The 213,907-nt window shown below is 37.2% G+C and overlaps 9 protein-coding genes and 98 non-coding genes across 107 annotated transcripts in view; 74 read left to right on the top strand and 33 right to left on the bottom strand.

Moving 5' to 3' along the window:
- Trnal-uaa (transfer RNA leucine (anticodon UAA)) overlaps positions 1-68 on the bottom strand; it is an 83-nt gene extending 15 nt beyond the window's left edge. The window contains exon 1 of the tRNA in view: positions 1-68. This exon is cut by the window's left edge and continues 15 nt beyond it. This is a non-coding gene — a tRNA (tRNA-Leu).
- Positions 1-20,923, top strand: part of LOC146133850 (uncharacterized) — a 142,775-nt gene extending 121,852 nt beyond the window's left edge. The window contains exons 11-13 of the mRNA XM_083397839.1: positions 17,591-17,760; positions 18,550-20,020; positions 20,490-20,923. Of these exons, the coding sequence (XP_083253965.1) occupies positions 17,591-17,760; positions 18,550-20,020; positions 20,490-20,923 (2,075 nt within the window). The remainder of the gene's footprint in view (positions 1-17,590; positions 17,761-18,549; positions 20,021-20,489) is intronic.
- On the top strand, positions 156-237 carry Trnas-gcu (transfer RNA serine (anticodon GCU)). The gene has a single exon. It is a non-coding gene; the product is annotated as a tRNA-Ser (tRNA).
- Positions 240-311, top strand: Trnaa-ugc (transfer RNA alanine (anticodon UGC)). The gene has a single exon. It is a non-coding gene; the product is annotated as a tRNA-Ala (tRNA).
- Trnal-uaa (transfer RNA leucine (anticodon UAA)) lies at positions 537-619 on the bottom strand. Its single transcript has one exon. It is a non-coding gene; the product is annotated as a tRNA-Leu (tRNA).
- On the top strand, positions 707-788 carry Trnas-gcu (transfer RNA serine (anticodon GCU)). Its single transcript has one exon. It is a non-coding gene; the product is annotated as a tRNA-Ser (tRNA).
- On the top strand, positions 791-862 carry Trnaa-ugc (transfer RNA alanine (anticodon UGC)). Its single transcript has one exon. It is a non-coding gene; the product is annotated as a tRNA-Ala (tRNA).
- Positions 1,056-1,138, bottom strand: Trnal-uaa (transfer RNA leucine (anticodon UAA)). Its single transcript has one exon. It is a non-coding gene; the product is annotated as a tRNA-Leu (tRNA).
- Trnas-gcu (transfer RNA serine (anticodon GCU)) lies at positions 1,226-1,307 on the top strand. The gene has a single exon. It is a non-coding gene; the product is annotated as a tRNA-Ser (tRNA).
- Positions 1,310-1,383, top strand: Trnaa-ugc (transfer RNA alanine (anticodon UGC)). Its single transcript has one exon. It is a non-coding gene; the product is annotated as a tRNA-Ala (tRNA).
- Positions 1,605-1,687, bottom strand: Trnal-uaa (transfer RNA leucine (anticodon UAA)). The gene has a single exon. It is a non-coding gene; the product is annotated as a tRNA-Leu (tRNA).
- Positions 1,775-1,856, top strand: Trnas-gcu (transfer RNA serine (anticodon GCU)). Its single transcript has one exon. It is a non-coding gene; the product is annotated as a tRNA-Ser (tRNA).
- Positions 1,859-1,930, top strand: Trnaa-ugc (transfer RNA alanine (anticodon UGC)). The gene has a single exon. It is a non-coding gene; the product is annotated as a tRNA-Ala (tRNA).
- On the bottom strand, positions 2,156-2,238 carry Trnal-uaa (transfer RNA leucine (anticodon UAA)). The gene has a single exon. It is a non-coding gene; the product is annotated as a tRNA-Leu (tRNA).
- On the top strand, positions 2,325-2,406 carry Trnas-gcu (transfer RNA serine (anticodon GCU)). The gene has a single exon. It is a non-coding gene; the product is annotated as a tRNA-Ser (tRNA).
- Positions 2,409-2,480, top strand: Trnaa-ugc (transfer RNA alanine (anticodon UGC)). Its single transcript has one exon. It is a non-coding gene; the product is annotated as a tRNA-Ala (tRNA).
- Positions 2,674-2,756, bottom strand: Trnal-uaa (transfer RNA leucine (anticodon UAA)). The gene has a single exon. It is a non-coding gene; the product is annotated as a tRNA-Leu (tRNA).
- On the top strand, positions 2,844-2,925 carry Trnas-gcu (transfer RNA serine (anticodon GCU)). The gene has a single exon. It is a non-coding gene; the product is annotated as a tRNA-Ser (tRNA).
- On the top strand, positions 2,928-2,999 carry Trnaa-cgc (transfer RNA alanine (anticodon CGC)). Its single transcript has one exon. It is a non-coding gene; the product is annotated as a tRNA-Ala (tRNA).
- Trnas-gcu (transfer RNA serine (anticodon GCU)) lies at positions 3,159-3,240 on the top strand. The gene has a single exon. It is a non-coding gene; the product is annotated as a tRNA-Ser (tRNA).
- On the top strand, positions 3,243-3,314 carry Trnaa-ugc (transfer RNA alanine (anticodon UGC)). Its single transcript has one exon. It is a non-coding gene; the product is annotated as a tRNA-Ala (tRNA).
- Positions 3,540-3,622, bottom strand: Trnal-uaa (transfer RNA leucine (anticodon UAA)). The gene has a single exon. It is a non-coding gene; the product is annotated as a tRNA-Leu (tRNA).
- Trnas-gcu (transfer RNA serine (anticodon GCU)) lies at positions 3,710-3,791 on the top strand. The gene has a single exon. It is a non-coding gene; the product is annotated as a tRNA-Ser (tRNA).
- On the top strand, positions 3,794-3,865 carry Trnaa-ugc (transfer RNA alanine (anticodon UGC)). Its single transcript has one exon. It is a non-coding gene; the product is annotated as a tRNA-Ala (tRNA).
- Positions 4,091-4,173, bottom strand: Trnal-uaa (transfer RNA leucine (anticodon UAA)). Its single transcript has one exon. It is a non-coding gene; the product is annotated as a tRNA-Leu (tRNA).
- On the top strand, positions 4,261-4,342 carry Trnas-gcu (transfer RNA serine (anticodon GCU)). Its single transcript has one exon. It is a non-coding gene; the product is annotated as a tRNA-Ser (tRNA).
- Trnaa-ugc (transfer RNA alanine (anticodon UGC)) lies at positions 4,345-4,416 on the top strand. The gene has a single exon. It is a non-coding gene; the product is annotated as a tRNA-Ala (tRNA).
- Trnal-uaa (transfer RNA leucine (anticodon UAA)) lies at positions 4,610-4,692 on the bottom strand. The gene has a single exon. It is a non-coding gene; the product is annotated as a tRNA-Leu (tRNA).
- Positions 4,780-4,861, top strand: Trnas-gcu (transfer RNA serine (anticodon GCU)). Its single transcript has one exon. It is a non-coding gene; the product is annotated as a tRNA-Ser (tRNA).
- On the top strand, positions 4,864-4,937 carry Trnaa-ugc (transfer RNA alanine (anticodon UGC)). Its single transcript has one exon. It is a non-coding gene; the product is annotated as a tRNA-Ala (tRNA).
- Positions 5,159-5,241, bottom strand: Trnal-uaa (transfer RNA leucine (anticodon UAA)). Its single transcript has one exon. It is a non-coding gene; the product is annotated as a tRNA-Leu (tRNA).
- Positions 5,329-5,410, top strand: Trnas-gcu (transfer RNA serine (anticodon GCU)). Its single transcript has one exon. It is a non-coding gene; the product is annotated as a tRNA-Ser (tRNA).
- On the top strand, positions 5,413-5,484 carry Trnaa-ugc (transfer RNA alanine (anticodon UGC)). Its single transcript has one exon. It is a non-coding gene; the product is annotated as a tRNA-Ala (tRNA).
- Trnal-uaa (transfer RNA leucine (anticodon UAA)) lies at positions 5,710-5,792 on the bottom strand. Its single transcript has one exon. It is a non-coding gene; the product is annotated as a tRNA-Leu (tRNA).
- Positions 5,879-5,960, top strand: Trnas-gcu (transfer RNA serine (anticodon GCU)). Its single transcript has one exon. It is a non-coding gene; the product is annotated as a tRNA-Ser (tRNA).
- On the top strand, positions 5,963-6,034 carry Trnaa-ugc (transfer RNA alanine (anticodon UGC)). The gene has a single exon. It is a non-coding gene; the product is annotated as a tRNA-Ala (tRNA).
- Positions 6,228-6,310, bottom strand: Trnal-uaa (transfer RNA leucine (anticodon UAA)). Its single transcript has one exon. It is a non-coding gene; the product is annotated as a tRNA-Leu (tRNA).
- On the top strand, positions 6,398-6,479 carry Trnas-gcu (transfer RNA serine (anticodon GCU)). Its single transcript has one exon. It is a non-coding gene; the product is annotated as a tRNA-Ser (tRNA).
- On the top strand, positions 6,482-6,553 carry Trnaa-cgc (transfer RNA alanine (anticodon CGC)). Its single transcript has one exon. It is a non-coding gene; the product is annotated as a tRNA-Ala (tRNA).
- Trnas-gcu (transfer RNA serine (anticodon GCU)) lies at positions 6,713-6,794 on the top strand. The gene has a single exon. It is a non-coding gene; the product is annotated as a tRNA-Ser (tRNA).
- On the top strand, positions 6,797-6,868 carry Trnaa-ugc (transfer RNA alanine (anticodon UGC)). The gene has a single exon. It is a non-coding gene; the product is annotated as a tRNA-Ala (tRNA).
- Positions 7,062-7,144, bottom strand: Trnal-uaa (transfer RNA leucine (anticodon UAA)). The gene has a single exon. It is a non-coding gene; the product is annotated as a tRNA-Leu (tRNA).
- On the top strand, positions 7,233-7,314 carry Trnas-gcu (transfer RNA serine (anticodon GCU)). Its single transcript has one exon. It is a non-coding gene; the product is annotated as a tRNA-Ser (tRNA).
- Trnaa-ugc (transfer RNA alanine (anticodon UGC)) lies at positions 7,317-7,388 on the top strand. Its single transcript has one exon. It is a non-coding gene; the product is annotated as a tRNA-Ala (tRNA).
- On the bottom strand, positions 7,582-7,664 carry Trnal-uaa (transfer RNA leucine (anticodon UAA)). The gene has a single exon. It is a non-coding gene; the product is annotated as a tRNA-Leu (tRNA).
- Trnas-gcu (transfer RNA serine (anticodon GCU)) lies at positions 7,752-7,833 on the top strand. Its single transcript has one exon. It is a non-coding gene; the product is annotated as a tRNA-Ser (tRNA).
- On the top strand, positions 7,836-7,907 carry Trnaa-ugc (transfer RNA alanine (anticodon UGC)). Its single transcript has one exon. It is a non-coding gene; the product is annotated as a tRNA-Ala (tRNA).
- Positions 8,066-8,147, top strand: Trnas-gcu (transfer RNA serine (anticodon GCU)). Its single transcript has one exon. It is a non-coding gene; the product is annotated as a tRNA-Ser (tRNA).
- On the top strand, positions 8,150-8,221 carry Trnaa-ugc (transfer RNA alanine (anticodon UGC)). Its single transcript has one exon. It is a non-coding gene; the product is annotated as a tRNA-Ala (tRNA).
- Trnal-uaa (transfer RNA leucine (anticodon UAA)) lies at positions 8,415-8,497 on the bottom strand. Its single transcript has one exon. It is a non-coding gene; the product is annotated as a tRNA-Leu (tRNA).
- Trnas-gcu (transfer RNA serine (anticodon GCU)) lies at positions 8,585-8,666 on the top strand. Its single transcript has one exon. It is a non-coding gene; the product is annotated as a tRNA-Ser (tRNA).
- Trnaa-ugc (transfer RNA alanine (anticodon UGC)) lies at positions 8,669-8,740 on the top strand. The gene has a single exon. It is a non-coding gene; the product is annotated as a tRNA-Ala (tRNA).
- Positions 8,934-9,016, bottom strand: Trnal-uaa (transfer RNA leucine (anticodon UAA)). Its single transcript has one exon. It is a non-coding gene; the product is annotated as a tRNA-Leu (tRNA).
- Positions 9,104-9,185, top strand: Trnas-gcu (transfer RNA serine (anticodon GCU)). Its single transcript has one exon. It is a non-coding gene; the product is annotated as a tRNA-Ser (tRNA).
- Positions 9,188-9,259, top strand: Trnaa-cgc (transfer RNA alanine (anticodon CGC)). The gene has a single exon. It is a non-coding gene; the product is annotated as a tRNA-Ala (tRNA).
- On the top strand, positions 9,419-9,500 carry Trnas-gcu (transfer RNA serine (anticodon GCU)). Its single transcript has one exon. It is a non-coding gene; the product is annotated as a tRNA-Ser (tRNA).
- Trnaa-ugc (transfer RNA alanine (anticodon UGC)) lies at positions 9,503-9,574 on the top strand. The gene has a single exon. It is a non-coding gene; the product is annotated as a tRNA-Ala (tRNA).
- On the bottom strand, positions 9,768-9,850 carry Trnal-uaa (transfer RNA leucine (anticodon UAA)). Its single transcript has one exon. It is a non-coding gene; the product is annotated as a tRNA-Leu (tRNA).
- On the top strand, positions 9,939-10,020 carry Trnas-gcu (transfer RNA serine (anticodon GCU)). Its single transcript has one exon. It is a non-coding gene; the product is annotated as a tRNA-Ser (tRNA).
- Trnaa-ugc (transfer RNA alanine (anticodon UGC)) lies at positions 10,023-10,094 on the top strand. Its single transcript has one exon. It is a non-coding gene; the product is annotated as a tRNA-Ala (tRNA).
- Trnal-uaa (transfer RNA leucine (anticodon UAA)) lies at positions 10,288-10,370 on the bottom strand. Its single transcript has one exon. It is a non-coding gene; the product is annotated as a tRNA-Leu (tRNA).
- On the top strand, positions 10,458-10,539 carry Trnas-gcu (transfer RNA serine (anticodon GCU)). The gene has a single exon. It is a non-coding gene; the product is annotated as a tRNA-Ser (tRNA).
- On the top strand, positions 10,542-10,613 carry Trnaa-ugc (transfer RNA alanine (anticodon UGC)). Its single transcript has one exon. It is a non-coding gene; the product is annotated as a tRNA-Ala (tRNA).
- Trnas-gcu (transfer RNA serine (anticodon GCU)) lies at positions 10,772-10,853 on the top strand. Its single transcript has one exon. It is a non-coding gene; the product is annotated as a tRNA-Ser (tRNA).
- Trnaa-ugc (transfer RNA alanine (anticodon UGC)) lies at positions 10,856-10,927 on the top strand. The gene has a single exon. It is a non-coding gene; the product is annotated as a tRNA-Ala (tRNA).
- Positions 11,121-11,203, bottom strand: Trnal-uaa (transfer RNA leucine (anticodon UAA)). The gene has a single exon. It is a non-coding gene; the product is annotated as a tRNA-Leu (tRNA).
- Positions 11,291-11,372, top strand: Trnas-gcu (transfer RNA serine (anticodon GCU)). The gene has a single exon. It is a non-coding gene; the product is annotated as a tRNA-Ser (tRNA).
- On the top strand, positions 11,375-11,446 carry Trnaa-ugc (transfer RNA alanine (anticodon UGC)). Its single transcript has one exon. It is a non-coding gene; the product is annotated as a tRNA-Ala (tRNA).
- On the bottom strand, positions 11,640-11,722 carry Trnal-uaa (transfer RNA leucine (anticodon UAA)). The gene has a single exon. It is a non-coding gene; the product is annotated as a tRNA-Leu (tRNA).
- Positions 11,810-11,891, top strand: Trnas-gcu (transfer RNA serine (anticodon GCU)). Its single transcript has one exon. It is a non-coding gene; the product is annotated as a tRNA-Ser (tRNA).
- On the top strand, positions 11,894-11,965 carry Trnaa-ugc (transfer RNA alanine (anticodon UGC)). The gene has a single exon. It is a non-coding gene; the product is annotated as a tRNA-Ala (tRNA).
- On the bottom strand, positions 12,159-12,241 carry Trnal-uaa (transfer RNA leucine (anticodon UAA)). Its single transcript has one exon. It is a non-coding gene; the product is annotated as a tRNA-Leu (tRNA).
- Trnas-gcu (transfer RNA serine (anticodon GCU)) lies at positions 12,329-12,410 on the top strand. The gene has a single exon. It is a non-coding gene; the product is annotated as a tRNA-Ser (tRNA).
- Positions 12,413-12,484, top strand: Trnaa-ugc (transfer RNA alanine (anticodon UGC)). Its single transcript has one exon. It is a non-coding gene; the product is annotated as a tRNA-Ala (tRNA).
- On the bottom strand, positions 12,678-12,760 carry Trnal-uaa (transfer RNA leucine (anticodon UAA)). Its single transcript has one exon. It is a non-coding gene; the product is annotated as a tRNA-Leu (tRNA).
- On the top strand, positions 12,848-12,929 carry Trnas-gcu (transfer RNA serine (anticodon GCU)). The gene has a single exon. It is a non-coding gene; the product is annotated as a tRNA-Ser (tRNA).
- Trnaa-cgc (transfer RNA alanine (anticodon CGC)) lies at positions 12,932-13,003 on the top strand. Its single transcript has one exon. It is a non-coding gene; the product is annotated as a tRNA-Ala (tRNA).
- Positions 13,163-13,244, top strand: Trnas-gcu (transfer RNA serine (anticodon GCU)). The gene has a single exon. It is a non-coding gene; the product is annotated as a tRNA-Ser (tRNA).
- Trnaa-ugc (transfer RNA alanine (anticodon UGC)) lies at positions 13,247-13,318 on the top strand. Its single transcript has one exon. It is a non-coding gene; the product is annotated as a tRNA-Ala (tRNA).
- On the bottom strand, positions 13,512-13,594 carry Trnal-uaa (transfer RNA leucine (anticodon UAA)). Its single transcript has one exon. It is a non-coding gene; the product is annotated as a tRNA-Leu (tRNA).
- Trnas-gcu (transfer RNA serine (anticodon GCU)) lies at positions 13,682-13,763 on the top strand. Its single transcript has one exon. It is a non-coding gene; the product is annotated as a tRNA-Ser (tRNA).
- On the top strand, positions 13,766-13,837 carry Trnaa-ugc (transfer RNA alanine (anticodon UGC)). Its single transcript has one exon. It is a non-coding gene; the product is annotated as a tRNA-Ala (tRNA).
- Positions 14,031-14,113, bottom strand: Trnal-uaa (transfer RNA leucine (anticodon UAA)). Its single transcript has one exon. It is a non-coding gene; the product is annotated as a tRNA-Leu (tRNA).
- Positions 14,201-14,282, top strand: Trnas-gcu (transfer RNA serine (anticodon GCU)). The gene has a single exon. It is a non-coding gene; the product is annotated as a tRNA-Ser (tRNA).
- On the top strand, positions 14,285-14,356 carry Trnaa-ugc (transfer RNA alanine (anticodon UGC)). Its single transcript has one exon. It is a non-coding gene; the product is annotated as a tRNA-Ala (tRNA).
- On the top strand, positions 14,515-14,596 carry Trnas-gcu (transfer RNA serine (anticodon GCU)). The gene has a single exon. It is a non-coding gene; the product is annotated as a tRNA-Ser (tRNA).
- Positions 14,599-14,670, top strand: Trnaa-ugc (transfer RNA alanine (anticodon UGC)). The gene has a single exon. It is a non-coding gene; the product is annotated as a tRNA-Ala (tRNA).
- Positions 14,864-14,946, bottom strand: Trnal-uaa (transfer RNA leucine (anticodon UAA)). The gene has a single exon. It is a non-coding gene; the product is annotated as a tRNA-Leu (tRNA).
- On the top strand, positions 15,034-15,115 carry Trnas-gcu (transfer RNA serine (anticodon GCU)). The gene has a single exon. It is a non-coding gene; the product is annotated as a tRNA-Ser (tRNA).
- Positions 15,118-15,189, top strand: Trnaa-ugc (transfer RNA alanine (anticodon UGC)). The gene has a single exon. It is a non-coding gene; the product is annotated as a tRNA-Ala (tRNA).
- Positions 15,415-15,497, bottom strand: Trnal-uaa (transfer RNA leucine (anticodon UAA)). Its single transcript has one exon. It is a non-coding gene; the product is annotated as a tRNA-Leu (tRNA).
- On the top strand, positions 15,585-15,666 carry Trnas-gcu (transfer RNA serine (anticodon GCU)). Its single transcript has one exon. It is a non-coding gene; the product is annotated as a tRNA-Ser (tRNA).
- On the top strand, positions 15,669-15,740 carry Trnaa-cgc (transfer RNA alanine (anticodon CGC)). The gene has a single exon. It is a non-coding gene; the product is annotated as a tRNA-Ala (tRNA).
- On the top strand, positions 15,900-15,981 carry Trnas-gcu (transfer RNA serine (anticodon GCU)). The gene has a single exon. It is a non-coding gene; the product is annotated as a tRNA-Ser (tRNA).
- Trnaa-ugc (transfer RNA alanine (anticodon UGC)) lies at positions 15,984-16,055 on the top strand. Its single transcript has one exon. It is a non-coding gene; the product is annotated as a tRNA-Ala (tRNA).
- Positions 16,249-16,331, bottom strand: Trnal-uaa (transfer RNA leucine (anticodon UAA)). The gene has a single exon. It is a non-coding gene; the product is annotated as a tRNA-Leu (tRNA).
- On the top strand, positions 16,419-16,500 carry Trnas-gcu (transfer RNA serine (anticodon GCU)). Its single transcript has one exon. It is a non-coding gene; the product is annotated as a tRNA-Ser (tRNA).
- Positions 16,503-16,574, top strand: Trnaa-ugc (transfer RNA alanine (anticodon UGC)). Its single transcript has one exon. It is a non-coding gene; the product is annotated as a tRNA-Ala (tRNA).
- Positions 16,800-16,882, bottom strand: Trnal-uaa (transfer RNA leucine (anticodon UAA)). Its single transcript has one exon. It is a non-coding gene; the product is annotated as a tRNA-Leu (tRNA).
- A 4,697-nt stretch (positions 20,924-25,620) lies between the features above and the next one.
- LOC146134554 (uncharacterized) lies at positions 25,621-43,924 on the bottom strand. Its single transcript, XM_083397316.1, has 13 exons — positions 43,775-43,924; positions 41,142-41,302; positions 39,572-39,669; positions 37,445-37,615; positions 36,469-36,641; positions 35,453-35,601; positions 32,507-32,674; positions 31,513-31,752; positions 30,551-31,060; positions 29,163-29,817; positions 27,648-27,760; positions 26,816-26,949; positions 25,621-26,002 (listed from the first exon to the last, which is right to left on the bottom strand). The coding sequence occupies exons 1-13, from the start codon at positions 43,830-43,832 to the stop codon at positions 25,918-25,920; spliced, it is 2,715 nt and encodes a 904-aa protein (XP_083253442.1). The 5' UTR covers positions 43,833-43,924; the 3' UTR covers positions 25,621-25,917.
- Positions 43,925-47,434: 3,510 nt separating this feature from the next.
- Positions 47,435-51,502, top strand: LOC146134555 (leucine-rich repeat-containing protein 73-like). Its single transcript, XM_083397328.1, has 5 exons — positions 47,435-47,567; positions 48,118-48,272; positions 48,723-48,883; positions 49,343-49,569; positions 50,471-51,502. Exons 1-5 carry the CDS (start codon positions 47,451-47,453, stop codon positions 50,609-50,611), a joined length of 801 nt encoding a protein of 266 aa, XP_083253454.1. The 5' UTR covers positions 47,435-47,450; the 3' UTR covers positions 50,612-51,502.
- Positions 51,503-52,435: 933 nt separating this feature from the next.
- On the bottom strand, positions 52,436-59,498 carry LOC146134556 (uncharacterized). The gene is made up of 11 exons (XM_083397504.1): positions 59,357-59,498; positions 59,076-59,092; positions 58,818-58,868; positions 58,647-58,748; positions 58,142-58,291; positions 57,648-57,773; positions 56,484-56,603; positions 55,849-55,932; positions 55,129-55,197; positions 54,159-54,592; positions 52,436-52,972 (listed from the first exon to the last, which is right to left on the bottom strand). Exons 1-11 carry the CDS (start codon positions 59,470-59,472, stop codon positions 52,571-52,573), a joined length of 1,671 nt encoding a protein of 556 aa, XP_083253630.1. The 5' UTR covers positions 59,473-59,498; the 3' UTR covers positions 52,436-52,570.
- A 2,631-nt stretch (positions 59,499-62,129) lies between these two features.
- On the bottom strand, positions 62,130-65,355 carry LOC146134557 (ubiquitin domain-containing protein UBFD1-like). Its single transcript, XM_083397369.1, has 5 exons — positions 64,985-65,355; positions 64,154-64,341; positions 63,854-63,961; positions 62,948-63,114; positions 62,130-62,337 (listed from the first exon to the last, which is right to left on the bottom strand). Exons 1-5 carry the CDS (start codon positions 65,283-65,285, stop codon positions 62,259-62,261), a joined length of 843 nt encoding a protein of 280 aa, XP_083253495.1. The 5' UTR covers positions 65,286-65,355; the 3' UTR covers positions 62,130-62,258.
- Positions 65,356-71,446: 6,091 nt separating this feature from the next.
- On the top strand, positions 71,447-159,159 carry LOC146134558 (epidermal growth factor receptor-like). The gene is made up of 32 exons (XM_083397533.1): positions 71,447-71,590; positions 87,705-87,883; positions 99,944-100,116; positions 106,620-106,783; positions 119,621-119,805; positions 124,556-124,697; positions 128,739-128,846; positions 129,504-129,636; positions 130,337-130,413; positions 131,046-131,197; positions 132,196-132,376; positions 134,817-134,963; positions 137,788-137,989; positions 139,941-140,106; positions 140,744-140,817; positions 141,572-141,713; positions 142,321-142,422; positions 142,874-142,934; positions 143,344-143,450; positions 143,697-143,882; positions 145,356-145,498; positions 146,589-146,680; positions 147,430-147,516; positions 147,957-148,114; positions 148,547-148,698; positions 148,997-149,144; positions 149,968-150,156; positions 150,751-150,867; positions 151,305-151,419; positions 152,315-152,401; positions 155,984-156,115; positions 156,679-159,159. The coding sequence occupies exons 1-32, from the start codon at positions 71,533-71,535 to the stop codon at positions 157,245-157,247; spliced, it is 4,728 nt and encodes a 1,575-aa protein (XP_083253659.1). The 5' UTR covers positions 71,447-71,532; the 3' UTR covers positions 157,248-159,159.
- A 1,935-nt stretch (positions 159,160-161,094) lies between these two features.
- LOC146134559 (ATP-dependent RNA helicase DDX55-like) lies at positions 161,095-176,733 on the top strand. The gene is made up of 15 exons (XM_083397534.1): positions 161,095-161,191; positions 163,112-163,245; positions 163,800-163,959; positions 165,224-165,383; positions 165,953-166,064; positions 166,796-166,997; positions 167,628-167,721; positions 168,354-168,446; positions 169,224-169,350; positions 170,479-170,644; positions 170,991-171,117; positions 172,376-172,550; positions 172,932-173,003; positions 174,005-174,106; positions 175,557-176,733. The coding sequence occupies exons 1-14, from the start codon at positions 161,095-161,097 to the stop codon at positions 174,098-174,100; spliced, it is 1,815 nt and encodes a 604-aa protein (XP_083253660.1). The 3' UTR covers positions 174,101-174,106; positions 175,557-176,733.
- Positions 174,912-179,533, bottom strand: LOC146134560 (uncharacterized). The gene is made up of 5 exons (XM_083397535.1): positions 178,986-179,533; positions 178,093-178,237; positions 177,308-177,494; positions 176,630-176,744; positions 174,912-175,893 (listed from the first exon to the last, which is right to left on the bottom strand). The coding sequence occupies exons 1-5, from the start codon at positions 179,122-179,124 to the stop codon at positions 174,938-174,940; spliced, it is 1,542 nt and encodes a 513-aa protein (XP_083253661.1). The 5' UTR covers positions 179,125-179,533; the 3' UTR covers positions 174,912-174,937.
- A 14,699-nt stretch (positions 179,534-194,232) lies between these two features.
- LOC146134561 (uncharacterized) lies at positions 194,233-199,086 on the bottom strand. Its single transcript, XM_083397840.1, has 6 exons — positions 198,858-199,086; positions 197,848-197,964; positions 196,235-196,485; positions 195,375-195,500; positions 195,065-195,129; positions 194,233-194,691 (listed from the first exon to the last, which is right to left on the bottom strand). The coding sequence occupies exons 1-6, from the start codon at positions 199,084-199,086 to the stop codon at positions 194,343-194,345; spliced, it is 1,137 nt and encodes a 378-aa protein (XP_083253966.1). The 3' UTR covers positions 194,233-194,342.
- Positions 199,087-213,907: the final 14,821 nt, after the last annotated feature.

A 213,907-nucleotide genomic window follows, 5' to 3' on the forward strand; every position in this document is an offset into this window, starting at 1 on the left:
TCGAACCCACGCGGATATACATCCATTGGAACTTAAGTCCAACGCCTTAACCACTCGGCCACCCCAGTTAGTTTATTAGCTTGAAGAATATTTTTTAAGTTGCACTTTGTTGTGATTGCGAAATCTTGTTTTGTTGTAACCTACTGCAACACAGCGACGAGGTGGCCGAGTGGTTAAGGCGATGGACTGCTAATCCATTGTGCTCTGCACGCGTGGGTTCGAATCCCATCCTCGTCGTAGGGTATGTAGCTCAGTGGTAGAGCGCACGCTTTGCATGTGTGAGGCCCCGGGTTCAATCCCCGGCATCTCCATCCTTTTCAATTTGTTTTGGTGATTCTTTCTGAAGAACTCGAAGTTTTATTTTGATTTAAATTTCAGCCCTAACTTATCAAACATACTGGAGATTTTAGTTATATTTTGCAGAAAACCGTATTGTTGATTTTTGTAAAAACCTACTATTGAATCTATATTTGCATTGTATCTGAGTCAGTGTTGAAATTCATATGAGTGAATTGCTTCAATTTACCAAAAAGTAGTACTGGGTGTGGGGTTCGAACCCACGCGGATATACATCCATTGGAACTTAAGTCCAACGCCTTAACCACTCGGCCAACCCAGTTAGTTTATTAGCTTGAAGAATATTTTTTAAGTTGCACTTTGTTGTGATTGCGAAATCTTGTTTTGTTGTAACCTACTGCAACACAGCGACGAGGTGGCCGAGTGGTTAAGGCGATGGACTGCTAATCCATTGTGCTCTGCACGCGTGGGTTCGAATCCCATCCTCGTCGTAGGGGATGTAGCTCAGTGGTAGAGCGCACGCTTTGCATGTGTGAGGCCCCGGGTTCAATCCCCGGCATCTCCATCCTTTTCAATTTGTTTTGTTGATTCTTTCTGAAGAACTCGAAGTTTCATTTTGATTTAAATTTTAGTTATATTTTGCAGAAAACCGTATTGTTGATTTTTGTCAAAACCTACTATTGAATCTATATTTGTATTGTATCTGAGTCAGTGTTGAAATTCATATGAGTGAATTGCTTCAATTTACCAAAAAGTAGTACTGGGTGTGGGGTTCGAACCCACGCGGATATACATCCATTGGAACTTAAGTCCAACGCCTTAACCACTCGGCCAACCCAGTCAGTTTATTAGCTTCAAGAATATTTTTTAAGTTGCACTTTGTTGTAACTGCGAAAACTTGATTTGTTGTAACCTACGGCAACACAGCGACGAGGTGGCCGAGTGGTTAAGGCGATGGACTGCTAATCCATTGTGCTCTGCACGACTGGGTTCGAATCCCATCCTCGTCGTAGGGGATGTAGCTCAGTGGTAGAGCGCACGCTTTGCATGTGTGAGGCCCCGGGTTCAATCCCCGGCATCCATCCTTTTCAATTGGTTTTTTTGATTCCTTCTGAAGAACTTGAAGTTTAATATTGATATAAATTTCAGCCCTAACTTGTCAAACATCCTGGAGATTTTAGTTATATTTTGCAGAAATCCGTATTGTTGATTTTTGTCAAAACCTACTATTGAATCTATATTTGTATTGTATCTGAGTCAGTGTTGAAATTCATATGAGTGAATTGCTTCAATTTACCAAAAAGTAGTACTGGGTGTGGGGTTCGAACCCACGCGGATATACATCCATTGGAACTTAAGTCCAACGCCTTAACCACTCGGCCAACCCAGTCAGTTTATTAGCTTCAAGAATATTTTTTAAGTTGCACTTTGTTGTGATTGCGAAATCTTGTTTTGTTGTAACCTACCGCAACACAGCGACGAGGTGGCCGAGTGGTTAAGGCGATGGACTGCTAATCCATTGTGCTCTGCACGCGTGGGTTGGAATCCCATCCTCGTCGTAGGGGATGTAGCTCAGAGGTAGAGCGCACGCTTTGCATGTGTGAGGCCCCGGGTTCAATCCCCGGCATCTACATCCTTTTTAATTTGTTTTGGTGATTCTTTCTGAAGAACTCGAAGTTTTATTTTGATTTAAATTTCAGCCCTAACTTGTCAAACATACTGGAGATTTTAGTTATATTTTGCAGAAAACCGTATTGTTGATTTTTGTCAAAACCTACTATTGAATCTATATTTGTATTGTATCTGAGTCAGTGTTGAAATTCATATGAGTGAATTGCTTCAATTTACCAAAAAGTAGTACTGGGTGTGGGGTTCGAACCCACGCGGATATACATACATTGGAACTTAAGTCCAACGCCTTAACCACTCGGCCAACCCAGTTAGTTTATTAGCTTGAAGAATATTTTTTAAGTGCACTTTGTTGTGATTGCGAAATCTTGTTTTGTTGTAACCTACTGCAACACAGCGACGAGGTGGCCGAGTGGTTAAGGCGATGGACTGCTAATCCATTGTGCTCTGCACGCGTGGGTTCGAATCCCATCCTCGTCGTAGGGGATGTAGCTCAGTGGTAGAGCGCACGCTTTGCATGTGTGAGGCCCCGGGTTCAATCCCCGGCATCTCCATCCTTTTCAATTTGTTTTGTTGATTCTTTCTGAAGAACTCGAAGTTTTATTTTGATTTAAATTTTAGTTATATTTTGCAGAAAACCGTATTGTTGATTTTTGTCAAAACCTACTATTGAATCTATATTTGTATTGTATCTGAGTCAGTGTTGAAATTCATATGAGTGAATTGCTTCAATTTACCAAAAAGTAGTACTGGGTGTGGGGTTCGAACCCACGCGGATATACATCCATTGGAACTTAAGTCCAACGCCTTAACCACTCGGCCAACCCAGTCAGTTTATTAGCTTCAAGAATATTTTTTAAGTTGCACTTTGTTGTAACTGCGAAAACTTGTTTTGTTGTAACCTACGGCAACACAGCGACGAGGTGGCCGAGTGGTTAAGTCGATGGACTGCTAATCCATTGTGCTCTGCACGCGTGGGTTCGAATCCCATCCTCGTCGTAGGGGATGTAGCTCAGTGGTACAGCGCACGCTTCGCATGTGTGAGGCCCCGGGTTCAATCCCCGGCATCTCCATATTTGTTTGGTGAATCGATTGTTAGATCATTGAGTTCTAAATTGATTGTTTTGTTGGAATATGTAATATCGCAACACAGTTGTTTTGAAAATGTCACAATTCATGGTTTTCTTAGTTTTTTGGCCTAATCATTTTCCCACAAATGCCGTTTTCGCAGCGACGAGGTGGCCGAGTGGTTAAGGCGTTGGACTGCTAATCCATTGTGCTCTGCACGCGTGGGTTCGAATCCCATCCTCGTCGTAGGGGATGTAGCTCAGTGGTAGAGCGCACGCTTTGCATGTGTGAGGCCCCGGGTTCAATCCCCGGCATCTCCATCCTTTTCAATTTGTTTTGGTGATTCTTTCTGAAGAACTCGAAGTTTTATTTTGATTTAAATTTCAGCCCTAACTTGTCAAACATACTGGAGATTTTAGTTATATTTTGCAGAAAACCGTATTGTTGATTTTTGTCAAAACCTACTATTGAATCTATATTTGTATTGTATCTGAGTCAGTGTTGAAATTCATATGAGTGAATTGCTTCAATTTACCAAAAAGTAGTAGTGGGTGTGGGGTTCGAACCCACGCGGATATACATCCATTGGAACTTAAGTCCAACGCCTTAACCACTCGGCCACCCCAGTTAGTTTATTAGCTTGAAGAATATTTTTTAAGTTGCACTTTGTTGTGATTGCGAAATCTTGTTTTGTTGTAACCTACTGCAACACAGCGACGAGGTGGCCGAGTGGTTAAGGCGATGGACTGCTAATCCATTGTGCTCTGCACGCGTGGGTTCGAATCCCATCCTCGTCGTAGGGTATGTAGCTCAGTGGTAGAGCGCACGCTTTGCATGTGTGAGGCCCCGGGTTCAATCCCCGGCATCTCCATCCTTTTCAATTTGTTTTGGTGATTCTTTCTGAAGAACTCGAAGTTTTATTTTGATTTAAATTTCAGCCCTAACTTATCAAACATACTGGAGATTTTAGTTATATTTTGCAGAAAACCGTATTGTTGATTTTTGTAAAAACCTACTATTGAATCTATATTTGCATTGTATCTGAGTCAGTGTTGAAATTCATATGAGTGAATTGCTTCAATTTACCAAAAAGTAGTACTGGGTGTGGGGTTCGAACCCACGCGGATATACATCCATTGGAACTTAAGTCCAACGCCTTAACCACTCGGCCAACCCAGTTAGTTTATTAGCTTGAAGAATATTTTTTAAGTTGCACTTTGTTGTGATTGCGAAATCTTGTTTTGTTGTAACCTACTGCAACACAGCGACGAGGTGGCCGAGTGGTTAAGGCGATGGACTGCTAATCCATTGTGCTCTGCACGCGTGGGTTCGAATCCCATCCTCGTCGTAGGGGATGTAGCTCAGTGGTAGAGCGCACGCTTTGCATGTGTGAGGCCCCGGGTTCAATCCCCGGCATCTCCATCCTTTTCAATTTGTTTTGTTGATTCTTTCTGAAGAACTCGAAGTTTCATTTTGATTTAAATTTTAGTTATATTTTGCAGAAAACCGTATTGTTGATTTTTGTCAAAACCTACTATTGAATCTATATTTGTATTGTATCTGAGTCAGTGTTGAAATTCATATGAGTGAATTGCTTCAATTTACCAAAAAGTAGTACTGGGTGTGGGGTTCGAACCCACGCGGATATACATCCATTGGAACTTAAGTCCAACGCCTTAACCACTCGGCCAACCCAGTCAGTTTATTAGCTTCAAGAATATTTTTTAAGTTGCACTTTGTTGTAACTGCGAAAACTTGATTTGTTGTAACCTACGGCAACACAGCGACGAGGTGGCCGAGTGGTTAAGGCGATGGACTGCTAATCCATTGTGCTCTGCACGACTGGGTTCGAATCCCATCCTCGTCGTAGGGGATGTAGCTCAGTGGTAGAGCGCACGCTTTGCATGTGTGAGGCCCCGGGTTCAATCCCCGGCATCCATCCTTTTCAATTGGTTTTTTTGATTCCTTCTGAAGAACTTGAAGTTTAATATTGATATAAATTTCAGCCCTAACTTGTCAAACATCCTGGAGATTTTAGTTATATTTTGCAGAAATCCGTATTGTTGATTTTTGTCAAAACCTACTATTGAATCTATATTTGTATTGTATCTGAGTCAGTGTTGAAATTCATATGAGTGAATTGCTTCAATTTACCAAAAAGTAGTACTGGGTGTGGGGTTCGAACCCACGCGGATATACATCCATTGGAACTTAAGTCCAACGCCTTAACCACTCGGCCAACCCAGTCAGTTTATTAGCTTCAAGAATATTTTTTAAGTTGCACTTTGTTGTGATTGCGAAATCTTGTTTTGTTGTAACCTACCGCAACACAGCGACGAGGTGGCCGAGTGGTTAAGGCGATGGACTGCTAATCCATTGTGCTCTGCACGCGTGGGTTGGAATCCCATCCTCGTCGTAGGGGATGTAGCTCAGAGGTAGAGCGCACGCTTTGCATGTGTGAGGCCCCGGGTTCAATCCCCGGCATCTACATCCTTTTTAATTTGTTTTGGTGATTCTTTCTGAAGAACTCGAAGTTTTATTTTGATTTAAATTTCAGCCCTAACTTGTCAAACATACTGGAGATTTTAGTTATATTTTGCAGAAAACCGTATTGTTGATTTTTGTCAAAACCTACTATTGAATCTATATTTGTATTGTATCTGAGTCAGTGTTGAAATTCATATGAGTGAATTGCTTCAATTTACCAAAAAGTAGTACTGGGTGTGGGGTTCGAACCCACGCGGATATACATACATTGGAACTTAAGTCCAACGCCTTAACCACTCGGCCAACCCAGTTAGTTTATTAGCTTGAAGAATATTTTTTAAGTGCACTTTGTTGTGATTGCGAAATCTTGTTTTGTTGTAACCTACTGCAACACAGCGACGAGGTGGCCGAGTGGTTAAGGCGATGGACTGCTAATCCATTGTGCTCTGCACGCGTGGGTTCGAATCCCATCCTCGTCGTAGGGGATGTAGCTCAGTGGTAGAGCGCACGCTTTGCATGTGTGAGGCCCCGGGTTCAATCCCCGGCATCTCCATCCTTTTCAATTTGTTTTGTTGATTCTTTCTGAAGAACTCGAAGTTTTATTTTGATTTAAATTTTAGTTATATTTTGCAGAAAACCGTATTGTTGATTTTTGTCAAAACCTACTATTGAATCTATATTTGTATTGTATCTGAGTCAGTGTTGAAATTCATATGAGTGAATTGCTTCAATTTACCAAAAAGTAGTACTGGGTGTGGGGTTCGAACCCACGCGGATATACATCCATTGGAACTTAAGTCCAACGCCTTAACCACTCGGCCAACCCAGTCAGTTTATTAGCTTCAAGAATATTTTTTAAGTTGCACTTTGTTGTAACTGCGAAAACTTGTTTTGTTGTAACCTACGGCAACACAGCGACGAGGTGGCCGAGTGGTTAAGTCGATGGACTGCTAATCCATTGTGCTCTGCACGCGTGGGTTCGAATCCCATCCTCGTCGTAGGGGATGTAGCTCAGTGGTACAGCGCACGCTTCGCATGTGTGAGGCCCCGGGTTCAATCCCCGGCATCTCCATATTTGTTTGGTGAATCGATTGTTAGATCATTGAGTTCTAAATTGATTGTTTTGTTGGAATATGTAATATCGCAACACTGTTGTTTTGAAAATGTCACAATTCATGGTTTTCTTAGTTTTTTGGCCTAATCATTTTCCCACAAATGCCGTTTTCGCAGCGACGAGGTGGCCGAGTGGTTAAGGCGTTGGACTGCTAATCCATTGTGCTCTGCACGCGTGGGTTCGAATCCCATCCTCGTCGTAGGGGTTGTAGCTCAGTGGTAGAGCGCACGCTTTGCATGTGTGAGGCCCCGGGTTCAATCCCCGGCATCTCCATCCTTTTCAATTTGTTTTGTTGATTCTTTCTGAAGAACTCGAAGTTTTATTTTGATTTAAATTTTAGTTATATTTTGCAGAAAACCTTATTGTTGATTTTTGTCAAAACCTACTATTGAATCTATATTTGTATTGTATCTGAGTCAGTGTTGAAATTCATATGAGTGAATTGCTTCAATTTACCAAAAAGTAGTACTGGGTGTGGGGTTCGAACCCACGCGGATATACATCCATTGGAACTTAAGTCCAACGCCTTAACCACTCGGCCAACCATGTAAGTTTATTAGCTTCAAGAATATTTTTTAAGTTGCACTTTGTTGTAACTGCGAAAACTTGTTTTGTTGTAACCATAGGGCAACACAGCGACGAGGTGGCCGAGTGGTTAAGGCGATGGACTGCTAATCCATTGTGCTCTGCACGCGTGGGTTCGAATCCCATCCTCGTCGTAGGGGATGTAGCTCAGTGGTAGAGCGCACGCTTTGCATGTGTGAGGCCCCGGGTTCAATCCCCGGCATCTCCATCCTTTTCAATTTGTTTTGTTGATTCTTTCTGAAGAACTCGAAGTTTTATTTTGATTTAAATTTTAGTTATATTTTGCAGAAAACCGTCTTGTTGATTTTTGTCAAAACCTACTATTGAATCTATATTTGTATTGTATCTGAGTCAGTGTTGAAATTCATATGCGTGAATTGCTTCAATTTACCAAAAAGTAGTACTGGGTGTGGGGTTCGAACCCACGCGGATATACATCCATTGGAACTTAAGTCCAACGCCTTAACCACTCGGCCAACCCAGTCAGTTTATTAGCTTCAAGAATATTTTTTAAGTTGCACTTTGTTGTGATTGCGAAATCTTGTTTTGTTGTAACCTACTGCAACACAGCGACAAGGTGGCCGAGTGGTTAAGGCGATGGACTGCTAATCCATTGTGCTCTGCACGCGTGGGTTCGAATCCCAATCTCGTCGTAGGGGATGTAGCTCAGTGGTAGAGCGCATGCTTTGCATGTGTGAGGCCCCGGGTTCAATCCCCGGCATCTCCATATTTGTTTGGTGAATCGATTGTTAGATCATTGAGTTCTAAATTGATTGTTTTGTTGGACTATGTAATATCGCAACACAGTTGTTTTGAAAATGTCACAATTCATGGTTTTCTTAGTTTTTGGCCTAATCATTTTCCCACAAATGCCTTTTTCGCAGCGACGAGGTGGCCGAGTGGTTAAGGCGATGGACTGCTAATCCATTGTGCTCTGCACGCGTGGGTTCGAATCCCATCCTCGTCGTAGGGGATGTAGCTCAGTGGTAGAGCGCACGCTTTGCATGTGTGAGGCCCCGGGTTCAATCCCCGGCATCTCCATCCTTTTCAATTTGTTTTGTTGATTCTTTCTGAAGAACTCGAAGTTTTATTTTGATTTAAATTTTAGTTATATTTTGCAGAAAACCGTATTGTTGATTTTTGTCAAAACCTACTATTGAATCTATATTTGTATTGTATCTGATTCAGTGTTGAAATTCATATGAGTGAATTGCTTCAATTTACCAAAAAGTAGTACTGGGTGTGGGGTTCGAACCCACGCGGATATACATCCATTGGAACTTAAGTCCAACGCCTTAACCACTCGGCCAACCCAGTTAGTTTATTAGCTTGAAGAATATTTTTTAAGTTGCACTTTGTTGTGATTGCGAAATCTTGTTTTGTTGTAACCTACTGCAACACAGCGACGAGGTGGCCGAGTGGTTAAGGCGATGGACTGCTAATCCATTGTGCTCTGCACGCGTGGGTTCGAATCCCATCCTCGTCGTAGGGGATGTAGCTCAGTGGTAGAGCGCACGCTTTGCATGTGTGAGGCCCCGGGTTCAATCCCCGGCATCTCCATCCTTTTCAATTTGTTTTGTTGATTCTTTCTGAAGAACTCGAAGTTTTATTTTGATTTAAATTTTAGTTATATTTTGCAGAAAACCGTATTGTTGATTTTTGTCAAAACCTACTATTGGATCTATATTTGTATTGTATCTGAGTCAGTGTTGAAATTCATATGAGTGAATTGCTTCAATTTACCAAAAAGTAGTACTGGGTGTGGGGTTCGAAACCACGCGGATATACATCCATTGGAACTTAAGTCCAACGCCTTAACCACTCGGCCAACCCAGTCAGTTTATTAGCTTCAAGAATATTTTTTAAGTTGCACTTTGTTGTAACTGCGAAAACTTGTTTTGTTGTAACCTACGGCAACACAGCGACGAGGTGGCCGAGTGGTTAAGGCGATGGACTGCTAATCCATTGTGCTCTGCACGCGTGGGTTCGAATCCCATCCTCGTCGTAGGGGATGTAGCTCAGTGGTAGAGCGCACGCTTCGCATGTGTGAGGCCCCGGGTTCAATCCCCGGCATCTCCATATTTGTTTGGTGAATCGATTGTTAGATCATTGAGTTCTAAATTGATTGTTTTGTTGGAATATGTAATATCGCAACACAGTTGTTTTGAAAATGTCACAATTCATGGTTTTCTTAGTTTTTTGGCCTAATCATTTTCCCACAAATGCCTTTTTCGCAGCGACGAGGTGGCCGAGTGGTTAAGGCGTTGGACTGCTAATCCATTGTGCTCTGCACGCGTGGGTTCGAATCCCATCCTCGTCGTAGGGGTTGTAGCTCAGTGGTAGAGCGCACGCTTTGCATGTGTGAGGCCCCGGGTTCAATCCCCGCCATCTCCATCCTTTTCAATTTGTTTTGTTGATTCTTTCTGAAGAACTCGAAGTTTTATTTTGATTTAAATTTTAGTTATATTTTGCAGAAAACCTTATTGTTGATTTTTGTCAAAACCTACTATTGAATCTATATTTGTATTGTATCTGAGTCAGTGTTGAAATTCATATGAGTGAATTGCTTCAATTTACCAAAAAGTAGTACTGGGTGTGGGGTTCGAACCAACGCGGATATACATCCATTGGAACTTAAGTCCAACGCCTTAACCACTCGGCCAACCATGTAAGTTTATTAGCTTCAAGAATATTTTTTAAGTTGCACTTTGTTGTAACTGCGAAAACTTGTTTTGTTGTAACCATAGGGCAACACAGCGACGAGGTGGCCGAGTGGTTAAGGCGATGGACTGCTAATCCATTGTGCTCTGCACGCGTGGGTTCGAATCCCATCCTCGTCGTAGGGGATGTAGCTCAGTGGTAGAGCGCACGCTTTGCATGTTTGAGGCCCCGGGTTCAATCCCCGGCATCTCCATCCTTTTCAATTTGTTTTGTTGATTCTTTCTGAAGAACTCGAAGTTTTATTTTGATTTAAATTTTAGTTATATTTTGCAGAAAACCGTCTTGTTGATTTTTGTCAAAACCTACTATTGAATCTATATTTGTATTGTATCTGAGTCAGTGTTGAAATTCGTATGAGTGAATTGCTTCAATTTACCAAAAAGTAGTACTGGGTGTGGGGTTCGAACCCACGCGGATATACATCCATTGGAACTTACGTCCAACGCCTTAACCACTCGGCCAACCCAGTTAGTTTATTAACTTGAAGAATATTTTTTAAGTTGCACTTTGTTGTGATTGCGAAATCTTGTTTTGTTGTAACCTACCGCAACACAGCGACGAGGTGGCCGAGTGGTTAAGGCGATGGACTGCTAATCCATTGTGCTCTGCACGCGTGGGTTCGAATCCCAACCTCGTCGTAGGGGATGTAGCTCAGTGGTAGAGCGCATGCTTTGCATGTGTGAGGCCCCGGGTTCAATCCCCGGCATCTCCATATTTGTTTGGTGAATCGATTGTTAGATCATTGAGTTCTAAATTGATTGTTTTGTTGGACTATGTAATATCGCAACACAGTTGTTTTGAAAATGTCACAATTCATGGTTTTCTTAGTTTTTGGCCTAATCATTTTCCCACAAATGCCTTTTTCGCAGCGACGAGGTGGCCGAGTGGTTAAGGCGATGGACTGCTAATCCATTGTGCTCTGCACGCGTGGGTTCGAATCCCATCCTCGTCGTAGGGGATGTAGCTCAGTTGTAGAGCGCACGCTTTGCATGTGTGAGGCCCCGGGTTCAATCCCCGGCATCTCCATCCTTTTCAATTTGTTTTGTTGATTCTTTCTGAAGAACTCGAAGTTTTATTTTGATTTAAATTTTAGTTATATTTTGCAGAAAACCGTATTGTTGATTTTTGTCAAAACCTACTATTGAATCTATATTTGTATTGTATCTGAGTCAGTGTTGAAATTCATATGAGTGAATTGCTTCAATTTACCAAAAAGTAGTACTGGGTGTGGGGTTCGAACCCACGCGGATATACATCCATTGGAACTTAAGTCCAACGCCTTAACCACTCGGCCAACCCAGTCAGTTTATTAGCTTCAAGAATATTTTTTAAGTTGCACTTTGTTGTGATTGCGAAATCTTGTTTTGTTGTAACCTACTGCAACACAGCGACAAGGTGGCCGAGTGGTTAAGGCGATGGACTGCTAATCCATTGTGCTCTGCACGCGTGGGTTCGAATCCCATCCTCGTCGTAGGGGATCTAGCTCAGTGGTAGAGCGCACGCTTTGCATGTGTGAGGCCCCGGGTTCAATCCCCGGCATCTCCATCCTTTTCAATTTGTTTTGTTGATTCTTTCTGAAGAACTCGAAGTTTTATTTTGATTTAAATTTTAGTTATATTTTGCAGAAAACCGTATTGTTGATTTTTGTCAAAACCTACTATTGAATCTATATTTGTATTGTATCTGAGTCAGTGTTGAAATTCATATGAGTGAATTGCTTCAATTTACCAAAAAGTAGTACTGGGTGTGGGGTTCGAACCCACGCGGATATACATCCATTGGAACTTAAGTCCAACGCCTTAACCACTCGGCCAACCCAGTCAGTTTATTAGCTTCAAGAATATTTTTTAAGTTGCACTTTGTTGTGATTGCGAAATCTTGTTTTGTTGTAACCTACTGCAACACAGCGACAAGGTGGCCGAGTGGTTAAGGCGATGGACTGCTAATCCATTGTGCTCTGCACGCGTGGGTTCGAATCCCATCCTCGTCGTAGGGGATGTAGCTCAGTGGTAGAGCGCACGCTTTGCATGTGTGAGGCCCCGGGTTCAATCCCCGGCATCTCCATCCTTTTCAATTTGTTTTGTTGATTCTTTCTGAAGAACTCGAAGTTTTATTTTGATTTAAATTTTAGTTATATTTTGCAGAAAACCGTATTGTTGATTTTTGTCAAAACCTACTATTGAATCTATATTTGTATTGTATCTGATTCAGTGTTGAAATTCATATGAGTGAATTGCTTCAATTTACCAAAAAGTAGTACTGGGTGTGGGGTTCGAACCCACGCGGATATACATCCATTGGAACTTAAGTCCAACGCCTTAACCACTCGGCCAACCCAGTTAGTTTATTAGCTTGAAGAATATTTTTTAAGTTGCACTTTGTTGTGATTGCGAAATCTTGTTTTGTTGTAACCTACTGCAACACAGCGACGAGGTGGCCGAGTGTTTAAGGCGATGGACTGCTAATCCATTGTGCTCTGCACGCGTGGGTTCGAATCCCATCCTCGTCGTAGGGGATGTAGCTCAGTGGTAGAGCGCACGCTTTGCATGTGTGAGGCCCCGGGTTCAATCCCCGGCATCTCCATCCTTTTCAATTTGTTTTGTTGATTCTTTCTGAAGAACTCGAAGTTTTATTTTGATTTAAATTTTAGTTATATTTTGCAGAAAACCGTATTGTTGATTTTTGTCAAAACCTACTATTGGATCTATATTTGTATTGTATCTGAGTCAGTGTTGAAATTCATATGAGTGAATTGCTTCAATTTACCAAAAAGTAGTACTGGGTGTGGGGTTCGAACCCACGCGGATATACATCCATTGGAACTTAAGTCCAACGCCTTAACCACTCGGCCAACCCAGTCAGTTTATTAGCTTCAAGAATATTTTTTAAGTTGCACTTTGTTGTAACTGCGAAAACTTGTTTTGTTGTAACCTACGGCAACACAGCGACGAGGTGGCCGAGTGGTTAAGGCGATGGACTGCTAATCCATTGTGCTCTGCACGCGTGGGTTCGAATCCCATCCTCGTCGTAGGGGATGTAGCTCAGTGGTAGAGCGCACGCTTCGCATGTGTGAGGCCCCGGGTTCAATCCCCGGCATCTCCATATTTGTTTGGTGAATCGATTGTTAGATCATTGAGTTCTAAATTGATTATTTTGTTGGAATATGTAATATCGCAACACAGTTGTTTTGAAAATGTCACAATTCATGGTTTTCTTAGTTTTTTGGCCTAATCATTTTCCCACAAATGCCTTTTTCGCAGCGACGAGGTGGCCGAGTGGTTAAGGCGTTGGACTGCTAATCCATTGTGCTCTGCACGCGTGGGTTCGAATCCCATCCTCGTCGTAGGGGTTGTAGCTCAGTGGTAGAGCGCACGCTTTGCATGTGTGAGGCCCCGGGTTCAATCCCCGCCATCTCCATCCTTTTCAATTTGTTTTGTTGATTCTTTCTGAAGAACTCGAAGTTTTATTTTGATTTAAATTTTAGTTATATTTTGCAGAAAACCTTATTGTTGATTTTTGTCAAAACCTACTATTGAATCTATATTTGTATTGTATCTGAGTCAGTGTTGAAATTCATATGAGTGAATTGCTTCAATTTACCAAAAAGTAGTACTGGGTGTGGGGTTCGAACCCACGCGGATATACATCCATTGGAACTTAAGTCCAACGCCTTAACCACTCGGCCAACCATGTAAGTTTATTAGCTTCAAGAATATTTTTTAAGTTGCACTTTGTTGTAACTGCGAAAACTTGTTTTGTTGTAACCTACGGCAACACAGCGACGAGGTGGTCGAGTGGTTAAGGCGATGGACTGCTAATCCATTGTGCTCTGCACGACTGGGTTCGAATCCCATCCTCGTCGTAGGGGATGTAGCTCAGTGGTAGAGCGCACGCTTTGCATGTGTGAGGCCCCGGGTTCAATCCCCGGCATCTCCATCCTTTTCAATTTGTTTTGTTGATTCTTTCTGAAGAACTCGAAGTTTTATTTTGATTTAAATTTTAGTTATATTTTGCAGAAAACCGTCTTGTTGATTTTTGTCAAAACCTACTATTGAATCTATATTTGTATTGTATCTGAGTCAGTGTTGAAATTCATATGAGTGAATTGCTTCAATTTACCAAAAAGTAGTACTGGGTGTGGGGTTCGAACCCACGCGGATATACATCCATTGGAACTTACGTCCAACGCCTTAACCACTCGGCCAACCCAGTTAGTTTATTAGCTTGAAGAATATTTTTTAAGTTGCACTTTGTTGTGGTTGCGAAATCTTGTTTTGTTGTAACCTACCGCAACACAGCGACGAGGTGGCCGAGTGGTTAAGGCGATGGACTGCTAATCCATTGTGCTCTGCACGCGTGGGTTCGAATCCCATCCTCGTCGTAGGGGATGTAGCTCAGTGGTAGAGCGCACGCTTTGCATGTGTGAGGCCCCGGGTTCAATCCCCGGCATCTCCATATTTGTTTGGTGAATCGATTGTTAGATCATTGAGTTCTAAATTGATTGTTTTGTTGGACTATGTAATATCGCAACACAGTTGTTTTGAAAATGTCACAATTCATGGTTTTCTTAGTTTTTGGCCTAATCATTTTCCCACAAATGCCTTTTGCGCAGCGACGAGGTGGCCGAGTTGTTAAGGCGATGGACTGCTAATCCATTGTGCTCTGCACGCGTGGGTTCGAATCCCATCCTCGTCGTAGGGGATGTAGCTCAGTTGTAGAGCGCACGCTTTGCATGTGTGAGGCCCCGGGTTCAATCCCCGGCATCTCCATCCTTTTCAATTTGTTTTGTTGATTCTTTCTGAAGAACTCGAAGTTTTATTTTGATTTAAATTTTAGTTATATTTTGCAGAAAACCGTATTGTTGATTTTTGTCAAAACCTACTATTGAATCTATATTTGTATTGTATCTGAGTCAGTGTTGAAATTCATATGAGTGAATTGCTTCAATTTACCAAAAAGTAGTACTGGGTGTGGGGTTCGAACCCACGCGGATATACATCCATTGGAACTTAAGTCCAACGCCTTAACCACTCGGCCAACCCAGTCAGTTTATTAGCTTCAAGAATATTTTTTAAGTTGCACTTTGTTGTGATTGCGAAATCTTGTTTTGTTGTAACCTACTGCAACACAGCGACAAGGTGGCCGAGTGGTTAAGGCGATGGACTGCTAATCCATTGTGCTCTGCACCCGTGGGTTCGAATCTCATCCTCGTCGTAGGGGATGTAGCTCAGTGGTAGAGCGCACGCTTTGCATGTGTGAGGTCCCGGGTTCAATCCCCGGCATCTCCATCCTTTTCAATTTGTTTTGGTGATTCTTTCTGAAGAACTCGAAGTTTTATTTTGATTTAAATTTCAGCCCTAACTTATCAAACATCCTGGAGATTTTAGTTATATTTTGCAGAAAACCGTATTGTTGATTTTTGTCAAAACCTACTATTGAATCTATATATGTATTGTATCTGAGTCAGTGTTGAAATTCATATGAGTGAATTGCCTTAATTTACCAAAAAGTAGTACAGAGTGTTGGGTTCGAACCCACGCGGATATACATCCATTGGAACTTAAGTCCAACGCCTTAACCACTCGGCCAACCCAGTTAGTTTATTAGCTTCAAGAATATTTTTTAAGTTGCACTTTGTTGTAACTGCGAAAACTTGTTTTGTTGTAACCTACGGCAACACAGCGACGAGGTGGCCGAGTGGTTAAGGCGATGCACTGCTAATCCATTGTGCTCTGCACGCGTGGGTTCGAATCCCATCCTCGTCGTAGGGGATGTAGCTCAGTGGTAGAGCGCACGCTTCGCATGTGTGAGGCCCCGGGTTCAATCCCCGGCATCTCCATATTTGTTTGGTGAATCGATTGTTAGATCATTGAGTTCTAAATTGATTGTTTTGTTGGACTATGTAATATCGCAACACAGTTGTTTTGAAAATGTCACAATTCATGGTTTTCTTCGTTTTTTGACCTAATCATTTTCCCACAAATGCCTTTTTCGCAGCGACGAGGTTGTCGAGTGGTTAAGGCGATGGACTGCTAATCCATTGTGCTCTGCACGCGTGGGTTCGAATCCCATCCTCGTCTTAGGGGATGTAGCTCAGTGGTAGAGCGCACGCTTTGCATGTGTGAGGCCCCGGTTTCAATCCCCGGCATCTCCATCCTTTTCAATTTGTTTTGTTGATTCTTTCTGAAGAACTCGAAGTTTTATTTTGATTTAAATTTTAGTTATATTTTGCAGAAAACCGTATTGTTGATTTTTGTCAAAACCTACTATTGAATCTATATTTGTATTGTATCTGAGTCAGTGTTGAAATTCATATGAGTGAATTGCTTCAATTTACCAAAAAGTAGTACTGGGTGTGGGGTTCGAACCCACGCGGATATACATCCATTGGAACTTAAGTCCAACGCCTTAACCACTCGGCCAACCCAGTCAGTTTATTAGCTTCAAGAATATTTTTTAAGTTGCACTTTGTTGTAACTGCGAAAACTTGTTTTGTTGTAACCTACGGCAACACAGCGACGAGGTGGCCGAGTGGTTAAGGCGATGCACTGCTAATCCATTGTGCTCTTCACGCGTGGGTTCGAATCCCATCCTCGTCGTAGGGGATGTAGCTCAGTGGTAGAGCGCACGCTTTGCATGTGTGAGGCCCCGGGTTCAATCCCCGGCATCTCCATCCTTTTCAATTTGTTTTGGTGATTCTTTCTGAAGAACTTGAAGTTTTATATTGATTTAAATTTCAGCCCTAACTTGTCAAACATACTGGAGATTTTAGTTATATTTTGCAGAAAACCGTATTGTTGATTTTTGTCAAAACCTACTATTGAATCTATATTTGTATTGTATCTGAGTCAGTGTTGAAATTCATATGAGTGAATTGCTTCAATTTACCAAAAAGTAGTACTGGGTGTGGGGTTCGAACCCACGCGGATATACATCCATTGGAACTTAAGTCCAACGCCTTAACCACTCGGCCAACCCAGTTGCCTTAATAAGCTGGAAAAATATTTTAACTTGCACTTTGTTTTAATTGCGAAAACTTGTTTTGTTGGTAATCTGTTGTAACACAGCTTCAAGTGTTAAACAGGTACAGAGGTGCTGATAATGTGTCAACGTTCAGTTCGGGGCTGCAGTCTTGGATAGATAGCGACTCGAGTAATTCTATTTTGTTCTTTTGTATCTCTGTTTATTGATGTTAGTTAAAAATAATTTGTGTGTTTTTATGACTCGTTTTTGTCGGAATGTTTTATGTGAAGCTGAACTATTTTGTTATTCGTGATTTTCTGTTGATCTGCGTTTTAGATTTTACCAAGTATAGGGGAAAACGGCTATTTTATCTGTGCTTTGGCTTCCTTAACTCCAAGTTATTTAGAAAAAATATATAAGTGTTTGACACTCCTGTTTTATTAGGTCTCACAAACAATTATCAGTATGTACCTAACTATATATGCTTTTTAAATAAACTGCTTGACGAAGACTGTATCTGCCTTTTAATTAGATGTCGTCTTGCTTATGCTGCTCGCATTAGCTTTACAAGTTCCATTTAATCACAGGTAATAAAAACCTCCGATGATGACCTAACTATTTATGCTTGTCAAAACAACTTCTTGACAAAGACTGTGACGGCCTCACAATTGGATGTCGTGTTGGTTATGTTTCTGACATCAACTTTAAAGTCCCATTTCATTGCAGGTGATAAACCTCCAATGATGACCTTATGTGAGAAGGAGTCTATCGTTGCAACATCCTTCATTGCAAGTGGAGGAAAGGTATTCTGCCTCACAAGATCAAAGAGCGATGCTGTGGTGGTAGAGAACAAAAGAAAAACAAGTTCAGCTTCGTTTTCACCCAGCGATGTTCAGGTGCTAAAATAAACAAATTGGTTGATTCCTGTATTGATTTCGCATATCAATCAAATCGTCGTCGCATGAACTATTTTTGTTTGGTACAACCTAGCAGCTTCTGATATTTATATGAGCATGATGGCTGGAGGTTTTAGTTTGGCCTAAAATGAATATTAAAACCCTTACAGAAGTAGGTAGCATTTTGTGAACGTTTCGGATATATCTTAAGATAATAGATGTATGTTGTAGTTAGATGTATGATGAAGGCCTTGCAGAAGTGGGAATCATTTTTAAACATTTCAAATAATACTTTGTTTATTATTATTGACACAAGAAAGATTAGTTCATTGATTTCTCTCTATATCTTATGGGATCCAAATTGGGCCAGTCGTTACAAACCGGTTGTTTTATTAACAAAATTTTAGCAAAATGCCAATCTTGTCAAGTTTGTGACAAAACAAATATTGAATTATTTATCTGTTTTCATTTTGGTTATATTATCTAGTTTTAAAATTGTTAATTAAAATGGTTATAGAACGTCACTTTTTGGTCGCCAGGCCTATTTAGTATGTACAAAAATGCACAACACCAAACTCACCAATTGTTTTACCGATCTTAAACAAATTAAAACTCTTTTGGCATTAAATTGTAAATTATTAGTTAATGTCGAATTCGGGTAAACTTTGTTTTCACTTTATTTAATGATTTTACATTTACGATTTTGTGTTTTTTTTTAGTATATTTTTATTTCAAAGCTTTCTTAAGCATTGATATTGTGCAAATATTTACGTTTTGCGTTTTTCAAAGGTTACCAAAAGTCAAGAAAATGCTGCTCCCGAACAGAAACCAGAAGGAACGTGGTTCGGAATTACAGGTGCCCCACCTAAACCACGCCCTCCTAAGGTTGCGCCACGCCCACCAGGACGACCGCTGAGCAAGAACACGCCCACCACAGCGACCAATCAGCGAGCGGCGATCGCAAATCATAGCGAATTAAAGGAAGGTCGACTATTCTCTGTACAATCGACTGAACTGTCAAGCCTTAAAAATGTACCTAAAGCGTCAGAAGTTGATTCTTATGCCAAGGCGCAGATTTCGCCGCGTTTTTCTGCTTCTAAAGTCCCAACAAACTCAACAACAGCTTCAGTTAAACCTTTCCGCACTTTAAACGACTACAAGAAACTACAGAAGCAAGACGCTATTAGCTCAATTCATCAATCGCCGCCAAACTACTCAGGCAACCACCTCATCAATGATGATGTCATCTTGGATGATGACACGTCATCTTCGAGCGAGAGCAGCGATGACGTCATATACCGTAGCAACAGCAGCCTGACAACGCGGCTTGTTCGGATCGACAGCCACGACTCCTTAACGATGCGCAGGAGGATCAGATCTCACCGGAGGAACTCAAGAAGTGAAGAGAGAAGAGCGACGATCGGATCCATTTCCAAAAACGACATCACAAGAGCAGCTTCGAACCGTTCACCGTCGCCCACCGCCGCATCGAACCCGTTCCGGGGCGCATCCGAACCGCAGGAGATCGCTCCTCTTCTGAGCCGCGCTAAGAGCGAGGAGATGTTAAAGCAGGATCTCCACCAAGAGCAGGAGGAGATGATGATCAAGTGGTCGCCTCGACAACGCAAGGAAACCCTCCAGGAGCGAGCTGCAAGGATCCTGGGACTCAGCTCTGATCAACTCGCCGCCGCCAAGAAGAACCGAGCTCCCAAACTCGCCCCGACGGCGCCGGTTCCTAATGACGTCACATCCGAGTCGTTCGCAGTCAGCGTGACGTCATCGATGATGCAGAAAAAGCAGGAGAAGTATCAAGTCCGCGACGTCGTGGTTTCGCAGGAATTGAGCGAAGACGACGCTAGCACTTTATCGATGGACTCCGATGTGGCGCCACCCAACGATCAACCAAATCGATCCAACGGTCCGCTGGGTGGCGCTAACTACAGCGTGAACGTTAGCGATTCGTTGCTTGGCGCAGAAGTGCCTTACACAGTGAAGCCTTACAACACCGCGACCGAATACAAACTGCCAGATGACGTACTAGACGTCGACCTGACGTCAGACGACGATGACATCACAACATCGGGTGATGACGTCAACGAGGGTCGGGCTCGGATCGTGGCGAGTTACTCGAACAACATTTACGCGAACGCGCCTCACTCGCGTCAGTTCAGCGACGAAACGACGACCGAGAGCGAGAGTGTTAGCGCCCGATACCCTGTCGCTCAGGATAGATTGGCCGACGTTCAGAGGTCGATGCAAGGTCAGTTTGAATGCGCCAGTTTTGCACGTGTTTTGGGATCACCGCCAGGATCCTTAATTATGCTTTGTTACACTGCAAATTGCTGACTAGCTATCAAGTGTAATCGATTTACTGTTACAGTAAACAAGTGCAAAGTTTAAAACCAAGGTATTTATTTAAACAAACGTCTAAAGCTTTGCTTTGTAGGTTTTTTAACATTGTTATTAATTTGTTCGAATAGAAAATGTGTCATTTCAACTCAGGTTTCTAAAATTTGAGACATGTTCGTTTATGTGTGCGTAAGCAGAGCAGTAATCGACAAGCAAAAACCCGTTACTGATGCCACAAAGATATATAAGATTTATATTAAAGAAATTATTGGCGCAATTTACATTTTATAATGACATAACGACACGCCCTTAAAACAGTCTAATCGAACTGCGTAATTTAAACGCAAAGTTACATAAACACGATTGCTTGAAACCCACAGGTCAGCATCAACCAAGAGCCCAACCTCGTCGAGTTGTAGAGTCTCCAGTTCCGATCGCTTCGCACAGCGCTCCACTCACAAGCGAGGAACTCGACATCGTAAAGCAGCTGTACAGCAGCGCGGATGAGACCTACGACACTGCGGATGAGACCTACGACAGCGACGCCGCTAGGCGGCGCAAGGTGGCGAGCGCGATTGGCCTTGACCCCCGGCTCATAGGGGGCGGGGGGAAGTCCCAGAACGGCCCCAGGCTTGAACGAATGGAAGATCTTGACATCAAGAGGTTTCCGACCGCTTCTCCCAGGAGGAGTGAGAGGAGCGGGGATGAATCGGGACATTCTCCCGATAACAAAGGTGTGGGAAATTGTTTTGGTTTGAAACTTGAACGAATTAGACTAGGGTTGCCATATATCTCTTTACCCGGATCAGAATAATTTAGCAGATCTTAAAAACACAAGATCTTAAAATATACAGGCCCGAAAGTAGGCTTACAGGTATTCCACAGCGTTGGCTTGAAAGAAGAGGTAACATTGAATAGCCACTACGCTCACCTGACCTGACACCAATGGATTTCTTTTGGGTGGTGTTTTAAAGAACAGGGTGTATGAGAAGAACCCCAAAACAGTAAATTTACTTTTAGACCCAAACCCTACTTTTATAACTGTAAGCCTACTTTTGGCCACTCTGTTTGTATACATTTCGCCAGCAAAGGCACCGTAATCAAAACTCATTCAAATAAAAAAATACTGACGATGCCTTTGTCGTCGAAATGTCGGCTATGCATATAATTTAAGATATTTTAAGAGTGTCTGACCTAAATTGTTAGCTTTGCTAGTGTATGCTGCTGTCACTGATTGGAAATTAGGGTCGACATTTACCTTGCAACAATCAAGGGGATTTGCAATATAACGTATTTAGTGCAACATTTACCCGGGCATGCCAAAACATTTAATGATACTCTTTGCTTGTCTCCGTGTAGGAATTTAGTTGGATACATTAAAATAAGACGTTTGGTGTTTAACAAATGACACAAAATATAAATCAATGGTACATTACTAATGCTTCTACACGTGGTTGTCCAACCTGTTATCAATATGTCTAGAATTTTGCCCTTTTTTAAATTTGCAACCCTTTTATTAAATGCAATTGAGGCTTTGTTTTAGTAGCCTATATAGAATTTTGATTTTCACAATAAAACATTGCTTAGGTGGGCAAATTTTACCAGACTTTAAATAACTGAAACGAAAAACAGTACAAGCTGCCGTCAGCATGCGAAACGTGGTTTCATACTTTAGTTTAATCAAAAAAAGAAATTTATATCGATTTAAGCTGTGCCTGGTGTAGCTGCTGTTTATACAAGTTAGGTATACCCATGACTAAAATGGATGACGTCATTATAACGTGCTAAACACGGGGTTTTTCTTTTTGGGAGTTTTTTGAATAATTCGGGGTATTTTTTAGCAAGCAAACAGTTTTTTTTGTCACTTTTATTTTTAGATTTACTGGTTTAAATGTTCCTAGTGCTCGTGTTTTATTAGCTCAGTTTAAATACCTTATTCGTATACTGGCCTATGTTTGATATACTGGGTTTAGAAGTCCTGTTTTATATCGTTGTTATGGTTTTTAAAGCTCTGTATTAAATTTGAATTGAAGGTTTCGAAACGCTTTATAATCGACTAGACAATTAGTTTGGAAAATTTTTCATCGAGTAACTATGATATAGCGTTGTTTTGTCTAATTATGACCTGTTTTAATCCACGTCCAAGTTCAACCTCCAGCTATTAGGCCCAAGTGTATTTTTGTCTCATTATATCAAATCGAAACCAATACCCAAAACTTGGTCGTTATATTGGTAATTGTGCCGTACAATGTTATGTAAGGCCAAAACAAACTGATCAATTAAGCTGTAGTAATCAATCTAAGCTTTTTTTGCCTGAAAATTAAAATAGAAATTTAATTTTTCATCCTACCTGTGTACCTCACAAAGTAGTTAGTTGTTACTTATTGTTGTTTATTTTCCGTAACTTATTTTGGGTACCTTTAACAAGAAAATGATAATTGTCGAGTCAGACATTGGGGCCTTCACTTGCAAACGCAAAACGAAATACCTAATTTGGTCATCGTGTTTGATTCGATCTTATCGACCTAATCTGTGTAGTTTCCTGGAGGTTTGACCTTATTAAGATTCGATAACGATAAACCTAATCTAGTTGAACGAAGATGGCCCCGTCTTTGCTCTATTTGCTTGTTTTGGGCAAACATTTTTATAAGTACAGTAGTTATAAATTTGACCCACCGGTAAATGCCCGGAGACACAAAACAAACTGTTCATTTCGTCCCGTGCTTGATCGATAACCTAGCACAAGCAGTGGTCAGCATTTAAGCTTGAAATATAGCTTCTTCAAACGCTCCAGGAACATGTAAAATATTTCGGGGCCGTCGTTGTGATTTGTTTGTATTCAGTTCGAAGCACAGCAAAAAGTGTTCGAGTCTGCACTTTGGCTTTAAATACCGCGAGTTTGTAGTGGGATTGTTTAATAACGTTATTGATGTTTGTTAAACACATTTTTTGGGCCAACTATTAAGGGTCTCGTTTAAATTTAACAAAGTTAAAATATTTTCGTTAACAAAGTTAAAATATTTAAGAAATTAAAATCATAATTGATTTTCGTTATGCTTCAACTAATCTTGGAAATATTGACTTCAGTCAGCGAACATAAAACTCTATATGTTATTCCAGGGGCGTATCCAGAAATCCCAAAAGGGGGGGTTCGAATTTTCAACTTAGGGAATTCCCCGTTTGTCCGTCTGACGTTAATGACGTCATAATATAGCGACGGATATGACGTCATGAAATAGCGATTGTAATGACGTCATATGCCTTTCGTGGCGCAACGGTAAAGAAGCGCTCATCTATTTCCAAAGACTCCGTCAAAACGTAAACAAAGCGTACGTTGGAAGATCATTTGCACTTTCGTAGTTAAATGGCCAAAAAGTGTTTAAAAACCCCAAACCCCCCCTGGATACGCCACTGTGTTGTTCTGATTTATATATTTTTGTAAATGACCCCAATGAAAACTAAAGGCCTTAACTTCAAAAAATCGTTACAAAGCGATTTTTAGTGTACTTAAAACAGGATTTTACTAATTGTGCATGTTACGTGTAAATTGTTTTGCAGAAATAACAGTTACAAGGTACTAAATGCCTGTTTAAAAAATTCAAGCGATGTACATCTGTAAAAGTATGGATGTGTTGAAAATCAATAAAGATATGATAACAAATTCATATTATCTACTTTTGCTTGAATTGAACGCGGTAAACATGCAAAAATAAATCTGATTGATTAAACATTTCGAATGTGCATATTTATTAAAGATCTAACACTCAAAAATATTAGTAAATAATACTAGTGTGAACTTGCTTGTACTAACAGAATGTGCAAGTATTGGCGTATGGTTGTTTCTCGACTCGCTCCTTGCATAGCTCAGTTGGTAGAGCGACGGTCCCGGCTTGACCGGAGGTCGTGAGTTCGAACCTCACTGCAGGCCAGTTGTTTTTCTGGCTTGCTCTGCTTGCATCATAGATCGACAGATTCGGCAAGTCTGCGATGGCTTTTAGGTGTACTATTCATACGGAAGCCGTAATCGTTGGTCATAAAGCAACTTCCGAGGGGCTAGATCACAGATGTTATTAAACACATATGTTTGTGTGTGTCTTTCATATTAGTAATTAACTTCTGCATTGTCGCTTGTTCCTTACTTTTATTTTTTAAACAGGCGGCGTTTTTGAAGCGATGCAGTCTGTGGGTTTGGATCCCGAGCAAGCGTGGGTTGTCTCTTTGTGACGTCACTAATCACCTTGTGACGCAACAATAAGTGTTTGTCTTGTGTGAGCCAGACCCCTTCTTCAATATTTGTTACTGATTCACATCGACTAATTGTCGCATCGAAGTTACCGCGGAATATTTTACAAGGGTTATTAATAAACCTTGATCTGCCCTATTTATTAATTGACATCAGATTATTACAAATTAATGTTTAAAGTATAAATGCTGAATTTCGCACGATTAAATATATTCCTCATGAAACACACACACCTATCATTCACTAGTGTTTAGTTTTAAGTAGGCCGTACCTAATTAAACAAACCTTGTTCCAATTCTAATGTTTTTCAATGCAGTCTGTTTCCCTAATAATATTTATATATATTCAGGTACGTCTTGTTTTACTGAGTATTGTTCCCAATATTTTTAAACGAAATTTTCCCCAGTCAACATATTTCTTGCATATTATACGCCAATATCTTCAGTTTCCTTGCAGTTTTATACATTTCGATATTTGTCTCATTACACCAATCAAACACTGAGGCGATTTCGTAATTAGTCTCTTCAATAAAATTTTACACGCACGCACACAGTACATAATTTGACCTTGACAGAACCGACTATTGACCTTCACGAAGCAGATGGATTTGCGGGTGCAATCGTATATTTTTGACAGGCAACTTATTTTGAGACTGAATTGCGGCCGAAAGATAGTTTCTTTAATGCTGCCTCAGGATGACAGTTGGTTTCAGGCAGGGTATCATTATCTTATCTATACAATTGCTCAAATTAAGTGGAAAATGACACGTGATTATTAATGCACGCGACTACACGCAGCTATTTTTAGTTTTTTCATATCTGCCATTTAATAATGTCTTAAAGCGTATAAATTTCAACTAAATAAAAGCCTATAGTTATGCCTTGCGACAGAAGTATTGTCATTCTTTTGAAATTATAGATTTCGGAAAAAAACTCTAGTTAAGAATCAGGGTTTTATTCTCGTAAATGTAGTTTTTACTTGTTTGGGATTTTCTTGACTTCAAAGATGGCTCTTTTGAAGCAAATTAGCCACATCCAGCTTTTATGTTATGTTGGAACCGGATGAATGAATTATCCTAGCACGTCACGTAATTGGTTACCATCACGTGCAAGAAGTAAATTGTAACACCTTGTAACCTAACCTGGCGCCTCTGCTTTGACATTTCCTTGTTTCGAATTGAAACAAAACTCAATTTTACGTTGGCACGTAAAAAACAAAATTCGAGTTATTACTTTATAATATTTATAAAAAACGATAAACTGGCGCAATTAAAATAATGTGAACACGACACAGTTAGTCTACTGAGATTAATACAAAAACAAAACAAAGGACTCTCATCAATATAAGACTATTCAGCAATTATAAATAACCAAGTACTAATTTACATCGACCATTAAACCGCGTCACAAATTCACCAAAAATAGTCGCTCTTTATATCGTAATACTGCTCTTGCCTGTTAAACAACCAATCATGCCATTGCTGATATTACAAAAACGGAATAAAACATAGACGAAATAGAAAAAATAAAAAACGAAAATTGACACGGTACGAATGAAATAATAGATCATACGCAATCCGGATTGTTGCAATCTCGCAGCTCGTACTTTAGACTCTCTGGTTCACAATTGGATCCGTTCAAAGGCTTGCATCTAATTCAACAGCAATTGTTAAATACTAGAAAGGCAGACGTTATAGAAATAGATGCTGGTTTTATGAAAAGGCATATATATATTTGTAGTAAATTCTTTGTTTTAACTAGAGATGACCCATACTATTCGTCTGTAGCCTTAAACCAATACGAAGTAATAGTATCGGTAATCATCCGATACTAGAGTCGTATCGGTGCCGATCCGATACCAAATTAATAGAAATTTCAGTCATGATTAGCAACGCAGCGATTCTGCCATGAAAACAGTAGGTTAGTAAATTGAGCAAACTCAAGCCTCGGTCACATCAGCTCTATCTCTGTGCTAACTGAGACAAATAAACAAACTTGCATTAATAATAAAGACAACAGTTAATTCCCTTGGAACGCAAATCTTCCTATCTTGTAGTATGAGTACAACTTAAACTTTTGGAATGGACCTGCTTTACAGGTCCAGCTTTACCAATAAAAATATGAATACTAGTTCGAATTAATCATGCTATTGGCTGGAGGTTGTAGTTAGACCTAGAATGAATAAAGAATCCATACAGAAGTAGATATCATTTATTGAACGTTTCACATAAATTTTAAGATAATGGTTGGAGGTTGTGCTTAAACGTAGAATGAATATCAAAGCCCATACAGAAGTAGGTAGATGACTGGAGTATTTTGAGATAACGACTGGAGGCTGTGGTTAGACGTAGAATGAATACAAAAGTTTATAAAGAGGTATAGGTAGCACCTTGTGAACGTTTCTTTATACATTTTCAACACTAACCAATGTAGTTTGACTGAAACCGAACTCAGAGCGACTTACTTTATCCTGAACTGGTTGCCTCCACAAGGTGGTTCACATGAAGACCATTCTGTCCAGTGGCGTAAGTGAAGACAATCCTGGGCTGCACAAGCAACCGTTTCGTCTGCTTCTCCATTACAGAAGCTGGTGTCAATCTGTGGCAATAAGACCATGTAATGATATGATATATATATAAATAATACCATGTTTAATACCCCGGTGGTTATGGCCTTTTTTGGAATGTTAATTTAGTTACTGTGTAAAAAATAGAAATTATATATAGAGAGATAAATGGCTGCAAATCTGCATATTTTAACTTTTAAGGTTTTCACTTTATAGCTTTGGAGAGTTGTTAACATAACATTTTTTAAACCTTAGAAAGTTAACTAATATTAAAAACTTGTTTAACGATTAAAACCATTTTGGCGAATGTATACTCAATAGATCTGGCGTTAAGAAACGTTTTCGCAAAGGAAGCTTAGAAAGTTAAAATAATACCATAAACTTGAGTAAACCATATGGAGTTTAATAATTACAAAGTATGCGTAAAGCCTTATAATGTTAAGTAATTTTTCTAAAAAGAAGGCTTGGAATTTCACTCTTTTATGCTATTATATTAAACATATTTGAAAATACATTTCCGTAAATCACATTACGTTAGCCACTGTTGATCAGCATCCTAAATGTTCTGCAGATCAAAATTTGTTTTTTAAAGCAAATTGATTTTAGGGTATATAAGGTTACAGGGCCACGCATCTGCCAGAATGCCCTTTTTGCATTGATTAATGCTGATGTGCAAGATATGCGCCTCTGTACTTAATCACTCTTTAGGAACTTAGAAATTGAAGCTTACCACGCCAGCCGATCCGACGCAGAACCTTCTTCTCGTAGTTAATCCTTCACCACATGTAACAGAACAAGTAGAGTAGGATGACCAAGTACTCCAAGCAAAGAAGTCGGAACCATCTGAAAATTTTTAGAGAGCGAAAAAATGAAATTTTAATTGATTCTTTGTTTTGTACTAATGTATGCTGTACGCCAGTGTTCTATTTATTTGATTAGATGAATTATTTCAATGCACTTCAAAATATATCTTGACTTGACTGTTGGGCATGTAACATGACCTGGGTTTTATAAAATATTTGGAAACACTAGTTATTTACATTTTGGAACTAGTTAGTAAAATTAATATGAAGTCGATTTTAATGTATCGGCTGCTGTCAGTTTACGTCTAACGCATAACCTTTGCCCAACGTCTTATTTATAAAAAGTTATCTCGACTTTTTTAGGTTATTTTGCAAACGACACAACATGACTTAAATGGTTTGCAAATGACTTGTTTACAACACTGCCGAACGATTTAGATCTCTTGTTTAAACTTGAACCTGTTAAGTGCCTGTCATTTTAAACGTACTTTAAAAAGTGCATCGAACAAAACACAAATCTATCGATACTAGACAGAAATCTTAATTCCAACGTTTCGGTTTTGGGACTAAATTATCGACTTTGAGTGACAGTCTAATGAGAGGCAAAGTAGACGATAGCGGTAAAATGACGGCTGAAAATCAAACTGCCATTTTGTATAATAGCACAGCGCATTTTTCTTTAAACGATTAGCGCTAAACGTCGACGTGAATCCATTCAATTTAGAGTTTTTGCGTTTTACAGCTTAACTTCGAAACGTATACATCTACGCAAACTGGGCCAAATAGGCAATTTATGTCTTCCAATAGAACATATTTGTTGACGAAGAAGTCAACATGTAAATGAAATTGAGAAAGAAATGATGAGACGTCAATTTATAGCCAAACAAGCACAATTGTTGTCATGAACAGGGTTTTTTTAAGGTTTGGTTTGGGTGACCGCTAAATAGTTTTAAGAGACCGCAGGTGTTTCATTGAAATACCAAAAAGTCCAAAATTTAGGAAACCGCTGGAGAAATTTGGGGGACCGTTTCGGCCCCCAAAACACCTTAAAAAAAACACTCATGAAAATATACAAAGGTAATATTCTCCAGGTTATTAACCTATAAAACTGTTAAAGTGTTGAGAACCATTTTTTCGATTGTCACTATATTAGTTTCTAACGAATTGAACTTTTTAGGGCAGCAATGACGATTGGATTGTATGATTACATTGATTTGATATCGAATCGGCACCGATGCCACCCTATATTAGACGAGTAGGCTACACTTAGCATCGGGTGTCGGCTCCAATCAGTTCTTATTGTATTACATGTGTATATAAGTTTCAAATTACAGTGTAAGATAACCCAGATTTCACAGCTGTTGATCACGTATGTGTATGTTTCTTTCGTGTGTATATTAGTCAACTAATGTTCAACAACAAATATTTTTGCAACCACTCACCTAAGCATGTTTGCCGGTTACATGCCGATCCTTGATAGGATAGTTCCCTGTACATATCCTCGCACACTCGTTTGTCCAGGGGAATGTTTCGCTGGCCTTGATACTCACAACTTCTAACCCGGCTCCGTTCCCCGCTCCCACAGGTGGCCGTACACGACCCCCAATCGGTCCAGGCGCCCCAGGCCGCCCAGGAAGTGTCTGTGGGTCCCCGACCGGGACAAATACCCCGCCTACAGGCCTGGGTATCCACATAGGTGCCATTGCACATTCCAGGCTCAGCGCGGACCCCGTTAGCGACGCAGAGCCTTCTCCGTTGCTGGACTCCGGATCCACAAGAGCTGCTGCATTCTTCCCAGTTCCCCCATTCAGTGAGGAAGATACAGTCTCGCCTCCTGCACGGCTTCAGTTTAGTGCTGCCGTCCCCACATCGCGACTCGGGTACAGGGTTGCCGTTCTCCAGACATACTCGATGCATGATTTGAGTCCCTTCCTGACCGCACTCAGCCCTACATCTTCCGTATTCGTTCCAATGCCCCCAAGCTCCACACTCAACTCCCGGGCAAAGTCTCTCCTCACGTTCGTCAAGTTCTTCTTCTCGCCGACAAACGAAAGCGTCAATCTTCTTTGTGTTGTACAGGCAGCTTCTGTAGCGAGTCTCAAAATAAATAAAAAAACAATAATTTTTTTAATAAAAGTGGAGAATTTATCTAAAGTTTTGTTTGCTGCATATTGCGTTTTTGTTATTTTGGTCCAGTAAAATTCATATAAAATAAAATTCATATAAAATCGGACTAGTTTAGCAATTTTGTTAGTTTAACGAGTAAGTTGACTTGCTTTTCTATTAACTTGATAGGGATTTTACTTGGGCTTAAGTTATTTTACAAGTAATCTATTTTGGACTTAATTTCAAAATGACTTGTTTGCAACACTGAGTAATACTATAAGTTTTGTGCGATTAATCCATTCTATCTCTTTTGGCAGGTGTATACCGAAAATTCGATGTGCCATATAAAAAATGTGCTTTTGTTGTTGGAAAAGTGCACCTTAACGATATTTCTAGACTAACCTTGCTTTCAAGCAAGTCGGTAAAGATCGACTGAGTTTGGGCAACAATTATACAACAGCAGCTCCTACCAAATTTTTACAAAAATTCCGAATTTAAAGATAATATATATTTCTGTTGACAAAAAGCTTTACGTGTTGTATAATACTTGTAGAGTACAGCTATTGTTTACGTTAAACACTACAGTTTCCTCAATTTGTAGACTCAATTTGGACGTGAATGGTTCTTATAGTATTTACAAAACTACACCCAACTTTAAAATGGTATATCTGATTGCATACCAAACAAAAAGTATTAGTAGCACAACTGAATCAGCTAAACTCACCTGTTTGCCATCTCCGCACGTAGCTTTACACTCCGTCCATTCGTCCCAAGCGGCCCAGGTTATATTGGCAGAAGCACAAGGTCCAAGGTTGCAAGTCTTACTTCCCGTGCCTCCGCTCTGGGGGCACATATAAGTAGGGACGATGCTCCTCACAGAAGCCGGCTCCACACACACGCGCTCCCTCGTTCGACTACCGACCCCACATGAGGCCGAACATGTGCCCCATCCCCCCCATGGACCCCACTGGCCTGGGTTGACCATTTCTATGGACGAGGGGAGCGCTATTTCCCGCGGGGGTGGAGTCTCAGGGGCCAATTCTGTTGGATTGGTTTGTGATGGTGCCTGGTTTTGCTGGTTGTTTTGGTTCTGTTGGTTTTGCTGGTTCTGTTGGTTTTGCTGGTTGAATTGGTTTGATGGATAAGGCTGAAGTGAGCCCGGGTACTGGCTGTTGGTGTTCGATGGATTGGCTGTGTAAGGTGGCACGTTGTTTTGCTGGGTTGCACCAGTTTGCTGAAATAACCAAAGTAAATTTTAATAATAGCTACCAACAGTATATTTTGGTATTCGCAGTGCGTAACAGATTGCGCACGTAAACTAATTTATGAATAACGTGATCTGAAGGTATGTATGTTATTTCAAAACTTCTTCTAAGTTAAAATTACATGTGTTTAGTGGTAGCACCTCAGTGGTATAATGTGTGCTGTCACCGTTGGTCAGTACGGCTCGATAAGGACCTAATGACAGACTGTTTACATTGTGTGTATGAATGTCCACTTGTCTTATATCAACACCCAAGTGTAAATAAAACTTCTAAATCAGAATTACCGTTTTCGTGTGGTAGCACAACAGTGGTATAATGTGTGCAGTTATCGTTGGTGAATATAAATGTTCCAGTGTCTTATTACACCACCCAACTCTAAAAAAACTTCTTCCAAGTGTAAATAACTTTAAGTAAAAATTACTCTTTTCTTGTGGAAGCACCACACTGGTTCACAGCATCCTCGCACGCTCTCGCTCAGATCAGGCATCCCAACTTGTGGAACCCAGGCAAAGGGGCACTCCTGGCTCTGTACGAGGGGTGATGAGGCCTGCTGTAGATGAGCCTGCTGGGGACTCGACTGAATAAAGGCCAGAAGCGCCGGGTTCAGGTTCAATCCGCCGTTGGGGGCGCCACTTCTTAGGGAAGTCCCAGAGGAGAGTCCCTGTGTTGAGAATTGCAAAAGACATTTTTTGCATTACAATTTGTTAAAAGCGGTTGATGTGTTTTGTAGCATAATGGTCGGTATTTCGTTAGACGTATAGAATTAGTTTTGCATCATAAGGACTTGAGAAACTTTGCTAACTTTCAAAAGTTTACATTTAATTCTTTTGACAAGCGCTTGACTTGGAATTGGCTTGCTCTAATAGTGAATTGACAGGAACTTGATTTTTTTTTTCGTTAAAAAAGGCAAGACTTAGACTTAAAAAAAGGGTTCAAACAAACAAGACTTGGATGCTATTTTACAAACGACTTGATTGGGACTAAAGACACTGCCGTTTTGTATTATGTCGCCATTGAATAACTTACAAGTTTTAACGTATTTTATTAACCATTAGCGTATAGCCACTCTATGCAAAATTGTATCAGGTTTCTATTCAACTTAACAACAATATCGGACCTCGATAAATGTTTTAAGCTATAAATGTATTAAGGTAACATTTTGGCGGCTAAAACGATCTAAATTTTACATGTAGCTTTTTTGATGGTCGGATTTGCCCTTTGACAATTTGAATAACTGACAAGTTATAACTCTTCTTACACTGCCTCATTAATTCCCACTTAACCGCGTTGACTGGGACGTGAGTCATTCCTAGATGGCTTGTTTACAGCACTGCCCTATTGTACGTGTCGCTATGGGATTGGTTTATGCCCTTTCTTACGCTGCCTCGTCAATTTCAATCTGGGGAAACCCTCACCTGGCCGGGAGTGTGTGCTCCTGATCTGCGCAGCGAAGATAGGACAGAGGTTTGAGGGAAGATGTTGGGGATTCCAAGGCAGCAGTTGAGGACAAGGCATCGCGTCATGCCGTTCGTACCACTCGAAACGTTGTGGCTTAGGCAAGGCAGGCGCTTGTACATTGGCGCCTGTAATCAAATTGTAATCAATCGGTCTGAACAACATAATAACACTACTTAAGTAATGAGGTTATACAGTGTTGTAAACAAGTCATTTTAAAATCACCTAAGTGCCAGTCAAGTCATTGGTGAAATAACTTAAGTCAAAGTCAAGTCATTTCTAAAACAACTTTAGTCTGAGTCAAGTTTTGTTTTATTAAATAACAATTTAAGTCCTCTAAGTCCTTGTCCAAAAAATAAACGTTAAACTATACTAAAATTGGCAAATTCGTCCGACTATGAGCAATAACTTAAGTAAAATATAGACCAAAACGCAACATATGTTTGTAATGAGTCGGCCTGACAAAGCTATGTGTAATATAATAGGATTTCGATGAGTAATAACAAATTATATGAACAACCCTATGAGTCCATACAGTGTCATAAAATGGGGCTAATGGTTCAAACCTAGATATTCCCACAAATAGAACAACACCTTCAAAAAGAGGAGCATTTAGTATGATATGTTGGTCCATCTTTTGTAGCTTAAAGAATAAAAAAACTAAATGGAGCATGAATGAATTTAAAGTTCCTCACGAATTTTAATTGCACTTTTGCGCAGAAGTTCCAAACAGTTATTTTATACAACTACTACATTTATGACGTAGCGTTTTGTCTCTTCTATGTGTCTTCATGTCCGAAATTTCTTAAAAACAATCGTATTCCGCACATCAATATTGCGTGCACGAAAATGCAACGAATGACGTTGGACAAGTTTAATCCTGCAATGTGCTGTCAACGTAATCTCGCAAAATACCGCAGTAACAACAAGCTGCGTGTCAGGTTCAACTCGCTGCACCGAGTCTATAATGATGGTTTGTAAACGCCCATCTGATCGTGGCATTTTGATCGTCAAGTTAACATTAATCAAGTTGGGCGATTGCCATTCGTTGTAAAGGCCGGCGACTGAAAGTGGATATCATTTATGCTAACTTTTTAATATGTATGTTAATTTTTTATGCATCACCGCCTCTGTAATGTTTAACATGTATCGGCATGGAATTTTAGATAAGATTTTAATGCACACTATCCTTCGGATAACTTATAATTTCCAGGTACTTACCTACATTATAACCTTGTTGTAAAACTAATTGCCAAGTTATAATATAAGAAAGTTTAACATGCACGTATTGGTGTGAAATTTTGTATAAGACTCGTATGCACACTATCCTTCGGATAACTGATAATTTTCAGGTATTTACCTACATTATAACTTTGTTGTGAATTAAATGTTACAATTGCAGAAAGTATACCGTGATGTGTGTATATTTTTAGTGCGACGTGAGCTAAACACGTTTGAGAACCTCTGGTTTTGGTTTCAGATCCTTTAACAAAGGGTAGAGAAACGCCTAAGAAACTCGCAGAAAATGAACATAAAACAGTTAACTACATCTGCCCTAATCCTTAACCGCTCAGATAACCAGAACTTCAAAAGGGTCACATCCGTGCGCAAAAGGCGTCACTCCCAATCGCTTAACAAGGCACATGATCATCATTTTACCTCGACTGGCCATTTCCAAACTATTCGATCGCCCTAGGGCGAAATACAGCCCTAACTGCTTAAGTAAGTCGACCCTAAAATACGACCACTGTACTCTTTATTTCTCGATCTGTGTAACAAGTTATCTTTGCCGCAAACCAGAGTTTGAAACACAGTAGGCGTGCATGCATTGCGTGTAGTTTGAGGCAGCATGTTCTAATCTAAAGCAGGGAGGTATCGTTATCACCGAGTCAATTCATTGATTTTTCACAGTGACAAATTAAGATCTAGAATCAATTGATAAAAATCTTGGCGCTGGTCTGAAATTCTACAACATTTTCGTCCGGGGATTTATATTGCTAACATCATTTGGGCTAGGGTGCGATTTAGCGGTTGTGTTCGGTTTAGTTAAGTATTATCATTATATTAATTCTCCCCTATTTGGTTCTTCCTTGCAATTTAAATTTTAACAACTCGTTTTGTTGCTGTAAAGCGGTAGGGTTCCAGACCAGTCCCAAAACATTACATAAAAGTTTGCATTTAAAACCACCTTAAAAATCGTTTCAAAGGTCAGTACTATTTTTTGCTGTTGAGCGTCAGCATCTAATTTCAATTTCAAGGAATTTTTGCTTGGCGAGTGCCGAGACGTTAAAGGTCTCTCAGGCATTTTAAGCGTCGTAATAACTCGCAAAATTTATATAAGCAAATTCACTTCTTGATGAGACGCGCATTTTCCTCTGCTAACAACTAAAGCATTAAAAATTACAGTCATTATTTAAAACGTTTAGTCTACTTAAGGAAAATACAATTCTTTAAACGAAAGAATCCCATGTTTTTGGCCACGATTTTTAGCGATGCCTTGGTTTGCCACAACGTATGTAAAATGAACGTTATCAAACCTGTCCATCGCTTTGGCCTTTAAACATATAAACATGCAACGGAATGCAACCTTTAATCTACTTTTGAACATGTGCACAATTCATTTGCAAAAACAAAATTTTGAAGATCATAGAACGTACTGGGATGAGTGTTTATAAAGTTAGTATTTGTGTCATTTATGTGACAAATCTTAACAAATACCCTATTATTTAAAATATTTTCCGCCGCTACAAACTTTTCTTTATTTATGCTTGATCAAAATTTTCATTAAATGGTTGAAAATCACAATTGAATCTGCTCTAAACATACACAGTGTTAAACCTGATATTTTATGAACACTATACAAAAACTTTATATATAAACATCAGCCATAACTGTCTTGAGCTTACTGTGTTGCACTGTGATTCCTGAGGCGTGTTTGCTTCTAGTTCAGGGTGCCAAGCTCCGTTGTTTGGCTGAAGGTTCTGTGGGTAATGACAAGACTGCGCTTGGTCGTCGAAGCAGCAGTCCTTCAGTCGGCACTCGTCTTTGGTTATATCTAGTGAAATTGTAGGATGTATATAACAGTATTACATTTAGAACAAGGTGTGTCTAACGATATACGAAACAATTAACAAGAGATTTCCAGTGTTTTAAACAATTTATTTAGACTGAATTAATTTCCAGTGAAGTTATTTGTAAAATATCTCTGTCCAAGTCCAAGTCTTTTTGAATAAAAAACGTCAAGCCCCAGTCTAATCCACCAAAATCAAGGAAGTAATTTAAACTTTATCCTACTGAGTTAACGATCACAGTCGGTAACGGCAACTTTTTTAAGACAGCAATTTAACAACTATAGGAACCACAATCAACTAAACCGCAACAAGCGCCCATCCTTTCCAATTACAAGCCGCGAAAAGTAGCTAACACCTTTGCAGCATTTGACATTACGCTGTAATTCTGACCGCTGTTTGAACATATTACCAGGGGAAAGGCGTGGTTCTACTATTTCGGCAAACAGACACCATAAATGACTATTTTGGGGGCACATAGCTCGTTTAAGAAGCCAGGTTCTCTTCAGTAAATAGTGGCTCACTTGTGGTCTGTAACATCATATTGTATAGCAATCAAAAGGACATCACACTTTAGTTTGACTGTTGTAAGTATCCTACGTAACGATTTCCCCATACCGACAAACTAAGAGTTAACTAAATCGATGGCTTGACCACACTGTCAAACATAGTGATATTAAACAGAAACTAAAAGGAATATAAGATGGCGATTGGGATTTTCAGTAGTTATGATCATATTCATTTAGGCAAGACTTTGTACACTGCTTGTACACTTTGACTGACAACCAATTCAGAAAAAAGTTTACAACTGGGGAAAATCAAACGCATGAGCCATCAAACGTATCAGCCATTACCTTGCCACCCGCATAGAGGTCCACGGAGGCTTATAATGTTGGAGAAGGAACACATTCCAAGCACGTCGATGGTCTGCGAAGTGTTGGCAGCCCTGAAGAAAAACAACAGCACCGTACTGCGCATCACCGGGGTCCACAATTGCGCAGTCGGGTAAAAGGTCTTGGCCATTTGCCTGCGAAATAAAGAAAAACATGAATTTAGGCGGTTATTAGGCCGAAAATACAGGGTAGAAGCCAAGGGGGCATCAGGGAAACTGTAATTGTGCCTATTATACCTACGAAAATGTAGGTAACATTTTAAACGTTTCGAATAACTCTTTATTCAATTTTCAAGCTATGTTGAAAAATTGATACCTACTTTTGTATGGGCTTTGATATTCTTAAAATGCAAAACATTTTCGCACTTCGCACATACCCAATCTATCTATTTGTTTCTTTGTGTTTGAAAAAAAGCTGTACTTTTGATCAACATTGAAATGATAAGTTAAAGCAATAGCGGTTAACTGCGTTTCAAAATAACTAAACTACTTTAGTTGTGTCGAAATGACTTCTTTACAATTGTATTCTTGACTTTTATTAAACGTTTACTGGAACGATCTAAAATGATTTAGGATTGGTGCAAAAATGCTATAGTTGCTTTTGTTTCATCAAAAACTTTTGACTTCCTAAAAACAGTCCGTATTTTTAGGAAAAGGATGGGTTTAGCCTCTCACTACCCGCCCCCAAAACAAAATAAGGCGCTGGTCTAGAATCCTATCACAATTTCGTCCGAGAGTTTAAATTACTAGCAGTATTTGGGTTAAGGTGCGAGTTGGCGTTTGGGTGGTCAAGTATTATTATTATATTTGTTCTCACATATTTATGCCTTCTTTGCAACTTCAACTTTGACAACTCGTTTCGTTGCTAAAATAAATGTGGTTTCGTGTTAAAGAATTGCAGACCAACGCCCAAAATAAAAATGTCCTCATATTCTGACCTGTATCCTTGTGCAGTTGGTCCATGGTAGCATACGGGGACTCCTCTCATATATGTTTCGCCGAATATTAATCTGTACTGATGCAGATCCTGGTCGAAACAACAGCTAGGGTCACGCATGCATGCGTTCTCGATCGTGCTCGACTGGGGGAACTCCCTTCCACATTGCGTTCTGCAGTCAAAATAAAACTTTTTTTAAGTGCGCGTGCAACAGTTTTAATGGCGTAAGTTTAAATATGAAACAATAATCCGGATTGATATTGAATTGCAAAGTTCATCAGTTAATGTGACAGAAGTGATGCTTGAATTGCTTCTCAGTCACATTAACTGAAGGTGATACAAGTTCGTATCGAAACGTCTTTATCAAGATGATGTCGATCTACTCGACCTTTTTGGCTTTGCAATTCATTATCAAGCTGCATAAACCAGATTGATATTACGAGGAACGGATTTAGTGACTATAGATTATACCTGTACAAGTTATATGTGGCGCAAAAGTTATTGCAAAAGCATAGTGTGTGTGGCACCCAAACCCTTCAATGAACCCGTTATAACAAATGGAACAACTTTAAATAAATCTATTTTTTAACGATTAGGTTTTGGGTTTAAAGTCTCTTTTAGAAAAACCACGAAACAAACCTTTTAAAATACCAAAGTAACCGTGACAATTTCAACATAGCAATTCGTTTACCACGGCTAATTTTATTTAAAACTAAAGTTGTGGTCAACATTTGATTTACCGGCGATAACCTGACCGCTTTTACATGTATTACTTTTAAATGTATTTGGTTTATTTTTGTATTTATGGCCTAATAAGAATTCAAGTTACTAATGTGTACAAGCAGGGTTTTTTTTAAGGTTTGGTTTGGGTGGCCGCTAAGTAGTTTTAAGAGACCGCAAATGTTTCATTTAAATACCAAAAAGTTGCAAGTCCAAAATTTGGAAAACCGCTGGAGAAATTTGGGGGACCGTTTCGGTCGTGATGACACATTTAGCAAACACGTAATGTACAGTTGACTTGTACAGTACAAATCAACTGTACATTACGTGATTGCTAAATGCGTCATCATGTAATGGCCAGGAATCAATTCCATGCAAATGTATTCTCGGTCGTGCGTGTAATCTTACATCAGTGCAATCAAGGAAAAGACTGCTGGTAAAACGAACGAAACTCGACGGGTTCATATATGGTTAAACATGGTTTTGTTGTGAAATTTTATGATCGATGTAACTGAATCATAGGAACTACAAGATCCGGCCGGAAATTTGGGAAAAATTCTAGTTGGTTAATCTTAGGATTTTGCAAAACAATAAAATCATCACTGAATATAAAACTCCACTAACCTGGAAACAAAAATGTTAACTACGTAAATGCATTTTCTTCGCATATTGAATCCGTATTATGTTTCTAGTATTCCTAAGCCTATTTTGTAAAATACAGTTTTCCAGGGGAGTCCTGCGTCTAAACACACCATCCAAAATAAAAGTTTGGGAAACTTAAACGATTTTAAGGTATTTTTTTAGCTTGGCTCGAATGGATAAAATCTTTAAGTATTACTCATCCAACCTAAAACTGTAACAAAATAAACGAAGTGTGTTAGGATCGTGGGGCTACCTCTTTATGACGTCACGTCTGAAAATTTTTTCATGCCCTGACCCGTAGTCTAAGGAAACAACTTTTTGTGCATTTCAAGTTTCACTTTAGTAATTTATATATAATAAAACAATATTATAATATATACCTGTGAAACAAGTTATTTTCGTCCTGCTTACCGTAGGCCTTTTACAATACATTACCCAACTTTTAAAATCATGAAACCGAAATAAAAAGTAGAGACATGAAGTGTCCCAGCTCAAAAAAGTTGAAAAACCCCGACTTAATGCTTTTTTTGCAGCCGGAATATACACGTGACTCTAAGAAGTCGATACACGGCCAAACCCGGGACCAGCTCAAACGCTTAAATGAACTCATTTTTTTACAACCAGCTCTAAAACTAGCACCTGCACAACCCCTCTGCATTTTTGAACGTCCCAAAGGCTTTTTCCCAAATTTCCTTGAAAAAAAAAATTGGATATCGGAATAACAAAACAAAGCATCAGACATCGACACCAAGTTACCCTGTGTTACCTGTGACAGAATGGGACCCTTAGGGGACAAGCGTTGGATGATGGGGTAGGGGTATTCACCTGTTGGGGACGGCTCAGCAGTTGCTGCACAAGAAAACTCTGCAAAACAAACAAATAGTTTCAATTATCTTTTAAAACGATAAGATTGAATTCTAAAGGTAAAGATTATCTACAACAAATATTGTTTCAAAAAACAAAAATCTTTCCGAATACAACAGTATAGACTTTCTTGTCTCGGTCAAAATCAGTCACTATAGGTTCTAGTTTAATGAATTCATTCGAAATTAAGAGACTGATGAAGCCGTGATTGGCGAAATATATTTCTCTTTTATAAACTAGAACCTATAGTGACTGATTTTGACTGAGACAAGAAAGTCTATACTGTTTTGCAACCATTCGAAGTCATTGTCGTCATTAATGTGCATTAGGACGACGAGATATCTTCATTTTTACATATTCAGTTTGCATCTTTCCGAATATTGCGAGATTATATAGCATTAGTCGAATTCCATTCAAAATCGACCCATTTTTATAACCTTTTCCAAAAGAGATTAATCAATTGTATTTAATTTGTATGTCACAAGCAAACGCTCAACTACGTTCTTGTGTTTTCGTTATTTTCATGCGGGGACATCATACATTTGATTTTACATTTGTATGAAAATCAAGTTGGTTTGCTGATATCCTCCACATACGAATCTAAAATGTCAAAAAATATGCTGTTGCTGACAGGCGTATACCAAAAAGAAGCACTTCCGGCTATTTTATCCAATATATACAGACTATTTTCCACAGAAAATCGCCAATAAGCACAATCCTGCTAAATAGATAAATCTTGGTAAAAACATAATCCCACCTAACCTGCTGAACAATTGTTTAATAAAGACTACATTCGTGGTAAAAAGATACCATCAAAACATATATACATTTTTATAGTATAGAAAGGCAAATCTTTAATTTAATTTGTAAAAATCAAAACAAAAATGTTGACAAAGACCCCCACATGAAAGATATAAATGATATTTGCATTAAAGTTTAGTTTAAATATGTTACTTCCGAAGGTTAAGGTCAATTTTGCAAAACTATTTATCACTGTTTAGAGTGTTTGTAATTCGTGCCAACCAACTTGTGGGGCCTCGTGCAAAACTATTTACGATTCGTTGAAAACGCAGAGACAGGCGTGTCACTGGATTTAACCATAATCAGCATTAAGAAGATATCGCCGATCATCGCTACACATGTTTATTGTCAAATAAATGAAACGCGCTCAACACGTTTGGTTTACGTTCTAAATCTGACTTTTCAGAAACCTGGAAATAACCTGTGCTCTGTACTGATATTTTCAGCAAGAGTTCAACAACAGAAAACTTTTGCGATTTTAGAAATTTAGTTTAGTTTATACTAAGATTTTTGTTTGCCTAAATATACAGGATTTCTTAAATGCCTTTATCAATTTCATCTATTTTGTAACGTCATGCGGCATAGGTTCAAATCGAGATAATTTTTGTCAAAATATCGGATATCGGTATAGGAATAAACAAGTATCGGGCTTACCTATTTCCAGAACTTACCCCAAAGTTCGGTGAATTCCCTGACTGCAGCTGCTGCTGATATAACTGTGCGAGGGGGCTGTTGTTGTTATTATTGTTGTTGTTTTGGTTGAGCAAGGCGCTCAGCGGGTTCGGTTGTAGGTTTGGAGGAAACAAGTTGGCTAGTTGGCAGTCAACGTTCGCTAAAATAGAAGTAAATGTATCAGAGAAGTTCAGTTTTTGCAGGGAAAGTTACGCTGTGTGTGGTCTGACGCATTAAAGTTGCATCATTCTATTTTCAGTTGAAAATCAATTGTAAAAGAAGCTTATTGCCACAATCGCATTTACAGTATTACAGGGCACTGCAAATCTAGAGATGAAAAACTAATCGCGAAATCTTATGGAAATTGCGTTATACGCATTGAACCCAAATTGTGTTATTACATTCAATAAAAGAAGAGAAAACACAAGTTATTTACTCTAATTTCGTCCTAACGGTAATTCTAATTAAATCAAAAAGGCTGAAAACGATTCCATTTTTGCCTTACTTTTGTAACAGGGTGTTTGCCTTGAAAATTTAAGGGAATTTTTCAGAAATTTAAGCACATCTCGTATCAGTGATGCTGTGACGATTTACGCCTAAAACAGCTTGTGTAAAAACTGCGGGAATTTCCATGTCACGTCAGCAGTAGGGCGCAGTTGAACGCTTCGAAATCGTGGACTGTTAACCGATCGGTCGCTTTGTAAGTCCTTGAGTTTAATTGGCGTGTCTTCCGCACTTAGAAATTAATATAGGCGTGAAGCGGGCATTTATAATAAGCTTTCCATCTTAAAACCGGTGTTGTGACTTGGCTGCGGTCAACTACAGAAGAAGCCGCTACAATGTCACAGATTGATGGGAAGTTAAGGACCTTACGACCGTAAAAGCAAGGTTTGATTAACCTTTAAACGAAATAATCACGTGCTTAGGATACAAGGGAGGGGGCATCACAGAAATTTAAATAGCCATTATCAAAGGAGTTTCATCAAATAATTCAAGTTGGTCAGACGACTCAGGCCCTTAATTTAAACGTTTTTATTTTGTTCTGTATCATCATAAACCTCTCTATAAATAAATATGCTGTTGCTACCAGGCATAGTATATTTAAAACAGGTTCCTCTGGCAATATATATTATTTTCTACCAACGTTTCGGCTTACTATCCGGCAAGCTCTCTATAAATGTTTGTAGGTATGAGAACTATTTCCAAAACAAAAATCATCATGTATATTAATCATAACTTGATCCTTAATTATGTTTTGAATGACACATATAGGGCACCAAATTCCTAATTTGTTAGGGCCTCTAAAAGTCTAAATCCGACCCTGCGTACAGGTGACAGAATTCTCCCAAAACAGGCCTCTAAATTTAGATTTGGTTGAATAAGGCGACACATTTGCTTCAAGGTCTAATAATTTTGTTCAGACATTAAAGTCCTGATATTACTAATTTGATAAAAGAGGTACAATTTTAAGTGGCTGTAATTTGAAACCTGTGACACTCCACTCGGGCATTTCCTAGTTTAATCAGATCAATATTGTTTATTAAATCTTTTAAAGTAACCCACTAATGTTTTACTGGTGATTTTTCAATCATTATTTGATTTCGTTATTTTCCAAAGTAATTTCAAAATGTGATAAATATCAAAATCAAAATGATCGAGTTAATCGACATCATCAGTATATGCACGTTAACTGATGATGATACAAGAACGCAACGAAACGTCAAGATGATGTCAATTTACTCGACTTTTTGGCTTTGAGGTTTATTATTAAGATACTTTACACAATCGTGCACAGTGTACCTAAATTTAAAGAGGATTTTGAATCCATAAGTTTTATCAGTGACAGCGATTAAAACAAACATAATAACAAGTGACAACATTTCCCTAGTAGCGCTTAACCCCGGCACGCTTTCGGAAGTTCGTTACGTAAGCACGTTCACGTTGTGACGTCACAAACCAAACGGCGCGATCGTTTTTTTTTTGTGGAATTGCCCTGAGCGAAATATGTTTGTCTGCTTATATCTTCGCCTTATTTCGCCCTTCACCGCTAACGCTTCGCTGGTAGGACCGTGCAACGTGATATGGCAATTTTACAAGGAACACTTTTCATGGAAATAAGCCTGTTTAATGACGTAGAACGACTGAACGATTTTCACGGAGTTGGTGAATAGAAGTTACCGCGAGGCGCCAATACGCAAATAAGTTCGGTTTAAATATCCTCCATGTTAACATTATTTTAGTGTCATTAAACCCCTTAAACGCTTAAAGGACCAAAATTTAAATAAACAACCCCATAGAGTGACCAAATAATTCAAACTCCAGTTAATGTTTAGAACTAAAGAGTCAGAAATCTATACAATACTTGGATTTAAAGCGTTTAAAAAAGGCATGTAATACCACTATAAAACTCAATCTATTGTAATTGTGGGTAGTTGCGCACAATTTTAGAAAACACTGCTTTATTATTTTTCTTTCACAAAAATGTCAAGTCAAACTATAACGACTAAAACTACACAAGAAAGAAACCAAAAAGACTACTTCTTTCGGTGACCAATAAAGTGAAATGAATAGCTTTAAAATGGCAGCATTTTCCATCTAATGCTAACTTAATCAAACTAAACACTAAACTTACCAAGGTTGAAGAACAAAATAATAAAGATAAGTCGTGGCCGCGTTACATCTAGCCCCATCTCGACACGACGATATAAGTCCAATGTTATTTGACACTCAAGCGTTCTTTCAGATTGTGAAGCGGCACACCTATCCACAAGTCATTTAACGTTTATTTCGTGACGACCGATCATCAAATGCTGGAGTGAATACGGAAACCTGTTTTAAAATTGAAACTCGTTAGGTGCCTTACTTCAGGCCTAATTTGCGCTGGTGGATTTAACAGACTGAAATTTAAACAACCCTTTAGTTAGAATATTATTATTTGATTGGTGGGTTAATTACCCGTTTTCTTTCTTTTAGGATGTGCTAGCAAATATAAGTTATTTTAAGGTACACATCGAATTCTATAAGCATTTCCCAGTAGCAATCAATAAGTGAACACTAATAATTTAAACACATATATGACTACTAGGATGATTTAACGATTAAAAACAAAATTTGCTTCGAATTTCCATGGTAAATCTGCTAAAATACAACAAAAACTTGTCTGACTTTGACCTCATAGACTGACGTTCGAAATTTATCACTTTCGGACAATCAGTTTCAATTTATAATTTTTAAATCATTGTTTAATGTCTAAAATATGACAAGTCCTATTTCCGCAACAATCTTAACACTAAAAATGCAAGCTGAAACGCACATTGCTATCGCTAAATATTAATCGTCAACAAGCAGAGACAGCGTTTCAGCCGCAATCCGTTCGTTCGCCGTCTATCTCAGCACAATATTTAAACAGAACCTTACTGAAATTACGCGGCGCGCCTCTGCGAGATTAATAACAGCTTAATGCCGCAAGTTTATGGTCATCAGACGAAAATACTTTCACCGTTCCTATCGTAAATGGCAGCTTGCCTGGTGGTGAAGATAGCAGCCAGTAGTTCTTATATTTTTTAACTGGAGAACCCTTCGTTAAAGTAGTTAAAAGCCTGTTAGTTTGTAAAACAAGGCAAATAAAAATAAGCGCAAAACACGATGTTGACTCTTATCTTTAAATCAGTAAGCTACTCACTGTACATACACAATTACTATAAGCGAAAATCAATGGCCACGCTGTTAATAACCAGCTAATACATAAATACTATCAGCAAATGAAATACATGTCCATGACTACTATCAGCAAATTAATTTAAAAGACATTGTGAAGACTGCTTGAATCTGACAAAAGAATGCGAAGATGCCAGTTTGAGAACCAGCATACTCTAAACCAGGGGTCGGGAACCTATGGCTCGCGAAATATATATGGCTCTTTTTGTTACGCCGTATGGCTCTTTCAATAAAATAATCTTGCTTGCAGATAAATCTACGCTACCATTTTCTCATGACCAAGAACACCTGGCTTCTATAGCTCCCTTAGCTAAAAAGGTTCCCGACCACTGCTCTAAGCTATTACTGGCTGCATCTGAAAGTATAGGACTCAGAAGTCAACAGATCTTTGGCTTGAACAAGGTAGATCGCACACCCGATAACCTCGTGAGCTTTTTTAGCTTGTTCCGTGTTAGCGCTTCCCTTTTTCTGCGCTGGTTCTTACCTCATTTTATCTCTCATACTGGTCTATTTTGTTGAGCGCCGCTCTTACGTGATAAGGTGCTAGTTTTTCACCCGAGCTCCACGATTTAATCTATGCAGAATTTGATAAGCTTGCACAGTGCATTCATCAATAAATTTGCGTACATCTGCAAAGCTTCTTGGTATTATTTGACAAAATCGCCTATTTAGACGTCACCGGATTATGATTGACAACTTGGTAGTTGACTGTCCTTATCATAGTACACAAATAAAGTTACCTGCTGTTCCAACTCTATTGTTTGGCATATCATGCGGTAAGTTAACCTGGCGTTTGCCTCTCTCGCCATAAAAAAAAGTACTAACGTCGCTGGGTTATAGCACCGAGCATAAGACATTCGCGTAGGTTTTGTCTTACAGGCAATAATAAAATTGTACATAATTTCTCCCCACAGAACAAATAACCCATCACAGAGTTGTTGCCTCCCGTTTAAACCACACGTCTTAAAATAACCTATTCCATATCTCAGCTAACGGTAAATCAAGACTAAAACGTGACAGCTCTGTCGAATTTGAGTGAATGCGACAGTTTTAGCTAAAAACGTGAATTCCACCACATTGCGAAATCCTATTTGTCCATTTCAGCTCTAAATGTTTACGTAACGTTGAGCATGTCAAAAGATTTAAACCGCATTACAACCGCTCGTGCAGACGAACGTGATCACAAATCGAGCGAAAATAGAAGCCTAAACAAAAAGCCCATTGAGATAAACTTCAAGTTGCGCATACTGCACTTGAATGTTGATAAACAATGCGAATAGTTCTGGAAGGACCTAGCCAAACCTCACATTTTAAGAAAAGGGCAGTGTTCTTTTTTTGTTTTAACACCGCACACACTTTTGGAGTTGCTTATTGCTGATTTCGATTACTGTTTTTTGTAGGGTCCCAAACCGACATCGTCTGTCCACGAATCAAAGAATAAAGTTGTTTTCAGCACCTAGGGGACTGTTTCTAGGAAGTTTATAGGTCAAAATAAAGTTAAAATTTACATTAAAGTTAAAATTTTATAATAAAGTCTAAATTTGTCAAATTATGGCTTTTGACAAAGTTTTTTTGTTTCTTGAGAGTAAATTTTGTAAAAATCGTCGTGGAAGCATTGTAGATCAGGAACTGCGACACGATTAAACCATATTAACCCATAAAAGCAGGAAATATGTCACAATGCCCACTTGGATCAGCAGTAACTTTTATCGCAAATTGTCCATTTTTATTTTCTGTTACGTAATTAAATAATTCTTATAAAACACTTCATTTACATAAACGTGGTCTTTTCGAAGATCAACAGTTTGGATTTTAGGAAAAGCCTACTGATATTCTGTAATATACAAATGCCTAAGCAAGCTAAACCTATCGCCAAAAAAACCGACGCACTTTATATAATTCATAAAACACCTTGACTTTTCGACAAAATATTACGTTTGGATCTGAAAAAATATTATGTTTGAGTAACTGGCATCGGTTCAAGGAAGAACTGTGGCCTCTACAAACAAGCAATTTCGTTAGGTTAAAATAAAGTCAAAAAATTTTTTTAGGTTAAAATAAAAAAGGCCCTAGTTAATGCCGTGTAAATTTTCGCTAACAAACTCGGAAAGTCAAGGACTTTTCGCTGATAAAACCAGTTAAAATATCTAAACCTATATAACTGTCATCTAAACATTTATACAACGTTTGTTTTTAGACAGAAATAATTTTAGTATTTTAATATTTATGGTTAAAATATGTTCCTAATTCCTAAATCAATTACTAAATGCCGCCATTTTAAGTCTGTTAAAGCGCCGAATTCTCATTAGTTGTCCATTCGTGACGAAAAAAATAAGCTATTAAAGTAAAACAAATCATAATCTTAAACACTTGAAAAATAAAAGCATGCAAAAATATACAACGAAAAAATTAAACGAATAATTGGGGCGTTTAAGAAGCCCAAAGATTGCATTTGTCTTTAAAATACAGATTAAAAGCTTGCAAAAATCTCCTTAAGATTATGACGTTTCCTTAAATCTGTGTTTCGGGAATGCAAAGTTTGTTTAGTTTCCAGAGACGCTAATCAACTCCTTGGATTTATTTTGGCGAAAATGTTGAGCGGTATTGTGCAAATTTGCGGAGAAACGCTTTCGTCAATCGAAGTCAAGGAGATTTGCACATCGGTAAAGAAGCACCAAGTAACTGTGCTGTCTCTGAGAAAATGCAAGGTACCTAACCTGACTATAACTGCCTAAAAATAGAAAAAAAAAGAAAAAAGATTTTTCCAGATTGCATTCCATTCCCTTTGAGCCAAAGAACATTTCAAATCAAACCACTCATTTATGTTCTGTAGTCTTGCTTCTGCAATCTTACAAGACCTTCTCGTATTAAAGTCAGCACCCTTATTTGTTTTTATTTAAAAAAGTGCATTTTTTTGGTAGAATAAATTTAATGAAGTTTTTCCGCTGGTAAGCGCAAATAAAGCAACCCGGGCAACTACAGGGTTGGTAATATGTTTTTTTTTTATATTAGTTAAAAACGACAATTATTTTTAACTTTTGCTATGTTGCGGAATAACTGGGATTCGGGATTGTTAATTCACGGGAAATCCCGGGAATTTCCCATCAAAACATTCCTGGAGAGGAACCCTAGCGTAGATAAATTAACTTCAAGTTGCAACCCAAATACAAACAATAAATCATGTTATTTATATAATTCTATCAATGCAAGAAGATAGCTTTTTATATGTTTTTTGCATAACTACAAAATAAATTTCAGGTTGAACAAAAAGATTTTGAACGTCTTATGAGAGCTGTCGGCAAAACCTCTTCAGTGCTTCAATTAAATCTAAACCTTGGCATCTTGAACAATGATGAAAGGGTTTTGTTTCTTACAGAAGCTCTAAACCTAAATAGGTCAATTCAGTCACTTTTGTAAGTGTTTTTTTTAGGTTTAACATAATGGCTTATTGCATTTGGTTTCATTATCATGGTGTGTTTTTAATAGGTATTTTTTATATTTGGGTAAGGAATGGTATTCTGTTTGTCTCAGTTCAATTTAAGCTTCAAGTGACAAATTAAACACTTCCCATTTGTTTATCACAGATCAAGTCATTAGCAAATGACCAGTGAAATGACACACCTAGTTTAGTTATACGACTGTTAAAGCTTAAAATAGCAAACCAATAAAAAATCGAAAATTTAGGACCTAATTTGCCTAAAGAAACTCAAGTTTATTTTATTTATGTTGTCATAACTATCAAGCTAACATTAATTCATATAAAACTATTAAAATACGAAAGCAAATTAATAAAAAGTTGTTTTACAATACAAACCTTGCGTGTTTAGCATTTAAACCCATTATCTTGCTCCAAATGTTGCCAGTATTCATGGGAATCCTCTTGGAGACAAAGGATTTGGTTTAATTTCAAAAGCTTTATGCCAGCATCCATCCATTGTGAGTCTTGATATCGGCGATTGTCGGCTGACTGATTCTTGTGCCAAACTTATCTGTAATTTGCTGCCGCCCGATGGAGCTAAGTCAGGTGAGGTGTAAAAATACAAGTTCGCTATTACGTAGATTTGTATGTTAAAATGTAATATTGTAAATATCTTTATTTAATAAGCCTTGCTTTGATTTGTCTGATTTTTTTGATTTTTTGTAGGAACACTTAAAAAACTTTTTTTGCATTATGCTGACAAAATTACTATTTAGTTTAGTTACGTATTGAGTAAGATCATTATTACATTAAAACACCTAAGCAAAAATCACTTAATGGCTCAACACTTTTGATTACTGGACAATATTTAACAGTTTACTGATTCTTTTGGTTTAAATCTATTGAGAAGTAAAATATATTTAAGTTTAAAAAAATTGTTTATGGCCATTAAGTGTTAACATATTCATATTGATATTTTTTTGTCAACCCTTTTTTGCCTTTTGATTTTTTATCACATTTTTGCCCCTAAAATGTCAAATATTCTGCTTTGTTGTACTACACCAGGAATTAAGGAGTTGGTCTTGAGTGCAAACCCTGGCATCTCACAAGTTGGTTGGTCCAAGTTGTTCTGTGCGATTGCTGCCAGTTCTTGTCTGCGATCATTAAGTGTGGATTACAATCCTGGTATCGGGGATATCGGGGCTCGTATGTTGGCTGTTGTAGTAGCTGGAAACAGAACTTTGCAGTCGTTAGACCTGGAAGGCTGTGAATTGACCAATGCATCTGCACAGGTTTGTCATTTACTTATAACCAGATTGTAACAAAGGTGTTAATTAAATAGGTTATAATGAAGGTGTTATGTAATGTTTACTAATATTCCCTAGTACACAAGATGCCTTTAGAAAGGCTTGCTGAAATCAGACAGCCTGATCAGCATGCAGTGCAAGCAAGGCCAGGCTAGAAAAAAAAAACACCTGCAATGAGGTTTGAACTCACAACCTAGGAACCTCACCGCATGTAAGTTGTTGTTCTGGCCTCGCTTGCACTACAACCCTGATCAGGCTGATTTCACGAAATACAAGGGTTTGCTCCATGAAAACCGCAGGTTGGTAAGCACTACTTTACTGGTAATTCGTTTATCTCTTTACATTCTCACCTTGTGACTGTATTAAGTAGCTGCCAGAGACACAAGGATATTCTCACGGTAACGATACAAAATGGTGGAAATAAATTGGAAAGTGAAAACACTTTTTGTGAGGAATTCAAATTGGGTTAAAAATGCTATGTGAAATGCGTCTTCTGTACTGTATAGGTTTATAATCGTTGACCAGTAGGAGTCCAATAAGGCTTGATCACAGAATACACATTGTGTGTTTCAGTAACATCACCTAGTTCGGTCTTTTTTGCCAATAGGCTATTTTTCTGATGTGTAATCTGCAGGGTTTAATTATCTCTTGTTTACAAGTGAACGTCATTAACAGATTTGTTATTTGTAGAATAAATACTTGGAAGTAAATTTCACTTAAAATATTAAACATGTCTGACTAAAGTACTTATTTTATAAAACTACCACTATGAAATGCTGAAAATGTTAATGAGTAATTGATCTTATTTAACCTGAACAAAATACAGATCCTTTTGTGAAATTTACTATTTTTAAAGTGAATCTCATTCGACTTTAAATTTTCGCAGATATTTCTGGATTTGTTGGAGAATTTTCCCACCCCCCTTAAAAAGTTAATCCTGTCTGAAAATGAGATTTCCCTGAAAGTCCAAAGTGAAATTAATGCTTGTCTTGTTCAAAATGGCTCTTCTGGAGAGGAAAGTGCATGACAGTAGAGTTTAGCAGTATTTCTTATTCATATATATTTTCATTTTATTTTAGTTTTTATTAGTGCAGTAAACTAAAGTGTAGATTTACCTAAACACTAGCCAATCTTTTATTTTTGCTACTTTATTTTAAATCAAAAAACTGTGTCAATCTTTATTCTAAGCAGTATATCATGGTTTCTATTTGCAGCAACTGTTTGCCAATTGCCAACTTATCCTGTTATTAAGTCTGCTATTTTGTTTTCTGCTTTGTTTGCAATATTTATATCTCTGTACACAAACACTAAACACCAAAGTAGTTTTTGAGGTATTAAAAAATAATACAGTAAGTTAGCTAGAATACCTCAATCAATACTATACTAAATATAATTAACTAAATATTGAGTAATTCCATCTTAATCAGGTTACCTATTTTGGGTGTTTTTGTAAGACATTGAATTGAACGAGCATTGACCAAGCACTCAGTTACAGTTTAACTCTTTATACATTTCCAAATTTGGTTTTACTTTTAACTGTGTTTTTATGGCTATTTCCCCTTTGTATTTACACCATTTTTTTATTTGTAGGTTTAGTATAGCACTTAGTAAGCGTCTTGTTTTTAGCAACACAAAATAAATAATTTTGTTATCTTTCTCATATATATACTTATTGGACCGTTCCAATATTACTGATTTGTCTGTTTGGTTCCTATACGCTTCAGGGTTTTCTAATTTCAGTTAAAATCAATTTTTTTCTTACCAACTTATTTGAAGACACTCGTTAAATTCTGTATTTCACTGAACTTTTGAAATAAATACTGGTAACAAAAAAAATATTAAAATGAACACTTGGTAAAAATGTGGTTAAAATGATGATAAAAAAGTCATTCTTTTCAGATGGCATTGGATTTATACAAGTAGCCTACCTTGGACTATGTTTAAATTGTTCTGAAACACTTTTTATGTATAGTTTTTTTTGCAACTCTTTGACTGTTTTAGGTTGTTTTGGTTAAAGATTTTTTTAAATACCCAGTAGTCCAAATGCATACAATATCCTAAAAAGGTTAAAAAAACTAAGATAATTATGAGGGAGATGACAGAATTTTTTTTGTCATAACCTTCTTTTTATAATAGTTGTGGTCTTTAAGCTGCCAGTGTCCAAAAAGTGTTTGCGCTTCACACAACTGAGTTTTATTATAGAGCACACAACATTTTTAATACAGTGTTTTACGTATGTAGTGAAATAAAGGAATTATATGATAGCATAAAACGGTTTTGTGCAAAATACTCTTCCACATTTAAGGCCATGTGTCATTAAGTATTGGCATTTAAATATTTTACTTGGTCCACCGGGAAATTTCCCCGACCATAAGACTAAGCAGTGGTCATTAACCTAAAGTTCACAGAAAGATTTCACGGTATACTTTGATGGCAGTTGAGTTTTATGTTATTGAACAAACTTTTGTTATTATATAGTAGTTTGAAAATGAATTGCATAGTCAAAAAGGTCGAGTAGATCGACTTTAGGTTGATTAAGACGTTTTGATACTAGCTTGTATCATTTTCAGTAGAATGTGACATTTTTGGCTTTGAAATTCATTATGCATAGTGCAGTATTTAGTTATTATCCTTTGCAAAACCATGTCTCATGCTAGACTTGTACTTAATAAGTGTACTTCGCAAGTTATTAAGTAAACCAGCATATGTGACAACAGGTCTATATACCGTGTTGTACGGACAAAAGTAAAAAAAATGTGCTTAATGTAGCACTGAATATAATATAACGATAATTCTTGATCAGTAACAGCAGAAAACTAAACTAGCAATTCAGGTAAGTTTCTGGCTTTGAAAGAGTATTCTACTGAAACAGTACTTAATTCAGCCATTTTTTGAGGAATTTTAGGTCATTGTAGCCAAATATTTTGAACAATCCTTTCAAACTTAAACAAAACTCTTTTATGAACAAAACGCGGCTTAAAAACGCCTAAAATCCTTTTGATCCGAGCCGGCTTCTTCTCTTCACTTGTCTCGCCGCCTTTTCGCTCAGTTCAACGCTGGCAAGGCGCACAGCCGGACTCTGGTAATCTTGGGCGGTCTCCTTGGCTTCAACCGCCGCTCTGAACGTGTCCAAAGCCATGGAGAATCGTGACTGGTTATAGTGATTGACTGCGTAGTTATGCAGGCACATGCCGTACACGTGACGGGTAGGAGCCTGATTTCCTAGTGTTTGTTCCAGGAGGTCCAGCGCCTCTTTAAGCGACTGTTCTTCGCTTTTGTGATCCTTCACAAGGCCCTCTACATGAGCCACGTTGAAACGGCACCAAGCCAGTCGGATTTCCAAGTCGGTGCAGTTGAAGGGAATGCGTTCGCGCAAGTCGTTCATCACCTGGAAAGTTTGAAAGATTTTTAGCTAGAAGACGGGATGCCCGATAATATCGGATCGGAGCCAAGTAGTATCGGCACTCGATACTAGGTTGTATCGGTGCGGATCCGATATCAAATTAATATAGGAATTTTAGCCATTACCTGCGATATAGCGCTGCCATTTCTACACGAAAATGTAATATTATGAAACAATATTAGGTTAACAACAGGAAGTAACTAAACTTTTCAACCATAAAGCAAATTTTGGCTTAATAACTTAGAAAAATGACTTTTGAATGTTTTAATTTCACCTATTTTGCTTGTTGGAGCATAGTGATGACGTCATTATGTATCAGATCGGATCGCGATAGTTTTTGTCCAAAATATCGGTTATCGGAATAAAATATCAAGTATCGGACATCCCTAGCTGGAAGTGTTGCGTATTTTTAGATGTAAGGCCAGCGGCTTTCGATTCGTTAAAAAGTCCAATTCGTAAGTGTATACAATAAATTACGAAAGCCTGGAACCTTCAATTTGATGTAAATTTGTCATTACAAAATTACTTAAACCAGTTATCTTTAGCGCACAAGCCAAACCTTGTTTATAATTTTCTTTTCAGTTTTCTTTTTTCAAATAACTGTTATCGACTCTGTCCGAGAAGTATATTTCCGAATTCGGCCTCACAGCCCGACTTTTATGGCTTGCAACAAGACCGAATAACCTTGTCACACTTTTGGTCCAAAAAATTGCGAAAATTTGACAATTTTTTACGAATTTAGTTGTGTTGATCGACAGTTGTAAGGCATTTGACCGCATATCGGCAACTTCTAAAGGTCTGTGAGAATATTAAGCACATAAATTTTGGTTTGAACTATTCATTTTTCCTGGTTGTCGAAAGTTTTTTTCTTTTCGTGAGGTTGGTATGTACAAAATAAATGTAAATTTTTAAACATATAAAAAATCGCTCAAACAAGTCCGAACGCCGGTAAGTTGTGTTTACAAAGTCGCTGGTAATTTTGCGGATAGTTAAGTGAGCGTAGTACTCCACAACACAGTTTCGCAAACGTCATGAAATGTGATTTTGGGTTCATTTTGCGCTTTGGCAGACTTTCACTATGCTGTACGTTCTACGGGTAATCTTTTACGTTGGTTTACTATGGAAGAGTATGAGCCTATATCGACATTTTTGCGACTATAGCCTAGGTTACCTTCACTGTATAGTGCTGTACGTTGTGAAGATATCGCTTTCCCGTCTTTGCCACAAGCAGGTCACATGACTCTCGCATCCCCAGCACACAACTGCTGATGCCCAGGGCCGCCTCGTTTCCCTCACAACAGAGACCAAATAACGATGCTGCTATTCCGAAGAACAAGTTCGCCTCAAAGTACTTCTCCGCATCTTTAAGCTCATCTGCAAATCGTCGTGTGCTTTCGCCACTAGCCTCCACAAAGTCAATGATAAGCTGGAGTAGGTCTGAGCCAAGCCTTTCCGCGTGATTGTAGTGGCTGGTTTTTACGCAGCAAACGTGAAAGTTGACGAGGAAGACGGCGTCCCTCAGCTGCGCGCCGAGCCTCGATCGAGCGTTGAAAACGTTAAAGGCCTTGTCTAGTTCGTCGCTTCGCACCAGCTTAGCTGCTTGATCTGTCGAATATTTTCAACAAAAGCAAACTTTATAAGTGCTATGAGTTTAATGTTACACGTGGTGCCTCTGGAAAAGCTTACCGACATCAGTCGGCCTAATCGGGATTTTCGTGTGCGCAAGGCCAGGCTAGACAACTATCCTGCGGTAGGTTCGAACTCACAACTTCCGGCCAAAACATGACCGGCTTTCAGGGTTATATCATTTTAAAAGGCATTAAGGTTGATTTGTTGTTATTTGTTAACGACGAAAGATTTGTACTAACAGATACACGTGTAACAGTGACCGTCCCTTCGATTAATAACCTTAAAATAGTGTCCTATCGTTTTTTAATGATACTGAAGCTTAGCTATAGTATGTAACTTTTAAAAACATACATTCTTGTGCAATATTATTAAATTTATACTCACCGCGCTTTCCTTAAACTAAATTTAAGTACTTGATTTATTTACCTCCCGCCATTGATGACAGATGATTTTTGCAATAACGTTAGTTATACAAAAAATATGGGTAAAGATAAACACGACGGGTTAGTTACCTTCCAAAATGAAGACCTGATCTATCCTCGGTTTAACTTTCCTGACACCGTCAACAACATCGTACCCAGCTGTAAATATAGATAAGTTGCAAGTTGAGATAAAAAAGAAGGTCAACTATGTGTTAACTTTCTGGGGGTAAAATAGAGGTCGACACATCAAAGTTATTTTTTACGATGAAATGAAAAAACGATAAAACGTATTACATAACCATTAGCAGTATGTAAAGGGGTTATTTTCAAATGAAGTATAATATAAAACATCTGTTTAGTCGTTAAAAAATTGCCATTGACCCGATTAAAACAATTTTAGACCACATTTAAAAGATCCAGGCTATCAGTATAACTCTTTATGACAAAACGTAATTAGAACAAGTACTAAAGTCCAAGTTGATTAACCGAAATACTCCACTCAAGTCCTATAAAACGCCAACTCGAGTCGATTGATAAACGTAGGTAATTAGCCTACAACCATTTTACCACTAAAGATCCAATAAAATGGTAATTTTAAGTTCATGTTTCCGTTTAAAATTAACTTTTATTGTATAATATAGTCATTCATCAAATCGTGCAAAAATTATTCAATTTTCTAATATTTTGACAAACAAATGAATGGATTTTTACAATTGAAACAATTTTGTTTAAATAATTGAAGTTAACGTCTCACGAATTTACGTATATTGTGCAGTTTTATTACTGCTACGTGTGAAATTACGCTCGCACCTGCGTCATATGGGTGCGCTGACGTAGATTTATCTTCTCTTAACGTTGATTGGTTCCCAACATCGAGAGAGCACGTGATGACGTCTGAAATACGTAGCGTATAACATATAGCTGCATTACATCACACGTGTGTTCGTGTGTAGATCAAATTACGCACATTACACGCTAACAGTATGATTTATATAGTAAAATAGATTACTATTATTATGAGTACCGTAGTGGTTGGTATTATGGTATTTAATTTATATACCGAAACGAGGTTTTTTAAGGCAAAAAGACGACTGTCGATCAAATAGTAATTTATTAACTTCTTAAATCAATTAAACAAATAGTCAAAACTGAAACTCTATATATCAACCATATCATTCGTCCGTAATTTCTCTCTATAGCGTTAATAATCTTATTAGTTTCTTTTTGTATTTTATTGACAAAGTTGCGATTTCAGCAAATAACATGATTAAAAGTCATACAATTAGGCCTATAGCCTACTATCGGACCTATATTGTACGACTCGCATTACTTTATTCATTTGGATAACATCGAAAATGGTTGAGATGTAAGTAACCCTAACCCTAACCGTACGTTTTAAGCTAAATAGGCAAAGTAATTAGTTTTATTTTCACTTGAACACACACCTTGGTCTTGTTTAACTCCATTTTCTTCCCATTGGGCGATTGATTCGTTCGGTCTATTCTTCTGATACCAACTTTCGACTGCTTGCATAACACCATCTCTAAGTTCCCCGATTGCAAACACTGAAGAAAAAAACTCTTTAAGTTACTAGTTGCACAATTTAAAGATCAGATTTGTTTAGTAATTTATCTTTGTCATTTTAGGCAACATTTTTTTTGCGGATCCAGGTTTTATTTAAGAAGTGGCCACGATTTTTAGAAGACAAATCAAAAAAATGAAGACAATCAAAAAATTTATCTTAAAAACGTTTGTTGGTCACTAGCGAAGCGCAAATAGAGCGAAGCGCGAAAAAAAATGCGTTTAATTTGGTTGAGATGGCAAAATTTTCTATTTAAAAGGGTAGGCCTACGTGACGTATAAAGCACATAAAAGAGATTCGCGTATTGCTCGAAATAACAGCATTTATATATTAATTTGACAAAAATCTCACGTTATACAGTTTATGAGTTTATATGGCGTAGGCCTATATGCAATAATGTGCATGGCGTGTTTTAGACTAAACGATTTCTTATAACGGACAAAAAATCCAATGGGCCTAAAAAAGAACGAAGGCTTGTGCCAAGCGAAAAAAAGACGTGTTGACGTATTAAAAGTTAGTTACGAAACGGCATCCAGTTTTATGCACTTCCATGTATTACACAAAGGCCTATATAATAATATCTTGTCATTTTTATAAACACATAAATAAAAGTGTGATAAACAAAGTTGTCTTTAGAAATAATCAAATATTTTTGATAAGTTAAGGAAACAATTTGAGGCGATAAATGCACCGAAATAAAATAGCCTTAATTAATTACGTTCAATAAAAAATCTATTTGTTTCAATTAGTGTGTTAAAATCGTTGGATTTCATCGCATATAATGCCAAACATAGGTTTACAACTCTTTAGATTTGTTCAAAAAGTTCAGAAAGTTTGCACAAATAGGTTTGTTATTTGGAGCATAATGGTTGGAAGTTGTAGTAAGACGCATTAAGAATATCAAAGCCCATACAGAAGTAGGTCGCATTTTGAACGTTTCTAAACGCTCAAAATGATATACCGGTACCTACTTCTGCGGGGGCTTTGATATACTTAATAGGTTTGTTATTGTGTGAGGTTTGTTTACCTTGATCCTGTGTGACTTGCGTAATGAGCGCGGGAGATGCATTCAACGATGATGAAACATCAGCAGCAACGTCATGCTGGTTTAATGATGCTGACTCGTTTGGAATAGTGACGGTGATATTGCCTACTGATAAAACGTACGCACTAGCAGGATAAAGTTTGAACACTCCCTTTAAGACCAACAACTATATCCAGCAGATGATTAGAAGATTATTTATTTATTTGCACGCCCAAATAAACATGTTTACGTAGCTTTAATTGTTTTTGAAAAAAAAATTTACCACCATAGATCGACGCTACTTTCGATTATGGTTAACGGGTTGTGGTGATATAATTAATGAAATACAAAAAAAATCCCTTTAATCTAAAAGTGACATATTCGGTTACTTTATCCAACAAAATATCTATGTGTTAAAATTTTCCCTTTTTGCGTTACAACAATGTTTTTTGTGGATATTTTAGGTGTATAGCAATTAGCATGTACCACAGTCTTACCGCTACTCCTCCGTAGGGCGTTTTGCGCTATTTGAGAAATTGCTGTAAGGTCGTTGTTTTGCAGCAGAACAATCAGTTCTTCCGCAGACTTCGATGGGTCTTTTTGGTACCAGCTTTCCAACGCGTACATAATCCTGTGCCCGAGCCTGTCTAAATACAATTTTTTTGGACTGCGCTCAAGGCTAGATTAACCATTAAACAATTTAAACACAGGTTTAGGGCATCCAGAGAAAGGTGGCACCATGAAGCAATTATTGTTGCATATACATTTGATCGGTTCTACACTAATCATTTCTCAGAAAACTGATTTAAGGCAAATTAAGCGCTTAGGCCTATTCATAATGTTTACAAATGTTTTGTTTTTTAAATTAAGTTGTTATATACTTCAATTTTTATATCAGGCCCGCGATCGTAAATCCTAACAGTTATCCGGCCCGTTAAGAGAAAAGTTTGGCGACCCCTGTTCTAACCACTACTTTTGAATATATAATCACCAAATAGATACCTTTAGGCAAGCGGTCAATTTCCTGTGCTGTCAGTTGCAATGTGTGTCTTAAAAGAGTTTGTTCTTGGTTTGTCAGAAGCTCACTTTCAATGACTTTAAAGACTGTAAGAAAAAAAGATTTTACCAATTGACCCATTTAATTGAATTAATGAAGGCAATAAATTGTCTTACCCTTGTCTAGCTTTAGTCTTTCTGGTGGTATGTTGTAATGAGGTGGATTTTCTAAATTGAAACAAGTTAAATTATTGTCAGCGCTTGAATTAAAAGGTTGTGCTATGTGGGGCGTGGGCTATATAATCACCTTACAAAAAAACAAATCTTAAATACGTTTTATAAGGCCAATAGAACTATTAGGCTAAGCTGGATTGTTATTAAATAAACTACTTTTATAACAATTTAACTTCTAAACTCCGTATTAGTATAACTTACCCGTGTGTCCACAAGGCCTAAAAAATAAAACAGAAAAGTCGTTTTGGGGTTGTAAACACACAGTTTTTTAGCTGCAGATTTTTGCACGAGTTCGCTAAAAATAAAAGTGTTTTTAAGATTAATTTTTCATAACGTCACGTCATAACTTAGCTTTGTGACGTCATCCCTAGAAATGTTTATTGTCCCCCAACAACAATCCTAGGTCCGCCTCTGCACTGGAAAAACTTAAATCACATTTTTTCCATTAAATTGCTTTTATAAAGGTTTAATATTTTCTCTACCTTGCTTCTTCATGTCTGTTGACAACGAATTGGAAGTTGACTCGAATAGGAGTTGTTGCTTGTGTAGAAGTGGGTGTACTGGGGACAGTAGCCGGGCTAGATTCACGCGAACTCATTGTAATGAAGCGTATATCAAGCAACCTGTATATAATGGCGTGCCGTATCTGAAATAAAACTTGATTTTATTTTAGCGGCGTTAACGCTGATTTCGTTCTAATGCTTGATTGTTAACCCTATTAAAATATACAACCAGATCTATTTTTTTACGACATTATAAAGACCTTATAACGGGGACTTTAGTTATCCAAAGGTTTTCCTGTAACCTGTTCGTTTAACAGCAGCTGAGAATTGGCAGTTAGTATTTGTAGCGTGTTGCTGCGGAATTGTTTTGGCGGTCACAAAAGGCCAAACGGTACAACTGTTCTGACGTAATAAAAATGATAACCTAACAGCCAAGCATTTTTAAATAGGTAGGCTAGATTATTTTTAGCTCTTTTTAGAATTGCCTTCTGAATCGGCTTCGTGATAGCTGGGCAATGTTGGATGTACTTTGTTAAATACTTGTTTTTTTAAACTGACTGTTGCACAACTATTGTTGAAATCGCGGATTGACGATAAAAAAATCCAATTAAAATACTGCACAAAATCCGTTTTTTATAAAGTTTGTGTGGTTTTCACTTAAAATTTGTTTATCAACAGATAACTGTTTAAACCTATTTACCATTTGTAAGGCATATTTCTGCCCTGATAATGCGAATACATTATGTAAAACAGTGATTCCTAATCGAGTGCCGTATTAAACACTCAAGGGTGACTAAGAATATTTGAAGTTATTTTCGAATTTTTGCTCTATTTGCTAGTCTCTTGATACAATTTTTTATGTACATTGGAGTACTAGTGTACAGTTTTAAGTTTGTTATGACATTTAGTTAACCACTTAAGCAAAAAGCTATTAAGGGCGCCGCGAACTATTTATATTTCATAAAGGATGTCGTAAATTAAAAAAAGTTAAGAACCACAGCTCTAAAACGTACCAGCTGGCTCTTTTAAAAGGCTTAGCAAAACAATACCAACTAAAAGTCTTTAACCTAATGTACCTGGTTTTCGCTGACTAACCTATAATTGAAATAAACAAACCAACAAATAAATAACTGGCTGCTTTGCAAAAATAACAAGGCGGTGTCTGCAAAACAACAAACAACAACAAAGGTGATTTAAATCCAACTGCTGTCTGCAATATAATCGACCTACCTGGCTGAGCAATCAGTAGCGTTATGATGAAATACACCGAAGTCAATGCTTCCTGTGAAGAGACTGTAGGCGTTGGTTGGAAATATGAATCATGCTAACTGTTAAGCAGCTCCTTTGCTAACTTACCTTTCGGTTGGCGTTATATTTCTATTAATTGAAGCTACTTGTGATTTTAAAGGGGAAAATTTTTTTAATTGCTGCGTCGTTTAGCATAATTACCAAAATTCAATTTAATGGTGACTAGGTCCAACGTTAAACGCAGTAAGTTTTTAAGGAGAAAGTGTGTTGAAAACGGGATTATAAAGAATTACTTTTAACAAAATACAGCACTATTTTTGTCAATTCTGTCGTTTTTAATTATTTTTATCAATCACGCATGACCTTTCATTGTGTCATAAATTTCATCTAAATTTTATTATGAGTAGGGCGAAAATTTTTCGACTTGTTAAAAAAAGTCAAAATTTACACGTTAGGTCAAAATTAGTCAAAAATTTGTCAAAATCAAAATGCACATAAATCGTTTACAAAATTAAAAAAAATATATAGTCTTCAGTTCTTTGAAATTTATCGTTCAATTTTATCAAAAAAATTTAGTTTTGAATTGTGTTCAAAGTCATTTTAACCGTATTATATCTTTATTAGAGCAATACACAGTATAAAAAACATGTGATTAACGACGCCTAGGTTATTTAAATTATGTATTTCTAATAGGTCAAAATTTTGTCAAAATAAATTATATTTCGGTTAAAATTTGTCAAAATTTTCATTTTTTAGGTCAAAAAATATTCGCCCTAATTATTAGTTAGTTGGTATTTCTTGCTCGGTTCACTAATGGCGCCTTAAAGTTGATATTTAAAGCATATGTTGAAGGAGAAAATCAATGATAAAAACGACAGCACTTTAGGATAACATATAGGTAAAACTGAGAGAAATAAAATACATATTAACCCGGTTATTCTATCCAATTTCAAGTTGTGTTTAATTTGTTTGCAAAACTACTTTTTTAGTCGCGTTGGAACGTTTGTGAAAGGTTACAAGCCCAAATCGTATTGGTGCCGATATTTACATAATATATAAATATAATAAGAAAGTGACGATTCATATACCTGTAAGCGTTCAAAACTCAATATAATTGAAAATATTTGCTCACAACTTTCCCAGAGTAATGCTAAAATACCTACAAATCAGATCACAAAAAAGCTTGTCTCAAAAGAAAGTTTAAATCGAGAGTCTTTCTTAAATTTGTCCCACAGTTATTCTACAGCTGCAGCTTAGAATTAGCAGCTATTCTTAAGCGAGTCGCTGCGGAATTGTTTTGGCTGTCACAAAATGCCAAACCTTACTACTGTTTTGTTGTATTGAAAATGCGATCAATGCTACATGCTTTAATGTACAACTACATAGTTTCGAGGTCATAGATAATTTCGTTACTTTTGCGTATTTAACAGTTTAAAAACCTTACACAGCAACAAGTAAATTAACTTAGATAGCCTAACAGACCAGCACATTATGTTGATATCGACCAGAAAACGGTGTCGAAAAGTTTATTGACGCGAACTTTGAAAAAGAACGGTAGAGACGAACTGTGGTAAAAAAGCGAACTTAGCGAGCGCGAAGAAGCGTGAATATTGCACAGCGCAAGACAAGGGACCTAAAAAAGCTGCCACTGACCAAGAATCATGTCTTTGATTGCTTTCACGTACTGCGCCGGCACCCAGTAAATCCAGTACCTGCGAAAAAAAGTCACAGTAGTTGCTAATTTGTTTTTTAAAGTCATGCAGCTATTGATTTAATGGTCTAAAAGGCATAGTTATTACTGATATAGCTTTAATACGCAATGTTATTGTTAATATGGTTTTCAAAGTCACGGCTAAGCCGAAAACCATAGTTAATGCTGTTATGGTGCCAAAGGCGATAGTAATTTGTTATACAGTGCTAAAAACATGGTGATTGCTGAAATGGTGGTAAAAGGCACTGGCAGCATTAACCTGGCATTAACAGAAACAACTTTAAAATCATTTTATAACTTTTGTGAATATGGATGCCACTTGCCAAACATAAGTTGTCAATAAACATTAAAGTAAATATAATGCTCTAAAGATAATTGAAGTTAATATTACTTGAATAAGTATAGCTTATTATGCCCAGTGCTTCGTTTTAAATTTTGTTGATCATAATGTTTGTTATGAAAACATTCCTAAAGATACTGAGTTATAGAAGTCAAAAAAGATATTAAAACTATTTGCTTCTCAGGTCCATGATACATGAGTAATCTTCTAAATTTCTAAGATCTATTAACATCAAAAAGTATTAAGTTCCCAGTTTAAAAATAATGCACACCTGCTTTGTTCCGTAGGCCCCTTTTGCAGTGCAAGCATGTGGTACTGTTCATGGCCAAATATGGGCTCAGATACCACTTGCTTTATCGAAGTCATGTTTACTTTGTCTGTACGCTCTTTCGTGCCAATCCAAACCTGATCGGATTCTAGTTTGAACGTGAGACGAACCTGAAAAAAATGTATTTTAAAGAATTTTCTGGAGCTTGAAGTAAAAATTGTATATATTTATTTGATCAAACAAATAGTTTAGTTTATTTCTGGTGAACAAGCAAATAGTTTAGTTTATTTCTGGTATAGGCATTGGCAGTGTTTTTAAGGGTAAACACAAAATAAATTAGCATTAAAAAGTGCAAATCAAACATGAGCTATCAGTAGAAGAGTGGCCCAAATAAATGATAAAAGATTCATTCTTTTATTTGCATACGTTTTGGCAAGTGAAATGATTCGCGTTTATCTCAACCTCATTTTCCCGCACTGAAGATGGCATAAGCACTTGCCGGAACGTTTGCAAATAAAAGAATGAATCTTTTATCATTTATTTGGGCCACTCTCTTTTCTACTGAAGATTATGAACAGATCCGTGTTCCTAAACACAGGTCATGTATTTGTATTGCTTCCACATTACCCTTATATTTTGGGGAAATCTTGCTGAGAATCAATCTTGACAAATCTTAACACATTAACTACTGCAGTGGGCGACACAATTGAATCAAACAGCCACCCAATTTTGAGTCGCAACCCATAGGTTAAAAAAAATGATTCAGAGAATGTATTCAATTCATATTCAATTTTCACTTAATTTTTTTACAAGAAACATCAACTAAAAAATTGAAAGATTACTGACAATTTTTTTGGAGTTAAGTAATGCTTTTATGCAAAAATAGAAAACATAATATGCATAATTTGCCTTGTGCCCATATTTGTTGACCATGCCATAAAGGGGAATATCTGGAAGGCTATCATTTCCGTTTTTGTAGGCAGGCATCGCATCATCTGGTATTCCATCATTAACAATCTACAACAAAGTCAAAAAAGTTAAAAACTGAATGTTAAAAAACAGATTGTGTCTACTCAAATTTAAATCCCTAAAAACAATGTCAAATGTAAATACTGATTATACTCAGCAAATGTACCAAAAACTTAACTATACAAAACTTTTGAGAAAAGAGAAATCGAAGCAACATAACTGTGAAATATCTACACTTACTTTTGCGTGTGGCTTTTGTTTCGACAAGGGCTCTTTGGTGACTTTTTCCGCTTCGCTCGTCGATGTTGAGCTGGATTCAGCTTTCGCATTGGCGCTAATAACATCGGTTAATTTCGACCCGACCAACATTAGTTTTGAACCCGACACAATGCCAGCTTGAGATAAGGTCTGGTTGTCTCGTAAAAGACCTGCAGGTGACAAAGACATAATATTTTTATGTTTCCAACAGTTCTGCATCAACATACAAAGCTAAAATATTTGATGTGTGAAGCAGAAACATTCGCACTCATCTAGAATCCTACAACACCAAATTATTTAATCAACGTACATTAATTGGGTTAGGGTGCCGGTTAGCAGTTGGGTTGGGCTGGGGTGGGTCAAGTATTATTATATGTATTCTCCTCGTTTTTAATTTTGAATACTGGTTTTGTAACTGTAGTTTGTGAAACTGCAAAAAAGTGTGGTAGGATTCTAGAGCGGCATTGAAAAACTTTCAAATTTAAAGTTAAAAAAACAACTTTTAAATTAAAAAAATCCAAGTACGGTACCAAACATAAATATTGTGTAATTTTACCAGCAGATATTGTAACCTAAAAGTTTATTCCAACACAGTCAATTTTCTGCAATCATCTAAAAATTCAGGAACTTTGCAACAAATTTTTCATGCAAACATTTGCAAGATGCATATTTTAATAATAATGTCGATTAAAACAAAAAAATTGAGAGTTTAGCATTACAGTGGACCTTAAAGGGTTGTAACCAGTCTAAAAATGTTTTTTGATCAACACAATAATATAGCAAAATTTTACAAAATTATAAAGATAAGCTTACCTTTAAACATAAGCTTTTGCATGGCCGGCTGTACCCCCGTTGTGTCATGTAAGTGGGTCTTTAGCGATTCCACGGTCGTATTGGCGTCCCAGGTTACCTTCAGTTTGTTTTTGTTGTGCACAACGACAAACGAAATATTGTTTGCTGGGGTTTTTGTTTCAATTTCTTCGACCTTTTCAACACTCGTGTCCTCAACTTGCTTTGAAACTGTCTCTTCTGGCGTATCCCCCTTGGTTTGGTCTTTTTCGCAGCTTACTGCTGCCTCGGTGGACACTGTTTCGGCACAGGATGCTTCGTCCATTGTCGCAACAACCTTGTGCTATTGTTTTTTAGTTAAAAAATGAATTTATTATTTTCCACCTGAAACGGCAATGTTCGCAGCAACGGGGATTTTTTAAATAGCGTCAGTTGTACAGCAGACCGCGACACAAATGCTGATTGTCGCCGGCGGATTAAAAAACTCACGCACTTGTTACTTGCTTTTAATAATCTTGTATGTCAAGTAAATCAGGCAATTCGGAAAAAACATTGGCAATGGTTGGTTTACATACTAAATAAAATTCATTTTAGTAGGATTTACACCTTAGTCTCCTATTTGATTAAATTATTACAAAAAGTTGTGTTTAGCCCTGTGGTCCCCAAACTTAATTGAGTGGATGGTCATTACATAGTCTCTTACATTTGCGGCCTAAGTTACGAAAAAAGTTTTAATAAGACTTGTTTAATCCGTGTTATTTAAATCATTAACAAATCTTATTGTGTATTCAAGGGATGTAATAACTGGACTCAAGTGAACGTTTGTCGCAGTTTTAAATAACTTAATTGGACTTAAGTCTTTTGGTTCTGAATATTTAACTTGAAAGTTGTTTAAAAATGACTTGATTACAACATTGGTGTATACCAAATCTGTTGTAAATGGTCTAAAATACTTTAGAATATTGTTGTCCACAGGTGGCGCTATATATCTGCCGAGTAGCAATTCTGCTAAATTTAAGCTTTAAAATACGCCTTTGCGTTATGAATAATAGATTTTAATCTCTCAAAGCGAACGAAGCAAAGCGTTAATTTCTTTAAAAGCAGATTTGGCTGACACCTGACAGCGAGTCAAACCATCGATATCTGTCTAAATACTTTGGCTCCGAAGCATTCAGTTTAAATAAAAATGTTTGTAAAAATAAACAAAGTTTGTCAGAAAATTTTCATCAGGTACAACTGAACTATATAGTAAATGCATTTTCTACTTTATTTTTCATTTTCATGGAAATAGAAATGTTCTGTTTTGGCTGAAAATGTTCTCTTAAGTAAATTGTACTTTTTTTCAAACAATCATTATATGGAAAGTCTGTGCCGAAAGACAAATCATTCCGCCAAAAAACGCTTATGTATTTGTCATTCCAGTTGAAATACGCTGCCTAAAATACTGTTTTAAAATACGAAAGCATTTTGCTCTTGTAAAAAGTTTTAAATTGTTTTTTAAACTGATCATACTAATTAAAAGATATGGCTCAGGTAATTGATTCTTTGACTGTTGAATAAAGAAAAACTAATGTCATATATCTAATCAGTAACGTAGCCTATAAAAAAACCCATCAAATATTAAGGAGTAATGCAAACGAAGTTTTCGGAGGTAAAGGTTAATTTATTTCTTCTTTCTGATAGCCTACTGTGGCGTTCATCTTCCTATAAGCATTCCAATCAAGTGCAAATTATTTTTTATTATGTATGTACATTAATCCTAAGTTGTTTTTTATAAAAACGATTCATTTTCGTACAACTCGCAAATTGTTGTCGGAATTTTCGGCATGATTTGTGATCCAATTTATCGAAAATATTAAGTTAACTGAGGTTAACTAAACTGCGTAACACTAAACAAAAGTTTGGACTCAAACTTGAAAAATATACCTATAAACGAATATAATGTTGCTACCAGGCATTGTTTCAATTAAAAAGTTGTTCTTCCGGCAAAATTTTATTAAAGTGCCAACGTTTTGACCACCTATTTGGGCAATTTTCTTCAGGGCAATATTATTGCAATTATAGGCGAAAAAATATACCAGACAAACAACAAAGAAAAAAATACTTCAATACAATTTTGCCGGAAGAACAATATTTTACAATTTTACAATTTATACCATAAACATTTCATTTTTTCATTAAAATGATGTCATTTTGTTTCCGATCAGATCGCAATATTTTTAGTTAAAAATACCGGGATATCGGCATCGGAAGAAAACGTCAAGTATCGGACATTCCAAGTCTAATTCGCCCCAAAATCTACAAGTCACTGAAATAAAGTAGCGTAATTATTTAGTCGATACGTTACAATGGTCAACAGGGGAAGCGGGAATGTTGAAGAGTGACAAGCACTGCGATGTCAAAAGCAACATCGACAGGCGATGGTTCTTATCTAGCCGATGCCGAATGCCTTCGCCGTGGGAAAGATCCAGCATAAATTATTCCGACGCACGTGCTACATAAAGTCTGTCAACGTCATTCCCCCAAATTGCGTCTCATTCAAAGGTCGTTCTTTTTAGGATCTAATTTTAATTGGGGGCCGACTCGAGATTCGGATTCGATAGCAGCGGCGCCAGTCTCTGAAGAAGTCGACGTCTCACGTGCAGATATCAACGTCGACCGATGAGACGCATGTGACGGCTGTATCCTGTTTTGGAGCCTAGATGTGTAGCGATTCGGTCTCTGCGATTGATTTTGTGGCGTCGAAAGCTAAATTTACGTGCGATTGACGAGATTTTTGATGCGACCTTTCGTTTTAGCTTTATTTTTGACTTCACGTTGTCTGTTTTTAGCAATATGTTTGTTTCGCTGTTTAAAATTAGAGAATCATAACTTGTACCTTATATATATAAACTGTTGCTACCAGGCATGGCAATATAAATCAAAAACAGCTCCTCTGGTAATTGAATACGAGCGTCTAATGTCATTCACCCTGATGAATGCGGCTTGCATAGGTTGCCGAAACGTTGGTATAGAATTAAAATTACCAGAGGAGCTGTTGTTTGATTTATATTGTACCTTATATGTTGTTTGGGCCACTTTGTAGCAAACCTCAATGTTCCGTATAGTTTTTTCCGTTTTCAAAACAAAATGCTGCAAAATAAATCCGCGTAAAACACTTTGTTACTCTTAAGAGTCTTAACCAGTGGTACGCGTATCAATAAATTTCGGCGTACGCCTTCCCGCAGATTGGATAAAAAGATTATACCTCAATTATAGATTTTGCCCTAAATTACTTAATGTAATATCACCAGTGTTGTAAACATGTCATTTTGAAATGACCTATGCCCCAGTCAAGTTATTTGTAAAATAACTTAAGTATAGGTAAAGTCTTTTTGATTAAATAGTAAGTCAAGTCCCGCTCCATTAACATAAATAAACGTTAAAATAGTAAAAGTTTAGTCATTTAAAACCACTGACTTGAGTCCACTTAAATCAAGTCATTAAAAAGGCCTAAAATGTGAGGCTAACCCGAGGGGCGAGTTTTTGTGAAAGATTTTGGCTTTCATAAACCATATTGAAAATAAGCAAAGAGTTATTTGAAACGTTTTGAGTTCGAATTCCCTACTACGCGTATAAAAATAAGTAGGCTAATTTTTAGCAAATAATTGCTTTTTACACGAGGCATCCAGGTGGTACGTGGTCAAAAAAGATAAAGAACCACTCTTTTTAACCGGATAACGTTTATCAATATGCTGAGTCAAGTTATTGTACAAATTCGACCGTAATACAGACACATATAAGCCATGTAGTTTAAATTAAATTAAACAAATATATCAAAATAGAAAGAGCATTACACAAAATCAATTAACACTAAGGAACCACAAACAGGGTTTTTTTAAGGTTTGGTTTGGGTGACCGCTAAGTAGTTTTAATAGACCGCAAGTGTTTCATTTAAATACCAAAAAATAGCTACTGTAGTTGCAAGTCGTTTCGGTCCCCCAAAACACCTTAAAAAAACATTGACCACAAATACGTTTCCTAAATTACGCTTGGAACTTCGCGAGATAATATTGAATGTAATAACGATAATGACAACCAAGCATTACACCTAATCTTTGGAGCATCATGGTTGAGGGTTGTAGTGAGATGTAGTAAGGATATCATAGCCCATACAGAAGTGAGTAGGCTACCGTTTTGAATATTTCAAATAAAAATGTATTCTTTTTCTGAAAATGGGCTTTGATATTCTTACTACGCTATACACCTAATGAAAAACAGACCTAGCCAAGTTGCTATTTATTTCCCCGAAGAAGATTACCCGAATAGATAATTCGAAACGTGAGCGCTTTTAATAAAATATTTGTCAGAAGAAGTACACCGAGTAGGCCTAATTGGTAAATTAAGTCTCTTGAGTGAATTTACACGCCCACAAATTATACCACAGAACCAATGTCATAAACCGGCTTTTTGTGGCAACAAATGCAATACCGGTTCCGGCCGAATTTTTAAGAGGCAGTCACGCAGAAAAAAATGTGCATAGCCCTTGACTCGCGTTTAATAGGGGGGCCATAATCCACTTTTATTCACTCGAGGCGGGCGCAAGCGAATGGGCCGCGTTTTGTATCAAATTGCTATTGATCGCCAAAGCGAAGCCGAATGCGTGACGTTGTATTTCTTCTCTTCGCAAACGGCGGGCTAGAATGTGTTTGCGAGCCGGCAGTACTCAGTCAAGTAGGCCACTCTTGGATGCCAGAGGGTCCCAGCAGGCTCCTGGCGCTGTCTAGATGCGCGTTTTAATTAACGGCATGCGACAAGGTACTGTTTTGTGTCTCCCACTGACTAGTAATCTGTTCACCGCCGCCGACGAGGCCTCAGCTGGTACTGTGGATTGGATTACAGCCTTTGTGTCGATGCTCGGAACTGGAATTATTCTCATATTCGCACAAGGCAAAAGGTAGCGACGGCTTTAAGCCCCGATTAACGCTTTGCTGTTGTTCAGTTTTGTTTGCTTAGCGTCAGTTTGAAGAGTAGTTGTTACTTTCAGCAGTAACAAGGTGACTGTAGCCGGTGTGTTACATAAATATTAGATAACGTTGTGTTGGGCAGTTGCAGTAAAAGACATACGTGGCTGCCCGTAACTAACTGTTGGTGGTAACTGTTGTCCTTTAAACACCTGAGTTAGTAAAGGTTAAGTAGATTAAATGGTACAGTATAAAAACAGCACAGTTATGTGCGAATTCCTTAATAACTGTAATTTTTCTGGAGCGTATAGGAATGTAAACACCTGTACACTTACAGCGTTCCAGGCAGTGTTCAATGTTTGCGATGTAGTTGTCTTACCGCAGTGTAAAATACATTCCAAAGCATTAGATAACAGAAGCAGGTGTACAGTGAAATGCCAAGGCTGTTTTCGCTTTTGGCGCCTTCGTAGTGATTTTAACCATTGTTGTTGGCGTGTAATAATCACTCTTTGTGACGAGACAGCGACCAGGCCGTTCGCAATTTTGTTTGTGTACGAGGCAGTCAGGTTTTTGCCAGGCGACCGAATTCCAGTCAAATGTTTTCAAACCGCGCTCGCCGAAAAGCTAGTCAGGCGTAATTCGGCCTAACCTGGTTAAGGTTTAGTTAATGTTGCAAGAAACCGCTTCCCGAGGGCCGACGCTATTCATTCCTTCAGGGATTACTGAGTCTAGGTGAACGTGAAATTCAATCTGCACTGAGTGGTGCTAACACTCGTTTTAGGTTATACTTGTAACCGCTAAGAGAGATAAAAGCTTGCTTTTACGTTGCGCAAAGTTTGCAAGTAAAATATAATTTATTGTGGAAGAATGTGTATTATGTGCAGTAAATCTCGCCTTCATTTCAAATTTTAACTTTTTTCTATTAAACTGGGTCGAATAATACTTTAATTATAACCCAGGTTAGATAATGTTAGTAAATAATTGATGCATGTTTACTGATTTGTAAACTGTCTCACCCACGGTTACGCCACACATGTTAAAAATACACCCTGCTAAGGTGTACTATTGTGGGAATTTTTTGATGAATTTTAAATAGTTTTGCGGTCGAACATATCTACCACGAAATGTCAGGGAGGGCTAATTTTAAGCGGACGAAAACCGGTGGATAAGATGCCCTGTGTTCTAAAACTGAAGGGTTTAGTCTATAACTGTTTATCCTGGATTGAGCTTTCTTTATTATCAGGAGTATTTTTTGTCGAAGATGGAATAATGTGTCGCTAAGAACACTGAAATGTATGTTTTTAGCTTTAAGCAACAACTATTTTATTGTATACGAACCTTTAGGCATGTTATACTAGTTTGAAACCGCGTTGGTTATCAAAAAGATATTTGAGAATAACTGCAAATCTAAATTTGTTTAAAAAAAATTCGATTAGAAATTATGTAACCTATTTGCTGGTAAGTTTGCAAAAGTTTTAAATAAACGGGTCTTTTGATAGCGCACAATTCATAAAACGGTTCCTTTTTTCTTGCTGCAGCTATTTAGTAATTTAAGGTAAAAACAAGCTTGCAACAAAAAACTAATTCTAGCCAGAGTAAGGCTCTCTGTCATGGAATAAACTCTCAAGCATGAAGAAATTTGCGATACTCCTAATTCTTGTTTTTGGATTATGCTGCTCTGCCAAAGGTAAGTAAAAAAAAACTTGAAAAATTGAAACTGTACCCTATTTACACGTCACTTGTGAATGTCGCAAGCGTACAATAGGTCTGTCGTGCGCGGCAGCCAAGTTGCGGTAGCCATTGAATCCGAAAAGAAAGTAAATATTTGCAGGGTTACTCACAATGGTGCACGGGCGATTTAATTTCAAGATTCTCAAAATTGTTGTGTTTTTGTTTTGAGTGTGGCATTGGCTACCCTACCCTAGAGTAAAATAAAACGACATTCTACGGTTTGCGTTAAAGCAATAACGTCACTCCAAAGGAATGTAAGACGACCTGTTTTGCGTTTGTCCCGCCACCAGACATGGACAACTAGATTTATTTTAGCTTTTTACAATTAGTCAAGAATTGAAATTAAATGATTTTAGTTTTTTTCCAATTTGATAACAATTTAAATTGGAGCGTTTTGGTTTTGTCACATTAGAATTTATAAATTCTTGAAAGCCAAAATTCAAACTAGATGTTGGACTAGAATTAGATTTAAGTATGTTCAATCAATTGATTTTACATCGGAATTTATAAGAATGTGAGTAGGAAACATAAGGTTTTACACGCATTAGGGTAGCTTATGCTTTTCAGACTGTTAAAATTAAACACAAGTCGTTCTGGTCAAAGAGTATGAATTCAAATTCTTTGTTTTGACTGAGTTACTAAAAATGCCATTGAACAAACTAACTTTTTAGGTAAAATTCGAATTAGATTACATCTAGAAGTAGACCACAAAAGCAATTTACACACATTTTGCTCTAATTCATTGAATCAGAAAACTAGAACCGTCTAGTTGTCTGCAAGCCACGGGTGCAGTAAAATAGCGACGTCGTGTCGCATTGAAGGTGACGTGCCTATACTTGAGTCTGTATATCACCGTCTCAGCGTTTCAAGTTTTCAACTTCGCGGCCGACAGGGCATAGCAAGATCGCCAACAATTAGCCAGAGGCTATAAGACCATCCAAGCCTGCTGGAACTAATCGCTTTTGCTGCTGTAGCTTGAGTGTGTTTGTGCCTTCTTGCGCGTCTAATCTGCCATCTTAGATCCGCCAGTCGTTATCGCTTGGCCTTATACGCTTTCGCGGCCAGCGCAGAAATACCGCTTCATTATTACTGAAGACGGAGGCCGTTTGTTTTAGCTAAAGTCTTTTGCCTGCTTCCCAGCCAGAAACAAACACGACTTTTATCGCCGCGTAAGAGATTGCTTGCACTGACTGACTGGGCGAGTGGCCACGCAGCGATAAGGGTAATTACGGCGCTTGGAGGTTTGCGATGTGACTTTCACCTTACGCAAGCCGCTTGTTTATGTTTTCGACTTGGGTGTCAATCCTGTCTATGCGAACAACACGCCGCCGAATACCATCGCGCTCTGGTTATGGATAAATACCTCAGCTTCTATACATCTAACACATACCCGAACCTTTACCACTTGTCTTTCTGACAACGTTATAGTGAACCAGTGTTTTGCAACCTTTTTTGGCTTGCGGCACCCTACAGAAATTATAAATAGTTCGGAGGTACCCTTGCTCGCATTTTTGCTGAGTGCTTAACTGTAACGTTACAATAATCGTGGTTAAAACAGCACATTAACTGTGCATCAAGCGGCACCCCGGTTGAGAACCACTATAGTAGACGTTGGCAAACTTTTTGAGACGCGGGTTATGTTTTTTAATTTAGCAAGCCGACCGAAAATACTAAAAACCGCATTTGTTTAAGTTCTTTCCAATGTTTTTAAAAAGTGCCACAAAATTAACTACAACTTATTATCTCGCTTCTACTTAAGCTGCTAGAAAAATCACATCCATGTTTAAAATCCCAGTAAGAGTATCAAAGCCCATAGAGAAGTGGGTAGTATGTTGAACGTTTCGAATATCTTTGTGATTTTAAAAATAAATAAACCTTCAACCTTTATTCTCCATGTTCGAATTATATTGTGGAGTGGCCCGTAGTTGGCCCTTGTATGCTTTATAGCCTCCAGGAGTACATTGACCATTTATCAACAATCTCGTAAGCGAAATGCGATGTTGATAAGATTCGACTTCAGTTTTTGAAGTTCGTTCGTGACGCAGTTGATGTCAGTCGTTGCAATTGGCTGCCATGTCACTTCAGCGTATAAAGAAATTTTAAGGGAAATCAAACGAACAGAGCTCAGATGTTCAAAATAACAGACCGTTTTTATTGATGCGATAAGAATAACAGATAAAGATGCTGCACAACATCACAATGGATGTGTTGTACACCTGTATGTGCATGTGTGTGTATTTTTTTACTAACTGCCACACATAATCCACGATTTCCCACCGTCCCAATTCCCAATAGAAGTTTTAGCTTTTAAGTAGGGCTGTGAAGTCGATTAAAATTATCCTGAATCCGACTCCTAATTCTTGAGTTCGACTCCGGCCAAATGTGCGATTTTACCGAGTTCCGAGTCCGGCTCCGACTTCACAGCCTGAATTGCACCCATGTACCTAATTAAATTCATGTGGACATTTAGCAAACCACTAATTGGTCTGTCATAAAAAAATTACACGATGGAAATTATTCCGCCATATGCTATTACACCTTTACAAGTTAGAGTTTGCGGCCATATCAGTTTTAAAACTGGGAGTAACCATGTGCACGTCGGACTTGGGACTCTGGTATTTTTAATGATGTCCCTCATCGAGTCCCGAGTCTAACTCCGACTCCGCAGCCCTGGTTTAAAGAGCGATTTTGAAAATGGTTTTGTCATGAACTATAGTAGCTAGTAGCGGGCGGGTTGGTTTAAATTCACCTTCCTAATCGTTTGACCTTTTTCAGCCAAACCTTCCCACGCAATTAACACTAGTGCTACATAGTGGCCATTTTTTGTCCTGGCGCCCATTTGGCGTCCAATAACTTCCGCGCGGAACCGATACAAGGCAATAGGAAGACGCCATGGCGAGTAAAAACGGTTGTTTTTTGCTGATCCTAATCCGATGCAAAGGCGCCATCCTATAGTGCTGCAGACGAGCAATCTGATTTAAGAAATCGAACTAAATCCTCTATAATTCACACGGTACAACATTTTTTGATTTAAGTTTTCATTCTGTTGTAATATTAGAACTACTGAATCGACACGTACATCTGCACACGGACTTCGGCAATAAAACGCAAATTAAGAAAAGCATAATCGTCGCAATAATACACAGTTAGAAGCAAAGACCACACAAAAACGAATATATTCCTATAATAATAATAATCGGATTTAGGTATAAATCGGAAAAAGACTTGAACCTTTCGTAAAAGTCCAAAACAATCGGAAGAACATCTAAATTCCTGTAATCATATCTGAACCAGTATTGAGATCGTTTAGGGTGATTGGGCGCCGCTGTTCCGGCATTGACGTTTGGGCGCCGCTTTTTTGGTACCGCACTGTTTTCCCTTGCTTGGTATTAAGGCTGGAAAATGGTTGGGGTTAGAATTTGCATGGGGTTGAATTTATTATGGGAGTTAATAATGAAGTTAGGGGCGGGGTTTTAGTTATGTATAGGTTGTTTGAAACTTATCTTGGCTGTTCAAATCTTATTTGAACGGGTTTGGGTTTTAAACCGATATAGACCTTATAACTACAATAGATACCAGTCCTATTTCGTATGCTGAACGTCGTCTTATTCCGACAGGGTATTTTAAAAATGGTTTTATTGAAAAAGTCTGCTTAAGCACCATCTTATAAAAAATATTAAGGTAGCTTTCAACGTCATCTGAAGAGAGGGTTGTTTTTTCCCCTCGAAAGCCGTAAAACCCATTTTAACGACACTTGACGTCGTTTCTTTTACGAGAAAATTGCGGAAATCCACCAGCTGCTCTTTTACGTCGTGGCTATACGGTAACTATGGCCTGGTCCTACGTAGGCTATAATTAGAAGGTGCAACGTAAATAAGCAAGGTTACCAGGGGCTTAAAAAACACAGGCTTGTAGGGATAGAATGTGGGCCAACCTTGCTCTACATTTATCCATGTCTCTTATATGAGTTGTGTAAGCACGGTTAACGTGGGCCGTGGTCTTACACCAACATTATTAAAGTTGGTTAATTATTGAATCCGGTCTGCCTTCCTCCGTCGGTTCCTCGTAAACTTTTACGGGCTTTTCAAACGGCCGAATTGGGCATTTTTTTTGTGTGTGTGTGTGTTTCAAGCCTAGCTTGATGGAAGATAAATCATTATCCAAGAGCGAGTGCATTTCAGGTGCACATCCGCAAGTCGGCATCGATTTTTTCGGCTATTTTTTGTTCTTAGGCCGGGGAACGTCGCAGAAGGCTTTGGCGTTTTTCTGGCGGCTCTTGCGAGATTGAAAAGCCAAGCGTCGTTGCCGCTAAGCTCGCTTTAAAAGCCTTGCCGTGACGCACGGGCTATATTTGTCGCGTGTCGCGTGTCGCGCTGTGTCGATTAGCGGTCACCTCGAAATGAAAATCATCATATTTTTAGAGCTTCCGTTTTTGTGTGAAAAAAATCACTTTTTTTAGGAAAGTGTTTCATGTGATTTAACAGCACAAAACTTTTGTTTTTTGAACACTTGAATTTTAAAATTAGCAACCAATTCGGGCTGCATGTGTAACTTACCTTAACTTATTTGTTTTTGTTGCAATATAATTACTTATAAAAACAGTCTTTTTAAACACAAAAAAATCGATTTACATTTTGCTTTTTTCAATGCAGTACGGAAAATATAGTTATTTTGCAAAACAAGGGTAAATTTGGTGCATAATATCTGGGGGTTGTAGTTAGACGTATAATCTACAATTGATATTAAAGCCCATACAAAAGTCTGTCGCATTTTGTGAACGGTTCGAATACTTGTTTGTTCATCTCAACATACCACCTTCACAGAATTTTACCTATGCTACTGAAGTGCGAATTTAACAACAATTTAATGTTGTGTTGAGCTGTTAATATTAATTTACAACACATACATATGTGTTCAACAAATGTGATCTAGCCCTTCCTAAACTGAATTTTGACCAACGATTATGGCTTACGTATCATTAGTACACCGAAAGCCACTGCAGACTCGTTGAAGGGGATCTACGGTACCATATATTTGACCTATGCTTTCGCTTATCGTGCGTTCGACACTGACACTGGCTTCTAGCGTTTCTATTCTGTCGTGTTTTCGTGCTCCCTTGCGAATATTTCGATCGATGCCCGGGACTATTTTAACCCGAACCAGTCGATATCGCAATTAAATAACGCTCGTCTAAATTGAACCTTCGCTGTGGCGATAAAGCAGCGCCGAATATATCCTCAATGTAAAGAATTAAAAGGAAAAATGTTTAGGAGGCCGTTTGCCAAGTCGATGTGATTTCTTCTCGATTTATGTCTCTAAAAATCTAGTGATTTTGTTTCTAAGATTTCATTAAATTTAAATTACTTTTATTGCTGTACAAGTCGTTGGGTTTTAGTATTAGGGATGCCTCTTTCAAACTAAACTTTAAACTAATATTGAAGGTCATGTATGATGCAAAACTAGGTTTGTTAACACTTGCTTATTAATGTCAATCGCAAATGAAAATGACCGTCAGTTGGAATAAATATATTTTTAAGGTAGCAGCATCTGCGCGAAATAATAAAACAAACAATTTTGGTCGCACTTTGCAAATAACGTGGATAAGAAAACTAAACAATAGGTCCACATGAGACCCGAAATTTCAATATATTGTAATCTTTCCATAAAGTAGAGGCACCCAGACGTGAATTAAAAACACTAAAAAAGGATGTACTTTTTCCCCAAAACGCGTTACGTTTCCCAATGCCCCAAAATATCGAAGTTTTTACCAAGATGCACAAACTCCGTATTTCACAATGTGAAGTTGCTTGTACTAACAGAATGTTGAAAGCATTGGATGTTTCTCGACTTGCTCCCATCTGTGGCTTTGTAGCTCAGTTGGTTAAGCGACGGTGCCAGTAAGACCGAGGCCTGGAGTTCGAACCCCATTGCAAGCTAGTTGTTTTTCTAGCCTGTCTTGCTTGCATCATTGATCGTCAAAATCGGTTAAGGTGTAACATTGATACGTAAGCCGATATCGTTGGTCAAAGAGCGACTTTAGAAAGGCGACTTCAGAAAGTCTACATCACAGTTCTATATAACACACATTCGAGTGTATATCTAATTAACTCCGTATTTCTCCGAACACTGTCCCAAGTTCGAACTCCGGTTATGGAGATCTCTTGCTATTGGGAGAAACAAGACAAGTCACGTTTAACGAAAAGCATTCGCAGACGTACACATACCGCTTCTCCACGGACGGCTTTGCTCGTATGAACTGAGTTGATGTGCGGGACTGAGATGTTTGTTGTGCCGTAATAAGACGCGGGAATTTTTATCGCGACTGCCCGCGGCGCAATCTTTGTTTGTTGCTTTGCAACGTGTCTTAAACGAGAAAAAAACGGTTACATCTTCTAAAAACTTTCCGATAAGAAAAACTCGCGTTTTTGCCATTTTGATGAAATTATTAAATGTAATTTTTTTATCATTTGTTTCCAGTGTAATTTTTAAAATAAACCCCGGCAATCTAATTATTTTTTTAGGTCAAATTTTATAAAAAAAAAAACAATTGTAATTATTAATTAGATATTAAACATAAACCATGACTTTCTTTATTTGTCGCTCAGTTTTTTGTTTTATATAACGCAATGTATTTACAGTCAATTTAGATTGAACAGCACGAGTCTATCATTAACACCAAAAAAGAGGTTTAAGTATATCGATTAGAAATTTCGCGTTTTTTTTTCAAGAAAAATGTCGCAATGTTGGCATATTTGACCTTGCCAGAAAAGGCACACATTTCAGTCAATATGCGATAATAATTGATTTTTTCACAAAACCAGTCTAAGGCTCATCGTACCTTAAACGAGGGCGGATGTCAACGGTTGTCGTTTCAAGACAAAGTCTGTTTCCCCTACACGTTATCGTTGTCAAATAAAGCAATGTGGTATTTTCTACGTGAAAGGCGCCTGCTGTTAGCTTCGCATGTACTTAGATAGGTGGTTTAACATGAAAAACGGCTATACAGGCGTTAGGATAGTTTATTATAGGCCTAACTGGAAGTTTGCACGCAAAAAACATCCTTGGTCCTCTTTTTTTAAGACTATTTACCTCTTTAAATGGTTTTGGCAATGTACATTGCTTGATTTTACAGGTAATGTAGAATAACCTTATTTATACGGTTAAACGAAATTATTTTCCAAGCATTCCATCACTCTACCCACCCCTTTTATGAACCCTGTGTACATTTAAAGCCAAATAACTGTGTACCCCCACAAACACTTTACCCGGCCGCGTAATGTCGATAAAGTATCGAGTATCGTTCAAAAAAGTCTGGGTTTGTTTCTTCAAAGACCAAAAGACCGACAGCCGTAATCGCTTCCGTTATAATCGATTCAATGTTAATCTCAAACCTGAAAAAAATCGCGCATTTGACGAAAATTCAGTCTCTTTCAAATCCCGAATATCGATTCTTCTCGAAGATTCAGACGCGTTTTGATTTCCAATGCACCCTCACAACCCCTGGCACAAAAATAGCCGACCGGGGAATTGATTTCCGTCAAAGCGTGGAAACAATAGGCCTTCAAAGCCCAGTCGGCGACAATACATAAAAGGTAAACCTTTTCCTAGGCGCCTGAGGTCTTTATACACGAAGCCCTACCTATACAGTGTACAGTGTGTGGTCCGTGACACACAGCACACACCAAGGTAACACACAATAGCTTGTGGAGCGTATTGCGCGGCTCCTATTTCAGCTATTTCAGTTCTTGTTTACCTGCGACGCCTCGGCGACATTAAGGCTCAGACCCAGAGACTTACCCCTTTAGCGACCCCCTTATGTGTACCGCGAGGTGTAAATATAGTAGAGGTGTTGCGACATTGACTAGACCCGCCGTCGTTTTGTCGCAACGCGTTGCAAACATTTCCGTGTCGCCTATACGCGTGCTTTGAAGCGACACCGATAGAAGATACGCGTGCCACATGTCAATTTTTCTATTTTTTTTAACCAATCTAAATAGTTTTGCACATAGAAGTTTACCTCAACGAGCTTATATTTTTTTAAGTGTGTAATCATGTGGGTTATGAACCTTTAAACTTAGCTTGTTTGTATTAAATTTTAAAAAATGTGCCTTTATAAAGTGTCTTGTCTAAAGCCATTAAAAAGTCTTTGAAGACGCGCAAAACCTACAAATGTAAGTTTAGTTTAATTAATCATGGGGCACATTTGATTCACCAGTGTTTCCCAACTTTTTTCGCGGCCACCCGAATAATAAGTGTAAATATCACAGAGAAGCTTTGGCGACCCTATTCTAATCATTAAATGTTTTTTCTAAGTGAACAACAAATAGCACTAGTAGCATTAATAAATTTAAATTTAATTAATATTAGCAACGTCGCCGTATTTCTCCATGATTATTCTTAAATGAAATCTTTCTCTGGACCAATTTTTCAGTACAACTAACCATGTGAACTCCTGTAGTCGGCGACCCGGCAACACGATCTTGCGTCGCTAACTAAAGGTCGATAAACACTTGTATAAACCATACAAACGCCTTGATTTGGTTATCGTGCTTATATATCCGCTTTTCCTTTGTCCTGGACGTTTATACGCTGGATTTGAATTTGTTATGTACGGCGTGTTGCGTGAAGTAAACTCGATTGAATAATCCAATTAAAGGCCTTTCGTGACTGAAAGCGTGCAAAGTCAACAACCTGGCAACTTTGCCACTTTTTACGTTCCTGTAAATTACGTCCTTTGAGTTTCCCAGTCGGTCGCCACTCTTAGCAAAACTAGCTTTCAAAGCCCATACAGAAGTTAGGTAAAATTTTGGACGGTTTGAATACAAATTGAACAACTTTGCAACTCTTTACGTTCTTGTAAATTACGTCCTCTTGAGTTTCCCAGTCGGTCGACCACTCTTAACAAAACTAGCTTTCAAAGCCCATACAGAAGTAGGTAGCATTTTGAACGTTTTGACTATAAATTGAACAACTTTGCAACTCTTTACGTTCCTGTAAATTACGTACCATCGAAACGCTTATCGAAACTTTTAAAATGCTATCTACTTTTGTTTGGGCTTTGAAATTCTTAATACATCTTACTACAACTTCCAACCATTATGCTCTAAAACCAGCTTTGTAAATGTCGCCGCTGGGTTGCGAAGTAGTTAACACGTTGTCAAACACGTTGCTGATTCTGTGTGTTACTGCAGCTTACAAATCTACGCATTCCTCCTTTGCAACACACTATCTTTACACATGTGAATGTCTGTGTTCCGGCTAAGTGCATTTTTTGCGCAATTTCCCGGGCATCTGCGCACTTTTATTTCACAGTACAGGCGAAAAAAATATTGAATTGTACTTTTTATTCATTTATCTTATATAATATTTTTTTTAGGTTTTGGATTTTTAGTTTTAAAGTTTTTTGTCTTGTTTTCTCGTGTATTAACTGCAGGACAAAAAGCGGTCACTTGTAATATGAGTTCTATCAAAGGGCTCCAGCAAAACAAGTTACAAGCCTCAGTCCTAATGTTTAGGTATAGCTCCCTTCTTGCTTAAAATTGACGATTCTGTACTATAGGCTTGATTCTTGTCTAAACGAAGCGTGAAATTGTTAAGCCATCATAGAGCAGCCCATGCGTGCGCACCAAGCATGCAAAAACGCACACAGAATGAAGGGTGGAATTTGAGGAGTGTTTGAGAGCCCCGTGGCACGTAACTTTGTAGATGCCTCTTTAATCCGTTAGCTTTTGGAACTAAACTTGTTACCTTTCAAAGAATAATGGTTGGAGGTTGTAGTTTGCCGTAAAATGAATGTTAAAGCGTATACAGAAGTAGGTTGCATTTTGTGAACGTTTTGAATACTTCTTTATTCATTTTCAGCACATGTGATGTTTCACCAAATGCTACATACTTCGGCATGGGATTTGGCGTTCACTCTTTGGTTTTCTACATGCGTTTAACACTATAAATATTTTTTAAATGCGCTATTTTTGACAAAACTTGTTGTTTAAGCTAAACTAAAGAACAATACTGGGACCATTAGCAATGTTGTATTACTCCTAGGGCTACATTCACCTCAGACTAAAGAAAGTCATAAGTTAGACATTTCAAAAAAAAAAAAACGAGAAAAATACGCCTGATATGAATTATTCAATTTTCGTGTAGATTTTGTTTCACGGAAAACCGTTTCTTTCTCAAGTCGGTCACGTTTCGCACTTAGATAACAATTCGGTCTTCGTTACTTCGATCGATCCCGTTATTTCACACAAACGCAAATTTTGGGCCGGCCTTAAACTATGGCCCAGTGTATCGCAGGCCCGCCCCGTTTTTTCGGCCCGCGCGGCCAGTTCTTCGCTGCTATATTTTGTTCCTATTTCGCGCCTATAGGCTTGTAGAACATGGCTATACTTTAAGCGAGAGCGAAAATACCTTATTACCTTGCATCCGAAGTATAGCGAGGCGGTGTATGTTTATTGTTTATTGTACGACGTCGTTTTGCCGGATTCGGCTCCATGTAGCTCCATGTAGACCCCAATGCCATGTGGTTCTTTCGCGTGACAGGTGGACGGCCATTGTTACGTGTTAATTTGACGTCTGTATCGCAATACGGCAACATTGCTAGCAAAAGGCTTGTTATTTAAATGTTTATTTGGGTTCTTTTTGATATATTATGGTGTCGTAGTCTAGTTTTACTGTTTGGTGTCCACTTGTAGTTTTTGTTTTACATTTTACAGTAGGCCAAACAAAGCCATCAGGGGTTAATGACGCTGTTTATTTTATTTTACTGCTAGGGTTATTTTATCTGGCGTTTATTGTAAGAAGATAAAAAAAAAATCAAATTTTTCCAAAAAATAATGCCACGATTTTAGGTATTTTACTTGTTGCTTGGACAATTTGGGGTCAAATAGCCAACAGGGTTTTATGACGCTTTTTATGATTTTCTTTTTACTGCCATAGGGTAAATTTTTCTAGCGTTCGTATTAGGAAATTATAAATAACGTGTTTTTATTAGGAAAGTTGACGCGATTTTAGATATTTTTCTTGTGCAATTCGCGTTTCAAAAAGCAAGTTTAAAACAACAATTGCGTCATGCCAATCGCCGTTCAGGTGAATCCCCCATCCTAGAAGCCTTCCTCGCACAAAAACAACCCACAAAAACAACAACTATACAAGGGTCACCCCCCCCCCCCTCCCCCCAAACGTCCTGTTGTTGGTCAATGAAAATCCGCTTTGGCGCTAATTGCTCGTCAAGAAAAAACAGGCCGAGGTGAAACAGCCTTAGAGGCAGCAGCAGCCACAGCTAATTGCGACTGCTTTATAGACCTTATCGACCGCATCGATTTTTGGTAGGTCTTTTTGCTCGAGCCGCAAATATTTACACGTTTCTCGTCTTTTCTCGTTTAAGAAGGGATAGGTTGAAACGCTAAGGAGTAACCTTGCCCGCTAATGGAATACAACAGAAGGCGTGTTGGTCTGCTACGCTCTCTTCACAACAGGGGTTCTTAAACTGTGGTACATGAACTAGTTTCGGGGGTTAATGAAGGCCTGTTTAAAATCTTAGTGTACAATGTAAAATTAGTTGCCTTTTTTATATTTTTGAATAAGATTTAATCTAAATAAATGTTGCCCTTTTCATTAAACTATTTGGATTTACTTTTTTGTCATTTTAAAACAGTGATTTAAGTGCACATAAGTCAAGTAATGGTCTTAAGTCATTACAACAGTGGTCAGGGGGCTTAAAATGGTCAAATCACAGATTTACAAATGTGTAAAATAAACGATACAGTCCCACAATTGTGCCTCAAAAGATTTAATAATTGCATTTTTCTTGTGGAAAAATAGCAATTTGCAGCAATCACATGAAATTAGGCATCGTGTGGCCAGAGAAGCCTTCACATTTAACTTAAGAAAATAAAAAAAACTTGTATCTATGTCATAATGCCTTCCGCATATACCGGCTGCTTTACCTTATATAATCTCACACACTACTACTTTTGGTTCTTAACGATCAGCGTCTAAATGACCACCGATGTAACACGATCCCCAAATTGTCGCGTCTTATCGGTTCCAAGAATCTACTGCGCCTTTCCCTTTTCCTGCTTATGCTTTTGCTGCTGTTGTTGCTGCTTTTAAGTTTGGTCGTTTTAGAAGCACTTTTATTCGGTCATTTCCTTTAGCGGTGCGTCTAAACATCCTTGTTTATGTCGAACGTGGTGCGATTACGGCGTTGGGAAATAGGCTTGGCTTTATAATGACATTCAAGGCGAATTATCCGCAAAAAAAGTCACTGGCACCTTGAAGTTTATTCACACAAAACAGCTATCAAGCTCCCGCTTTAAAGCCTGTAGCAAACAGTAAATGGAAGTATAAATAACAAAAAATACTGTTTTGTTAAAGTGCATCATCAAATACCTGTACTTTTGTCATTGACGTCAATTTTAGTTGTTTTTTAACTAGAGCTTTAAATCAACTACGATTTCTACATCTAACTTATTTTTCTTGAGATACAGTGACTGCACTTCTAACAATAAAAAACGAACAGGTGATAAATTTTTTAAGAGATACGTGAACGGTGTTCTCTATGCAGTTGTGGAAAGCAATATATGGGTGAAATTGCATAAAAAAATACTTTGGACAGATTTGCCATAAGAAATGATTAAAACTAAAGAAAACCAAAAGCCAAGATTTTCGATAAAATCGTTTGCCTTAGAACAGTGGTTCTCAGCAACCTTTTTTATCTTACGGACCGGTAAAATTTCAAAACAAATTTTGCGGACCGGTGGACCTTCAAAAATCAAAATCAACCCAAAATGCAAATATGACAAAAGTATGCAACTTAAAAGCAAAAAATGGAAACTTCCATTCAATGAGCAATTTGCTGCTGTCTCTTTGATATCATCCGTATTATACGTGGTTCTATTAAAGTTTTTCACATACAACAGGTCCTAAAAAAATACTTAAACGAGTTGTAGCCTACTTTTAAACAGTTGGGCACAACACTTGCATTGTGTCGTACGATAAAGTCCAAAGTAGACCATAAACTCTATGTTACGTCACAATGTTGCAAATTACGAAGCTGGCTAAGTTCTAAATTTGATGGACAAGCCTTCAGCTTCTTGCATTTTGTAGTTGAGATTTAAGATTGTAATATATTTGGCGGACCGGCAGGAAAGTTGACGCGGACCGGCACCGGGACGTTTCAATTTCATCTACTGTATATTGCTTGTTTTAGCAAAGCAACGACGTTGTTTGGTATCAGATGAAATCGCGATACTTTTTGTCCAAAATATCGGGTATCGCTATCGGAATGAAAAGTCAAGTATCGGCCATCCCTAATTATAATGACGTCATTTTGTATCGGATCAAATCGCGTTACTTTTTGTGCAAAATATGCGGGATGGGACGTCACTTATCACCACTGCTGGTTTAACTATACGCAAGTGTTTGTGTTATGCTGCATATGTGTACATTCACGCATCTTATTTAAAAACACAGAATATAACTTTAGAGCCTAATGGTTGGAAGTTGTAGTAAGACGTAGTAAGAATATTAAAGCTCGTACACAAGTAGGTCGCATTTGGAACGTTTCGAATAACTCTTTATTTATGGGCTTGGATATTTTTATTACGTCTTACTATAATCTCTAGCCATTATTTAGATTTATTCAAACGTTCACAAAATGTTACCTACTTCTGTATGGGCTTTGATATTCTTATTACAGCATTGTGACATTATAAAAACACACAACAAGTCCCTGATTTACAAGGATTAGCCGCGCCAATCTGGCAAATTACAAGGCCGACAGACGCGCTAAATATAGCGTTTCGGGCCATAATGACGACTACCGGCGCCCGAAGAGCCCGGGACCGCGGCGTGCTTGATTTTATTCCAGGCCAGATGTGCCCCCCCACCTTGTTCGTTTTCAGGCCATCGGACTTTTACCAGATTGACGTTAATTGCCGCCTTTGCTCTCGCAATTGGTCGCTTGCAATATCCGAGGTCATTTTTTGCTGGAAAACAGTTTCTATATGCGTGGTGAAGATTTGGACATTTTGTGTTTTGTTTTTCAAGTGAATTTTTTTTTCAAGTGACTTTTTTTTTACTTTTTTTTTTCAACGAAGAAAATATTTTAAAGCCGAAAGATTTAAATATTTTGCTGTTCAGGTTTTATGAGGTTTATGCGCGAATATTTGAAGAAGATATTAGTTTTTTTGTTTGTTTGTTTGTTTTTTGGTTTGTTCGTTTGGATATCTCTCTGTAAGAAAAAAAACATTTGGCGCGCAAAGGTTTAATTTTTTTGTTTTTCCCTAGTTTATTGCATTGTTTACATTTAGTTCAGATAAACGTCTCGTAAAAACTCCGCCAAGTAAAATAAATGCCTATTGCTTAATCCAGGGTTTTTGAATGTTACCGTATAGTGATGACTATATGGTTATATATAAAAACAAATAAATTTTACTACAAGGGTCGAAACGTATTTTATCACACTAAAAATGCCTCCTTAATTCACAAACTTAGCATAATTTGCTATATTATAGACTAAGAAAATCAAGGCCCATATAGAAGTAGGTAGCATTTTGAACATTTCGACTATCTATTTACTACTTCTAACTAACACCTCCAACCATTAGGCTCCAAACTTTGTTGTGTGCATATATAGAGTTGCAAGTCACACAGGAAAACAACCCGCACAAAAACGCGTCATCCAATTTTCTGCAAACAGCGGTTTGACTCCTTGGCGCGAATTAGAGTTAATTTCGTCCGCATAACGCATTCGATCGCCACAAATTGGTTGAGGGCTCACCACGGAAAGCTCTGTGAGGTAATTTGGTGCAAGACTGATAAAACGCCTCTTTGTCCACACTCGGATAACTGGAATTTTTTCAGCTTTTTTAAATTAGTCACATAATAGCTTCGATTAAACTTATCCATTTCGCGAAAGTTTTTTTTCATTTTTTCTCATCAGTTGATATATTTATTTACGAATGTAAGCAGAAAAGAAAAATACACATTCCGAATAAAAACGCTTAAAAAGACATAAAGAAACTCAAATTAGGTTAGTACTATGATATAAACACACAAGTAGTTCATAAATTGAAACAGAAGAACTGCAAACACATCTCCTTAATTTGTCGAAAATCTGGAATGATGTGTTGTACCTCTTTCTCATTTCTATTTTTAAGAGAATTTTCTCTATTACACGCAGTTATGTACAGTGTACAGCGGTGGCTGTCAAAGTTAAAAACCCTTTTGTCGTGACACCAATGACAACAAGTAACAAACGGTTTTAGGGAACAACACGTAATTACTCAATAGTGTACACTGGGAAGAATTTACAACATCAAAATCTACGAGAAGGCAGCAAAGAGTGATTCACAGCGTTTAATATAGTGAGAGATTCTGAGACATTTAAATTGGGATGTCCGAATGTACATTTAAGTCCCACATACTTGCTTGCTTATTGGGGTACAAATAGGTGATTTTTCTTGATTTGCTAGAAGTTTTGAGGTATACTTGACAATCTTTCAAATCACTACTGGTGGTTCCGCTGCGCACCGTTTGAGAATCACCAGCGTACAGAGCGTGCCTTCAAATTCAAGTCGTGACCACAATTACGGCTGATCGCGAAGTAAATTAGCCGCACCTTTTGGGCGGGAAGGGATCAGCTTGTTTGCTTGCTCGAATTAGATTTCCAAACCTCGCCGACAAAAGCCATCGCTGGTCTGCTGAAAATGCCACGAGACTCGATCGGCATTTGTCTATAGTTCTTTGTTGCAAGTGTGTGGTTTTAATGGGATTCTTGAACTTTTTAACGTACACTTCTATTTTTTTTTTAGTTTGCGTCGACCAAAACAATGAAATTACAATAATATTATCGCTTTGTATTCCTTGTAGTTTTAACTCTCTTTAAAAAATGTCAACTTACCACCTAAAAATAAACATTTTTCTGCTATTGAAAAAATTATCACCTATTGAAAAACAACTGCTGATAAGCTGTAGGCCGAAAACAGAACAATTTGTATCTTTAAGGCAACGGAAAGGCTAAAAAACGCCCTAAAAACAGTTCTGACGCTTGTTTTTATTTGCAGCAGCATCCGACGCCGAAGCTGGAGTCTGCTTCGGAACTACTTCTGGGATGTCAGTGGGCGAGGATAGGGTCGACCATTACCTGAAGATGTTCAAGAGATACGCCAACTGTACTGTGGTGAAGGGAAACCTCGAGATCACTGGGCTGGTCGGACCCAACCTTAACGTGTCTTTCCTGCAGGTATTTAATATAGGCGGTAGAGAGTATACGGATGTCTGATAATACCTGTTGGAGCTGATACCCGATGTCAATTGTTAGTATCGGTGCACGTCCGATATTACGGTGGTATCGTTGCCGATCCGACACCAAGCTAATATAGAAATTTCAGCCGTGATGTGCGATCCGACATTTTGGACGAAAAGTTTCGTGATCCGCACCGAAATTATATGGCGTCTGATTAAATAAACAAAGTAGATTTGCGAAACCAACGCAGTGATTTCTATTTTGAAAGGTAAATGTATCAGAAAAATATATTAGGTTAACAACTGTAGGTTATCTTTGTATATGGCCGTATTTGTCCTAATTCTAAATAGAGAAATCAGGTGGCACTGTATAAAGACAAATTGTATTTGATTCTCGACAAGAATATATTTTGCTTGTTTAAGCATAGTGCTGTCGTCATTTGAGCCAAACATGGGTAATTTTACATTATTAACCTATATGAAAAGTATCCTACGATTCTCGTTTATCTGTAGGCCACTAAGTTATAACGTGCTACTGTTCAATAAAGAAAAACGAGCTCATGCTGGGGTTTGAACTCACGACCTTGTATTTTCTTGCCATGGCAATACACTTATGCAGGCAGTAACTTGAAAAATCGAGAAGATATTATTGGCATTGAAAATATTCGCTGGCCTACATATTCAAGTATGTCGACGCTAATAATTAGCAAAGCGTTGACGGTTGCAACCTCGTAACATGTTATTTCCTAATTAATCGCCGGGTTAAAGGTAATCTTTTAACAAGCCAATTAATCACGATGACCATCGATATACTCTATTTTAAGACATTATGTCCACTAACTTGTACAATGCCGTGAAAATAATTGTTAGTGACGTTTTAACTTGTAGTTTATGCTTTGTCTATGTAAATTATGAAATTTTTTAACATATTTAAAAATTCTTGTTTGTTTTGCAATATGAAAAAACTACCCGATTTAGGAAATTTATTTTAAAGTAAAATTAAAAAATGTTTTACCAAACGAAATGCAATTGTTTACGGGAGCTGTATATTATAGTAATACACGTTTGTTGGGTTGTACTCTGTGCGAAATGGGAATTGGATTAATCGATTTAAACTTTTTTGATTTAAAACTGAAAAACAACTCTCACTGGGTTATCATTAGGCCAAAAGAGAAAAAGTAGCCATGATTTAAATTTAAACTAAAAAAAAACGTTGCACAATCTCCTGTTGCACACATGGTGTTTAAAACCACCCACCTATTCCTTTTTTATTATCAGTTATTATTTTTGTTTAAAAAAGCATCAGCCGCATTGTGCGCTTATGACGTAAACATTGGCCATTGTTTCCGGACAAACTGTGTTGGATTTATTTTTCAACAAAGTTAAACGTTAATTTAAATCAAACATTGCTTCCTCAAAAAACAAGACTTCAAAAGAAAGTATAGATAATAAAGGTTTTGATCTTGTGTCTTGTGCAACAAAAGAACCGTGTTTCGTGGGAAACTTAAAAATGGGCTTTACAGTGACACAAAAAGTAGCCGGAATTAAAATTAATCCGCGCTTAGTTAGAATTTCAGCTTCTGATTTCAGAGCATCCCAACCTGTATTCGAACGGCTCATAAGGACATAGCTATGTCAAGTTGTAAGTAGAACACTGATCCTTCTGCACAAGAAACCCGCAGGCGCTGCTGCGGCATCTCACGAAATGTTAAGCCTCGCTCGCTCTCGTTTTTTGCTCCTCTGCTCTCGTTTTTCTCCCGTTTCTCTTGGCGCGTGACGCGAGCGCTAATCTCGGTAAAGCATCGCTCGCAGATAAACGACTTTCGGTGTAAAATCGTAATTTCTTGACGCGGCGCGACTGAAAAATCGCGATGCAGGTTTGAAGATTGAGCAACAGTTGACAAGGCCGATGAAAAGAGCTCCCTGTAATGAAATCTGCGTGAACAATAAAGCTCTGTCTATCGCCGCAACGTTGGCTAAAACCCACTTCACGTACAGTTCGAACGCTAAGTTTTTTTCGGTGGATTATCGCACTTTGATCATTTTCATTTTGATCACACTTTCTGAAATGCTACTTGTATGGGAAGATTGGATAACTTTAAAAAAAAAAAAAACTTAAATAAGTAACTTAATAATGAATTGCAAAGCCAAAAACGTCGAGTAGATCAACATCATCTTGTTTAAGACATTTCGCTATGAACTTGTATCATCGTTAGTTAATCTTCAGATAAATAAAACATTAACTGAAGATGATACAATTTCGTACAGAAACGTCTTAATGAAGATGATGTCGATCTACTCGACCTTTTTGGCTTTGCAATTATTTTTATCAAGCTACATTACAGATCCGTGCATAGTGTATCAAGTAATACTTAAGGAATTCAAAGTAGACTTTTTTGCATTTTTTCATATATTACAATCACCCCCTAAAATGGCAGCGGTAGAGCTTTTTTATTGACTAAAGGAAACATTTTCATGAGTTTAAAGGATCAACGCTCGCGCTAGACCGAAACCAAACGGCTGGGATTTAGGACTTAAGCCACTTTTTGCGTTATTCTACTGAGTAGTCTGCCACTTTCGTATTCACCCAGCTTTAATGCGCGAAAGCGTCAATGTATTTACTGTAAGGCAGGTTAGAAAACAATTTTTGGGGTGAATTGGGAGAAACTAAGTTAATTAAACGCGGCTAAAATTGCAAAAACATAAAAAGATTGAACCAGACTTGAATTTGGGGTTAAAATAGGGAAAAAATAACTAGTTAGCTAGGGTTATCATTTTGCTCAAATAATTTTCCAATTTACCACAGCAGTGCGGTATAGGTTGTCGTTTACCTCATTTACGTTCTATTGTCTTCAGACAGAAAAACAAACGTTTAGCAATACAGGTTTCCCTACGCCTTATTAACGTACTTATACTCGTCGACAGCGATATAGCTAAGGTATGCGCCCACATGGTAAACGTTTCTGTGCTACTTGTAATTGTACGCCGAGATAGCGGCATCCCTTTGCCGCTAATGTTAATGCTGGTGCTGATGCGGTTTCTTACGTTCCGCTGCGGAATCTCTTGTTTAATAGAGATGCAACCTTTCGACATTAGGGTCGTTTTTGTCGCTACCGCTGCAGCTCGACTGATACAGCTGGGCGCTTTTTGGCAATTTGTATTAGTTTTCGAAGTTGTATTAGTTTTCGAAGGCAATGCAGTGTTTTTGAACCTTTTTATGTGGCCACCCAAATACTAAGCGTAATTGTAACAGCGAAGCATTGGCCACTCAATTCCTTACTGAACGTCTAATAAGTGAACACAACACAAATAAGACAATAGCAATCATAACGGTCCCGGCTTGACCCGAGGTCGTGAGTTCGAACCTCACTGCAGGCTAGTTGTTTTTCTAGTCTGCCCTGCTTGCATCATAGATCAACAGATTCGGTGAGTCTGCAATGGCTTTCGGTGTACTAATGATACGTAAGCCGTAATCGTTGGTCAAAAAGCAACTTCAGAAGGGCTAGATCTCAGTTGTTAATGAAAACTAATGGATCCGATCCGATACTGAAGTCTTTATCAGTGTACACGTACAGGAATTTATTAAAACACGAAAAGGCTTAAACAAGTGGATTCCTTATTCAAATAGAATCAATACAAAACAATGTTAATAAAACAGAAACAGAATCAGTAAGTTAACCATCATTGCCAAACACTTACAAGTAACTAACAAAATGAGCTCCTATCGCGACAAGGTAGTAACACCAACTGCCGTAAGGACAACTACAATGTCAAGGCACCATGTGCTCAGTGACCTTTGACCGCAAGTCATAGAATGATCACACAATTAAATAGGTCATAAAGTACTTAAATAAACATGCGGTTTAGCAAGCTCACTGTTAATCTTAACAGTTAACACACATATGTGTGCAACTGCGCATGTTTTATCGAATAGCAATCATAAGTTAGAGTTTAATTAGTATGAGACATGTCTTCGTTTTGCTTCCGGGTGTTTCGTAAATTTTGGAAAAATCTTGCTGTGAACCAATCTCTATAAACCTTCTATTACACTCGGCGAGCCGACGGAATAAAAAGGCGCCCCATGGGTTGAGGAACACTGTTGTAATGCAGTGGGCGACAAAGTCATGCGCTCAGCTATTAGCTTTCACAAATACTTGTGGTCACATGAGGAAATGCAGCTCAATCCGCAAGCTACAAGGATGTCTGGACAATGTTTCGCTAGCTGCGTATATATAGTATATTGAATGCCACTTGTAACTCATGAGTACGTTGATAGCGCAAACATTTGTACGAATGCAAAACGAAAACGTTATGCTATGATAAGGTCACTGTGTATTTCGTTTGATAATAAGGCAACGCGAATACTGTTAGATCAAACCAAAAAAAGGTATAATTAATTTACCTCAAAGTTATAACCAAAAGAAGTATAACAAAAAATTCACTGCTGAAAAAACAAGCCTCCAGCACTTAAAGTTTTACTATACAATATATATATATATATATTAAACAAACCAAAGCTAGTAGGTTTTTATTTTTTCTCTTGCATATTCCTTATGCGTTATCTTACACTTGAGCGAGATAACAGCTTAGCTGCTGCAGCCGCAGGAATTCATACAACGCAGACATTAAGGGAAGCATTCCGAGACTTGATATGGCATTTTGCGGAAGATTTTCGTCTATTTTCAGCGCTTTTTTTCGCGTAGGTTTAAGAATATTAAGTCGACTTGCGTGCTTCGCAATACGCGATGATCCTGTGGCGTTCTCGGGTGTCAGTCATTCTTTGTTGCACACGAGGATGACCTTGTGTAACCCAGGTTTTGTTTTTACAAGCGACAAGTTAAAAGCAATTCGAGTTAATTTGACAAACTTGAATATTAATTCCATAAAAATACTAAAGCCATGACCCATAATATTCTATTAAATTGATATTTTGCTGTTCACAAACGTTTTGTCGATACCTGTCATCAGTGTAAAAATTTCAAATAAAGATTAAAGCTATTAAACACGTTATTAATCTATTTTTGATTATTCTCAGAGAAGCTGTTTTTTATTAATTGCTATATGAAATATTTTGTGATTAATATTTTACCTGTTAGCAATACTTTATACATTTATACACCGTCTAGAAAGGTCTTAAAACCGAAATCTGGGGCAAATTTCGAACAATTTGGACAGCAGCGTATGTTGTGGGTCGCCATTTGAGTAGCATCTCCATCACAAACGATCCTTATGCGTTTTTCAATGCGCACTCGAAAACGGTTCATTCATTTTCTCTGCGCACTCAAAAGCCAGGCTCGGCGCATCTCACACTTGAGAATATGACTTTTCCCGGGCGCGGCTAACCCTGGCTGGCCCCTTGGTCCTTGAAAGGTTCCGCAGAACGAGCATCTGCAGGGCTGTTGATGTTTTATTTATTGTTTGTTGAAGTCTCGGGTTTCTAGCTACGCAGGCGCCCGTCGCAACGCTTAACTTGGGTTTCAAAATATTGCGTTTTTAACTAAGAATTACGACCTCGGCTTTTTTTTTACCGAAAGATTTTAAAGAAAATCTGTTTTTTTTTGCAAATTTTGTTTTATATGGGGGGGTATTTCCTATTTTATTGATCTGTTCCGTATATTTTTGCTAAAGAAATGTTTCTAACTTTAATCCACAAACTCCTAAGGCTTAAAAAGACAACCTCTGTACTTGCAGTAAAAAAATGTTTTTCGTATTTTGAAATAACATTAAAATTGCGTCAATAAAAATGGTATTTTACTTTGAACCTTAAAACAAGCCATAACTTGTGCATTTCAAGGTGAAACGCATTTTATAACAAAAAACTTTCCCTAAACACCTGACAAGAAAAAAAGCGAATATGAACAAAGTTCACTGATTTTTACACTTAGAAATAAAAAAATTAGCTTTACAAACGGGTTTCACTTCATTTGTGTTCAGGCCTTAACAACCTTGACAGCACCCGACCTTTTCCAAATAACTTGCCACCCGCAAAGCTTAGGCAAACATTGTCGTACATAGTGTGTGTTTACGATTTACAAGGGTGAAAAGCCAGCTTTCTACAAGCTACGGCCGAAAGGCGCGCATTCCGAAGCCAATCACCCCCATTTTGGACCCCTGGGGCCTGTTTAGGGGTCAACAATTTTAGAGCGGCTTTGTACTTGGGTCGGGCCCCTCCGCCCCCGGATTACCCCCGCTTTGCAACAATGCCGGTTTTGTAAACAGCGCTTTTTAAGGGCGCTGGCGGTTGTTCGCTGTTTTGTCGTTTATCCTTATTTAGGAAGCGACCTCTAAGGTCTAATTCGCCGTAATTAGGGCACAAAAGCAAACTTGGGCAAGCACATTAAACACGCGAATTTGATCTCATTAAGACTAGCACCGACTGTCACATTTTGCAAAGCCCGAATGCAAATGACTGCTTTGAAAAGCAGTTAGTTCGATTTTTCGCCCATTGATTTGCACAACGTTTACAGACACCTGTCGCTTTTGTTCATCCAAAAAACACACATGGCAGTCCCAGTGTGTAAATATGCCTACAAAGGGTAAAATTATGTAGGCTTCGACGGATTTTGAATCGAATATGTTACTGAACACAGGACTGTAAACTGCAAAATGGCCCTTTGATCTTTATAAATGGTTTGCGCAAACATAGACCTGTCGGTTTTAACCACTGTGATTCTGTTGCAAACAGAAAATTAAATTACATTGGCACTTTAAATTAGCCTAAGTATACAAAAAATGCTTACAACGGTTTAATAAAATAGCATCCTGCTTACTTTGAAATTGACGTTTTAGACTGGTTAAAATATAAAAAAGCTCAAAACGTGGTTTAATATGTGTTCGTCTGTGTTTTTAAATTGGTTCCGAAAAACGGCCAATTGTTGCAACAGTTGCTTCTTTACACAAGCGCACACCTACACGCACACACGCACACCTACACGCACACGCACAGTCGCACACGCACACCCACACGTTCACAATCATGCGCACACACAAACACACAAACGTGCACACGTTTTGTACGGCGCCATTCATATGCAAGCTCCCTCGCGGTCGAACACAATTAACGCCAAGCGTTCTAGCGCGCGCGGAAGCCGCAGGCCCAACCATACTCGTAGGGGGTAAAAGCCCACTTAACCTGGCGCCCAAGCGCGACCCCCTGTCCCATTGGGTCGCTTGCGTGCGAGCTGGGGTAAGGGGCTTTTTCCTGGGGTTCTAAATCCGACTCTAAGCCGAATTAGGGCATTTAAGCCCTGGACGCCTTTCAAGCATAGCTGTATTAGCTTGGATGGTGTTAAGACGGTGTTTAAAGCGTGTAAGGGACTGGAGTTTTGATTGACTGGCACTTTAGAGCGGCTGATGGGTTGTCTGTTGTGAAAGTGTTACAACCCCGGGGATGTTTTTACACTTTTTTCATTCTTTTTAATGCTGGCTTTGTGTATTTCGGGCTTGGATGATTTCTAAGTCTGATTTTAGACGGATTACGAGGCTGTTGAATTGTGATATATATTGTTAACGCTACGATAAAGAAAAACAATTGATGAAAATCCTAGTGCCTCATTGAAAACACTTGTGGGCCACTAAGTAAGTCAGATTAAATGTGCATTTCATGAAAAACAAACTGTGCACTATGTTGTCAACGATACGATCAAAACAATAATTTAAAAGCTGTTTTAGGTATGTTTGTGTAAAGTTGTTCCTCATTGAAAAATATCACATGACACTTTTCTTATAAAACCAGCAACTCGTTTATGCTTGTTGCTAAACTTTGTCTTAATAACAAGGCGCTTTTTTATTTATCAAGGCTGCACATTACAGAAAACCTAAGAATTACCCTCAGTCAAAACACTACTATAGGTATTGTTTGAATGGGCGAAATACACGCTTTGTTTCTGTGAACTTAACACAAAAAACGAAGCATTGCTGATGAGGCCAAATTCGATTGCATCTGCTATTTTTGCTGCAATACACTGCTCACAAGGTCAACAAGCTTTTCAGTTTTGCGGTGTCCCCCCAAAAAAACAGCATTTTAAGAGGTCATTTAAACCGGGGGACTTTGCCCTGTTTACATTGCGCCAATGCTAGTTGGCAGACGGGCTTCTAACCAATAGAGTCTGTGTCAGGGCGAAACAACAATAGGTACAGACGAGCAGGCGAAATGTTTATTTAAATGGTTCAAGGCTGCGTTCTGTTGTCGAGTGTTGTTTGAATTGTGGCGGTTCCTTTTGGGCCTCGGGTCGCGCTAAGGTTACAAAACAAACGTCTATTGTTACGCCACAACGCGCTTTCGAATCTGTTTGTTGCTGTTTGAACGTTTCCTTCGAATTGAATGGTATTTAAAATGCGGAAGTTCAAGTTGACCTTTTTAGGGTTTCAAACTAGTGTAAAATTAGAATATTTTTCTTACTGGGACGATTGGAAATTTTCAGACATGAAGTCACAAAGTTGCATCGAAATAGGGCGTCTAAAAAAGGAGCCTTGAAACTGAGGTTATTGTTCGATAAAGTGCGCAAATATGCAACTAAAAGGCTAACCAAACCATTCCACTGCCATCAGTAAGCCTTCCCCAAGACACCCGATCTACTGCTTGACAAAGATTATTTAGTCTCAAATTACAGTTTAACCAATTTTATGAAGAGGTTTATGTATATCTGTAATCTATCGTAGAAAACGTTACACATTTGAAGTCAAATTATAGCCCACTGGTTTCCATGACTTTACCAAAGCATTATGACAAAGAAAAGTATTGCAAGGTTTCAGCCAAAATTTAACCCATTATTCAATAGTGTATGTAACTTATTGACAACTATACTTCTTACATACTCTCATATAGTAGCCGAATAATTTTGATAAACCTTTCCAAAGGCCTTTGTAAAATTACGTATTTCGAAAAGATTGTTCAATCCCGTTTTGAACGTTTTTTTTAGTGAAAGGGAGAGCTTGTTTTAAATAGGCCCTGGTCATTTACAGTCTGTTGTTAGACTAGCAGCGAAGCGTGCAAAACTTCCACGATCGAGCGCAAAGCCATATCGGGGTGTGATGTTGTTTTACTGTTGTGTTGTTTTTGCTTCGCACTCAGCTGAGGTTAATTTGATTTCCAAGTACATTGTCTGGTGATACGCTATTGAAAAACATGCCGTGTTTATAAACTTGTCATTTAAGATTCCATGGTGGCCGTCCTAATTAAAAAAAGAAACCACACTATTAAGAAAACGTTTTAACGGTGCTTTTGCCTTTTTTGAAATATTTTTTTTAGATAAAATGAAATGTTTAACCCTTTTTCTTTTACATGTTATTGCCAAAATTACTCCCAAACACAACTATTAAACTAAAAGCTTACTTTAAAATTGGTTTAAACCTTAAACTATACAAACGTTAAAAAGCAGCACAATATCTGTGCTATCCGTATTGCATTTTCCCTTTTAATTAAGACGGTTCCGCAAACGCTTCTATAACGTTGCCATCCTTATGCAGGTAGTTTATCTCTGGTGCTTTATGGTTATTTTAAGGGCACGGTCTCTACTGTCCATATTAATTCCCTCAAAAGAAATAAATACTTCCAGCCGGGGCCTTGAGAACGTGACTCGCGTGTCTCGTTAAAAAAACGGAATCCAAACAAAAAAACGCTTGAAACTCAATCACGACAATCTATTATTCAGAAAGGAGCGCCGGTCAGCTTTCGGGAAAGAAGATTGAATAGAGTATAACGACTTAATTGTTGGACCCGTGAGTGCGGCTCCTTGAGTGAGAATCCTTGCGTAGCCGGCAGCGTTATAACCTGTAATATCACCGGCCCGGCGTATAGGCGTATTGCTCGATGTACTTGAGTTAGCTTTAAGTACCGGCGTTGTATAGCTGGACCTGTGCCGCCTCCAATCTACTTTGACTGCGGTTTGGCGAAACGGGTTTAAAGTGCACGTTTTTTGTCATAATTACAGCAACAGATTTTCTTTTCTGGAGATTGAAAACCTGTTGTACTAAAAACTGGCGTTTTACACTTTAGGCAACGATAACAGTGCACATTCAAAAGGCCACTAAAATTAGACGGATTTCAATATCGTTCAGATAAGATAAAAAGGCGTTACACTTTTAGATGCGAATCACGAAAATAAAAAAAATAAAAAAAAATAAAAAAAGGACGAAATATTGTTATGAATTCGTAAATAAAATGCAGAAATAATGTGATTTTATTTTCACCAAATAAAATTTACAAATAAACCTGAAAAGATATTTGTTTTTGCTTGCAAAACGGTTAAAAGTATTTTTTGTATATGGACGAATTACGCATGCGCCCTACCCCTGATTAAAACACTGCAGTTTGTAGAGAGTTAGGAAACGTCATAAATTATGCAACAAGGCCACTTGATTTGCGACCACGCGCTGTTTCAAAGCAACACTCTATAAGCTAATTGCGAAGTGTGGTATTTTACCTGGACCTTCCAACATAGATTTTAAACTGTTACGCATAATGTTGAAGGTTTTAGTTATAGTAGGAATGTCGAAACCCATACAAAAATATATAGCTAGCATTTTGAACGGTTTGAATATCTCTTTCTTCATTTACAACATCATTAAAACCGATATGAAAACTTTATTTTTAGCTGAAAAAAAAAAGAAATCGGCTGCTTTTAAAGAAATTGCCGAGAATCAAATATTATAACGAAAATGTCTCTGAAATTTTTGTAAGCCAACGAAACATAAAAAATTAGCAATAAGTTAGAATTTTTTGATGTTGTCTAGACCTTCGTATTGCATTCGCAATTTTGTCACATTTTGGAAAAATCTTGTCCATAAACGTCACACGTTGTTTTGACAAAATTGTGCACGTTATCTAAGGGGGAGGCTACGTGACAAATCATAAAAAAGCGATAACCACTTGTTGGCCAAATATGATCAGCTTATCGCGGTTGCTTGGATATTGTTTCTTTAGAGTCGCCTCATGATCGCTTTATCGCAGTGGTAAAAGTGAAAACAATTTTCTAAAAAACATTGTACATTGGAGCTTAATGGTTGGAGGTTGTAGTAAGACGTAATAAGAATATCAAAGCCCATACAGAAGTAGGTATCATTTTGATGTTGAAAATGAATAAAGAATTATTCGAAACGTTCAAAATGATACCTACTTCTGTATGGGCTTTGATATTCTTAAATGTAGAAACAAATTTATTTTTTTACCGAAACGCAACCTTAAGTTTTGAAAACTGCTTAGAAATCGATTTCTTCATCTCAACACCAAAAAAGGAATTTTTATTAAGGTTAGGTTTAGTGGTTTTAAAAGCAAAACAAACTCAACCAAGCTTCATGCTCAGAAGAAACCACTACTGCCCATCATACTATTTAAGGTTTCGTCTTACTATATGGTGCCTGCGTGTGTGTACACTGACAAGACTGCTGTAAATCTTTAATGCAAATACACCTTAGGTGTTTCCATCGCCGGACTCGGCAGCGCCCGATATATTTAGCTCTTTAGGAAGGTCGCAGATTAAGAATAAGCGGCTTGTCAGCTTTGCGGACATTTTGTTTGCTCACTTTGAGTATTACACTCTTGCTTGTGTCTATATATGTCTGGGCTGTACATATATAGGCAACTTATTGTTGAACATTTTCTTGTTAAAAGACCTCTCTTGCTTTTGAAAAAAAAAAATTGTTTTGTGAGTCGGGATCTTTATATTTCACGGTTTGCAAAACTAGAAACCCTTAAATTTCTCAAAATATCCACTTTTTGAAAGACAGTTGTTTCCTTAAACGAATTGGAATTATTCCAAAATATTTTAAGTTGGTAATAATCGTGGCGTTATGCAATTACCGGAGTTTATAAAAGGGTGTTACATATATTTAATAAAAGGCCTATATAAAAAGGCTTATTAATCTAAAACTTAAATGGAGTCTGTATAAATTCAGTACAAAAGCTTAATTACGCGTTTTCTGTTGAAAAATTGATTGCTTCTTAAATATATACTTTCGATTAGGTCTTCATGGACCCCCTAAAACTAGTTCATTGACCCCAGTTCAATAACCCCTGATACACATAAACAGTTGACATTAATTTTGGTCTTTTCTACAGAATATTGAGGAGATCACTGGATACCTTCTCATCGCAGTCAACTACATACCCTGGGTTCCTCTCGACAAACTGAAGGTTATAAGAGGTCGGGAGCTTCTGTGGGGAAACTATTCGGTCGTCATATCGAACAATTACAACAAGGAAGACCCTCTACAGGGAATGAAGTACCTAAAGTGAGTGCGCTCTTGATGACAAAGTTTTTAAGCCATAAATAAACACCGCATTGTAAGTTTAGGCATCACGTATCTGTAGTATGTGTGAGAATGTCCTATATACTCGACATTTTAATCTCGAAACCCGATATTTTACATACAAATATCCTAATCCGATCCGATCCGATCCGATGACGTCATTGCTATGTCCACACAAACAAAATAAATTAAGTCAAAACGTTCGAAAATAATTTTCCAGGTTATTTGGACAAAATTGGCTTTGGCGTGAATAAGTTGAATTACCAACAGTTTTACCTACTGTTTTATGGTAAATTTAATTTTTATGGTAGAAATTGCTGCATAGATTGCAGATCGTGACCGAAATACGTATTATTAATTAGAATCTATTCGTCACCGATGCTACATAAATTTAACAGAATCGTAAATTTTGCAGAAAAATTTTTAATTTTGGCGTATTTTTTTGGCGGCCAAAAGTGATAAAAAGCAGAGGAATGTGGGCTTAAAGTTTGATCAAGGTTTTTTTACAAATATTTTTTTTAATCTGTGATATTTTTATAAAACAAGAAGATGAATCTCATTTTAATCCTTTGGCAAAGCCATAAAAAAGTTAACTTGAAAAACTTTCCTGTGGTACAATTTCTACCTGGTTGTGTAACATTCTCCGAAAAAACTACTCCAGTTCTCGATTCAATTTCCGCAAAAAAGGCACAGCCTTGCACGAATTCAAATAAAACTTGGTAAAACGAAATAAAGGCCTGACTTGAAGTCGTACGATGTCATGCCCAGTCATTTTCTCCCGTTTAAACGACCGACGTATTTCCCGCCAACGCCACCATCAATCTAATTTGTTTGTTTCCAATCAGATTAGTAGGCTCTTTCATGCGTCATACGCGAAGGCCATTTGAGCCGCTTAAACGGCCAACTTTCAAGGCCACCCAAAAGGGTTCCAGACTCATTTTTTCTCCAACGATTTGATGATTTTGCCGGCCCTTTCACTAGCTTAGAACATTCCATCCGAAAATTGAAAATTTGAGTAAAAAAGGATTCATTTTTTGTGATTTTCTCTACATAAAATATAAGGCGTTTTTTGTACTGCAGTATAAGTGGCTTTTCAAATGGGCTGAGAAACTAGCCACGGGTTCTTGTCCGTTACTGTAACAGTCGGTGCCAGGCGTGACTTTACTGAAAGCAGGGATTTTCCAACTGAGCACATATAGTGGAATTGATCCTAGTGGTTGAATGGTGCTGTGCTGGCACTTTCTATGTTCCTCTATATCAGCGGTTCTTAAACATTTTATTCTGCGGCACGTGGTACTTTTTAATTATTTTTTAATTAAATCTTCTTTTTTTTTCGGTTTTTTAATTAAAGCGGTTTGACGGGAACGACTTGCAAAGCGGCATTTTTAATTTTTTCACACAAGTTTTAACGTTACATGATTTTTGCCTAAAGCAGTGCTTCTTAACCATGGGTCCGAAAAAGATTGCACGAGTGCTGCGAAAAAGCGTTTGCCAATCCCAATGTAAATGGTATACCGTCAGAAAATGCAATTTAATTTCGCCGTGTCGTGGTAAGATTTTGAAGATCTATCACTGCAACACAAAACAAATTTCACCGCGTTTAAAAAAATCGCACGTCACCTGTCAATTGTACTTATCTCGAAATTTTGTTTTCGCGTCATATTCGTGCCGCGATTCCCCCCCCCCCCCTCAAAAAATCAAAATAATAAAAACCTCCCCCCATTCCGACGGCGCCAATTCTCCCAGGCCGATCTCGGCCAGCATCTTTTGACAACCGGAATCCATCAAGTGCGCTATCGTTGTTCTGTGGATGGTGCGTTTGATGCGATCTCCAACTGACGTCTTGAGGTAAACAGATCGCACGTCGCTGACGCTCGGCACGCATTTTTTGACGGTTTCAGGCGAGATTTTTCGTATTTTTCCCTGAAAATTGCGGCCGCGGTAAACCCTCAGATATCATTTCCTGAGCTTTAAAATTATTTTTTGTCGCTTTATTGCGAACATATTTGTTGAATAAACATGCTGTTGCTACCAGGCATAGTATATTTAAAAGCATAGTATACCAGGCATAGTATATATTTAAAACATGCCAGAAAAACCTATTTTAAATATCTTTTTTCAATATCACAATTTGCTAGGTTTTTGGTGGTCAGTTGAAACTCAGACAAAATAGTAGAGTTTTTTTTAACGTTAAAACGCTCTTTGTGCTGTTCAGTGTACATTAGATTCAATATAAAAATCACGACGTTGCTCCTCAATTAAATCAAACCCTAATAAACTTAACTAACAAAAAGTTGAACTTGCGGGGGAAAAAAGCAAAAGCTTAAAGAAACGCACAGTTTTTGAGTTGTCTTTGAATTTGTTTTATGTCCGGCTTAAGCCATTTATTTTGAAAGTGCCGTTAATAAGGAATTAATAAATGTTTTTACATTTTCTGTTAAAAATGTCCTTATTCTGTTTCGTTTCCGATTTATATGCCAAAAAATCAAGCGATCCAATTTTAGGACTTTAAAAACCTACAAATTTTGTTTGCAAAGAATATTCTTCATAAAATTTTCTGGCAACCCTGATGTGCAAACTGTCCGTTTCCTTTCTTTGATTTCCCAACTTTCCAGAGTTTTTTTCTCGAAACTTTGCGTGCAAATTAATCTCGGTCCAGCGAAAAAAGGTCGCCATCGGTCAAATGCATAAAAAAATCGGCGCGGGATCTCAGGTATTTCAGGCTGCGGCCAAAACTCTCGGGTGTTCGCGCTAAAAATAAGACGTCGACCGAAAAACAGGCGAAAGGCGTAAAGAAATCGATAAAGAATGCTGCGCCCGAGCCGCTAATTAGCTGGAGCGAAACCGCAGCCTGCTATCGGTACATGACACTCCTTTAAAGCGGCCTTTACCTAGAGGCGCTGCACTACACGTTTGAAGCAAGGTAAATGAACTCGAATATGTTGTGGTGTCTTATGGTGTAAACACTTAACACATCTGACGGTTTTACTGCAAAATCGATATTAAACAGATTACACTATAAAAACAAATATCACATTTGTACAGACTTGTGCATCGTTAATACCTACATGACGCTTTTTTGTAATCCGGCGGATTAAATTGTGTAATGCCGTTGATGTTTTTTTTTCTAAATATGTGTTATTTGGTTGCGTGCAGCGAAAAAAACTTTCGTATCTATATGGGGTCTCCCGCAGACAATTTTTTTATGCTTTTATATTTGTTTACAGTCTAACCATTACTTGTGTCTAGCTGAGATCTGTCCCAGTCTGTATAGTGCAGTGCTATGCTTCACTGGTAGACCCAGTCGTATTTTTTCGACTGATGGCCTTTAATAAATCCACATGATGAAAGCGACGAGCAATAACAGCACGCGACACGTACAAATATCGAATCGGCGACAAGCGACAAAAATGACGCTAATTGACGCACGTCGCTTTTCTGCACGCTGATCCGTTTAACACGAGTCCCATGAGACCGCCGTATTTTCACGCGTCGATAAAGAATGATCACCTCGAAATGGACAAACACCTGCTGGTTATTGCTGCTACAATCCCTTTTCATGTTATTTTTTATTGAATTCCATATATCGACGATTTTCGAAAACCTTTTCTGTGGTTGTTTACCCCTATGGGATCACGTTTTCAAGGATAAACAGACATCTTGGTGATGCGTTATGTGAGAAGCACATGTGGAAATTGAATTAGGTTTATTTAAAGGCAGATGTCATGTCGCTTGTTGTCGACGGAATATTCGTTCATCTTGGCAGCTCCTTTAAATCGTTGTCATCCCATATTTCTGCTCCTTTTAATGATTCAAATGTAGGCATATGACAGATTCAATCGATTTCATTGCAAAGGCCACAAATGCATTGCTTTTCCTTTAAGCCTTATGTCGGTGATTCATAACGTTTTTCAAGATTTTCTCCATAATAATCGTAAAATACGCAATGTTATTTGACTGAGATCAAATGGCCTGAACACACAGTATAATCGTACATTAAGTACATATAGTGTGTAGCAATGCTTCTCAACGTATGGGTCGTCGCGACCCAGAATTGAGTCGCTGTTTGATTTGGTTGGGTCGCCGACCGCAGTAATTCACATGTTTATATTGATTGAGAGTGTTTCTGAGCAAGATTTCTCAATTAGGAAAATTAAGGAAGCAATACAAATAATGTATAGTTATTTAAATTCGAAACTATTTATGCTAATGCAAAGTTTTTGTTCGCTTACATGGAGCTATTTTTTAGTTCGCTTACAAGAAAAATCAATTGGGTCGCCAAACCTTAGATGTCATACTTGCACTTAATATTTGGGTCGGCGCGAAAAAAGGGTTGAGAAACACCGGCTTACCCTAACAATAAAAATCCACCCCTTAAATTCCATCTTTTCCTATTTTAAGTCAACGTCAATTTGCGCTTTCATGGCATTTTGCTCTGATAACCGGATGCCGAAAAACGTACGAAAATAGCTGTTTTATGCCACTTTCCCGCTGTAACTTTGCCTCGGCCGTGTAACACGTTAATGGACTCTACACAGCGCAGCAGAAAACGACCTGAAACGACTTAAGCGGGAAGGTTGCGGTCCGCAGAGTCGATATATCGATTCGACATTTCCGGCAAATTACGAGCACATCTCGTTCGTTGAACGTCGTGCGACATAATATTTGTTCGCGAGCCTGTTGCTGTAAATTTGCCGCCGTCGTAAATTGCAATTTCGCCTCAAAAAAATACCGCTTAAATGGAATATTGCTTTTTTGAAATTTTTTTCGTTGTTTTTCCGAAAAATTCCTGTTGATTTTGTAGAGCGGAACTCTATGAATAGATTGACGGCAATAAAATAACATTTCAGAGCAAAATACGGTAGCGTTAGCGTCGGGAGGAGTTTTGGGCCTTAGTTAAAATATCACCATAAATCAAGGTTTCTTAAACTGGGGTCCATGGACCCCTTGTGGGTCCGTGAACAAGTTTTAGGAGGTCCATAAAGGCCTAATTGAAATGTTAGTGTATATTTGAGAAGTAATCAATTTGCCAATGAAAAGAGTTTAATTAAAAATAAAACAGTTTTTTACTGAATGTATGAAGACCCCATTTCCCTTTAACATTTTTGGATCGAAATCAGCGGGTTTCTGTAGTCTATTTGTATTACGACGTCAATTTATGACGTCATCTCTGAAAATTTCGTGCCTACCGTGGTCCACGCGAAGCAAAAAATAAATTAGGGGTATTTTTTCGCCGCCAAGGCATCTTTCTAACTTTATCATATTGACATTAGTTTAGATTTTGCGTACTTTTAGAACTTGTTGCAGCGAAAGGAGGTCAGCAAGTGGTAATCAATTCCAATACTTAACATTTATTGTGATGGCCGGACCGCAATAAATCTGTTCTGCTGTGTAAAACTGATTGCTGGCCCCTTTTTTAAAAAGCACCTTTTTTTGGCCAACTTACATCGTCAGTATAAATAAGCTTCATTTTCGATCAACTTACATTGTCTCTTAAAAAAACACATTCCTTTTGAGACTTTAAGTTTTGAAAAAATTGTTATTGCTGATGCAAAGATAGACCAGCTTTTACCATTAGCATTTCAGGCCCTTTTCCGCGGGCAAGGCTTCTCTAGTAAATTGCCCTTCACCTTTCCTTTGCATAGCATCTTTCAACGCAGCTATGTGTCCGTTTCACTCACCGCTGGTAAAAATGCACGCGTGTCTTCGTATATGACGTCAACCCATTGCGTCATGACGTCATTCCCCAAGCGGTGTCTTGCGTTCGTGTAAGGATAACCGCGTGATTCAATTTAAGGCCGCGATTAGTGCTATAGTAGATGGCCTGCTGTGTAGTACTCAGTATTGGAGAGCGGCCTTTTCCAACTTAAACTACACTCGATTCTTTCGATAAACTCTCATTAATGGCTGTATTTAAAATATATCTGAATTCTGTTTTGGCACCTGAAGCTAGCTAAACCCCGTTGCTGACTTTAAAGGCAGGTCATTCGTACGATATACTCTAATTTATAAGCGCTGCGTGTTTGTTCGCAGCATTTACATTAATCGTTTGGTTTGGTTTTACTTAGAACAATTTAAAGTTTTCCTCCAAACCATTGGCCTTGTTTCCGTTTCAACCAGAGATTTTTAACTTTCGTTCTACCAAGCCTCCTTGTAATGTTTTTGTGCCGTTCGTTCCCCCTTAGTTATTAGTAAATGAATTTTATAACCAGCTTACCTATTCCTCACAACGATTAGTTAAGTTTTTCTCACAACGATTAGTTAAGTTTTTCTCACAACGATTAGTTAAGTTTTTCTCACAACGATTAGTTAAGTTTTTCTCACAACGATTAGTTAAGTTTTTCTCACAACGATTAGTTAAGTTATCCTCACAACGATTAGTTAAGTTATCTTCACAACGATTAGTTAAGTTATCTTCACAACGATTAGTTAAGTTATCCTCACAACGATTAGTTATATTTTTTTTAAAACGACTGCTTTTTCAGGTTCAAATCGCTCACTGAGATCGTCCGCGGTGGAGTTCTGTTGGACGACAACCCGCAGCTTTGTTTCGCCGATAAAGTCGACTGGAAAGACATCCTCAACCCAGCGGAGAGAAAGAAGGGGAAGTGGAAGTTTGACATCGATAAACAAAACCCGAAAGCTAAATGTGAGTAAAGTTGCTTGCCTTTATAGCAGATTTTAAATACTTCGTAAAAAGTTAAAAAAATTTGAAAAATCTGACAATATATTTGTCCAGTGCTTATATTTCGATTAGACTTTAAAAGTTGATTGAACGGAAACTTACATTTTGATTTGGCTTCGAAAATATACTGAAAGACACAGTATGGAGACTAAAATGGTGTTGAAAGAAACCTTTAGGATTATACAATTTGATGAAATAGAGAGCAGAGTAACTAGGCTGTTCTGACAATCATTTTGACCTGTGGTACGTAAAGTTCAAACTCAAGAAAACACTATAGCCTTGGCAATTCACAAAAAGCTTTATCGGTGAAAACGCCTGGTCTTTAATTAAATTGAAATTTGTGTTGGACGTTTTCTTGCCCTAATTCTAATAGAGTTCTCAGTAAAAATATATCAACTCCTTTACCGGAAAAGCAAGACAAATATTGATTCAAGCAAATCCGTGGTTCTGGCAAATTCCGGGTATTCTTCAACGTAAATACCAGCGACTGGTGGCATGTAAGGTGCTTCGAGGCCCACTATTTGCGATAAATACATGTGGTAGATCTGTTTAAAGGTTTGTCATATTAGTGTTTGCTTTCCAATCAAATGGCTCCATTTGCAAACGTTGGTAATGCGAATTATTTCATGGCACTTTATTGAATATTTAGTTTTAGAATCTGATCTTCCATGAATTTAAATCTTCCATGTACTCAGACTTCAAATTTTCTATATACTTTATAAAGGTACATGTGATGGGTTTTGGGTCTTTTTCTGTTTTTATTTATTTTTTTTTTTTGTCATGGAACTAAGGCAACTGAATGGCGTGGTTCAATTATTCGAACGGGCTGTCTTGTGATACGTACAATTGAGGGTTTACTCACCATTGACCCCATTTTTAACCAACTCGCAAAATTCGAACTCTTTCTGAGGAATTTCGAGTTAGACCCATTTTTAACTAACTGTGAGTTTGGATTTGTTATTTTTCCACGTGCTCAACGCACTTCTAATAGCATTTGTATGCAAATTACAGTAACTATTTGCCGTGTACACAGCAGCTGTAGAATAAAGGCTTAATTTTTTTTTTTGGCCTACAGTGGGCCGCCAAAGCTTGCTCACCAAACACTTATTTGTCTCTCGAAAGGGCGCACCAGGCTTTGCTCCTGTTTTGTTTGCTTGGACGGGACATAGTTTGCATACCTATGCCGTGTGACAACGCAACCCCTGTACTGTATGTTCCCCCTTCCTTATTTAGTGTCAAATGTGAAGCTGCTAACTCTGATCGATGCTTGCCAGTCAGTGTTGTTTAGAATCATATTGTGGCCAGCGGAACATTTTTTTCGTTTTTTTTTTTTATCGGCGTACTGATTGGCATTTCATATACGTTTTCAACGTATAATACCAATTTAGTAGATTATCGTGTTTGTCCCGTAAAAACACGCAAATAACACATGGCATCATCTGATAGTTTTGTCCAAATGACTATAATTGCCCAAACAATTATAACTATGATGTCATGTCGCTATAGTTTCGCTATAATGTGTAGTAATACAAGTAACCATTAGTTATAAAGATTTACTTATATAAATTAATTAATTGTAGTATTAAATCCTGTAACCATTTCAGACGGTCTAAAAAATCTACAATAAATGAACATATTTTGGTAAGAGTTGTAAGTATAGAAACATTACGCCGTATTTTTGTAAATATAATGATTTAAAACTACACGCTTGTCGCTTGTTGCACCTGCGTCATAACAACCCGCTACTACCACCCATTGCGCATTAGGGTACTGAGTTATAGGACAATTTCCCTCCCCACGTTGCTTGTTTAAACAGAACGTTCTCTCACTCTGGTTCGTGACTGTTTAGCTCTAGTCCTTTTGTCTTTAATTGCACCTGAGTAGCACCAAGGTATGCAGCTATGCGCGTATGTGAAACGTGCAGACTACAATACTTTTGTTGCTTTAAAGAGCGATATTTCAAGTTGCTACTTCCGTGATTTAAGGGCTCTTATGATATTTTGGTTTTTTTGTATTTGCCATGCAGTAAGGATACCTTAAGACAGAACGCTCAATTAGTGGCTAATGGCGGTTTAGTCATTAGTGCTATTCGTTGTGTGTTTTAATGCATCTAAGTCGTTTAAGGTGTGTATGTGTGTTAATTGGCAAAAATAAACGTTCGTAAAAAAAATACGACACGATAATCGTCCCGCACTTTGTGGCATTAGTTCATCGAATTGACAACACTCCAGTAAGAGAGCGTGACTCACTACGGAAAGGTGGATTGTTGGTCCGCAAACATTTCGCGGAACAGAAGTAGTCCGTCTTTTACGCTCTTTTTCCTTTTTTCTTTTTCTTTTATTTCTCTTACTCTTCTTTTTCTTCTACATCTCGTTTTTTTCTATTATTCTCTTTTTTCTCTTTTTCCCTCCCTCGCCTTTTTTCTCTCTCATTCACGTTACATCTTAGTGACTTGGTCTGTTATTCTCTTTTTTCTTCTTCGCTCTCTTTTTCTCATTTTTTGCTCTATTTCATTCTCTTTTTTCTCGTTAACTCTCTTCAGTAGAGCACAATCAAAATTCGAGGAAATAATTTCACCTGGTCAACGTTTGTGCCATTTATTACGATTCCCAGAAATGCGCGTAAAATCCTTGTATACAGCCCGTTGTCCGTTTTGCGGTCAAACCCATTCTCCAACAAACCGCTAACATCTGGTAATAAAGCGACCTCATTAAATCCTATACATAGGATTGTATTTAACGGCTATGAATAGAAACCAAGTGACAATGAACCAGGTTTTCCTGTTGACACGTTTATACCTACTCCCCGTTGCCGATCTATTTTACATAGAAGAAAAAATATTTCAAGGTATTAACTTACAACCATTCAAAATTTGTTATTATATTGTTGCTATGAAATGCTGATTTTTGTGTCGATTGTCGAGTTTAGGTTTCAACGCCATTCAAAATCACCATTACGAGACAATAAAAACAACTGTTATTGTCATTTTTCTACATTTGTAAATAGCCAAAATATGATATATTTCAACATGGAGAACATGACCACCGTGCTATCGAAACTAAACAAACTGTCGTAGCATTTAAAAAGGCTATACTGTCAGGTCGCTTATAGATTTATTGTACTTTTATATAATTCAACATAGTTCGTTTTCAATAAAATAGCTTACAGCGCAGTAAAAACATGTGTTGCCAGTAAGGAGTGCATCGTTGACTGTAGTTTTTGATCAAGTAGCCGCGTGACACTATACAGCACAATAGGGACTGCGTTGGGGATTAGCTAAGTCGAAATGCCGGCTGGGTTTGCCAGAACGGCCAGGAAAGGAAAAGAGTATTGAGGTGAAATATTTAACACTTTGCAGGCGAACATGCTATAATTACAAGCACAAACAGGCATGCGTCGTTTCTCTGCAATATCGTTGCACAGCCGACTCTAGTTAAAAACACACGCACAAATTTAATGGGTGTCGCTTTGCTTTTTATGAGTTACAAAATTTGAGAGGCTCTTTGCTATTTTTCCCATGAGCCAACACTCCATCAATGTAGGGGAATTTCGCAGCTTGTCTAAAATTCAGTCGCGCTCGACTCTATGACGTCATACAGGCTTCTTTGTGGGCGCATTTTCGGTCTTTTGAGCTATTTACTTCAGACTGTAGTCAGATGTTAAACCCTCTTTTAAAACTGCCAAAATGAGCACAAAGTTTTTCCTAATAATCGCCCAATGCTCTATCGTTTACTTTCTTATCACCCAAAACAGGCAGATTTATCAACTGTACATTTTTTTAAACCTGGAAAATGCCTTAAACTCACTCGATTTAGTTTGAAAAAGGCCCAATTTTTACCCCATTCGTGTATTTATTACAAGCTCTAGTACCCCACAATATATTTTGAAACACGCACAAAACAAAGAAAAAGGTTTCCAACCGCAGAATCATTGGCACGAAGGCGAGATTTAAAAAAAACGAAAAACAACCTCAAAAGTCTAATTTCGAGTCGGCCTCAAAATAACGGCCAGGATTTGCTTTCCCATTAAGGCGGGCACGCGCCTGGAGTCTGCTTAGCAGCGCATCAATATTTAATCGCAGTGACTTGCAGCAACGCGCCCAACTCTGCAGAAGTGCGCCGAGCCAACACGCCACCATTCACTTTCGCTTCTGACAATGCACCCGTTCCACAGTTAATGTGATGTCACAATGCCCGTGAACCGCCGCCGAACGCGATTGAGTAAACCTTCGGGTTTTTATATTAGTTGGATAACAGCTCGCGTGGTTATAGTGTGATGCATTGTCCCTAGATGTTTGTTTAGTTGACTGTTTCTTGCAAAAATGATTGCACGCTTCCCTTAAAATTCAGGATAATATGTAGGAGTTTACATTTACAATTGGCTGTGTTCAAATCCTAGCACATTGCAAAAAAAGAAGTTACGATGTATACCACTAAAAAAGGGCAAATCTTAGTAATAAAAGGACATTATGACATATGACAGTCCTTGCATATAACCCAAAATACAAGGTAGATCTTTTAAAAACAGTCAAGTCAACAACTGAATTTTACAGTGACAATAGATCTTCGTTGTGTAAAGATCTTATGCGCGTATTTGTGAAAGCACCCGTTGTACATTCGCTGCTTGTTTTGCAAATTTTCTGTCAGCAAGGAACGGCAGATGGTTAATGAGATGTGTGGTGGTTGTTGATCGAAAGCTTGGAGTCGCACAATTGACGTTTGCCAAACCGCTCATTTTTCAGTCAGGGTGAGGGAATCATGCTGCAATTCCAAGAATTTTGTCACTCAGTTTTGGACGTTTAAAATCGATGCAGTGAATAAAGCTTCAATTCATTTCAAATGTAAATACATTGAAGGCACAAGCAATGATCATTATTTTTGTTCTTTTTTAAAGTGCAAATAAGAATTTGGGGTGCGACTTGACTTGTTATTCATTCGAAACTACTTGACTTGAGTGATTTCAAAACAACTTGTTTACAACACTGCTGTTTAGCGTTTATTCTAAACGCATTTAATTTGAGCAACGTTCGGAAGTACTGTTCATTACAACGGTCAGCGGTTATAAATTGTTTACGTGAAACGCCAGCAGTGTTCTTTATTTTCAGTCAGTTTAGTATTAGTTGGGTTCTGCCTTCCTATCAACTTTGAGAATCGATTTCGACCGAATTGGCGGTTCGCTAAACTCTCTAAATCCATACTGAAATTTACTAAACCCGATTAGAATCGGTTTTCAAAAGCACACTGTCGTTTATTTGGCACTTGTAGCGTAATTCCCCCAACAAAGTCCTTCCATCGATTTGTGTTGCATAACTTTGGGCTTAATATCGCAATGTTCACGACATGCCATCGTGTTGCTTAGCCGTTTTTTCAAGTATGTTAAGAAACTGCAGCAACTTTGATAAGACTTTTTTAGTAAAACGTTTAAAATGCGACCTACTTCTACATGGGCTTTGATAGTCTTATTACGTTTTACTATAACCTCCAACCATTATGCTCCAAAAAACTTTTTAGTAAACATCAACATAAACTGGACTTTACATTTAATAAAAGGTTGATTCTAGCTAGTAATCTCTGACAGAGCGGAAAACATGCTTTAGTAAAAATTGGACAATATTTCTTAGAGTACTTTATGTAAAACTCTTACTTTTTTAGCAGTTGAGGGGGTTTGGAAAATAATGTAAGGCCCAAAACACCAAACACTTGTTATTATGCATGTATCTTCTATGACACATTCCTAATTTCCCCACGTCTTGTCTTTGACTGGTGTTGATTCATAAAGTTGCTAATCCATATATTCCCCTGTGAGGTGGTGTAAGGCTTGTCTGGTGTGAAATGATCAAGCAAATAAATCACTTGATTACTAGACACACTTGGGAATCGCTTTTTAGAGTGTACTAAAAATACCCTCCCAAAAAGCTTTTTTCGACTTTTTCTTGAGAAACGTTTAAAACTATCTTAACCATGCAGTTAAGAATAATAAAAAGATGTAAAAATGATTTAATTGTGTTATTAAGAAATATAGGCTTTTGTTTTTGAAATTGCAACACAAAATGAGAAGTTTGCTACCTTAGTGTGAGAATACCGAAAACAAGTCAGTTGCTGTCAATTTACATAAGGCACTGTTTTAAAACAATTGGCTTGTGTAATTTGTATGAGATGATTTCAACACAAGCCTTTTGTCAGAGTCTTTAATTTACTTGAATTACAAGTTATATTAATTTGCCAAGGAATAAAGAAAAATAAAGGCGTAGAGGTAAAAAGTTAAAACACAAGATTTTAGTAGCTTTTCAAAATACACAGGCTGGATGATTTATCTTCCCACTTTAGCTTCAGAGACACATCACTGGGTAAAATCCAGTCTAGCCCTTGGAAAAATCCCACCAATGAAGCATACTACATCACGTTCACTTCACGTCCAGTTATTATAGCCGGGGATTTCACGGGGATAGATTTGCGTTTTAGACGCGTCTTAGACTCTATAAAGTATCCAATAGCACCCTATACTTCAACCCACAACTGACGTAACACTGTTGTTTTTCAGTATAAAGTAAAGGCGTGGTTTAAGGCTAACTACTATAATAATCACGTCTTTGATACAAGACCATATGGATGCATAGTGGCTGGAGGTTGTAGTTGGAAGAATAAATATCAGAGCCCATACTGATGTCGCTAGCATTTTGGGAACGTCTCAAATAACTCTTATTCAAAAAATCAACCAATCACCTTTATTTTGTGAATTAAAACGTTAACTTTTGTATTTTTATAAATTAAAAATGGCTATCAAAGCCCACACAGAAGTAAGTAGCATTTTGTGGGCGTCTTAATTCATTTTCAACATCATAAGTAGTAGTATTTTTTCCAATTTTTACAAACGCAAATATCACTTTTGGCTTCAACTCGATAGTCAATGCAAATATAACTACAAAAATCAATCAATCGCCTTTATTTCAAACCTGAATTTAACCTTCGTATTTTTATTAATTTAAATAAATATCAGAGCCTGTACAGAAGTAGGTAGCATTTTGTGGGCGTCTCTAACAAATCTTATTCATTTTCAACATTATTAGTATAACCCTTTTTGCCGATTTCTTTGAAACGCAAATGCTATTTTGGCCACAAATCGATATTCAGTACAAATAGAACTCCAATAATATCGAGCTAAGGTTCTGGAAATCTGATTAGGCGCTATGGTTGCTATTTTGTTTCAATTGAAGCAAAACCCTTTTTTAATAAAAAATCGTTATATGTGGTCAATAAACCACGACATAATTTGGCAACCCTGCATTATAGAGACGTCTGATGTTTTGTTTTATTCCGATAATGAAACCCTAATTTTCGGTAAAAAAGGGAGGTCGATGCGAATCCCAAAAAAAATTCCTCTCTGATTATTTTATTTTTAGCATATCTTCTGTCACTAAACAAGTAAATTTCATTCGAATTAAGGAACTAATGGTGCCGATTAGGCTATATATATATTAATTTTAAAGAGGATTCTGCTGTTGGAAATTTGTTGAGTTTTGCCTGCTTATATACATGTCAGCAAAAGATTGAACCTGCTTCCCATGGTTTCTCCCTAAAAAATACACCCTTTTTCAGTCTTACTGCATTAGTCCAGCAATGTTGGTATCAAGACAAGACATTTTATGCAGATATTAAACAAAAAGGCATCGTCGCTATTTCTTAATTCGAATGAAATCAAGTATTCTTTAGCTTCGCCACATAATTTTTTCTTTAGAACGAACTTACAAACGTCTGAATTTGATCAAGACAGCAAAGTCTAAAGAATATTTGGTTCAATTTAAAGTCATGGTCGTCATTCGCCTGTACGGGCGAGAAAATATCTTGTTTTTATACATTGAGTTTGATTTGCAAGGATCAAAGAGATTTCAAACATTTCACATTCAGTGTAACCAATTACATCCTGTGAGCAATATACGAACAAAACCCCAACCCGTGGTAAAAACAGAAAAAAAACGAAAAAGTGCAAAGGAAACGCCCCCCTCCCACCCCCCACAGACCCCGTCCCTTCTGTGGGTTTGAAACCCTGCAAAAAGTTCATGTTGGATGAATCACTGCAGTGCAATCCGGTGCATGCGGCCTTTACTGCTGATTCCACTTCCCACACCGGTTTGAGTGCTCTTGACCTTTCCAGCGTGTGTATTGGACCAAGTCAGCGCGGCTTAACGCTGTGCTTCTCAACCAGTGGGTCGCAAAGCAGTTATAACTTTTACTGTTTGCTATTAGATCGGGAAATTTTTGCATTATTATTGCGAAACATTTATGCACCAATGTACCAAATACGTAACAATTAAATGTGTTGTGTCGCATTAACTATTTCAGTACGTAGTCAAGATGCAAGTTTTTTTAACTGTTATTCTTATTTCTAATTAGTTGCGTTCTAAATTACTGCTAAAAAGGTTTAATCAACATTGTTTTTGTTTTTTCAGGTATACATTGTTTCTTTTTTAATTTGTAAATTTTAATTAGTTTTTCATTTGTTTGGTCATGTCTCATTGTTGGTCGCAAAATAAAATTTGCGTTAAAAGTGGGTCGCGAACTGAGAAAGGTTGGGCAGCACTGGCTATTCGCCTCGCGTTTCACCCTCCCGTTTTCATATTTCTGCGTGAAAATGCATCAGAGCCAAATGGCGGCTTCCAGTTTCCGCCTTTTAAGCGTAATTACCACGTGTTTATTGGGCGAATCTCGGCTGAAGGTATTCGGCTCTAGTTTTACGTCAAAATGCGTCAGATGCCAATAACAACTTCTGCTTCTGAAGTCTGCTCTTTTTTTCTCGTGTATATTGGGCAAAGTTAGCTCGGTCAAATATATTCGGTTCGAGAAGGGAAAATTAACTATTATGAAAGCGATTTGTTTACGATCATTAAGATTTTCTGCACTTTGCCATTGCTATAGTTTGTTTTTATATCGCTTTGCATAGTCAATATTGTTTTTTTAGGTCTTCGTTTAAACGGTTTATTTCAGGCGAGCAACTTACAAGTAATATTTTCCTTTAGAGCCCAGAATCAAATAAATTTACATGTTCGTGGTTTAAATCTGCTTGGACCTAACAACTTTTGCTGCTCTTTTATTATTCAACCGCTAAACAGTCTAGTTAAAACTGTAATGTTTCTTGGTTGAAATGAGCCTGAAGTGAATATGTACCTGGTGTATTGTCCAAGATAACAAGGCCTACCTTTAAAAGCGGTTCTAAACCTTTTTTTCTTTCGTGGCCCATTTATGTTGCAAAAAAATCTTTGGCCCAAAAGTTTTATTAAAGAAAAAACTGTAAAAAAGGTTTAGAACAAAACACAGCAGAAAATATTTCAAAACAGATTATTTATTCAACCGTGCATTAGTGAGATACTTGCGGCTGAACAATAAATTTACATTCCTTATAATTCCTCCCCAAGCCATTATTCCTGTAAAATTAAATGTAGCGACACAAACGAAACTACATTTAGCTTTTTTAAATTGGTCTGTGGCCCACCTCAAATGTTCTTATGGCCCACTGGTTGAGAACCGCTGGCATAGCATAAAAAGCGGTTGGTTATAGTTTCCACATTTTTGGTTTATTTTTTAAAACTATATTAGGGTTAATAAACAACGAAATTGCTGCTTTGCCCAAAATACTCTTCATTTTCCTTAAACTTGGTCTAGCTTGGGAAGAAAAGGGCTGCTGTTTTTGTAACCGGTGGATGAGGTCTAAGGTTTTGTTTATCATATTGTCTGCGCAATATTACAGGGTCCTTGGACCTAACAAAGTTAAAAAAAAAACTCTAAAAGCTTTGTGATGTGCTAGTATCATATTTAAACCTAATTAAAGTCAGTCATTTTATGAGCTTTATTAAAGAAAATATAAAAGGTAGAAAAACGCCGGCTTCTAATGTCAACCCAGCCTATAGTTAATAACCAAAACAAACTGTTTCGAGTGTCTGTTACTTTTGAAACGGCATATCCATGACCTTCACTGCGGTTTGCAGGCGACACGGGTGACTAACTTGCAGTTAAGGCTTGGCTCCGCGGAGTCAACTTTTACGCACTCTCGTGGTAAAGAGCTTGAACCGTAATCTACTGGCTTCCTACCTTCTTGTGATCTCTCGTTTTACTTGTTTTCGCTTGTGCAACGGCTACGTGCAGTCATCAGGGATATTTTTGCCGCGCCTTTGTGCAATTTTAAAACACACTGCTAATTTTTAACCGTAACAAAAAAATTAGAATCTATAAAGCGTGTAAAAAACATAAATTTTATCTTAAAAATCGTATAGTGAACCCTGTCGCCATTTTGACTTTTTTTTTTTGAGGGTGGTTTAGGATGTCTTAAACACACGGCGAACGTGGGGTACGACTAGTTATGTCCGATAATAGCGGATCGGAACCAATGCCCGATACCAAGTGGTAGTATCGGCACTCGTCCGATACTAGGTTGGTTTTTTGCTGTTTTAAGCATAGTAATGACGTCATTTGGTATCGGATCGGATCAAGAGACTTTTGTCCAATATATATAAGAGTTTAACAAGGGTAAAAAAAAGTCACACACACGATACTTGTTTTGCTATAGTTGCTCTAAAAATAGCAAGTCAACGACAAAACTCATCTGAAGTCAGGTCAAATAAATCGAAAACAGTGACTTAAGTGCACTTGTTTTTAAATTAAGCAAATCATTGACTTAAGTCATCACAACACTGTTCGTGCCACACACACGAAAAATGTTCATGACATTTAAGTTCATCGGCTCGCAAAAAAACACATCTGCAATCTCTCGAATCAAGGCACTGACTTATGGGGCGAGACAAAGCCGATCGTTTCAAGGACAGAACGCGGGCGCTTGATTGACGTGGCGAAATCGCTGTTGACGGCAAAAATCGCGCGATAAAACCGAAAAATATCACCGCGTTCCGACTTTCGTGGCTTCGTCTCATTCTTGGCGCAATCGCTAAGATCACAAAATCGTTTTTCCTTCCAGGCACAGTTTTGCCGACAAAGTTAGTGAAGAAGTTTTGCCTGTATATACTGTTTAGGAGCAAGCAACACCTCAGACTTGGACAACTAGATAATTCTTGTTTTCTAATTCTATGAATTAGAGCAAAATGCGGCTAAATTCTAATCTAATTGGTTAATTGCTTATGTGCTTTTTTTTCTAGTACTAATCTAATTGGATTTTACCAAAAATGCTACTTTGTCCAACGGCATTTTTTTAAACTCTCAGTCGAAACCAAAGAATTTGAATTAAAACTTTTGGTCGAAACGATTTGTTTGGATGAACTTTACAGCCTAAATGCCAAAACTTTAAAAAATAGCAGGAAGATACTTGCAATTTACATTATGAATAGAACAATTTGTGATTCAAACTAAATTGATGGTAAATTATTTAATTTAATTCTAGTTGAATTTCTAGTTTATACTTGTTTTTTTGAAGAATTTAGTAATTCTAATTCTAATCTAATTTTAAAAGGCTAGAATAAATCTTGTTGTCCAAGTCAGGAACACCTCGCGTGTCTTAAGGTGCATCAATTATATGCGAAAAAGAGCGGTTACAATGTTATATCGTTAAGTCTTTTGATGAATCTACGATTTTCCACAGCCTTCAATTAAGCAAAGGGTATTTTAACTCAATTTTTATCACTCACATTTGTTTATACATATTACAGCAAGAGGAAGTACAAGGTACACTCAAAACCAATATAAAACAAAAACAAATGATACTTAACTTTAGTGGCTCATTATTATTTGTTCAATTGTGGCTTACTAGGAATGATTACTTGCTTAATCAAACAGATTAAGAGCATAGGGGGGGTTACAACCCCTGTGACCACCCTTAACAGTGTTTAACATGGAACTCTGTCCTTAACTGTTGTCAAAGGTTTAAGCAATAAAACCAAAATAAAATATTTCAACTTTTAAGTTTTATCTAGTTACACTTTAACAATAGCAAATATTAATATAGCAATATATCTAAAAACATACCTTATTTCCTAGGGATTCATAGCGAAAAACTCCCCCCCCCCTTACGGCTTACAACCCCTGAGACCCCCTCACAGGATTTTACCTGCGGGACCCTGGCCTTTCTTATCTGTTGTCGTCATCTTGCCAGCCTGTCACTCAAACTCGCCCGGTACAAGATATCGACAAGGCGATTTCATTGGCGGCTTAATTATTCCGTCGACCGCACGAAACGTCGCGCGACGCCCTTTGTCCTTATTTGGCCACCTGCACTTTCGCTTGTTACGTAACTATCGTCCACTCGCGAAGTAGCCGGATCTCTTAAGGACTTACCACAAATCCGTGACCTGTTTTCGGCTATTTAGGGCTGAGTTTGTGTTGTTTATAGGTCGAGACTTTAAACAAGATTTTTCTGTTTTCTCTGAAATGACTTTAAAAATTTCTCTGGACGTATGGAAAAGTCCGTTTTGTGTAGTGTAGTGTTTTTTCAACCTCAAATTCGCTTTTTCGACTATTTAGGACTGAGGTTTTGTTTTTTATTTGTCGGGATTTTTTACACGATTATCTCGTTTCCCCTTGATATGACTTTAAAAAGTTTTCTAAATTTAAGGCTAAATCATTTTGATACAATGATAATGATGATACAAGCAGGTATCGAAACGTATCCAACAAGATAATGTCGATTTTTAACTTGATTAGGGTAGGCGCATAATCAAATAAGCTAAGGTTCTGTACATTAAAAAATTATGTGTAGTGCCTGCAACTAATGAAGGCAGGAAGTGAATTATAAAAGAAGCAAACACGATTGCGTGCAGACGAAATGTCATTCAAACCTAAACAACATATTTCTCTTTTCTCTTAGGCTCGAAGTGCCACCCCTCATGCGACGGACTGTGCTGGGGTCCGGGCCCTGACATGTGTCAGACTCTGACCAGTGTCATCTGTTCACCCTCATGCGACGCAAGATGTAGGGGACCTGGGGCTGACGACTGCTGCAACTCCGAGTGCGCTGTGGGATGTACAGGTCCAAAGAGCAGTAACTGTCTGGTAAGTTGTCGTCGTCGTCTTTTTGGTGTTACGTGTTAAGTCAGGTCTCTAAGCTGCTGTTATGACTTTTGGACGAATTGCGTGCAAAGATTTAAAGAAAGTATCAGTAGATTGGACGGCTTTAAACAAAAGAAAAAATATTTGGGACAGAAAATTTGAAGCACATGTTAAATAGATTGGTGAGGTTTAAAGTAATAAGAATGAGCAACTATCAGGCGAATATTCTAGTCTTTTTTAGGTCTCTCTTTTTAGGTGGTCTTCACTTAGTACAGAGTGATGTACAAAGATTCGAAGCACATATCCATAGATTAGTCAGGTTTAAAGTAAATAGATTTTGCAACTATCAGGCGACTGTGTGTCGCCTTTTTCCCTTTTGTATGCCAGGGTTAGTCGTTCTCATCCTGTTTCGGTCAGTTCAGTTTGTAGTCTTTACCGTTGCAGGTCCACTTTCAGAAAGAGCTTGAACAAAAATTCACCGCAGAGATACAATTATTTCAGTTTAAAAACAAAAAAATGTGTTCCGGAATATTAGTTAAAGGTTTATTTCAATTAGGGTTGAAGGTGCAGTTACAACCGAAACATGTTTTTTTAAAGTAAAGATCGCTCCAAGTTGTAACACAAAAATGGTCTCGGGTTTTTGAAAAGAAAATACTTGTGACGTCATATCAGAAATACTTGTGACGTCATATCAAGCTACTTAAGGGCCACCCACACTGACGTCAAGTATCTTTTCATCGCAGTAACGAAAATATACATTACAGTGAAAACGGGGTACATTTTTTACCAAATTAAAAACCATTGTCAAGTAAGTCCCGCACATTCAGCCAAATAGAAATTTACTAACTGACCGACACAATTATACCCCTAAGGTTGAAGGTCAAGGATGGTCCAGTTTTCACGTCAAGGTCATTTCCTGGCAATAAGAGGTCAACCCTATAGATTTAATAGGCAACCTGTAACTGGATATTTTGGGAACTTTGGTTTCTACTTGAAACCTGATTGCTGACGAGACCTAACGGTGCCACTGCTCTCATACGGTTTCCTTGTTAGTCACATTCTGATTTTTTTCATTTACCATTTCCAATATTTGTTTTGTATAATGAAAGGTCTTCCAATTTGAAACAGGTAATTTTGGCATTTTCCAAGATTTGAGCCCCTTTCATTAGCAACCCTAATGTTACAAAAACGAATTTAAATCCACAATGGTTGGAGGTTTTTTGACGTATTAAGAATATTAAAACCCATCATCAGTTAAAAAAGTTCTTAAATTTAGTTTAAAATTGTATACGACAAAATGCCGACTGTATTTTATCTTCATTAGGAAAAAAGCTACGTATTGTAGAATTACGTCGGCGGGTCGTAGTTTGGTGATCCCCCTAGTTAACATCGAGCCCCTATCCTTTAGAAACCCTAATGTTTAATGTCGAATGACAATTTAAATCAAGAATTGTTCCGGGTTAATATAGTAAGAATACAACGGTCATTGAAAGATTTTAATTCATGTTGATGTCGTTCGCGTGCTTACAAAGATATAAGTTATAAGCACGTTTTAACATTCATCTTAATTATTGTGAAATGTCATATTTTGACAACTAAAATTAAATTTTTTGAGCCTTTTCGGGATTTTCACTTTTGCCAAATAATGAGCGATTATTTAAAATACATCAGATTTAATTAAATAAAGTATAATTTTCACTCCCTGGAATTCGCAATTAAGACCAGAATTAAAAACCGCTGTTTCATTTCGCTATGATTCGTCCTAATATACAACTGGAGTTATTTACCAAACACCAGTCCCCTTGTTGCTGAACATCATCGTTTTCATTGTTCTTTTCGTACAGAAAGATTATACCTTATAAGCACGTTTCAGTATATATCTTAATCATTGTAAAATTTCAAATTTTGACAACTAGAATTGTTTTGAGCCTTTTGGAATTAAATTGAAATAAAAATTCAGGATCTTCACTTTTGCCAAATAAGATTTAAATTTAAATTACCGATTGCTAAAAATAAATCAGATTTAATTAAATAAAGTTTAGTTTTCAATCCCTGGAATTCGCAATTGAACCAGAAGTAAAATTATCGCCATTTTATTTCGCTCTAATTCGTCCAAATATTCAACCGGGGCTATTGAGCTGACCAAACGTCTGATTCCAACCACATTTCTCTCGTATAGTTTCACTTCTTGCGTTTGTTTCAACATGTTAAACGACTCCTTGCTTTTCGTCGTACACCCCCGGAAAGCCAAAACTACTTTTAAAGCCTTTCGGAAACCGCGAAGGCGTCAATACGCTGCACACAGAAACCCACGCGTTACGCCATGTTGCCGTTATGACGTCACAAAGGCGATCGCGGTGACTTGGGGCAAACAAGCAGATGCCTTAACGTGCCAGGATCGGTCTTTGTGCTGTTTGGTTTCGAGTCAATTCGTTTCCTTGGGATTGTGGCGATGTTCTGCCCACGCTTTGCTAAAGCAAATAAGGTTAAAATGGTTTTGGTCAGTTTTTGCGGCCTTTTAATAATGGGCCGGCTCCTTTTTTGCTCTTCTGTCGGCCCTTCTTGTTGTTGGTTAAACGACTTTAAACGACATAGTAACATTAAAAACATATCTCGCAAGGAAAATAAGTAAAACACACAAAAAAAACGCCAGGAAAATAAGTAAAACTGGCAAAAAAGTCAACAAAAACGAAAAATTTGGCAAAAAAGACAAGAAAATAATTAAAACTGGCCTACAACGACCTAAAAAGTGCCAAAAAAGTGAAAAACACCAAAAAAGCCCGAGGAAAACAAAACTGAAACTTATTATGAAAAGCGATGAAAAAAAAAATAATAAAAAAAAGAAACTACCCAAAACGGCAGCGAACTTAGCAAGTTGTCTGAAGAGAGATAACAGATAAGGCGAACGGATAAAGGAGGTCTTTCGTTCCGGCCTCGAGAAGTGGCCTTTTATTAACTTTCCAATGTTTGCCATCCGTGTGTATTTAAAGTGTTCCAAGCCTATCTTGCACACTGGCCTTCATTGCTCGACCTACATACGAATATAGCTTTACTAACCTACGCGCAGCCACTAGAAACTTTGTTGTTGCACAACGGAGTGGTAATGCTAAAATCCACTTGTTCGAAAATATCAACCAATCTACCTCTAAACTTCGCGATATTTTTTATCAGTTTAAACTTTCTAATGAATTTTTTTTTACGTCCAAACTTATTGCCTCAAATTTATTTATTTTGTTAAATTGGTTATCGGAAAATGCTTTTTCCACAAATTCTCGAACCCCGTGGAAATATCTAATAACAACAAGTATATAACATATGGTACAATGAAACTAGCAAGTCAAATAGCTAGTTTATAACTTTTTTATCTTTATTTAATTCATTACGCAAATTGTATTTTTCAAGTTCATCCCATAGATAGCAACATACGTATAATACGGTAAGTACTCTAAAAAGGCCACAAGTATTAACACGTTGTTGTTTTAGACAAAAAATACAAGAATTGTGTGGTTGTCAAAATAATTTTGCTGTATTTTTTCTTGTTATAAAAACACACATTGTTTTTTCCCTTTTAACATTTTTTAGTTTTTCTCCCAAACTGCACAAACTAACTAAAAGCCTTAACGTGGAGTTTTAAGTTTGCCAAATCAATCTAAGGCCGAAAAAATCGTGCGGCCATTAGCCCTTCCCCGCTTCCAGAGTTGTATCGCCCCTAAATATTTGCCCTACTGTTACGTCACACGCGCTCAAACAATGCTGTTTGTCGTGAGCGCGCGCGACTTTCTCGCCCTCGGCCAAGTTTTACTCGGAAATCTCGCCAAAGATCGCGGCACAAAAATGGCAAAAAAAAACCGCCGGGACCGCTGCTTAAATAACGAAAGGCCAAAACGCGTCACAATCTAGATCGCGTGACGTCATATGCAACGCGCGAGCCCGTATCGCGATTTCACGGATGCGCGGTCGGCAAACGACCGAAAATGCTAAAGGTTCAAGCCCGTTCCTATCTGATCTCAGGCTCCAGTTTAAATTCCTGTCTTGTAATGATTTAGACCAGGGGTTCTTAAACTGGGGTCCATGTTACCCCTTGGGGGTAGGTAGACTAGTTTCGGGGGTCCATGAAAATACAATTAAAATATTAGTGTATATTTAAAAAGCATCATTTTTTCAAAAAAAATTGTTGAATTAAATATAAAACGTTTTTGCACTGAAATTATATTTAAACATGATTGCACTTAAAAAAAAAATATATTTTATAATATTTTTAAAATATTTTTAGGGGTCCGCGGTAAAAAAAAGTTGAAGAACCCTTGATTTAGACCAAAGGAACGATTTTTCTTTTTTAGTTGAATTCAGTTTAGCATGAAGGCAAAATATGACTCTTGCATACAGTAGTAGCATTCAATAATTTTTTCCATGTTTGTAGGAAGGCAAAATACGAATCTTATATAGTAACTTACAATAGAAACTTTATTTGTATTTCCCCAGGTTTGTGAGAACACAAAAAAAGGCGTCTTAGATAATAACATCCGATGGAAATGGTGTTTTTACCTTCCTTGATTTTCATAAACGCAAAATGTGATTCCTATTTACTAACATTCGATATTTTTTTTATTTCCAGGTTCGTATGAAGGCAAAATACGAGTTTAAAATACAATAGTAACATTCGATATATATTTTTTTATTTCCTGTTTAGCATGAAGGCAAAATATGAGTCTTATATAGTAACTTACAATAGAAACTTTATGTTTATTTCCAGGTTTGCATGAACGTGAACAACAGTGGATCTTGTGAGCCTTTCTGTCCGCCCGAGTTCACGTACGACAACGCCATCCAGCGGTTAAGAAAGAACCCACATTACAAGTTCCACTTCCACGACCAATGCGTCGACGAATGCCCGAGTAAGTGTAGATCAGTGTTTCTTAATCAGGTGAATGGTTCAACCAGGGTGAATATATTATTTGCAAGGGTGAACCAACCAAAAGGAGTGTACTTAAGTCGCTGTTTTAAATGAATAGACTTGACCTAAGTCTTTTACGGAAATGACTTAACTCAAGTGCGCTTAAATCACTATTTTCAAATTACTTTATTTTTAAGTATTTTGGGCAATGAATTTTCTGGGACTTAAATCATTGTGTCAAATACCTTGGGTTGAAATTAAGTGTTTTCATTAATTTTATTAATAAATTTTGGTTATTAATCCTAATATTTTTGCCTAAAACAATATGTTTGCTAGAAGTTGCGTTATTGTTATGTTTTAGTTTAACACTTGCTCATACAAGTAAGATTTCACTAATTTTAATAGTTTTCAAGTTAAATTTTTACAAAAGTGACTTGATTTAAAATTGACTTGCTTTTTTCCACCTGGCGCTATTATCATTTTTTGTAAGGCGAACGTTTTTTTTTTTAACTAAAATAAACCCTTATAACGCGATGCAAAAAGGTGCGCTTTAGGGTTGTATAACGCCTTTAAACTTCAAAACAGCCGAAAATTTGCATTTTTGTATTTTTTAAATAAAGAAACAGAACGCAAGAATTGCTTGGCAAGGTGCAAAGCAGCTAACCCTATAGCTGGGTGGTCCTATACCATACTATAGTCTTTCAGTTACGGCCATTCTCTGCTAAATGCCTGCAACAAGCTTTGATTTTCAAACGACGCCGCTCTTCTGAAGCGTCATCAATGGAGGCATTGTGACGTGACACAAGCGAGGCCAGATAGCAGCTTGTAGACCGCATTCCGGAATCCGACGCCTTGTCTTTTGATTTTTGTGCCTTTCATCTTGACAGATCGCAACTAAACGATGCCAATCGGCTTGTGGTCGACCCTATAAAAGGCGGGACTCGATTACAGGCAAACTTGAAGGGTGTTTGGTGCAAAAATGAGTTTTATTCCAATACGCTATATGTAGAAAAAATTTTGCCTGAAAATTTTCGTCCTCGAATACTGCTAAAAGTGATACTTGTTTTTAATAAATGGAAGAGCTTTAGAAAATGCTTAAATTGATATTTTTAGTTTTTCAGTGCCTTATCAACTTTCCCCCAAAACATTATGTGAAAAGTACTTCATTTAAAAATTGTTTAAGCAAATTTCCAAGTAATACTTTTCTAAATACTTGCTTTAAGACGCATTAACCAATAAAGCTATTTTTGTTTGTTGTTTATTTGAGCTAATAATTTTAAGGTTTTTCCAAAATTAACTTGGTGATTTTAAACTGCTAGTATAACATAAATACAGGCGTTTTAAAAAAAGCTTTAAAAAAGTAACAACGCTTAAAAAAGTGCCCTAATCTTTTATACGGAATGTTATAGTCTTATTTACCCGAGAACACATTGCGACAAATGTGCATTGCTTGACGCATCACGAAAATAGTATCACGAAAAATGTGCATTACGTGAACCATCACGAAAAATGTGCATTGTGTGAACCATTACGAAAAATGTGCATTGGTGAACCATCACGAAGTCTCACAAAAATATTTATCAGAAAATCTCACAAAAAGTGGTGTCACGAAATCTCTTTTCAGCAAACCACGTCACATCAGCAGTTAGGCTTAAGATAAAGTCCTGTGAAATTCCAAAGCATATTGCGCCCATAACCTATTCGGGTCTGTTTATTATCCTAAGGGCCGTGACGCGTGCTTCAGGATTATGACGTGACAAAAGAACAATTTATTTGTTGTTATGACAACAAGCCTCGTGTTTTTTTTTGTTTTTGTACGAACAGCGCCCCAGTGCGGAAGTTTAGTGCTTACTGATTTTTTGTACTAAAGGGTTTTAAGTAACGTTTTTAGATCTTGTGCAATTTTTTATGATTATTTTTAACGAAAAGTACAGTTTTTCATATTTAAATACCATCAGTGTGTGAAATACATAGTTTATTTTTAACTATAGACCACTAACAAGTATCATGAAGTATGACTAGACACACGTCATTTAAACTATTAACTTTAATCGCTAAAAATATCAAAGCGCGCAGCCACGCAATGTTATTTAAACAAAAATAACTTTGGAAATTTGAAATGGTTTTTGGGATATTTTCTGCAAAATATCTCGCTATCCTTATGTTATTTTCCCTGAAATCATTGGCAGACAAACTTTTTTTCTTCGACAACTAATGTAAATAAAATCAAACAAGGTTTGGTCAGTGAAAATCAGTCCTAGTTCGAATAAATATAGATAAAAACAAAAGAATGTTATTAAAACAGAAATAACATCAGTATAAGATAGATATCATTTCCAAACACTTACAAGTGACTAACAAAGCGAGCTCCTACCGCGACAAAGGTAATACCAACTTAAGTAAGGACATCTTTAATGTCAAGGCTCTTCTGCTCAGTGACCTTTGACCGCAAGTAGTAGAATGCTTATAAATTAATTCAGTCAAAAAATACTTACACTGAAATCCGCAAGGTTTGTAGCGATACAAAACAGTTTAGTCACATCTGCTGCATATTTTCTGTTAAAATACATTAGAGCAACGTAAAGGCGTTCAGTAGAGGAAACATCCCTCAATTGCATTTGTTGCGATGAGAAAAAAGATGCTTACGTGACTTAAACACGTTTTCTTTCAAAGGGGCGGCGCACCCAATTAGGTTCCTATTAAGCGCATGCTATCCATCATCTTTAGTTGTCAAAGTGACGGATGTACAGGTATCTATATACGGAGAAAGTATGTTCGTTTGCCACGACTTTTTAGGGAGTTAAAGGGTGTATGTTTTTTATAAGAAATGCTTTACGATTTTTCCTGTCATCCTTAGGTTGTGTTTTAATGGCGGAAATAGCAAATCGCACGCAATGAGAATTAAAGTAAACTTTGCACCAGAAGTATAGTTCTTATAAGAAAAAAAAATGCTTTTTTATATTTTTTTGCCATTTTAATTGTACTTTGCGAATCAGATGCAAAACACAGTCTACGAGATTTTTTTTTGAAAGTTTGCACCTAAAAAATTAATTTAAGCGAATGCGTTATTTATATTATTTTTTAGGCGATTCACCCTTGTGCTTTTGCGTGTTGTATGCAAATACACACCCTGAAGGTATTTTTGTAAAACAAATCGTCAGTTGGGAGTTGGATTTTTGCTCGCCTTCCTAAACGTTTGTTTTTCGAAAAAAAAAAATCGATTTTTTCCGAGCTCAGTAACAAACCGTTCACCTGCCGGATCTATTGTGAGCCATATGCTTGCTGTATTGATCGAGCCCATATGCACGTGTTACCGCAGACGAACGCCATTTTTTTCACCACACCACCCGTTTGCAGTAGCTAACGTGTTGAAAAGTGCTGCCAAAAATATCAGTAAAGGGATTATAGCCGCAATGGGCTAACGGGTGCTTGGAAAAATTACCGATATAGGTTTTCTGCATTGTTTCTACATTGATCGGGTTTGTAAAAATATATAATCACCCTACAATGAATTGACTAGTGTTTTGTCATTTTATCTCAAACGCCAATATATGCATTTTATGGACAATTATGCTCGTAACTATAAAAGTACAGTAGATAAATTATTTTCGAAATATGTATTTAGTTAAGCATAATATTAAGTTGCAAAGCAAAAATAGTCGAGTAGATCGACATCATCTTCGAAATGATGTCGATCCTTTTTGGCTTTGCAATTCATTATCAAGCCACATTGCAGATCCGTGCATATTGTACCCTAGTTAACCATAGTTCCTGGTATCCCTTGAAAATAATTTTTTCCGTTTTTTTTGCGCAAGTTTTCAGATTCAACACAATGGACGAATTTTAAGGATTGTTAAAAACGCAAAAATCTAACCAGTTTCTATATCATCTCAAAAACAGTTCTTTACTTTAATACACTAGTCTGCTATGGATTTCGGTGTACTATGACACGTAAGCCTTAATCGTTGATCAAGCAGCAGCTTCAGAAGGTGCTATTTGTGTGTATCGTACATTGCTTTACTTTAATGTTCAAATTTTTCAGGCAACCTTCTAGTTGAGGAGAATTCCTGCGTGAAATCTTGTCGTAAGAACTGGCACAACGATGGTAGCGGGAAATGTGTTCAGTGTCCAAATAACAACTGCCATAAAGGTAAGACATTTTTCAAGCTTAATCTTGAGTTTTCCGCTTGCTCAACCGAACCATTAACATTATTCTTTGTTGATAGTCCCTATTTGTCATAGATTAATTTGCAAATCAGGTGGCACAGTGTTAAGGACAAATTATATAGATTTCGCACAACCGTGCTTTATCAGGTCATAGTAAAAACATTTTAATTTTATTTTCTACGTTGACCTAATGAAGCAGGATTGTATAAAAGCTTGCCAATACATTTTGTCGTTTAGCAGTCCCGACTGATTTTCAAATATTAACATAAGGATTCCTAAACTTGAATTGCATTTTCGGATGCAAATTCAGTTTCCAATACACGTGTGTTTATCTACTCATTGGTTAACAAAATAGCCATTCCAATTTAAACTGTCTCTCATTCATGTTATCAATTTGAAAGACGCTTAAAAACGGACGCTTCAATATAAACTGACTCTTTTTAATTTTTTACGCCATTGAATTCGCTGCAAGGGCACATGTGCTGTCGCTGAAAATTCAACGGTATATAATAATCCAAATAAACATTTTTTTAGAATATGTTAGTCAAACAATATATTTTTTATCGATTTTCTTGTTGGCTCAAGTTCTAAACACGTAAAGAATCAAAAGCATAGAAACCGTAATTATTGCGTCATTTAGAGTGCGACGGCATCGGATTAGTGGAAGGAACTTTGGCGGATGAGACGACAGTCGACTCGAGGAACGTTGATAGTTTTCGGGGGTGCAACGTCATTAAGGGAAACCTTATCTTCTACTCTTATGTTTTCACCGGGTGAGCTTGCTTTATACGCTTGTAAAAATGCTTTAACAATAATTTACGTAGATAACTAGAGTTTACTGACGTTTAGTGTTTTTTGTGTATTCTTCGTTTGTACTTTTCTATCTATAAATAGATTTTGTGTCCTATATAAACAGATATCGGCGATGGTCTAATGCAGGGGTGTTCAACTCAAACGTGCCGGCGTGCCAATTTTTATCTTCTAATTTCTTCCCGTGCCAAAGTTTAGCAACTATTTTTTTTTAATATTAAAAGCGCTTTTATACAAAAAATAAAAACAGTATAATGTTATAATATCAGAAGTAATTATTTGTTGTCGTAATTGCTGGGATTGTTTTGTATTGTGAATAAACAATTACAATTGGCTGTATAACAAATTTAGCTTTGGCGATTGGCTGTATTTTTGGGGGCTTGCGTGCCATTTTTTATTAGGTCGCGTGCCACATGTTGGACACCCCTGGTATAGAATCCTCCGCAACGCACATTATTTGGGTATGGGTGCGGATTAGCGTTTGGGTTTGGGTGGTTAATGCAAATTGTTAAATAATGAATATAATAATACCTCACCAACCCTCACCCAAACGCACGCTAGCCCAAATATTGTGCGTTGATTTAATAACTGTGGCAGAATTCTAGACCAGCGCCCAGATATATTGTTTCCAGAATAATATAGACTTTTTCTCTTTTTTTCTAGTGATTCGCACACCAACCTTCCGCCTCTGTCAATTCAAAATCTTACAGAGGCTTTCAAAGACGTAAAAGTAATCACTGGTAAGTTATTGTCGAAAAAACGCAACGCTTTCCCTATTTTATTTCGCTTAAATCTATAAAACCCTTTCACCTTATGGCAGGGGTTCTTAAACTGGGGTCCATGGACCCCTTAGGGGTCTGTGAACTAGTTTTAGGGGGTCCGTGAAGGCCAAATTGAAATATTGGTGTATATTTAGGAAGTAATCAATTTTTCTAAGGAAAGAATATAATTAAAAATAAAACGTTTTTGCACTGAATGTCTCTATTTCTATTCTCCTTTTCACATTTTGTGGACTGAAAACTGCAGATTTGTACAGTCTATTTGTATTGTGACGTCATTTTTGAAAAATTCTTGCTTACCGGGGTCCACGCGAAGCAAAAAACAATTTAGGGGTCCGCGGTAAAAAAAGTTTAAGAACCCCTGCCTTTTGGCAACTTTTTTTTGCAAAAATTTCACCTACTCGAAAAACATTGATTTAAACAACATATTTCTGTATAAAGTACTTCATTGGTGTCTTGGCGTCGTCGACCAAACTTTTTGATGTTTTACTGACTACCGGTCAAACACTGGTCGATTATTTTTGTCGGGTTAATGAAAAAAACCTTGAAAATTCTCATAAAAAGTGTCACAATCCACATATTCCCAACAACAGGATTCCTACACATCGTTGCTTGGCCTCCCGAACTTCACGACTTCTCTGTCTTCAAGCACCTGGAAAGAATTGACGGAATGGATCTTTATAAAGATGTGGCCAGTCTTGTGATCCAAGACAGCATCAGTGAAGGACCCTTCTACCTACAAAACGTCAGTTTTTATCTCAAGTAGTCCATTAACTCACAACTTATAATCTCTTCGTATTTGGATTTATCGTGTTAGCTTTTACCTTAAAAATAAACATTTTTGCTAGCTTTTTTTGCGAAATTGCGAACCGCTTCTTTTTAGTGTTTTTTTTTTCAAAAAAGATTAAACCATGTGGTATAACATTAAACCAGGGGTGTCCAACATAAGGCACGACGGGATAAAAAATGGCACGCAAGCCCAAAAGAAATACAGCCAATTGTCAAAAAGCTAAATTTGTTATACAGCCAATTGTGTTAATTCACAATACAAAACAATCCCAGCAATTACGACAACAAACAATTACTTCTGATATTATAACACTATACTATTTTTATGTTTTGTATAAAAGCGCTTTGAATATTAGAAAAATATAGTTGCTAAACTTTGGCACAGGAAGAAGTTATAAGATGTTTGAGTTGGGCACCCCTGCATTAATGTATACGCACGCAATAAGGGCGGAACTGCCGCTTTTTAAGGTCATGTGCTGTTCGTTAAGAATAACTTGCCCTCTTTACTTTGTTAAACCCGGTTCCAGGCAACTTTTATTTTATACTTTTGGTGAGTCAAAAATATCGGATTCATTTTTTATAAAACTGTTTAGAGAACCCAATCATTACCAACGCCTGATTTGTGCATTGAATAACGCAAACACATTTTTATTGTCCGAATAAAATGTCGGTTTCTGAAATATAATGTCGGAACGCAATTAATAATCTGTATCGATTCTGTTCAAAACATCGTGTATATTTATACTAGATGAAAAAAGAAACCAAGGTAATGATAAAAATGGTGCCAAAAAAATAATTTCAAACAAATTAAGTTTTATCAGAGTTATGTGTGGTAAGTATGCGACGTATTTTATTGTTGGTCGTTCGTGTTTTTACCTTATACCATTGAAATTTGGCAATATAAATTTGTGTCTTTAATATAAACAATAAACCATCGAAAACCCCTGTTTTCAGATCACGTCTCTTGGCTTCACGTCGCTGAAGACGATAGCACACGGGAACGTTTATATCGGCTACTGCAGCAACCTCTGCTACGATAGAAGGGTCGACTGGTCGGTGATTATCAAGGCCAAGATCTTTTACGACACATTTCCCGGCGGAGTTATGCTGAGAAAGAACAAGCCGGACGACCAATGTAAGTTCCCTATGGCAGGGTTCTGCAACCTATGGGTCGCCACCAATGCGCGGTCGCCTTAATCTTTTACAGCAGTGTTTCCCAACCTATGGGTCGCGGCCCAAAATCGAGCATCCGTTTGATTTGGTCGGGTCGACTACTGCAGTCGTTCACTTTGTTAGATCTTATGAGATTGGTATTTAAAAAGATTGCTCCAAATTATTTAGAAAACTGTAAGTTAAATACGAAGAGACGACTCATATTTATTAACTACGCACTTATAAGAATGCTGTCTTGAGTTTTACAAGAAAGGCAAGCCAGTAATCATAACAAAAACTTCAGCGCATAGGATTGGGTTGGAAAAACTTAGCTGTTATGCTTACGCCTAGTGTTTGCGTCGCCGCTAAAAACAGGTTCATAAACACTGCTTTATGGGGTCGCTATCACTCACCAGTTCCTGCAGTTTTAATAATTTCATTGCGCTCGTTCTTTAAACGAGAGTAGAAAGTATTTTCATAATTTTTAAACAAGCCGGACGACCAATGTGAGCCATCTATACCAGGGATCTGCAATCAATTCACGATACCGCATTTGCGCCAAAACCGTCTATGGGGTCGCCATTACTCACCAGTTCCGGTGGTTTTAATAATTTCATTGCGTTCGTGGTTTAAACGAGATCAGTGAGTATTGTCTTAATGTTGAAACAAGCGAACGACCAATGTAAGTTCCCTATACCAGTGATCTACAATACATTCACGAGACTTCATTTGCGCCAAAAACGCCATCATAAGCTCTACTTAAAATCTTATGGAAATATAATCGAGTAATTCTGTTGATATTCTTATTAACCCGAGTAATTGTTTTTTTTAGGAAAAATGGAATAAAAAAATGTAGTATTTATATTTTATAGTGGCTGCATTGTGGTCTGGATAAACGAAGATACTAGATTTGATTAAAATATCAGTTCGTGGCCAATGGCTTACTACAGCAGTCTACAACCTTAGGGTCGTTCCTAATGTTTGGTCGCCATAACGTTTTGTGGGTCTTCATAACTCACCAATTCCTGCAGTTTTGCGATTGTGCTTGTGGTTCTAACGGACGTAATGAGTATATTAGATATGTTAAAAGAAACAAAAAAGATCGTGTTTGATTTGTGAACTTTAAATCCATGTGCAAAACTATATACTCAACAAAAAAGTACTTAAATTCTTGACATTTTGATTTCCGGAAAAAAACGACTGACGGTGTTTTCGTTATTCTATCTCTTGCATTTCAATGACCTGATTTCCACATCACATTAAATATTTCTCTAAACCTTTATGAGCCAAGGGTGGGTATTGATGTCAATTGTGGTAAAAGTACTCAAATGGGCTGGTCGATGCAAATTAGCTATAGCTCTAAACGTGATGGGACACTAAGGGTTGAAACACAAGTTTTTTTTTTAAGTGTGGGTTGAAAATATCTATAAGCCCTCGGGTGGAATCTCAAATTGTTTTCAACGCACTCGGAAAAGCTCTGGACTAGTTTATAACTTGAGCATAACCAATCGCTTGTGTTATTTATTAACAGCATTACTTATTGAAAAACAAACTATAAGGTCTCATGTAAATGCTGATTTCATTTTATTCGAATTAGGTTCGGTCGGGGGACATTAAGAATTGGAAACACAAGTTTTCAAAAAGCGTGGGTTGAAAATATCTAATAAGCCCTTAAGGTGGAATCTCAAATTGTTTCCAACGCACTCGGAAAAGCAAGTTTCTTCCGAGAACGGAAATTTGATAAAGGCGCCCGAAATCGTGTCAGCCCACCGCAGTTCTCAAGCCGAACAACAATTAAGATAACCGCAAGCTTATCAGGGGCAGCTATAGTTTGCCAAATCGCTAATGGACTCGGCCTTTTCAGCTCATCTCTGCCATCTTTTCCCGCTATACGATGACATCAGGGAAAAATGCGGCCCTGAGATTTATGCGAAAGGGCGGAAATAAAACGCTTTTTTTTTTTTTTTTTTTTGGTCAAATCAAACTCTTTATTTTATCAAATAAGGATTTTTTTAACTAATTGTTTTTAATATTTTCAACTAATTTTTTTAGGTAATTCCTAAAAGGATGATGTTTTAACTAATTATTTAAAAAAAATTTTAACCAACAAATTCGTTAGGTTATATTCTTTGACTTCGTGGTTTTAAACTTTTTTGTCCCAAAAAGTGCTGTTGAAAGTCGATTTATTTTTAACAAGTTTTATTTTTGAGATTTGTAATTTTTTAATGTTTTTTTTTGTTCCAAAATGTGCTGTTAATTCGGCTTGGGCCTTGGACGAGTGAACCGAAAAAAAACTTTAAACTTAGTCAAACTTTCTTTAGAATAACACAATCTGCCTGACGATTTTGGTTGCACGTCAATAATAACCATTAAACTTAATACAGCAGTTTAATTTTTATTTTAAACTTACTATTTCATCACAGGCTTGAATGAAACGTGTTCGGCTGAGTGTAAGAACGGATGCTGGGGAGCTGGACCCTCACAATGCGTGGCTTGCAATAACTTCAGCCACAAGGAACAATGCATTCCGTCCTGCCTCTATAACCTCGGAATCTACGAAGTGCCTGGAAGTAAGTGCTCGTGTTAAAAAAATTGATATATACAGACTGTTGCAAATACCTTGTTGTGTATTGTAAATCAGGTGGCACTATTATAAGGACACCTTTTTAGAGTATGAGGCCACTGTTTAAAGTTATATTTCAATTTTTTAACTAAAACAGCTTTGTTTTTTTTATTGCACATTAACTGGCATTGTTAAAAGCAAAATTATTTTAAACAAGTGCAATTGATAAAACTACATTTTTTTATTATTTTTTTCAATAAAATAGCTTTGTTATTTATTTTATATCGCGTTACTTTATTAAAAGCTAATATATTTTTGCTCGTTGTTCTTCGTAAAATCATTTTAAATTTCTCGGGAGAATAATGGTTGGATATTTTAGTTAGACGTAAAGCCAATATCAAGAACCAATTTTTGTTTGTTTTGTTCTTCTTTAGAGATTCAACAAATACATATGTAGTACGAAGGCGTATTTAGAATTCAAGGATTACATAAAAAAAAAGTAAAAAAATGAAGAATTAAAAAAGCAAACTCGACCTATTTGGCTTTGCAATTTATTATCAAGCTAAAAAAGCAAACGTATGTAAAGAAGCGAAATATGAGTCAACCATCCGTTTCGTTTGGTTTGCGGTTACGAAAAATTGGTTTCTTAAAAAAAACGCACAAAAACGTCAAAGTCGCATTCCGATGTTAAGGCAGTGGCCTTGAGGTGAACCGACTTTGCGCGAATTACGTAAAAGCGACGCTCAATAGCCTCAGATCTCGTTCAACGGATTTAGATCCGAACCAGCGATAGGCCAACCGCAGCGTCCGAGCGGATTAGCTAGTGGGTGCAAATAAACAACAGAAAACAAAGAAACGGAACCGCTGTGGCTTCCCTATAGAGGCGAGTTATTGGTCGAGAGAATTTTTTTTGGCATGTTTGGCCGATATCGCTGACAGCCGTCAAAACGTGCTTTTTGACGCTTCGAGATAACTGCTGGATCGCGAAAACTTTCACGCTGTTAACATGCTCGATTATTTGACAGTATTTTTTGTTTGAAATAGTCAAGGTCTTTACTTTTTATACTTTCAGCTTGAAAACTTTCGCGTGTTCTATTAAATTACCCTTTTCTTCGACGAATAAATGCGTTATTAGTATAATTTATTACTAAACTAATTCAAAAATTCAAAACGGGAGTTTACATTAATTATTTTACAAAGCTACGACTAAATTTTTCGAATCCATCTTTGTTTTCTTCAAACGACTTTGCCAGTTTTTAAATTTGCTGAAAACTCGAAATTCCAAAAGAAGGTATTTTTACAGGCCTAGAACTTTTAAGTGCATAGAATAGTTTTGAAAAATCAATGTCTCGAATTTACAAAATATATTTTGGGCTCTTTAGTGCAGAGAATAATGAATCAGAAAAAAATAAAGTTCTGATTTTTAGACCTTTTTCAATAATTTAGTTACTCAAGCAGTTTATTCAACACCATCGACTTATTTATTTTGCTTTATTTTCGCCGTGAAAAAGCAGCCGGCTAATACAAAGTGGCCGTAAAACTATGAACAGTAAGGTCACGAAATAAAACGGCGCTCTTAAAATCGTCGAAAGCCTCCGAATTTTATTTGTTTACTATTGGCAGTAATTGTGGCTTGACCTCGCCAAAGCCGATGTCCAACGGAGAACAAACGGTCTACTATGACGTCACAATCTGCCTTTGTGTGACAGTCGCGTCTGGGTAGTGCGTCAACGGTTTTTAAGGATTCGTTTTTTCTTGTTCTGTAGCGATCGCGATTTGACAGATTGTCGGATTAAATTTATTGGATTCAGCCGCAGGTTGACTACCAAGGAATGTTTTTTTTTTCGCGTAATTTAAAAAAAATTCAGGATGCGCTGTGCGATAAAAAGTGAATGGCGTCTTTGACAGGCAGAACTATCTAGCTCCGGTATAAGCGCTCTCCCTTAACTCCCTTAATCCTTAATTTGTTCAAATTGCAATTTTTTCTACATTTTCATAAATTTGAAGCGTAAAAAGGGTTGACATCTTATCGGATTAATTTTATTGGTTTTGACTTCGTTTTCTTTAGTTTTCATTTGAGCATTTTTGCCAGCCTTTTATTGCGATGCAGCGCGATAAAGTGAATGGCACGGTGACAGGCATAACTATCTTAACACGCCAATCATTTCCTGGAAAAGCATAACTACCCAACCACGTTGTACGCTGTTTTTTACCTTCAAATCCCGACAGCATATTTTATACTTTCGTTGTACTATAGATTTATTTATATTGTTGGGAGTGATTTTATTGGATTTAAAATCCCGTTAAAACCGGTTGAAATTTTATAATTTGATTTATTTCGAGCCCAAGCAAATTATGTCCTAATAACTTGGTAAAATTACCTCTTAAAGTTTTAATATCATCTATTTTTCTTGCTTTGAAGATGGTAATGACGTCATATTAGATAGGATCTTCTTGCAAAACTTTTTGTCCAGTGTATCATGGGTGAAAAGAAGACAAGTATCATACATCTCTTGTTAAATTCGTAACATTAGTAAATCCTGAACTCCCAAACCCGTTTTTTAACCAGGGTTTCCTAAAATTGGGGGTACATGGACTAGTTTTAAAGGGTCCATAAGGTTTAAATTGAAACCTAATAGTGCATAACAACTTAAGACGAAATGATTCCTTTTACAAAAGTGTAAATACTTACAAAAACGCTTTACTCCCTCCTTTAATAATGTTAGACTAGATTTTAATTTTACATTTACGTGTGTTCGACTGGAAACAATAGGCACTGAGTCATTTCTAAAGTGACCCCGAATAACCCTCAACCGTTGCCATGTGCGCAGAGACAGAGTGCGCATCGTGCGACTCTCAGTGCAAGTTCAGCTGCTTCGGTCCAGGTCCTGGCAACTGCAGTGAGTGTAGGAACTTGATGCACAACGGTGAATGTGTGGAGAGATGCCCTGAAAACCTGTGGCCTGACACTGTTACCGGGATGTGCCAGAAATGCCACAACAGCTGCGCAATACACGGTGGAGAGGACCGACTGTGAGTATTTACTATAGTGTTTATTAACCGGGGCTTTGTAGGGCCTCTTTCAATTTGGTGCGTAAAAAAGCAAAAAATATAAAATTAAAAGGTACCGTCTAAAAATTATGCTTAACGCACTATATTTGGGTTAGGGTTAGCGTTTGGGTGTGAGTTGGTCAAGTATTATAATTAATAGAAATGCTTGACCCACCCAAACCCAAACGCTAATCCGCACCCAAACCCAAATAATGTGCGTTGCGGTAGGATTCGAATGAGCATAAATTGTAGACGGTACCTTTTTTTGCGTTACTTTCTACGTATTAACACGAAAGAGCCACCTTTGTTGGGCACCTGTTAGTAGTCTAACAAGTAAGAATTGCACTTCTGTTGTTATTTCGGGCCACGTTAACCTTCTGTTTTAAGGTGTTTAAAGTCGGGGTTTTTAAAAGTTTTGCCCAACACTTAAGTCAAAACATGTCATTTAGAAAGAGTGGCTTTAGTGCACTTAAGTCAAGTCATTGACCAAATTCATTACAGAACTGCCTCAAACAGACCAAATATCAGAACGTCGCTTCCAGCCCACAAGCTGATGGCGTGATTTGATGATTACAGGCATGACGTACTAACTTATGACGTCATTCGTAGGTGCTCGTGGCCAAAAAATCTTAAGGTGTTTTGCAACGGATACGCTCAAAATTCTCCAAAAGTCTCTTTTAAAAATAGTTGCTTTTCCTAAAAAAAACAAACCTACAAAAACAGGTGTATGCCAAATGTGAGGGTCCTTTTTTAAAAAAAGTTTGTTGATCCCTGATGTATAACAAACAAATTGTTTATGCTGGGTCTGACAAAATCTAGAATACTTAGCCACCTTTTTGATTGAAGGGTATTTATTTTTTGCTCACACAACTATTATTACTAACCGTCACGTATCACTAGTGGAATTAAGCCGAGCATAGTCGGTTAAGGCGCTTGACCCACTTTAGGTAAAAACAAAGTCAGCGACGCTTTTGTCACTCAAACACGGGCGCAATATAAACTTGCGAAAATAAAGACTATTTTTCGCGATAAGAAATGAACGTCTGGAAAATAAATCCGTCTTGGAATCGCCCATCCTGTAAATAAGTCTGTCTCGTAGGATTAACTTTTTCAAAACTGACCAATTGAAGGGCATTTCGCCGTACCTGGTGTAGGCCTGGCTAAGTGAAAATAAACATTTCCTGGAAAGCATTGGATAAGTTCAGCAAAAGCTGAAAACAGAGGATTTGCTGGAACTAAATATAAACAACAAATAAAAACACGAGGACAACATATAAAATTGTTTAGAAAAGTGAATCAAACGTTAATTACTGCTCGTTAATTACAAAACAAAAGTGTGGCAGTAAATAACTCGACATCAAAGGCAATGTACTCAGCTACATAAAAACATAATATTATTTTTTAACAACAAATCAGTACACACTATAAATTAGTGTTGTATACAAGTCATCCTGACCTAAAGTGACTTAAGTCCCAATCAAGTCAATTCCAAAATAACTTAAGTCCAAGTCAACGATTTGTGAATTAATAACAATTCCCAGTCCAGTCAAGTCCAAGTAAAGTCATCGGAATCTTAAAATAAATTTTAAGCTAAAATATTCCACACAGCAAACACGAGCAAACTTCAAGTAACTCTTTTCACGTCTCAAAAATTAAGGCAAACAAACTTTTTTACGACTAAAACACTTAAGATTAATGAACGTCAGTCGCCTAAATGACTGAAGTCCAATGAAGTCATTCGTCACAGTGTCTTAAGTCAAGTTAAGTCATTTAAAAACAGTGACTTAAGTGCACTTAAGTCAAGTCATTGACTTAGTCATCACTACACTGCCGAAAACAAACCAAACATAACAAAGCAGTTTCCATCCCACAAGCTGATCACGGAATCTGCCAATCCAAGGCATGACGTAATAGCTTATGACGTCATTCGCAGGTGTTCGGGGCCGAACAACACGTTGGGCGAGGGCGGATGCAACTTCTGCGACTTTGTGAAGACGACCACCACATTGGACCAATACCAATGCCTCCCTCTGGGGCAGAACAAGTGCCCGGATTCGTATTACCAGCTCAAGAGGAGACCCACCGACTCTGCACATGCTGTAAGATTGTGTTGAGGTTTTCTTACAATTTCGGTAAAAGAAGTGTAAAGTATTCGATATTATCACTTTGTGACTCGTTTAAAGGTGAAGTGTTGATTTTTTTCACTACAGCGGAATTTCTGGCTGTAATATGAAGTTTTTTGCTAGGACAGTTTCCATTTCCATTTAAAAGCTTTAATATTACAGAAGGAATTTCAAGTCGTAAATTAGAAATTGTTATAAATGCTGTGTGGTTTAGTTAAAGATCATCTTGTAGGATTTGTTATTTCTCAGTTTAGTTTAAATGTTTGAGTTTTTAAATTTGTATGATAGAGATATGATTGATAGACTGACGATTTTACTTTATTCACCAATTTAAAATTGTCTTCTGACCTGTGCCTAATTAAAATGCCCTCTGAAAACTTGGGCTCAGGAGTCGGTTAAAACAACGAGTCCGACTACTGAGTCCGACAACTCCCAAATGTGCAATTTCGTCGAGTCCCGAGTTCGGCTCCGACTCTACAATACCTGGTTGGAACATATTTAACGATATGCTATTCAAAAAATCCGGTGCTTTTGCAAACTATTTTGAAACTTGGTATACTTTGCGCATAGTTATAGTAAATGATTTCAATTCATGAAACGTTTTTATTTGCAGACTTGCATGCCTTGCTTCACCGGATGTCGCAACTGCTCCGGATTTAGAAAAGAAGACTGCTTCCACCACGTCGGGTAAATTACTCACCCTCTTGACGTTTTTAACTGTTTAAATAATAAAAAAACATTATATTTAGGGCTATGTATTAGAAAAATAATAATAATTTGCCAAGATGGATTTTAATTTAATTTTTTTATACTTTCCTAACGAGTTATTATGGTTGGAATTTTAAATTAATTTCATGGTAAATCCAAATGCGTTTTATAAAAGATTAAGCTAAGATACGTCATTCTTACAAAATGTTGTTTTGGGATTTTAAGTGTTCCATGCGGAATATATGAAATGTTAAACTTGTCTAACTAAACAAAATAAAGAAAAACTAAAATTCTAGTAAATGAACGATGGACAATTCTGTGCGCGAAATAACCAACCAAACATTGCCTGGTTGAAAAATAACTACAGGAAAAAATAAATAACTGTTTTCAAACCAAATGGGTTTTATTTTTTTTCTCCAATGAGTTGGTGCTACCTTACGATACTATTATTATACAACAATATGAACAATGCAAATATACTAATAAAAAACAAACACGCGATTTTAAATTAATACAACGCCATTTTTATATGTATTATTATAGACTTTGACGAACAAATTAAATTGATTTTTAATTTGAATTGATATTTTAAAGTTATAAAGGCTACTACGAAAAACCAAAAAAAAATTAGGAAAAAAAAGTCAATTTAGTGAACTGAATGCATTTTAAAATGCGAAAATAACTAAACCAAAAGAACAGATCATTCAATATTTTTCCGTCACTTTTACTACAGCGACCCTGACCTGGTGCCGATCCTGGTTCCAGTGGTCCTACTTGCCCTGGCTGCCCTGGCCGTGTTCCTGGTGTGCCACTACAGAAGGAAGCAAACCCTTAAGAAACGACAGCGTTCCATGCGAGTGCTCGGTATCGACCCTGTAAGTTTGCCACCTTATGTAAGGGTAATGGAGATGTGGGCTTGTAGCGACCCTGTAAATGTAAATTCTAGCAATGCGTAAATGCGTACTTGGTAAACTAAATAAAATGTTGGTGTTTTTACAGTACGTTGTTCACAATACTGAATTCTCAAGCGAACAAATACGTTCAACTTGATAATAATTTTCTGTTAAAATTCTACTTTGATATTATAAATGTCTAATATCACATGTAGATTTACTTTTAACCTTATATGTTTACTTTAGGCAATTATTTCTTAAATAAACCTCAAATTGTTGAACCGCTGTTATTTCGCAAATTTCCGACTCATATATTCATCAGGTTATCATTAATTTTACGCAACTTGATTGATAGATTTTTAATTTTCCAGCAATCCCCTGAGGAACAATACGCAGACCCCAAAATAATATCTCATTTTGACACGCAAAGTCGTTTTTTTATTATTTTTGTTGTTTAAAAAAGGGCACAACCAACAACAAAACGCGACAGTTATTCTCCAGGCTAAAAAGCACACCTTAAGTTTAAGCTTGTAGCGCATTTGATTATTATTAATTTTATAAATCTTAATATTTTTATATTCTTTTCCAGCAATCCCCCGAGGAACAATACGCCGACCCCAGGGCCCGATTAATGGAACCCATGACCCCCAGCGGGGTTGCCCCAAATCAGGCCCAACTCAGGATTGTCAAGGTAGGTGGAAAATGGTTAAATTTTAAAAGTTTTGAAAAAATTTTAACACTAGGCTGCCCACTTTATTTATTTCAGCCAAATCTGCAAAAAAGTTGGAATGTTTCGAACAAATTTTAGGAATGGATTTCATTTCTTACAAAAACAAATGAGTGGTTTTGAATTATTTTAAACGCGAGGGGCCACACTCTATATTTATTTCAGCTTAATCCGCCTCCTTAAATTAGGTCTAACAAAAAAAATTTACGAATTGATTTTTCTTTTTTTTTCAGGATGCCTATATAAACGGTATAAAAGCAAAACTAAACAATTATTTGTTTGCTTGCGCCAATATGGGTTATACTTTTATTCGCAAATAAGATTGACAATTGTTTTGGGAATACAAAAATTACACATTTTCGCAAACAATATAATAGATGGGGTTGATGTTGTATAATTTTCGCTTTTTTTTCAGGAGGCCGAATTGAGAATTGGAAAGATCTTGGGATCCGGAGCTTTCGGGACTGTACATAAAGGTAAACAAGGATTTTAAAATATATTTCAATAAACTTATTTTTTTAATTTCGTTTGTTGTAAAGTAGCCAAGCATTCTTTTAAATGGCAAGGTAAAAATGGTTTAATGACATGGTTAGAAGAAAAAAAGAAGAGTTTTGAAATCGGAAACAACTCATTTTGCAATATTTTGCAAACTTTTAAACGCCTGTTAAAACTTTGCTCAGATCGTAACCATATGCACTTTATGCAGTGTTTTTTTTAAGGTGTTTTGGGGAAATTTCTCCAGCGGTTTCCCAAATTTTGGACTTGCAACTTTTTGGTATTTAAATGAAACACTTGCGGTCTCTTAAAACTACTTAGCCGTCACCCAAACCAAACCTTCAAAAAAAACCTGACCATATGTATAGTAACATTAACTATTACTCATAGGTTACTGGATTCCCGACTTAGCGCCTCGTGAGCGAGTCAAGGTTCCAGTCGCCATTAAAGTGCTCAGAGATGAATCCTCACAAGTGGCAAGCAATGAGATTCTGGATGTAAGTGTATAAATAAAAAAACAAAGGCCCGAATTTTATTTAGTTTATTGTATTTTTTTCTTTTTGCTATTTTTTTAAAGTTAGGGTGTTTAATTTAAATGTAGTTTTTTTATTTAATTTAAATGTAAAAACATTATTTTAACATTTATTTTAAAAAATATTCAAAAATTGTCCCTTTTTAAACGATAAAAAATATTTTTTCCAGTTATTAATTTCCAGTTTTACCAAAAAATTGTACATTCACAGGAAGCGTTCGTGATGGCTTCATGTGAGCACCCTAACCTCGTTAGACTTCTCGGGATAAGCTTGTCTCACCAGATCATGCTCATCACGCAGCTCATGCCGCTCGGTAACCTTCTAGAGTACGTGAGAGACAACAAGGACAACATTGGATCACAGCATTTGCTCAATTGGTGCCTTCAGATCACCAAGGTATGTTGAGTGGCGTATATACGTAGATTAGAAACACAAAGGCAGGTGGTAAAATATTTATGAAAAGCTTCATTTGGCTCTTAACACACAGCCAATGACTCACTGTTTTTTAATGACTTCACTTGACTGAAGTGCACTTAAGTCACGGTTTTAAAAGACTTTACCTAATTGCAATAAGTCACTGTTTATAAATCACTTGACTTGACTGTTGCTCAACTGGTGCCTGTAAATTACCAAGGTGAGTTGTGTGACTTATAACGTTGATGAGAAACACATAAAGGCAGGTGGTAAAATATTTGACATCTTACATCATTTGACTCTGTATGTACAGTCAATGACTTAACTTTTGCACTAAGTCACTGTTTTGACTTGACTTAACTTAAGTTTCCTTTTAACCTAAGTCACTATTTTTATATGGCTTGACTTACATTTACTCTAGTCACTGTATTAAACGACTTAACTTAATTGCAATTAAGTAACTGTTTTTAAATGACTTGACTTGACTTAAGTTATTTGCACTAATGAGTTTAGTCATTGTGCTATATAGCATAATTTTGTTTAAAAAAATGGGGCTATTGAGCTTAATTTTGGCACGTAAAATAACTAGCTAGTATATGCGTTAATAATTGGACGAGAATAATAATTTTATTAGTACAAGGTTTCATTTTTATACCAATTACTTGACTTGGAATAAACTTGCTCTTATATTGATTTAAGTGGACTTGGCTTGTTTTGTTTGCAATAGACTTGACTTAATCAAAAGTTATTTCTGAAATGAATTGACCTGGACTTGCTTACAACATTGTATATCGTCTAAAGCAGTGGTTCTCAACCTTTTTTTTCACTGCGTACCACCTCGAGCTTCTATGATCTTGTTGCGTACCAACAAAATGTCGAAAAACTCAACTTTACTCAAAATGTATATAGGATTATTAACAGGGGTGAATTAGCTAATTAGTTAGCCTGGAAATTTCAAAACAAATGCGGCCCACCTCAATAAAGTTTCTATTTTTCAACTTGCAAGATACTGGTCAAGTTTTGTAATTGTTTGTTGTTTTGCTATGATGTCATAAAAGAAATTTGCATAGATGTTCCAGAAAGATAATAATAGTTCCTATCGTTAAAGAAGCATAAAAAATTTAACTGTACAATCATTACGATGAATGTATAGTTTACAATAAAAAAAATGCTTAACCCTTTAGTAAAACTGTAATTTTACTTCAAAACATACTGCGTACAGCGTACCACCCAAAATGACTTCGTGTACAACTAGTGGTACGCGTACCACAGGTTGAGAACCACTGGTCTAAAATAATCGTCTTTCAGTTTTTAACTATCCCTCAACTATTTAGTGAACTTAACATGCTTTGCTAATCGAAAAAGTTTGATTTGATATTAATCCCAATCCACATACTCTGTTACTATATGATTTATAAAGTCTTCAGTAAAAACAAACAACTCTTATACTTGCAGGGAATGCGTTACTTATCTGAGGAGAAGCACTTGGTACACCGAGACCTTGCAGCCCGCAATGTTCTCGTTAAGTCGCCAAATCACGTCAGAATCACTGATTTCGGACTCGCCAAGTTGCTCGATGTCAATGAAGATGCATACAAGTGAGTATAGTACTGTATATCTTTTCACTAGGGTAACCAGATGGCCAGATATAAAGACTGGTTGTATTGAATTCTCGACAAGTTTTGGCACAACCGTGCTTCATCAGGTCAAAGTAGAAACGGACTAATATACATGTAGTATCAGTATACTCGTCTATCTTTGTAAATGGCTGTATTTGTCTTATTCTTAATAGGGTATTCAGGTGGCGCTATATAAAGACAAATTCATTGAAATCTCGACAAGCTTTTCCACAACCGTGCTTCGTCAGAATCTTCTACTTTGACCCGATTAAGCACGGTTGTGAGAAAGCTTGTCGGGAATTAAATACAATTTGTCTTTATCTGGTGCCACCTGATTTTGCTAGTCAGAATTAAACAAATACAGCCATTTACAAAGATCTCTTGAATCAGTTAAGGCAATTAGCGGTGTTAACTTATTCCAGGTCGTAATCGTTAAGGTTTTCGTCCGATCTTTTGAATTGTATTGATGCAGATTTGATAGTTCACCATGGTTGGCAAATTACTGCCGTTTTTTAACTCCGGGATATATTTTAGTTATGTAGGAGAATAGTTAAATGGAATTAACTTGGTTTTATAACGCTGCAATTTATACTCCAAGCAAATTGCCCAATTTCCTTTTTAGTGTGGTTTGGCATCATTGCCTTAAGTTTATCTATTTCTGTTAGGCCTTAGAAAAATTAGAAATGGTACTATACCATTCCAGAAATTATAGAAAGGGTAAATACTCTTCCAGAAATTATAGAAAGGGTAAATACCCTTCCAGAAATGTTAAAAAGGGTAAATATCCTTCCAGATATGTTAGAAAAGGTAATATGCCCTCACGATGAAGTTTCGAAAGGGTAATATAACCCTTTTACCTGAAAAAAGACCAAGATTTATAAAATTGAACAAAACTATAACCAACGAAAGGTATTAAACAGGTACAGTCATGCGCCCGTAAAATTGGTGATTTCAGCAATTTCGCAAAAACTGACTTTCTTAAAACTTAAGCTCGCGCCGAAAAACGACCTTGTTTCAATTTAATGACCAAGCAACTCAAACAAATCGTTTTTATTCGTTCTTTCTTCAGGGCTGAAGGCGGCAAAATGCCCATCAAGTGGCTGGCCCTGGAATCAATCCAGCATCGCATTTTCACCCAAAAGAGCGACGTTTGGAGTTTTGGTAAGTCGTTAAATAAAAGCTACTCGTCGTTAAAAGTCGCTTAACGATCGCCGAAGCGGTCCAAGCGTCACTGCATTGTGCTCATTTGTTGGTTTTGTCATACGTTTCCAGCCAGGGGACTAAACTACTACGGTGTGGTAATTTTTTGTGACGTTGTTGGACGTCATTTTAACTTTAAGTTTGTCAAAGTGTGAAAAAAACATACGTTGGGTCATTTTGAACTGTTGTCTGACACAGGGTTTTTTTAAGGTTTGGTTTGGGTGACCGCTAAATAGTTTTAAGAGACAGCAAGTGTTTCATTTAAATACCAAAAAGTTGCAAGTCCAAAATTTGGGAAACCGCTGAAGAAATTTGCAAAACACCTTAAAAAAAACTGGTCTGACAAATTTTCTCCCTAATTATATTAAATAGAAATACTAAAGCACATACAGAAGTCAGTAGGTTTAACGGTGTATTGCTTAACAGTAAGCGTTTTTTTGTGTCTCAGTGATTGGAAATTGGTTCCCTAATTCAAACTAAATTGTCTCATGAAGACCGTTGATATTTAAATATTTTATAGGCCTGATTTTTTTTTTAAATATTCAAGCATTGTGTAGACGTTTTGTGTTAATCGTGATTTAATTTCAAAATCGATAAACATACCATTATTGGAATCAGTAACCAATTTCTATATTTAAAATTGATTTCACGTCAATTACCTCTTTTCGTAAATATTATCAAATGCTTCAATTTCTCTTTAATTGTTCCAGGCGTTACAATGTGGGAATTGATGACTTTTGGCAAGAAACCTTACGAGTACGTGCCAGCCGCCGATGTTCATATTCTGCTGGAGAAAGGTAACACTTTTGTTTTTATCCATGAGGTACTTAACGAAACACCCATTATAATGATCACATAAAAATAAGAGGTCATCAATAGTAGGATATGGGCGTTTATGGGGTTTTCCCATTATCTTTTCATTGCAGAAAAATCAAAAAGTAAACATCTTATCCAAAACATTTTTTGTTTAAATTTGTAAATTTTGGTAGATTTATCGTAATTACAAAATGTTATTAACTTTATCTTATTCGTTAGGTTTCGTTTTATAAGAAATAGAATTAGACCTCACAGGCAATTTACGAATACGGAATACGACTAGAATTATGAGTAGTCGCATTTTGTTTTAATTTATTGAATAAGAAAATAAGAATTGTCTAGTTGAGTTTATCTACGACCAAGTGTTAAACAGACAAGTGTTGCATTGATCAGCTCGTTGTGACCAAGTTTTTTTCTCCAGGCGAGCGACTACCACAGCCTCACATTTGTACGATCGACATTTACATGCTGCTCATCAAATGCTGGACAGTGGACGCCGAGGCCCGACCCACATTTAAGGAACTCTGCGAGGATTTGTCCAAGATGGCCCGCGACCCACAGCGCTATCTGGTGGTCGACGTAAGCACTCTATGTTGCTCAAGTTTTGTTTAACAATCAACAAACATTTCAGTAAAAATATTAAAGCCGTAATATTTGATAGAAATCGACATTTTTCTGTTCGTTTTGGCAATACTGTGACACTAGTGATGGCGTGAGGTGTTGACAAAACGTTTGTGAACAGCAACACTTTGTTTTGACTTCGTATTCATATTCTTAACACTGCAATGACGATCAACCTAAAAACTGGGTCGAATTTTGGCCGATTTATGTTTGTTTACATCAGTGGTTCTTAACCAAATCAAACAGCGGCCTAATTTTGCGTCAGGACCCATGGTTTGAGAAACTTAAGAAACACTGGTTTCCAAAACTAAACGTACTTAATTGGCCTAAACGCGAGGCAATCACTCTGTGTTATGTATATTGCCTAATCACGATATCTCTTGGTTTCAGAACGATGGAGCGCTTAACGAGCTCCCGAGTCCGGACACAGCTGAGTTCCTTCGGACCTTAGCCAAGGAGGATAATGACGACTTCCCCATCACTGATGCAGAAGAGTATTTGCATCCACAAGCTGTTCCAGGTAAGCACGACCAAACAGACGCGTATCTAGGAATTTTGTTTCAGCGATGAGGTCATATAATGACGTAACAAAGTTAAAAAGCAACCTAAAGAACACCAGACAGTTCGTTTAATATGTTGTTAGAGAAGTGTTTCTTTCACTATTAAAGCTACATTACAAATATGTTGTCGATCCGCGCAAAGCTAAAAAACGCTTTTTTTAATGGGTTTCAAACTAAAACGTTATTTAGAATATTTTTGCAGTTGCGCAATAATGCATAACTCATGATTATCACGCAACTCTAACCACTGTGACGTCACAACGACAGGTGAAGACGACAGTGGCTTCCAGCTTCAGCATGCTCCCAACATGGTTCCATGGAAGAGGCAGCAACAGTCGTCCACCTCCTCCCAGCAACCGTTGCTAGGCATCCGGAGCGGGAGCGGAAGACTCGTGAACGGATTCGACCCGAGGAGGAGCCAGTGGAATGTGAGTAGAAGCGAGTAGCGAGTAGGTGTGTGGGTAGATGCGAGTAGGTGAAAGAGTAATGAGTAGATGCGAGTAGGTGAACGGATTCGACCCGAGAAGGTGCCAGTGGAATGTGAGTGCATGCGAGTAGCGAGTAGTAAGTGGGTACGGGTGGGAAGTAGGCGAGTAGTAAGCTCGTTTTACTAAATGCCTATTAAGTGTTCAAAGCGCCCAAGGCAACAAAAAAATAAGGTTTTTAAATAGAAAACTATTTTTAAGTAAATAAGTAGTAATCTCATATCACAAAATCCCTATTGTTAAGTGTTTGAATCGCTACAAAGAGAATAAAACGGTTTAAAGTAGAAAATATGCGAGTAGTAGGCGAGTACGGGCAATGAGCATAGATATCACATATTACAAAATACCTTATAAATGTGTTTAAAGCGCCTAAGACCCTAAAATGGTTTTCAATAGAAAATATATGAGTAGAAGCAAGTGTGAGTAGTTTCATATAATGCCTATTAAGTGTTTCAAGCGCCTATGACGCCAAAAAGGTGTTTAAATAAAAAATATTAAGTGCACCAACTTAACTAACTTTACAAAAACGATCTTTAAGAACATATTGAAAATTATGTGCCTAGTGTGAATCTTATTTATTGCGATTCGAAAAATATACAATTACGTATGTTTAACGGCCAAACCCAAACTAGGTAGAAGTAATATTAATCAAAAACGAAAAGACAACTTTGAACGAAAGACAACATGAGCTATTTTAAACAACATTATATCTGGGTGCAGTAGTTTATTGGTCGAAATTTCTTTAAAAACTTTATTTTTTATCCAGTCCACTTCTGGCTACGACCGTCGTCTCGATTCTGTCCAGACCACAATGACCAACCTGTCCAGCGTGTCCGGGTCTCTCCCAAACGGCGCCAGCACCCCCTTTGCCTCCGTCACAAACCCCCTCAGCTCCGACCTCGTTTGTGAGGGTGATGACGAAACAATGATGGATGACGTCACGCTGCATCCGCCGGTAAGAGCCTCGTTTTGCTTTCTTGAGATCGCTGTAGCGAACTCGGTCACACCGGCATTAGCTTAAAGACGAGATGCGTCGCTATTTTAAGGTTTGTAAACCGTTAAAGATATGCTTTTTGATGCCAAGGTTTTGCGATTTAAAATGCGGAAAAAATGTTAACAAACGGCTGTAAAGGTTAGATATTTCTTCTATGTTTACCTCTGGTGGCGAAGTTTAATTTTAAAGTTGACATGTTCACTCTTTCAAAGTAACTGAAAATTAGTAGATCCGATACTGGCGTTTTATTAGTTTTTAGCAATTTACAAAATAGCACAATGTCTCACTCAAGTGTATTCATATCCTAGTTGAAATGAACTTAAATACAAACACAATAATGTTACTAAAACAGAAACAGCATTAGTTTCTTGAAAATAATTGCCGAACATTTCAAGTAACTAACAAGTTAGTAACACCAACTGGCATTAAGGACAACTAATGTCAAGGCACCATGTGCTCAGTGACCTTTGACCGCAAGTAATAGAATGCTTACACAATAAATTTAGTCATCAAATACTTGCGTAAGGTAACAACTGTGCATTTTCCACTTGACAGTTCATGCACGGTCCCGGAGGTTCGGTGTTCAATCCCCGCACAATCAGCGAATCGTCGGACGTCTTCACCACGATGCCGATGCACCCAAAGAGAGGAGACGACGCGCACCCGGATATGGTGAGAAAAATGGATACCCCAGTGTCCCGGATTACTGAAAAACGATAAAAGTGAAAGCTCCAGTTTAAACACGCCAGAAATGCTTAGTTTCTAGGTGGAATTTTTTACCACTTTGTCTAATTTTTCAGCTACCCCCCCCCCCCCCCAAAAAAGCTACCCCCCCCCCCCCCAAAAAAAATAATAATATAAATAAGTAAAATGGTACCTAAATGGTAATGTTTTTATTGTACTTCACTCAAAGTTAAGTATTTAGATTTTGCCACATAGAAAAGTCACATAGAAAGAATGCAAACAACTGAAAAGACATTTTGCGTGTTGAATATCTCTACAAAAAAACGCTTTTTGTCACCTTAATTTTGTCAAAATTATTGTTTTTAAATTTTTAAAATAAAAAAACGCACATTGCCAGCGTTGTTCTTAAATCGTTTTTGTACCAGGTTGAATGTGTGATGCCGGATCCACGTCGTGGCATTAGATCGAGGGAGGACAGCTCAACGTTACGTTACAGCGCAGAACCAGTCGCAATGCACCGGCACGAGACTAAACCAAACGGTAAGATATATTATATGCTCAAAAACTTTGAATACAAAACGGAAAATGGCCTAAATTATTAGCGAAAACATTCCACTGTTTTGTTATGCAGGTCCAGCTTAAATTTGGCAGTAAAATCATCAGTTTTCGGGAATTTTTTATTTTTGTGCAAATGTTGGATAACTTGTTTTGTATTAATTCGGATTTTTTTTTTTAGTTTTTCCAATCTATATTTGAAAAGAATAACCATTTCGGCGGTATCTTGATATTAAAAATAATAACAGAACCATTATTACATTGACTCTTTACCCAAGTTTAGATTCCCTTAATTAAAATCGGAAGTAACTCGGGCTAATATAAAAAGAACAAAGAATAAAAGGACAGTGTCGAAAAAAAATTCTGCGCCCGCCTAACAACACTGCACCACATCACATTGCACTGTATAATAGCCACCGTAGAACATCACCCGGTAAATTCACATCACTTTTGTCTGTCTATACTTTTACAAAAATCATTTTGTATAAAGATGGCAAACCGGTTAGCAAGCAGACACAAACTAGGTAAGGGGTTATGGTTCAGTGCTCGCCACCCCCATAGCTCGAAAAACTACGTCATTAAATCCTAAGTTTATATTTTTTTCATTCTAAAACCGACTATAGTCACTGTGGATAAAGTCCCACATTCCCTTGGAAAAGGGTTGGTTTTTTACAGTAATATTAGTTACAAGTTGAGATGCAGAATTGCACAAGTACTACCCGTAACTCCTTGAAAAAAGGATTTTAACAGCAACCACGAATGTTAGATCACTAAAATAACCTTGTAGTTAATCAAAACAGAACAATCAAAAAGTTAAACAAACAGTCATGCTCGTAATTCACTTGAAAACGTCCTAATCTGGTAATCCTTGTGAAAAAAGGACCTTCACCTCCGAAAGCTAACGTTCACTTCGAACATGACGAGGACGGTTACCTGTCGCCTGCCGAGGCGGCCAATAAGAAGCCAGGTTTGTGTCATGTGGCCGGTTGATGTTGCCTGCAGTCGCTTGTGATTGGTCGGTTTGAGTTTGGGCGGGAAAGCTGCTTTTGCGATAGCCTTTCAAAACGATTGGAGTCGATTTTCGTCATCAAATCAAAACGTGCCGATTGTGTGGTTGCTTTTGCTACTGTCTGTAACTAATTTGAGAAAAGTGTAATTGGAAAAATATTTCGAACATAAATACCTGAAATAAATACATCTTTATTGAATCGTAAACCATTGATAGCAGGTTTCTGCTTTTTAATCAATTCTATGCTGACGAGTTTATAATTAGGTTAAACTCAAAGTTTTAAAAGCCCAAGTAAAATACACGATCCGACTTTTTCGTGTTTTTAAACTTTGCTTACAATTTTTTTTTGGGTCACAGGAAATAAATTGACACCTTTTTTCAATTCTGTCCTAATTTCCAAATGAAAAAAATTTCGAGATAAAAATTCCATTTTCAAACAGGCAATGCTTTAATAAGAATATCAAAGCCCATACAGAAGTAGGTATCATTTTGGACGTTTCGAATAAATCTTACGATAATGGTTGGAGGTTGTAGTAAGACGTAATAAGAATATCAAAGCCCATACAAAAGTAGGTTGCATTTTGGACGTTTCGAATAACTCTTTATTTGATATTCTTATTACGTCTTACTACTACCTCCAACCATTATGCTCCAAGGCAATGCTTTGATTTTTAAGTCAGTAGCAAAGGCACCGCTCTTTCGCCAACGACCTGAATCTAATTTGCATGAAGCTGTTCACTGTGTAGTGAGCGGCGAACGAATTTGTGAAAACAGGCTTTTGATTTGATACATACCAATCGATAATAAATCACCAATTGTTGTATATTCGTGTGCGCGTTCGTGTAAAAACTAACTGTTTTGATTAATTTCGATTGCTCGAATGTTTGATCTTGACAATTTTGGAGTGAAGTGTTTTGAAGTGGTTTTAACTGAACAAATATTCCCAGCAACCGTTTGCAGCCAACTTTGCAATACAGAGTTGGAAAAACTTCCAGGTGATTTGTACTTGATTGTAGAGAGTTGAGTGTTGGTTGGTTTTGTGCTTGTTGGATAAAAACTCTAACGACAAGAAAACTATAATAAAGTCTTTGTCGATTTGGTCCGCTTTATTTAAACACTTTTTTCTCCAAATTCTCCTAAATCCTAGTTCAAACCAGTAAGATAATTTAAGCAATGTAAAGCCAACCCGAAAAAAGTGAAGTTTTTTTTAGTATGTAATTTGTAAACGGCAAAAAGTTAAAATTATAGTAAACAAATTTAAAAACTCCATATATTTTGTGCTTCAAATTGGCTGTATTAAAAAAACAGATTAATTTTTTTAACTTTGAAAATCAGGTACAAGCCAATAGAAAACCAGTAGTTTGAAAAGTGTCTATTGGCTTGTTGGCCTCTCTGAAAACTTAAAATCGTGCTTGTTGTAGTTATGATACTTGATTAATAAGGAACTTAGATTAAATTCGCTTTATAAAACTTTTATTCCAGTAAAATTCGCCATTTCCAAATCTTTTCATTGCAATGTTCGCTGGGAAGAATGTGTTAGGTTTGCCTTAAATTTAGTCAACTCCTTCATGTAACTACTTTTCTCCTACTGTGCATAAGCCAGAAATCGGAATTTCGTCGCGAATTTGTTTACACTGTAACTTGTCCTACAACTCCGATTTCATTTTTCAACCGCTGTGAAAAAGTCCCGAACTTAAGAGGCTTAGGAACACTAAACACGGATCTGTTCATAATCTTCAGTAGAAAGAGAGTGGCCCAAATAATAGATAAAAGATTCATTCTTTTATTAGCAAACGTTTCGGCAATTTCTTTTTACTGCACTGCACTGATGGCAAAAGAAATTGCCGAAACGTTTCCTAATAAAAGAATGAATCTTTTATCTATTATTTGGGCCACTCTCTTTCTACTAAGAGGCTTACTCTGCTTAATACTTTGCGTGTTTGTGGCCGTTTTCAAAGGGCCAGCGTTGAAATCTGGAGAAAATGCCCAAGTCCTTTAACTAATTCGATTCAAATGAGAATGTGACGCTTCTCTAATCCACCAAATACTCAGTGAAAATCAAAACAGATTCGACAAGTTTTCATTGCGATCATGTAAATTCATTATACGGTAGCAATACCAATAATAACGAGAATTTCTTTCAAAAGGTATTTACGGTCAAGCGATGAATTCTCCCATTTTTAAACGTCTTGTAGTCGGTGAATTTAAAGTTGATTGTCGCCAAACACCTTAAGCTAGCACACTACACGCTTTTGTTTATTGGCATTTGGCTACTTTGGTAAATTGTTCTAAAGAAATGGATTATTTTTGGTATTATCGTAAAGCTTCATGTGGCATTTGTATGATGTCTCCTTCAGTACCTGGACTTAAATGACACTTTCTCAGTTATTTGGCGCTATTAAGGTAATGGTCAAATGTTTTTATAACATAATGCTGGTTTGTGTAGATTTTTAAACAATGCATAAACATAGAATATTCAAGAATTCAATTCGATTTTCTGGAATGTTCTGGATATTTTTAAAGTGTTTTCTTTAAAAACCTTCGATTTTATAAACTTTAATCCCTACACAAATTTAGCGAAAAAATACAGAGTTTCATTTTAAGCATTTGTTGCTGTCCAAAGATGTAACACCATTAGGTTTTCGTATTATTTGTTGATTAAAACTCTAGTACTATGGACTATGGACACCATTCCAATAGTTATAACATTACTACTAGCGCGTTATATTTATCGTTATCGTTGTTTTTGTTTTTGCTCGATACTTTATGTTGCCTTGGAGAATTACCATCGACATTTGTGCCCATATCTTGCCTGTATTATTTGCAGCTGTGGAAGCATGTTTTGATTGCACAGCTGAAAAACGCTTTTTTATTTTCAAAGTTTATTTCAACTCAAATTTGGACTGAAGCTAATTGTTCACTAGGGCTTCCTTGGAAAAATTTCATAAACATAAAAAGAAAAGTTTTTTTTAGTGTGTAGTTTTTGTATGGTCTACAATAAGGGATTTCCGATACTTGTATTTTACCCGATACCGGCTCCCGATATTTTGGAGAAAAAGTATCGCGTTGCGATTCGATACCAGTGACGTCATTACTATGCTTATCCAAGCAATTTAGATAAACTTGACAATTTTAAAGGTATTTGTTTCCATTTTATGTTAGGCCAAAATTTGATTTGGCGTCAAGAAGCTGAATTACAACCCAACATTTTTCGATAAATTTATCTCTCAAAGGTAAAATCACTACATTTTATGACAAATCAAGTCTAAAAACTTCCACATTAATTTGATATCGGATCGATAATTATACCGCCCTAGTATCGGACGAGTAACGATACCACTTGGTATCGGTCACCGACTCTGATCCGGTATTATCGGACATTCCTGCAACCCAGTATCGGACTAGTAACGATACTACCACTCGGTATCGGATATCGATATTATCGGAACTCCCTATCTAACGTATAGAATCTTTACCATTACACACGAACTTTTCCAATCATCGTGAGTTTTAATTTCATCAAAATCTTTTCGCTTTCAGAGTACTTCGACACCCGGGAATTCCCCCCGTCCCCTACGTCACTCTTCGGGCCCCCGAACGTGTTCAGTATGGCGCCACCTAGCGCATCGTCGGTAGCCAATCCAGAATACGAGGCAACTTTTCCACAAACCGGTAAATTAGGCCAAAGTGACAAATATAACGTCGCATTTAAGTTTTTTTTTTTACATTTTTAACTTAAAAATAATGTATTTACTTTTATCAAAAATCGAGTTCCTTTCTTGTGATTCAAAAGGAAAATAACAATGTTTTTTAACCAAAAATAGCACTTTACTTTTTTAACATTGATTTTATAATTTTTTATTAAATAAAACACGCCAGTTTGTTGGAGAACGGCACGTGCCTTAGGAGACCACTTTTTCACAAGCTGGTAAATTAGGCCATAGTGACAACAGAACGCCGCATTTTATACCTTTATAAAAAAATGAAATTTTAAAAGAAATGTGTTTGTTATATAGGTACTCGTTCGATACTAGGGTGGTCTCGGTGTCAAACCGTTTTAAAATGATAATGGAATTTTATCCATGGTGCGACTTAATGTAGCGATTTTACCTTATAAGGCAAATTATTTAAACAATAGTAGGTTAACAATTGGAGGTTATAAACTTATTGGCCAATGTTTAAGACATTCCCAATCGCATCCCAACAAAAGCCAAATAACTTTATTTAATCCTCAGATCGCAAATCTCCTCGCAAAAGTGCAGTAGACGAGGCTGGCTACGAAGTCCCTTTTTCCCCCCACGACATCACAAGCAACCTGCACAACGACAACGTCGAGTACGAGAACACCCAGGCCCCGCCCCCCGCCACGCCCTCCGCGCTCTCGGCCAATCACGAGGCCGTGCTCACCTTACGTCACTCGTCGCAGAGCGGGGAAAGCTCGACGTCGGAAAAACGTGACTCGGGGATGCAATCGGACGAGGACGAGCCCAAAAAACGCCCGAGCGCCGTCGCCAATCCCATCTACGTCACCACTGGTAACGTCATGGATGACGTCACACCCGCCAGCGGACAGCGCGAAGACAAAACGTCGCCCGACTACGTTAACGTTTGCGTGGACAAGGGGTTTAAGGACGACGACATTTTCACCCTTTTGGACGAAAAAAAGGGGGCTGGCCTGGGGCCCGGGGTCCTGGGGGTCAAGGGGGTCGAAGGGCCGGTGACGCGGACTTACTCGGAACCCGATAGCGGCGTCGGGATCGAAGTGGCCGTCGATAATTTGCTTTATCACAAACTTGGGGATTAAAGCGACGCTGGCCGGTATAGTTTTCGGTGTTTTCCCCGTCGGTGCTTTCCCGCCGCGGAGATCCCCCAACTGAGGAACTGAGGCGTTTTGGGGAAATCGAGAAACAAACGAAAAATTCGGCAAACTGGCGATAAAACTTAACAACCATACAAACATGAACTATCGGCGTATCGCTGCTGCGTATTCGCCTGAAATCTTTACGCAAAATTGCGTTTTTTCACGTGTTTTTTTTACGTTCGCCCTACACTAGCGTTCTAGCTACGTGTCAGTATTCTGGCCACTTTTTCCCGTTTGTATCACGTCGTGCAATTGACTGTAGGCCAACTCATATTGCCTACTCCATTGAGCACTTGTGTCCAGCACTACAATGGTAGTAACCCTGGTTTCTAAACAGCTTCCGTAAAGAAACCTCTTTGCATTCGTGAAAAAACTGTTTTTCGACGATTGCGTCACGTTACAAAGCCCAACCATAAGAGCGGTGGTTTCATTTTAATCAAAATAGCGGTTTGTATTATATTTGCAAATATCTTGGGGTACCTCTAGCACGGGTAAAAAAGTATTCTTTTTACGTTCGCTACCCCTTTAGGATTAAAATGCCAGCGATTGGAAAAAGTGACATTATGAACTAAACACAAAGGTCAACCACTAAAAAAAGTGTAAGACTCGATTTGTTTTTGATTGGAAACGGTTTTGCTGTACAGCTGTGTACACACATCTTTATTTCTGCGCAGAAAAGTTTACCAAACTAGAAAATGCGCCCTCAATTGCCCCGGCCTTTCTATATTTGTGCGTGCGGCGCAAAGGCAACCACAGGTGCATTTTTTTCCCTGCCAATTTGTTCCGCGTCCGAGTGTTAATCGTGCCGTCGCCGTAAACTTTCGTTACAAACTTTGTAAATGGCCGTTTTTGTCTAATTCTAAATAGGGTAATCAGGTGGCACTTTATAAAGACAAATTCTGTTTATTCCCACCAAGCTTTCGCACAAACGTGCTTAATCAGGTCAAAGTAGAAATGAAAGCAATAAAAATGCACGTAAAAGCACAAGCGCAAGATTTTATTTGCTTTCATTTCTACTTTGACCTGATACAGCACGGTTATGCGAAAGCCTGTTTAAAATTCAATACAATTTGTCTTTATTTAGTACCACTTTGATCACCCTATTTTGTTTTACAGGTTGGTTCACACTAGACTCGTTTTGCGTTTTTCGGTTAGGAGCAGTGGTGTAATTTAATTTTTTTGTTAGCCGGTTCTATCACAAAATTCATCAAATAAGATGCAAAAGTCCATTGACAGTAACCAGTAATGCTAACCGGTTCGCTGATCTCAAAAAAACTTAGTGGGACGGTTCTATAGAACCGGTGCGAACCGGCTGAATCCCACTACTAGTTAGGAGCGAGGAAATTTGCCGTTAACGCTGGCAACGTGTTTTGTGTGTAAAATAAATGACGCTAGCGTTTTGCGCCAGACGCTAACGCCAGACGCAAGACGCATCTAGTATGAGCCAACTTCAACAGCAAAGTGGTCTTTCGTTTTTGCTGATGAAACCTTTTTAATGCGTCATGTTGTACTTTTTTGCGTTTTTTTACCCAGCGATTGAGATTATTTTGCGCGTAACTGTATCGTCATCTTGCGCGGGAAAAACGGGGGGTGCAAAGGGGTGTTTTTAATCCCCTGATTACCCCTCGCAAAAATCGTGGCCTGACACGATTGTCAACCCCCTTTGTAGCCTACGCTTGACCAAATTACGATATCAATAAACCTTGATATTTGTGTTTGGTATTTTACGGTTTGTATCTGGCCTTTAGGAAACAACTCATTTTTTGCCTTGGAATTGATTGTTTTAATTGATTTAGAAGCGCCCATGGGCTTTGCGTCATATAGCGCCCACAGTTAAAACTCATTTCTGTCGAAATTAGGCTGACGTTGGATATTTGTAAAACTTTTGCTGTCAGACGAATCATTTTGAGTCCGATTTTTAAAATGATATCACAATTTGTTTGCACTTTGGTCTTTTTGCAATCAAGTGATCTCTTTTCTCTTGCGCGGCCTGCAGTTGTATACATCAGTGTTTTTTTAGTGTTTCTTTATCAACGCTCGTCCCCTAGTTTCATGTATAGTATCAGGGCTTCAGCGCGGCGCTATTTTAAGTCCACAAGTTCCGGTTATTTCAAATAGAAAATTTCATAACGTTTTTTGCAGGGTTGCCACAAAGTCTATTTAATTTCTTTAAAAACCCTATGTTTTTCCCGAAAATAGCTTTATAGTAAATTTTTCTTTATTTCCAGATAAGCTGGGTGTTTAAAAATTTTCGTGGTAAAACAAATTTTTCAAGTAAACTTGTTAATGTTTTGACGACCATGACCATGGCATTAAAAAAACGTGGAGCAATACGATTTTAAGTCGTTCAGCTGCGGAGTCGGTTTAAAAATTAAAAAATAAAACCAGAGTCCGACTCCAGCTAAATGTGTGATTTCGTCGAGTCCCAAATCCGGCTCCGACTTCAAAGCATGTATTTCACCCATTTACGTAACTAAATTATTCCACCATTTGCTATTCTTACAGTTTACGGCATCATCAGTTTCGAAATTTGGTACTGCGAATGCGCACATCAGACTCGGGTAGTTTTACGTTGTCTCACTTGAATCCCGAGTCTGACTCCAACAAAACAAACCGACTTCTTCGAGTCCGACTCCGCAGCCAAAATTTCAACGATTTTTCAACGGTTAAAATCCTATAATTCTTTAATATTTTTAAATTTATTGCATAAAAGTATTTGGCAACCCTGTTTTCCAGTTTTCAAGGCCACAAATTATTTTGACTGGCGTCCATTCAAGTTCCGCGCTTTACTTTGTTTGTTTTATTTTGTTTCTCCTCGTTTTTAGGTGTACAGCGTCGTCGCTCATTTCCAGTTCGGGTTGTAGATATTAGCGGCTGTAAATACTAGAAATATCGAAATGGCGGCGTTTATTTTTTCTCGACTTTTTCTCAACGTGTCTGTTGTTACTTTTCTTTTCGTTGTTGAAGCCTTGTCGGATTTTGTGTTTTACAGTCAGTGAAATAAAGAGCAACTAATCCCAATGCGTTATTGTGGTAGACTGAGAGAAAGATTTCTGGAGAAGTGATTTATTCACAAAGCCCATGAAACAAATATGGCCTTATTCCATGAATTACTACAAGAAATTAAATTGTGCATATTGGTCAGTGCTGTGATGAGTAAAGTCAAATAGCGTTTAGTCTTAGGTAATTGATGACTTGGACTGAAACTAGACATGGTATTTTTTTCAAATATTTTGAGCTAGACTTAATTGAGTTACTTCAAAATGATGTTTCCAGCACTACCGTAGATACGATTTTAGGTCTTACTTTGATTGCGTTCATACTTATTTAAAGTTAAGCCAAATTTAAATTTAATCGTTTAAAATATACTTGGAATATTTGGGAAATCCCCATTTGTAAAACACATGTGGCAACATCTACCATTTAATGTCTACAATACTTTTCAACTCTTTTAAAAAATTCTTCTACATACACAAATTTAGGTGAGTTTTTCTACTTACACAAACTTTAATTAGGAGTAATTCTTTAAAATACTGATAGTCATAAATTTAACTTCTATTTGTTTAAACATCAAAAGGTAAATTTTTTTCCAAACTTCAGAGAACAGCAATGTCGATTTATTTTAAATTTTGTTGCCAATTGGTGATTCCTATGTAATCACAACACTGCAACCAGAATATATTCCTAAAAAAAATAGTTCAATAAACGCACGTTTCATACGTTACTTACTAATTGAAATAAACCTTGTGATCTGTTAAAATTTTGCCTTTTGTATCAGTAAAAGAAAGGCATGGATTTGACATGGCAGAGTGTTAGTGGTCTAAGCAAACATGTCTTGGACGTCGTTGAACAATGTGGATTTCAAAACATGTTGCCTGTGCAGGTTTGTAGACTGATAAGAATATAAACACAAGCATGAATTAAGCTAATACTATATATTAGCATAATTGTACCTTTATTAGTGGACACAATTAGCTATCATATATCTGGTCTGCATTCTGTGGCAGATAAACTTGCAAGATTCTTAAAAGCAATTTGTGTTGTGCACACTTAAATTTGTAACTTGCGAACCTAAATTGAAAAATAAACAGGCTGAGTTTTGCTGGATTCCCGAACCTCGGGGGGTGTGTATAATATAAATAACCGGCGCTGGTCTAGAATCCTACCACAGTTCTAAAATCAACGCACAAAATTTGAGTTAGGATGCGGGTTAGCGTTTGGGTGTGGGTGGGTCAAGTAATATTATATTCCTAATTTAATAATAATACTTGACCCACCTTAACCCAAACGCTAACCTGTGCCCTAACCCAAATGTTGTTTCGTTGTGGTAGGATTCTAGACCAGCGCCAAATAACCTAATTGTCGTTTCACAATTGCAACCACGTTTTTGCCACTAACACGTTGGCGCACTATGGCAAGCGCACCCGCTATTTTTTTTAACAGACCAAACCTGCATCCTAAAAATCAAAATATTTATCCCGTTACAAAGAAGCACTTTGAAGAAGCACTTTTCATCTTTGGTGCACCCCAATTGAAAAGTAAGCCTAAAAATCCCTTACCCACTCGTCCGCGGTCATACCTGCGCATTTTGTGTAAAAATCAACGTAAAATGCAGTCGGCCATAAAACATCGCTCAAAAGTGCAAAACTTTCATTGTTATAATGGTTTCGAGTATAGTACTTTATTTCCAGCCGGGCAAATTTTACAAATAACTTATTACAGCCGAGCAAATTTAGGCAGAAATGTTATTACAGCTGCGCAATTTTAAGCTGCAAATTGTCTTCTTGCACAAAACCCAAGTTTTCAATCTGGAGTGCACCCCATCACCCCGATTTTTTCGCTAACCTTGACCCTAAACCAAATGGGGTGTCTTGACTTACTAGTTGTTTGCATACTCGGGAAAAGCCTAAACTCGAGTGGTCATGAATGATATTTTTATCCAGGGTTTATAAACTTTATAGCAGTGTTGCATCACACATTGATGTATTAGAACTAGTGGGTTAATTATGGAAAAATTTCAAAACTGGGAAAATGAAATTTAATAGTAATTAGCTGGATACCGCCCAAACTCAATCGTTGCACCTGGGTATGACATTACAGTTAATCTGAAACTAATGTAAATATTTTGTAAGGTTTTTACAAAAACAAAAAACGCTTGGCCAAAACTCTCACATCAGTCAATTCGTTTTTTTGTTTCAAATTGTTTTACACCCTAAGCCCAACTGCGAAATTCGCACTACTTTTCATAGATCTGCAAAATCCTGATCGCTCTTTTGGTGGAGCCATTGACAGTACTTTAATACTGAAGTTTAGACATGCAAATTTTTATAAAAATCAAAGTTTCATGATATGTGAAGCCTCTGTGATAGACAGAATGTGCAACTGCGAATGCCAAACTTTCCATCCTGGGGGTATATTGGATAGTTGATGCTCAGCATGAATGTCAATTGTTTTTATCTTTTATGTGATATCTCATTCATTTGTATCAACAAACTTTTTTGAGTAAAATTTAGTTCCCAGAAACTGAGTCGATTCACCAAAAAAAAATATATAAATTTTACAGCACATGTGCCTGCAGGATCAGGCCTGCAGAGTTAATTTTACAGGCCCGAAGGTTATTTCATTAATGAGTATGCTAAAATGTTGTTGCATGGAATTCCAAGCTAAATTTTGATTAAATTTTTACACTGAACCACAATTTATAAGCTCACTTAGATTTTGTTGCAGATGCTTTGGGTCAGTTAAACATTTGGAGAACTTTCACCAATAAATAAAATTTTTATTTTCTGTAACATTTTTTCAGGCAGCAACAATCCCTGTCTTTTTAAAAAACAAAGACGTTTGCGTGGAAGCAGTCACCGGTAGTGGAAAGACTCTGGCGTTTGTTGTGCCACTTTTAGAAATGCTGCAAAAACGCAAAGAAAAACTTAAAAAGCACCAGGTAAGTTTAAACAACCTAAAAAAAACTAGAAAATGCATTTTATGTAATACAGTCTTTTAAATTAAACATTGGCTGACAAGTAAAAATGTCCAATAATATAACCCCAGAGTTGGATTTGCAATAATTTTTGTCAAAATCACTGGCTATTGGTAAAATCTTAAGTATGGGACAGTCTTACTGACATGGTAATCTTAAAATAATTTTTGACCTTGCATTTTAAATATCTTGTTTACTGTTTATGTTTTATTTGTTTTGTATATGCTAATGACTCTGTCTAGGGTATTAATATTACCAATATAATTTGTAATTTATTTTTATGATACCTGATTACTGTAACATATATTTCAAAATTTCATTTTAAATATATTTATAATAGGTTAAATATGTTGTATTAAAATAAACTGACGGTGCATTTGTTGGCCAAGTATATATATATATATATATATATCTTTTAAGATATTTTAATAGTGTCTGACTTGAATTGCTAGCTTTGCTAGAGTAATATCGCATACTCAGTGCAGCATTGCTAAATAAATTATTTTTTCACTTTTTAGATTGGTGCGCTGATAGTAAGTCCCACTCGTGAGCTGGCTTGTCAGATTCATGAAGTAGTGAAATCGTTTTACCATACCCAGCTTTGTCCTTACACCAGTATGCTCTGTATCGGTGGAAAGGGAGACATCCAAAGAGATTGTGATCAATTTTCCGAAGATGGTAATAATTGGCAAATTTATTAAATTTTATAAACTTTATATCTGAATATATCAGAAAAAACAAATTTTCCTGAAATATATGGTGATTTTTACGCATTGGTGATGGCATAAGCACTTGCCGAAACGTTTGCAAAATAAAAGTATGAATCTTTTATCAGTTATTTGGGCCACTCTTTTTCTATTGAAGAATATGGTAAATACTTTATCTTTCCAAGATAAATGTGGACTGATAAGTTAGTTTAATTATTCAAATATAAAAACTTAGCACAGGTGTCATTTTAGGAGGATTGTAATAAAGGAATATTTAGATAAATATATTAGGATTTATTGTATTTTAAATAGCGTTTTACTTATGACGTCACTTTTGCTGACAAACATATACCAATTATTTTATATTTGCTGTTGAACACAAATATTAAATAGTGTTGCAGTAATAAACTTAGTTGAAAGGCTTTTTTGGCTTCAATGAAAGGCTTTTTTGGCTTCAATAAAACTAATCTTGGAGAAATTTTAAACTGATTGTAAATTTAATAAAACTTGCTAATTTTATTACATAGTAATTTATATTACCTTTAATTAACAATAATCAAGTTAATAAAATTCAACACATAACTTGTATCTGGCTCGCAATCGTCAATCCTTACAGTTATCACGCCGTTATGTAAAAAGTTTGGTGGCCCCTGTCTGACATAACAATTTAATATAACTAACTTCAGTTTTTGATGCCCAATTACTATAATTAATTATATTTTATTCTTTCAACGATATTAGTCAAATTGAAAAATAATGAGATAAAATGTTATATCTGGCCCGCAATTAACAATCTTGACAGTTACCTGGTCTGTGATTGCCAGGCCCTACAGCAGGGGTTCTTAAACTTGGGTCCATGGCCCCCTTGTAGGGGTCCATAAATGCCTACTTGAAATATTGAAATATTGTGTATATTTAAGAAGGAATCAATTTTTTAAAGAAAAACAGTTTTTTGAACGGTTTTGCACTGAATGTATTTAGACTCCATTTCACTTATATTTATATCACATTTTTGGTCTAAATCAGGAGCTTAATGTAGTCTATTTGTACTGTGAGGTCAATTTATGCTGTCAACTTTGAATTTTTTGGCCTACCGTGGTCCACGCGAGGCAAAGGTAAAAAAAAGCAAGGCAAAAAAAATGAGGGGTCCGCTGTAAAAAGTTTAGGAATCCCTGCCTTACAGTTATCGACCCTTTTTGTAAAAAGTTTGGTGATCTCTTCCTTTATATTGACAGGTGCTCAAATATTGGTTGGGACTCCCGGTAGAATCAGCGCTGCTCTCGAGAAAAGCTCTTTAATGCAAACCGCGATTAAAGCGCTTGAAGTTTACATTCTTGATGAAGCCGATCGACTGCTTGACATGGGTTTTCACAACACTCTTTCAAGCATTATGAGGTAAACACTTTAAATTATTATGCTTCAAAACAGTGTTTCTTAAGGTTGATTCACATTAGACGCGTCTGGAGTTAACGTAAAGTATTTTTAAAAAAAGTTTAAATATTTTAACTTGGGCACTTTCGGTTAGAAGTGAGGAAATTTGCCGTTAACGCCACGCGCTATGTGTGGACTGGACGACGCGAGCTTTTGCGAAAGACACTAACGCCACAAGTAAAACTTGTCTAGTGTGAACCAACCTTACGGCTTTTTTTGACGACCCAAAAACCAAGCATAACTAAACATTGAAAGCTTTGTCGTCCCAATTCTCTTCTGTGAACTTTTTGTTGTTGAAGTGGGCAAAACACTGATCAGACAATAGCTATAGTCACTTTGAATTAAATTATTATGAGACATGTCATTGTATTGTTTCTGCAATTTTCTTAAATTTCAGATAAATCTTGCTCAGGCCAAATCAAACTTAAACTTAACCATGTAAAGTACCTTAGTCGACGACTAAAAAAGTGTCGTAGGGGGAAAAATTAAAATACTTTTTTGGTTGGTTTATTATTGTATTATATTTTTAACAGTCGCTTGCCTAAACAAAGAAGAACCGGTTTGTTCAGCGCAACACAAACTGAACAGGTCGAACAACTTATAAAAGCTGGAATGAGAAATCCTGTGAAAATTATAGTGAAGGAGGTATATTATATTACTGATAAAATAAAAAAAAATATAAACAAAAATATGGCTTCAAAGCGTCATATGAAATGTCCATAATAATGAAGTTCTATTATGATGTGCGGTACACTGAAAGCCATCACAGACTCCGAATCTGCAATGGCTTGCGGTGTACTAATGATATGTAAGGTCAAAAAGCAACTTCAGAAGGGCTAGATCTCAGTTGTTAACACACATATGTGTGTACATATGTTTCATTAAAATGATGTACAGTATTAATAAATGTACTTTTTTGAATTACCTTATTTAGCCAATAATGTTTACTTAATAAAATCGTAGTTTAGGAACACTATGGTCAGTAGAAACAACATGGCCTAATCTTAGTTTATCAATTGTAAAATTGTTCATCCACGAAAATTGTAATAAAGTACCAACGTTTCAACCACCTATTCGGGCAATCTTCTTCAGGGTAATATAATTGCAAATGCAGGGGAGAGGCCAAAAACGTTGCCATATTAACTGCGCTTAAACATTTTTAAGACGGCATGCGCTTCGTTATTGTATTTTTAAACAACAAAAGTGTGATATTAAGGTGCAAGTCAATGTTTAGCCCCAGACACTACAACGTATGTTTAGGTGTTTTATTTCCAAACAATAAAAGTGCTTATAATATAAAGGTTCGAGTCAATGTTTAGCTCCAGACACTTCGCCATTTCTCACCAGAAAAAAACTGTTTATTTTCGCATTAATAGAAAAAGGAGGTCGTAGACTTTGCTTCGGACAGCACTTCTGTGGCCAAAACACCCTCATCCTTACTCAACCAGTATATGATTTGCCCGGCTAACGGCAAGTTTAACTGCCTCATGGATTTCATCAATAAGAGAAAAAACGAGAAGATCTTGGTGTTTGTTTCCACCTGCGCCAGCGTGGAATATTTCGGGAGGGCAATTAAAGGTATTTTTTTGCTTTTTGAGCTTTTTCAAATCTATTTTATTTGCAAAATGTTTTGTCAATTGTTTTATAGGGTATATAGTTTCATTAGGCACTAATTATTTATCGTGGTTATTAAATAAAAGGTAGTCAGGGTTATATTGTCAGTTGTCACCAATAAACCTTTTTTGAGCCTAATCGATAATATTTCGGGAGGTCAATTAAAGGAATTTTCTTGTATTTTTGGCTTTTTTAAATCTATTTTATTTGCAAAATTTATTGTCAATTTTTTTTGTACGGTATATAATTTTATTAGGTAATAATTCTAGTTCTTTGTCGTGGTCATTAAATAAAAGGTAGTTTATGTTACATTGTCAGTTTGTCACCAATATACCTTGTTGAGCCTAACCGATAAGACATACCGGTACCTCTTCTTTTGTCAATTTTTGTATATTAATGCAAATTTCTTAGGACTTTCCTGTCTTGTTCAAAGTTTGGCATTTATGATCAAGACAGGAAAGTCTAAAGAATATTTGCTCTCTTTGAAGTTATTATCGTCATTTACATGTAAGGGCGAGGATATATCTTCTTGATTTACACATTCGGTTTGCCATTTTTATTATTGGTTGTTATTTTCTGTATATTTGCTTTCAGACCTTATTGGGAAAACGTTTAACATCTTGTTATTGCATGGCAAAGTGAAAAAAAGAAGATTACAAATCTTCAGCAATTTCCGACAAATTACCAGGTGATTAAAGATAGCGTTGTTTCTAGTTAAATTATAAGACAATTTATATAAGTTCTACTTTGGAATGTTTCGAACACTTCTACTCAACTCTTCATAACTTAATTTGGCCAACGTTTTAAACTCAATATCATGTAACGGATTACTTCGTCAACTCTAAATACCGGTCTGTTAAACAAGTCATTTTAAAATCCCAGTCAACTCATTTTTATAATAACCTAAGTCCAAGTCAAGTCATTGATAAAAAATACCAAACCCAGTCAAAGCCATCAGTTGCCACCATGAGAGCAAGTCAACCACAAGTAATTGATGTAAAAATAAATCTTTAAACTAATAAAATTTGTTAAACACCGATTATGAGCAATAACTCAACTAAAATATCACAAAAACGCATATACAGCATGCAAAGTGTTTTACGTGCATAAATTCAGAAAATTACCAAAATAAAAGAGTTGAGTCTAATTATTTAACTGAAGCGACCCTGAGTCAAGTCAAGTAGTTTGAAAAGGACCACTGAATTCATTACAATACTGGTAAATACGCATATTGTATAAATCTCCAACTGAGATAAACTTGTCCAGAAGACATGCAAGCAATCATAGTTCAGTGGATAATTACCAAACACTGTTTTACAGCGGCGTCTTGATTTGCACGGATGTCATGTCAAGGGGAATTGATATTCCTGATGTCGACTGGGTTTTGCAGTTTGATCCGCCAAGTAATGCAAGGTAGGCGGAATAACTTGTGGTTATTTGACCGTAAGTTCTGAGATTTTATTACTTTTAGATGAGAGTGTGTTGTATATGTAACTAAACTAAGAAAAACATTAAAGCCGATACAGAGGTAAATTTATGACCAAATGAGTTGGGTTTGGCAATTTTTGTTTTAATTCCTATTTCAATTTAAGAAAGTTATAATATGAAGATTTTGCGCATTATTTTATTGTCGTTCACACAATGCCACCAAGTTTTAAACGGTCTTATATTTCTTCTACTGTACATCTTTTTACAATCTCCAGCCATTGCAATATATTGTAAAACGTCACTTTCGGTTGTAGTTTTTTTATTATAATACTTTCGGTTAGAAAGGTCCGATAATGTCGGTTTGGAGGGATCCAATACCCGATGCCAACTGGTAGCATGGGTACTCGTTCAATACCAAATTAATTTAGGCATTTTAGTCATGAATTGCGGCAATTTCACTCAAAATTTTTTTACAGTTTCAAAAAACCTTTTTGATTTTCAAAATCGCAAAGAGCACTGGTTTAATGGATATATACTGTTTATTATTCGAAATGTTTACAATGTGCTACCGCTACCTACTGCTTTATGGGCTTTGTAATATTTTTTGCTTGTTTGAACATAGCAATTACGACATTTGGTCTCAGATCTGGCGCGATCTTTGTCCAAATCACCATGTATCTGTACCGGAATATTATGGCGAGCATCAGACGGCCATATACTTTCTGTTATGGTAATTGTTGTCTGTTGATATAATGTTTCCAGTGCATTCGTCCATCGATGTGGAAGAACTGCAAGGGTTGGCAGACAGGGAAGTGCCCTCACCTTTCTACTTGAAACCGAAGCAGCTTACGTAGACTTCATAGAAATCAACCAAAAAGCCCCGATGAAAGTAAGTTTTAGTATTCAAAACTTTGCATTTTACCACCACTGTTTCATCTAACTGCCCAACGATGACACGGACATTTTAACTGTATTTTTGATTATTTTTTTCTTAGTCGGAAAGCTGTATCAACAAATAACTTACGGCATTTATTTATGCATTTTAGTTTTTTTTACATCTTTATTGAGCCGGGTGCAAAAAAGCATTTTTATTTTAACCTGCTTTAAATATACAAGAGTGGGTTAAGCAACTCCAATTATACTGTTCAATATACGCTCCCGAATATTTATCATCGGATGTTATCACACAGAAAATTTTTTTTGGCTATTTCAAGTGTTATGAAATAAAAAGTTATTGTACGACAGTTGATGTAATTGTGGGAAATGTAAGAAATGTCGACTAAATAATTACTATTTTTCGACTTCATTTTCCGTAAAACATTGTAAAAAACGTTTTTATTTTGATTAAATAATATGCTATTGAAACACGTTTATTTCTCCTAAAGTTGCAAGCTTGTCAAATAACAATGCTATTTCCTTGATATTAAATTGCAAGCCAAAAAGGTCGAGTAGATTAAAATCGTCTTGATTACGACGTCATTAACTGAAGATGATACAAGTTCGTATCGAAACGTCAAGCTACATTACAGATCCGTGCATAGTGTAAAATTTGATTTCAGAGTTTATCTAATTTTTTTTTAGCGACCTTATTGCAAATTCTGCTTTTAGCCATTCAAATTAAAAAAAATGCTATTTCCGTTGTTAAAATAACAACACTTAATTTGATATGTATTTCAAATCCCCTTGTTGACCTGGTTTTCCTCTTCCCTTGTGGTTTAAAACTATTTTCCTACTTCTGCTCTAACAGCTAAACAATCTAGGGTCATATGAATCAGCTGCGCCAACTCAGGCTGCTACTATTACTCAACGCAAGCCGTACACTTCAATTTGTAAACCTGTTAGGGTAACCTATTCTATTTAACCTTTTCTAGGAATGCGTTCCTTTCCCTTTTAAAACTATTTTCCTATCTCTGCACTAAAAGCTAAACTATCTAGGACCGTACTACTATAACCTAACGCAAGTTGTACACTTTAATTTGCAAACCTGTGGTTGTTTATTTTATTTACTATTTTCTAGGAATACGTGCCAGAAACGCCGGTCGACCAAATGGAGGACTGGCTAGCTCGCTTACGCCATCTAGCGGTGGAGGACCGAGCGGTTATGGAACGTGGAACGAGAGCTTTCGTGTCTTTCGTTCAATCGTACGTCAAGCACGAGTGTAACCTGATCTTCAGAGTAAAGGGTGAGTCTTGGCAAAATAACAATGAAGGTAGATAGTCGATGCTTTTCTGTTTATTCCGATACCCAATATATATATTTCCATGATTAGCAATCTAACACAGAGATTTGCATCTTGGAAATGCACTTTTTTAATTAACGCGTGGACATTTTTTGTTGGTCATGGGTATCCAAAAAATATTGATTTTAAATGCATATGTCAGGGTTTAGTAAGAATTCTTTCTGGGAGCATTTTATTACCACAATTGAACTTAGATAGAAACGAAATCTTTGTGCGACGCACATTTTAAGGGACCTCCGTCCTAACGTGCATATCGGTTTTGTTTTGTTAACCTTGTCGTTTTTGTCAGACCTCAATCTTGGTGAACTTGCTACTGGCTTTGCCCTGCTCAGACTTCCAAAGATGCCGGAACTGAAGAACAAGAAGATAACTGGCTTCACTGCCACTGACGTCAATTTCTCGTCGATTAAGTTCAAGTAAGTTTGACGCGATTTGTTCTAGTAAAGATGTTTTCCAGGTAATATAGTATATTGCGCCTACTATTCTTCCGGTACTTTATAAATTATTCTAGATTTTTAATGGAGTATTGTGAGCTTTAGATATTAAATATGTTTCATGTTAATAATAAGGCATTTGTTAATAAGTAACATATAACTCTGTGCACTTGTGTGCAACATGCTGAATGCTTCACATCATTGGTGGCTTCCAGAAGATAAGTTTACAAAAGTAACTCATATTTTTGCGTTTTATCTGTTCACTTAAAGGACACTTTAAACAAAACAACTAAGCAAATGCTTTCGTTTGAACAAGCAATAAACCATAGAGCAGGGGTGGGCAAATGCATTCAATGTAAGAGCCATTTGCAGAAAATACAAGCACCAAAGAGCCTCAAAATTATTTCAATACAAAAACGGTAAATAATGCAAGGCCAGCCGCAATAATAACAGAATTGTAATATTACAAAACGGTAATAATCAACACTATAATAACGGTAATAGCAAAATAACACCCACATGTTTATTAGTATCAGTCTTTTGTCAACTAACTCTATGTCTCGTGTTACGTCATAAACGAAATACTGGCCTAAATAAAGAAAAGAAAAAGAGAGGAGCGTTTATAAACGGTGCTCTTGGTAACCTTTTCAATTTTTTTTAAATTTTACGATTCAACTAGAAGAGCCACAAAACCCATGCCGGAGAGCCGCAGTTTGCCCACCCCTGCCATAGAGTATTTTTGTCCCAATAATTGTGTCTGTTCTACAGTGGATTGTTTTTTAACTTTTTATAATTGTCTTATAAACCCAACAGCGCTCCAAATGTACCTAATTTTGACATTTTTTTAATCACCCTGTGGCCTTACAATTATGTTGAAGAACACGCGTTCCAAATAAATTCTGTTCAAATTTTCCCGTTCTCCTTAAATACGCTTTTTAATTCCCCTATTTTTTATTTCAATTCAAAATTAATGCTTTTACTTTAATAATCTTCAAATTTACATAATTCCTTCTAATTACCCTCAATATTGTAAATTACCGAATTCCCATTCAAACCACTCTATTCTTAAATATTTAAATCAACGCACTAATTATTCTCGTTTAATCCATCTTATTCCCATTTAAAGTCATTTCTAATTGTGACTTTATTTTCGGTTTCTGCATTGCAGGACATAATTCTCATTACACTAATCGTATTTCTATTTAAAGTCAATTTCCAATCTTAAATCTTTGCATTACAGAGACAAGTCACGAGAAAAATTTCGTCAGGAAGAGATGAAGCGGAGAGCAAACGGCGTCGACACTAGAGGGCCGAAGTTCATGAGCAAAAAGGCGAAAGCTTGGTCTGATAACAGGTTAAAGAAGGAATCCAGGAAAGAAAAGAAAATGAAAAGGCTTGAGAAAAAAAATAAAATGGTAAGCTCCAAACTGTGGTGGTCTGGATTGCTTGTTCCTTGAAAATATTTTTTTTTTATTGATAGGGTTTTCTGATAATAGTTTTTATTTTTACATCCGTGAAGTATTTTGGGAAAAACCCACAAACAATTGTCGTAAAATTAGAGATAGACCGAGATATTCGTTTACCGATAATATCGGCCGATATTTGGCTTCTACCGATATATCGATATCGGTAAATGTAGGCCGATACTTTGGCCGATATTTTAGTGCGAAAATAAGATATAACTTTGCCTGTACAACGAACAACTTACCCTTTTCCCCCACAGTTTGTCGGCCACTGATTTGGCGTTTAAGCAAAAAGTGTGGCGAGTGGTTTAAAGACAAATGTGTTTTTTTTAGACGTTTGATGAAAACGAATTGGAAGAATTGCGAAAAGACGCGCAGATGGTTAAAAAACTAAAGAACAATAAGGTAAGTCCATTTGGTTAAATTTTACAAATTATGTCATTAGGGGCTGGACGCTGAATATCCTGTCATTGAATACTATCTACTAGAAGCGTAATTTAAAAAAAAATCCAGCTGCGTCAGAGACTTAAGTCTTGAACTTTACCTAAAGTAGACTGACGTGATTTTTCGTTGAAAGAATGAATTTTATTTATTTATTTATTATTTTTTTTTGTTAACGATGACTGAAAAAATCTTTATGCACAATACTAAAGTGTTCCGAATGGCAATTTTTTTGCTGATATGTTTTTGGTTAAAAGCAATACTTTTTGTCATTTATCAAATATTAACAACAACTGTGATAATGTTGGACCAGAAGCCAAGTGCTTTTATTGTTTTGGTTCAAACAGGGGTGCCGATCTGATAACAAAGTTAATTGTGCATTAATCAATGAAACTTTTGTATCTTATTTTTTTAATCTTCGTCATAACAACCTGGAAGCAAAAAAACTTTATTTGATAAACCAAAGTGTTCTTAATGGTAATTCTTAGTGCTGGTTTGCTTTTTATTCAAAAGCAGTAGTTTAGAATTTTGTTATTTCTAAAAAATTGTGTTGAATTTGCTAAAAAAATGTGTTGTTAACTGCAATTGGGATGTCCAATAGTATCGGACTTATTATCGGTACTCGCCCGATACTGGTATCGGTGCGGATCTAACAACAAATTTATTAGCGCATATATCCCATGTAAATTCAGTGCTACGTCGGGTTTTCTTCATTAAAAGGTAAATTTGCGAGAGAATAAACGTTAAATGTTTAGCATAGATTAAATATACTTACTGACGCTAAAGCAGACTTTGACTTTATAACCTGAAAATCATTGCATTTATCCGTTTGACATATTTTTTAAAATCATTGAATTTATCTGTTTGGCCGCTTTGGAACCGGTATTGCAATAAGCACAAAGCATCGCTAACTGCAACATATTTAATGTAAAAAAAGCAAAAATAAAATCGTTTTTCAACAACAGATCAGCAAGGACGCTTACAACCAAGAAATCGAATCGGAAGAAAGTAAAATGGAAAAAGAAAAAGCGCAAAAAACGCAAAAAACTGAAAAAGCCTGACGAGAGGTAATTATTAGAACAGAGTGGTGTTTAACTCATTAAACATTTCAAGAAAAACAGAACACAAAACGCACTTCAAATGGTCTGTCAAGACAGTTTTAAGCAGTGGCTGTTTTTGAACTATTTTTAAAGACTATGCACAACACTTGACACCATTAATTAATTTAACATATTTGAACATATTGCCTTTCAATTGCGTCTTTAAACAACACCTGTGTATAGGGTTAGGTTGTGCAATTGTAAATATTACGCTGCGGTGAGTTTAAGATCAAGTGACTGGATTCGAGAATTGTAAAAAAAAAAAAAAAAGTTAAACGTTTTGCCAAATTAATAAAACTGTTTTTCTCTTTTCTATTCAAACCGTGTTGGTCAAACCCAATGGTTTGTAACATGCATTGAAGAATGTAAGTTTCGGTGATGTGTTAATTTTTACTCTTAATATAATAGTCTTAAAAACATTTTTTTCCGTAAACTAATAACTTCGTAGCAATATTTTAAACAGTTAAACAAATTAAAAAACAGCGATTTTCGATTAAAATTAGATAAATTATTTTTCTATTTCCATTAAATGTTTTTTAATTTTATTAATTTGGTTTTGGTTTTACACTAATTAGAAATTCTGCTTAGCCATTTCTGTTTTTGTCAATTTAAAAAAAAAATTGCATTTTGTTTCCAATTTTCCCTTAAAACAAAATCTCTTTTATCGACCCTTTATATTATTTGCATTTTTCAACAATAATTTAACATTCGCTCCCACAAGGGACAGTCCATTTTCATCTCACTGCGCCACGCCTTCCTCTAACGCCACCCTCTCGCATGACGTCACCACTTGTGACGTCACCGCCGCACGAACTGATCGACGTCGGCGTGTAACCTCGCGAGGTGGGACCTCGTGTTTGTGAGGAGGATGTCCTGAGCCTCTCGTGGATCTCCCATGATCTCACCTCGCCCGCATCTTCTAATGTACCTCACCATCGCATCCCTATACTCCCAATCCCCTCCGCTCCTCCTGCGCCTCTTTGCTCTTACGGAGGACTCGCTGGTGGAACCTCCGGCTACTTTGGGACTCCACGCGCTAAAGTCCGGGATGTCCAGGAGGCGAGGAGTTGAGTTTGCGGATCGGCGCGATTTTGGAGGGAATCCGGTCGCAGCGATCACAGCTCTCCGCATCCGCTCCGTCTCCAGGCAACGCGCCTTCTCTCGCATCTTTCTCTTAATCCTCTCCTGCTCCGCGTTCGACATCAGCTGCTCCCCTCCACCTCTTTTGCTCTTCACTCCCGCTGAGGAAGATCTTCTGCTCCCTGACGCGGTTGCCCCTGGTGACGAGCCCCCCACACTTGGCTGGGACCTCCTGCGGAACATCAGCATCCCCTGGGGCATCAAACTGCTCCTCCTCCGCCCCACGTTGGGGCTCAGAGGGACTTTCCCCTTTTCACCCTCTTCCTTATCGTTGTAGGCTTGATCGAAATGCACAGTGGCCGCTGCGGTGGCCGGCCGTCGCCTCTCCACGTCACTCGAACCACCTTCTGTGACGTCATCATCAATATCGCTGACGTCATTGTCGCTTTCTAAGTTTGTGACGTCAATAGCGGTGATGACGCCATCTTCGGGAAGCTTGGTGAGGCGTTTGCTGGGCGCGGTGCTGGGACGGACTTGAACCCGGATGACCTCGTCGATCAGTTTGTCGTCATTGGCTGTGACGTCATCTGTTGACGTCATGGACGTGCGTTCGGTGGCGACGCTTCCATTGCGGCTTCGCGCACTGTCGAGCTTGCGTCGGCGCGGATCGGGAACTGGCGGATGAATAATAAAAAACGCGTTTAGTTGGTTGAAGTGTTGTTTAAATATTGAGTCAAAAACAGCTCCTCTGGTAATTGTAATTGCCAGCCAACTTTTTTGACTGATTGACAATATATTATATTGCCAAATACAGTTTTTGTTGCGTAATAGTAGTTTATATTTTGTTCGTTTAACGATAACAAAAATAATAAAAATTGACACAAAATCTTATATCCGACCGACGATCCGTAATTCTTTCAGTTATCTTCCTCTTTATGGAATAAGTTCAGTGACGCCTAATCTAACACAACAACGGAGCAAATAAAGCAACCAAGTGTTTTCGAAAATGTTACAAAATATTGCAAATAATAAATGAAAAAAGAAGACTTCTGTTATCTCCGGGGTTCTTAAACTGGGGTCCGTGAACTCATTTTACGGGGGTATTATAAAGGCCAAATTGAAATATTAGTGTATATTTAAAAAGTAATCAATTTTTCAAAGAAAATAGTTTAGTTAAAAATTAAACTTTTTTTAGGCTCCTGTTCATTTTCACATTTTTTAGACCGAAATCAGCAGATTTCAAAAGTCTATTTGTATTGTAACGTCAATTTCTGACGATTATTTTTGAAAATATTTTTCCACGCGAAGCACAAAATTTTTAGGGGGTGCGCGGTAAAAAAAATGTTAGGGGTCCGGTGTAAAAAAAGTTTAGTGACCCCTGATGTATTCCAACAACGAAGCAACTCTTACTAGTGATGCCGAAGTCCGTTTCCTTTGGAGCTCTGTTGAGATGCTGGGAAGACGCGGGGAGTCGAGATCCTCCTCCAAAACTCGCCTGCGCACTCGCGCTAAGCTCCGGCGTCACCTGTGTTTTTAGTGAAATAAATGAGTTCTAATTGTTTTTTTACCTATGATTCCTATAAAAAAAGTTGACAAAAACGCTGAATATTCATGGTGAAATAAATGCCTCGTTTTTGCGTCTTTCATGGTTGTCAGTTTTGGTGAATATGCGTATGATTAATTATCCAAAACATGGCACGATCAGCATGTGGTAGACATGACCTAAAAACGACTTTTCAAACCCTTTTAGACGGCCGCGAGATGTTTTTATTAGAATGCAGTGGTTAAAATAAGCCGTCCCGGTAAAATTATTGTTGCAGTTACGCCGTATCGTTAAAAAAATAGCAGACCATGTCCCTTTTTACCTTAAATCTGTTCTAAAGTAAAATTGCAGCTCCACTGCATCAAAAGATAATCCCAGGTTTTCCAAGATTACTTGTTTTACAGGTCCTGTTGCGTCAATTTTGGAAAAAAAATTATCCATTCTGTTAGGAAAATATTTTTAATGTTTTACTTTTATACCTAAGTTAATGCTTTGTCTAAAACCCCTTCATACAAGGTAATAAAATCTTAAAACAAAAGGCTTACCAGTCGATCGGGTGGAACAATGCCCTTCCTCTTGTAGTAAGCTTGTGGTGGATCGTTGTCCCTGTACCCGGTGCTCAATGTCTTCGCTTTGCTCATGAACGACTTGGCTCGATCCTGCTTCATTCCGTGCATCTGCTTCCTACGGTCGCGCTCCAATGATTCCTGGTTAACCTCCACGCTGGCGCGCCTGGAAAGGATCCTGATTGGTCAGTTTAATCGCTTAGTTCGCATAATTTTCCAACTTGACTACGGGGGTTTGAAATCTTTTTTCTATTGTTTCACATATTACACATAAGTTACACTCTCACACATATCTTTGTTCAGCTAGATTTATTGCACGGTTTATTGTACACTAAACAAAGCTGATTATAGGCTACACCAGGCCTACACAACATACGGCCCGCGCAGCTATTTAATGCAAACGGTGTAATAACATATGCGCTACAGTAGCCTGGTACGGGAACACACGATAAGGCTAAAAAGCAACAATACCTAAAGCAGAAAAATCTATAAAACCTATATATTCCCACGTTAATGTTGTTCTTATTTCGGTCTTATGGCTGAAGTCCCCGACTGCTTAAGAACACTTCCAAATAAAAACCCGTACCTCTTGAGCTGAATATTATCTTACATGTTAGTTACCGGTACGTAAATGGGTAAAATAAAAGATGTAGAGTCGGAGATTCTAGGCACGACGAAATCGCACATTTAGCCGGATTCGAACTCGGATGATTTTTAACCGACTCCGCATCCGTGCTTAGAGCACTTCTCAAGGAAACCCGCACCTCTCCAGTCTCTCCCGCTCCCTTTGTTCCTTCTCCTCCTCCTCTTTTCTCCTTCGCTCTTCGATCTGCATCTGTCGATCGTAGATCCTCTCCAACCTCCGCATGTACTCGCCCTCCAGGGTGACGAACTCGCGAGAACGCAACTCTGCGAATTATCACACCTTTGCAGTGTTGTAATGACTTTGCTTAAGTGCACCTAAGTCACTGTATTCAAATGACTTGATTTAAGTCCTTTAAGCCATTTTTTAAGTCCTTTTTTAAGTCCTTTTGCAACTCTACAAATTGTCACACCTTTGCAGTGAAGTCCTTGTCGGAAAAATTAAACACTGAACTATTTTGCCTCAGCAGCGAGGGTTAAAGTAGAACAGTTGTTTTACCAAAACGCATGAAATTATCAGAGATGACGTCATATAGTTACGTCATAACAGGATGGAAAAACTAAGTAATCTTAGGAAATTCGAATTGTCCAAAGTATAGTGCGAAAATATGCAATGAAAATCTTGGTTGAAATATATTTAAGGAAATGATATGATGGCCTGGTGAAAAATGGGCATATCCTTATTATTCCAAACGTTTACAAATTGCCACTTACTTCTGCATGGGCTTTGATATTCATTTTACGTGTAACTCTAACCTCCAGCCATTATCTTAAAATTAATCAAACGTTTAAAATTATACCTTCTGTATGGGCTTTGATATTCATTTTACGTGTAACTATACCATCCAGCTATTATTTTAAGAACTACGGTATTTATTAACTGAAGATGATACAAGCTCGTATCGAAACGTCTTAATCAAGGTGATGTCGATCTACTTGACCTTTTTGGGGAATTCATTATCAAGCTAAATTATTTAAAACGAAAAATGATTGAAAAGTACAAGTTTTCTCTCACGTTTATTCCAATCGAGGTGAGCTGACTTTGTTTTCAGTCGATCGTTCTCCAGCTTGTTCTTGTGGACGCGGAGTTGGTCGTTCTTCTTCTCCTGAGCCTTCCTATGAGCCAACATCTTCTCAAGTCGGTCCTCCGGCATCTTGAAGAGGTAGCGAAGAGGATAGATCGAGGATAAACTTCTTCTCCTCTTCTGGTTACGGTTTGTTTGTCTTCGGATTTGCGATATTTTGTCGTTCTGAGATTGCAACGTTTTTATCCGACTGTATTTGTTTAGAAATCACAACTTTTGTCCAAAATGGCGATTTCTTTGAAGGAACGTGTAAAAAACGTTTTTCAACGCTGTGAGGTTTTTACTCCACTTAAATTGTTTGGAAATATATTTTCTGTCGCTGGACTTAATATCACAAAACGTTTTTGTTGTTCGTCCCTTTTCTAATTGGTTGAAAGTATCTTTTCTGTCGTTCGACTTAAAAAACGTTTTTCTTGTTCGGGTCTTTTTTTGCAAAATGTCGGTTGCGTTGGTGACCTGTCTCGTTTATTCGTCGTTTCTGCGGAATTCCCCTCCGTTGCGACCTGTACTGCCCCCTCTCGGTGCTTCCCCTTGCAGATGACGTAGTCTGTTAAAAAAAACAAAAAAAAACATTTTGTTAAAATAAGGGCGATAACGGAAAATACGCTCTATGTGCTACACTCGACGAGATATTACAGTAGGAAGGCATTACCTTACCAAGGATACTATAATCTAAAAAAGCAATGCTTCGTTATCACAAGAAAAACATAAAACATTGTATTTTTGCGCCTTTTGGCTTTAGGATTGTGCAATGCTCCAAGTATATAAAGTATTGTTAGAAATTAAAGTGCTAATGGTGGTTTTGTTTTGAAAAGGATATTTGGAAGCCACATAAATGCCAAATTTTTTACTTAAAACAAAAAAGCAACTAGAAGAGTATTTTTGTTTCAAATGCGCGCAAATCTTTGCAACACTCTATTCGAGTCTTAAATTGAAATGAAAGTTTTATTGCACAAGGTAAAAAGTCCACAACCGATACCCATACCACGTTGTAGTGTCCAAACTAATTTATGCAGTTCAGCTTTTGTTTTGCAAATATACCATTTAGAAAATACTTTAAATCGGTGAAAAGTAACTCATAAATAAAACGCTAAACCAAACTGTCTTTGCGACCGTTATACATTTCATTCACGTTTTGAATCATCAGTGCAGAAGTTTTCTCACAGAATCAAGGTCATTCGGTTTCGATTCGGACAGTCTTAGTTTTGCCCAAAATATCAGGGGTAACGGTGTCGAAATTAACTGCAATGTAACAGTCGTCTTAGCTACACTAAGCTACCTTGCCAGAAGCGAGGGGTAGTGGCGAGTCGACGGTTCCGGTGTTCTTGGAATTTCAGGGCCACGAAATGACCTGGGACTGTCTTCACCGGACATAGTCTTACCCCCAGAAAGCGCGGTGGAAATGTGTTTGTTTTACAGACCCTACTACTGCATTTATACTGCGTTTTAGACGAAAACACCAAACACCACCATGCTAAATGGCTTAGTAAGATTATTAAAGCCCACATAGAAGTAACTAGCATTTTAAACGTTTGGAATACTTCGTCAAAAGGATAACTCAATTTCAATTCTGCTTTCACATAACCAACCTATCACGTTGAATTGCTTGCTTTAACTGTGACAAACGTGTCCTGTATTTAAAATGCTACACTTAAACTAGGACAACACTTGATATGCTGACTCAACCGACCAGTCGCACCGTTTATAGTTAAAAATCTTGACTTGACTGTGTAATTTTGCGAATGCTATGACTAAGAACTGATATATTCAATAATGACTAACTCAAAGCACTGGGTGTCGCAAAACACAGTCTGTCACATTAAACTTCAGTCTTTTCCCTTTTTAGCGCGTTCAAAATCATCAATGTCAATACCACAGATCAAACGTCGCAACATATAACAACGATTAATCATAGCTGTGACGCGAAATCTGACCTCAAACAATGACCCTTTTACGCAGAAAATATGCTACTGTAGTAGTAAGCGTATACGCACAATAATAAACATTCCACATTACAAACATGCAGTTGTACAATGTACAGCCGATATGAGCTATTGTGCAAGCTGATACGTCGAAATGTAAACCGCTTTGTTGTGAAGTTTAAATCACTGTGCGCGAATATTTAAAACGCTATGCTATTTATAACCTTAGATAACGCTATGCTATAATTCTATTACATTTGTTGATTTGTAAGAATTCGTTCAACTCATTATGTCTTGACCTGGCCAACTGATGACATGACTGGGAATTAAGGTAATTTACAAATAACTTGATTACAACTCTGCGCGGCTCACTTAAGACTTTTCGTGGCACATTCGTGTTCCGCTACTCACAGTTTGATAATAATCACTGGCTGAAGCATTGCAGACTTTTGAAACATTTGCACAGTTTGGCTGCAAATCTGTACAGCGCTGTGTTGATATTCGTCCGTGTATGACTGTATACCGTACACTGTATCGCGTTACGCACAATTCAGCAGCTTGTCATCAACACACAATCTGGGCTTTTGTTATTGCTTGACGCGTAACTCTGGTCTTTTTATTGAGCTTCCTACGGAGATGCTGATGCTATTCGAAGTATGTGTGCGAGCTTATCGGGTACTTTGAACCCCTTTGGGCGTAGAAATGGGCGTTGGCGCATATATTGGATGAGTAACTCTGTGTAACTCACGGATCTTGATATACTGTGAGTGGAATATTTTCTTGGTTATTAAAGCTGGTGAAACTTTGTTTTTATCTTGTATAGTCAGCTATAGAAAGATTCGTAAATAAAACCTTTGGGTAGAAGTAATATGTCCTCTACTTCATTTACATTAATCTGTAAGCATTGTTTGTTGTTTTTTTTTTAATACGACTTTTCTGTTGTTTATTTTGGTGTTATTTCGTGATTTAAAAAATAAAATTTATTGCGATTTTACGGAGCCAACAGATGTGAAGGAAATTAAACGGAAACTAAAAATCGGTTAATAAGCGATTTTAACGGGAATATTTTTCACCAACTATTATTAGAAAGAAATACAAAACCTGATGCTTGGGTGATTTTGACATCCGTCTATTTTTCTCTATTAAATCAGTTTCACGATTTCTATAAACGGGTGTTAAATAAAATAAAAAAATAACTGCTCAAATAAATAAACACCGAAAAAAGGCTTTCCAACTTCTGACTGCGTTTCTCTTCAACATATTATTTCGTATTTAGATGTTGAAAATGAATAAAAAATTATTCGATAGTTCAAAATGCTACCTACTTCTGTGTGGGATTCAATATTCTTACTAAGTCTTACTGCAACCTCTGACCAATATTATCCAAAATTTCGTATTCAGTTTAGATCTATAGCTGCGTTACAAGGCTTATCTTAGGACAGCAAATCACGCTTTGCATACAAAGTAAGCTATATCAAGCCTTGCATAGTTGCATACTATACCGCACCAGCTGTGAAATTTGCAGCACTGCTCAGCGCTGGGAGGTTTTGACGCAAGCCGGCGCTATTTTCGACCTTGTGAACTGCGTCGAGGTCACGGCTTGAGACTTAAGGGTGGATTACGTGATTTGCGCGCGCCCTTCATAGGGCAACGTCACGTGATAAGCGACAGATCGAACTGCACTGAACCGGGTTGTCATCGCTTCTTTACTTGCTTTTGCTGCTCTTGAAGTGCATTTGTAAATAAATGCGGAGATTTTAGCTCCATTAACTGATTACTTTCCTGTCTTGTTTATAGAAGAGTCAGATATGGATCTTACCAGCGTTGTAAACAAGTCATTTTAAATTGACTTAAGTCCCAGTCAAGTCATTTGTAAAACAACTTAAGTCCAAGTCAAGTCTTTTTGAATAAATAACAAGTCAAGTCCCAGTCAAGTCATAATTAGAGCAAGTCAACTTCAAGTCATGTCCTTGTTAAAAAATAAAATTTTAAACTGTTAAAATTTTTAAATTTGTATGATTATGAGCAATAACTGAACTAAAAATAAGAAAAAAACGCAACATATAGCAAGTAATTTGTTTTATGTGCTAAAATTAGGATAAATAGCTCAATTTTATAAAAAAATACTTGAAAAAAACTTTAAGTCAAGTCAAGTCATTTTTCCCAAATGACTTAAGTCAAGTCAAGTCGTTTGAAAACAGTGACTTAAGTGCACTTAGTGAAGTCATTGACTTAAGTCATTACTACACTGGATCTTACTGCCCGGTCAATGGTGGAAAACACAAATTTTACCCAGTTCAGTTTGGCAAAAAACGCAAAACCTTGTACATGAGGCCTATTTATATAAGAACATAAATTTAAACGTAGACAGAAAATCATGTTATTAGTGGGCTGGCTTGGATCCATTTGGGGGAGCTTGACAATATTTTTCTGGGATGACGTTACAGAGTTATTTTGTTACATGACGTCATAAAGAATTACTTACGAACACTTTTAGGTTAGAGATGTGTTACTTTCAATGAAAGAGCTACATTTCAAAGATATTATCGATTCCAAGTCTATAACTTTTCTTTTCGAGGGTGTGCTGAGGCGCACGACGCCTTTGAGCAAAATGTACAGAAATCTTCATGTTAAAGCGGCAAAGGAATTAGTTTTGATGCTTCGATTAATCTCCGCCACTTTCTCGAAACGATTTTTCCGCAGATTATGCTATTTTTAAATCAGCAATTTGTAACAAAATTTTCCAAGTTGAATTTCTTTGAAGCATTTATATTTTACAAGATGTTGAACTAATGGCAATGAAAGTTTTATGTGGTATCTTATCCAGCGCTAAACGTACCTTTAGTCCAAATGCATTCTAGTTTATCCTTCTGTGGACGTCAGATATTTCCACTCGTAGCAACCATCATTGAAATAGGACCAAGAATTAAAACAAGTTGTCTAGCTATAGGGTTTTATAAAATAATGATTTTCTAAAATGTAAAACATATCAAAACACAGTAGGCGTTCCTAACGAGATAAATAACGAAACTGAAATAGTTTTCTCGGACCTACAAGCAAGCTCCGATTTTTATCTATATAGAGAGTCGTTTTTCACGCTTCATGTCATAAACCGCAATACGTTCACTGCGCAGATTTTACAACGAAAAAAAATGGCGAATAAAATGACGGAAATTCGTAAAATATCTTTTCTGTGTTTTACAAAAAAAATGAAATCGCTGGCAAACAATTCTACAGTTTCTTGGTTTTACTTCGTTTTTAATCAAAACGGTCAAATTTAAATATAATTGTCAAACTCACAATCAAGTATATAACTATTATTTCTGTCTAAATCTAAAAGAAAAATCGAAACAAAATTCGTTGCTTAAACGAAAACAACAATGCAATGAAGCAGCTCGACAGATATTTAATACCGACAGGTTTACCCAAACGACAGCGGGTTAGGGACCTAACTAACTGATAACCCCTAACACTTTAGTTCTAATTTATCTTCATGCTTTCACTTTAATACACCGAAAGTCATTGCACATACGTAAGCCGTAGTCGTTGGTCAAAAAGCAGCCTCAAAAGTGCCAGATCTCAGTTGTTAAAACACATATGTGTGCATGTTTCGTTGGTTTCAGTTTATTTTGATTTTTTTTTTAATTTTTAAATCGCTACTGTGGCAGAATACGCTCAGCACACATTTAATAGTATTGGATAGTTACTGCGTTTCGCGTTCTTTTAACTGCGTTTTACTGCGGTTTTACAACACCTGCCTACTTCTGTATGGGATTTGATATTCCTATTAGCCTACGTCTTGCTACAACCTCCAACCATTTTCCCCAAAATGGCAGCAATTCGTAAAATATCTTTTAACATTTTTTGTTGCTAAAACAAAAACGCAATAAGGCAGTTGAACAGATGTTTATTACCGACAGGCTAAATTGATGGCTGCATATTTAACCGATAATCCTTAACACAACACATTACCCTTTTTATTCTGTTTTTTCTTTATATTATTACCAAGTATCTTATCACTACCGTGACAGAAATTGCACACGTTTATAATATAGGATAGTTACTGCGTTTCGCGTTTTTTAACTGTGTTTTACTGCAGCTTAAGCGCTAAACCGTTCATTGTGTGGCTAAATAAACACGTGTGGCGTTATTGCTCTCTTAAACGTTTAGCTTGGGTGCCGCCCCTAATTTATGAGGTCATATTGTAGCACACGCCACCAGTAGGATGCCTTTAACACCTTATGTACTTTGGGACAGGACTATATAGGCTTTCTAGTAAGACCTTTATTTAGTAGTTTTCTCTCTTCTTTTAAAAAAAATATGAAATATGATTGCTGAGCCCCTATGATATCCACTAATCATAACAGCTCGCATTTGATAGCTCAAAATAAATTTAGGCTCTTAATTTCTTTATTTGCATTCAAACCACCGAATGACAAGAAACAGATAAAAAATGCCACATATATTAAACATCTGCATCCACTTCCCACACTCTTTTAAACATTCTCTTTTAAGCATTCTCTTTAAATAGGCTAACAATTGACGTTCAGGATCCATATAGTTCTAAATTTCTTAATTTTTTCGATGTACACAATTTTTTTCAAAGATATACAAATTTGCCTACTTACTGTTACCCTTTCAATTCAATATATATACTGTTGCTACCAGACATAGTAGTACAAATCAAAAAGCAGCTCCTCTGACGAAGGTAGCTTGCATAGGTTGCCGAAACGTTAGTCAAGAATTAAAATTACCAGAGGAGCTGTTTTTTGATTTGTATTAGTATCACCCTGTCCTAAATAACAGGTTTCAACTACTAAAAGCTACGATAGTAAAGCATACCGTGATCTATACATGCCGAAGTATTACTGACCAACGATTGCGGCATACGCATAATAAAATACCGGGTGCTTTGGAAAGTTATAACCGAAATCAGTTCGTCTAATCAGAGCTGTTGCGCAAGTAAAGGAAGTCTTAAAAACATCTAGCCTGAATAAACAGTTTAATCTTCGACGACACTTTACATTTGGATCAGCGAAATTACAGCTTTTCTAAAAACAATCAAAAACCCTCGCAGTCCGCATAGCAACAGAGTCAACAGTAAGTAAACAGCAGTATAAGACCACGGCCGCGTTATTTTTAGCTCTTGCATCAACCTATGTGGTCCCTTTCCTTTGTAGCGCCAGCTAAAAGCAACCAACAGAGAGAGACTTCCAAAAACACCCATCAGTCAACTGCCTGACCTCGTCCGTACATTGCTCTGTGTGCCTGGAAAGCCGACACATACAGTGTAACTAGCACCACCTGTAACATTTCGCCAGTATGAGCTATAGGATTGAAATGTGGGCGCGACCGGTATTAAGTTACGCTGTAATAAGCGCTCGCCAAGCGTCTATGCTGGACACTCGGAATGCCAGCCGTGATTCAGAGCAACTGGACAAAAGGTAATTACTAGTAGCTGTGGCCCTTTAATTGGGACAACGCAAAGACACGGTTTCCGTAGAAATGCTGAGGTCCGAATAGAATTAAATCAGTTCCTATCTGGGAACCTTCGTTTAAATTGTTTTCCTGTGTGAGAAACCTTGTGTAGATTGAATTATATTGAGGGCCAGCGACTAATTTAATTTGCTGTACTCCGTGGCCAACTGACCGTGCTGATTAGTCACTTCGATATTCGTCTCCATTATAAGAGTAGAATAAATGTAGCTTCATAATTAATTGCTAAGCCAAAAAGTTTGAATAGACCGACATCAACCTCAGTAAGACATTTCGATATGAACTTGTATCACCTTCAAATCCTCAGTAAATGAGAAAATGATACACGTTCTTACACTTCTATATACGTAAAAAGCCTTCATTCAACGTCGCCTATTGCTGAACATGCTTTTCTCCGTTGTGGTTTATGAGAAAATAAATACGGAAAACCGCCATGCCTGTGTTAGCTCTGCTCTTTCAAGATTTGAAATGCTTTTCTTGGCGTAAAAATCAATCATCTATCTTGAGTTCGGAAAACATGGACGCTAACTAATAATATGACTTGATAACAATAAATGTATTATATAACATTCTAAAAACGGCCTGTATAGCAGGGGACGTGGCGTTATTTTGCACAATGTGCGCAAAAATGTGCGCACATTTTAAACTGCCTTAAAAAATGTAGAGTTAGATTTAGCTAAACTCTGTACGTTAGGTCTAACCCTTTCTAACTCTAACTCTTAAAGGCATTTTAAAATGTGCGCACATTGTGAAAAATAGTGCGCACATTTTTGATGGCAGTTTAAAATGGCCCACATTTTTTGCACATTTTGGCGTGCGCATTTTTGCGCACATTGTGCAAAAAATGTTCGCATCCCCATCTCCTGTATAGGCTTAAGATGCATTAGGGCTGTCACACTTTGTAAAACATCATCTAAATCCGACATAATACGTCAACTGTAAAATCCTTTCACAAAGTCGCAAAAATATATCTTCCGTTGCCAAACTTTACCAAACAATGAAAGACTTTAGCAAGAAAAACAGCATTTAGCCACTTCGCGATGTGAGATAAAAGCTAAAATGCCTCTACATCCGTTTATCCGCCTTGGAATCCGGAAAAAAGCGCCGGTCTCTAATCTGATTAAATCCGCCAGCACACTGCGCTTAAAAGGGGGCAGCTTTTTATTTGAGGGGGCAAAGCTCTTTTGTGTCCCGCTGGGCAGTCAACAATGGACGCGCGTCGGTAAAACACGGCTCGTCGCGAGTTTATTTACAAGGATTCCCGTGTAGTGAGAGACGGCCTTTGTCGCCGGTCAATAGACCGAAAGAACTTGGGCGTTTTAAAAGCAACTCGGCTGGGATTTGGACGCGTGACTTGCTGTTTGGCCGATAAACACTCGGCGCTCTTTGATGTTTGCAAGACGGCAACTAAATCGCGTTTGTGTGCCTTCTACTATTTGTAAGGCTTTGCAAGCAAGTAGCTTTAAAAAAAATAAGATTCAACAACATAACTTTAGTCCAAGTCAGGTCTTTTTCAAATAAATAATAAGTCAAGTCCCAGTTGAAGTCATTTGCCCAAGTCAATTCATAATTAGAGCTAGTCAATCCAAATCAAGTGCTTGTTACAAAAAAATTGTTAACTAAATTGGTCCGATTATTATAAGCAATAACTAAAAATAGCAAAAAAGCAACATATAGCAAGAAAATTGTTTTATGTGCAAAACTTAAGAATAATTACCCAAATTAAAAAAAAGCCTAATGAAAACTCCCTATTTCAACCCTTTAACAAATATTTTATCCAAAAGACATAAGTTAAGTTAAGTCATTGTCGCCCTTATCATTTGACAACACTGGTGTATTGCGATTTTGTAAGTCAAAAGGTGTCAAATGAGTTTTTGGTTTTTATATTTTACTTTCAACTTTTCTTTATATTTCCACTTCAAAACCTTAAAATATCAATTGGCCTGCAAAGTATTCCGCCAAATATCACAATTCGCCATACTGTTAAAAATCTGTAACCAATGTATTTCTAAATTAATGTAGTCCTAATCCCCCATATTCTTTATTTCGGGCATAATCCCATTTATAAACCTATATACTTCGCTCTGCGAAATATAGTGTATGCCCCTTTATACTGAGCAACTACGTGAATCGTAGACGACGCGACACTTGGAAAATTCCATAATATCTTTCAACACACTTTCAGTGCAGCCATAAGGCCTCTGTAAACAAAGTCTTTGTCCACTTACTGCTCTAACTCAGGGGTCGGCAACCTTTTTGCACTGCGGGCCGGTTTAAAACTAAAATTTTGTCGCGGACCGGCCTTAAAAACAACAAATGTTCAGGAAAGGAAATTTATGACATGACAACTTTAAATGCGAACTTTATGCTTGTTTTGCCGCAAAGAGATGCCCACATCTTAGAATTGTTGAACTTACTGGAACCCGCGAGCGGCATCCGGCCAGCCAACAATTTAGTTTAACCCAGCCCGCGGCTCATTTCAATAAAACTTTTAGAACTTTTTTTTTCTTAAATTACACTGGTATAACATAATTACCAATTCCTATATCCTTACTAGCTTCTCAAAATAAGGATATTTAAGTTCGTTTTTCAACAAAATTTTAATCTTACAACCCTGCTACGGACCGGTAACCAAGTCCTGGCGGACCGGTACCGGTCCGCGGACCGGCGTTTGCCGACCACGGCTCTAACTGACTAAATATCGGTTTGAATTTGAACTCTCCGAATTACTTGTGTACTCTGCGAGTCATAAACTACGCAATTACGTAAATATGGTATAGGAAGCCACATCACAATAATTTCCCTTATGCCTTTCAACACACTTTCAGTGAAACCATTGGACCCTGCTTTACCAAATATTCATTAAAAACCGAAAAAAAACATATACTTCCGCCCCTCACCCCAGTTTGTTATTGCTTGCAGTAGAAGCGGTTGGCGTGATTTAATAGAATTTTGACTTTTGCAAGTTATTCGTAAACCCTGCGAGTTATAAACTACGCAATTAAATATCGTATATTAATATCGTATACCACATCCCAATATTCCCCTGATCTCTTTCAACACACTTTCAATGTAACCGTAAGTTCTCGGCTACTCTATTCACCAGTATATATTAAAATGAGATAAACACATATATCTATTAAATAAACCGAAACCACTTGAAAACAAAGTGTTCCTCCACTCAGTACCTCAACTGTCTAATTATCGCTGAGCAATCAGCCCTCAGCTTGTTAGCGTTTGTAGTAGAAGCGGGTGGCATGTGGTTTGTAAGCGTGCCAGCGCCAGCTCCTTAGATGCTTGAAGGAGGCTCGAGCTTCAAGAGATACAAGCCAAACTCTCTCTTCGTGGCTTTGTGGCCGGTTTGCCTTCGGGATTTGTTTGTTGGTAAACTTGGACTGGTCTTTGGCGCTGGTTGTACGAAACTTAACCCTAACTCGAGTGGATGCTTATCACAACACTTGGCCTGTGGAATTTTCGCAGTGTTGTAAACAAGTAGTTTTAAAACAACTTAAGTCCAAGTCAAGTCATTCGTAAAATAAATTAAGTATAGGTCAAGTCTTTTTGATAAATCACAAACCAAGTCCCAATCAAGTCATAATTATACCAAGTCAATTTCAAGTCAAGTCCCCCCCCCCCCCCTTCAAAACTACAAAAATTGGTGACACTCGCTTGAATACAACCACAAAAGCAAAAACTACGAAAAACGAACTTTACATAGCAAGCAAATTGTTATGTAGAAACATTATAATCCAATGTTATAACGCAATGTTTAAAAAAACATTATAACCTTAGTAATTTGTCTGAAAGACTTAAGTCAAGTCATTTTAAAACAGTGACTTAAGTCAAGTAATCTACTTCAGTCATTACAACGCTGAATTTTCGCACTTCAGCCGCTTGTCAAAGCTTTGAATTACTTGTTTAACGATTTAGGGCCTTGACGTTATGCATAATTTACGTCGATTTTACAGGAAACAATATGAAAAAACAAAGTTGTAAGTTTTCCAAAACCAACTCCTTGTAAAATCTCACATTCTTGACTTAATTGTTGAAAAACAAACACTAATGTATAATGGGAATCTGTCCGTTTTTTTGACCCTTGCAAGATAACAGTTGACCTGAATTCCTGAGCAGTAAGTGCAGAATAGTCTACTCTAGAAAAGCTAGTAAAAAAATCTTAAATATTGATATACTGTACACTGATATAGATATAGTAGATCTTAATTCAAATATACTGAGGATGCCTTTGCCGACGAAATATATATCTGTTAAGATATTTTAATAGTGTCTGATATAAATTGCTAGCTTTGCTAGACTATTCTACAGAGGCAAATTATGTGTATTATATCATGTGTGCAATTATCGTTGGTCAGTAAGACTCCAGACAGGCCTAATCACATATGATGCACATTTTACTTGTTTGTATAAATGTCTTTAGTAACTTATTAAGCTTTGTGTGCGGTCTTCCTTCAATCTACGTTGTTTATTGTGTGAATAAAGCTCCGAGGGAGGTTATTAAATTACATTAAACCCTTGTGGAATGTTGCGTTGAATTGAAATCCGATAGGAAAGCGATTGAAGAAATTGATACATTGATGCTTTAAACGCAACATGTGTTATTGCTGGTAACTTAATTCCATTTATATCGACTTATAAAATGTTGTCACTGGAAATAAGCACTTTAAAATACTCTTACTATTGCTTACACTCGAAAAAAATTTTAATGAAAAGTTCATTCTTCTTATAAATTGCCCGTGCTAAATATTTCGGTTTTGTTTAATACAATTTGCAGCCTATAGGTAAATAAATTCATTACATATATTTTTCGACGCAGCTAAAAGATGACGGTGACTCCGGTAATACACCAAGTGAACTTTGAAATTGTATAGTTTTTTCCAACTGACAGGCTATTCAATATTCAAATTACCGAGAATAAAATATAGAAGAGGAGTAGGTATATGTTTTTTGTATATTATCCTAGAATTTAACGTATTTGTTAAGTTAACTACATTATCCCGGTTCTTCGAGTTAGCATTACTAAAACAAAATTTAAGGGAGAATTTTAAACGATGTAATTAGTCTGTGTAATGTGGTAACAATTTGTTGTTTTCAACTCATTAGAAAAATATAGACACTGTGTTTAGCTGTTTATTACACAGAAAGACAAATAATAAAAAAGCTGAGCAGTCACGACCATTGACAGTAGTAAATATTTGTTGGCAAGATTGTTTTCATTTTTTTACAGTAACGAAAAGAGTTGTCGAAATATAAATTGCAAGGAAGAAATAAATCTGGGAGAATAGATATTATAATTATACGTGATCCACCCAAACCAAGCACTAACTCGCACTCCAACCCAAATAAAGTTAGAAAGATTAAAGCCTGAACGAAAATGTGGTAGGATGCTAGACCAGCTACGAATTATGTACAACTGAACCACCAAGTCTTAATTTAAACATTTTCTTATTGGAGCAAAATTGACAATGAACACATTCCGCTAGACGGCGTGGCAGAGCACGTGAGTCTGAATTTTACAGCAAGCGATAAAATGTGTGTTGTGCGTTGTATAAGAAAGATATGCGCAATAAATGATTTAAAACATAGGGTATAGCTTTCCAATAAATAACGATGTGCACAAGAAAAAAGTGACGGGCGAACGAAAATGGTTTAATACTGACACAAACACCAAATATGTCAACAAAAATGACAAACACCATTTGGCAATATTCGTTGATTCAACATAATTACGATCAACCGACCCCGAAGCTATTTATACAAATAAATAAATAAAAGTAGATTTTTACATCGAAAACTTTGTTTTAATTTATAAACGTAGCGCAGCTTTCTAACAAACGATATAAACCTATGTATGAAAAACTTTGGAATTCATTAAAAAGGTTGCGTTAGGCCTATAGCTTATCTACAGTTTGCCGTGGCGTATGCGAGTTAAAATCTTTTTTATGGTAAGTAAGACTATTTAACAAAGGCTGTTAAATTCAGCTTCACACAATAAAATCAATAACTGTATTTTAACATTGCCGCAGCGTCGGAAATTAATAATTAAAGTCCTCGTAATTGCGCAGTATTCTCGGTGAAATCAAGACTGTAGCATAGGAAAGTAGGTTGGTTACACCTTTTGTAATTCCTTAATCAAACCTTAAAATTTTGACTTTTAAAACTTGCAAAATACAAATCAATGGAAATGTAAAGAAACAACTTCAATTTCCAGCCATCGATCACAAAGGGCTTCATTGGTCTGAGGTTCACTGTTAGATTGGATGTTGTAAGCCGAAAGAGATCGAGCTATATATACCCCATTCCTCTCATACATGTGCATTAAAACCTTTAAAAATACGCTTTAATGTCTATCTATGAGTTCTACCACTTGATAAATTATACAAAGTGTTTAAAATAGCAACAATCGCAATGTTCTTGTATAATAAATTTAATATTTGACGAAATAGGAAATATCAAAGACCATGCAAAAGTAGGCCATATTTTAGACATTTCGAATAACCCTTAAATAATGTTTAATATCATTTTCAAAATAGTAGTTAACACATTGCATTTTTTTAACGGGAGCTTTTGGCAGTGATGATTTAGCAAATAAAAAATACTCGCTCGATATAGCTGGTGTTTCCAACCAGCAAAGCGCTAAACTCTGTTGCATTGAATGTTGTACAGCCATGACCCACCGAGCTATACCCCATAACTCTCATATATGTTAGGCCTAACCTTTAAACATACGCTTTAAAGTTTCTAATTGAACCATTTTAAGCGAGTTTAACGATCGCACTTCTGGCCGCAACACTTTGGGTTCCACGAAATCAACCAAGCGAACAGGGTAACAAACAATTCCTGCTCCTGTTAAGCCTTTGTAATCCCACTTCCAACTAAAGGGTTTTCGAGTTTTTGAGGATGATAAATTAGCATTTAAGCCGCGATTTCAAAGGGTGCTGCAGTGTCAGCTGCAACCAGCTGTTTTTGCAATCTACATTTTCAGTGTGATTTATTAAAAAAAAAAACAGTTTAATCGCATAATGGTTGTAAGTTGCATATGTAGACGTAAAATGTACACCAAAACCATGCTTCCGAGTGGACTTACACCAGTTTTTCACGCTGATTTTAATCTGCTGTCAGTTTGAGAAAATTATGTGGGGAGTGTGTTGTATGACAACCCTACAAGTGGATCGCTATATTTCCACCCTGTTTTTGTAATGTAAACTGGTTAAAATGCAGGCTGTAGGGTCGGGGCCGGTCTCTGGACTCGAAGAAATCGCAAATTTGGCCGAAGTCGGAGGTTGTTTTAAAATGACTCCGAAATCCTGTTTTTGTGTAAGATCAATCTAAATAGGAACGCGGGGATTAAGAACGCCTATTCGAAGCCTTGCTAGTTTGCCTTCCGCCCTATTTTAGTTCAGTGGACGGATGGAATACAAGCAGTAGAACCGGACTCGGGACTCGGGACTCGATGAAATCGCATGTTTGGCCGGAGTCTTACTCGGGTTGTTTTGAAACGACTCCGTAACCCAGACTTTGAGTAACATCAAACAAATTGTGAACGCGACCTTGAAGAAGACCGGTTAGCCTATAAACCTTATTAAGTTTCGCCCTTTGGTGGACCGATTAAAGTCAGACTCGACAAAATCGCATATTTGGGGGGGGGGGTGTTTTAAACCAACCTTCCCGCCCTGATTTAAGCAACATCAATCAAAGTGGAACGCGACCTTTAGAAGCGACATTCTGCCCTTTGCTAAGCCAGTTAAAGTCACAATGTACTTTGTTTTTTCTGCCGGAGTCCAACTCGGGTTGTTTTAAACCGACTTCGCAACCCTGACTTTAAGTAGGAACTTCATCTTTAAGAAAACGAGTCTAAACCTTATTAATCTGCCCTTTGCTGAGCCGAGTCGTATCCGAGGTACGGAAGGAGTACTCCGAATCATCCACCGGCTCTTGGGTGTTCTTCTTGTCCTTGGAGCAACAAGGGATCAGGATGTCCCTCCAGTAGACGAAGCATAGGATCATACAGATCAGATTGATGAGAAGGTTGATGTGATGAGGGATCAACATCATCCAGCGATCCCGGTTTATTCTGGAGACGTACATCACTCCGGAGGCAGCTACTACGTCGTTGAGGATGCAGCAGGTTGCTATGACGACGGAGCGGAAGATGCATTGGCGGAATTTCTTCTCTTTTTTGTCGGGTTTCGGTACGGTGCTACTGTTGGAAAAAGAACAAGAGAAAAAAATAATTGGGCATTTGCCAGGTCTGAAGTTAATGGGATGAAATTAAATTGGGCAAAAAATCATAAAAGTTTTTGTTTTAATGCATCTGACAAACAGTTAACTTATTTAAACTTAACTTTGGCTTGGCGAAAGATAATAGGCCTTTCTCGACTAACTGAGTAATTTAAATTGATTGGGAAATAAATTATAAAATAATGAAAAACTAGGAAAATTACCTTTATTGTCTATAAGCTAACCCTAATCTAACTCAAAACAATGTATAAACGGTACTAATGGCTGTATGAGTATCCGAGAGAAATAGATACTCCAATATATTATGTGTAGAATATATTGACAGAAAATCTTACTTCACTTCATTGGACGAGGCGCCACTTGACTTTCGTTTTGCGTTGTCCAAGCTCTCCTTTCGTTTCTGAATAAAACAACAGGAATTTGGTGAGTTTGCAGATAAAGTGATTGACAGCACGATTATCGGGACATTCTATAGTAAGGGTTTGGCCGAAGGGTTAACGACATCTTTCAACTAGCTGTTAATTTCAACAATATTCAAGTTAACATTTAACGATTACACTCACGTTAAAGTTCGACATTGTTCTGTATTTTTGACCCCAAATTGATCGCAAAGTAGTATATAGAACCGATTACAGTGAGGTGTACCTTGTGAACCAGTAGAGGGTGAACGTAGAGCCATAGAAGTAGCAGCTGGTTGCTGAAGTATCCCACGGTGTACATGATATACCACACCTTGAAAGTCGGGATCAGCCGCGGTTTCAACTCGCAACCCTGGGAGCATGAACGGATTACACTGCTTGTCGGTTGTTTTATATTAACATAAACAATGTCGTTGTTATATTCAAAGGTCTTCTTGTAGGATATACGGTTGCCTATTGTTTAGATTTACTTTACGCTTTCGTTAATTCAACGTTCAAGATGATTAATAGCCCCAATCAGTGACATCCAGTTGCAAACCTACCTTTTTAAAAAAAATTCAAAAACCTAAAAAAAAAAGTTACGGTTGAAATCAATGCATTGAATCGCAAAATCGGACAAGTACTGATGTTAGGACTCTTTTGGGAAATCAGATTTCGGTGCGCTGGTCTAGAATCCTTGCGCATTTTGTCCGAATGTTTATATTACTAGTATCATTTGTGTTAGGGTGTGAGTTTGGGTTATTATTGCTATATTTAGTCTCCCATTTTAGTGTATTAATTGCAATTACAATTTTGACAACTCGTTTCGTTATAGAATTCTAGACCAGTGCCGGTTTTGGCTCCGATCAGTCATCCCAAATTTGTTAATATATTTGATCGAAGTACACTGAAAGCCTTTCAGTGTACTAATGATATGTTAGCCGTAATCGTTGGTCAAAAAGCAGCTTCAGAAGGGCTAGATCTCAGTTGTTAACACTCATATGTGTGTACATATGTTTTATTGTATATATATTTGATCGACTGAATATATATATTTTCTTTGTCTCAATTTTTTTGGCATAGTTGTGAGATACGTAAGCAAATTACCTCCTGAGTTGCGATGTATCTCCTCCAAACCAGCTGGCCAAAAGTTGGAACCGCAAAGGTCGTTGTAAAACCGACGATGCTGACCCAACTAATGACCTTGGAGCATTTGGTCGATAGGTGGCGTAGCATGGGGTTGGCGTAGAGCGCTCTCTGGCGCCACCACAGGAAGGTGAAAGTGCAGAGGAGTGCTCCGGAGTAAACGAAAGAGGAGAGGAAGATTGTAATCTCACAAAGCTTGGAGGAGCTGCCTCCTGTTTGGGAGTTAGGAAAAATAAACAAATTTAGGATTTCGGACATAAGACCAAAACACAACATCAACGTCGGAATAAAACACAGTTCGGAATAGAACCAAAATAGAACTAAAACCTAATAGTCGTAATAACGTATAAATCAGAATAAGTCCTAAATCCGTCGGAATAAGACCAAAATAGGACTAATAGTCGTAATACACGAAAAAATTGGAAAAAGTCCTGGAATCGTCTGAATTACTTTAAACCTAACCCTTTTTTAGCCCCACCCATTACCCACCAATAGCCCCACACGGGGCTAAAAATATGCGGTGCTAAAACAGCGTCGCCCTTGAACTATAGGTAGGGCGCCCAAACGTCGACACCATAGCGGCCCCTGCCAGATCCATGGCTCTCAATCGTCCCATACCCTCTCCCCACAATTTTAGGCCTTATTGCCATAAAATTAGGACGTTTAACGGCAGATTTATGTCTCATTCAGACTATTAAGTTCTTATTCTGTCGCGGATATTACTGTGCATTTGACTTAATTGTCGTTGGTCTTGATACTATGGTTTTATAGATTTCTCTGCTTTAGGTGGTATTGTTTTTAAGGTGCGTGTTCCACAAATTTACGTTCATTATGCAAGAATCTATAACCTATCTTGATGTACCGATACCACGCATCGGGTGTCAGCTCTGGTCCGATAATATCGTACATTCCAAATTATGACGTCATATAAGGATAGATGCGCACCTGCTAGTAAATCGAGTTTTCAGGCTTAGATTCTTTATCAAGCTAGAACAAATTTATGCGATAAAGTAAAGATTTAAAGCATGTAATAGGAATTTCCGATGCTTGCGTTTTATTTTGACACCCGATGTATTTGACATATCACCATCGGATACAAAATGACGTCATTATAATCAGGGATGGCCGATACTTGATATTTCATTACGATAACGATACCCGATATATTTGACATAAAGTATCACTATCCGACTCGATACTAAACGACGTCATTTATAACTTTGCTCAAACAAGCCAAAAAATAAAATTGAAGCGTTTTTTAGTATATTTTCCAAATTTGCGGGAAAAAATTTCCTTTATTGTAAAGAAGTTTAGTTACCTTTAGTTTAATATTTTTGATAAATTAATCTTTCAAGGTACCAAACATTGCGCTGGATGGCAAATCATCCCGAATATTCCTACTAAAATTTAATATAGTATCGGCACCGTTTCCACCCTAGTATCGGACGAGTACCGATACTACCACTTGGTATCGGGTATCGGCTCCGATCAGATAATATTAAAAAAAGATGCTAAACGAACCCCTTAAAAATTTCTCGCGAAAATCAGTTTGTGAACCACTTTAAACAAAATACCTGCTGTGAAGAGATAAAACTGAGCTGTGGCGACAAAAAGAAGATCAAAGACCGCGGCTCCGATGCAGACTCGGTGGAGACGAGCTCCCATTACTTTACGCGTCCTTCCCTTTGATCCTGAGTGAAATAAGTTGGCCGGATTACTCGGCTGTTTTAAAACAACATGTCCTTGCTTGTTTCGGGCTGTTCTATGACACTTTGTAAATCGCTGGCTTAAGAAGTTAGTCCTGGCTGAAAATGAGTTTGATCTTTCCGGCAGGTGAATTTATCTTTTAATGACAACAAAATACAGTAAAGAATTTCTACCGGAACGGCGCTTTAGTTACATAGTATTTTTTATCTCTGGTTTTACAAGATTACTTTTTTTTGTAAATTTGTGACATCGTCTTTTAGAAATTTCATACGTTTAAGCAAGAAATGTTTTTAATGTTTCGGCAGGAAAATTATTCTATTTTCACCCCTGCTAAATACTACTAATAAATAATTCAAAGAAATTAACTTCAATTTTTTCTGAAAAGTTTTAGTCGCGAATTTTTTTAATTACTACCTTTCAAGAAATTCTCTTTTATAAACAATTTGCGAGCTTCTTGAAGTTTCATTACGGTTGTTTTACACGCATTAGTATGTATCTTTAATTCGTGAAATATATTAACAATTAACTGTTTCGCGAAACCAACATGGGCAGAGTAACGCAATTGAACGTGCCCAACACCATAAAAGTATATTTTAAGCCTTTGAGTTTAAAGTTGCTATATGATCGTGTGCGCCAGTCGACATCCAAAACTTGCAAGGTTACTCCGCTGGACAACATCGTTAAAACAACAGCAGCAGCAGCAGCAGCAGTAAAATAAAAACGGCGCCGATATCACCCAAGTATCGTACTACTACTTGGCATAGGGACATATCTATTACCTAAGCGTCTGCCGACATCCAAAACTTTTAAGGTTACGCTCAGCAATATTCTAAATAAACAGCGCAGTAAAATAGAAACGATTCAGACGATATTTTACCTTCAAATTGGTGAGTGACGTGGCGCAGTTCGTCCTTGACCAGTCTGGCGAGCAAATAGATGAAGGCCAGAGTGCAAAGGTTGACCAGCACTTGGGTGGCAATCCAGGTTTTGCGCGCGTAAGTTGGCACCTGAGCTGGTGTGAGGTTAGAAAATGGGATGCTGCTATTGGTCAAAGCACTTGTGGTGAACATGCTGCTGCCGAATTCCGCCTCTGGTAAGTCTCCCATGGTGTTTTTTTGGAAAAACTTTGTGTTTAAGCAATAGGGCACAAGCCTAATGTTTGCCTTTATGGCGTCCTGGAAAAATTGGCAGATAAGTTAATCTATTATGTCGGTGCTCTATCACAAAAAAGAAGCAATAACTGTATATAAAAGCGAAGAACAATTATGACTGGTCTCTCTTCCTCAATAAACTTCCCAGAACACACATTTTTTTCTTAAATAACTGTAACTAATGTTGCTGTATAGCGTTACTTTCAATCAGCTTTTCATTTCAGCCTAACGGGCATGTTAGAAATAATCTTAACAAGTAACTAGACGGGGGTGCGGTTGTTGTATATTTTGTCAGGGGATATATTTTCAGGGCTTAGTGTTTATTTTCAATTTTTACTTTATTTTAATTTTTTTTTTTTTTATTTTTTTTTTTAATATTTTGTATTGTGTACTTTATATTATATATTTTGTTTTTCATTTTCCTTAACTTGTTTCTGCAAGCAAAAACAGATATGGGCCGAAAACTTCCCCACTTAAAATATGCCTTTGATGCGAAAGGGGTTCAAATATGGCGTAGAATTTGGGGAATGATCGAAACATATATTTGATAAATAGAATTTACTTAGATAATGCATATGGCTATTTTGTTAAATTTTGACCAGCTTACGTGTTTGAAAATCAAATATTATCATTCTCTTAAAGACTAAAAATGGTTTAACGCCTATGGTTTGCTATACTTTTGCAAACTTTCACTAGGTAATTTTTTACCATAGTTTGGTCCGAGCAATCACTGTTAAAAGAGGCTTTAAATCTGTCGTTTCAAACAATATGAAAAACACTATTACGTGCCTAATACGCAAACTATTAAATCGAAAGTTTTGCTAGATAAGTTTAGGCCTGATGTTGGTATGCTGGTTGGAGCAAGATGCACAACAGGTGCTAACAGAGAGGCGTAGACTGCCTTAAGATTTCGCATTTAAACTTGCGGCGGTAAATACACCCTATTGACACTTAATTATTAGGCGAAGCTTATCGCGAAGTAATTGGTCGCCCCAAAAAATGCTGACGCCGCATTTAAAGCAAGCATTATAAATGTGTCGCCGATATTCTGCCTTGAACATCCCTACTCGAAATGCTTTCCTCCGTTAATTGTACGGTGGGTGAAACTTTATTCACGGCCTTACCTCTTTGTGTATTACCGCGACAATACGATGAAATACGATTTGGAGAATATTGGAAACATCGTATTTGGAGAATATTTGCTATTTGCACCTGTTCTGTATGTTACTCCAATTCAACATATCTACACACAATTATAAGCTGTGTATAATAATATAATAACTTATGGCTTTGAAGCGAAGGGGGTTCAAATATGGCATAGATTTTGGCAAATGATCGAAACATACATTTAATCAATAAAAATTTACGTAGATAATGCTTACGGCCATGTTATTACATTGTGGTCAGCTAGCATGTTTAAAAAGTCAATATTTTCATTCTCTCTAAATGAGTTAACGTCTATGGTTTGCTATACTTTTTCCAACTTTTACTGTGTAAATTTTTACCATGCCTTGGTCTGAGCAATCACTGTTGAAACAGAGTTTAAATCTGTAGTTTTGAGCAATATGCAAACACGTTTATGTGCCTAATAAGCCACGTTTTATATTGAAAGTTTTGCCAATTTAAATCCAATAAACGCAAGATTTATTTATTTATGACGCCATGTTATGACGTAGCTTTGTAACGTCGTCGTTAAGAATGCGTTAAACTTAAGCTTTTTGTTGTTGCGGCCCTTGTATAATTATATTTGCTTAGACCTGGTGTTGATATGTTTAAATGGTGCAACAATTACAACATGTGCTAACAGAGATGTGTACACTGCCTGTAGGATTCGCATTTAAATTTGCGGTGGTAAAATATTTTGTGTTGTAAGAGCAATAGGTTTTTTTACTTAGAGAGGCCTCTTTATGAAAGGCAAGTCGCATGTGCATAGTTTTACTAGGCAAGCCACTTCCAACACAAATGTTGCACGCGCGGGACAATAGGGCGCAGCAGGGATGCCAGCAGCCGCCTCGTCGCGACGCAAGCTGGACAAAGCAAGCGAATATGAACGAATTCTGTATGAAAGTTTTTCTGCTGCTAGATGGCTGTCGTTAGCTACAAAGTGCTAAAACGCAATATTTCAGGTTTTTACCCCCCAAGCAAAGGCCCCTGGGAGTGCAGCCTCATAAACTTTTACAAAGCACCTACATACCACTCTACGCCATGTCTGAAAATTTGAAGGTTCTACGATGTCTACTTTTTCTATAAAGCTTCGGACAAAAGTCGGTCTGAAACAAACCATAGGAAACCATAGGAAACCATAGGAAACCAAAAAAGAATAACGGCAAAAACAAGATATGTCCCGAAAATAAATTTTCGGCCCATATAATAACGTACGATGCCGAAGTCAAGAAATATCATTTTTTCTACATTCGTTTGCTATGCTACTCAGTGGCAAAAAGTACCACTGGCGGGAACATTGCACCTAAACTGCCGCAGATAATGCGAGCTTTTTCTAAACATTTTTTTGTCTAAAATCTGTGAGCCTGTTGTACTGTTTTGGCGCAATTAAACATAGTCAGTTATCCTCTCTACAAATCAGTACAACTGACCCTTTTTAATTAAGGTAAGCTATACCTGTAAGTCTACAATAGAACAAAAACAACACTTCTCGTTGTTGAGGTTTTTAATTTCACCTCAAACACAAGTGTACGACGCTGGGCGTCTCTGGGACATTTAAACGGCCATTCAAATGTTCGAGCAAATATTTGTCGACGTTTATTGCTGTGGTCGGCACTACAGGCGCTGATCTAGGAAATTATTTCAGGGGGAACATGACAATTTTTTCAGGGATGACGTTGCAAAGTTACGTCATACAGTGACGTCACAAAGTTACGTCATAATGTGACGTAATAAAAAGTAATTTTATGACCACAACACAGTTCGCTTATTTTGTAAAAACATTTAGACACGCTTACCTCTTAATACAAAAAACTACAACAATGTTATCCATTCGCGCGAAACGCCTTAATATCATTTAAGTTGCCCAAACTTTTATTTTCGAGGGTGCGATAAGACAAACGACTCTTTTTGGCTTAAAACGATATTATCAATATAAATTAAGGCATTATTCAAGATGAGGTAGATCTACTTGCCATTGTTGGCTTTGCAATTCAATATCAAGCTACATTACATATCCGTGTGTAGTGTTACCAAATTAAAACATTCTAGAAACTTAATAAGATTCCCGCGGGACGCGATTTTTTTGTGCATTTACTTAGTTAAAAACGGCCAAAAATACAGTTTAGGGGGGTATAAATACGTGCTCCCCCCCTGGATCCGCCCCTGGCCGCGGCGAGTAATATATGCGATGACGGATTGTTATTGTATTGCTCACTATACGATCAAACCCCGCTGACGAGCAGCCAGGCCGCCTGTCATTCTTCACGTGGTAGCACGCCAAACGTGACTGCCATTCCCTTGGCATATGAACTGTCTTTTCACTATGGCTTACACTTCTATCTTTGTCTGCTTTATAAGCCCTTAACTAGCTTTTTTAAATAGCTTATAGCAGTGACTCCCACAATTTAGGTGCGTGAAGTATTTTCACGCAGTTTCAAAAAGAGAACTTTTTCTAAAATTAAAATACCATATGTATAAATTAGTTATTGGAGCAAACATTCTCATTCTATTAAATTTCGCTAGATACAGTAGTAGTTATTGTTGTTGCTGTTGTTAAAATATGGCCATTATATCACTAAAAAGTGGAGCACCATGCCAAATCTTACGAAACCCGAAAAGCACATGTAAAAACAAAGCTAGAGGCTCTTTACAAATTGAGGCCCTACGCCATGTGTAGGTCTACATATGTGTACATAGTAAACGTTGGAGCTTTTGGGGCATGAGCTCTTGTAAAAGTGTATACTAATGCTGGCAACACTTATTAAACTAAATACGTGTACGGCCGCAAAAGTTATAAATAACGTTCACATGTAGGTTGTGCACCGCTGAAATAGGAGAATCGAAATAAATACCAAGACTTAAACATACCTTAAGTCGGTTTTTATTCTTTTATTTGGAAAAATGCAGCATTTTGTGAGATCGGCTATTGTACGAAATCAAAAAATCCAATTTTTTTCGCTTACAAAATAGCAATTGACAATCTCCAACTTTTTCTGTTTACAGATAAAAAGAAACCGCTAAAAGTGGTACTGCCCTGGCGTTGCATGTCTAATACAATCATCCCTGTGGCCGCATATTACAAGGCCTAAGTGGTCTGTTGAATAATTCATTGCCGCCTTTAATATTTGGGCGGTATCTGCTGCCAAGTCAAAGCCAAATGACCCACGCAAGTTTTAATCTTCGATTGTAATCGATGTATTCGACGAAATGTCACTTTAATTAAGTTAATATCAATGAAACCGCATTAGGGTAAAGTTTTATTCCCTATTTATCTTTTAGAGATCTTTTTCCCCTTTTATCGCAAGAAATTCATTTAGGTCAAACTTTGATTCTCCCTTCTTTTTATTCCTTCTCTCTCTTTATCTTAAAAAAACAAAGACACACACAAACACACACACAAAATACAAAGCACAAAAAAACAAACGCATACAAATAAACAAATGCACAAACAGCCACAAATTTGAAATATTTTTCCGCCTTCTGCTTTTAAAATCAATGCCAATTTGCCTACGCAAGTTTTAATCTTCGATTGCAATCGATGCATTCGTCCAAATTTCACTGTAATTAAGTTAATATCAGTGAAACCGCATTAGGGTAAAGTATTATTCCCTCTTCATCTTTTAAAGATCTTTTTTCCCTTTTATCTCTTCCCAAACACACACACAAACACCCATAAACATAAATACAAGTTAGAGCACAGAAACACACAAGCACAAACACAAATTTAAACAAAAAATGCACAAATAGACAAGCATATAAATGCACAAACAAGCACACAAACAAGCGCATCACAAATATTAATCGGTAAAAAGTACTCGCATGTCTTAATTTTTTACTTAAAATATTCTCCATACAAGACATTTTGACATTTCAAAGCACTTTGATCTGCGAACTGTTCTTTGCCACTACAAACCACCAACCTGCAATCGTCAAAACCATCTAGTCTTTGCACATTTTTACCTCCCTTAACGTAAGACTGCTCGAGCGCGTAAACAAGCAACCTCACGTTTTTCGCGTAGCCTCAGGTTAAAAGGATATGGCAGCTTCGGGCCAGTCCAGGTTGCTTGCACCACTTGGCTAGCTGCTAAAGCCCACAATCCTGGGAAGGAAGTGGTGGTGAATGCAATCATCGGCGTGTCAACTATTCATAACTCAACCCCGGGCTGTGGGTCAAGAAAAATCTCGCAATTTTGGAAGCAAAGGCGGCTTGATTGTGTGTTACGCTAGTGGATTAGAGCGCTTTACGAAAAAAAAAATCACGGCACTCTAAGATTTAAGATGTTTGTTAAATGCTTTTCCTTTTACTGTAAAGTATGACAAATGACGAAGTACTTTGTAGATAAAAAATTTTGCACTTTCAATGCAAGTACCTTACCAAAAGGGACAAATTTCAATTAGCTAATATTGGGTCCTACCAGCTTAATACGCGCGGATTTACGACACAAAAAGTGTAAAATATCAATCACCCGTCGATGTAGATGATAAGATTTTAAAACATGCCTAAACTAAGTATATATTTTTAACTTCTCCGTGGACTTAGGGCACACCACCGTGAAAATCGATTTCAAAATTTTACTGCATCGCCGAATATCTGAAGAAAACCCGATTCCTTGAACCGCTAATAATTTGCCGGAAAAAATGATCTCAGTAATAAATCACTTAACCAATCCCAGTATAAAACAGTGGATTTTAACCTTTAGTGGTTAAGTGCTTATCGTGCCCTCTAAACAGTTCATACAGAATGAGCTGAAATACTTTAAAAGGTAAGGAATCTCCCGCAGAAAAGATAATGTAAAAGAAAGATTCTTGTTTTCGTATCCAATCATCTTAAGACTGTTTATTTTTTTTTTTTTTTAATTTAAATTTAAAGAAATGATTTTATGTTTTATCTGTTTTAATAAATAAACAGTCTTAAGATCATTCATACAGAATGGTGATTATTTAACCTATAGGCAATAACGATCAAAGGGGTAACTTGGCAATTAAAGTAGTAGTTTTTAAAATCACTTTAGACTATATGTAATCTCTAAACGTCAATTTAAAGAGCCAGGAGTTGAAAAAAAATTAAATGTCAATTTAGAGAATTAACCAGGGGTCCTATACGGCATACGTGCAAAAAATAATTTTACTTTTAGCACTTTACTATACAGTCCCAATGATGTGGTCATATTAGTTTTGTTCATCCATTAATTAATTGCCATGAATGACTTTAAATTTAAGAAGAATCTGAATTTATTAATTTTTACGTAGAAGAAAAGGCACTAAAAAGGTTAAGAACCGCTGGTGTAGAGCTCCGAAAATAACGTGACGCAATCACACAAACCTCGAAAGACGTTCGAACTACCGCGCAGCTTACACTAGCTCCTACCATTGCTGCACGCACAACGCAACAGCCCGAATTCCGACGCTTGATCAAACACTGAAAAGAAACAGGAGCTGTCAATCAATCACGTTTCGGTGCTTTTCTCAACCACACTGGGGACCGGTTTGACGCCTCTAGTGACGTGTTGCCGCTAATATTTACCTTTAAGAAAATCAAAAAATATTAAATTTAAAGAAAATCAGCTCAAAAGGAAAAAACAATTCAGTTTTTTTTTTAATCAACAGAAAATCAACTGGAAATATTTCTACATAAAATTTTTACGATTGAGTAAAATTACTTTACAATTAGCTTTACGAATTTCGCAACTTCAACAGAGATTATTTGCTCAAAAGACTACACACTTGCAAATACGCCAAAAAAAACGGAGTACAATAAAGCCTGAAAAACGCCGACTTTGGTCAATGTGGAAAGCGGGTCAAGCAGCGTATCGCGGTATTCAGGATTGTCTGGGCCCGCAAGTCTAAGGTAAATGATCCGATTCCGCCCTATTCCGCAAAATAAAACGAGCGTGCATTTATGAGGTAACGCAAACAAACAACGAGACTAAAATGTTGTTCAGAATTCATTGGATATGATTAGAAAGTGTTTTTTTTAAACCAGCTTAGAGTTAGACTTCTTAAATTCGCGACAAGAAAACTGTTTATATATTGACTAGAAATGCGTCGAAACAAACAAACTAAGATGAAATCGACCAAGATAAAATCGGTAATAATTTTTATAATGTTAAGGACACTTCTGTTCTTTAAAACTGACCCTTTTGCGCTGTACAGTGTAACCGTCTTGTCTTAAAACCGCTGCCAGCGGCTTAAAACGTCTTCGACACAATACTGTGTATTCTTAAAATCGAAACTTAGATTTAACCTTCAAATAAAGTAAAAATGTCATAATTAAATTAATTTACTTGATTTCACCCAACACTTACTACGCTTTTCATTAAATCACGGTTACCCTATTGCATAAATAATGCTTGTAAAAAAGACTAAGCTTTCTGCTTTATGTAAACGGATTCCGCTTAAATATGCCTTTGTTCTCGTTTAACTATACAAGACTATGCAATGTGTAACTAAACTACGTATAACTTTGAACTTGCGAATCGCAAGGAAGCAGAACTGTTTGAGCATAAATATTACGCTTTACATGCATCGGCAGTCTCTCCTTATGCTTTCGAGCTACATAATTTTGATTGCTATGTTCCAGCTTCAGAATTTCAAGCTTGAACGGCGTAAGTGATGAGGGCTGTCAAAACAGACGTGCGGCACGCGGCAATTTCATACTCTCGAGTTAGTCTTACCCAATTATGCTTTCAAGTCTAAAATTGTTCTTCCGACAAATATTTTTATCAAACGAAGTAAAGACGTTTTGATAACATTTATAGGAAATCTTCATCAGGGCAGTGATATTGCAACTGGGCCAAAAATATATGTAGCAGCCAAACGATAAAGGAAAACCTAATGGAATACGGTAAATCGAAACGCTGGACCTCAACCTTTTCAACCTTCTATGGCTTGCGGCACCCCTCAGAAATATTAAATAGATGGCGATGGCGCCACCCCTACAATATTTTTCTGTGGGTAATTCACATAACCGGAACTTGAACAACACACTCCAACTCTAAACAACGTACAGGAAGTTATAATTGGATTTATTCCACTCTAATCTTACACAAAAAGTTGTAATTGTTCAGCAAAAATCAGATTCCTAAAAAATTCTTAATATTTCTCGGCACTTTACCTTAACAAGCATGTGCTGCTCGTTTTTCGCTACAAAAAGCATACGCGACTTACATACGACCTTGTCTCGCTTTTCCTATGACCTAGAAACTGATCTATCGAAGTCGTAAACGGCGAATATTTCTGCTTTTGAAAGCGTAATAAGGCGTACAGTTCCATATCCGTCGCTCCGTTTCGCTCAAGTGATTGGCATTTCGGTCGCGCTGTCAATCACTTAACGTCGAAGTTTTGGCAGCAATTTTTTAAGTTCAAGCGCAATTGGTTTATGATTGTAGTTCTGCTATTCGTTCTCTTTTAAGAGGATTTGTAAAATGTTGTAATTTTTTTTTTTTGGAGTAAAAAAACTTTTTTAAAGTGCACCATACGTCGGATGCACTTGTTTAAAGAATAGTTCAAATCAATCGATTTTTTTTAAATTAGTTATCTATATGGCACGATTATCGTGCAAAGTTTACAATTGTACAACATATAACCTTCGATACTCGCCTCTAATAAATATGTAGCGCTGATCCAGGATGTTTCTTCAAACTAAACGATTTTATTGTAAACTTGAGACGTGCATAGCGCCTTTCAGCTGAATAGACCTTAAAACGAAACAAAAAACATAATAAAAATGGGCAAAAGTTCAAACTAAGGGCGAAAAAAATGCCTATTTATATAAAGCAATAGTTGGCAAAATTTAGTTTGGTGGGGCCATGGACTCATGTAGCCACATGCTCCCTGGATCCGCCCCTGCTGCTCACTAATCATTTTTGCATTGAACTAAAAAGTCAACATACCCTTTTTAAACGGAAATGTCAAACATTTTTGTATTAAATTAAAATAAAAATCAACTATAACATACCCCTCTTCAACGGAAATGCCCAACATTTTAGCATAATAATGAAATATATTTGAACGTATTTAATACACTTTCATTTTACAATATAGCTTTAAAACCTAGTGTAAAATACGTTACACCACGCAGAGACTCACTTTCATAAACTAAAACTGGACTTGAGCGCAAATTAGAGTGTTGTACAAATTATCGCTCACAGCTGCAGCTTAGCAAACCGACTCTGCCTAATACTTGGTTCTGGCTACGTGTTATATATATGGACACTCCGGATTGAACGCGCCCACATAAAGCATTCGGTCTCCCAGGGGACTGGGCTTTCAATTTGCGGTAACGGCTCGCCAATAAAGATTTTGAGTTGCTCTTGATGCGGTTTTATAGTTGGTTTAAGTAGCAAAAAGCCGCAAAATAGCTGGGTATTTATGCAGTGTTTTGAACAAATCATTTTGAAATGACTAAAGTCCAATACAAGTCTTTTCAAAATTTAACAAATCCAAGTCAAGTCATTCTTGGAGCAAGTCAGGTCTAAATGAAATCACTACTTTAGCAATAAAACGATAAGCCATTTAAATTAGTAAACTCGTCGAAATATTAGCAATAACTCAACTCAACTCAACTCAACAATAACAAACAACAACATGTGGCAATCTAATTGTTTTGCGTTCAAAAAATTAGATAACCAGTTCAATTATATGATAAAATGTTAATTCACAACATTTAATTGAACCCTAATAAATTCAAAAGACTTAAGTTCAAGTCAGGTTATTTGTCCAAAATACATTTGTAAAGTAAAGTCATTTTACCCAAACAGCTTAAGCCAAGTTAAGTCATTTGAAAACAGAGAAATAAGCGCTACTAAGTCAACTCAGACTTAAAAGATTACAACACTCTATTAGGGAATTCATCTTATGGCAAATCATTATGATTACTTGCTTTTTGGGCCGGAAAAGCTATCTAGGGTAAAATGTATGACAGGACAATAGAAAAGTGAAGGAAGGTATCAATCGCTATTAAAAAAGAAATACAACTGCAAAGTTTCATTTTTAGCTAAACTTTTAAAGTTTTCTTTTTTCTTCAAATACTTCTTTACCCTTATGTTACAATTGATGGCAATGTCGTTAAACCGTACCACAAACACTATAGGCTAAAGCTGCAGAGGTCAGTGCCCCCCAAAAACGCATTAGAAACGTGAATTCTGGGCCCAGTGGGAACTAATACAATGAATTCCAAATGAGGCTAAAAACGTGGGTCAACAGGGTCAGCTATATTTTGTTTCCTCAATAGGTGACCCAGGAATAAACCCACAAAATACGCAAATCGTGGGATTTTGCACAGAAACATCAAATGTTCCCATTATTTGTGATTGTTCCCGGTATTTTGCACAAGAATAGGAATTGGGTAGAGCCGCAATTTTGACCGCAATGCGTAATGCTTTGAATACGATTACCCGCGGTTTTCCTGTGCCCTCAGAACAACCTAGGGCGTCGTTATTTTTGCTTCCCGTCTGTTGAATGCTTGTCAAAACATTTCCTGATACATGCTTGTACACAATTTTTAAAATGTGGATAATTGCTGATCTGTCATAAAAAAAATAGGTTCACTAAATAGACTGATTAGCACGGAATCGAAAATGAATAGCTTTGGAGGGCGAATCCAAAAACTATGCGGTTAGTCCAGGAATTATTTCACCTTCCAGTGGGATTTGTGCACCAAAATACCGCATTTTAATGTTTATTTATACTACCCTTTGTTGTTTTACAATGAGGAAATCTCTCAGACTACAGTTTGCAGTATACCTTTCTTATAACCAAGCTTTAAATAAAAAGGGTGATAGAGTTGTAAAATTGTCAACTTATGATTAAATCTCACTCATGCAATAGTGAAGTATACAATTCTATTTTTAGTCTAATTTTTATGTTCATATAATTTATTGCTTGTGTAGTCAAAGTCAGTAAACTTTAAAGTTTTGAGTTTTAAGTAAAAAAATGAGATTAAAAAAGTTTTTTGCCTTTCCAAAAATGCATTTCTCCAATTAAAATGAAGGCCTTAGTTTAAAATATTTGAGATATTTTTGGACGAGGCGCATTTTTTCTCAAATGACCCAACCTTCTCTCTTAAGAAAATTATAGTTTCGCGATTTTGCAAACGGGGATTTTACTTTGGAAAGAAAAACGTCCTCTGACCTGAATTTATCAGACGGGAAATGTCACGTTAAAAACTTGACTGACTCTAGACGTCCTGGAATACTCGTTTACTTGTTGCTTTTGTGTTTTTTGAAGTCTGGCTGCAACGGTCGTAATGCTACTTGTTAAGGTGGACTTTGGACTCAATTTTGTCTGAACTGTTGCTTCCCTTGACGACATTTTGGATTTTCTGTTTGTCAATTTTTTCGTAAGTCGCAAGTTAGACACTTTATCCAACATTATGTAAACACAAAAAACTATTCCTTAAAGTGTTTTATTCTAAAACATGGTGCCTTTTGAGCAAATTTCTATCTTAAATTACCCCCAAAAATGGTTATTCTCTAAATTGTTGTATTTTGTGTATAAAATGTCATCTATATCGATCATAACACTCAAGAGAAAGTATTATAATAGAAAACAAGAAACCTTTTGACTTATAACTTAATTCTAAAATAAATTGCAGTGAAGAACGCGTCCTAATTGAATAGCAAAAACTACTAATCTTACAAATCTGAACCTTGGTTTTCAAAATCCCACAGCGCAAAAATGTCTTCATACGCACTCATTATGTTCGTAAATAATTTATTTGATAAGCTTGTCGGTAATTACAGCTCGTTGTAACATGTCATTTTTGAAATTACGCCAGCACATCAAACCTAGTTATCGCATCTGACCTAGAAATCTTTAACGCGTGGCAGATCAATGCATTTTAAAGACTTATTCCTAAAGGTAAAGTTAGATTTTTGCGAAGAGAAAACACTACTTTAAAATTATTAAAAGTACAGCATTAATTTATATATATATATATTTTTTTATTATTGATTTAACGACAATCAGATGGCGGTCTTACGACTGAAGAAAACCTTTTGTCGCATCACCAATTATAACGAAGAACAAACGGTTTTAAAGAACAAAACGTAATGACTCAAAAATCTACGAGAAGCTAACAAAAAGTCATGTACAGCGTTAAATGTACATTAATATATTTTGAGGCATATTTTGGGTTACGTTGCACTTCCTTCACCACTCTTTTTTCTGCGAGAGACAAAAGTTTTTGCTTTTCTAATTTGCCCACCACGTATAGGCCTAAAGCAAAGGGTTCAAAGCACTGTTAATAGAAGCAAAATACCGGCACTGACAATGTAAACATCATTGGAAACATCTTATACAGCCAAAGATCTTAAGACTGTTTATTTATTGAAACAGATAAAACATAAAATCATTTCTTAAAATCTTTCAGAAATATATATTACGCCTATAAGGCATCATCAGTTTCTTATTCAAATAGAATGATTTTATGTTTTATCTGTTTTAATAAATTAACCGTCTTAAGATCTTTGGATACTATGACAAGAATCTTTCTTTTACATTTTATTGTCCGCGGGAGATCCTTACTTTTCTAAAGTGTTTCAGATTATACAGCCAAGTAAGCAAGCACACACATTGAAAACCAGCAACAGAAGTAAATAATGGGTAATCGACAAATGAGTTTTTCGTTTTTGGTTTGGCTGTTTTTTTTCTTTGCATTTACCATTTTGATACTTTTTTGTAAATTAGCGTGTAAGCCAAAAGCTTAAATATTCTCAGCAAAAAGTTGACGGTGATCGGAAATTACATATACTGCCAAGAGGCAACAATCGATTTCTAATTAACATTTTAGAATTACTAACTAATAAGGCAAAATCGTATTTTTTAAAAAGTTGGAATCCTACTATAGTTGTATAAACATACCTACTGTCGTATGACTTGCATTACTTCAATGTGGTTATTTACCTACTATTCCCATTCAAATCCCAACATATTTCCTGATACTGATAGTAAACAATATGACATATACACCCAGTCGCACATTGTATACACATCAGGGGCAGCTATCGGCGATATTTTACCACGAATTCTTCAGCCACTACGTAATTTCTTCTCTGACAAAAATAAAAAGGGGCCACGAATCCATTTCCAACATCGAATCCCCATTAAAATTGACGCTTCTGCTTTAAGTAATGCGAAGTTCGAACCATGTCGCTATTGACCACTCACATTAAGCTACATCTTATTGGTCTTTCCAATGACCAAAGATGCCCAAATACTAACCAAAAAATCGTTCATTAAAATATCCCCCTGATTTTGTATTGAAGTGACATAAAGGATAAAGGAATGGTTCAACAAAATATAATCTGTTCAAAGCCCTATATTATATTTTTAGTATTTTGACCCTGTCATTTTTAATGTAATTTGCCCGACTGGACTGCTAATGTATAGCTTCGGCCAAATACATTCGGCGCTTATAAATATTAATGAACAGCCTATGCTTGAATCCTGTGACGAACAGGATTATCCTAAATTACTGGAATTACTTAACAAAAAAATTTGTGTAATTCCTAAAATTATACTGGAATGGAGAAGGTTAATCTGTCTGTGAAGGTTTTTCTTTCCAGAAGCTACACACGTACACATACAGTGGCGTAGCCAGCCGAAAATTTCTTTTGGGGGGGTGAAAAGTTTCAACTTTTTGTTTAGCTTTTGCCATTGTATGAACTGCCGTATCGAACACAAATAGCAATGCTAGCAAACCGTTTCGAGCAGCAACTGACTGAGTTTAAAGCAATACTCAAGAGCAAAAACAAAATGACTAAAAACTAGTAAAATACAAGAATAAGTGGCTGTAGCAAACGTATGATAACTACATCGTTTGTGACGTAACAGTACGTAACAGTTGAAGGTGTGGCATGCCTGTGATGGACTGTTGCGGTACTTCTCATAAATGCTACAAAACAAATTATTATTAGGAGTACAATATTTATAAATTTTGAGGACCCTCGCCGGCTGGTTACGCCTATGTACACATATACACACAAATAGGCCCTACATATACACACAATGATTATTATTATCGTACCATAGTCACGGTATGTCGCTATTTCAAAGCTTTGACAAAAGACATTTTAAAGTTTGACAAAGTGTTAACTATTGATCTTTTCGAAGGTGCCAAAATAGATTTCGGCTTAAAATTAGCCACAAAATTTCGAAGAAAAAAGTTCGCATTACGTAAAGGTTATACACTCAGTTTGTGGCGAGAATCGATTTTATTAACAATTATTTTATCGGTAAAGTTAAAAAATCAATTTATCTAGGATTCTAGGACTTTCGGTCTCCTAGTTCTAATCCGATCGATTCTTTAACAAGATAAAAGCAAAAATTGGACCCAACTCGGACAAAAAGGCTCCTATAATGGTAGTTTTATGCCTGCTTCTTTATATATGTAAAAGAGAGAGTTTGTAATCTGAGTGTGGCAACATGTTCGCCCGGTCCCTCGCTGGCAGAGCAACATCGTCGTCGACTAACAAAACGACCGGCGACACCCCGTCGTGTGCTGGCCTCTCCCCGGGCGCGCGCGCGTGAACCTCTTAACGTAACCGCGCAAACCCTTTTTTGAAGCGCAGTTACCTGAGTTGACATAAAAAATCAAATTACATATATTGCC

The sequence above is a fragment of the Ascidiella aspersa genome, chromosome 9 (assembly GCF_963924565.1).
Source record: "Ascidiella aspersa chromosome 9, kaAscAspe10.2, whole genome shotgun sequence".
Lineage (NCBI taxonomy): Eukaryota > Metazoa > Chordata > Ascidiacea > Phlebobranchia > Ascidiidae > Ascidiella > Ascidiella aspersa.

Bases quoted from the DNA above. Each gene is read 5' to 3' on its own strand.
- LOC146134554 (XM_083397316.1), bottom strand. From the start codon at position 43,832: ATGGGGCTAGATGTAACGCGGCCACGACTTATCTTTATTATTTTGTTC. The intron at 39,670-41,141 runs GTAAGTTCTGGA...TTTGTTTTGCAG, and splicing joins GGAATTCACCGAACTTTGGG to AGTTTTCTTGTGCAGCAACT. The intron at 27,761-29,162 runs GTGAGTGGTTGC...AAAAATTTTCAG, and splicing joins TAACCGGCAAACATGCTTAG to ATGGTTCCGACTTCTTTGCT.
- LOC146134555 (XM_083397328.1), top strand. From the start codon at position 47,451: ATGTTGAGCGGTATTGTGCAAATTTGCGGAGAAACGCTTTCGTCAATC. The intron at 48,273-48,722 runs GTAAGTGTTTTT...AAATGTTGCCAG, and splicing joins AGGTCAATTCAGTCACTTTT to TATTCATGGGAATCCTCTTG. The intron at 48,884-49,342 runs GTGAGGTGTAAA...GTACTACACCAG, and splicing joins GCCCGATGGAGCTAAGTCAG to GAATTAAGGAGTTGGTCTTG.
- LOC146134556 (XM_083397504.1), bottom strand. From the start codon at position 59,472: ATGAGTTCGCGTGAATCTAGCCCGGCTACTGTCCCCAGTACACCCACT. The intron at 55,198-55,848 runs GTGCGAGCGTAA...CTATATTTACAG, and splicing joins AGCGCACCCATATGACGCAG to CTGGGTACGATGTTGTTGAC. The intron at 52,973-54,158 runs GTAACCTAGGCT...CAAACTTTCCAG, and splicing joins TACAGCACTATACAGTGAAG to GTGATGAACGACTTGCGCGA.
- LOC146134557 (XM_083397369.1), bottom strand. From the start codon at position 65,285: ATGGACGAAGCATCCTGTGCCGAAACAGTGTCCACCGAGGCAGCAGTA. The intron at 63,962-64,153 runs GTAAGTGTAGAT...ACTTTGTTGTAG, and splicing joins AACAAAAGCCACACGCAAAA to ATTGTTAATGATGGAATACC. The intron at 63,115-63,853 runs GCAAATTATGCA...CATTTTTTTCAG, and splicing joins TCAACAAATATGGGCACAAG to GTTCGTCTCACGTTCAAACT.
- LOC146134558 (XM_083397533.1), top strand. From the start codon at position 71,533: ATGAAGAAATTTGCGATACTCCTAATTCTTGTTTTTGGATTATGCTGC. The intron at 145,499-146,588 runs GTGAGTATAGTA...TTCTTTCTTCAG, and splicing joins GTCAATGAAGATGCATACAA to GGCTGAAGGCGGCAAAATGC. The intron at 149,145-149,967 runs GTGAGTAGAAGC...TTTTTTATCCAG, and splicing joins CGAGGAGGAGCCAGTGGAAT to TCCACTTCTGGCTACGACCG.
- LOC146134559 (XM_083397534.1), top strand. From the start codon at position 161,095: ATGGATTTGACATGGCAGAGTGTTAGTGGTCTAAGCAAACATGTCTTG. The intron at 166,998-167,627 runs GTATTTTTTTGC...ATTTGCTTTCAG, and splicing joins TTTCGGGAGGGCAATTAAAG to ACCTTATTGGGAAAACGTTT. The intron at 172,551-172,931 runs GTAAGCTCCAAA...TGTTTTTTTTAG, and splicing joins TTGAGAAAAAAAATAAAATG to ACGTTTGATGAAAACGAATT.
- LOC146134560 (XM_083397535.1), bottom strand. From the start codon at position 179,124: ATGCCGGAGGACCGACTTGAGAAGATGTTGGCTCATAGGAAGGCTCAG. The intron at 177,495-178,092 runs GTGCGGGTTTCC...GATCCTTTCCAG, and splicing joins GAGCGGGAGAGACTGGAGAG to GCGCGCCAGCGTGGAGGTTA. The intron at 175,894-176,629 runs GTAAGAGTTGCT...TTCATCCGCCAG, and splicing joins AACGGACTTCGGCATCACTA to TTCCCGATCCGCGCCGACGC.
- LOC146134561 (XM_083397840.1), bottom strand. From the start codon at position 199,086: ATGGGAGACTTACCAGAGGCGGAATTCGGCAGCAGCATGTTCACCACA. The intron at 196,486-197,847 runs GTATTTTGTTTA...ACTCCCAAACAG, and splicing joins GTTTTATCTCTTCACAGCAG to GAGGCAGCTCCTCCAAGCTT. The intron at 194,692-195,064 runs GTAAGATTTTCT...TTTTTCCAACAG, and splicing joins GCCTCGTCCAATGAAGTGAA to TAGCACCGTACCGAAACCCG.